At 42.4% G+C, this 288,358-nt stretch overlaps 4 protein-coding genes across 10 annotated transcripts; 3 read left to right on the forward strand and 1 right to left on the reverse strand.

Moving 5' to 3' along the window:
* Positions 1 to 18,271: 18,271 nt before the first annotated feature.
* Positions 18,272 to 49,367, forward strand: fam91a1 (family with sequence similarity 91 member A1). Its single transcript, NM_001113952.1, is given in 24 exon segments — positions 18,272 to 18,448; positions 23,003 to 23,087; positions 28,152 to 28,303; positions 29,973 to 30,030; positions 30,611 to 30,678; positions 31,320 to 31,433; positions 31,561 to 31,651; positions 32,221 to 32,283; positions 33,384 to 33,490; positions 34,369 to 34,407; positions 35,107 to 35,219; positions 36,156 to 36,274; positions 37,488 to 37,600; positions 38,236 to 38,322; positions 38,814 to 38,937; positions 39,043 to 39,191; positions 40,056 to 40,190; positions 40,405 to 40,518; positions 41,289 to 41,361; positions 42,500 to 42,652; positions 44,213 to 44,326; positions 45,687 to 45,810; positions 46,901 to 46,970; positions 47,659 to 49,367. Coding segments are annotated over 24 exon segments (2,529 nt in total). The 5' UTR covers positions 18,272 to 18,376; the 3' UTR covers positions 47,851 to 49,367.
* A 16,971-nt stretch (positions 49,368 to 66,338) lies between these two features.
* fer1l6 (fer-1-like family member 6) lies at positions 66,339 to 127,453 on the forward strand. Its single transcript, XM_031904479.1, has 41 exons — positions 66,339 to 66,422; positions 73,921 to 74,003; positions 74,679 to 74,808; positions 75,831 to 75,885; positions 76,870 to 77,001; positions 77,437 to 77,499; positions 78,396 to 78,474; positions 79,142 to 79,298; positions 82,096 to 82,282; positions 82,921 to 83,113; positions 84,053 to 84,402; positions 86,371 to 86,479; positions 86,747 to 86,930; positions 87,275 to 87,395; positions 88,213 to 88,313; positions 89,166 to 89,256; positions 90,020 to 90,136; positions 92,320 to 92,472; positions 94,101 to 94,284; positions 96,083 to 96,207; positions 96,526 to 96,660; positions 97,591 to 97,740; positions 98,274 to 98,384; positions 99,271 to 99,432; positions 99,870 to 100,059; positions 101,190 to 101,428; positions 102,927 to 103,052; positions 106,746 to 106,785; positions 108,059 to 108,189; positions 108,704 to 108,835; positions 110,912 to 111,037; positions 113,765 to 113,892; positions 114,430 to 114,600; positions 115,683 to 115,837; positions 116,554 to 116,696; positions 117,552 to 117,640; positions 118,326 to 118,424; positions 119,866 to 120,107; positions 121,432 to 121,595; positions 124,699 to 124,799; positions 126,508 to 127,453. Exons 1-41 carry the CDS (start codon positions 66,391 to 66,393, stop codon positions 126,686 to 126,688), a joined length of 5,661 nt encoding a protein of 1,886 aa, XP_031760339.1. The 5' UTR covers positions 66,339 to 66,390; the 3' UTR covers positions 126,689 to 127,453.
* Positions 127,454 to 162,620: 35,167 nt separating this feature from the next.
* On the reverse strand, positions 162,621 to 201,925 carry tmem65 (transmembrane protein 65). Its single transcript, NM_001126893.1, is given in 7 exon segments — positions 162,621 to 164,653; positions 165,904 to 166,009; positions 167,291 to 167,333; positions 168,658 to 168,712; positions 172,954 to 173,021; positions 176,350 to 176,394; positions 201,483 to 201,925. Coding segments are annotated over 7 exon segments (681 nt in total). The 5' UTR covers positions 201,748 to 201,925; the 3' UTR covers positions 162,621 to 164,554.
* Positions 201,926 to 202,469: 544 nt separating this feature from the next.
* On the forward strand, positions 202,470 to 272,959 carry cat2 (calcium transporter 2). Of its 7 annotated transcripts, XM_031903532.1 has the most exons (25): positions 202,470 to 202,633; positions 202,790 to 202,836; positions 205,831 to 205,917; positions 226,535 to 226,637; positions 233,951 to 234,105; positions 234,447 to 234,601; positions 234,909 to 234,995; positions 235,207 to 235,357; positions 235,594 to 235,752; positions 236,428 to 236,537; positions 240,383 to 240,473; positions 244,092 to 244,120; positions 244,796 to 244,887; positions 244,990 to 245,104; positions 246,526 to 246,696; positions 247,096 to 247,166; positions 252,311 to 252,481; positions 255,461 to 255,579; positions 257,247 to 257,445; positions 258,719 to 258,920; positions 264,469 to 264,605; positions 266,997 to 267,139; positions 269,945 to 270,008; positions 270,702 to 270,796; positions 272,790 to 272,959. In XM_031903532.1, the coding sequence occupies exons 5-25, from the start codon at positions 233,970 to 233,972 to the stop codon at positions 272,792 to 272,794; spliced, it is 2,502 nt and encodes an 833-aa protein (XP_031759392.1). In that variant the 5' UTR covers positions 202,470 to 202,633; positions 202,790 to 202,836; positions 205,831 to 205,917; positions 226,535 to 226,637; positions 233,951 to 233,969; the 3' UTR covers positions 272,795 to 272,959. The 7 variants fall into 7 exon arrangements, with proteins under 7 accessions (XP_031759392.1, XP_031759396.1, XP_031759394.1 ...); XM_031903536.1 differs by lacking the exon at positions 233,951 to 234,105 and having other exon boundaries at positions 202,470 to 202,836; XM_031903531.1 differs by lacking the exons at positions 202,470 to 202,633; positions 202,790 to 202,836; positions 205,831 to 205,917 and adding an exon at positions 223,656 to 223,770.
* Positions 272,960 to 288,358: the final 15,399 nt, after the last annotated feature.

Raw genomic sequence — 288,358 nt, forward strand, 5'->3', positions numbered from 1 at the left:
AGGGCATGCTGGTAGTAAAGCTTCTTCTGCCTCGGGTTATGTGGTTTGCATATTTATTGGTAAGTTTTTATAACTTGTCAGTAAGTTATATAATTACATAGTTAATCTGGGTTAAAAAAAAAGAAAGTCCATCAAGTTCAACCCTTCAAAATAACTCCCAGCACCTATATGTAGGTCCTTTAGTGGTACAAAAACATTGGCTCTAATAATAGACATAGAGAGTGTCATTTACCATTTACCTAATATCTGTCTATATATATGCACAAGATCAATGAATACTCTGTAATCATATCCTTATAAACGGTGCTTATTGATGTCATCATTTATAATCGGAGCTTAGTGATGTCATTTCTGTCACATGACTCTGTGAAACTTGTGTATTATAATACATAATGTACCGTCTGTTGTAAAACATGAGGATATTAAAAGCAATCTTAAAGTTCCATGAACTGGTCAAGGAACTCCTTAGTAATGTATTCTATCCTTATATTTTACAACAGGGGGTACATTATTGACTGTATACACTCACATATATACAAATATAAGCATACTAAACTAACTGTAGATGTTAAAATCAGAAAAGTCTTGGATATTATGCATCTTCAAGAAGTCATCCAAGCCCCTCTTAAAGGCATTGATAGAATCTGCCCTCACAACATCCCCCAGCAGGGCATTCCCCAGCCTCACTGCCCTCACAGTGAAGAACCATTTTTGCTTTTACAAATAAAAGTTATATTCCTCAAGTCTAATGGGGTGGCTTATGGTCTATAAACCCCTCTAATGTACTTGTACAGAGTAATCACGTCCCCTCACAAGCGCCTTTTCTCCAGAGAAAACAACCCCAACCCTGACTTAAGTCTTTCCTCTATAAAGGTTGGGGTTGTTTCATTGTTCCATTCCTTTTAACAGGTTAGTTGCACATCTCTGAACTCATTCTAGCCCATCAATATCCTGAGCCCAAAGCTGAGCCAAAGCTGCACAGCATATTAAAACCTGTAGCCAGTATGTATGTATGTATGTATGTATATCTTTATTTATAAAGTGCTACTTATGTACGCAGCGCTGTACAGTAGAATACATTAATACAAACAGGGGGTTATTAAGATAATAATAGATAAATACAAAGTATTACAATAAACACGAATAAATAAAAGATATAGTTGCAATAAGATAAGAGTCAAAGATACAAGAGGATGGAGGTCCCTGCCCCGTAGAGCTTACAATCTATAGAGCTTACAGTCAGAGCATTACAACATTCACAGGTCTAGGACAACTTTTAACCAATCAGAGCATTAGATAGCTCATGAGTCAAATGTTACCATGGTCAAGGGCCAATCTCAATACCAACAGCAACAAATAATCTGTAAGGAGTGTCACATGAAACATTTCACGCATCCAACCTGACATATCTTCCTATAAATACCTGACCTTTCAGCTGACATCTCCTGGTACTGGCTGATTCACATTATTTATTGGGTGGAATCTCCATAATGATAGCAGAAAATACCTACAGCTTTCTATTCTGTTTATTAATGACTGTGCTTTATGAGTGCAGGAGTTAAAGGCAGATAAAGGCAATCTTATCATCTTATTTTGAGTTCATTTCCTATATTATAAAAGGGTTAGTCATTGTATTACGTGGGGTCGGGGCATTGCACCTTGTTATCTAACACTGATATTCAAGGGACTTTCTATATGTTGTTTGTAGAACTATCATAATATGCGTCACATTTAGGGCAATGGCACAGAGGTTATTTTGATAATTATGGATTTATCCCACACACTGACATGATTATAGTCCAAAATGGAAGTACAGATATAGGATCTATTATCCAGAATGCTTGGGACCTGGGGTTTTCCAGATAAGGGGTATTTATGTAATTTGGATCACCAGACCTTAAAGGTGGCCATACACGAGCAGATCCGCTCGCTTGGCGATGTCGCCAAGCGAGTGGATCTTCCCCCGATATCCCCACCTACGGGTGGGCGATATCGGGGACCATTTAGGTAAAAAAAATAATAATCCGATCGTTTGGCCCTGGGGCCAGACGATCGGATTATGTGGGTGGCAATGGGGCAGTCGGATCGGGGACCGCATCAACGAGCCGATGCGGTCCCCGATCCGACCAGATTTTCTAACCTGGCCGATCGAGATCTGGCCAATTTCAGGCCAGATATCGGTCGGCCAGGCCGATCTGCTCTCCCCATACATGGGCCGATTAGCTGCCGAATCGGTCCAAGGGACCGATATCGGCAGCTATAGTCGGCCCGTGTATGGCCACCTTAAGTCTGCTAAAAATAATTTAAACATGAAATATACCCAACAGGATTGTTTTGTCTCCAATATGGACTCTAAGTAGGCTTTATCAGAAAGGTCTATGTAAATACATAAAGAAAAATCTTCAGCACACCACTTACATACATGTTCTCAGAGGGTGCTTAACTTCCACGGCCGCTCCCAAGCCTTTTCTCCATGTAGCTTTGCAAAGGGAAAAAAGCACACCAGTTGTGTCGCCAATGCCTTTAAATCATTTATTTGCAGAAATGAGCAAAACAGCACAAGCTTTCGGGGTGACCCCTTCTTCAGTATTCACCTGAAGAATGGGTCACCCCCGAAAGCTTGTGCTGTTTTGCTCATTTCTGCAAATAAATGATTTAAAGGCATTGCCGACACAACTGGTGTGCTTCTTTCCCTTTGCAAACCTATGTAAATACAGCCATAAGCACTCACAGAAACGCTATCAAAAGAAACACCGGATTTCTTGTCTCCTTTTGTGTACACATGTACTTTGGTTTCTGACTTCCTCTCTCAGAAAAATCCTTCATTCCTGGGGCTGCACAGCCCTCTCCTGCTCCCCCCTCCCATAAGAATTTCTAAGAATTCACTTCCCCTCCCATCAAAATGTGTGATCTATGCTACCAATGGCTAGAGCTGCAGCAGGAAGTGACAGAGACCAAGCTAAAATGGCAGCTGCTATCTTGAAAAAATGGAGGGAGCTTCTAGGGCTATTTACTCAGGTATGGTAATGGTTTCTGCAGAATAAATATATTGTTCTAGGTGGCACTAATGTGGCAAATCTATTGGCAGTAAAATGCCAAAATGACTTTCCTTCTCATTTAAGCTGGATGAAGTACAAGGTTCTGTTTTATTTCTATATAAAAAAAAATTGTTTTTCAAAATTATAATTATTTGCTTAAAATGGAGTCTATAGGAGATGGCCTTTCCGTAATTCAGAGCTTCAAGGATAATGGGTTTCTGGATAATGGATCCTATACCTGTATTTTATTTCAGGAGGTAATTACTCTTGAGTGCTATATAATGCTTACTGGTCCCAGTAAATAAATTGGGGAATACCAAGAAGCAACTTCAGTTTCATTTGAGAAATGTGCAGAACTAAGCAAATAAAGCTCCTTGTCCAATTGCTCTTAAAAGAGGACAATACACTTTATAAGACTGGTCTATTTAGATCCCCACTGGGCGCCCCCCTTCCCGAGGCCATCAGTCTCCCTTCCCCAGCATGCTGCAGGTACGTTTAATTTACATGTGCTCGGGGGAGGGGTGTGGGGACCAAGGCGGGGGCCCCTTGGGGAGTGCGGGGCCCCCTGTGGCCACAGCCCTGGTGCACCGCCCAGTCCGACCCTGCCATAGATCTTAACAAGATTAGACATCTTGGAAAATACTGGCGTATCAGTCATTCAGCCAAAGAATATCTAGGACAGTAAATACGGTTTCACCCCCATTTCTCACCATTTTCTCACCTCAGGTATGTCTAGAATAGGGGACCCCAACCCTTTTTTCCTGTGAGCCACATTCAAATGTAAAAAGAGTAGGGGAACAACACCAGCTTGAAAAAAGTCCAGGGGTGCCCATTTGGTTGCCTATATTTTGGCTGGCATCCTACAAGAGGCTCTGTTTGGCTGTACACCTGGTTCTTATGCAACCAAAAACTGCCCCAAAGCCAGGAATTCAAAAATAAGCACCTGCTTTTGGGAACAAAAACCCCCATTGAAAGGATGGGTGAGCAACATGTTGCCCGCGAGCCACTGGTTGGGGATCACTGGTATAGAAAAACAAGTGGCTTTCTCACCATATCCCACCCTAATTGGCTTTCAGGAACAACCCCATTTGCCACTTCTTCAAGCTCACCAATAGGAAGGATAAACACCCCCACATGGAGTTGAGGCATGGGTGTTTAGAGTTAGAGACACAGCTTTAGCCAAGTACAGATAAAAATAAGATGGCTAGACTAACCTGTCACCAATCAGAGCATTTAAAAGGCTAGATCAGCCTATAGCAAATGCCACCATTGCAAGGTTGAAGGAACAGTAACACCAAAAAATGAAAGTTTTTTTAAAGTAATTCAAATATAATGTACTGTTGCCCTGCACTGGTAAAACTTACCCTACTATAGTTTATATAAATAAGCTGCTGTTTAGCCATGGGGGCAGCCATTTAAGCTGGAAAAAGGAGAAAAGGCACAGGTTACATAGCAGATAATGAATAACCTCTGTAAAATACAATGGTGTTTTATCTGTTATCTGCTAAGTAACTTGTGCCTTTTCACCTTAATCACAATATTTTGTTCAGATGCACATCTAATTCTGATGGAAACCAGATGGATAAACATCTACTCAACATCAACAAGGAATTAGAGATTAAAGGAACAGTAACACCAAAAAATGAAAGTGTATAAAAGTAACTAAAATATAATGTGCTGCTGCCCTGCACTGGTAAAAGTTGTGTGTTTACTTCAGAAAGTCTACTATAATTTATATAAATAAGCTGCTGTGTAGCCATGGAGGCAGCCATTCAAAGGAGAAAAGGCACAGGCACATAACAGATAATAGATAAAACACTATTGTATTCTACAGAACTTATCTGTTATCTGCTATGTAACCTGTGCCTTTTCTCCTTTTTTCCAGCTTGAATGGCTGCCCCCGGGGCTACACAGCAGGTTATTATATAAATTATAGTAGTGTTACTGTAGCAAACACACCAGTTTTACCAGTGCAGGGCAACAGTGCATTATATTTTTATTACTTTAAAGCTCTTTCATTTTTTGGTGTTACTGTTCCTTTAAGGGGACTAATTCACCAATCAGCAATTCATTTTGAACAACCATTTATTACTGTATTCTGGATGGCTTTTCATTATCTTATTCCGTATGTCTTTTCTGGCTATTTCCATTCTACAACTAAAAATGCTATCTGGCTGTGTGGGGTCACTGACCCCAGCAGCCAAAAAAAAAAAAGTTGCTGGGGTAAGTTAAAACAGTTTAGAGTTTCAGTTGAAACTCCAAGCCTGAAAGAAAGACAAAGTTGTCATGTATAGATAATACTATAAATTCATTCTAAATTGAGCCCTTTATTAAATGAATTTTATCATATAGTACAGGTATAGGACCCATTATCCAGAATGCTCGGGACCAAGGGTATTCCGGATAAGGGGTCTTTCCGTTATTTGGATCTCAATACCTTAAGTCTACTAAAAAATCAATAAAACATTAATTAAACCCAATAGGATTGTTTTGCATCCAATAAAGATTAATTATATCTTAGTTGGAATCAATTACAAGGTTCTGTTTTATTTCTACATAGAAAAAGGAAATCAGTTTTAAAATTCTGAATTATTTGATTAAAATGGAGTCTATGGGAGACGGCCATTCCGTAATTCGGAGCTTTCTGGATAACGGGTTTCCGGATAAGGGGTCCGATACCTGTACTTCATAAAGTTTGTGCTAAAATTGAATGTTGGGCAGTTTTATTACTAAACATAATCTATATGTTTATATATTCTATATGTATTCTATAGAATTACATGTTTAATAGCTGCCATGTAATAAAGTATTGGCTAATTTTAGCAATTTTCATTTCATAAGAAAGAAAAATCTTGATAAGATATTAACAAAGTTTGAAAATAAGAATTATTTGGTAATGGTACCCCAGCAACTTAATTGAGAATCTGCATTTATACATCTATATTGATGAGTTCATTTAATCACATACAAATTACAATCATTTCATGCTAAAAGAAATAGCCCATACGCTACTTTTTTGCTCAAATATAAATAGGGAATGGTACATACACATATAATATGTACTTACATGAAAATTGCCCATTTTTCTTTTCGGGAGTGTTCCAGAGGGAGTTAGCTCTTTTGTTTGAAGGGAATATTACCCCGTCCCATTTTATGAGATGACCCGGATTAATGAATAACTTTTTGTCACTATCCCCTTAGCGGCCAGAGAGGCAGGCACCATATATCACTGGGATTGTCATTGCTATGCTAAGTGAGCTCATTTTAGAAGCCATAGGAGTTTATTTTTCAAGCTGTGTCAAATGATTTCTGTTGGAAAAAGTATAAGATTACAAGATGAATGTATGTTGAAGGCTGCAATTAAATTGTATTGCATTCGGGGCAGCCCATCTAGCTGAATTTTCTAGAACTGAACATTTATGGGGGTGGGGGGGGGGTAACCTACCCAAATGTTGGACAAAGATGAGGGCTTCAAGCCAAAAAGTCTAAAAACATCTGGCCAAAGGTGGGCAGATACAAGTTACCAATTCAGAGCCTCCAGGCTGAATCAGCAGCTTATTGGTGTGTTTTTGGGCCCTTGGGAATGCCTGCCTTGATTGGTTACAAATCAGACACATATATATGGATAGGGTTTGAAAAACCCACCAGACAAGGACCACATTGGCACTTTAATGTGGTTCTCACCCAACAGGTCTATGTTGATCATCTATTTGGATGGCCAAAGCAGGCAAAGATGTGCTCATTTGGTGACTTCCCCATATAAACTGATGTCAAAGTGTATGGTCTTCTTTGAAAAAATGGTTTTAGAATTAAGGTTTTCCCAAAAAATGCATTTCCACTAGGATTTTAGGAATTTGGGGTGTTGTAGGTAGATTTCCTGAAGGGTGTTAGTACTTTAGATGCACAGCGACAGAGAACAAACATCTAGGTCGTATTACCTGGTTGCAGGGCCACCAACAGAAACTTAATTTTACTTTCGGGGTCCAACACAAACATAATATTTAGGGACCTAGTGACATGTGTAACCATGTAAAATATTGATTTTCAGGGCCCAGCAATCAAGGGCCCTCCTACAGTAAATACCCATCTGTTGGCTGCCCTGCCTGGTTTCCAGTAAGGTTATTGACTTAGTACATTCATTGCAGAGTTTGCAGGAAAATAGTCCACCATTCATCTGCATGCGTCCCAATGGCACATTCTGCATCTGAATACTGAAGATAACCTGTACTGCAGGGTGGTAAGAAGAAGACACACCTGCTTCCCATGTTATTTGCAGCAAATAATGCTGATAAAGTGATAAAAGTGGTGCTAAACTTGTCTTTCCTGGCTGTAGCCTTATGTTGACTAGTCATTGTTGCCTGGTCTTGTCTAATATGTCAATCGATATTGTACTTTGTATAGTCTTTACTGGACAACAACAAGTTCTTACTTGTACTGCCTGCTTCTAAGTCTTTGATAGACTGATGATCTTACATAAAAGAAAAATTAATATATGCAACTATTGTTATAAACTAAGTGGGACTTAGGCGAAACAATAGACCTCAAAGGGTTAAACCAAAAAAATTCCAAAACCACTGAACTACAGTATAGATAATCTCTCCCTAAGGGTGAAGACACACTACTAGTAGCAGCTACTTGTCACGGCTACTAAAATAGACAATACTTATCATTTCCTGATAACTGTCTCTACAGAGGCAATTCTCAGTATTGTCTATGGCAGGGTATTTTCTTGCGTTTAGTAGCTGTGACAGGTAGCTGCTACTAAGTAGCTCCATGTGTTTTCACCCTTAGGGAGAGATTATCTACACTGTAGTTCAGTGGTTTTGGAATTTCTGAGGTTTAACCCTCCTTTGAGGTCTATTGTTTCGCCAAAGTCCCACTTCGTTTATAATAATAGTTGCATTTATATGGAACCATTTAGGGCACTGGCACACAGGAAGATTAGTCGCCCGCGACAAATCTCCCTGTTTGTGGGTGACTAATCTCCCCAAAATGCAATCCTCTCAAGGCAACTTACGCGATTTCACTTAAATCGTGCCACCGCGTATGCCATCCCACCGGCGATTTACATTTTCGCCAGTGGGATGGCATTTTGGGGAGATTAGTCGCCCGCGAACAGGGAGATTTGTCACTCTAACTGGGCTACATACAATATCTAAAGAGCAAATAGGCATTCTCCTCAAATACCCACCCATCTTTCTCAGAATATCACAGCCATTGCCTGGTCTCTTTGTGATCAAGTATTTTTGTGAACAGCTAGGACCTGGAATAGTGTGGGACAGAAATGGTATTTCCCTGGCCCCTGGGGGACATAATACTATATTGTGTAGAAGTTAGAGGGTCACACGTTGGGCTTTCCTGACATGTAACCAAGTTCTACATTACCAGGGACCATGTTTTTAACTCTAGCTTTTGGAAGAGTAATGTGTCATACAATCAATGTTTGTGGCATTGGACTGGAATCTCTATGAGACAGATTTTTTAAATCATTAACCTGAGTGCCCGAGGCTATCCCCATCTATTGTCCAAGGAATCATTAAAAATTAACAATTTATATGTGATTCCCCCATGGAATTTGTGCAGGTTGGGCTAAGCACATGATCATTCTCACATAAATGGAGAAGTGGCAGTAGCACCATTTGTCAGATTTAGGTAACTTGGAGCACAGAAACCTCCAGACTGCAATCTGCAGCAAAGTTTAGCCGTCTTACAGCATGCTGCCTCCAGGGTCTATCCAACAAGGTGACCGTTTTGGCAGCTTATCTGCCCATTTGTGGGCACCACTGACAGGCCTCCCCAACCGATATCTGTCCATGAATTTGCCCTGGTCTCGATCGGGCAGGTTTGATTTTTCCATAGGATGGGTGACCATATGGGCTCATTGATGTGGTCCCCGATTCGACGGAGCCTAAACACACCATTTTGGCCCTAGGGGCAAATGATCGAATTAGTTCAATATCGCCCAACTGTAGTTGGGTATATCGGGAGAAGATCCGTTCACTTGTTAACCCCGCCATACAAGAGGATCTGGCCACCTTTACACATTTTCTTCTTCACTGTTATAGGCTTTGGATACACATTCAGCCTTCTTTCTATGTGGGCATCCATGATACCTCTAGTAATGGGACCCAAACCAACCTTCAGGATCTGACTTCCCACAAGGTTAGGGTTACTCTAATCTCCCCCAATCAGGTAGACTCCTAGGCCTCTGACCACTAGGGATACTTTCTAATAGACTTCTGGGAGAATCTAGGGTAATTAAAGTTGTTGAAGTAAAAATCTGGAGAATGCAAAATACAATTGCTTTTGCACACCTACAAAAAGTATTTTGCAGCCAGTGGAAAAAAAGGACTGTACATTTTATATGCAAAAAATAAAGACATTTTCTCACACACTTTGGGTATATTTATCATGCCGTGCAAAAAGTGGAGTAAAACATTTCCACATTTCCAGCGATGTTGCTCATAGCAGCCAATCAGATGCTTTGCTTTGGTTTTCCAACTGTCGAAATCTAATTGCTGATTGGTTGGCTTGGCAACATCACTAGTAATGCTTCAGTCCACTTTTTACACAGCATGATAAATATACCCCGTGTCTTCAAGATAAGCAGGTACATATTGCCATATGGGGATTTTCCGTAAGTAATATAAACAAACAATCTAAAACATGAAGGACTTAATAACCTCAGAGGCAATAATATACAATGAGATACCAATAAAAATAAAAAGCATCAATCTTTATTGTCCATTTCTGCCAGCACAATTAAAAGCCCTAACCCATAAAACCATAGATCGACTACCATTTAAAGGAGGGGCCCCCATTTACGCATAAGTATGATTATAGCTAAATAGAATGATCAGAATCCCATGTACAACTGTATTACATTTTTATAGCATTCAATTCTAACTTTCAAATATCAATTCTACGTATTTATATAAAACACCAAGATTAGTATATGGTGATATCAATCTATATGGTACTTCGGTAAAGTTTAGACAAACCAACCGCTCCTTGAAAGCACGTACTTTGTTACAGTCACCCCTACGAAATGTCTGTTATGGTCATTGATCTTCCCACGTTATCTAGGGAAAAGCCTCTGTTCTGTGTTGTGAGTAAGCAATTGCTCATTCTGTCTCCAAGCAGCAGAACTTGCCCTGATATTAATATGAGTGAAAAGAAGATTCTTGTCTCTTTCCCTTTCCTTGACAACACAAAAAGAAAGCAGGAAGTTCAAATTTACCTCTTGATAACCCCAGAAACTTATATTGCAATTATTATTACATAATCACAACTTGTAGATGCTTTATTTCATTTGACACAGAGCCGACACTCAACCCTGCAACCCTCGATTAAATAAGTCCAACTTTGCAATATATACACAAAAAATATAGAACTCTTCAATCCTATGCTCTGGAGCAAGGAGCCCCCCTTTCACCATAGGAAGGGGTTCTTTCTGCCAATTTATGGAAATTCCTACCAAGAGAGATGATGGTGAGGGACTCCAACATGGACAACAAGAAAGATCAAAGTTGTTCAGATCAATAAGCAAAGCCAGTGGCCACTGATCCTAAGGGGCTGATTTACTAATCCACGAACGGTCCAAATGCGTTTTTTTTGTAATGATCGGTATTTTGCGATTTTTTCGGAAATTGACGCAACTTTTTCGTAGCCATTATGAATGTTTCGCAAAATGTTGCAACTTTTTCGTAGCGCTACGACTTGCGCGAAAAGTCGTGACTTTTCCGCAGCTTTCGTGCCAAGTACGAAAGTTTCGGATTCATTCAAGCTTCAGTATGGTGACTTTCCTTGGGCCGGGTTGGAGCTGCAGAGTGCCATTGAGCCCTATGGGAGACTTTCCTTGGGCCGGGTTGGAGCTGCAGAGTGCCATTGAGCCCTATGGGAGACTTTCCTTGGGCCGGGTTGGAGCTGCAGAGTGCCATTGAGCCCTATGGGAGGCTTTCCTTGGGCCGGGTTGGAGCTGCAGAGTGCCATTGAGCCCTATGGGAGGCTTTCCTTGGGCCGGGTTGGAGCTGCAGAGTGCCATTGAGCCCTATGGGAGGCTTTCCTTGGGCCGGGTTGGAGCTGCAGAGTGCCATTGAGCCCTATGGGAGGCTTTCCTTGGGCCGGGTTGGAGCTGCAGAGTGCCATTGAGCCCTATGGGAGACTTTCCTTGGGCCGGGTTGGAGCTGCAGAGTGCCATTGAGCCCTATGGGAGACTTTCCTTGGGCCGGGTTGGAGCTGCAGAGTGCCATTGAGCCCTATGGGAGACTTTCCTTGGGCCGGGTTGGAGCTGCAGAGTGCCATTGAGCCCTATGGGAGACTTTCCTTGGGCCGGGTTGGAGCTGCAGAGTGCCATTGAGCCCTATGGGAGGCTTTCCTTGGGCCAGGTTGGAGCTGCAGAGTGCCATTGAGTCCTATGGGAGGCTTCCAAAATCATGCTAAGTCTGAAAGTTTCGCCCGCCACTTACGAGCGCTCAATTTGAAAAAGTCACGACAAGATACGAGCAAATCGTAACGGCTACGAAAAAGTCGCGACTTTTCACGCAAGTCGTAATTGTTACGAAAAGTCGTAACGGCGACGAAAAAATCGCAAAAATACGAAAAAGTCGCAAAATGTTCGTTTTCCAATCGGAATTTTTCCAATTCGGATTCGTGGGTTAGTAAATCAGCCCCCAAGTATTCCTATTTTTGTATTGCGGTTATGCCTATTGCCATCTCTATGTAATTGTATCGAGTATGTGTGTTACGGTGCCCATACACGTGAAGATCCGCTCACGTGACCAGGTGGGTGATATCGGGCAAAATGTAGGCTAATTCGATTGAATTATAATGGCGGCAATGGGGCAATCGGTTCAGGGACCGCATCAATGAGCTGATTTGGTCCCCGATCGATATCTGGACAATTTCAGGCCTTATATCGGTTGGGCATGCCCCTCGTTCCTGCCCCTACACAGGCCGATAAGCTGCCAAATCGGTCCAAGGGACCGGTCAGGCCGGCAGCTAAAATCGGCCTGTGTATGGCCACCTTTACCTGCAGTGTTAACTCATGACAGCTAGCTGATTTCCCAGGGAGATTACAGCAAAACAAGTATTGAAGCTTTACCAAGAAGAGCATCCCCCAGAAGCTGTCAGACATCTTCAGTTCAAGTGCCCTTGGAGGTTCCGACATTGGGTAGAGTTCCCCTTTGCTCATAAAAAGGTATAGGAAAACCCTTATGTATTTCGACATGCTTTCAAGAATGTCTAGGGTTTCAAATGTTTTCACACCAAATCTTGTCCTAACTGACCCTCAAGTTGGGTTTTTAGGTGCATCTAGTTCAAATAGGCACCCAAGTCTCACCTTAACTGGGCTTTAGGTTGAACCCAAACTGCGATTGCATCAGGTCAATTAGAAACCACTGATTTCGATTGTTAACTGTGGGGCAGAAACGTAATATTTTCTACCTAATCTTTGTAATTCTGTAAATGTATTTTTATTTATTGCATTGTTTGTCCCCTGTTTGTACTGTTACACAGCAGTGCTATATAATGACATATATATTACATATATAAATGCAGTTTGTTGGGTGAGCTTGCATCTTATCATTATCTAATCTATCTGATGGCGTATAACTCAACCCACAGTACAGGATAACGATAAGAGATAATAAAAATATATACATTCCATGAATTTATATGGCTTTTAATGTGTTGACTCAATTTCTCCACTGACTTGAACCCCTGTAAATGTCACAGTCACTTGGCTGAGTCCTGTATTATGATTTTTAAGCCTATGGCACACAAGGTGTATTCTACGCTGGAACTGAATGACAACTGGGCCATCTTGCTCTACTATATCTACTCCTGTAAAGTTAAAATTTTATTCATATTTATTCCTTCTTAGATTCAAAGGATTTTAATTTATGGGTATGTTAATGCTGTAAGTCAATATCAAAAAGTCATTTTATATGTTCTGGAACATCCAGGATTTGGTGCTACTATTTAAATCCACCTGCCCATGGGAATAGCTTTAGACCCAATATCAGTTTATTCAGACACTGAAAGGTATGCTGCTTTCATGAGAACTCATTTCCCTATCAGATAGAAAGGTGGGTCTATTACTGTTATCTCACTGAGCAAACAGACAGTACCAGCTTGCAGCCTGTACTTTGTGACTGTCACTGGGGAAACCAGAATCAATCTACCTCTTGTTTAAGAAAGATAATGGTTAAACCATAAATATTCTTTGCCAATATGTTGCGCACTACCCTTGTGAGCAAACATAAGGACAACCAGGGCCCCCTGTCATGTTTAGTCAGAAAGTTTATTCCGGATATTGGGTTGAAGTGGATATTAACCTGACAATGCCTGCCTATGGCATCTTTCAGACCTTAAAGGGCCAGAGGCTAATTAGGGGCTGATTGGCAATGCAGATGTCATAACGATAGTCAGAGTCGGACTGAGACCCCAGGGGCCCACTAGAAAAACTTAGACCATGGGCCCACTCTCCAAATTATTTTTCCTCCTTTCCTCACCCAACCTCTTTCTTCTCCTAGTCCATTTTATTTACATGCTAACATCTATTCTTCCATCTATTTCTATTCTCTATTTTGATTCAGAAATACGGAATGACCATGAAGCAGGCCAATTGGTCAGGAGCAGAAGGGCCCACTGACACCTGGGCCCACCGGGGGTTTTTCTGGTATCCTGGCAGGCCAGTCCGACACTGAAGATAGCGACGATAAGCAGGATCTCCGTGGAGTCATTTTAAACTGTTAGAAGTTCCACGATTAAGAGAACTCTTGAATAGTAACTCTTTTTACAAGTCTTTAATGGAAAACTATCCAGTCCATCTTGTGTTTCAGCTGTGACCCTCAGTCATTTTACAATGAAGTCTGTAACTAAAAGCTGCTAGGGAGGTTTATGGGCCAGGACAGATAGTCAGGAACTAAATTGCTATGAGAGTTTGGTCTCACCTAGACTGTGATTGCCTTCTGGGGGAAATTCCGCTTGCGATGTTTTCTGGAAGGCTGCCCTAAGCTGTTAATTGCCATGCTATGTTAGCTATTTCTAGGTGATGTTAATTGTTTCTAGGTGATGAACCCTATGATGCTGTTGAGATCCAGAATTCCCAGGTCTTTGCATAGACATACTGTACATCAACTGATATTCCATGACTTCTTCATTGGGAAATTTCTACTGGCTTGTTAACAGGTAGTGAAGCCCTATGAAGCTGTGACTTTTGCATTGAACCTATAGTCCTTTTAAGCCCATAGGTCTGTCAGACCTTTGCTCATGGGATGTATTTCTGTCCTACTATTGTCCAGTTTTAGGTGGAAGATCTCTCTGCCACTATGGAGTCTACCAGGATAAAGAAGATCCACAAACCATAGAAGTCACCACTGACAATTAGCCTTATCTTGGCATAGTGCTCCATCAGATGTTACCACAAGGATGTTTTTCATAGAGATGAGCAAACCTCCCATAGTTTGCTTCAGAAAAAACTTCAAAGTTTGTTAAAAAATTGGACCAAGGAAAAAGAGGGTAAGTAAAAAAATAGATACTTTCAGCACATGCACCAAGAATATCCAATCTGTGCAGTTGTAGGGCAACTCCCTGCAACTCTCAAATCTGATCGACAGCAATAAGCTTATGAGGGAAGCTGGGAGTCATATTTCAGCAATAGTTGGAGATTCACAGGCTGGACATCTCTTTTTCTAATTTTAATTTGGCCCCCTGCATCATTAAATGCCCCAGTATTTTTTTTATTTAAGATGAAAAAAGCTGACATACCTACAATGTTTAGTGCTCAGTTATTATGGCCATAATATGTACTATTGGCTGTAACTTCTGTTACAACAATAAATAGAAACATAGCTCAACATTGACCTCTACAGGCTCTCAGGCTCAGCACTGCAAATCCCTATTGTCTTAACTACAACTGTAAATAAAGATTATTTCCTAAAATATTTATATGAGCATAAATGTACCTTAAATAGGGTCCCTGTTTTCCTTTGATCCCACTACCATTAGGGACCTGGAAGAAACTACTCACAGAATGACTCTACTCCATTGGATGTCATGGGTTTGGGGCACAGATAGGTAATATTGCACTCTTGCTTGCCAGCCCCTGAGAACATTCCTGGGAAACCCTTTTCTCTACATTAACTCATTTACCAGTGTCAAAAAGTACAATAACTAGCTTCCTCACTCACCACTAGTGTAATGTTTTGCCTGTCTAATATCCTATGTGACCAACCTAGACACCATATAAAGAAGAAGAGTGATCTATATTCTGGATAATTGGATTCCCTTTAGTCTTGCCCAGAGCTTGGGATAGTCTAAGGCCCAGGTGAAATCTAAGCCAGGGTAGGGGGTCTGGTGATGTGATAAGCTGCATATAAGGCTAGATGAAATTAAATGTTGCTAAATGTTGCTCTGGGGCAATTGGGTGAGATAGCTATGTAACTTATAGCTCTACAAGGATGTTAAAGTTCAGTATCATGTGGCAAAACCATCAGTACGGGGACCACGAATGCAAAGGATTATGGGAACATGTACTTAAGGAACATTCTAGGAAATACCCCAGATAGTAGGCCCCTGTCTTAGTAGTGAGTATTGTTACACAGCCTCTTCTTTTATTGATAGTGCCGGGCACTGTATCAGTATGAGCTGCTCTTCTACCCGGTGCTTAATTAATCTGTGAATAAAAACTGGCACCCAGTGAATCTGTGTTAGAGAAGTTAATTCTGAACCCCATGGTGATATACTGTATGTTGCCTTTAGCCAGTCAAGGAGATTTAGGAACACCTTGGTGGACAGAATGCTGCAATGGGAAGAAAGAAAATGTGCCTGTTATACAGTATGTGGCGTGTACTCTCCACCTCAATCTAACGCATAGACATCTGAATATCTGGCTCTGAGCTCCCACAGGAAATTATAAAGAGAAAAATCATGATTAAACAGCATATTTTTATTGAAAAATGTATTTGCATTTCTGGATTCATGAAGAGCAGAGCAAGAACTGAGAAACTATAGTTTGAAGGACTACCCTTCCCTCTGGGTATCCAACCAGAGACCTGAATTAACAGTGAAGCCACATGAAGCCAGTTTGCCTTTAGCACTTCCTGTCACTTCTGGTCCCAAAAAAACGAGTTGATAAAACTAATTACCAACTGAGAAGCCCCAGATAATGAGTTGTTCAAAGGCTGCTGCTGCTGCTTAGAGAAAGAAGGGATTTATTCAAAGGTAGAGCTCTACAAACAAATTACCATGTTTGTAAAGGTAAGGTCAGTGAAAATAGCCCAACAAATTAGTGCTGTATAATAGCAAAACATGGGAAAATATGTTTTTTTAATTAAAACAATAGGCAGCATTTCAACACAAGTTCTATTTTTGTGTTAATTTCAGATTCAAACCACGATTGCTAAGAGCATATATTGTTTATGGGCATATTTGTAATCTTTTGATGATCATTTTCAGGCCTAAGAAAGGCAGAAAACTTGTACGTTTCTGAACTCACTTGCGTTTCGTGCAGTCAGTTGCTTTTGTTTTTCCCTGATCCTTGTGCAAAATCCGCGTGCATTCTGTTTTACTGGAAGCGCTGCTGGGTTTTTCAAGACAAGATGGGGAAAAACCAGAAAACAATCAATTGCAACACAAACAAGTGCCCAAAATAATCATCAATATGCCCCTAAATATCCTCTACTGAATTAGGCAGTCTTTATTAAAGATTAGTAATTTTTGGTCATTATAATTATCCTTTATATAATGCTTTACAGATATTGTACAGCTGGAGTGAATGGATGTTTAACATAATGGCCAGAACACTACTTGTTTCTTTGCATCTCTCTAACCTGTTAGTCAGAGATTTCAAGGGAGGCCACATGGGACATAACTGTCCAGTTGATTTGTTTTTGATCCTGACCTGCGTGCTAAGGGCACACTAACTGAACAGTGGCTATTACATGCCTTTATAGATTACATTTTTGGCTAATTAACTGCTCATACTAAATAGCCCTGAACTAAGTCTCACTCCTAGAGAGTGCTTTGACAGAGTCTAACCTGTAAATGACTTCACCTCACTCACGGGGTCCCTGACCTAGAATATCTAGATGGATTGGCTTCCTCACTAGGGCACAGGCTTGTGGGCCTATTTGGGTCCCAGGTTCAATGTGCAACACCTTCTGTTAATGATAGGAATGCCACAGAGGAAGTGCCCTGTGCCCTGTATAACACTATATTACAGTGGGCAGGAAGCGGTCATCCTATTTAAGGGCCAATAAATGCACATATGTACATAGCCGAAGTTGAAAGATAACATTCTATTTCACTGTGGGGCTACAATTAATTTTAAGCTAATTCTCACTTCTTAATGTTGTTCTAATCAATCTCCTATTTATATTTCAATCTTTTATTGAAACCACTGCCTGGTTGCTAGGGTAAGTTAGGCCCTAAAAGCCAGCTAACTGTTGGACACCACAATATATACTGTATTTTGGGGGTTGTATAATACAAGTACGGTTACCTATAGCAACCAGATGCCAACATGCTTTTATTTGGTTGTGCCCAGTTATTTTCTGAGGTAATTTTGGGAGTTCCCGCACTTTTCAGCGGCAGGGGTTACACGTAAATGGAGCGCAAACTTCAAGCAGCTTGTGAATGGGCTTTTATAGTCGGTGGGGGTTACAGGGTGACACCTGTATCATTTGTATAACGTTTGTAAGGCGGGCGAACTTCGCACCATTCAAATAACCCCTATTAGAACAGAGAGGAAACTGGGGACCCAGGAAAAATTCCTTCCCGCCCCACCCTTCTCTAACGTTCCGCAAGGTTGTTCAGCCTGTAGCCTCTCATGATGGAGACGTACTGGCGGAAGTACCGCTGGGAGAGACTTGCACCTGCAACAACTCGGTGTGGAACCAAAGAGAAGGACAGGTACGTCACTGACACCTTACAGGAAGTTACGTGTGTAGCCGCCAGGACACGCCTCCTGTTAACTAGGAAGTAACTTCCCCACTAGCCGAAGTTGGGGAGAGAGGAGCTGGTACAGGGGGAGGCACCGTGGGGCAGAGAGGCGGGGGGGCAGTGTTTGGGCTGGGTGAAGGCGTATGTAGGGTGCTGGGTGCTAGTACCGCACAGACAGGGGCAGGGAGACCGGGGGGCGGGTAGTGGCTGGCAGGTAAGGGGAAGGCAGTGAGGGATAGGGGCGGTGGGGCACATGGGGGGTGCGCTGTATGTACAGGGGTCACTGTGCCAGGCGTAAGGGTGGCATTTACGTATCTTGCCCGTATGATGTGCCCACACTGAGGGCTGGCACTCCTGCATTCCTGCTGAGCATCTGGCACCCGGGTGGCACCATGAACATTGATGTGGAGTTTCACATTCGGCAAAATTACCCGTGGGCCAAGTTGCCTGCCAACGTGAGACAGGTGAGTGCCCGTGTGTGGGGCAATAGTGCCAAGCATTGTGCCCCCCCCCCCCCCCCCCGCTTCCCTATTAGTTTCGCATTTGCATTGATTTCCCCTCGCTTGCTCTCTTATCCTCACTTTCTCTAAGTATTTACTTCTACTGCCATCGCTTGCATGACCTGTTGCACCCTCTCTCCATGGCCTGCTGTTATGTGCCCCCCCCCACCCTGCGTCCCCTACTGGCACCCTGCGTCCCCTACTGCCAGCGCCACCCTGCATCCCCTACTGCCGCCCTGCGTCCCCTACTGCCAGCGCCACCCTGCATCCCCTACTGCCGCCCTGCGTCCCCTACTGCCAGCGCCACCCTGCATCCCCTACTGCCACCCTGCGTCCCCTACTGCCACCCTGGGTCCCCTACTGCCACCCTGGGTCCCCTACTGCCACCCTGCGTCCCCTACTGCCACCCTGGGTCCCCTACTGCCACCCTGGGTCCCCTACTGCCACCCTGGGTCCCCTACTGCCACCCTGGGTCCCCTACTGCCACCCTGGGTCCCCTACTGCCACCCTGGGTCCCCTACTGCCACCCTGGGTCCCCTACTGCCACCCTGGGTCCCTACTGCCACCCTGGGTCCCCTACTGCCACCCTGGGTCCCCTACTGCCACCCTGGGTCCCCTACTGCCACCCTGGGTCCCCTACTGCCACCCTGGGTCCCCTACTGCCACCCTGGGTCCCCTACTGCCACCCTGGGTCCCCTACTGCCACCCTGGGTCCCCTACTGCCACCCTGGGTCCCCTACTGCCAGCGCCACCCTGCGTCCCCTACTGCCACCCTGCGTCCCCTACTGCCAGCGCCACCCTGCGTCCCCTACTGCCACCCTGCGTCCCCTACTGCCACCCTGCGTCCCCTACTGCCAGCGCCACCCTGCGTCCCCTACTGCCACCCTGCGTCCCCTACTGCCAGCGCCACCCTGCGTCCCCTACTGCCAGGGTCACCCTGCGTCCCCTACTGCCACCCTGCGTCCCCTACTGCCACCCTGGGTCCCCTACTGCCACCCTGGGTCCCCTACTGCCACCCTGGGTCCCCTACTGCCACCCTGGGTCCCCTACTGCCACCCTGGGTCCCCTACTGCCACCCTGGGTCCCCTACTGCCAGCGCCACCCTGCGTCCCCTACTGCCACCCTGCGTCCCCTACTGCCAGCGCCACCCTGCGTCCCCTACTGCCACCCTGCCGTCCCCTACTGCCACCCTGCGTCCCCTACTGCCAGCGCCACCCTGCGTCCCCTACTGCCACCCTGCGTCCCCTACTGCCAGCGCCACCCTGCGTCCCCTACTGCCAGCGCCACCCTGCGTCCCCTACTGCCACCCTGCGTCCCCTACTGCCACCCTGCGTCCCCTACTGCCACCCTGCGTCCCCTACTGCCACCCTGCGTCCCCTACTGCCACCCTGCGTCCCCTACTGCCACCCTGCGTCCCCTACTGCCACCCTGCGTCCCCTACTGCCACCCTGCGTCCCCTACTGCCACCCTGCGTCCCCTACTGCCACCCTGCGTCCCCTACTGCCACCCTGCGTCCCCTACTGCCACCCTGCGTCCCGTACTGCCAGCGCCACCCTGCGTCCCGTACTGCCAGCGCCACCCTGCGTCCCCTACTGCCAGCGCCACCCTGCGTCCCGTACTGGCAGCGCCACCCTGCGTCCCGTACTGGCAGCGCCACCCTGCGTCCCGTACTGGCAGCGCCACCCTGCGTCCCCTACTGGCAGCGCCACCCTGCGTCGCCTACTGCCACCCTGCGTCCCCTACTGCCAGCGCCACCCTGCGTCCCCTACTGCCACCCTGCGTCCCCTACTGCCAGCGCCACCCTGCGTCCCCTACTGCCAGCGCCACCCTGCGTCCCCTACTGCCAGCGCCACCCTGCGTCCCCTACTGCCACCCTGCGTCCCCTACTGCCACCCTGCGTCCCCTACTGCCACCCTGCGTCCCCTACTGCCACCCTGCGTCCCCTACTGCCACCCTGCGTCCCCTACTGCCACCCTGCGTCCCCTACTGCCACCCTGCGTCCCCTACTGCCACCCTGCGTCCCCTACTGCCACCCTGCGTCCCCTACTGCCACCCTGCGTCCCCTACTGCCACCCTGCGTCCCCTACTGCCACCCTGCGTCCCCTACTGCCACCCTGCGTCCCCTACTGCCACCCTGCGTCCCCTACTGCCACCCTGCGTCCCGTACTGCCACCCTGCGTCCCGTACTGCCAGCGCCACCCTGCGTCCCCTACTGCCAGCGCCACCCTGCGTCCCCTACTGCCAGCGCCACCCTGCGTCCCGTACTGGCAGCGCCACCCTGCGTCCCGTACTGGCAGCGCCACCCTGCGTCCCCTACTGGCAGCGCCACCCTGCGTCCCCTACTGGCAGCGCCACCCTGCGTCCCCTACTGGCAGCGCCACCCTGCGTCCCCTACTGGCAGCGCCACCCTGCGTCCCCTACTGGCAGCGCCACCCTGCGTCCCCTACTGGCAGCGCCACCCTGCGTCCCCTACTGGCAGCGCCACCCTGCGTCCCCTACTGGCAGCGCCACCCTGCGTCCCCTACTGGCAGCGCCACCCTGCGTCCCCTACTGGCAGCGCCACCCTGCGTCCCCTACTGCCACCCTGCGTCCCCTACTGCCACCCTGCGTCCCCTACTGCCAGCGCCACCCTGCGTCCCCTACTGCCAGCGCCACCCTGCGTCCCCTACTGCCAGCGCCACCCTGCGTCCCTTACTGCCAGCATTAGGGCCAGACATTGCCCTAATGCAGAGCCTGTATATGTGCAGTAAGTTTTAAGACATAAGAATTAGTGTCTCCTGATAACATGCTGGGAAGGGCTGCATGGCATCTCCAAGAGAAATAAGCTATCAGGTGCCAGGGTGCTTACAGACGGCCATGGGCATTAAACTGAGTGATTAACTGCACTGTGATACTTGGTGGTACAGCCAGCCTTCCAGTTCTGCCACACTGGCCTACTCAGCCCATTAAATTAAAGTTGCCCTTATTTGTGCAGTAGAGTTACCTACCTGAGATAAAGTCACACCAGGTGACACAGATGTCCTTGTCCCCCTGCTGCTTAAAAAGCTACTAAAGGAGAACTAAAACAAATATGACTACAAGTGCTGTATTTTATATAGTGTACTTAATGCACTAGGTATAGGGTCTGTATAACATAATGGTCTATGCCTTCAAAGTTGTCACAGGAGCTCCCCATCTTGGATCTTAGTAGGAGTGTCAGTGGCACTGCACATGCTCAGTGTGCTCTGGACAGCTATTGAATTGCTAAGCTTAGGGGTTGTTGCAAACTATCAAGAAGAAAATTATGGTTGACTGTCATAGAAGCTGATGCTGCAGGGCTGATTTGCACTGGTTTCTGATTTGCCATGTAATGTGAATCTAAACAAATTATCAAGCAACACGTTACTAATCAGCCTTGTATTGGGAGTTTTATATGCAGTATATTGTGAGTGGGGCCTTTCTCAAGTAAATAAAAGCAGCACGGAGAATATGTTGGAAGTATGTTAAAAGAAGATGGGGGGTACTGGGTGCATGTTTGGACTCGCAAATCTTCCCTGCTAAGGGCTGTGGTTTACTTGGGCTGGTACAGAAACCTAAAACATATGCAGCATTTCTACTATTATTTATTTATTTGTTTATTTGTCAGTCCAGTTCACATAGGGGCTACCAAATGACCAATTATAGCCCTTATTTGGCACCCTCAACTGTTTGAATGTAGCTCACTGGTAAAGAATATTTGGGACCCCCATATTAGAGGAAAAAAGATGTATCTCAATTAACAATAGGCAATCAGCAATCAGTGTACAAATATTTTAATAGTCAGGGTCTTTTTTTGGCTTATTCAGTAGCCCCCCATCTTCTTTTCTGTGGATTCCCATCACATGCTCTGTGCTGCTGGCACTTACCTGAGCTTAGGGACCCACTCACAATATACTGTATATATAGAATATAAATGTCACAATATACTGTATATATAGAATATAACAGTCACACTATACTGTATATATAGAATATAACAGTCACACTATACTGTATATATAGAATATAACAGTCACACTATACTGTATATATAGAATATAAATGTCACAATATACTGTATATATAGAATATAAATGTAACAATATACTGTATATATAGAATATAAATGTCACAATATAAGGCTGACTAATAAATAATGCATTCTTATTATGACAACTCCAGAAACCAATGCAATAAACATCAGAATTAAATTATCAGCCCTATAGCGTCAGGCATTATTTTAATGCAGTTGTATTCTCTTAGCTGGATATAGCAGTATGTCATCACAGTATTATTTTATAATTAAAAAAGTAATTAAAAAGTTCCAAATATTTTCTAGCTATATATATATATATATATAATTTTACTGTTAATATGTTGTGATTGTTTTTTGGCTTCTTTAGCTAGCTCTTTGTCCGGTTTCTGTACCTTGCAGAAATGAGCCCCAGTAAAATAACATGGGATTGGCTGCTTAATAATTTTCTAATTAAAATATATTGTTTTCTTTTTCTTCTCTTTCAGAGCCTGGGAAACTCCCCCAAGGAATATGAAAAGCATGTCATACTGTACAGTATCCGAAATCAGCTGAGGTACAGGGTTAATTTGGGTAAGATATGCCATTAGCCGTACAGCCCCCTGTCTCTTGCTATTTGCCTCTCAAAGGTTAACGCTGGGGTAAAACTACTAAAGGTAATTTGCCTGAGTCAGCAGAAGGAAACCATAGGCCAAACACAAGCAACCTCTATATGAAAGAAATATTTGTTGCAGTGAGTTGGAATTTTCATACATTAACAGTGGAACACTTACCCTTTGCATTCTCTTCACATCCTGATCACTAGACCAGAAAACTGAACATCTTTCCTTATTTTAGTGGCATATATGTATGCAAGTATGCATTGCGACCTGTACATGGGGCCTACAGCCATAGCTATAGGGCTGCAAATATGCTAGCTAGGGTATACTGGTCAACCAGAGTTAGGGCTCCAGATATTAACCCTGTGTCTTTATCAGAGAACAAGACACTTTTGCCAGTATCTATATATTTTTTTTTATGAAATGCCACATCAGCTTTTTAAAGGGATACTGACATGAAAAAATAACTTTTCAAATTATGAATCTACATAAAAAGTTACCTATAGGTCATGTTGATCTTTTTTTCATGTATGTAATTGTTGCTTGAAGTTTCTAAACCTGACTGTTTTGCCAACCTGACTGTCCCTTCTCAGCCTGTCAGTTATAGCTTCTAATGCTAACGGCCTACTGCAGCACAAATATGGCCGCCCCCCTCATAGCAGAACATGGGGGATCAGATAAGGAATGGAAAAGCATCAAGAAATACTTTTTTGGCAAAATTATAAAGCTCATGCAAAGACAATGTTATGATAGATGTAAAAAAGGTTTAATTTCTGGTGTCAGTATCTCTTTAAGACATTGTGACCTAAATGACTCTGTATTTAGACAGGTGCTTTGAGAAACATTATAATTAAAACATTATAATTAAGAATGAGTTATTAAAGGGGAACTACAGTTTTCAAACCAAATTTTGTTAAAGAGCCCCACACAACACAGAAACCCCTAATATACCTATCCCTGTAATCTGTTCCTTCAAACAGTAGGAATAAATACCATTTTTATATGCTAAAATCCAGCTGCAAAACAGTTCTTCTCTTTCTGCATCATTTGAAATCCTGGCAGGGGAGGAGGGACTAAAACACTGATGTTACAAATTGTAACAACTTCTCCACAGCTTACAGACAGCATGCAGGAACTACATAACCCACAATGCATTGCACTGGGATGTTCCTTTCCTTATTGACATCACGTGTGCAGCAGGGAATTGTGGGATTGGGAGGATACAGGCTGAGGGCAGGCGACTATTGTTAATTTTATTTGTGTCACAAAGTACTCAGCCAGATCAGCAGGGGAACAGAGGGCGGGGCTTGGGGAACTGTTCCAAACCATAGAATTACATTAAACATCATGAAATGGCTGCATGTCTTTTAATTGATGTATATTGCAAAGTTGCTGGAAATTATGTTTACTTTTTTAAAAAGTTCAAGTTGTGTTTGGGTGGGGTTCCCCATTAGCTGCTCTGGAGTGCAACATGCGGCCACTCCCACACATACACACATACACAGCCAACACTCTGCAGTAATTTGACACAGGTGGGGAGGGAAATGTCACTTACAGATCATGAATAAACGAAACCTGCTCAAGGGCAAACAGTATTGACTTTAAGACAATGGCTGGGTGACATTTGTTATTATATAATACAGACAAATATAGCGGCAGCCGTATTGTATTGGGTTTCCTGGTTCCGTTTCACTGAGCTGAATCACCCTGCGTATTGTAAGCAGATACTTGGGAAAAAATCAGTTAAAGGAACAGTAACACTAAAAAATGAAAGAGCTCTAAAGTAATAAATATATAATGCACTGTTGCCCTGCACTGGTAAAACTGGTGTGTTTGCTACAGTAACGCTACTATAATTTATATAATAAGCTGCTGTGTAGCCACGGGGGCAGCCATTCAAGCTGGAAAAAAGGAGAAAAGGCACAGGTTACATAACAGATAACAGATAAGTTCTGTAGAATACAATAGTGTTTTCTCTGTTATCTGCTATGTGCCTGTGCCTTTTCTCCTTTGAATGGCTGCCCCCATGGCTACACAGCAGCTTATTTATATAAATTATAGTAGACTTTCTGAAGTAAACACACAACTTTTACCAGTGCAGGGCAGCAGCACATTATATTTTAGTTACTTTTATACACTTTCATTTTTTGGTGTTACTGTTCCTTTAACGTCAGTATTTTTCATTAAACTTCCAGCGCAAACTTTGCTATTGATGATTTTGCCCCAGTCTGTGTTCTCATAGCTCATAAAGAAGATTTACATTTTGGGGTGGGTGAAAATGCTGGAATGAGTAAAGCAACTGCTTAGGGCCCATGCTTGCACCCTGCCTTCCCTAACTTGCCACTCACCTGCCCCAGAACCACCTCGGAATACTGTTGCAGGTGTGTTATTGTTCATTTAAGTGATAGAATCTGTTGGGCGTGTATTTGGCTCTAGCAGCTACTGTTTTTGTTTCATGTCTGTTCAAGGGGAAGTACAGGGTTAAATGCATATTGAATACTCAAGTCATTGTTTCTGGCCAAGCACTGATCTCACTGTGATGTAGCTGAGCTGCGTCAATGTAAAATTGTTATCAGTGGCCTGAACCCAAATGCTAATGTTTAGAATAAAGCCACCGGCAAACGAGGAGTGTTAGAAATGAGTTGCTTTATGTCAACATTTCTTACTTGTGAGCCACAGTCAAATGTAAAAAGATTTGGGGAGAAACACAAGCACCATAAAAGTTCATGGAGGTGCTAAATTGGTTATTAGGCAGCCTCTATGCACACTATCAGCTTACAGGGGGCTTTATTTGGTAGGAAATCTTATTTTTATTCAACCAGAAATTAGATTTGGATCGGGCAGGTTTAAAAATCAATTGGTGCATTGATAAGGGCCTTGTCCCGACTGCTTCTATCATATGTAAAGATACAGTCAAAGATACAGTGTAAAAAGGCTTGGAGAGCAACGCAAGCACCATAAAAGTTCATGGAGGAGCCAAATAAGGGCTGTGATTGGCTATTAGGCAGCCTCTATGCACCCTATCAGCTTACAGGGGGCTTTTTTTGGCAGTAAATCTTGTTTTTATTCAACCAAAACTTGCCCCCAAGTCAGGAATTCAAAAATAACTACCTAGTTTGGGGACACTGAAAGCAACATGTTGCTCACGAGTCACTGGTTGGGGATCACTGCTTAAGGGCTCTGGTACACGGGGAGATTAGTCGCCCACGGCAAAACTCCCTGCTCGCGGGCGACTAATCTCCCCGAGTTGCCTTCCCCCTGCCATCCCACCGGCGAACATGTAAGTCGCCGGCGGGATGGCAGAGGCTTTTTCGGCGATTTCCCGAAATCACCCCGCCGCGTCTGCCATCCCGCCGGCGACTTACATATTTGCCGGTGGGATGGCAGGGGGAAGGCAACTCGGGGACATTAGTCGCCCGCGAGCAGGGAGTTTTGCCGCGGGCGACTAATCTCCCCGTGTACCAGAGCCCTTAGAGTAATGGGGTCGCTGGCGTTCCTACTCAGATGCGTTCCAACTTGCGTTCCATTTGCTTGCAACCAGAAATGACATCACGCCTGGCGCGTTTCGTTCCTCAGAGGCGTGTAGTCTCTTTGCTTTCCAGATAATCTGCTTCTTACTAGCGACAAGTAATCAGCCTGCACCCTTTCCGATCCCCCACCCAACTCGTAGATCAGAGTGTCCCAGGAGGGGACAGGCGGCACCTATAAATAGACGCTGCCAGGAGCAGAAGTGGAGCACAGTTAGGGCAGGGAGCGTGGCAGGAAGAGCTCTACCCAGACCTGCCCACATCCCGAGTGTGTTGTGCAAGTGTTTGCCTGAACCCACCCAACCCTTGGGTTCTGGGACGGTCGGCACATCACTACTTCTCACCACCCACCGTAGAAAGCAGAGAGACTTCAAGTTTAATGTGTTTTATCCCACATTTATTTGGTTCAATTTCAGTTGTGTGCAATTTATAACATCCACAACTGGGTACTATAAGTTTGAGGAGTCTCGACCAAATCAGGTTAAGCTTTCATACTGGGCTGATATTTTGGCCAGTTGCAGATTTCATGATCTTAAAAATGTTTTCCTGTATTATTGTTGTTAATAGTATTGCTATTATTGTTTTTTTATGATTGGTTTTAGGATTACAGGTATGGGACACATTATCCAGAAAGCTCTGAATTTCAGGAAGGCCAGCTCCCATGAACTCCATTTTGATCAAATAATTCAAATTTTTTAAAATGATTTCCTTTTTCTCTGTAATAATAAAACAGTACCTGTACTTGATCCCAACTAAGATATAATTACCCCTTATTGGGGCAGAACAGCCCTATTGGGTTTATTTAATGGTTCAATGATTCCCTTTTCTCTGTAATAATAAAACAGTACCTGTACTTGATCCCAACTAAGATATAATTACCCCTTATTGGGGCAGAACAGCCCTATTGGGTTTATTTAATGGTTAAATGATTCCCTTTTCTCTGTAATAATAAAACAGTACCTGTACTTGATCCCAACTAAGATATAATTACCCCTTATTGGGGGCAGAACAGCCCTATTGGGTTTATTTAATGGTTAAATGATTCCCTTTTCTCTGTAATAATAAAACAGTACCTGTACTTGATCCCAACTAAGATATATTTACCCCTTATTGGGGGCAGAACAGTCCTATTGGGTTTATTTAATGGTTAAATGATTCCCTTTTCTCTGTAATAATAAAACAGTACCTGTACTTGATCCCAACTAAGATATATTTACCCCTTATTGGGGCAGAACTGCCCTATTGGGTTTATTTAATGGTTAAATGATTCCCTTTTCTCTGTAATAATAAAACACTACCTGTACTTGATCCCAACTAAGATATAATTACCCCTTATTGGGGGCAGAACAGCCCTATTGGGTTTATTTAAGGGTTAAATGTAGATGTGATCCAAATTATGAAAAGATCCCGAGAATTCTGGATAACTGGCCCCATACCTGTATTATAATTCCTTTACTTATTTATGCAGTTGGGGTTTTATGTAAAATGACTTGAAATCTGTTTATTTTCAGTGAAGCACGTGAAGAAGGATGAGCGCAAGTACTATGAGGAGCTACTGAAATACAGCAGGGATCATCTCATGCTCTACCCATATCACCTTTCTGACATCATGGTAAAGGGCCTCCGAATAACACCCTTTTCCTACTACATAGGAATAATGGAAGTAAGTAAAAGTAAGGTGAATTCTAAAACGGAAACATAGTCCGCATGCTAATATGCATCCGTTACAAAATGTCAGGGAAGTGACCCTATTTTTCATTTAAATATTACTGTTTAATTGCAGTTAAAGGGTACAAGGCTAGAACCCAACTGGCAAGACCAATATTGAGGCTTTTGTCTTAGGTGGAACCGTAGCAATTAAACCGACTAATTATATGACATCATAGGCTTTAATATAATCCGGTCATTAGAACATTTGCTTCATCCAATCAGAACTAATACAGTGATACATTCCACTGGTGTTTTTTTTCCCCCTGGATTGTAACTATAGAGATGCTGATTGCTAAATATTCACTGATACAGTTGTTATAAACTCCTACAAACACATCAGTTTGAAAAATCTTATAGCCTGCTTCTTGGAATAAATAAATTTCTCTTTAGGAGAGAAAACATGGCTTCTTTTAAATCCTTCAGGTTGAAGACACATGGAGCTACTAGTAGCAGCTACTTGTCATGGCTACAAAAATAGACAATGCTGATCATTTACTGATAACTGTCTCTATGTGTGTTTTAGCAGAGGCAATTCTCAGTATTGTCTATGGCAGGGGATTTTCTGGCGTTTAGTGTCCGTGACTAGTAGCTGCTACTAAGTAGCTGTGTGTGTCTTCACCCTTATAAAGGGCATGTCATTGAATCAAAGGTTACAACTGAAACATAAACTCTGTTTTCGATCAGTGTATTCAGTGGGGGCACTCTGATATCCTGATAGCTCCAGCACTGCATTGTGCTTAAAAAAAGGACTCTTTTCAGGTACAGCCCACATAGTTATGGCCTAATGTAAACTCTCAAGCCTATTGTTTTGTGCTACACAGATGGGTTCTACTGAACAACACAGTCTTCTAGAGTGATCCGGAGAGGTGCTTTTCATCTATTGTTTAGCAAAAATATGTTTTATGTTTCATAGTTAAACATTATGAGTTAGAGTGCAGATCAAGTACTCATGCTTTCCTTTTTCTACCTCATTAAGCAAAACTAGATTAAAAGTGATGCAGACACAAAAAAACTACTCTTCAAAATATGAATGTACATTAAAAGTGTTATGTTGTTTTGCCAACCTGACTGCCACTTCTCAGTTATACAGCCTACCTCTGCACAAACAGTCTACCTCTGCACAAATATGGCAGCCCCCTCATAGAGGAACATGGGGAATCAGATGTTTCTGTGACCTGTGCTCTGATAAACTGCGCTGCAAGTTGGAGTGATATCCACCCCCCCCCCCTCCCAGCAGCCAATCAGCAGAACAATGGGAAGGGAGCAAGATACCAGCTCCCAGTAGGTATCAGAATAGCACTCAATAGTAAGAAATCCAAGTCCGGCTTGGGACTCCTCCAGTTACATGGGAGTAGGAGAAACAATAGGTTAGCTGAAAGCAGTTCTAATGTGTAGCGCTGGCTCCTTCTGAAAGCTCAGACTCAGGCACAATGCACTGAGATGGTGCCTACACACCAATATTACAGCTAAAAAAAAACATTTGTTGGTTCAAGAATAACATTTTTAATGATAGAGTGAATTATTTGCTATGGGACTCAATTCGGAGATTTCTTTATAATAGGTTTCCAGATAATAGATCCTATACCTGTATGTTAAGTGATGTACTTTTTCTCTTTTTACAGGATATAATGAACAGCGAAAAAAGCTACGATTCTCTGCCGAATTTTACAGCTGCTGATTGTAAGTAAAAAGAGAGCCTTTTCCTTCTGTAGTGCCTACTGCTGAGATAAAAAGAGTGACTTTTAAGTCTGTGAAACTTGTTACCCTTCTGTTAGGTTAGAGTGAAAATAAATACTCTTTCCCTCCTTAAATGCCTTTGCTGTTCAGCTTTGTTGTTTTCAGTATAAAACATGATGAGCTTAGAGATTACAGGCTGAAATGGCTGCCTGCCAGTTACTCAACCAACCCAATAAGGGCTCTGGCACACGGGGAGATTAGTCGCCCGCGACAAATCTCCTGTGTCTCGGGCGACTAATCTCGTCGAAATGCTATCCCACCAGTGAAAATGTAAATCGCTGGTGGGATGGCATACGCGGCGGCGCGATTTACATTTTCGCTGGTGGGATGGCAATCTGGGGAGATTAGTCGCCCGAGACACAGGAGATTTGTCGCGGGCGACTAATCTCCCCGTGTGCCAGAGCCGTAAGGGAGGCCAAAATGTTTTGTGTGCTTTTAATTGGTTGATCCTGTCATCAGTGCATTGTGTATTTCAGCGGTAGGATCTTATATACATCTTGATTGTGTTATTGGTTTGTTGCAGGCCTGAGACTTCTTGGCATAGGAAGGAATCAGTATATTGACTTGATGAACCAATGCCGATCATCTAAGGTATACAAAATATTAAGACATTTTTAACAATACAATTGATCATAGTAAAAACAGATTAGGGGTGATGACCCACAGGGATATTCGTTGCTTTCCACCAGAAATAAAGTAAATCACTGGTGTAAAGGACTTTATTGCTGGCATTTTGGGAAGAATAGCCCAGAATAGCTGAGATTTAACCATGACACCTAATCTCCCCGTGGGCCATCGCCCTAAACAAAAGAAATCATTTCATTAAGTTCCCAGTAAGCTTACAATGGAAAAGGAGGCAAACAAATGAACCCAAATGATTCTTTAACTACCCCTCCAGTTTTTTCATGCTCAGGTTCATTTGAATACAATCTTTTCCTGACCCCAATAATTAAATGTTTGTGCTAATAACATACCCATTTTAAAGGTCAGCTACAAAGTATTTCAGTACCCAATGTTAGTTTTTCAGATAAGATTATGCCCCCCAGATCTCTTCCTGGCTGTTATGTTTCTTGCCTGGGCTCCTACCCCAGCTTGGTTTTGAGACTGGTGTATGTGAACTGATGGGATGTACTTGCTGTGCTTTTACTCTTAAGTTAAAACCTTTGTGCCAAACAAATGGAATCACCCATCTTGAAAATGCCCTATAAAAATGTTAATATATTCTATTGCAGAAATTCTTCAGAAGAAAAACTGCCCGGGACCTCCTCCCAGTGAAGCCAGTGGAGATATCCATAGAACCTTGGTGGGTGGTACAGGCCGGTTACATTACTGAAGATGACATCAAGGTACCCGAGCTGAGTGGGACTGAGATCAATATATCAGATAAATTAGAGACTTTGCAAAAAACAACCCTCTACTTATTGCACTTTACATTCCAGTACCCCAAAACTTTGTTAAACTTTCTACTTTCAGATTTGTAGCACAACGGAGAAGAGAGCCATTGATAAGATAATCGATTCAGGACCTCAGCTTGCAGGATCTCTGGATTACAATACAGTTCATAGTAAGTCTTTGCACATAGGTAATAGCCAGGCAGAGAATAATGGGCCATATCTGTCAGCCTAATTGTTTAATGGCTTACTGCGTTGCTCAGCTATTGGCCCAGTGCTCGGAATTTGGGACATGCAGCATTTTGATCACTTAACTTTGTAGCTTAAAGGGGTTGTTCACCATAAAATAAGCTTATTAAATGACGCAGACATTAAGTTTGTTCAGTAGCTCTCCAGTTTGGAATTTCAGCAGCCTTCTGGTTTGCTTGGGTCCAATTTACCCTAGGAAGTAGTTTGAATGAGAGACTAGAAGATGAGCAGGACAGGGGCTGACTAGAAATATAAGTAATAACAAATATCAATAATAATAATAGTCTCATAGTTGTAGTATCACAAAGCAATAGATTTTTGGCTGCTGGCATCCATTGACCTCCATTTGAAAACTGGTAATAGGCAGAAGAGGAAGAGAAATTATTCAAAAACTATTTAAAATATGGAGACCAACTGAAAAGAATAGGACAGTCTATCCCATACTAAAAGTTCACTGATATCATAACCTTAGCTCATTTTTATTTTCTTGTAGGCCTTTACAATAAAGGATTTATTTATCTTGATGTACCAATCTCAGATGACAGCTGCATAGCCGGTGAGTGACTCTAATCCTGAGCAAAGAGTTCAAAGAAACTGCCGTTTGGCTCCAAATCCCAGATCACAATATAGTTATCTAGTGACCAACTGGGCAATGTTTAAGCAGGGAAATAACACTTACAGTAGGCCACAAATGTACAACTATTACAGCCATGCATTAAGGTACAGGAATAAGAGTACTTTGACTTTGCCTAGGGCAACTCCCATTGACTTCTATAGAAACTCAAGTTTTCGGGCCTCTTGTACCCAGACATTCGAGTTTTCGAACCATAACTTGAGTTTTTTAAAGGAACAGTAACACTAAAAAATGAAAGAGCTTTAAATTAATAAAAATATAATGCACTGTTGCCCTGCACTGGTAAAACTGGTGTGTTTGCTACAGTAACACTACTATAATTTATATAATAAGTTGCTGTGTAGCCACGGGGGCAGCCATTCAAGCTGGAAAAAAGGAGAAAAGGCACAGGTTACATAGCAGATAACAGATAAGTTCTGTAGAATACAATAGTGTTTTATCTGTTATCTGCTATGTGCCTGTGCCTTTTCTCCTTTGAATGGCTGCCCCCATGGCTACACAGCAGCTTATTTATATAAATTATAGTAGACTTTCTGAAGTAAACACACAACTTTTACCAGTGCAGGGCAGCAGCACTTTATATTTTAGTTACTTTTATACACTTTCATTTTTTGGTGTTACTGTTCCTTTAAGTGGAAGTGGAACAAAAAAATCAAACTTGACTGTTGGTAAATCACCCCCTAAGTGTAAAAATGACTTGCTTCCTAAGCTTATCATATAAAGTTCCTTGTGCTAGTTTAGCAAATATATCTGTTTGAGTAAAGAGATTACTCCGGTTGTTGCTCTATACTTGCTTATCTTCAGCTGTCCTTACTAGGGATGCACTGAATCCAGGATTCAGTTCAGTATTCAGCCTTTTTTTTTTTTTTTTTTTTAGCAGGGTTCAGATTTGACCAAATCCAAATGCCTAGCCAATCAGAATCCTTAAAATCATGTGACTTCTCGTCACGTGGACACAGAAGTTGAAAAGTTGTAACCTTTCCATAGATTTTGGCTAATGCAACTAAACTCGACTTTTTCAGTGCCCCCCCTTGAAGGTTTCGTGATGAACCGGCTGCAAGGAGATTACTTTGAAACCCTCCTCTACAAGATTTTCGTTTCAATCGATGAACATACGAATGTAGCAGAAGTAAGTCGCAATTGATAGAAAGTACATTTTCTTTGTCATTTTTTTTTTTTTTTTAATCTCTAAAATTACTCTGTACAGCCCCCAGAATAACATACTTTCAACCTGCATCTAGATTTTTGTTTCTCTATTACATCCAGTTCAAGTACAGGTTTTTTTTTATACTAACTTTCTTGTCTAGCATGAAGCTCCGCCCCTGAGCACTCCTTCTTTCTCCAGCTATGATGACCTCATATGCCTCTGTTCCAATTAAAATCAATCAGATGTCCACAGATGCCTACTATGTACACCTGATTAATTTAATTGGAGCAGATGCAATAAACTCTCTAAGATCCTTATAGCTGGAGAGAGAAGGAGTGCTCCGAGAGCAAATTAGGTGGAGATTTACGCTAGACAAGGAAGTCGGTAAAAGAGCTGCAGTTCAGCTGCTTATAGTAGAGAGACAATAAATCTTCATGCAGGGAGAAAGGTATGTTATTCTGGGAACTTACAGAATACTTTTATGGGATTTTAAAATAAAAGGCTTATTTATCCTTTTTCCTTAAAAAGGTAACCAAGACCATAAGGGATCCTGCAGTTTAATGTGATTAGTATTAATTAATTATCTGTTTCAAGGTAGTTGATAGATAAAATGACATGGCCAACCTAAAGGCATACTGACACCTTGTGTCCAACACAAGATCTGTTATGTTGCAGCTCTGCTGCTATGGAGGTTGTTCTGCTGGCTGCATAAACATGGGAAAGTAGCTAGCAGCTCAAATTCCACCTCTGCTGAAGGATGCAGTGAGCCCACGTCTGAGAGGACTGCATTTGTTGGCCCTATTTGGTGCTTCTCCTGTTTCCTGTTTGCCATTTTAATGTTTTTGTTTGTTTCTTTGCAGCTTGCAAATGTTTTGGAGATTGATCTGTCGTTAGTGAAGGTATGCATGCTGCTGGTTTTGTTACTTCCATTTCCCTTTTGCTGTAGGGAGAATTGACTTATCCATGGTGATTTCATTGAAAGCTGTCTCCATACACGGGAGTAAATACTTACAATGGATATTCTCTTTAGCTGTCCTGCTGTACCCATGTGTGTGTTCTCATTAAGAGGGCGGCACATCTCAAACTTCTACATCTCTTGTGGTTTCATTCACTGTTAAAGCCAATCCACACTCACCAGCACACCCTGGCCTTTCCACTCTGTTCCACCTGGTGCACAGAACTTTTAGAGACGTCGGTACTCTCCACCACGATCCAAAATTGCACAAAATACCGGCACAACAGGATTTGTTTTAGCGGGATAAACCCTGCTGATTTTAATAGTAGCAAACCATGTAGAACAGTTCATTCACTGTTAAAGGCCATTAAACCTTAATTACAAGTCAGTTTAAACTGGCCAAGCATAAACCTTTTCCATGTGGGCAGCCTGCAAGCTAGGCACATATGTGCTGAATATATATACTGATGTGATTGCGTGCCTATTAGGCCACAGTCATCAGCCTGGAATTCAGGTTTGTCATTAGAAGCCTATAGGCTGTGCAGATTCGTGTGTAATGTTGCCTAATATTTCAGTTAGAAGTCTCATGGTGGAAACTTACTCTGCCCCTGCATTGACTGTTCCTTCTGACTTTTATTTTTAGAATGCCGTCTCTATGTACTGCCGCCTGGGATTTGCCCTTAAGAAAGGACAGGTCATAAACCCAGATCAACTTCATCCATCCTGGAGGAACGTACCGTCTGTAAATAGACTCAAGTAATAATCACTTTATTTTATTACATACATAAGGCGGTGTTGCCAGCACCTAATGCAATCACAGTTTTTTTCTCTTTGCCCTCTTTGAAGTGATCAGTATTTTGGTACCCCTTATCATTGCTTATTACCCATCCCTATACCTATGTATACCACCATTAGTGCAATAAATAGAACCATTTGTATAATACAAGTAACTCCATATTTAGTCAAGTGGAGGTATGAGCTCTGCATTAGCAAACATCCAATTACCTAAGTTGCCCCATTTTGTTAGTCTTTGTAATAAGGAGCAGCTCATTATACCCAGGACTTAACTGCAGACTTCTCATTTTGTTTTGATAACTTCTCCTCTGCTCGCAGGAAAAGTGAAATGCAAGGAAAAACGGCCAATGTTGGCTTACAGAAGGATAAATATAAATGTGCCTCAGCTTCTATTCCAAATACCACCTCATACAGTAACATTTAAAATACTGGTATGGGATCTGTTATCCAGAAATTTGTTATCCAGACTGAATTACGGGAAGATCATCTCCCATAGACTCAATTTTAAGCAGATAATTCAAAATTTTAAAACACATTTCCTTTTTCTCTGTAATAATAAAACAGGACATTGTACTATAATATAATTAATCTTTACTGGAGGCAGAACAGTCTTGTTGGGTTTATCAAATGTCTAAATGATTATTTACTTTAAGTATGGAGATCCAAATTACAGAAAGACCCCTCATCAAGAAAACCCTCAGGTCCCTAGCATTCTGGATAACCGGTCCCATACCTGAATGTCATTGTAGGGGCTTTTTGGTCCAAGTAATGGCTATGTATTAACTAACTGTCTTACTGGTTTCTTAAAACCTTCTGCACAGTGGGAGATAACTGTGTAGAAATTAGTTTGGCACACAAGCTTACATTCTAAAGGGGTAATGCTTTATTATTGCGTAGAAGTACACTGGACCCGCAGAAAATGCTCCTTTCCTGGGAAAGTGCAGAAAACAAGAGTCCCATACAGGACCTGGCATCTTCTGCGACAGACACTGATACCAACAGCCAAGAAGACCAAGGTAGTATCCAAGAGCAGTGACAATTTATAACATTTATCAGTGTCACTTGCATACCATGCAGGAAATTACAATTAGGATATAGCTAACAAAAAAAAAAAAACCAAAACATGTATTAGAACTCATATGACAGAACAGAGAAGGATGTAGTGGCATTGGAAGGGAATGCCAGGCATCCAAGCCTTGTTAATTAGGAGAAATGCAATCCCCATTACCGGTTAATTAGCAGGAAGGCTAATGTAGTTCATATATTTAAAAAGGGGTTACGATCTCAGCCTGGCAATTATAGGCCAGTAAGTTTGACATCTGTGGTGGGAAAGTTATTTGAAGGCTTGTTAAGGAATCACATTCAAAGTTATGTTCTGGAGAATGGCATGAGCAGTAATCAGCATGGCTTTATGAAGGACAGGTCATGTCAGACCAATTTAATTGCTTTTTATGACGAGGTAAGTAAGAAGCTGGACAGTGGGGGTTGATGTGATCTGTTTGGATGTTTGATACGGTGCCCCACATTCGTCTGCTTTCTAAACTAAGGTCTGTTGCTCTTAGTGAAGTTGTTAACACATGGATAGGAAACTGGGCTCTTCCACTTTACAGAGCGCTGGTAAGGCCCCACGTGGAATATGCCATGCAGTTTAAGTCTGCAGTGCTCAAACGGGATATTATTGAATTATAGAGGCCCCAGAGAAAGGCAAATGGAAATTCTGTTTATGCTGGAGAAAGAGGTGCTTATAACTATGTATAAATATATAAGGGGATCATTTAATAATCTCTCTATTGCTTTATTTACCAGTAGGGCCTTCCAGCTGACACAAGGGCACCCATTCCCATTAGAAGAAAGCAGGTTCTGTCTAAATATTTGGAAAGAGTTGTTTTTACAGTGAGGATTTCCCTTTCAGTGTTGCATATCTTTATGATGAAGCAGCTAAGTGATAATTTTTACCTATTATGATGTCTGTGGATGTTTAGAACAGATAGTTGGCCCATTACATGGAAGACATTGTGCAGCTCTGCCCCATATGGTTCTTATTTCTCTGTGTAAAGGCCACTATCCTCATTTCCTGCAGTTAAGAAAGGTCTTAGTCATTTCCCCCACTGAGATATCCCCAAGCAGGGTCTGCCCAGCGTTCTGTGGTTCTGTCTTGTATTTAGGAAGACTGAAAATGTAACCCTTTGGCAGATATCTAACCTAACTGTACATCTTTCATTTCCATAGCAGACACATCCAGTGTTAGCAGCCTGACGTTATCCAGTGGGCACACCAAGCGCATTGCTTTCCTGTTTGATTCTACCCTCACTGCCTTTTTGATGATGGGAAACCTTTCCCCGGTATGTCTTGTATATTATTTGTTTTCTCTGCCAGCTTTTTAGCCCGACCGAAGACCTTCTCTTTATTTAACGCATTTGTTTTACCTGTACTCCCTAACTCCTGTTCAATTACAGATCCCAGAAATTAGAATTCTGATCATTTTCCTGCTTCCGTTTCTTGGTGCTCACATAGCACTAATAGTAAACTGTTTTATTTGACTATATAGTTAATATAATTTGAAGATATTATCTCAGAGGCACAGTGTGAGTGCAGGCCAATTCCTAAAAGATTGTGTTTCATAGTACACAAATCTGCCCCTAATTGTAGAAAAGCAAATAAGCCTTTGAAATGCAATGGTTGTGCTTACATCTCTCTGCATGCTTGATGTGATGTTGCTTCCATAAAGGCTTACTGGGCTTGCCCTCTGTCCCTGCATTGGGACTTGGCCAATAGGATGCCAGACAAAGGCACAAAGAGTCATGAAGCTATAAAGGACCTATATGAAAGCTTAGATCTTTGCCCTTTTATGGTTGCTGTATGTACAGAAATGTGCAGCAGCCACATATTCTAGGTTCTTAATCCTTAATTCTTTAAGTTTTTATACTCTGCACATACAGTTACAATAACGTTTCCTCTACCATTTTACCTTTTACAGAACCTGAAGAGCCATGCAGTTACCATGTTTGAAGTTGGCAAACTGTCAGATGAGTCTCTGGACAGCTTCCTTGTTGAGCTGGAAAAGGTAACACATAACCCAGCCAGTGTTGGACTGGGGTGTACAGGGCCCACCGGGGCTGCCACCCCATGGGCCTCCCACGACGACCGTTGTCTCCCGGGCCGATATATCTCATACTTACCTAGGTGCGATTGGGGGAGGGAGGTACAGGGTGGAGCGCAGTTCTGGGTAGGCAGGGATCTGTTCTGGGTTGGTGGGGCCCACTGGCTTTTTCCCTATGTCGTACCGGCCCAGTCCTACCCTGGACCCAGAAACACTCCTGTCTCCATAAATCAGAGTTGCCTGTATCATTTACTTCTCAAAAATAGTTTCTTTGCTATAGATGTAGAGGTGTCCCTTAGTGGGCTCTTTACATTTAACCCACAGCCACTAAACATACTCAATTAAAAAAAGCTTGTCTGCTAATACAGGGTTAACCCAAAGGGTTGCATTATCAGTTATTTGCACACTAGACTGGTGCTTCAGGGACATTTCTCTGCTGTCTCTTCACTTCCTAGGTTCAGAGCACAGGGGAAGGGGAAGCCCAGAGGTACTTTGATCATGCACTTACTCTGAGAAACACTATCCTCTTCCTACGACATAACAAGGATCTTGTGGCACAACCTGAGCAAGTGAACACAGGTACAGAGTTCTCTTCTTATGTGTAGACTATACAGATGCCTACTGTGTATCATATCACTTGTCTCTATAATGTACAGTTCTTATATAAGGATTATTGGTGCTTAGGTTTACCTCTGGATCTCCTGCGATGTGAAAGTCTTTTGGGGTTGGATCCTGCCACATGCAGCAGAGTCCTAAACAAGAACTATGCACTCCTGGTTTCCATGGCACCTCTAACAAATGAGATCCGGCCAATCAGCAGCTGCACCCCACAGGTATGGTGCACCCCTACAAACACTCACACACTCTCTCTCACAGTGTTATCCAATCTGTATTTGTTAAACTGAACTTAGACCCATTTATCTGCGGCAAAGTACAATAAACCTGTTTCTGGTTGATGTTTACAGCTGCCTGGGTGTGAATAGTTTCTCTGTCCCAAAATAATAGGGCCACATGATATTAAGTTATCCCAAATCTACTAATAATATTGCCAGTTGACCTCTAGGTGGCACTGCAGCCCACTGTATATTTTATTGTTGGAGAAACTATTGGGATTTGATGGAGTGTAATAATAAAAATGATTATAATAATAAAAAGGCTACAGGGCCCCGTGGAGAATGTGAAGTATGAATATAAACCTATGTGACAGGCTGGCTTTTTGAAGTTTTGGGCACCTTAAAAAACAGAATAGAATACATTTATATCTAATATTACTGGGAGCAATTCATATCTGCACATAAGTGATGGATTAAAATAGGAATGGGTTTATAATGGTCATTTATCAATTCATATTAAACATATCATATTAAATCAGAAGCAAGCAAAGCTCACTAATAACTATTTATTCCTAAACTATATGTCCCTAAATATCCCTCTGCCACTGAATCAAAAGCCATAATGTCCTGCTGTTCTGTTCCACTGCTGCTGACTTTATATAGGAAAGCAACAAATACGGGGCTGCCGGGGGCATCAACACACGTTTTTTGCTTATTTATTGTTTATTTTCGAAATGCCTCTGGGAGATTTATGTAGTAGGGCGGGTCAGTCAAAGTAATATATGAGCAAATGTTATGGCAACATGTATAAGATAAATGTATTGTTCTGAAAACACTTTTTTTTTTTTTTTTGTGTGTGTGTAGCATATTGGACCTGCCATTCCCGAAATTAGCTCCATATGGTTTAAACTCTATATTTATCATGTATGTGGCCAAGGACCACCGTCACTTTTGCTGTCGAAAGGAACAAGGCTCAGGAAGCTGCCAGATCCCTTTCAGGTAAGGAGAATGCGACTAGTCCTTAAATTCACATGAGTTTTTGTCACATAAACACGGAAGTTGGAATTTTTTTGGGCTGATTATTGTCCTGCTTATATATTTTTGTTTTTTTATTTTTTTTGTCAGTAGTTAGTTCTCAGGGCCGAATGGAAGTTGAGCTCAGTTCCCAGTGATACAGTAATCACTCATATACATGTGCTGTTATCTCTTGCAGATGTATGACAGGTTGCTGATAACCTCGTGGGGGCATGATCCAGGTGTAGTGCCTACGTCTAACGTATTGGTCATGCTGAATGATGCTTTGACTCACTCTGCAGTTCTCATTCAGGTATGTTGTATCCCATGGATATTATTGGCTCCTGTCTGATGTATACACATCAGTTCAACTGGTCCTGCTTATATCAGTGATCCCCAACCAAGGGCTCGTGAGCAACATGTTGCTTATCACCCCCTTTGATGTTGCTCCCTGTGGCCCTAAAGGAGGGGCCTATTTTTACATTTGTGGCTTGGAGACAAATTTTGGAAGCACAAAGATACAGTTTTACTCCAAGCAGAGCCTCCTGCAGGCCAGCAGTCCCCATGGGGCTACCAAATAGCCAATCACAGCCCTTATTTGGCATCCCCAAAGAACTTTTTTTCATGCTTGTGTGGCTCACAAGTATAAAAGGTTGGGGATCCCTGGGCTATATTTTTCCTTTGCATTCCTTATACCGGCACAGCACTAATAGGCTTGAGATGGCCAATCTGCAGGAAAAATGATAAGCCTGCCGGCCAGACAGCCATATACTACCTATCCACACAGTATTTTTTAGACTGATGGATGAATAGTAGAGAGGCGGGCAATCATAATAATAATAAAAATCGAGCTGTTGAAAGTCTTGGCTGAATGACTAGTTGCCATCTCTAGTTGCCAGCTCGTTTCTATGCCACAGAAGTGAGGGTGCAGATTCAGTAACAATAAATGAAAGATCTCCAGCATGCTGATAATATTATACACATGGCTATTCCTGCTCACTGTGCCCTGTTATCTGGCTTTTCATGCTGCTTTGGATGAGGGGAATACAGAGTTAGTAATCTCTGTGTTTTTCTTTTGCACAGGGGCACGGGCTTCATGGCATGGGAGAAACCGCACATGTACCCTTCCCATTTGATGAAGAAGAACTGCAAGGAGGTAAGTGAAGGGCTGCTATAAAATGCTCTCTTTTTATCCAGGTTTATTTATAACTAACTATGAAGCACACTAAATGCACATGGATATTTTAGCTGCTACAGCCTTGCTCTCCAACCCCATGGCTGTTATTCCCAACCAAGTGCGGTGCTTATTTTTGAATTTCTGGCTTGGGGCAAGTTTTGGTTGAATAAAAACATGAGTACTGCCAGTCAAAGCTCTTATTTGGCATCCCCCCAAAAAGTTTTTATTTTTGTGTTGCTCTGATAAACTTCAGTCACACTTTACTGCTGCGCTGCAAGTTGGAGTGATATCCCCCCCCCCCCCTCACCCCCAGCAGCTGATCAGCAGAACAATGGGAAGGGAGCAAGATAGCAGCTCCCAGTAGGTATCAGAATAGCACTCAATAGTAAGAAATCCAAGTCTGGCTTGGGACTCCTCCAGTTACATGGGAGTAGGAGAAACAATAGGTTAGCTGAAAGCAGTTCTAATGTGTAGTGCTGGCTCCTTCTGAAAGCTCAGACTCAGGCACACTTTACTGCTGTGCTGCAAGTTGGAGTGATATCCCCCCCTCACCCCAGCAGCCGATCAGCAGAACAAGGGGAAGGGAGCAAGATAGCAGCTCCCAGTAGGTATCAGAATAGCACTCAATAGTAAGAAATCCAAGTCCAGCTTGGGACTCCCCCAGTTACATGGGAGTAGGAGAAACAATAGGTTAGCTGAAAGCAGTTCTAATGTGTAGCGCTGGCTGAAAGCTCAGACTCAGGCACAATGCACTGAGATGGCGCCTACACACCAATATTACAGCTACAAATACATTTGTTGGTTTAAGAATAAAAGGTTAAATGGCAGAGGGAATTATTTGCTATGTAAACAGTGTCATTTAGAAATAAAAAGTACCCCATGACAGAATCCCTTTAAGGTTGTAAATACGTGGCATGGGATACTGGAGGTGACCCTTATTATGGAAGATTGTTGCCCATTTTTTTTACATACTTTTTAGTTCCTTTTGAATTAAGTAACCTTATTGGCTCAGCCGTACCCATTTCATCAGTCTTCAACATCATGTTTGATAATTAATTCACTGAAATGGCCCTGTGTGTGATGGGTAAAACGTTTTCATTTTTTCCGTTATCAACAGAATTCTCCAGTGTTAACATGGGAGTACACAAAGCCTTTAAAATACTAAGGGACAAGCTGGATTTGGAGCATTTCTGCGGCTACATTACAATGCTGAACCCTTCCAGGCTCCATGTGAGCCAGAGGAGACTGAGCGACGCTTCCGATGGGAAAGGTAGGTCACAGCTTCCGACTGAATAGTCTCACGAGGATATACTAATAGCACTACTAGTAAGGGGATCCGCCATCCCAATATAGACCTCTCACAGGACGACCAATCCAGGAGATGCAGTTACAACCAGTAGTCACTCTTACAGGATATGTAAACCTTTAAAATAAGTTGATGTAAAATTAAGGGTTAAAATTCTATTAATAGGAATACATTTCTAACAACAACACCGCTTGGGGGTCACTTTCCAAACATGACATGTTCAACGAAGATGTTCTTCTGGTTAGGAAAAACAGTAGATAACTTTCTCACGTCTATCCTAACCAGATGAACCCTTACCTTCTTTCTTAATTTCTCCTGACAATGTCCTCGACTGCGTCATGTTTGGAAAGTGGCAACAGGTGGCGCTGTTGTAACAAAATACATTCATATTAATAGTAATTTATCCCTTAATATCTTGGACAAAAATAAATAATGAATGTAAATTGCAAATGTGCTTTAAGTAGCAATCTCATCAATTTTACATCAACTTATTTTAAAGGAGAAAGAAAGGTAAAAACTCAGTAAGCTTTATCAGAAAGGTCTATGTAAATACAGTCATAAGCACTCACAGAAACACTGCACTGACTTCTGTCAAAGGATTTGTTGTGTCTGTTTTCCTCTGTCACAGACACGCAGCTCTCTGCTCTATCCCCTCTCCTGCTCCCCCCTCCCTCAAGAATGCTAAGAACTCACTCCCCCCCTTAGAATTGTGGATCTGAGCCAATCAGCAGAAAGCTGACTCATAGGGGCAAATTTACTAATCCACAAATCCGAATCCGAATGGGAAAAATTTGGATTGGAAAACGAACATTTTGCCACTTTTTCGTATTTTTTGCGACTTTTTCGTAGCCGTTACGACTTACGCGAATTGTCGCGACTTTTCCATAGCCATTACAAATTTCGTGAATTGTCGCGACTTTTTCATTGCCATTACAAATTTCGTGAATTGTCGCAACTTTTTCATAGGCAATACGACTTTCTTGAATTGTCGCGACTTTCGTATTGAGTGCTCGAAAAAGTCGCAAAATACCGATCATTACGAAAAAAACGCATTCGGACGCTTTTCGGACTAGTAAATGTGGATTAGTAAATGTGCCCCATAGTCTTACTAACTGAGCATGTACACTTGGTCTGGGTGTCTGTGCAGGAGCGAGGCATTATGGGAACTTTCTGACACAGCTCAGCATTTTTTTCTTGCTGTTTGGCTTCTGATCATCTGAACGGGAGAAATATGGGGAGACTTAAGGACAGGAAAGTATTCCTGCAGCTTGACTCTCTATCTCTATTATCTTTTAACTCTTTATTAGCCTTTCCTTCTCCTTTAAAGATTTATTTATCATTTAAAGCTAAAGATGCTTCAGCCTTCAGAGAAACTGCAGTGGTTTTGACATGTGATTCAGATATAGGAAATACTGAGCGCTCTGTTGCTTTTTAACTCTTTCTACATATTTTGCCCAAAATCTCATAACCATAACTCTCCCAGCTCAGGTATCTTTACTTATTGGTACTTATTGAATTCCCTAGTTGACCCAGATGACCCATCTCTAGCCTTCCGGCCAGATGTCAACAGTAGCACGGAGTCCTTTGAGCTAGTGAGCGAGGAGACTGCAACAGATTCAGGACTGAAAGCACACGAAGGTAGGCAGATTAAGGAGAAGTAAAAGCTAAATAATTACAACCGTAAAAAATTAAGACCAATTGCAAATTGTCTCAGAATGTCACTGTCTGCTTAATAATGGGATTTCAGTCGCAGACTGGGAGCGGGAGCAAGAAAGGCACGCTTTTTCTTTTAAAGGGGTTGTTCACCTTTGAGTTAACTTTTGGTCTTTATTTTTTAGTATTTGTGTTGTTTATTATTTCAACAACTCTCCAGTTTGGAATTTCAGCAGTTATCTGGTTGCTAGGGTTAAAATTTGCTTAGAAACCATGAATGATAGACTGATATCTTTGTAGAAGGAGGACCTGGATAGAAAAATAAGTAATAAAATGTAGCCATAAAACTGTAGCTTCACAGAGTAACAGGTTTTTGGCTGCTGGAGTCAGTGACCCCCATTTAGAAGTTGGAAAGAGTTAGAAGAAGAAGGCACATAATTCAAAAACTATATTAAAAAAATAAATAATGAAGACCTGTCAATGCTATAACATTAAAAGTGGTTCACCTTCTGGCTAACTTTTAATATCCTTTTTCCTGACAACTTTGAAAATGGTCTTTATTGTTTATATATTATAGTTTTTGAATGACTTGTTCTTTTCTCCTGACTCTTTCCAGCTTTCTGCTGGGAGTCACTGACCCCAGCAGCCAAATAACTATTGCTCCGTGAGGCTACAATTTTATTGTTACTGTTACTTTTTATTACCCATTTTTATATTTAGCCCCTCCTCTATTTATATTTCTGTGTCTCTTTCAAACCACTGGCTGGTTGCTAGTTTAAATTGGACCCTAGCAACCAGATAAATGTTGAAATTCCAACCTAGAGAGTTGCTGAACATAAAAGTAAATCATTCAAAAACGGCAAATAATAAAAAAAATGAAGACCAATTGCAAATCATTGTAGAATAGCACTCTCTACTTTATACTAAAAGTTAATTTAATGGTGAACCATTGCGTTAATACATACTTTTGCATGCATCATGTGGTACAAGTGACGGTACAAAGCATAGGGAGGCCTGCTAGAGGCCATTAGTACCCTTTGTGTATTTTCTATAGATCCTCTGAGCCCATTTGTTTGATTTGGGGAAGCGTGAATTGAATCATTCTTAAGCTAAATTTGGTTACTGCCCAATGTTCATCCATCATAAAGGGACTGCTGATTTACCTTCCCATTTATTGCAGTAGATTTATTACATCTTACTGACAATGTACGTGCACTGTGATCACGGGTACATTTTATTATAACTACAGTCATCTATCAGCTGCAGGCAGAAGTTATTAAGACTCCATTTATTAAAACGGGGGAGGAATAATACCAGGTCTGCATTTGTTTTTTTTCTTTTTAAGTATCAACGGTTGAAAAAGATTGGGTGCCCCTGGAACTCTGCTATGGAATCCCCTTGTTTGCTTCTGAACTGAATCAGATGGTTTGCAGGAAGATTGCTGCACACGGGCTCTGTGGCAAGGAGAGGTAATTACCCAAAGATACACTGGTTTCATATTGCATCTGTGGCAGCACAATTCAGCAGGAACAGCCCCCTAAGTTTGCTCATAGCCTGTACAGAGAGATACCATAAAACTATGGCAGCATAGGGATTCTGCTGTACTAAGCACAATTCAGCAGGAACAGCCCCCTAAGTTTGCTCATAGCCTGTACAGATAGATACCATAAAACTATGGCAGCATAGGGATTCCCCTGTACTAAGCACAATTCAGCAGGAACAGCCCCCTACAGTTACTCATAAACATTAAAGAGAGGGTCATAGAGCTATGGCAGCATAGGGATTCCCCTGTTCTAAGCACAATTCAGCAGGAGCAGCCCCCTAAGTTTGCTCATAGCCTGTACAGAGAGATACCATAAAACTATGGCAGCATAGGGATTCCCCTGTACTAAGCACAATTCAGCAGGAACAGCCCCCTACAGTTACTCATAAACATTAAAGAGAGGGTCATAGAGCTATGGCAGCATAGGGATTCCCCTGTTCTAAGCACAATTCAGCAGGAGCAGCCCCCTAAGTTTGCTCATAGCCTGTACAGAGAGATACCATAAAACTATGGCAGCATAGGGATTCCCCTGTACTAAGCACAATTCAGCAGGAACAGCCCCCTACAGTTACTCATAAACATTAAAGAGAGGGTCATAGAGCTATGGCAGCATAGGGATTCCCCTGTTCTAAGCACAATTCAGCAGGAGCAGCCCCCTAAGTTTGCTCATAGCCTGTACAGAGAGATACCATAAAACTATGGCAGCATAGGGATTCCCCTGTACTAAGCACAATTCAGCAGGAACAGCCCCCTAAGTTTGCTCATAGCCTGTACAGAGAGATACCATAAAACTATGGCAGCATAGGGATTCCCCTGTACTAAGCACAATTCAGCAGGAACTTTAGTGTGTTGTGTGCTTTAAATTGTCATTCAGTCTGTGCTGCAGAAGCTGAAGCTGTTTCTGCATTGTATGGTGTGAAGGAGAGTGTTAGCATAGAGTCTGTATGTTCATGGTGTACACCCATTTATTGTACAGTACTGTGTAAAGCCTATTGATTTTTTTTTTTTTTCCCCAGCCTTCAAAACCTTCTCCATTCCAGTCGGAAACTTTCCCTACAAGTTCTCAATTTCGTTCAGTCATTCCAGGTGAGATATGGCCCCTACTGAGCCTCTTTCTTTCCCCTTCACTAGTAGGAAGATTACAAGAGAAGACATATATCAGTCATGCTTTCACCCTGCATGCAGGTTTTGTTTCTCTAGAAAAGCAGCAGTTCTTTTAGTAACTTCCTTGTCTAGAGTGAAGCTCCACCCATTTTGCTTTCTGAGCTCTCCTTCTCTCTCCGACTATGATGACCTCAAAGAGGGTGCCTACTGCTCACACTTGATTGATTTTAATTGGAACAGAGGCAGTGAACATACCCATTAGGCACTTCTTTATGGTCTTCATAGTCAGAGAGAGATTGAGGGCTCAGAAAGCAAAAGGGGCGGGGCTTTATACTAGACAAGGAAGTCGGTAAAAGAGCTCCCGTTCAGCCGCTTGTAATAGAGCAGCATGCAGGGAGAAAAGCATGTCATTCTTTGTGTACAGATTAATTTTGTGGCATTTTAAAATAGAAGGCTTACTTCTCCTTTAACTGAGTGCTTGGCTAGAGTAACAGCTACATAAATCCACTATGTGCATGATTGCTAGTCACACACGCTATTGGCACAGGCTTACAGAGCCAGTACCAGTAAAGCTGCTGCCAAGTCACGCTTTACCCATCATTCCTACCTGCTCCCAGAGGCATTAGTTCCAGTTGCTTTAGTAGTGACTTCACCCGTGTCCTTCTCACAGGAAGGCAACTCTTCATTTGACCAGCTGCTGGAGTCGGGCAGCAGCAGTCTGTCTTCTCAGCCTTCCCCGGCGGACCTTGGAGTTCCACTTCCATCCAAGAACTTGATATTCCACGACGGCATACTATCGGAGTGGAACGGACGCGGCCCTCTACCTTTGCACAATGTACATATACCCAGTGGGCAAACCTAGCTGTGAATATAGTGCTTCGTCCAACTCGCTCTACGTTGATGTTAGTATTTATTGCTGCATTGTAGGTTACGTTCTGACCTCCTGGGCTCAGGAACCTGCCCAAGTGGCTAACGGCGTGATTGTAGAACTTTGTGGCCTGCACTTAGGTGTCCCCGTAGTTTAAACACACGCTGTGGATTTCATTTACATTCCTAGGTCTCCTTTTTGTAGTTTTCTTGAGCTGGATCATATATCATTGTACGATATACCTAACGGATCAAGCTGCTCTGTTAAGTGCCGCGGTGAGAACCACTGGTAGGGGCAAATGTTTTTTTAACGTTCCGTCATAGTCAATTCCAAAGAGCAGGCCAGTTATCCTAATTGATTGAGTAGAACCTCACGAGATGGTTAAGGCTACTGGTTAGGCATTGAATATATCTATTTACAAAATGGTGTTGGAGAAGTCAGCATTGAGTATTTGTCGGAGGAATCACCATGGAGTATTTGTTGGAGGAATCACTATGGAGTATTTAATAGACCCCTAAGGGCATTGTGCTAGTTATATTAATATAGTCAATAAAGCAGAATACTCAGAACCATAGTTACTATGCATATTACATCACAATAGAACCACATTTTCTAACGAATGCCAATTAATTCTGTTATTCTTTAATTAGCTTGCAGCTCAGTGCCTTTGCTCTTAATTACTTTGTAATTCCTTAACATTTTAGGCACTCAGTCCCATAATGAATTCATATTCCTTTTCTGAGCCAGGGGAAAAAAAATTGATTTTGATTGGTTGCAGCAACCTGCGGTTCAGTTTTCATTTAGCTTTTAAGATTTTTCTAACACCATTTGATTTGATACATATCATACAGCACTGTAGCCGTTGCTATCAGCAGCTCTATGTATTCCCTACGTATTCATGATATAAGGGCTTAGGCGCATGGGAGCATTCCTTATGGGCAGCCATATTTGTGCCACTTATGACTGTGAGTCCACGCAGTTATTGCACAGGAGCACATTGGTTGTTTTTGTTCAACATCAATGTTTTTTGGCAAAAATCCTGCCTTTGGGTGATAAGAATAGGGGGACAGTGATCGGGGCCCTGCAGAGCTGTAGGTAGAAAGAAAGGAACAGAATGGAGATGATAACACTATATCAGTCTAGCTCAACCTGTAGCCCTTGTTGCTGAATTACAACTCCCACTACACATGAAAGTGCTACGACCACAGGTCAGACGTGGCCAGGTCAACTCAAACCTGCCCTTAGCTTTTGCTGCGTTGATAAATGGAAGTGTTACGGTCGGAACGGCTACTTTCTAATTCAGTGTTGCTGAGAAATCAGCATTCTCATAATGACAATGTACTGCAGAATAATTGTAAATGCGTGGAATCATCTTCCGACGGGCATGTGAGATGTTGTATGTGACCGCCATGGCATGGAAACGCGACGGTGCATCACTTTGATGTTTCATTTTTGTTATTAGACATGGAAAGGATGGCATTATATGTGTCTATAAAGGTGTCTGTTTCTCTCCTGCGTCTCTTTATTGCTGCTATTCTCTACAAGTGTGGAGTTGATTTGTGAATTAATCTGGGTCAGCAAATAGATTTTTTTACCCCCCCTTTCAAGCTGAGGCCTACAGGGGCGGCCCCAGTGCTCTGTATCGCACCATTGTATTGTTTGGGCCACTGGCCTTTCTCTACATAGCACTAGCTGGATAAGGATCAGCAAATATGTTCCTGGGAACTGCCGATAAACCAAGGTTTCATTTTTGTTTTCTGATGTGAGGGACAAATGGGACAAAGAACACACTCCAACACATTACAGCCAGACTTGCAGAGACATTAGTACCTACAATACATTAGGGATACTGTCATGATTTTAATGGTATACATTTTACTGTTTATACTGTTTACATAGCAAATAATTCACTGCCATTTTCAAGTTTATTCTTGCCAACAAATGTATTTGTAGCTGTAATATTGGTGTGTAGGCGCCATCTCAGTGCATTGTGCCTGAGTCTGAGCTTTCAGCCAGCGCTACACATTAGAACTGCTTTCAGCTAACCTATTGTTTCTCCTACTCCCATGTAACTGGAGGAGTCCCAAGCCGGACTTGGATTTCTTACTATCGAGTGCTATTCTGATACCTACTGGGAGCTGCTATCTTGCTCCCTTCCCATTGTTCTGCTGATCGGCTGCTGGGGGTGAGAGAGGCAGGGATATGACTCCAACTTGCAGCGCAGCAGTAAAGTGTGACTGACGTTTATCAGAGCACAGGTCACATGGTTGTGGCACCCTGTTTCATATTCATTTAATTTAGAAATTAAATATAAAAAATCTGTTTGTGTTTATGAAAAACAGATTACAATGCAGGATTCTGCTGGAGAAGCTCTATTAACTGATGGGTTTTGAAAAAAACATGTTTTCCCATGACAGTATTCCTTTAAGATTTAAAATCCAGACTTTAAATTCTGACACCCCCAACACCATGTATCATAACCCCTCAGACAAGAAAAGAAAGAGAAAGGGAGATATGAGAAATGTATTGCAATTTTTCTCTGGAGCTGGGGTTGGTTTTTGCCACTGTGCTGCCCTGGGTCGACTTTCTCAAATTTGCCCCCTCCCCTGCTTACCTTTCCATTGCTGGAGGGGGTCTAGGAGGGGCCACATAGAGAGTGCAAGAAGAGCTAAATTTCCAGCTCTGGTTACTTTTTGGGGTGCTGCTGCCTGAGGCAGGGGGGCCCCAGTCTGGAGCAGGGACCTATAGCAACCAATCGGAATACTCTCTTTATATATCCTGCTGCAGTTGACCAGAGCCAGCTGTTAATTGGTGGGTTTCAACTCCATTGTAAAATTACACAACTTTTATGAATTCTCCCAGTGGAGAAGGTGATGGTGATGAAGAAAAGAGACAGGCGCCATCACAAAGCCAGTTTTCCTTTAGAGCCCTGTATGGTTGTAAAAAAGGGAAAGTAGAGAAGGAGGAGAACATCGGGAAAAGGGGGAAATTAGTATTTAGTTTAATGTAGAGAGTAATATTCTAAGACAATTTCCTATCTGTGTTCATTTATTATTTGTGGTGTTTTAATTGTTTTACATTTTATTCAGTAATTCTCCAGTTTGGAATTAAAGCAGTTATCAGGTTGCTAGGGTTCAAATTACTGCAGCAACCAGGGAGTGGTTTGAATGATATATGAATAGGAGAGGACCGGAAGAGAAAAATAAGTAATAAAAAGTAACAATAGCAGAGCAAAAGTGTTGTGACCCCCATTTGAAAGTTGGAAAGAGTCAAAAGAGGAAAACAAATAATCAAAAAACTATGAAAAATAAATAATAAAGACCAATTATCTCTTTATTTGTATAGCTTTACTGTATACAGTGGGACTATCATAGCAATAAATAAGAATACGCACAGTAACAGTGGCACAGGAGAGACTGGGTACAGCTATGGTACAACAGCAGCATCCCTGCCTTCCTGTCTGTTTAAAGGGGAAATTGATCTATTAACAGGGATAGTTTTATGCTGGGACGGGAAAGGCATTTGCCCAGGGCCCCACAAACTGCTATTGGATAATTTCTAGTAACCCATTAAATTCATGGAGTAACCCATAAGCCCCTTTCCAATTCTCTGAAGCTGAATCTTTAGTCAACACAAGTGACAGCACTTAGCATTGCAAATCCCCCTCTCCGGCAAAGTTACCTCTGAGAATGACTGGATATGTTTGAAGAGCCACACCCTGTGCAGGTATAGACTGTGCCACGGGCTCACAGGAGCCCACACTGCTACGGCACCACTACTAATGGGAGCATGTCTTAGTCCTCTACTCACCCACGGCAAGTAATGGATTTACTCAGGAAAGCCAAGGACTCGGAAGAGAAGCCAACAAAAGAAAAGTAACGTATAAGTGTTTCGGTGTAGCAGCTAGAAGTAGCATGGTATTTATCAGTAGCATCTAACTACCAGCTCACCTGCATTATTGTCCCGTTACTAAAGCCCTTATCAGCTATTACTTTTATATTGTGTTTTACATAGAAGGAATAATCAGACTGGGTATAGTGTAAAGGGATTCCTGGACTGTATCCGTGTGGTTATAGGATAAGGGGTTCCCGGGCTGTATCAGTGTGGTTATAGGATAAGGGAAGGGGTTCCCGGGATGTATCAGTGTGGTTATAGGATAAGGGAAGGGGTTCCCGGGATGTATCAGTGTGGTTATAGGATAAAGGAAGGGGTTCCTGAATTGTATCAGTGTTGTTTATAGGATTAGGGGTTCCCGGGCTGTATCAGTGTGATTATAAGATAAGGGGTTCCCGGGCTATATCAGTGTGGTTATGGGATGAGGGGTTCCTGGGCTGTATCAGTGTGGTTATAGGTTGAGGGGTTCCCGGGCTGTATCAGTGTGGTTATGGGATGAGGGGTTCCCCGGCTGTATCAGTGTGGTTATGGGTTGAGGGGTTCCCGGGCTGTATCAGTGCGGTTATAGGATAAGGGGTTCCAGACTGTATCAGTGCGGTTATAGGATAAGGGGTTCCCGGGCTGTATCTGTGTGGTTAGAGGATAAGGGGTTCCCGGGCTGTATCTGTGTGGTTATAGGATAAGGGGTTCCAGACTGTATCAGTCCGGTTATTGGATAAGGGGTTCCCGGGCTGTATCAGTGCGGTTATTGGATAAGGGGTTCCCGGGCTGTATCAGTGTGGTTATGGGATGAGGGGTTCCCCGGCTGTATCAGTGTGGTTATGGGTTGAGGGGTTCCCGGGCTGTATCAGTGCGGTTATAGGATAAGGGGTTCCAGACTGTATCAGTGCGGTTATAGGATAAGGGGTTCCCGGGGTGTATCTGTGTGGTTAGAGGATAAGGGGTTCCCGGGCTGTATCTGTGTGGTTATAGGATAAGGGGTTCCCGGGCTGTATCAGTGTGGTTATAGGATAAGGGGTTCCCGGGCTGTATCTGTGCGGTTGTAGGATAAGGGGTTCCAGACTGTATCAGTGCGGTTATAGGATAAGGGGTTCCCGGGCTGTATCTGTGCGGTTATAGGATAAGGGGTTCCCGGGCTGTATCTGTGCGGTTATAGGATAAGGGGTTCCAGACTGTATCTGTGCGGTTATAGGATAAGGGGTTCCAGACTGTATCAGTGCGGTTATAGGATAAGGGGTTCCCGGGCTGTATCTGTGTGGTTATAGGATAAGGGGTTCCCGGGCTGTATCTGTGTGGTTATAGGATAAGGGGTTCCAGACTGTATAAGTGCGGTTATAGGATAAGGGGTTCCCGGGCTGTATCAGTGCGGTTATAGGATAAGGGGTTCCCGGGCTGCATCTGTGTGGTTATAGGATAAGGGATTCCCTGGCTGCATCTGTGTGGTTATAGGATAAGGGATTCCCTGGCTGCATCTGTGCGGTTATGGGATAAGGAGTTCCCGGGCTGTATCTGTCCGGTTATGGGATAAGGGGTTCCCGGGCTGTATCTGTGCGGTTATGGGATAAGGGGTTCCCGGGCTGTATCTGTGCGGTTATGGGATAAGGGGTTCCCGGGCTGTATCTGGGCGGTTATGGGATAAGGGGTTCCCGGGCTGCATCTGGGCGGTTATGGGATAAGGGGTTCCCGGGCTGCATCTGGGCGGTTATGGGATAAGGGGTTCCCGGGCTGTATCTGTGTGGTTATAGGATAAGGGGTTCCCGGGCTGTATCTGTGTGGTTATAGGATAAGGGGTTCCAGACTGTATAAGTGCGGTTATAGGATAAGGGGTTCCCGGGCTGTATCAGTGCGGTTATAGGATAAGGGGTTCCCGGGCTGCATCTGTGTGGTTATAGGATAAGGGATTCCCTGGCTGCATCTGTGTGGTTATAGGATAAGGGATTCCCTGGCTGCATCTGTGCGGTTATGGGATAAGGAGTTCCCGGGCTGTATCTGTCCGGTTATGGGATAAGGGGTTCCCGGGCTGTATCTGTGCGGTTATGGGATAAGGGGTTCCCGGGCTGTATCTGTGCGGTTATGGGATAAGGGGTTCCCGGGCTGTATCTGGGCGGTTATGGGATAAGGGGTTCCCGGGCTGCATCTGGGCGGTTATGGGATAAGGGGTTCCCGGGCTGCATCTGGGCGGTTATGGGATAAGGGGTTCCCGGGCTGCATCTGTGCGGTTATGGGATAAGGGGTTCCAGACTGTATCAGTGCAGTTATAGGATAAGGGGTTCCAGACTGTATCCAGAGCTGACAAGTCCCCCAGATTAATCTTGAGTTTCTGAAAATCCCGCCCTCCCCCTGGTCGCATGATGGCCTTTAAGATCTCCCGAATGCTGGATGAGCAGGGGCAGTGAGGATTCCATGGGGCGCATTGTGCGCTTACACCATGATGTCACACAACACACGTGCCCACAAGATATCGGCGACACACTGTGCGTGCCACAACCATTCCCCGGGGCACAGACTCCTGGGCTTAATAGCTTAGCTCTGTGTATCAGTGTTGGGTCTGTGAGTGATATTATTCCAACATGACCCACGCATCCACCTACACTTGCTCACCCTCACTCACCAATAAAAACTGCGTGACGATATCATTGTTGGAAATGATAATGGCCACAGCTTTATTTAGAAATTACAAACAGTGCAATAAATTGGATACAAAATTATAACAGTTTAAATATATAAACAATACATCAATGTAACAATTGCAACATTAGTAAACCGAAAATTACTGACCCCGAGCCCCTTGCCAGTCTGCCCTTCCTGAACCACCCTGAGCCATGCTATCCTCTAGCCGCCAAATCCCTAGCTCAGAGGATAACCGCCGCCACTCCGGGACCTATCTGGTCCCCTTTCCCAATTAGCCATGTTCCGTACCCACCCAGCGCTTTTAGCGCACCTTTCTTACTCCATCCACCAATGGTCACCCACCTTAGGGGTTAAACCATCCACTCCAGAACAAGCTTTCCTCCCCGGCAGACTGACAAGGACCCGCCCAAGCTGTGACGAATACCATGACGCCACACTTCCTCGTGTTTTTCCCGCTATTCTCCTTATTCTTACCTGGCTAACTGAACCCGTGTACCCCTGCCCTCCGAGGCCACATGTGTGACGTCTAGAAACAATGCCGTACCCAATAGGACCAACCCCCAGCTAAGGGAGGGTGGGTGGGGATCTTTTCTCTGCTGCTATCTGCCAAAATGGTGGATAGCCAGCCCTCACTGCCTCTCCTATATAGCCGCTCCTCCCGCCAATTTTTCCCCCTCCCCTCTTAATGTAACTGACCTATCCCCACGCTAGTGATGCTGAGCTGGGTCATGCAGCCCCTCCTCCGACCCTGCTGCTCCGGGGCTCACAAGACTACTGGATCCAGAATTCCGTGGGGGGTTCTGTAATAGTTATAGGGAACATGTGACTTAATTATAATTACTTGTCCTTCAGAGGTGTTTGTGGATAATTGTGTTTCTTTCTCACAGGCAAATGAACAAATCAAGCTGTAATTCAACCAGTGAAGGGGCAGCGCCCAATATAACTGTCGGCTAAATGCTAGTTTCAGGGCTGTACACATGTCAGTATGTTATAGCAGCGTTTTTCAACCACTGTTTGTGCCGCGAGATGTTGCCTGGTGTGCCGTAGGCAGGGCACCAATGTACTAGGGGGGCACTGCTGCTGGGCACCAATGTACTAGGGGGGCACTGCTGCTGGGCACCAATGTACTAGGGGGGCACTGCTCTTGGCACCAATGTACTAGGGGGGCACTGCTGCTGGGCACCAATGTACTAGGGGGGCACTGCTCTTGGCACCAATGTACTAGGGGGGCACTGCTGCTGGGCACCAATATACTAGGGGGGCACTGCTCTTGGCACCAATGTACTAGGGGGGCACTGCTGCTGGGCACCAATATACTAGGGGGGCACTGCTCTTGGCACCAATGTACTAGGGGGGCACTGCTGCTGGGCACCAATGTACTAGGGGGGCACTGCTCTTGGCACCAATGTACTAGGGGGGCACTGCTGCTGGGCACCAATGTACTAGGGGGGCACTGCTCTTGGCACCAATGTACTAGGGGGGCACTGCTGCTGGGCACCAATGTACTAGGGGGGCACTGCTGCTGGGCACCAATGTACTAGGGGGGCACTGCTGCTGGGCACAGAGTTAAATTTTTTAACATTTTCTAATGGTGGTGTGCCTCGTGATTTTTTTCATGAAACAGGTGTGCCTTTGCCCAAAAAAGGTTGAAAAACACTGTGTTATAGAATGGCCTTTATTTTTTTAATCTTGGATTAGGTTACTGTGGGGGGTTACTTACCCCAGCAACCAATAAAACTGTCTCTCTGCCCTTCTGCCTGCTGTACTTTCCCAGTTGTCCATGGGAATCCTGAGAGGCACCATAACTCTGTACTTATTAACCCATGATAAATGCAACGCTGTAACCTTCCCATAATCGTAGAATATTGATTGCAGGACAAATGAGTCTTTGCCATAAAAGACCTGCTTTTAGCTGTGTTGCCATAAAGCAAGCCATATGGCAAGACATATTTCCAGCAGTGCCGTAAAACAATGACTATAAAGGTTGTAGGTTCTAATTGAGCTGCATTGCCATTTATTTATGGAATCCCAAGGTATTGCAGTCACTGACCCACAGAATGGAAGCGTGCCCTCATTTATTAAAGGAAAACTATCCCCCCAGAATGAATACGTAACCAACAGATAGTTTATATTATATTACGTGATCTATTAAAGAATCTCCCCAAACTGGAATATATATATCAGTAAATATTGCCCTTTTACATCCTTTCCCTTGAGCCGCCATTTAGTGATGGGCTGTGTGCCCCCTCAGAGATCAGCTGACAGGAAGTGATGTAGCTCTAACTGTAACAGGAAGTAGTGTGGGAGCAAAAGGCAGAACTCTGCCCATTCATTGGCTGATGGGGCCTAGCATGTATGTGTGCCTTGGCTTGTTTGTGTGCACCATGAACCACATGATCCTAGTTCTTAAAATGGCAACTTTCTCTTTAGGATTAACCATTTGCACATACTCAGGGTCGGACTGGGGGTGCAGGGTCCTGTCCTGGAGGCCCTGCATCCCCCAAGGTACAGGTCCCCTGCAGGGGCCCCAGCCGCGCACCCCTAACCCCCGCCCGGCATCCTCCCCTGAATGCACATATGTGAACGCATCACGGGAGGACATTGGCGGCCGGGGGAAGCGCCAACATTGTCGGGTCTGGGCTGCTGGGGCCGACCCAGTGCGACCCTGCACGTACTGCTAAAAAAAAGTTTATTTTTATGAAAATGGTTTATTTAGATGAAGTAGGGTTTTACATATGAGCTGTTTAATGTGACATATTTTCCATTGTTAGGGAGGGGGGTATAGTTTTCCTTTAACCCACTGGATATTAGTGTAGACAGAACTCTGATTAGCCGAGGAGCTAACTCTACCCAAGCCCTGTCCGCTCATGTCCACCTTTGGCAGGGAAGCTGCTGGGTACCTACCCCACTACCTCTATATGCCACCACCTTTATATTGGCAGTTTCCTTACTTCACTGGATAGAATTAAATAGGCACAAAATAACACTTACCCTGTATCTGAAAATGCCATTTACATTCATGGGGGGGGGAAGTGGCCTTTGCTTAATTTGGTAATGAAATAGGAATAGGGATGTAGCGAACTTACGCCAAAAAGCGAGAATATTCGCGAACTTTGCGAACCCCATAGACTTCAATGGGAAGGCGAACTTTAAAACCTAGAAAAGCCATTTCTGGCCAGAAAACTGATTTTAAAGTTGTTTAAAGGGTGCCATGACCTGGACAGTGGCATGCAGGAGGGGGATCAAGGGCAAAAATTTCTCTGAAAAATACGTTGTTGACACAGCGTTGCGTAAAACCGCAAAGGCAGCTGGCAGACCTAGCGGAAATACACGGCGTTTTTTGCTATTTCGCACTATTAGCACCATGGAAACAGGATTTGCTTACACCAGTACTAGGCTGAAAAACGCCATGTGTGGCTTGTGCGGCGTTTTTAGGCAGAGAAAAAACGCAGCGGAAAAAAAACCGCAGCGAACCCAAATTGCGAACATACGCGAAAAGTTCGCAAACTTCCGAACTTGCGAACACCCGATGTTTGCGCCAATTAGTTCGCCGCCGAACAGTTCGCTACATCTCTAAATAGGAATAAATAGAGCAGCAGTCTCAGAAATCTGAACCTCTAAGGCCTAGGCCACACTTGCTACCATAGTGCCCATAGGAAGAGCCAAAGTGGCCAATATCCCTCCCCTGCCTATCATTGCTTAAGGTGAAAGGGAACTGCTCTGCCTACGGTAAAACTGCCTGCTAAGGGGCCACATATTGGATGACTGTATCCCTTTAACTGTCAGTTCCCCAAGGCATTATGTAGAACAGTCACTTTCTGAGAAGGAAGTATTTTACTATTATTGCTGGGGGTTAAATTGCTTTCAGCGTAATATTAGCACCATGGGATTGAATTTCTAAGCCTTAAGCAAATAATTTCAGGTAGAAGTAACTTAACAAGAGTTTACTGTATTGGCCGCCTATTGTGCCCACGTTACCCAGCTGTTGGCTGGACTATGCCCCTACAGCCCTCTGTTTACTCTTCTTACAGATTTAAACACACAGGGTTCCCTGCTCTGTCCTGAAGGAATTCCTGAGAAACAACAATATATTGACTGAATCCAGGCGTGGGAGCTGGCAATCACTTCTAATTCCGTAATGCCTAACCACTTGCGGCTTCCTTATGGTATTTACCCACGCTTCCACAGAATGTGTGAGAGTAAAAGCATAATATTTATTGATATGTATATATAGTGAATAATGTACCACCTATTGTAAAATATAAGGATATTATACAGGGGCGACTGGGTGTCCTAGGCAACCCAACCGGTCACCCCGCCCCCTGGACCCCGCCCTGACATTGGTGGGGTGCCGCACTAGACAAGCGGCTGGGGCAATAGAGCATGTACTAGGGGTGGGCAAGAGAGGTACCTGCCTGGCGCCTGAGTATCACTCATATATTATAAGGGATAATGTACCCCCTACTGTAAATGATAAGGATATTAGCAGTCACTGGGGGGCTCTGTGCCCATATAAAGGCACAAGGCTGCAGGCTGAGTTATACAGGGAACTCTGAGTATCACTCATGTATTATAAGGGATAATGTACCCCCTACTGTAAATGATAAGGATATTAGCAGTCACTGAGGGGTTCTGTGCCCATATAAAGGCACAAGGCTGCAGGCTGAGTTATACAGGGAACTCTGAGTATCACTCATGTATTATAAGGGATAATGTACCCCCTACTGTAAATGATAAGGATATTAGCAGTCACTGAGGGGTTCTGTGCCCATATAAAGGCACAAGGCTGCAGGCTGAGTTATACAGGGAACTCTGAGTATCACTCATGTATTATAAGGGATAATGTACCCCCTACTGTAAATGATAAGGATATTAGAAGTCACTGAGGGGTTCTGTGCCCATATAAAGGGACAAGGACAAAGGCTGAGTGCTTTTTTACAGGTCATGGAACCTTTTACAACAGGGGGTACATTATTTATCATAATACACAAGCTTCAGTAAGTCATGTGACAGAAATTACATCACTAAATGCTGATTATAACGGATGACATCACTTAGCACCGTTTATATATCACTTAGCACTGTTTATATATAGATATAATATATATATATAATTCACAGGATGTTCATGGCTCTTGTGTATATACATACAGTGGCTTGCAAAAGTATTTGGCCCCCTTGAACTTTTCCACATTTTGTCACATTACAGCCACAAACATGAATCAATTTTATTGGAATTCCACGTGAAAGACCAATACAAAGTGGTGTACACGTGAGAAGTGGAAGGAAAATCATACATGATTCCAAACATTTTTTACAAATAAATAACTGCAAAGTGGGGTGTGCGTAATTATTCAGCCCCCTGAGTCAATACTTTGTAGAACCCCCTTTTGCTGCAATTCCAGCTGCCAGGCTTTTAGGGTATGTCTCTACCAGCTTTGCCCATCTACAGACTGAAATCCTTGCCCATTCTTCTTTGCAAAACAGCTCCAGCTCAGTCAGATTAGATGGACAGTGTTTGGGAACAGCAGTTTTCAGATCTTGCCACAGATTCTCCATTGGATTTAGATCTGGGCTGTGACTGGGCCAGTCTAACACATGGATATGTTTTGGTTTAAACCATTCCATTGTTGCCCTGGCTTTATGTTTAGGGTCGTTGTCCTGCTGGAAGGTGAACCTCCGCCCCAGTCTCAAGTCTTTTGCAGACTCCAAGAGGTTTTCTTCCAAGATTGCCCTGTATTTGGCTCCATCCATCTTCCCATCAACTCTGACCAGCTTCCCTGTCCCTGCTGAAGAGAAGCACCCCCAGAGCATGATGCTGCCCCCCCATATTTGACAGTGGGGATGGTGTGTTCAGAGTGATGTGCAGTGTTAGTTTTCCGCCACACATAGCGTTTTGCATTTGGCCAAAAAGTTCCATTTTGGTCTCATCTGACCAGAGCACCTTCTTCCACATGTTTGCTGTGTCCCCCACATGGCTTGTGGCAAACTGCAAACGGGACTTCTTATGGTTTTCTGTTAACAATGGCTTTCTTCTTGCCACTCTTCCATAAAGGCCAACTTTGTGCAGTGCACGACTAATAGTTGTCCTATGGACAGATTCCCCCACCTGAGCTGTAGATCTCTGCAGCTCCCCCAGAGTCACCATGGGCCTCTTGGCTGCATTTCTGATCAGCGCTCTCCTTGTTCGGCCTGTGAGTTTAGGGGGACGGCCGTGCCTTGGTAGGGTTACAGTTGTGCCATACTCCTTCCATTTCTGAATGATCGGTGGAACAGTGCTCCGTGGGATGTTCAAGGCTTTGGAAATCTTTTTGTAGCCTAAGCCTGCTTTAAATTTCTCAATAACTTTATCCCTGACCTGTCTGGTGTGTTCTTTGGACTTCATGGTGTTGTTGCTCCCAATATTCTCTTAGACACCCTCTGAGGCCGTCACAGAGCAGCTGTATTTGTACTGACATTAGATTACACACAGGTGCACTCTATTTAGTCATTAGCACTCATCAGGCAATGTCTATGGGCAACTGACTGCACTCAGACCAAAGGGGGCTGAATAATTACGCACACCCCACTTTGCAGTTATTTATTTGTAAAAAATGTTTGGAATCATGTATGATTTTCCTTCCACTTCTCACGTGTACACCACTATTGTATTGGTCTTTCACGTGGAATTCCAATAAAATTGATTCATGTTTGTGGCTGTAATGTGACAAAATGTGGAAAAGTTCAAGGGGGCCGAATACTTTTGCAAGCCACTGTATATACCGATTATAACTGATTACATCACAAAGCACTGATTATAATGGATTACATCTCTAAGCACTATTTACAAGATATACAGCATATAGATGTATATATTGCACATCTTTCAATTAACATATGTACATTACATACATCAATGCACATACAATGTTCTTATTGGCCAGCATGGTGGTGCAGTGGGTACCATTGTGGCGATGCAGCACTGGGGTTGCAGGGCCAGCACAGCCAGGTTCCCAAGCTCTATTGGCCAATTCTGTTTTATAGATATAATAAGGGCCAATCAAGTCTGCTGTGACTTGGGAGCCACCACCACTAATCGCAGCCCTGTTTATTATTGTCCTCTTCAGGGCCATGTTTATAGAAGGGGAAGCAGCTGACGAAGACATTAAAGGTGTTGTTCATCTTTGAGTTAACTTTTAGTATAGTGTAGAGAGTAATATTCTGAGTCAATTTGCAATTGGTCTTCATTTTTTATTTGTAGTTTTTTTGTTATTTCACTTTTTGTGCAGCAACTCTGCAGTTTGGAGTTTCAGCAGCTATCTGGTTGCTAGGGTCTACATTACCTTAGCGACCAGGTAGCAGTTTGAATGAGACGATGGTAAATGAATAGCAGAGGACCTGAATATAAAAACAAGTTATAAAAAGTAACAATAACAATACAGTTGTATGCTCACCGAGCAATAGCTTTTTGGCTGCTGGGGTCAGTGACCCCCATTTGAAAGTTGCAAAGAGTTAGAAGGCAAATAGATTAAAAGCTATAAGAAATAAATAATGAAGACCAGTGGAAAAGTTGCTTAGAATAGGCGATTCTTTAACATACTAAAACTTGTAGCAGCATTCTCTAATTCTTCATTTGTCTGTTCCAGTGGCATTGGTCACACAGGCTGCTGCTAATGGCAAGGGGTAGAATGCCTGTGGATCAATTCAATGGTGATGGCACCAAATGGGAAATCATTGGGCAGTTATCTCACAAACACACACCGGATGCACAAATTTGCTAAATATTACGCATTGTTTTCAGCCACAAACAGAAACTGTATTTGATGATGGTGTCTCACTAACCATTGGCTGCTTTTATCCGCACTCTTATCAAATACTCAGAGTTTCCTGCTGTTTTCTCTGGAAATATTTACTTAACCTGTAACAAACTGCGGTGGAACCCTTCTGCATGTCTTATTCTGCATCACCAGCAGGTGGCGATACACTATCAGCACAAGCTGAATGCTTTGAGGTTTGTGTCAATGGGGAATAAATGTAAAGCCGGCCCTACAGTGACTGCTTATTTGCCCTTAGCAGATTATTGGACAATGGATAGGGCCTCCAGAGCCAATAAAAACCTATGTTACAAAATTCCATCGGTTGAGGATTACATTGACACGTTGACTTTACTTTATCATTTATATGATGTTACTTAATGGTCCCAGTATGGAAAACTGGGCATCGGGAAACTTCAAAACATTTTTTACAGGGGATGCGGTGCACACTAGTGACACCATTGTGCTTGGGTGTATTTGAAATGCCAGGCAGGGCCGGAATTAGGGGCAGGCAGAGGAAGCCCCTGCCTAGGGCACAACGATGAGGGGGCCGGTAACTCTCCTGCCTACCCCTAGTCTGCCCTTGTCATTGCAAAGACCCCCCGACGATGGAATTGCACATGTGCACACACTAGGGATGCACCAAATCTATGATTCGGTTTGGAATTTTTCCAGGATTCGTTATTTTTCGGCAGGGTTCCGATTTGGCCAAATCGAAGCCAAATCATAATTAGCATGTACGAATTAGGATTTGGATTCGGTTTGGTATTCGGGGGTGCATTTCAGCAAATCCATTGGACGGATTTGGGGGTTTGGCCGAACCCAAAAAACTGGGTTTGGTGCATCCCTGGTTCGCACACAACCGGGGGGGGGGAGGTACAGAGTTGAGGTGATCTACAGGGTTACCTAGGGTGCCCGGTTGGCTGGCCCCACCCCTGATGCCAGGGCCTATTTTGAATCCCAGTGTGGGCCTGCACAGAACAGATTAATGCTGGGTAATGTGGGCACACTAGCAAGATTATTGGAAGAAGTCGTACCCTGATTTCCATGGCTGACTCATTATTAAGGGCAGAGAGCAGGTTGTTCCACCCACGCAGGGCAGCTCATATTGTCCGTCAGTAGGATGATACATATATAGATTACATACATAGATATATTATCTTCATTTGTAGATATAAATCCTGCAGCCTGGTGTAATTCCTGTCTGTCCAACAAGCGCCACCCATTCATTATTCAACGGGGACCTTATCAGCCGGCGTCACTAATTCAGCTCATGCCCGCACGTACTGCCAATGCCAGCTCACAGCGAGGGCGTAGATCAGATATAAAATAAATATTATTTCCTTTTTTAATCAAACACATGAACAGGATGAATACAGGGCCAGCTCCAGGAATCGAACTGCCATGTGTTCCGGGGTTATGATACCCATGATACCCTGGCACTGCCTGTATCTGGGGAAATTATACATACACTAAATAGGCTTTGCATGTAACTTCTCATGTGTCCTGGGGTGTTATACATGGTATTGGAACTAAATTTATCCTGCAAGTTATTCTGGGGGGTACTATGCATAAAATTGCTGCTACATTTACCCTGCTGTGGGTTTTGGGTATTACACATTTAAAGGGGACCTGTCATCCTAGGAAATAATTACAAATCCTTTTCTATCACATTGACAAAAATAAACTTCACTTACACTATATAAATTATTTACACTTTGTTTCCTTCCATCTTGGAAGTTACGACAGCAAGCAGCTATTTTGTGGTCACTGTTATTAAGGCGAACATAATGTGCATTCAACATCTAGGTGACTTCTAGGAAGTGCTGAATGAACAGCGAAAGTAATGGTAATTAAAAATCTGAGATGTCAATAATATAGTGCCTGCTCTGCCTCTATGCCTCAGTCATTTGATTGATTGACAGCTCAAATTTTAACATACATTTAATACAAGTGTGGATGATTTAATAAAAAAAGAGTTTGGGTTTCATGTTTAATTTGCAAAGGACTTCACTGGTGTCTTTTGCGACATTGTGTCAGAAGTCAGAGACAGTAGTGCAAGGTATCAAAAACTGCCAGACAAATGCTGCTTCCAATACCAATTACATTTACACTTAATGTCAAAACCACTAAGACTTTGCAATTAATGAAAGCTGGAAAAAAAATTATGGTCCACAATAATTCTCGCCAGCGCCAGTTACCCTTGGCTTCCAGTAAAATATCACATGTTTAAAAAACAGGGAGAAACTCTTTCAAATAGAAATGAAATCGTGCAGAGAGAACTAATATTCACTGTATCAAATAAACCCTATTGTGGATTCTGCGGTGTCCTTAGTTAGAGCTCCCCACCCTGCGCTTATCAGGTGAAAGGCAAAACACCCATTTAGCAAATATAAACACTCTTATTCTAAGTCCTTTTTCTCCCTGAGCCCTTTGCTTTTCCCTACTTATATTCTCCCTGCTATGAAAATGTATTCCATTGCCTTCAGGCATCGAACTACAGAGATGCAGTTCTATGAATAATATAAATATAGATATATATTTACATTTTATTTGCCACTTTTATCGGAGTCTAAATGAGTAAAGTTTGGGATAAATACTTTGAGTGAAGCTCAGCATAATGCGCTGCTGGTTAATTCTTCGATACTATGGAAAGTGCAGTCTCATTGGTCAGATGGGTAGGTATGGGATTTCGGGGTAAAAGATGTCAGATTAAAGCTCAGCACCTATAAAAAACACTTGGTGCATGTTTGGTCCTTGGTCCCAATATGCTGCTGAGTAGTTCTCCGATACTATGAAATGGTCAGATGGTCTGTGATTTGGGGTTAATGGATAGCAGATTGAAGCTCAGCACCATTAAAAACCTTTATTTTGTTGCATTTGGCTGGTGGTACCCGATCTGTTTGGTCAGACAGAGTGGTGATCTGTTGTAGGTGATGGGACAAGTGGGCTTTGACCTTCTTATGAAAGAGAGGACAGTCCCCAAAAAAGGTTTCATGTCCAAATTAATGATATGTGGTTACATGAAATAATATTGTAGGCTGGCCCAAGATACCCATGGCTGTTGCACCCCAGGGCCTGAAAACATAGTTGTTGACCTACTCCTGGAAGAGAGGGTGGTCCCCCCTGAGAGTGTCCATAACCTTACTCCAAAACATAAACCTCTGCAACATTAGCAGAACAAGCAATGCAGGCAGCCCTATTCAACCTCATTTAAAGACTGATGAAACGGTGTATTTCAGTGGACTAATTATCAGTGAAAATTGCAATGATTTATATGGCCAGTTGCCCCCTGCCTCCACTCTCCCCAGTCACTTACAATTTGCCATAAAGCCTCCCCCAATGACATCAAATACATTTTTATCCAGTTAGTACTTCATCAGGACCTTTCTGGGAAATGGTGGTCAAAAGGATGTGTCTAGTTGTACTTCTGAAATCTCTGTAGTTGCCCCCACCCCAGGCCGAGCTACTAAGCTCTAAAGCTGACCACACATGTGGCAATTCTCGATCACACGATTCTCGATTCATCGGTCACACGAAAGATCATTCCAACCCTCCACTGACGTTCTGGGCTGAATTGTCAGATATGGAGGTAGAAACAATAGGATTTCTGCCTCCTTCTGCCAATTCAGCCCTGAACATAGATTTTGCTTGGGCGCCTTCAATTTTCTAACCCGCCCGATTGGCGAGTTGACCGATATCAGCAGTCTCCTGCGATATCGGTCGCCTCGCCGACTTGCCATACACGCACCGAATATCGTACGAAACAGGGTTTCCTACGATATTATTGGTGCGTGTATGGCCACCTTAAAGGGCCTCCAATTTCAACTTCCAAATCCATCGCCTGTGATATAATTTTGTGTCCCTTTATCTCCCTGTCCCTGTGCCTGTTGCACACTAAAAGACTTTGGGGCAAGGGTTGAACCTGGAACATTCTATAGACAGTACAAAAGAAATCAAATGATTCTCTGTATATTAAGATATACAATTACTGTATTAGATTGGTTCATTGTTACAGGTATAGGCTTAAGTACATAACCTACAGTCAAGAAAGGGATTATTTACACTGCTGGGATTTCAGGTCCAACATCTCTGCGTGTGTTTGCATAGCTGATAAGTCCCATCTCACAGGGCACCAAAGCCTTCATTAAACACACTGGGCTTTGAGAACTTGCAGCAATCAGATGTGCCTTTATAGCTAGCATTCCTTTGGACCATGGATCCTATGGAGAGCCCCCACAGCCAAAAGTGAGTAGCCTTTGCCTTATCTTTAAGGCCCAAAGTAGCACCTTGTCCAGGTATTAATGGAATGTTGTGCTGCTGTGATTGGCTTTAACTGCAGGTATATGGGGTGCATATAGGGGTCTGCATATGTGAAAGGCAATACTGGTCTAAATGTAAAATCAGGGGTTCTTCAAATCAGTTCATTGATGGTTCAGTAGCTTTTGTTCATATTTTCTATGGTTCCATTTCTCTCTTAAGTTTAGGCTCAATAATGTGTTTGTAGTGGGGTGGTCTAAGGCAAAATAACCTGTTACTTAAAATCTAGCCTGTGGCTCTCTAGCTGTTTTTGGACAACCCTAAAATAGGGTATTATTGATGCTGTGTTGCCTTACTATACAATATCCAACACTTACATCCCCACCATCTTGTTTTACTATACACACTATCATTCCCCCGGCACAATCTTGCCTCACTATAAATATTATCCCCCAGTTACAGCAACTTACCCTAATTATTTAGGGTCATTGGCAGAGAGAAAGGAGGTGGTTGTCTGGCTGGCACTTGATAGCACTCTATAGCCCAAGAGGAAGGGGGGATAACATTTGATTTTTCCTTCCCTTAAGTTGTTTTAGCTACTATTGAGTAGGTCACATAGCATCCGTCAGGTCTGTGTGGCACTCTGTCTTGGTACTGCAGTCCCAGAGTATTGCTGGAGGAGTTACAATAAATGAGTGAGGGCTATTTTTGTTGTATTTTTGTAGTTATTTGCTATTTTTAAAAAAGAAGCTTCCCTCTAGTCTGTGATGGCCTGTAGGTAGATCGGGATAGCTCATTCCTCTTCTGGGCTCGGTGCACCATCAGTACCAGAGGCTTAAGTACTGAAAAGGCCATGGATAGAGTGATACATATTGCAGCCCATCTTGGGCAAAGTTACAGTAATTTGCAAAACTATCTATATTCTTCTGGCCAGGTTTTACCACTGTGGGTCCCTATAACTATAGGCTCTAAGAAGATAAAAATTAGTATGGAAGGCAGGATTATTATAGAATGCTCTAATATATTGAAAAGGTAACAGAATGTTCTTTCTACATATTTTCTCAGCTCAGCATGCTCCCTACCGCAGATGCTTTAACCCGCAGGCACTGGGCATTGGTATTTCAGACCATGTTATGCATGGCAAAAGCTGCAGTGGGGGGTAATTTGTTTGTAGTATATACAAGAAAAAAAACATTGTCCCCCAAAACACCACTAAGTATTGGCAAGTTGGAACTGAAATGGTGAAGAACCCCACATCTCTTTTATTCCCCTCTCATTCCCCTGGTTTCCTCCTCCCTGTAAAATGCTAGAGGTAATACAGTTTCAAGCAACTGAATCATTTAATTCTGGCCCAAATCCGGCCCAAGGAAAGTCTCCCATAGGGCTCAATGGCACTCTGCAGCTCCAACCCGGCCCAAGGAAAGTCTCCCATAGGGCTCAATGGCACTCTGCAGCTCCAACCCGGCCCAAGGAAAGTCTCCCATAGGGCTCAATGGCACTCTGCAGCTCCAACCCGGCCCAAGGAAAGCCTCCCATAGGGCTCAATGGCACTCTGCAGCTCCAACCCGGCCCAAGGAAAGTCTCCCATAGGGCTCAATGGCACTCTGCAGCTCCAACCCGGCCCAAGGAAAGTCTCCCATAGGGCTCAATGGCACTCTGCAGCTCCAACCCGGCCCAAGGAAAGTCTCCCATAGGACTCAATGGCACTCTGCAGCTCCAACCCGGCCCAAGGAAAGTCTCCCATAGGGCTCAATGGCACTCTGCAGCTCCAACCCGGCCCAAGGAAAGCCTCCCATAGGGCTCAATGGCACCCTGCAGCTCCAACCCGGCCCAAGGAAAGTCTCCCATAGGGCTCAATGGCACTCTGCAGCTCCAACCCGGCCCAAGGAAAGTCTCCCATAGGGCTCAATGGCACTCTGCAGCTCCAACCCGGCCCAAGGAAAGTCTCCCATAGGGCTCAATGGCACTCTGCAGCTCCAACCTGGCCCAAGGAAAGTCACGATAACGAAGCTTGAATGAATCCAAAACTTTCGTACTCGGCGCAACAAATAAGTTTTTGTCACACTAATTGTCACGCAAACCCATGCAAATTAACGAAAAAGTCGCAAAAACATCAGGATTCAATCATACTTTAATGAATGTGCCCCATAGTTTGCCTTTGTACTAGGATCCACTTTTTTTTTTGAGGGGGGGGTGTTGACTAAATGCTACCAAACCCTTCCCAAAAGATTTGGCCAAGTACCAAACTCTAACCTGAACCCAAATACCAAATAATTGTATAATCAGCTACCAAGGTCACCTAAGGGTTTTTACTTTGGTTTGGATGAAGTGCACCCCTCTAGTTTCACCACAGTGTATGAAAAGGCTTGAAAAGAATAAAGTAGCAAAGTCCGAGAGATAAGATACAATAAAAGGGGGTTTCAGCAAGACCCTGGATCCAAGTGATTGTAGAATGAGCTTTAAGGGGTTCTTTGCGCCCCATTTACTTGCATCCAGGATCCCTGTAAATGACCCCTAATGGGTTTCCAGCCTTCTCCCCCAGGAGCCACTAAAATATAGATTATTGCAGCAGTGTAACAAGTAATGTGCTGATGGGGAGCCCCAATGGGCTGTTGAATTGATGGTTATGGTGAGGCTTCTTGTGCTGTTACTACTCCACAGACACAATACAATAGCATAGAAGTCATTGTGTGGCTGCTGGGGAAATTCAGCTCTTACAGAATTGTAGTTGGAAATCTATTCTCAGAGCTGCTTTAAACAGTGGCTTGAGCTGATGGCAGGATGGTCTGAGGGATATGGACAGGACATAATCATAAATATCCCTGCTATAATGGCATATAATAAGCATAGGGCAAACTCATAAAATATCTATAGCTATAAGCAGGCGGGTAGCCGGGACCTGCCAACTCTCCTAAACTTCCTTCTGGTTTTATAGAACTTTCTCAAAATAGAGGTTTAAAATATCTCCGAAATCAATACAATGTTAAATTAATGTAACTTCAAACCAAAATACTCAATCTGATTTGGGGCAATAAAACACACAGAAAACAAACTGCAGTAAAGGGTTATTATACTAGCTTTTGACAAGTGCTTCTTCAGTTGGATTATAGAGAAAAGGCACATAAACACTTCCAGATTCCACCATGTTACTCCAATGAGTAACATTTTGGGACTTAATTTTTGTGATGATTTTTATGGGGCACTTTTTATTTCTAAATGACACTGTCACACAGCAAATAATTCCCTCTGCCATTTAACATTTTATTCTTGAACCAACAAATGTATTTGTAGCTGTAATATTGGTGTGTAGGCGCCATCTCAGTGCATTGTGCCTGAGTCTGAGCTTTCAGCCAGCGCTACACATTAGAACTGCTTTCAGCTAACCTATTGTTTCTCCTACTCCCATGTAACTGGAGGAGTCCCAAGCCAGACTTGGATTTCTTACTATTGAGTGCTATTCTGATACCTACTGGGAGCTGCTATCTTGCTCCCTTCCCATTGTTCTGCTGATCGGCTGCTGGGGGTGAGGAGGGGGGGATATCACTCCAACTTGCAGCCCAGCAGTAAAGTGTGCCTGAGTCTGAGCTTTCAGAAGGAGCCAGCGCTACACATTAGAACTGCTTTCAGCTAACCTATTGTTTCTCCTACTCCCATGTAACTGGAGGAGTCCCAAGCCAGACTTGGATTTCTTACTATTGAGTGCTATTCTGATACCTACTGGGAGCTGCTATCTTGCTCCCTTCCCATTGTTCTGCTGATCGGCTGGGGGTGAGGGGGGATATCACTCCAACTTGCAGCCCAGCAGTAAAGTGTGACTGAAGTTTATCAGAGCACAGATCACATGGCTAATTTCTAAATTAAACCTAAAAATCTGTTTGGGAAAAACAGATTACAATGCAGGATTCTGCTGATGTGACTTTTTTTTAAAAAAAAAAAAACATGTTTTCCCATGACTGTCATTGCCATTTTAAAGGAGAATGCAAGTCAAAATGTAAAAAGCATACTGCCCAATAGTCCTCCTATTGTTTAGTAAAAACGCCACACTTTTGGCTCACCTAATCACATATTTACTCAGTCACACTTACTGCACATTTTCTAGAACAGGCAGCCATCTCTAAACAGGTATTCTCCCTTCCTTTCCCTCCTCGCTTCATACTGCACATGCGTTTCACCTTTCTGGTTGCCAGGGTCTCTGGCCCAAATTCGAAGCAATGCATAGGCCTCTGGCAATTCCCTGTATTGCTGGTGGAAAGGCTAGCAGAGATTTATTGTGGGAGACTAATCTCCCCATGGGACATTGCCCTAACACATGTGACCACATCCTTGTATACACACACATACACCCAGTGTCACACACTTGTACACACAAACACTCACCTTATCTAACCCAGACCAGACTAACTCACATTCACATACATAGGGCTCACAAATATAGGTGGTCAATAGCCAGGTCCACAGTCAGATTTGATCAGTCTACTATAAGCTGGAAAATGAAAGCAAATATCTGATTGGTTGCTATGGGCAACTACATTGGTAAATCTTATTACCTCTAAATGTAAGTGTAGGAACATGATAAACTGCCCTCACTCTATAAAAAGCAGTTTCACTGAATTGAAATATAATAGAAAATGAAAGGTGGAAGGAACCTACCTGCAGGCTGGGAATTCTTGTTTGCCCCACTGTGATGTATTTCCTGTATGGGGGAGTTAAGGGTAACCCCATATAACAAACAGGATTAGATGATACCGTAAATGGTGGTGGGCAGAAACATGGGAAGCCTAGGAATTCAATCTGTGATGCGTTTGGCCACGCCCATGCCACACCCTGACCACACCCTGCAGCACCCCAACCACACCCCTTGCTCAGCCCCAGCCAGGGATATAAATGTGTAGTGAAGTTAAGAGACAGATAATAGGGAATAACAGAATAAATACTTTGGGATCTTTTAGGGAAGATTCTACTTTTACATATGCGTTAGGCTTACTGTAAGTGGGAAACATTTAAACTACATGTCCCATAATCCTCTTGTGTCCACTGACTCTTTAACCTTCTAGCTTTGTATGGTATGCATTATACATAGGGGGTTAAGCACAAGAGCTGAGGGCTCAGTACCATTAATTACATGTTTTATTGTGTCCTTTGATGATTCTCCGAGCCCATAACTCTTTGGGCCAAGCTGACTGCTCAAGGCCCCAGGGAGAGGTTCATTGTAACTTTCCTCCTTCATCATCGCCTGACACAGGATTAGAAATGGCCTGAAACTGCAGGAAACGTCCCTTTCCATTAATACTGGATACAAATGAAAGACAGCCCTGACTGCTTTGTAAAATCTCTAAAATAATGTCAGTCAGCAAAAAAAGCCTAACGCAGCAAAAATGGGTGCAGATAGAGAGAAATGATACTATTAGGCTAATGCCCCACGGGGAGATTATTAGCCCACGATAAATCTCTGCTACTGTGGCCGACTAATCTCTCGAAAATGCCTTTCCTCCAGCAACAAAGTGCAAATTAAGATGTGCATATGCTTTTCCACTGGCCATTCACTTTGTTGCTGGTAGATAGGCATTTCGGGGAGATTAGCCACCCTCGGTAGCAGAGATTTATTACAGGCAACAAATCCATCCGTGGGGCATTAGCCTAATGGCTGTCACTTCTCCCATTGTGAAATCTATATTCTGCATGGATAAAACTTACATTTAAGCATGCACTAAATGGATATAATGAAAGGACTCATTTAGAATTTGAATCAAAAGGACTTATTTATGAGTACAAGTGTCGGAGTGCTAAGGGGCACAACATGACATGCCTTGGGGCCCATACGGGGGGGAAATTTACCATAAGGAGAATACTTCAGGGCTGTATGTCTAAATATACAAATAAATATATAGGCACCAAAGGGTCCGTGCCTAGGGAGGTAGGACAAGGGCCTAGTGTTTTGGGTGCCTCTATAGAAAAGAAAATGCAGAGCACCTTGGGGCTAAATACAGGGGCAGAACTGAGGGAAAGGTGGGGTATCCATCTTCCATGATCAGGCCATGTATAAAGACTCTCCTGCTCCTGTGACACTTATGGGCCGGGGGCTCCCTATCACTACTGCTTCTCGTGGTGCTCCCCAACTTTACAAGTTAGTGGTGCCCATATACTGCCCATCTCCTCAGGGTACAACAGACACGGCAAACTGGAAAAAATGTCTATTTTTCTCTTTGCACCTTGCCCTGTTTATTGTAAATGCGGTCCATAGTATGTATATACTGTATATATATGTATGGCCATAGGAGGGATCGGCACACCAGTTTACATCAACAACTTTTCTTTGTTCTATTTGTGTTCAAATAGGGTTGATTCACTAAAGTGCGTTAATTTTAATCGCACGCTTTTTTGCGTTAAAATTGACGCGAACATTAACGCGCGATTCACTACAGTATTACTGCGTGCGTTAAGTCGCACATCGCATGTGTTAATTTGCGCGCCAAAATAACACTAACGCATGATTCACAAACAGACGCGCTAAATATCGCATTAGTCTGTGCGAATATTAACCCCTACTTGGGGCAGGCGGTAATTATAGAAAAGTACAGTTCATGAGCTTTTGGCAACACAATGGACTTTGCAGTGGGATTTATTCAAGTCTGTGTTGGCCCCAGAGTGATGCAGCCGCCAGTTTGCCGGGAAATGGGCATTTTCAGTACAGTAATTTTCCAGTACAGTATTGGCGCGTATGGCTAACATGGCGTGCGTTTATTCGCACAACTATTTATATGCGGCTACTATTTATATGCGGCGACTATTTATATGCGGCTACTATTTATATGCGGCGACTATTTATACGTGGGGCTTTGATTAGCGCACGTTCTGTCAATGGCTAACATGGCGACTATTTATACGTGGTGCGTTGATTAGTGCATGTACCGTCAAATACCGCACGAAAATAGTCTTCATGACTAAACAAAGCATGCAGTATCGCGCGTAAATTAACACAAGTATGATTTTAGTGAATCGTGCGTTAAGTCGCGAAAATTTAGACGCGATAAAAACTTTACTGCATGCTATAAATAGCGCTCGTTTTAACGCACTTTAGTGAATCAGCCCTAATGTTTCAGTTCCACTTGGGACCTTGATACGGTATATATATATACATACATATATATATATAGTTTATGTATTTATATGTAATGCAAACTATAAATTGTGGGCATGGAAGTGTTGGTTGAAGGGTAGATGACTACTGTAACACTGTATTAATGGTGTATGTAGTCAGAACTGCCAGTGCAGGGAATAGCAAATCACAGACATAAACTTCTTTCAATAGCAAATTACAAGCAACTTGAAAATGTGTAATGATTGCAATATTGGAAAGCTGCTGAGACATTTTCTTTCATTATACAAACATGTATTCACATACCCTGTAACGGAACAGAACGCTTACTGCTGGTTGTAATAACTCAGTTACTCAGGGCAAATCTCAACTGTAACCCTTTCTCCCTAGGAAGGGGCTTTTTTCCGGGCTGCACCTGAAGAAAAAGAAGAAAGGTGACAAGGGGCTGATCATAGCAAACAAGGGCGCCCAGGGTAAGGCCTATTTAGCAAACACTGCAGCAGGTGTGAGATTACAGGATTCCCTCCCTGTGAGCCAATCAGAAGCTGCGTTTCACATGCCGTATGAAGCACAATGATAATAACCCTGAGTGTTGTTCTTATCTCACCAACCTAAATATAGAAAGTCCATGCTGCGCCTGCTTTATATTTATAGGGTCACTGTAGGCACTGAAGGGCTCATTCACAAACGCAGTGCAAAGTGCAAATCGTCATGCTTTGTACCCAGAATTGCAGGGTAATTGTGTGTGCCCCCTAAAAACTTTTCCACTTGTGCATGATTTGCCCATACAGTGGCATTAATTTCACGCGCAAGTTCCAGAATTGAGGTTATTTCTGACCGCTAGAGCAGTTGTGGTTGCGCACATTTCCCCGCAGTCACTGACGTGAAAAAATCACCTCCATGATACTGTAATCATGGGAAAAATGATGCATTGTGGGTAAATAAAAACACAACAATTGCACTCTCAGTTTTGCGCCCCTACTAGTGCTTAGCCCTTGCGACTCTAAATGAGCCCCACACAGTCAGCTTGATTTTGCGGAACATTATGTATTTAACTGCAGGGAAAAGCAAGTGTTAATTGGCACCGACAGGGTCAAGACCAGGGGCAGAATCAAATCAGACTCCCATTTTTTTATGGTCTGTTTCAGGAAAACATGATGATGCAGAAAGTCTCCATGGTGATGTCACAGGAAACGAAGGAGGAGCCAGTGATGATGGAACCCTCATTGATTTGTCTGCCTCAAGCTCCTCCCTTTCTTTATGTATGCAGAGTAAAAGGTATCAGAGCCTTTCCTCTCTACCGTCTGTCTACCACAGACATTTATATATTTTACACTTTTTGTCTATGGTGACTTCTATTTTAATTACTGATGCACTGTCACTTTAAATGATTCCCCACAGTACTATGTGTTTAATGGTACCAAGGCCAGATTGACTTTATGGCCAATGGCTGCAGTAGATCTGAGCTACCCCAGGTGACAAAAATGCTTTCCCATTGCCTATTATGTGGATTGCCACAAGTAACACTTAATTGTGGGAAATTGCCTTCTTTCACATTCTATGATCTTTGTACGCTTAAAAGAGCATTGACACAAAGCATAAAACAAATGATTGTAATATTGGTCACAGTGCTTTCCTCTTCTCACAAAATGAATTTTCTGCCGATTGTGTCCAGTTGGCTGAAATGATAACAGGTGGTGCTGTTGTTTCAAATTCATTATATGAGCAGAGTTAAACTGCTATTATCTTCATCACCATGTATGTATGTATGTATGTATGTATATCTTTATTTATAAAGTGCTACTTATGTACGCAGTGCTGTACAGTAGAATACATTAATACAAACAGGGGGTTATTAAGATAATAATAGATAAATACACAGTATAACAATAAAGGAGACCATGATTAGTGGAGCAGGGAATGGAATGCTGTACAGGGCTGTTGCTGCTCCATGTATTGGCACAAACACAATAAACCTGGCTACAATATCATTGTTATTCTATATATATTTATATAGCGCCAGGACACCGGACATTGCAATAAAATAGGGTTCCTTCAGTAAATAAGCAAATATGGGGTTTGAATCCTAGGGCTTTTTCCTTCTTTTTTGTTTTTGTAGCACTATTAGGCCCTCCTGCGCCCAGTTACACAAGCAAAGGGCCCGCTCAGCTGGTCACACAAGGGAGGGGCCCAGATTTCTGATTGGCCCTGGAAAATTGTATTAGAATTCCTTTCCTTTAGAACTTCATTAATCTTAAAATGGAAACAAAAAAAACCTTTCTTTGTTTTGGATCCATTAGAGCCAAGCTCGTGCCCAAGATTCACGAAGGAGAGACCAAAATCCAAACGTACCAGGTAAGTACATAACAATGATCCAGGTTTGGGTCCCATTTGTTAAATACAGTTTGGGACTACTGAGGTAGGTGCTGGGGAACCCACCATGGGCCTTGACCCTTGGCGACTAGGGTTGCCATCTTTTCCAGGTGTAAACAATGGTAGCCATGATGTCATGGGGACTGAGCCGCATTGTCGAGACTGGTTCTAAGAGAATTTAGTGAGTATAGAGGGAGGAAAAGGGGTAGGTTGGGGCGGATTGGAGGCAGACTGGGGCAATTTAACTAGCTATTACAAATTACCGGTAATATATTTTTGTAATACCTGCCCCGGCCTTGGCTGCTATTTTACTGGCCAGGTGGCAATCCTATAATGGCAACATTATACCGAAGCTCTGACACAGGTCTGTCCAAGGGTGAGAATCCCAACGGCTGGATAGACCTGAGCTCCATGGCAGAACATGCTAGCGTCACTTACCTAAATGGAGAACCATGGAGACAAATTCCTAGATGAATCCATTGGTGAAAACACACTAATTTGACTATTTCAAATTCATTTTCTATTGATTTGATTTATGATGCCCTGGTGTATATATAGGTTATTTGGGGAAATGTAGGACAGCCATTACATATATTGGGGCAGAACATGTACTGTATATGGGCTAAAAGTCATAATGGTCCCTAAGTGTATCATTTACCCCCTGCTTTGCTCTGGAGACGCCCCAGTGTTTCCTGAATAGTGTGTGTGGTATGTATTGCCAATAGTGGATCTAGATAGGAAGCCCATATAGAAAGGCCCCACAGAGCAGCAGTTGTACCTGGTAAAAAAAAACCCGGAACAAGAGGGCAAAGTGATATATGTGACTAATACATGGCTACAATTTGGTTTCAGTGTTTTCTATGGGGCAAGCTGCACTGCCACTACCTCTTGTCCATGTGGTGTGTTGGCAATGGGCACAAACTGGTACATTCCTAACAAATAGCTGTGTATTCCTTTCCCCTGCAGATTGCCATAACAATCACTGAGGCCCGGCAACTGATTGGGGAAAACATTGATCCTGTTGTGATCATTGAGATCGGCGATGACAAAAAGCAAACAACGGTCAAAGAAGGAACCAACGCACCTTTCTACAATGAGGTGAATCTGAACCCCTGGGGCTGGGATGGACTTTCATTCTACTGATACCAAGGGCTGCAGTAGAAGATAAGGGGCCCCTGACAATGCAGGGAGGCTGGGGCCCCATTATATTCATTATAAATCAGAGATATTGAACACCCAGTTCTGAGGACACAGTAAGCAATGTTACAAGTGAAGATTTTCCATATGTTCTAGAGCAGTGACAGCACCTAGCACACAGAAGTAAAGTACATTAAATAGCAGGACTGGCTCCAGAATGAGCGTCTCATTACCAAACCAGAGGCTGCAGATTTGTTTACATTATTGGGCCGGGCCTAAATGAAATGGTGTTTTGTGCGCACTGCAAATGACAAATATTACTGCTATTGTATAGTGTGGTTTGGGTGGGAGGAGCAGTATTTCATTTCTGTTAATATTACCTTGTCTTTCTTGCAGTACTTTGTGTTTGACTTTATTGGACCACAGGAGCAGCTCTTTGATAAAATCATCAGACTGTCTGTAAGTATAGAGCACACACTGGTCGCTCAGCGGCAATCGGCCTCTTCCCATTGGGCAAATGACATTAAAACTGTATCAAAAAGACAATCAGTTGGAGAGAAGCCACAATCTCAGCAACATTGTAGCTCCTATGAAAGCAAAACATCATACACAGCAATTATGCTGGTAGGGCAGGGTGCAAAGTGCAAATAAGGGTGCAATCCACCATGTTAGCTATCTTGCTCTCTTCCCATTGTTCTGCTGATCGGCTGCTGGGGGTGGGGGGGGGGGGTAACTCTCCAACTTGCAGCGCAGCAGTAAAGTGTGACTGAAGTTTATCAGAGCACAGGTCACATGGCTGTGGCACCCTGGGAAATGAAGAATATGGCTAGCCCCATGGGAAAAACAGATTACAATGCAGGATTCTGCTGGAGAAGCTCTATTAACTGATGGGTTTTGGAAAAAACATGTTTCCCCATGACAGTATTTCTTTAATTACAAAATGTTAATGGCTTTAACCTTATATGAAAATGTAATTGCTGCTGTTAGCAGTATCTGTCTGGCTGTTTATATCCTTTGCACTGCTGGTTCTGACTCCTGAAACAATGTAGCAGAATCCAGCAGATTCACAGACCTCGAGGAGAACTGACTTCTGCTACATTGATTCAAGAGTCATAACCAGAGAACAGAAACAAATGCAGTTTTTAGTTGCAATGATATTAAAAACAACCTTCAAAATGATCTGTACATGCAGCCCTGGCCTGGCAATCTGTTGATTTTGGCAAATGCCAGAGGGTCTGCTGTAAGATGATACTTTTAATTGAAAAACTTTGCAGGAATGCGTCTCTAAATAAAAGAAAGAGAGGTAACAGTATGTGTAGCATTTGTACATACTTTCACTGCTTTGTGGCCAACAGGTGATGCACAACAAGCTTCTAGGAAGCATTTTAATTGGATCTTTCAGAGTGGATTTGGGAACAGTTTATAATGAGCCAGGTAAGTCATTCCGATCGCTAGGGGTCTGAGCACCTAATTATTTTCCATTCTGCCAATCAAACACAAAAAACCCAGGCTGGTTGCTAGAGTCAGTCATCCTAACAACCAGACAACAACAACTAACAACCTAACAACCAGATGGCCTCATAGATAATACTTCAGTGGCCTCTAGCTGTGTCATAATGCCACCGGCACCGACTGTAAAACAATTATAGGCAGATCTATTTCTCCTCTATTTACCCACATAAGTCACATGGATAGAATCGGGCCTAATATTGCACCCTTAGGCACCCAAGAAAGGTATATTTCTGGGCCTCCCCTGCAGGGATATGGGTGCAGTCTGTTTGGGGAAGGAGCAAAGGAATCATTGGACCTTACCTCCCTGATCTCCCCAGCAGCTATGGGGTCTGCTCCTTAGTAGACAGTTTTCTTGAGCATAACCCCTATTATATAGTGTATATATAATATTACTGTATATAGTATACATTAATATATTTCATAAATCCCCCATCCCCAGCAATAGGCTGAATTGCCTTTGTCCCAGTATCCACCCCGTGGCTCTGCAGCAATATATATATATATATAGGAATAAAAAGCCTGTATTTTCTCCTCTTGTAATACCCGGGAAGGGACTCAAGTCAGTGATATTGTGTTTCTCATTATACAGGCCACCAGTTCTGTGACAAGTGGGCTTTGCTGACAGACCCCAGTGATATCCGGACCGGAGTAAAAGGGTACCTAAAGTGTGACATCAGCGTGGCGGGAAAGGGCGACACCGTGCAGTCCTCTCAGAAAATCAGTGATGCGGAAGAACAGATAGAAAAGTAATTTTACCTGCCATGTCTATTTATTCCGGGGAAATGGGGTCAAGGGAACAGTGTTGTTTATCCTGAAACACCAATGCCCTACGGCGCTGCTGCAAATTCACGGAAACTTGTTTTTAAAGAAATAACTTTTCTCTCCAATCTCAAAAATCATGTTGTGTGTTGGGAGGGGGAGATGTTTGCCCTTTTGGCAACGCACAGGTGGATACAAATGCGCCAAAACATAGGAAAATGCATATAAATAGCTTCTTTTTCCTTAGGAAGAAAGTACATAACCTTCTTTATTACTATATGTGTATTCATTCATATGTTCATATATACATATTCATCATATGATTAGGAGCTGCCTAACTGAGTGCACAGAACACTCCTATAGATATTGGCATTAAATCATACGGGCAGGAGCTGCTATATTGTTTTCCTTACACAGTACAATAGCTTGGTGTAGCTTACTGAGTCCACAGAACACTCCCTCTCCTTATAAATGTATGTATACCTATGTGTGGGAGCTTTTGTCCCTTGTGCCCTTTGTCAGCCAGTATTTGGTCAGGCGCCAGTTAGCTCACAATATGGTTCTGCATATATGAAAACATGGCTGCGACAGTCGCCCAAATAAGCGTTAGTGTGTGCAGCCCCACAGTTTGAAAAACACTGCCTAAAGCCGGTCATATATGATAATATGTGCTTGTTTGGCCCAATTGATCAGATCTTTTCCCAATATGCCCAGCCAAGGGGGGAATATCGGGCTGATCCGATCGTTTACAAAGACGGAGATATAGGCTGTCAGTACTGCATTAACGAGGCCAATGCAGTCCTCGATCTGAAAGGAAAATCAAACCTGCCCAATCAACATCTGATATGATATATGATACGATATCAGTCGTATAGGCCTGTTAGAGGGCCCCATGCATGGGCAGGTAGGCTGCCAAATCAGTCTGTTGGAGCTGACAAAGACAAAGGAACAGTAAGACCAAAAAATGAAAGTGTATAAAAGTAACTAAAATATAATGTGCTGCTGCCCTGCACTGGTAAAAGTTGTGTGTTTACTTCAGAAAGTCTACTATAATTTATATAAATAAGCTGCTATGTAGCCATGGAGGCAGCCATTCAAAGGAGAAAAGGCACAGGCACATAGCAGATAACAGATAAAACACTATTGTATTCTACAGAGCTTATCTGTTATCTGCTATGTAACCTGTGCCTTTTCTCCTTTTTTCCAGCTTGAATGGCTGCCCCCATGGCTACACAGCAGCTTATTATATAAATTATAGTAGCGTTACTGTAGCAAACACACCAGTTTTACCAGTGCAGGGCAACAGTGCATTATATTTGTATTACTTTAAAGCTCTTTCATTTTTTGGTGTTACTGTTCCTCTGTCTGTGTATGGCCTACTTTAGACAATATAGTAAGGGTGCAAAACATGGGTGCAATCTGCTATGTTTTTGCACTTTTCACCATGCCCTGTGTCCTGCAAGCAAATGAATTGCCGCAATTCTCTGCGCTCCAAAATTGAACACAGAGGCCTCTGGCTGCCTCCCCATAGGTAATCGGTAAGGATATTGCTGCCCTGCTGAGTGCTTTCCATGTTGCAAGTCAAGCACTAGGGGGCATGCTTTTGTGGTTGCCTTGTGGCAGTTGTAAATGACCCCTTATTACTTCATGTATTTGCATTTATACATTTGGACGGAAACTGTTATATTGCAGTGCTTCTTCTGTGGATATGGCACCATCTACTTACTGTATAAGGGTGAAGACACACAGAGCTACTAGTTGCAGCTACTAAAATAGACAATGCTGATCATTTACTGATTATTGTCTCTACGTGTGTTATAGCAAAGACTGTTCTCAGTATTGTCTATGGCAGGGGATTTTCTGGCATTTAGTAGCCGTGAAAAAGTAGCTACTAGTAGCTCAGTGTGTCTTTACCCTAAACAATACAGGGATCATTGTGATCACTTTGACTGCAAAAAATGCTGTCCAAAAACACTACATAGAAACAGGGTATATTACCTATTTACATTCAGAATTATCTACAAATCGCAATAAAGGGCACCCCCCACACCTAGTGACATCCATAGTCACACACAACTCAAACCATCTGTGGTCTGAAGGCATTGACTATTATGTTGGTGTTTCTTTCCATTGGGTCGGATGTGCCATATAATTTATCTCACAACAGTTCTGGAAGATGTAATGCCGTTGCGAGAGGAAAGAAGATGCAATGTATTAGCACTCAAGGCAAAAACCTATTTCATTTTAAATCTAAAGGTCTGAGGCTGTTTCTTATATTAAAATTGAATGGAGGTTCAGTTCCTTTATTATTTCCCTCCTCTGTGCCAGTGGCTGTGTATCAAAGATACATATTTCTTGGTTAAGGGCAAGAACTGGACAGATAAATCTATTGTCAGAACATAGATCACAGCGTCACAAAACAAACTGCCGATGATCTGACAAACATCAAACTTAATAAGGGACAAAAAGGATAGTTTTGGACTGTTCTTTTACAAAAAATTGTGCAGCTCAGTAAGATTTCCCATTGTTTTTAATATTTATGATGCTCATGGCTGGTTTGTAGGGATTAACCCTGGTTCCCTATCATTAGAGGGCCCATCACACCCAACCTGTGGACCTCCTGCTAGTGTAGAACTGCATTTGAGTCCAAGCTCCATCACCTTTTTGTGTCTGTCCCATAGACATAGTGTCAGACTGAAGGTGAACATGATTTTTGTATAAATAAGTCCATTAAGGTTGTGTCCATCAGGGTTTGTTGTAAAGTTTTCTCTTTTTTTAATTCAGGAACTTGTTGATTCCTAAAGGGTTTCCATCAGAAAGACCATGGGCCAGGTTCTACGTTCGCATCTACAGAGCAGAAGGCCTCCCCAAGATGAACTCCAGCATCATGGCCAATGTCACCAAAGCTTTTATTGGAGATAGCAAAGACCTTGTGGATCCTTATGTGGTGGTCATGTTTGCAGGTCAAATGGTAAAAAAATCTGATATAAGGTAGCATCTAACCACTAATTACAAGTCAATAAGATGCTCTTAAAGTAAGCTACTCTTGGGTACTCCTCCTAGTCCTTGTTCTAGGACTTAGTTACATAGTTACATAGGGTTGAAAAAAGACCATCAAGTCCATAAATTTCAACCCTCCCAAGTAAACCCAGCACACACAACCTATACTTACCTATCTATACACTCACATACATAAACTATATATACAACCACTAGTACTTACTGTAGATATTAGTATCACAATAGCCTTGGATACTATGCTTGTTCAACTTATACAACTTCTCTTGGACTCCCACTGTAACTTTTTCCCAATCTCGTCTTCACTGAAGCCTTCCCTGCCTCAGGCTTCTATCATATTAGCTTGTGTATGGGTAGAGTAAGCTGTACATAGGTGCTACTCTAAACACCAGCTTGTTCTCATTCAAGGGTTCTCTCCTCCCAGAGGTTCTATCCTTACAGAGGTGTACCTCTTACCCCAAGTATATCTTTTATAGTAAATCCTTCACTGCGTCTGTAGCCTGTGCACGGCCAAGTTTAACCGATAATATCCAAGATTTTTTTATTTAATGAGTTTAAGTAAATGAATTCTGTCTGTCTGTATTAATTCAGGGCCGAACCACTGCCCAGAAGAACTGTGCAGACCCGCTGTGGCACGAGCAGATTGTATTCAAGGAAATGTTTCCTCCTCTGTGTCGAAGGGTGAAAATCCAGGTCTGGGATGAGGGGAGCATGAACGATGTGGCTCTGGCTACTCATTTTATAGACCTCAAAAAGATTTCTGATGAGCAAGATGGCGACAAAGGTAATTTCTTTGGAATCGGGCTGTCCACAATCATTGTTTTTATAGGAAGGCTAAGAATTAAGCCATTATCATTATTATAGATTATTATAATTAATCTATACACATTAAAGACTGTAGCCACCTGTGCTTCTTCTCTCATTTATCTATGCTATTGATGCTGTATGCTTTGACTGTTTACTACACAAGTAATAATTATGAGTTCCACATAGTTTACACTGTTCCAGCAATTGCATATCATCTTCTTCTTTATCTGTTCTTCCTGGCTAAAGTAAAGGTCCCCAGACACGGGCTGATTCTAGCTGCCAATATCCGTCCCTTAGACCGATTCGGCAGCTTATCGGCCCGTGTATGGACACTACCGATGGGCCTGCCCGACCGATATCTGGCCTGAAATCGGGCAGATATCGATCGGGCAGGTTAAAAAATCTAGTCGGATCAGGGACCGCATCGGCTCGTTGATGCGGTCCCCGACCGACTTTACCTATACCCGTCGTTATGGATTCTCCCGATATCGGCCACCTGTAGGTGGGGGATATCAGGAGAAGATCCCTTTCGCTTGGCGACATTGCCAAGTGAGCGGATCTGAAGGTGTATGGGGACCTTTAGTCATTCTTTGTTTTAAGAAAAGCAGTGGATACCAAGTAAACCCAAAAACGCTATACAGTAGATAATGACGAAGTCAAGTTCATCACATAGGAGTCGTCACAGGTACATTAACCTACCGACTTTGCCTATACCCGTCATTATAAGCCTTATCCGTTATTAGCCTGGATTCTCCCGATAGTTGGGGGATATCGGGAGAAGATCCGCTTGCTTGTTGACATCGCCAAGCGAGTGGATCTGGAGGTGTATGGCCACCTTAAGTTCAGGGTAGGTTAAACAGAGAAATGCATTACCACAAAGATTCATAATGTCCAACTGACTCATCATCCTTTAAAGGGTTTCTCCCTACGTTTGGGCCTGCTTGGATCAACCTTTATGGTTCCCCCCGTAACACCACTTTGATGGAAGACCACCAAGAACTTAATGAAGGTCACGGGGAAGGGGTCTCATTCAGAGGACGCATCTTAATAGAAATTGCTGTTGAGATTCTTTCCGGAGGGGCACATGAATCAAAATTTTCTAAGGCTATCAAGGATATGAAGCTTCCTCTTAAAGACTCCAAGTCTTCCAAAGGGTCAGGGAAAGAGAAAGGAGAGAAGGGATCAGAAGATGCTAAACCAACTTCAGCAGTCGATAAAACAAACTCTATCCAAGTGGAAGTTGAACCCTTTGATGTGCCGCCAGAGGTTAGTTTTAGTGTGGGTTACACTACTGCTTGTGTGTCTGATGTTGTTATGTCTATGTTATTACTATTGGATAATAGAAAGATTATACCTTGAGGTTCCTATAGAAGCAAAACTGAAAATATTTAAAAAACCTACAGATACCTTTGTTCAACATGAGATAAAAATATAGAGTTTGTGTTGGACATCAATTTAGACCAAATTTTAGCCTGTTTTAAGTCATTTATTTTACCAAACCATGCAGAAAAATTATATTGAAATACTTGAATTTTAAACTATGTTCCCCCGCTGGCCACACCCCCAGCAATGGCACTCACTGCTCCCCCTAACCCCCCCCCCCCCCCGATAGCGTATAAGTGAAACGCAACCCATTAGGGTCAGGGCCCACCGGGTTTTGTCCCGGTGGCCCAGTCTAACCCTGCATACAATTATGGGAGTAGAAAACAATTGATTGCATTTAAAACAATTAAAACCCTTGTATAATTAACTGCTCCTTAACAAATAGGGCTTGTTTTTTTCAGAACACTTTATAATAAAAATTGTGATTTTTAAAATGAAAAGAATAGTAAGAACACATTTTCTGTGTATTTTGCTCCGTTAAAGGTACAATGCAGGACAATCGGGTACAGGTATGGAATGCGTTATCCAGAAAGTTCCGAAATATGGAAAGCCCATCTCCCATAGACTCCAATCAAATAATTTAGATTTTTAAAACTGATTTCCTTTTTCTCTGTAATAATAAAACAGTACCTGTACTTGATCCCAACTAAGATATAATTACCCCTTATTGGGGGCAGAACAGCCCTATTGGGTTTATTTCATGGTTAAATGATTCCCTTTTCTCTGTAATAATAAAACAGTACCTGTACTTGATCCCAACTAAGATATAATTACCCTTTATTGGGGCAGAACAGCCCTATTGGGTTTATTTAATGGTTAAATGATTCCCTTTTCTCTGTAATAATAAAACAGTACCTGTACTTGATCCCAACTAAGATATAATTACCCCTTATTGGGGGCAGAACAGCCCTATTGGGTTTATTTCATGGTTAAATGATTCCCTTTTCTCTGTAATAATAAAACAGTACCTGTACTTGATCCCAACTAAGATATAATTACCCCTTATTGGGGGCAGAACAGCCCTATTGGGTTTATTTAATGGTTAAATGATTCCCTTTTCTCTGTAATAATAAAACAGTACCTGTACTTGATCCCAACTAAGATATAATTACCCTTTATTGGGGCAGAACAGCCCTATTGGGTTTATTTAATGGTTAAATGATTCCCTTTTCTCTGTAATAATAAAACAGTACCTGTACTTGATCCCAACTAAGATATAATTACCCCTTATTTAGGGCAGAACAGCCCTAGTGGGTTTATTTAATGGTTAAATGATTCCCTTTTCTCTGTAATAATAAAACAGTACCTGTACTTGATCCCAACTAAGATATAATTACCCCTTATTTAGGGCAGAACAGCCCTAGTGGGTTTATTTAATGGTTAAATTATTCCCTTTTCTCTGTAATAATAAAACAGTACCTGTACTTGATCCCAACTAAGATATAATTACCCCTTATTGGGGGCAGAACAGCCCTATTGGGTTTATTTAATGGTTAAATGATTCCCTTTTCTCTGTAATAATAAAACAGTACCTGTACTTGATCCCAACTAAGATATAATTACCCCTTATTGGGGCAGAACAGCCCTATTGGGTTTATTTAATGGTTAAATGATTCCCTTTTCTCTGTAATAATAAAACAGTACCTGTACTTGATCCTTATTGGAAGCAAAAAATCCTATTGGGTTTAATTAATGTTTTATTGATTTTTTTAGTAGCTTTAAAGTATGAAGATCCAAATTACAGAAAGACCCCTTATCCAGAATACCCTTGGTCCCGAGCATTCTAGATAACAGGTCCTATAGCTTTACAATATGAATTCCATAAATAAATCACAAGAATTGTTTTCTCAGTTTCAGGAAGAAAAGTCTGAAGATTTTCTCCTGTTTGGATCAATTTTTGAAGCAACATTGATTGACAGGAAGATTGGCGATAAGGGTATAAGCTTTGAGTGTTCTGTAGGTAAGAGCTATTCTGGAGGTGTAATGATATAGATGGAGTAGGTCTGAACGATGACCATACCTACCTAGGTTTTGTCAGAAGGTTTGACTAATTTTGGTTACACTTTGTGGGACCTTGGCCATTTCCTTGTATGCACAATATCTATCTGTTTGTGCCCTGCACCAACCAGTTGTACACCCCAAAAGCTGGCCCTTCTATGGTGACTTTAATGGTGCAACTTATGGCATGTTAGTTTTCTATAGTTACATACAAGAATAATATCCACAGGTAATTATGGAAATGTTCTGGATGGGGTGTCACATTCTGGAACAAAAAAAAAATCCCCGGAACACGAGGACGGAGAAGGGGCCCCATTGCTTCAGCCAGAGGAAGGAGAAGCAGCACCAGAAGTCTCTTTATCATTTATATCAGTTACAACACCAGAGAAACCATTGATCACAGATGGAAACAGGTGACTAAACCCAGTGGGGTTATCTCAAAAAAGCATATATACTGTATATATTTATTTATTTATATATATATTTGTTCATATGCAGTTGTCATAACATTTTGACTCTCATGTGAAACGATTGCACAGATATGGAATAGTAAATCAGTAAAAGTGCACATAGTCTCACGGATAAAACCAATAAAGTGTCAGGGTTAGTTTTAGGGTAGGATAAAAATGGATTTGTAATGGGCTACCAAAATAACAAACAAACTCTGAAGTCACAAAATAGAAAATTCCAAAATAACTTGTTTGAATAAAATGACATTTTGTGTGTATATAAATATATATATATATTTTCTTGAAAGGAACTATCATTACTTGCCATTTTATGAGAGAAAGCCTTGTATCTACGTGAAGAGCACCTGGGGAGACCAAACCTTCCGGCTGTATTCTTCCAACATGCTGCAGAAAATGGCCGACCACTTGGTGAGTAGGAGTAGACTGTCTCTTTAAGACAACGGTGTTTTGTTATTATTTGGTACAAGCCCATGATAACAATGAATAAAACCGAATTCCCATTTTAGAGGTATTGTGTATGATAAATGGTGGTATTTAGAAATATCCAAATTATATAACTAGTATACTGCCCTGTTTTATTTGGTTGAAAAAACAGCAAACTGTGGAAAATTGGCCACGTGGTGAAATTTTCCTGAAATTTCCCCAAATGAATTGGAATCAATGGGTGTTTAGCACAACAGGAACCCTTACGGCAGGGGTCCCCAACCTTTCTTACTCGTGAGCCACAGTCAAATGCAAAAAGACTTGGGGAGCAACACAAGCACCATAAAAGTTCATGGAGGAGCCAAATAAGGGCTGGGATTGGCTATTAGGGGCCTCTATGCACCCTATCAGCTTACAGGGGGCTTTATTTGGTAGGAAATCTCGTTTTTATTCAACCAAAACTTGCCCCCAAGTCAGGAATTCAAAAATAACTCCCTGGTTTGGGGGCACTGAGAGCAACATCCAAGGGGTTGGGGAGCAACATGTTGCCCCTGAGCCACTGGTTGGGGATCACTGCCTTACAGGTTTCACCTCAAAATTTTAACCTGCGTGGAAAATACAGATTGCTAAACATATGACTTGCAATGCATTTAATGCAAAATGTAATTAGCTAGTACCCGGCCAACATCCATTTGCTGAAGGGCATAAGGATAACCAGGCATGCCTATCTTTCAATTTAACTCCATTCATAAACTCTTAATTATAGAGTTTCAGACTAATGATGCATATTCCCATATTCCAGGAGGATGGCTTGGAGCAAGTGAAAGAGCTGGTCAAGATCTCTGATCTAGCACCCGAGGAGAAAATGCGTGACGTTCTAACAGAATTCATTAACCAGAGCAGGTTTGAATATATATATATTTATTACATGATTATCTTACTTATCCAAAAGCTTAGGAGATGCAAAGTGGTTCTCTCACATCCATGGAAAAGGTGAGGGGGCTAAAATGCCAAGTAATCCTCTTACCACTGCTCTCCCACCCAAAAGCATTAAAGAGAGTCCTAAGGATTTACAAGTTGAATGATATTCATGCTGCACTAAACATTAAGGCTGAGATGAAGGGACCTTTAAATACAATTTACATTTAGTATTTTGTAGATGGACCCAGTGTTAATTAACTCACACATATGTATCAGTGCAACACTGAGTGACATTGTCAGTTGACTTAAACCTCTTTACCACTCAGAGCTAGAAGGACATACATTGTTGTTTGATGCACTACAAAAAAGTTTAACTGCCCAAGGAAGCCGAGCCAACCGGGTCACTGCCCAACCTACCCCTTAGCAGTCTGCCTTTTGAGACCCACACAAGGGAGATCACAAGTATGGGCTGTGTCCCGCTACACTTAAAGAGTTATATTCCATATTAAAAACTGGTAAGTTTGAATGATAAAGTTACCTGTGACAACTCTGTGCATCCCCTGGAAAAACATGATTGATGGACTACCTTGGCCATAGCACCTCTGGTATAAATAGTACTGAAGGTCCCACTAGCAGATATACCAGACCATGGCATGACTGGGCATCACCTTAAATGTACCAATAACTAATGCTCTGGGAAATGTTGGGAACCGTGACCTTCTGTGTTTCATGAATCAACATTACTGTGACTACTGTAAATCAGCGTAAAGACACCAGCTTTTGTAGTATGGGAAGTGACCTCTACGTACATTCATATGCTGTTTATATTTGCAGGGCATTCATCTCCACAGCGGAAAAGAGAAGCAAAATGACAAATACCACAGCTCTGGATAAGAAAAGAGTAACCCTGTGTAGGCAGGAGCTGGTAAGTCTGATGTGAAAATGTTTTTTTTCTGGTTCCAAGTGATCCTCGATATTAAAGCAGCACACTTAGCAATATAAAAATAGATCCAGGGCAAGGACGTTACGCAGGAGGATTGATGCTCCAGAGAAACATCAAAGTGACTTCAGCTCCAGCCTTTATTTTGGCACAACAAGCATCCAAGTTTGGATTCCTGTGCTTTATACTTTATCTGAAAGCTTGGCCCTAATATACATTACTGATCTCTGGGGCCCCATAAGGTAGAATCCTCCATTGGGATGAGTGTCTGTGAAATACCTACAAAACAGTCCAGATTCTCGGAATGTGCAAGGGTTTGAGAGCACCTTTTCTAGGTACTTGAGTAAGGAGTGGACTTTGATACCGGCTAATCTGCTATACCTGCTGATCTGGCTCCTGGAGTGATTTCACTTCTACTTGATAGTGACTTGAATTTTGTGTTATGAGGTCCTCCATGAAAATCCTGGGTCAGGTAGTGGGTCCAAAGAGGGCCTGATGGAGATTGGTGGGTTGGGTTGTAGCCAGGTCTAGGTTGCCTGACCAAAAACCCTCTGGTCTGTGCCACGAGATATTGCCCTGCTTACATGCCTCTTAAAGACTGCTCTTATCATTTGGCAAGCTTGTTGGCACGTGTAACTCTGTATAATGAGCAAGTATAGTCAGGAGGGAATATGAAAATGTATTTTTATATGACATAAGAGGAACGTTTCCTTTTATGTACTCGCTAACCCATTTGTACTGTTCCCAGGAGGCGATGTCAGCGAACGCAAAGGCAATTGTACAGCAGAAAAAGAAGATGTCATTAAGCGACATGACGCGAGAAATGCAGAGCTTAATAGATAACATTAAGTTTCTGGTGGATGAGGTAGGTTTCAATGCACAATGGTTTATTTCTTCAAATATTTTATTGTAGCAGGGGTATAATGCCCAGGCCTGAGGGACAGGATTTACACATCCCTTACCCTGCGTTTAAATTTGTAATTACTCCAAATGGGATTGTGGCTGCAGCCAACAAAATAAAAGACTTTATATGAAAGACTCATTTCCATTTACCGTACAGCTGTCTGTAGAGTTCTTTAACTCCTTATGCCAGAGGATAGGTAATACAGCTGGGGTGGCGCACACAGAAAGCTCACTCTTAAATTACAAAAAGAGGTAATTATGTGACAAGCGAATACCATGAAACTGTTATGGGTCTTATATCCTGCCAAGTACAAAGCGAGACTGCACTGATGTTTTAATGCCATGGCAGCGCATGGGTACCAGAAAGGAAGCAGGAAGAACAAGATGGGTATCAGAAAGGAAGTCATGGCAGCGCATGGGTACCAGAAAGGAAGTAGGAAAAACTGCATGGGCATCAGAATGGCAGTAGAGCCACATAGGGAAAACAAATAGAGAGAGTGAGATTGATAATGAAAGAAAGTGACAGCCACATGGGTACCAGAATGGAAATAGAGACAGCCACATGGGTACCAGAATGGAAGTAGAGACAGCCACATGGGTACCAGAATGGAAGTAGAGACAGCCACATGGGTACCAGAATGGAAATAGAGACAGCCACATGGGTACCAGAATGGAAGTAGAGACAGCCACATGGGTACCAGAATGGAAGTAGAGACAGCCACATGGGAACCAGAATGGAAATAGAGACAGCCACATGGGTACCAGAATGGAAGTAGAGACAGCCACATGGGAACCAGAATGGAAATAGAGACAGCCACATGGGTACCAGAATGGAAGTAGAGACAGCCACATGGGTACCAGAATGGAAATAGAGACAGCCACATGGGTACCAGAATGGAAGTAGAGACAGCCCCATGGGAACCAGAATGGAAGTAGAGACAGCCACATGGGAACCAGAATGGTAGTAGAGACAGCCACATGGGAACCAGAATGGTAGTAGAGACAGCCCCATGGGAACCAGAATGGTAGTAGAGACAGCCACATGGGAACCAGAATGGAAGTAGAGACAGCCACATGGGAACCAGAATGGTAGTAGAGACAGCCCCATGGGAACCAGAATGGTAGTAGAGACAGCCCCATGGGAACCAGAATGGAAGTAGAGACAGCCACATGGGAACCAGAATGGAAGTAGAGACAGCCACATGGGTACCAGAATGGAAGTAGAGACAGCCACATGGGTACCAGAATGGAAGTAGAGACAGCCACATGGGTACCAGAATGGAAGTAGAGACAGCCACATGGGTACCAGAATGGAAGTAGAGACAGCCACATGGGTACCAGAATGGAAGTAGAGACAGCCACATGGGTACCAGAATGGAAGTAGAGACAGCCACATGGGTACCAGAATGGAAGTAGAGACAGCCACATGGGTACCAGAATGGAAGTAGAGACAGCCACATGGGTACCAGAATGGAAGTAGAGACAGCCACATGGGAACCAGAATGGAAGTAGAGACAGCCACATGGGTACCAGAATGGAAGTAGAGACAGCCACATGGGTACCAGAATGGAAGTAGAGACAGCCACATGGGTACCAGAATGGAAGTAGAGACAGCCACATGGGTACCAGAATGGAAGTAGAGACAGCCACATGGGTACCAGAATGGAAGTAGAGACAGCCACATGGGTACCAGAATGGAAGTAGAGACAGCCACATGGGTACCAGAATGGAAGTAGAGACAGCCACATGGGTACCAGAATGGAAGTAGAGACAGCCACATGGGTACCAGAATGGAAGTAGAGACAGCCACATGGGTACCAGAATGGAAGTAGAGACAGCCACATGGGTACCAGAATGGAAGTAGAGACAGCCACATGGGTACCAGAATGGAAGTAGAGACAGCCACATGGGAACCAGAATGGTAGTAGAGACAGCCCCATGGGAACCAGAATGGAAGTAGAGACAGCCACATGGGTACCAGAATGGAAGTAGAGACAGCCACATGGGTACCAGAATGGAAGTAGAGACAGCCACATGGGTACCAGAATGGAAGTAGAGACAGCCACATGGGTACACAGAGCACATAGGCAGTAACACTTTAGAACATGTGACATTACAGACAACCTTTCCCACTTTCTTGCTCAGCCCCAGCATACAGTACCTGATGTATTTATCTGGCTGCTGAGCAACAACAAACGAGTTGCTTATGCCCGTATCCCAGCAAGAGATATTCTCTACTCCACCGTGGCTGAAGAGAGAGGCCATCACTGCGGGAAGATTAAAACCCTTTTCTTCAAAGTAAGTACAACACATGGGGGTATCCATTGTGCCCCTCCTGTCTCTACACGGATCTTGTACTTTGCTTTTAACTTCTCCTGCCATCTATAGAACCATTTGTAGTAATATACACCATTATCTGTCCATTTCTTCATTACTCTTTGTGCCAGGAACAGTCTGGTCCACAGGTCTGGCCAACAGAACATAGAAATGGAGATTTGTTTTCTGGGTTTGAAATAGGGTTAAAACCAATGAAACAGTAAAAAATACAAACTGTAGAGGCTAAAGGGGGATGCTAGAAGTTTTAGATTAAAGATATCAGTGGTATCTTCTGTCTACACCATTGATATTTAACACTGCAGCCCTCCTTTATGTTCTTTTGTCTCGAGGGCCCCAGTTTTCCTGCATTAGGGGCCACTTTTGGCTCTTTCTATAACAAACCGCCAGGAATCCTGCTTCAGCTTTAAATCATGTGCGCAAATGTGCAAAGGGGTTACCCTTGTGTTTGGTGCCACAATTGAAATGCCTATTGGATTCCATTTCAGGCTAGAACCATTCACATGTCTGTGACTCCATGACAAAGGGCTGGCAGTTGTTGGCATCTGTGACCAAGCAGTTAGATTCATCTCTAAGTCACACAGTTTATCTCTCAGTTATCACTGAAACTGAAAGGGGAATTAAAACCTGTAAAGACAAAGAGGCCCCCCTAACACTTCTTGTAGTTTACTTTAATATTGTTTAACATAGAATTTAAAAAATGTAAATTTGAGGCTTTAAAAGCTTTTTTTTTCTCTAGCAGCTCATGCAGCAATCCTTGGGGCTAATTGCCTATGCTGAAGGCCTGTCCAATCAAAAACCACCTACCTACTTATAAAGCTCATCCTCCCACTGTCAATTCACTGCACTGGGTCCTTGTGGGGGCAAAATCAGTGCACTGTCTCGGCTGCTGTTATAGTTAAATTGTGCTGTCAGAAATAGGGGTGCAAGGAATCCACTATTTTGGGATATTTTAGTTAGGGAAAGGAAGCGTTAAAGTTAACAGCGTGCTCTGTGTAAAGGTCCCCATACACAGGCCGATTGTAGCTGCCGATTTCGGCCCCTTAGACCAATTAGGCAGCTTATCGGCCCATGTATGGGCACAAACGACGGGCCTTCCCGACCGTCATCTGGCCTAAAATCGGCCAGATATTGATCGGGCAGGTAAACAAATGTAGTCGGATCGGGGACCGCACCAGCTCGTTGATGCGGTCCCCAAACTGGCTGCGCCTATTACCGGCCCCAGGTACAAACGACTGAATCAGCCTACATTCACCCGATATCACCCAGACGCCCACCTGTAGGTGGGGATATCGGGAGAAGATCCGCTTGCTTGGTGACCTCGCCTAGTGAGCAGATTTAACCATGTATGGGTATTCGTGTGATGAAAAGTCACATGGTTTTTAGGATTTGGATTCGGCTCGGATTTGGCCGAAGCTAAATCTTGCTGAAATGAAGAAATGTCTGAATTCTGGATTTGGTATATCCCTAATCAAAAATGTACATTACAAATAGTGCTTTTTGGCAGCTGCCGAAAGACAATCTATGTTTTTTGGGTGCTGCTTTGCCCCTCCATAGCCCTCTACAGCCATCTGATCCTGTGATTATTGCAGCTCCCTGGAAAGCGCCCCCCTGGCTGGAACGTACAGGCTAAAGTAGATGTGTACTTGTGGCTGGGCTCCAGCAAATATTCCCATTTCATATTTGAGAACCTACCCGGTGGATATGAAGTAGAGACACACTCAGCTTCTTCGGGGCATCATGGCTCTCCCCCTCCCGGAAACCTGGTCTACAAATGTAAGTGCATTGTCTTTCCTTGGATACAGCGAGCCATCTACCAGGGGCCATGAAATGGGCAGGTCTTTGGGCACTTCTCTGCCATCTGGTAACCTTTATTAGAAAATAAAGGAGGGCAGTCTATAGGCACTTACCATTAGGCTTTGCAGTGGGTCAGTAAGGGCTATGTGGGGGTCTCTCACTGTGCCCGAAGAACCAGATTTTAGCCCCAGTTCAAGGGCAACAGCAAAGGGCACAGATACGAATATATTGTCTCCCAGAAGAAGTCATGTTCTGCAATAAGGTCAAAAGGAAATAATCACATAAAAAGCCGAGTGAAAGGTGAGATAACGTGAGTACCAAGCGGTGCAGCCGTAGTTACTGTGCCTTCTGCTCCACTATTACTAAAAAGTTCACAGGCTCCAAAGGGACTAATTACTGTGACATGAAATGCAGGTTACAGGTGGTTACTCAAAAAATGGGAATTAGGGGGGAAACTGCTGCAAGATTGTGCTGGGTATGTGGGTAAAGATTAACACTGTGTTACACATAAAGTAGCAGCTTTATAAAGGGTATACACAGTTTATAGAGTTCTGTAGCTGTGCCAGTACTTTCCCCCTGTGCCTAGCTATTTATCAGGGATTGCAAGGAACCAGGGGAGTCCAACTTTCTTCTTTATTTGGTCCGTTTCCTTATTAAATGTGTATAATGTATATACTGCACTGTTTGTTATACTATTTCACAGCATTGGATTTTAGAAGAGGTGCAAATTAGAGTGAAAACCTTCATAGGCATCCAAGGGGTTTGTGAGCAATATGTTGCTTGTGGATCACTGATACTGTATAAGCCTTGCTGTCAGTGCTTGGTTATATAGCTTTCTGACCTGGTACCTTATTACCTGTTGCTTGTACTTTTGGGTCTGACTTCAACCCATCTTGTTAAAGGGTTACACTTGCTTCCGAACCAACACAGAAACCCCTAATATCCCTATCCCTGTAATCTGTTCCTGGAAAAAGTATAAATAAATACCATTATTATATGCTGAAATCCAGCTGCAAAACAGTTCTTCTCTGGCAGGGGAGGAGGGACTAAAACACTGATGTTACAAATTGTAACAACTTCCCCACAGCTTACAGACAGCATGCAGGAACTACATAACCCACAATGCATTGCACTGGGATGTTCCTTTCCTTATTGACATCACGTGTGCAGCAGGGAATTGTGGGATTGGGGGGAGGCAGTCTGAAGACAGGCGACTACTTTTACATTTATTTGAGTCACAAAGTAGTCAGCCAATCAGCAGGGGGACAGGGGGCGGGGCTTAGGGAACTGTTCCAAACCATATTATTGCATTAAAAATCATGAAAAGACTGCATACTTTTTAATTGATTTATATTGCAAAGTTGCCTGCAATTACATTTACTTGTCAAAAAGCTAAGATTGTTTTTGGGTGAAGTTCCCCTTAGGTTAAAGGAGTGACGGGATGTGGGCAGGACTGGGAGCATGACTGGGACTGGCTCATTTGGACTTGGGGTAGGCAGAAGAGAGGAACTTGTTTAGCACCCCCCATTATTGCGCCCCAGGCACGTTCTTCTGCCTACCTCTAGTTAGGGCTGGTTTCCTACTAACATAGGTTCTGCAGCAAAAGGGTGGCCTGAGTTTCTTGTCTATTAACTGCCTGCTTGAGGTATGAATCCATCTCATGGTGCCAGGGTACAGCTAACAATGTATATTTGAAGGGTTAGGTTCTGTAGAACCAGTAGGGGGTTAGGATTGCTCTTACCCCCCAATAAGCAGAAACCCCACTATGTCCTTACAGCCCAACACATGTTCCAGCTACGAGCCCACATGTACCAGGCAAGAGGACTGATTGCTGCTGACACTTCTGGGCTTTCGGATCCATTTGCGAAGGTGACGTTTCTCTCCCACTGCCAAACAACAAAGGTAAAAACAAATGCAAAGTTTTTGTTTAACCAGAAGAGCCTATAAATAAAAACTATGGTGGGCAGGTCATATGACCACGCTTAGGTTCTCATTAAATTTCATCTAACCTGCTCGCTGCCCTCACACTCTGGGGCAATTGGCAGCCTGAGCCTCCGCAGTAATTTGGTTTCTGCTGCAGGCTTGGAACAGTCCATCCCAGTTCTCTGTTAAATGAAGCTTTGTGCATCCTGAGCCACGTTGGGTTGGAATGGGAAGTATACTTACTACACTGCTAATATCTGAACAAGTCTTGCAATTCTATCTCCTCTTCTCCTGTAGATTATTTCACAGACACTTTCTCCCACATGGAACCAGATGCTGCTGTTTAACAACCTTGTCATCTATGGGGAACTGAAAGACATAGCTGAAGACCCTCCGAATATAGTCATTGAGGTGTATGATGATGATGCGCTTGTAAGTGCAACTAAACCACAGCAAAAAATAGGCTTCACGTGCTACACTGTATGTTTGGGGGTTCCGTGCCTCCCAAGGTTGTCCATCTGGAAGGCCTAGATCATTACTGAGGTAGAGCTGGCACAATAGTTCAGTTTAAAGTGATCATTAAGAGAGTCCTTGTACCTGTATGCTGCAAATGGAAAGCAGATATCAGCCTGGAGAGGAGACCTTAACTGAAAGGGAAAATGTGGAGCATGGAGGAGAAGGAAGAAAGAATCTAGCAGCAGGAAAAAGTCAAGTCAGAGATGAATAGTAGCCTGAGGAACATTCATTCATTTTAGCCTGGAACTGAACATGGACCACCAGAGATATAAAGCTGGGGAAGTGGTACTATAGACCAGGGCTAGATGGACTGCTAAGATCTCTACAAGGATAAAGTATGCTGTTTAGTGTATGAGTGTTCTACAGCTAAGCAGTGGGGTGTTTCACAGAGAAACTGTATTGGGTCTGGTACATCTCCCCCAGCACCACAAGGCACAGAGAAGTTGAGGCATTTCTCCCTCAGTGTTCCCAAGAGTGAGCAACAACTCACAGGCATTGCCTATTGTGTATGAGTATTACTGTATATGAATTTGTTGATGCTGATTATTATCATATTCAGCTATAGGACCAATAAAGATGAATTATATCTTTTATGGGAGATTGACATTCTGTAATTTGGAGCTTTCTGGATAACAGGTTTACGGATCCCATACCTGTATGTTTATATATTCTAGATATTGTCTCTCCAGGTTGATTAATTAGTTGCATGGGCTGAGTCTGGGTGTATGTTTTTAAGAAACTTACATCATGGTGCTCCCCGCTATGAAAGACAAGCATTGTGCATTATAGCATCTATACCTGTATCTCAAAATAATTTCTGGCTTTTCTCTTTCTGGTTTCCTGAAGAGTAAATCAGAGTACATTGGTTCTACTGTGGCCTCCCCAACTGTGATCTTGGCCAACCAGACCTACTCTCCAGCCAAACTTACTTATCATCCTTTGTTCTGTGGAAATCTCTCTGGAGGGGAACTGCTTGCTGCCTTTGAGTTGCTACAGGTAAGTGCCATGCTGGAAATGTATGTACAGATATCCCAAACGTCCCATATTTCTACATACAGCAGGAGCAAGAGCCATAGTTAGAGCATATTGTAGGTAATTTCATAATTATAGAGTGATAAACAATGCACCCTAGAAAGCTCCCTGAAGGTAGTTTACTTGTAGCCATGGCCTTTAGCCGCCCAGTCACTATCTGTTCTTTTGTGACATAACTACAGTTTATTTAGAGAATACAAATTGCAATGAATAGACTGGACTCGGACTTTGAGGATGTAGAACCCTTTGACCTGCTGTACAACAGTTTGGTTCTACATAAATGTACTAGATCTTGTGTTCTGCGGTAATATTTATACCTTCTTTCTACCCTGTCTAAAAATGTCACTTCCGCTAAAAGCCTTGTATATGTCCCTGTAGCTGTTAAGAACTAGAACTGTTGGCTGACAAAAAATTCTGGGAGTTGTAGTGCACTACACTAAGTGGGGTCAATAAAACAGCAGTATAAAGTACAAGAGCCAATGGATTTCTCCCCTCAGGTTCCTGAGTCAGGTGTGCAGAGCCTCCCACCAATCGAGACTCCTGATGCTGCTCAGATCTATCCAGTCCCATCAAATATCCGCCCTGTGCTGAGTAAATACAGAGTGGAGGTGAGTAATACAGCAGAATATACACGACTGTGGTATATAATCATTGTGCCACACTCCCATATGCACACCACCCACTTTTGGGTTATGTTTGCTTAGTAAGGAAATATCAGTGCTACTGACATCATTTAATGTTTTCTCTACAGAGTGGGGGCAAATGTAAGAGGCTGTGTCACTGGCCTTCATGACCCAGAAACCCTAACATGGTGTATTTATCAGACAAAAGAACCTAGAGGACAAGCAAATGATTTTCTAGCTTGTCCCACAATAGAACATGTGTAGCCAAGCCACAAGCTAGTATACTGTAGTCCTGGATATTATTGGTCCTCCGGGTTGCAGAGATCCAGTAGGTCTGAGTGTTGGTCTCTTGGCCATCCTTCCATAGTGGAATATGGTTCATTTTGCTTAGAGTTCCAGTTATTGGTTAGACCAATTGTGCCAGGCGGTTCCTTGGTCACTGACTCACCAAAACTACCCACACCTCTCTACTATGCTCCCCTCATAAAAACGATACTATTTTGTTCTGATATTCTTTAAAATGCTCTATGGGTGAAGCCATAGACAGGAAATACTCTCAGCAGCACTGCTTTGCCCACATTAAATGCAGTTATAAGTACAAAATAAATGATAACATACAAGGCCATGACAGGCTGAGCAGTTGGGCTGTTCCTGCTATAGGCCGTGCCTCCAACCAGGCCCAGACTGGCAATGCTGGCAAATGCCAGAGGGGCTGCAGTAAGATGCCACAGACACTCACTATTTATTGGGCTTGGGGGGGCTGTTTGGGCCTCTGTGTACTTGTAATACCAGGGTCTGTATTGAATCCCAGTCCAGGCCTGTCTGCCAAAGGACGCATTTTGCTGCAATGAGTTTTTTTGCCTTCCCCCAGGTTCTCTTCTGGGGTGTGCGGGAGCTGAAGAAAGTGCAGCTTCTCTCGGTGGATCGGCCTCAGGTGCTGATAGAATGTGCTGGGAAGGGAGTGAAGTCTTGCGTTATACAGAGTTACAAAAGCAACCCCAACTTCAATGTGATTGGAGATTGGTTCGAAGTGGTGAGGGTTACTTTTTGAATATTTAATACGTCTCAAAGATAAATATATATCTTAAAATTAGATTTTTTTATTATGTGACCTTTTCATTGAATTTAGAAGAACAATACTTAATAACAATTGTATTTTACCCAAAATTGGTGAAAAACCATTGTCAAAGTTTGCCTGCTTGTGTTAAATTTCAGCTACTGTTACAATTACCTACCCCCCCTGCAGCACCCACACATTAATTATTATGTCATGAGAAGCAGGTGAGGCAGGTGGAACATCACTGATTGTGCCGTTTCATTGGGCATTACTATAGCTACAAACCTTTGGCATCCCCATAGGGCACAAGGCAGACCCTCTACCCCCTTTTAAATTCTTCCTCCTACAAAGAGATTGGCTTGACCATTGGTGCAATGAGAAGGATTCATTTGATATGTTTGTGTTTTTGCCAGGAACTGCCCGAAAATGAAGTCTTGCATCCCCCTCTGAGCATCTGCGTTGTTGACTGGAGAGCATTTGGACGCAGCACTCTTGTCGGGACGCACACGATCAATTGCCTGAAGCAGTTCTTGTACAAACCCCACCGGGAGCAGACAAGTGCAATAGTCGGGCTGGTAGCGCAGAGTCCGCCTGCTGAAAGCGGTTTGTAAGAGTGTGAATATTGTCGCCCCTTGGTATTTTTTGGCTTGGTTGGTAGGGTTGCCATTGACTACTAGGGCTGACACTGGTATTGCAAATTAACTGGCAATGTACTTGCTGGTAAATCTGTAATGCCCTATAAATCCCTCTCTCCTCTGACGCGCACCCTTTATAACCACGGCCACCCTCTTCTCCGCCTATAACCCCACCCATTTCCTGGGCTCATCCATCTTTCTTCCGCCCAGCCTGCCCACTTCCCTGCTCCTAACGTCATGGCCCCCACCAAATGACATCACAAATCACCCCCCAACCTGAAGGTTGGTATTATTGACAGAAAAAGGTGGCAACCCTACCGGTTATATCTGACACCAATATTATTGATAGGGAAAAAGCTAAAAAGGTGGATATCCTAATGGGCAGATTTATCAAAAGGTGGTAATAAAATTCCTATCAGGAATTTTCCCCTATTTATCAGAGTTCCTTAGCATTTTTCCCTAAGGGGCAGTTTTATCAGAGGATGGTAAAAAACATAAGGGGGTGGGTAAAAAAAAAAAACATTTTTCAATCCTTTCAATGTTTGAATGACTTTTCCATATGATAAGATGTTACATTTAGACCTCACTCTTTGGTAAATACTTGGGTACATGTTTGTGTATAAAGCTCTAAACTCACATTTTAATAAATGAGAAATGAGTGCATTCCTAGTTAAACAGAAAAACATTATTGAGTAAAACAAAAGCCTCATCTTGGCCATTCACCAAATTCACCAATCACAATTGTCTCTAACACAGAGTAAAGGAAAGGGAGTCTGTTTCATGGATAACTGAAGCCGCCGCTGCCGCAGCAGCAGCAATGTAACTGAAGATTAACTGCGCCAGCTGCACACATCCCACTGCACCCCCCTTTTTTAATTTAATTAGGGATATGTAATCAGATTTATGTCTGACAGGCCTTATACTATCTTAATATAATAAAATTGCTTGTACCTTTTTATATCAGATACTAAAACAATATTCCTGCTTAAAGGAGACCCACATGTGTATAGTTATGTGTTATTACAGATGTATTTACCTGTTTTGCAACACAAATAAATCCTTAATTAAACTTCCCACTTTATCATGTTTTCACTTTAGCCGGACCCCAGTATGATTCTCCTGATCCGGGGGAACAAGATCATATCTATGTTGACATTGATCCATCTCTAAGGAAGGACATGCCACAAAGCCGCCCTCATTCTCCTGCGCCATCGCCTACGGCAACTTTAGCGCCATCTCCTACTCCGGCTACTGGCCCAGCATCTGATCCTGCTGCCTCTAAAGGCAAAGCCACAAAAGCAGAGAAATCCCCTCTAAAGCAGGATACCACCCAACAGGTGAGCCTTGTTAATTGTCAGCTTTGCTGCTGGAAACGTTACAGCACATTGGGGTGTTTATAAATGTGCACAATTAGGTGCTAATGTAAGTACAAAGGCCTATGCAAAAACATAATAGTACAGGGCTATTAGCACTACTGCCATTCTCCATCCTGTATGTCCCTGATAAATTCATTTTTTGTGGTGTAGGGGACTGGTAAAATGGTTGCCCCTTTTCCCTGGCAGTCCCCTAGTAATTCAGATGCCTAAGGCGATCTTTAATCTCAAAGTAAGTCCCTTTTCCTGGGTCAAAGTATGACCAGTGTAGTTCTGTAGTTATAATATATGCTATAATATAAAGTATGCTATAATGCATAGGGCAGAGCAGCCATGTGCTCTGGGTCCATTTTGTATAGAAGTCCATCTAAGCAGGCAGGTGGGATAAAGTGGAACCAAGACCCAGATTTATGTCTAGATAGATCAGAATTTACTCTGTTATACATCACATTAGGTGGGACAGATAGGCCTAGCTAGCGAGCAGCTCTTGACTCCAACGAGGAGTGTTTCAGCAGGAATAAGATCCCGGGTGTACTGTTTCTCAGAAGTAGGGACAGACTTAAGGATAGAGAGATAATTCCTTGGCTTCCACTTGGAAGAGGATTCCTGAAAGTTGGGAGTAACCCATTGTTACCTAACAATGTTGACCATGTATTGTGAGTATATGGATTATCTGTGCCTGAGAGAATCCTGCATTGTTACTTGATAATATTCCTATATGGATCAAGTTCAATAAACAGTTCCTGGTTGAGTTTAAGAGCCACCGGTGCCCTTCTTTGTGAGACTTATAGTTGCACAACACATAGCCTCCACCATATGTGAGGGCTTATGTCTGGGAGAAATAGACTCATTCCGGGAAAAGTTTTGGTGCAGTATCAATTTAAGATTACAGTGGTATATAGGTTTCATAGGTGTCCTGTACTATCCTAATATAGTATAACAACTGGCACCAAAGGTCCCAGAGCTCAGCATTTGTAGCACAACTGAAATAACACATATAGACTAAACCTGGGCCAGCACAGCATAAGGTATAACACTAGTCAATATATTGTATAATACAGACCAGCACATAGTAAATCACAGGGCAGTATTTGGCCTTCATGGTCTTCACAGAGTACAACACTAAATGTGTTGTAATAGTGACCAGCGTATAGAATAACACAGGTCAGCATTATTTATATAGTACAAGTCAGGATCCTGGTATAACACAGGCCAGCATTGTGGTAAAAATCTGGCACAGAGATAGTATTTTGGTATAACATAGTAACATTCAGGACCCAATATGGTATGATTCAGGCCTCAGTATGGTAAAACTTTAGCAACAATGTGGTATAATTCAGGTAAAATTATGATATGACCCAGACCACAAAATGGTATGACCCAGGCCACAGTTATGGTATATCAGAGACCAGAATAAAAATCCATATTTTTTCCATGGAATATATACTCTCTTGCACTGCAGGCTTTGGTCAGAGGGTCATTGAGACGATCAACCAAAAAGAAGAAAAGAACAATAGCAGACGAATCAGCAGAAAATGTCATCGATTGGTGGTCAAAATACTACGCATCTGTGGAGAAGCTGCAGAAGGTAATTTCACTGGAACCAACTGATATCATAGGTACAGTTTGATAAATGAATCTCTGACACCAGGTGAAGCCTCTTTGTTCCCTACTCCATAGCCTCTGTCTCCTGTTCTCTACTCCATAGCCTCTGTCTCCTGTTCCCTACTCCATAGCCTCTGTCTCCTGTTCCCTACTCCATAGCCTCTGTCTCCTGTTCCCTACTCCATAGCCTCTGTCTCCTGTTCCCTACTCCATAGCCTCTGTCTCCTGTTCCCTACTCCATAGCCTCTGTCTCCTGTTCTCTACTCCATAGCCTCTGTCTCCTGTTCCCTACTCCATAGCCTCTGTCTCCTGTTCTCTACTCCATAGCCTCTGTCTCCTGTTCTCTACTCCATAGCCTCTGTCTCCTGTTCCCTACTCCATAGCCTCTGTCTCCTGTTCTCTACTCCATAGCCTCTGTCTCCTGTTCTCTGCTCTGCGTTTTGCTGCCTCTGTCTCGACCAAGCAGTTCTGTTCTAGGGATTCCCTTGTACTAAGCACAATTCAGCAGAAACAGCCCCCTAAGTTTGCTCATAGCCTGTACAGAGAGATACCATAAAACTATGGCAGCATAGGGATTCCCCTGTACTAAGCACAATTCAGCAGGAACAGCCCCCTAAGTTTGATCATAGCCTGTACAGGGAGATACCATAAAACTATGGCAGCATAGGGATTCCCGTGTACTAAGCACAATTCAGCAGGAACAGCCCCCTAAGTTTGCTCATAGCCTGTACAGGGAGATACCATAAAACTATGGCAGCATAGGGATTCCCCTGTACTAAGCACAATTCAGCAGGAACAGCCCCCTAAGTTTGCTCATAGCCTGTACAGGGAGATACCATAAAACTATGGCAGCATAGGGATTCCCCTGTACTAAGCACAATTCAGCAGGAACAGCCCCCTAAGTTTGCTCATAGCCTGTACAGAGAGATACCATAAAACTATGGCAGCATAGGGATTCCCCTGTACTAAGCACAATTCAGCAGGAACAGCCCCCTAAGTTTGCTCATAGCCTGTACAGAGAGATACCATAAAACTATGGCACATAGGGATTCCCCTGTACTAAGCACAATTCAGCAGGAACAGCCCCCTAAGTTAGAGATTATCCCTTTAGACCATTACTAAAGTAACTTCATTCCTATTTAACCCCAAACACTATTATATACAGAGTTTAATTAATGATTTGAGTTGTTTTGCATTGCTCTACTTATAGCCAATACAAATTTATGTCAATTTTCCATAGTGTGCTAATGTATAATTACATGTTACCAAATGGGACAAATATGTATAACACGCTGGGGATCATATCTCATCTGTTATATATGATGGGACCTGTGTGATGTTAGAATATTACAGTGTGATGAATGCTCTAAATATCAAACATTTTTATAGCTTTAATATTCAAACAAGTCACAGTGAAAGTGATTTAAACGCAGTTAATGTCTGTGCCGGGAATATATACATTCATTAAACAATGTACAGAACTGAATCATAATAAGATTGTTGCTGCTTTCCTTAGCAAGGCGCCATGACACACTGATTTCTGTTAATTTGGGGTTAATTCTAGAAATAAGTATGTTTCTACTGATAGGGATACAGTTACTCAAATAAAAATGCGGTTTGGAACAAATGTCACTGGTTTGGACTGGGGATGTGATAGTAGAGAAGACATTTGGGGTGTGTTTATTAACATTGGAGACAAACATCACCCATAGGAACCAATCAGATCCTTGTTTTGGTTTTCTTACTTGTAGGTAACCATTCAAGTCTAATTGCTGATTGGTTGCTATGGGCAACATCACTGGTGGTGTTTGTTTCCAATGTTAATAAACACGCCCCTAGATGTGCCGCCATAAGGGAAGGCGTAAGCAGGGTTGGACTTGGGAGTGCAAGGCGCACAGGGGGTCCCGCCCCAGGGGTCTTGCAGGTGCTCCTGCCAACCATGTCCCCTAACCTCCCCCCCCCCACAGGGCCCCCCTAACCCCCCGCCAGGTCCCCCACCTGACGTCCTCCCCTGAGCGCGCGTAAGTTTAACGTGTTAGGGGAGAAACAGTCGGGCATGGGGAGCACCAGCAAAGGTTGGATTTAAAGGGGACCTGTCACACACACATAAAAAGCTGTATAATAATATTGCTTCATGAAACCCAAATTCTTTTTTTTATTAAATCATCCATATCTGTTATAAATATATTTAAAAATCCGAGCTGTCAATCATATATTGCCTGCCCCGCCTCTATGCCTCCGGCATAGAGGCGGGGCAGGCAATATATGACTGACAGCTCAGATTTTTAATTACAGTTACTTTTACTTTCCATTCAGCACTTTCTAGATATCGTTAGCCTCTTTCCTAGGGGCCAGGAACTGTTACTGGTTTCTAATGAGCAAGTTAGTAACTGTGATAAAATCCACACTGCTAGCAATCCTTTAGCACTTGCCATCTATTGTATTCAGATTTGCTCCAATGTGTAGGCTCTTGCTCTTTATCGAGCTTAGGCACCATTGGACCGAGGACCATATCAACCAGCCGATGTGGTGCCTGATTGAGATCTGGCCAATTTTAGGCTGGATTTAGTTGGGTAGGCCCATTGGTGGTGCCTATACACAGGCATATAAGCTGCCGAACTGGTCTAAGAGACTCAAAGTGGCAGTTGAAATCTGCCCTTTAGTCTGAGCTCCACACTTGGCACTAAGCACTCATGAAACTCAGTCCTAAACCCATTGTTCTGTAGCATTAAAGGGGTGGTTCAACTTTCAACTTCCTAGCAACTTTGCATTTGGTCTTAATTATGTGTTTTTTTTTATAGTTTTTGAATTATTTGCCTTCCTCTCTATATTTTTCCAGCTTTCAAATGGGGGTCACTGACTCTCACTGTCACTCTGTGAGCTTACAGTTATATTATTATTGTTACTTTTTATTCCTTATATTTCCATTTAGTCCCTCTCCTATTCATATTTCAGGCTCTTATTCACACGGCTGCCTGGTTGCTAAGATAAACAAGACCATAGCAACCAGAGAGCTGCTGAAATACCAAACTGGAGAGCTGCTGAACAAAAAACGAAATAGCCGAAAAAACACAGATAATACAAAATAAAGACCAATTTCAAATTGTTTCAGAATATCATTATCTACATCATACTAAAATGTTATTTAAAGGTGAACAACCTCTTTAATGCTTCTTCTGCTCCTGTAAATTGGGAGACGGGCACGAGGCACATTGTACTGCAATAGGAGCTCAGTGCCACTGACCAGGCCTTGGGGTTATATAATAAAAAGCACTATGATTGCCCAGGAGCAGTAACCCATAGCAACCAATCAGCAGGCAGCATTTACTGGTTACCTGTTTAAAAGCAAACATCTTATTGGTTGCTATGGGTTACTGCTCCTGGGCAACGTAGTGCCTTCTATTACATATGGGGGATAGTCTAATAAATAAATAAAAAAACTACTGGTCTAATAAATACAGTATAAGAAATAATATAATTATATTCAGTGCAGGAAAAGAGGTTTCTATCTAACAGCAAAAATATTGGCAAATGAAAAATTCTCAGATTTTCAGTTACTGGCTTTTAAATAGCAGCAATGTTACGCTCAGCCACCCCATGTTTCCAGCGCTTTTCATTTGAATTCTGGTCTATTAAATGTCAGCCATAAATACTCATCTATTTTTGTCTCCTGAAGGCCAAGGCTGCCGCCGCCGCCGCGGAGACGACGGATTCGTGTAAGTGTCTCAGTGGCCTGGTAACCTGGCGCTTTATTCCTCCACTAAAGAATGAAATGAAATGAAGTTAGTGAGCAGAGGAAACTCCTGCGATGCTGCTTTGCTGGAACTGACCAGAGATCCGGTGACTCTTCCCTGCTCACTAACTTCATTTTCTGCCAGCTGTGACAATGCATGCACCCAAAAGGCATATGTCAATAATCTCTTTTTAATGGAGTTTAATGGAGTTGTACTCTACATACAGTACAATATAGTTGCACTGTATATAGAGTGAGGTCTCTGTGGAAAGGTACAATCGGGGGGGGGGGGGGGGGGGTGCGCCAAAATGTAAGGTACCCCTGGCTGATGGTTTTCTCCTAACAGGAGTACCGGCCGGAGGTTTCAGGTATGCAATTACAATCACTTGGGGGTACTTACCTTTCCTTCTTCCTTAAGCTGAAATGTTTTACTGAACATTGGTAAAAAAAAATAGAATGAATGTAAAATGAATATTTTCTATTATTTACAATCTGATCACTTCCCCTCCGTGTGAATTTCCCCTAGAATCCCACGACTACTTGGTGTAGAACTGATGATATAGCAGCTCCCATATAGACAGAGCATCTTCATGTCATGTCCCATACATTATTATTATATATAAAGGCAAGATATCGGCTATAAACCATTACTGACAATACAGGGAATAATACACATTAAAATATACTTTTCGTGGGTTTAGAGGTTCTTGAAACCATGAAAAAAAAACGTATTTTCTCTAAAATCACGAATGCCAAGTGATTTATGAAAACAGCCTTTTAAAAAAAAGCACAAATGAGACAAAATGTGGAAAAATGTAAAATAAGGGACACTGGGAAAAATCCCGGTGGGCCCCAGCTCTAGTGGGCCCTGGTGGCCCAGACCCATCTCTTGCAGCGCTCCCCCTGCCCAACCGCTCCTCCCCTGACACGCTCAGGTGGGGGGGCCCTGTGAGGGGGGTTAGGGGGGCCCCTGCGGGGGGGGGGTGTTAGGGGACACCTGCAGGGCCCCTGGGGCAGGAGCCCCGATGGGCCCTTCACCCCTGAGTCCGACCCTGCCTACATCACTTCAGCAGCTTTAATATGGTATATTATTACTTTCAGATTTGTCACAGTTTTTATGCATAATAAATGGTGAAAAAAATCGTGTTTTTTTTCCTACAAAAACATGGTATTTTTGAGTAAAAAATTATAAATTGTGAAAAAAGTAAAATACGAATCTTATTAAATGCCCACCTTAATGTTGTTTATACTGCTAGCTGGCAGGACCCCGGGGCAAGTCAGTTTAACAATTGAAGAACCAGAAAAAAAGAAGAAAGATGGGAAAAAAGGAATGGAATTGGTCAAAAAGAAACCCAAAGAAGAAGGTCCCAAGCTTGCTACCCTGCAGGTACAGTAATGGCGCTTTAATGTGCCGAGTTCTCTGTTTAGTGCAATGATATCTGTATTGGGTGCCAAGAAAATGTAAATATAAAGGGGCATTCAAATATATATATATAATGCTTGGTAAATACAGGTATCGGACCCCTTATCCGGAAACCTGTTATCCAGAAAGCTCCGAATTACGGAATGCCCGTCTCCCATAGACTCCATTTTAATCAAATAATTCAGAATTTTAAAACTGATTTCCTTTTTCTATGTAGAAATAAAACAGAACCTTGTAATTGATTCCAACTAAGATATAAATAATCCTTATTGGATGCAAAACAACCCTATTGAGTTTAATTAACGTTTTATAGATTTTTTAGTAGACATAAGGTATTGAGATCCAAATTACGGAAAGACCCCTTATCCGGAATACCCTTGGTCCCAAGCATTCTGGATAATGGGTCCTATACCTGTATATAGATATATCTACTTGTTTTAAAGGGCAACTCCAGCCTGTTACCAATATAACATTTCAGATCTATAGCAATGAACTGGAAAATGAGTTTAAGAATTTTGAAGACTGGGTCAGAACCTTTGAACTTCTGCGAGGGAAATCTACAGATGACGAGCACAGTGTCCACGATGATAGGATCATTGGCAAATTCAAGGTAACCATGAAAGATCATTGTTTTTGATATAAACATAAAGATGTAATGTTATTACTGTTGCTAAGGATTCTGCACCCCCAGGAATAAATAGGAAAATGAGAATGCACTACGTAGCAAGGGGTGCCCAGACATGGGGGCTACTGCAGCTCCCCTACCCCACTGAGAAGCCTAAGGTCTTCCTCTCTTTCTGCAGAATTCTGCAGGAAACTCTGGGGTGCTCCATGTATTGCAAGGGTCACTGAGATGCTGTAGTGTATGGACTTTTTTTGCAGCAACCACAACTATTTTTGACACAACCAAAATGTTGCTAAACAATTAGGCGATGGTGTAAAGCAGAATTTCTCTACGAATCCGTGCCTGCCGAAAAGATTTGCTCATCACTATCTGTCAGCAGAGCTGGGGGTTGAGGAGTCTCCTGGTGCATTGTGGCAGAAATAGCACTGATCTTGCCAAACATAGAGGAAGTGACATCACACATTGCAGAAGTGACATCACACGAAGAGGAAGTGATGTCACAAATAGTTGAAGTGACATCCTGCAAACTGTGGGGGGGAAGCTAGATCCGGTGCCAAGGGTGGCACGGGACCTGGAAGGTTCAATCATTTGAAATAAAGCAATATTCCTCTATCCAGAAACCCAAGGGGTCATTTAGTTTCCCTGGGGAGCAAGGGGTAGAACACTAAGGGGTGCAAGGCAGCCCCCCTACTGCTCACTTAACAAGCAAAAAAAGAAAACAGTATTATTGATTTATCTCTGTGTATCAAATGACAACAAATGTATTGTTTCTATAAACTGCAGTGATCAGCATTTTTTCAGAGAAAATCTGATCCTTTGGGCCATTCCATTTGTGCATAGTGTGGTGAGCTGAATATCAATACTTACCATTAATTATATCCATGAGTAGTCTTGGTAGGGAAGGAACTGAAGAGATAGCTCACAAAAAAAACTTGAAATGTCCTTATTAAAGGGCACCTGTCACTCTGTAAGTGTTTAAATAGCCCCCCGCTCACCTGGCGATGTCACCAAGCGAGCAGATCTTCTCCCGATATCCCCCACCTATGGGTGGGCAACATTGGGCGAATCTAGGCTAATTCAGAAGTTTGGACCTGGGGCCAAACGATCGACTTATAACGACGGGTATAGGCAAAGTCGGCTCGGGGACCGCATCAACGAGCCGATGCGGTCCCCGATCCGACTTAATTTTTTAACCTGCCCAATCGATATCTGCCTGATTTCAGGCCAGATATTGGTCGGGCAGCCCCGTCGGTAGTGTCCATACACAGGCCGATTAGCTGCCGAATCAGTCTAAGGGACTGATATCGGCAGCTAGAATCGGCCAGTGTATGGCAGCCTTCAGTAATATACACAAGTACAATGGAAATGCGACCGACCTGCCCAAATTAGCTACAAGCACACAAAAGGTAAGGGATTGATCAGTGCACATTCCCTGGTTTCACTAGTTGTTTAGTATCAGTGCATATATTTTATGGTCATAGAACTGACAAGCTACCATACCAGGTTAGGGAAAACCCCTATAGGGTGGTCCTAGCTATTTACCTTCAGTCATATATTTCATTGGCTGGCACCTCCCTGCAGGGTGGCATTTCTTGGGATAAGTGTCTCCTGACCTGGGCATTGGTCCCAGCCCTGGCTCTTCCCATGCCATTCGATTTTTAAAGCATTGGTCCCACAGACTTAATCCTCACTCTTTTTAAGCTGAACAAGACATTCCTTTTCTCACAAATGTAATTGTTTCATCCTATAGCCAGTCAGCATGGGGCACTGTTGTTTTGAAATTAATTGTATTAGTCATGTAAAACTGCTAATATCTTGCAAAATAAAAAGTAATAATTAATGTAAGTTGCAATAGTGCTTAGAACAATGTTACATTGATTTGTTTCAAGTGTTTACATTTCTGTTAACTCAAACTAATAACAACTGAATATCCTCTGCCCTTGTCCTGGGTGTTATGGTGTCATCTGAGCTGTTTAGCCAATAAATAGGTTTTACAGATAAGGTACAATGTGATTCTGGAATATCTATCAAATAATACTTGTATTCTATGGGATTTCTCAGGGATCGTTCTCCATATACAAAAATGTAGATGACACCAACTTGAAGGATGGCGGGCAGCTAAGGATTCTGCAGGGAATTCCACCCAACCATACTGTGAAAGTCCTGATACGGGTCTATATTGTGGCAGTAAGTGTGAAGCAACCAAACTTATTATCCAATGCTTCGATTTGTATGTATGTACAGTATGTATGTATATTTTTATTTATATAGCACCACTTAATTATATAGTGCTGAACAGCAGAACAAAAAATGAATACAACAAACATGGTGTCATTTATATAAACTCTTTGTGACAAGATAGTGTTGTTATTTACAAGTGACATTTCCCTTTCCTAGGTAAATGCCTTTTAAGATACCTTTTAAGAAAATGATATTCTATAGCACAAATGCAGAAAGGAACACCCCTATTATCTTAGCAGCACTGAGTGTATGTTGAGTATTGCTGTTTAAGAAAAATTATTTTGAGAATGGCAGGGTTTAGACTGGGTCAGACTGGGAAAAAACCTGGTGGTCCCCGGCCCTCGGGGACCTTCTGATCCAGGCCCACTCCCTGCCGGTACCTGTGGGTGCTGCTACCCCCCATCCGTGAAGTAGAATAAAGCAACAGGTACAAAGCATGCTGGTGCATGGGGGGGGGGTGCAGTGCACAGGAGCTTGCAGCTGGGGTTTGGGGGCCCTGAGGGGGCAGCCCCGGTTGACCCAGACCAGTCTGACACTGGGTTTAGAGCAGAGCTGTCCCTAGAAGTCAGAACTTACTTGTCTTGGTTTGTGTAAATCCCTCTGTGGCCTCACCACTGGGACAAGAGAATTGTGGGCAGCACATTATAGGCCTTTCTTTAAGCATGGGCACAGCCTACGGTATCCAGTCAGATATATTGGTCTGTGTTCATCAGCTGGAAGCTGTGTCAGATGTGCTGCTTCAGTGACTTTATTTAATTGCATATATAAATAATTGCATGTATAGTAGCTGAGGTAGAAAACGAAAGACAAGTGGCTGTCAATGTTACCATTTGCCCTAACTAATGACTAAGGGCTGTTTATAGCTTATTTTCAGCAGTGAGCTGGTCTAGAGATATTTAACATAAAAATTGGAATCTAAGCCAGTTTGGCTCAGAAAGGCAATGTAACTCCCTCCCAAGCCAAAGGGCAATTAGACCTGTACCTGGGCAATGGGCAACGTTTTGAGCTGTTTTGCTGAGTCCATCAGAGAACATAATAATCATGCTCCATTTCTGGCCCAGAAGGTGTGGGTGCTGTAACTGAAATGTGCCTTCTGTCCATAAATATAGTACAGCTATGGGATCCTTTATCCGGAAACCCGTTATCCATAGACTCTATTATAAGCTAATAATTCTAATTTTTTAAAATGATTCCCTTTTCTCTGTAATAATAAAACAGTACCTGTACTTGATCCCAACTAAGATATAATTACCCCTTATTGGGGCAGAACAGTCCTTTTGGGTTTATTTAATGGTTAAATGATTCCCTTTTCTCTGTAATAATAAAACAGTACCTGTACTTGATCCCAACTAAGATATAATTACCCCTTATTGGGGGCAGAACAATCCTATTGGGTTTATTTAATGGTTAAATGATTCCCTTTTCTCTGTAATAATAAAACAGTACCTGTACTTGATCCCAACTAAGATATAATTACCCCTTATTGGGGGCAGAACAGTCTTATTGGGTTTATTTAATGGTTAAATGATTCCCTTTTCTCTGTAATAATAAAACAGTACCTGTACTTGATCCCAACTAAGATATAATTACCCCTTATTGGGGCAGAACAGTCCTATTGGGTTTATTTAATGGTTAAATGATTCCCTTTTCTCTGTAATAATAAAACAGTACCTGTACTTGATCCCAACTAAGATATAATTACCCCTTATTGGGGGCAGAACAGCCCTATTGGGTTTATTTCATGGTTAAATGATTCCCTTTTCTCTGTAATAATAAAACAGTACCTGTACTTGATCCCAACTAAGATAAAATTACCCCTTATTGGGGGCAGAACAATCCTATTGGGTTTATTCAATATTTAAATGATTTTTGGCAGACTTAAGTTATGGAGATACAAATTACGGAAAGATCCCTTATCCGGAAAACCCCAGGTCCCGAGCATTCTACATAACAGGTTCCATACCTGTAGTTCTAAAAGCACACAATGTATATAAGAGCAGCTGAACTATAAGCTTAGTCTACTTCGAAATATGAGCACAAGGCTAGAGGGGCTGTTTATGGCTTATTTTCAGCAATGAGGGATATGATATCCGTGCTGCCAATTGCTAATGACTATCTCCGAGGCTGCTAACGTCACTGGCTCTATGGAGCTGACTCCTATTGATCTGCATGACAGCAAGGACAGATATCAGCTGCAGCCGGAGGTACAAAGCCATGGTCCAAAAAAGATTAAAACCAATGGCAAATCTTTACTGGCGCCTAACATATACTGTGTTTCTATGTAAAAGTCGGTCTTCCTTTCAGCATTTCCTTAGCCCTAAAGGACTTTATAGCTGCTGCTGCTACGTTCTTCCAACTCACCGTCAATATGAAAACACACTATTATATAATTACATAAAATAATGAAACAGTGATTCCTAAATGTGAAACATTAACAAATAAAACAGATGATTGTCTGACAGCTTAATACGTAATACAGCTTGGCAGTGGCCTAATTAACAGACAATGGGGATGTAAGATGACAGCACTTTGCCTGGAAGAGTTGAGGTTAATACATTGACACCGCACATCCATTCCGGATAATTGGCCATTTACACGCACTGGGCTTTTCCTCTCACCTCTGAATTCTCTAGATAACTAATTACCTGGGTTTTTGTGTTTCTGTGACATTAGGGCTTTAACCTTAGCCCGGCCGATCCGGATGGGAAGTCTGACCCCTACATTGTGTTAAGACTTGGGAAGACTGAGATCAAAGATCGAGATAATTACATCCCTAAGCAGCTAAACCCGGTGTTTGGGAGGTAAGACGCGGTTTCATTTGCCTTGTTCCCCTACTCAAGTTGTATCTCACATGTATCTAGCTCAGGAATGTCCCACGCTTGCAGGGTTGGACTGGGGTGTATGAGGCCCACCAGGGCTGCTACCCCAGGGTTTACCCAAAAAATTACAGATTGTGTGCATTTTTTTAAAAAAACACAACTGGATTTAAGACCCTCCATTGTACCCCAGAGGATGACAGGACCAAGCATGGTAGTTCCTTAGTCTGAAAAGCTCTAAAATATGGATGGTTTCTTGAAACAGGAATAGTTGGAATAGTAACAAACTTGTTATGTGAATATCCCCGTCAGATCTGTCTTGTGGGACCAAAAGCCCCACTCTCTGAGCATCCAAAAGGGAGCAACTCAGGAACAGGAAATGGGTGGTGACTTGATGGCCTAGTAAGTGAAGGGATCGTAAAGCCTTGCCTGACTGTCATACTTGTAAGATCACATGTTATTGTAGAGTTTTATAACTGCAATTTATTGTCTAATGGGACAGCTTCCCTTTTGTTTATTTAGATCATTTGAAATGCAAGCAACATTCCCGAAGGACTCCATATTGTCCATTGTGATATACGACCATGATATGATTGGGACGGACGACCTCATTGGCGAAACAAAAATAGATCTGGAGAATCGATTCTTCAGCCGACACCGCGCCACCTGTGGCTTGCAGAGTCAATATGAAATGTAGGGTTTCCTTCTTAAGTGAAGGCGGTGGGGTTTCTAATGAGGATAAATGTGTCTTAGAGATTTTCTTTTGTTTCTTGTGTTCCATTGATTCTGAAGCCAAAGGGGTCATTTCCAAACTTAACTAGAAATCTCCCCAAAGTCTTTAAAGACACACAGATATGGTAAGAACATGCCAGCACTGCCTTCATTCTCTAAAGAGTTCTAAGCTCCACTTCCGCTTCATTCTGCATAAAACCATTAGATATTTTTACAGAGCCTCCTGGTCCCTAGGATCTTAGGTCCTTAATTGAAAAGAATCACCTGTATCTCAAGTCCAGTTTACTTGCTTTAGTTTTTGGACTTTTTTGGACTTCTGGACCGGTGTTGGATAATTTATATAATTATATTGAGGCATAATGCAATGTAACTTGGTGAGAAACACAGAGAGGCTCCCAATTCAACAGTTAATACAACAGTTGGTTCATATAACCCAGTGGTTGTCAGAAATCTTCAATTCACCTTTGGGGTCCAACCTTTTTCATGGGGCCCCTTCATCTGGCACTTAGGTTAAATATGTAGGAAAACAATTATGTAGTTTTAATAATGTATTAGAAGTTCCAAGAATATCTAGAACAGAAGACATGTTTTCAACAAATGCAAGTGTAAAAAACCTCTAAAACCACGAAGAAAGATCTTCCAGTTGTCATTGACTTCTACATGATCTCAAGAGGTTTTTAGAGAGAGAGTATTTTTGCTTTCGGATTTGTCGGGGTTTTGTTGCATAATGAAAATCGTATTTCGGCACAAAGAATACAAGTTGTGAAAAAGTAGTGATGCCCCAAAATATTCCCATATACCACTACCCTAACACAAAGGTGCAAATGCACAAGCAAGGTTGTACAATTAGCATTAGTATTGTTTGCTAGGGAATGACAGAGTATAAGACATCTGTGTGTGAATATCTAGAAAGAATAGATTTATAGTGGGAATCACATATTAGACCAATGAGATCAGGGCACACAGTCCGTATGTAAGGCTTTTAATGCATAATATTCAAGGTACAGAGTATTTTGTATATAACTTGTCCTTTTGTTACACAGAGAGGGATACAATGCCTGGCGAGACTCCACCAAACCAACAGAGATTCTGGCTAAACTTTGCAAAGACAACAAGCTGGACGGGCCCTACTTACGTCCTGGGCAGATACAAATTGGAGGCAAAATATTTACCGGTCAAACCATATTTAACCAAGACGGTAACTCTTTTTGAATGTATATCACTATCCAGTTAGCTTACGCTTTGCATGGGCCTAAATAGAAACATTGTTTTATGTATATATAATAGTTATTTATTGTTAATTTTGGAAATATTTAATTTCTGGAAGAGCTTTTATTGGTTGGTTTCTTAGCGATGGCGGCTGAATGTGTTGGGAATAGTTAATAAATGACTTTTGCGCATTTACTCACGGGATGTGGGGAAGTTCTGGGTCAGCGCCCCCGGCTGGGGGAGGGGGGCACAACAACCAAAGTGAGAGAGAGATCCATTAATCACCTGAAACGTGAGTGAGTTAGTGAGCAACTGAATGCACAGAGCCCCCCACTATCACTCATATAACTCATGAAATTAATAGGAAATGCTGTAAAGATCCAGTGAATGAATAGAGAATAGGAATTATCTTGTTGCCACTGTTACATTTTACTGTACATAAGGAAGAGCATAAATCAAAGGAAAATAATGAAGTTATCCCCTCAGTATGCGAGTGTCCTCCGGGTGTCCATTGTGATGAATTATTCTGCGCTTTATATGTAATATATCAACTTTTATCAACTTTTAAAAAGGAAAGTGTGTATTTTGCTGGCAATTTCCAGGCAGTGATGTGCCCATTTATCAGAGGAAGCGAAGGTTATTGGATCATTGTGTCTGGTTCCTGGCACTGCTATGGGATCTCTTATTTTGTGGTCTCTTTGACAGATGAGCAAGTGGAATCGTATGAGCATCTTGCCCTGAAAGCTCTTCATTCTTGGTCCGACATTCCTGATATTGGGTGCAATCTAGTCCCAGAACACATTGAAACCCGACCCTTGTACCACAAGGACAAACCTGGAATAGAGCAGGTGATGGGATGAGAAACTTACCCTTTAACAGTGAACTTCAACTTGGCTTTGAGAACCATTGCACATTTGGGTTTCCCTATACCCAACGCTTGATTTTAAGTACAGGGCCCCCTTCCAGTGCAAACATGAATTTCTTATGTAATCAGCTTTGTACCAAAGGGTTGAAAATGTACCAATGAAGAAAAACAAAGTAGGAGAAACAAAATGCCACCCTATGTTGCTAGATTTACACAGAGTACAGCAGAGTAGCAGTCCCTGCTACCATGCCTCTTCCCCCAGAGATGGATTCCGCATCCCAACTGCCTGGTCTGGGCATTAGGTAAATGTATGGTGAGGGTGAGTGTAGGGAAGGGAATGTGAAAGTGTAAAGAGAAGTAAAAAATAAAGATAAAAGGAAAGGTGAAGAGGAAAAAAAATAAATGAGAAGAAATAAGTAAAAAAAACTGGGACCTGAGGGTCTGGTAGGATCCGGCGGGACTGGCAATCTGTGAGTTTGGGCAAATGCCAGAGGGGCTGCTGTGAGATGCCATAGTCACTATTTATTGGGCTGGGGGGGCAGTTTGGGCCTCTGTTAGCTTGGAATGCCAGGGCCTATTTTGAATCCCAGGCCAGTCCTGGTTAGGAGTGAGGAGACAATAAAATAAAAAGATTTTGGTGAAGGAAAGAAAGACAGAATGTAAAGAATGATAAGGAGATGAAGATAATGAATGAGATGGAAAATAATGATGGAGAGCCGAGATTACACTGTACTGAATAGGCCCCTGATCTGCGCTTTGCTAGAGAGTCCCAGCAGCCCCGGGTGTTCATGTGGAATATACCATGTAATGTATAAATAACGATTGTATTCATTTTTAGGGGAGGATTCAGATGTGGGTGGACATGTTCCCTACAGATCTGCCGCTTCCAGGCCCTCCTGTTGATATTTCCCCAAGGAAGCCAAAAGGGTAATATAATTGTGTAATAAGGCTCTGCATCAAGATCACTGTTTTAACGACTCCAGGAGCAGGTTTAATATATTCAGTTTACAGATCTAATACAGATCTAATGAAAAGCTAATATCACCAAACATCCTCAGCCTTCAAGACTGATCAATATAGAAATTATTGTTATTAATGATAATATTCTTTTCATTTAATTTCATTCCCACAGCTCTATGATAATTAAGGTGAATTAATTCTATTTATAGGGGATCTATAGTGTGTGATGCATGCCCTAACTATAAATATAAAACCCTGTATTATTGGTGCCCAATCCCACTGACACTGGTAAAGATTTGTGGGGCAACTACAAGATAACTTCCCCTTTAGATCAAAACTTCCATACTGCCTGATACAGTATATTTATATTCCCTTAATAGCCCAAGTGGCTGCATATAATATATAGTCATTATATAAGGGTAAAGGTGTTCCGGTAAGTACAGACACAAGCAACATAAAGCTGAAATGAAGGGGAAAATGGTTTCCATTATAGACATTTCCAGTAAAACCTTTAGCCCTATGGTCTGGTGTAAAAACATATTAAGATCCTTTGTGTACTGAGCTACTTTTTTCTGTAATATTATCTAAATATATTATCTAAAATATATTTATACATGGGCCTCTTTATTAAGCTTTTGTGTTTTCTCTTTAGATATGAACTGAGAATCATAATCTGGAACACAGAAGATGTGATATTAGAAGATGAGAATATATTCACAGGGCAAAAATCTAGTGATATCTATGTTAAAGGGTATGTTGACATTTTGTGTTCAGCTACAAAAAGGTAATCACTTTACATTATCTATCACTTTAGTCTTTTTTTTATGGGCGTTTTCCTCCTTGGCTTTATGGACTTCCTCCTGGATCTTTGTATTGTGCTTTATGGGCTGTGGGTTATTATTATTATTAACATTTATTTATAAAGCGCCAACATATCCCGCAGCGCTGTACAATAAGTGGGTTCCATACATTGGGCATACAGAGTAACATATAAAGCAATCAATAACCGATACAAGAGGTGAAGAGGGCCCTGCCCAAAAGAGCTTACAATCTACAAGTAAAGCGCCAACATATCCCGCAGCGCTGTACAATAAGTGGGTTCCATACATTGGGCATACAGAGTAACATATAAAGCAATCAATAACCGATACAGGAGGTGAAGAGAGCCCTGCCCAAAAGAGCTTACAATCTACAAGTAAAGCGCCAACATACCCCGCAGCGCTGTACAATAAGTGGGTTACATACATTGGACATACAGAGTAACATATAAAGCAATCAGTAACCGATACAGGAGGTGAAGAGAGCCCTGCCCAAAAGAGCTTACAATCTACAAGAAGAAAGGGCTGAGACACAAGGTGTGGGAATCACCAGGATTTGTAGGGTTGTGTTGCTGAGGGGGGCCCTAATGGTGGACATCAATTATAATGATTATCGAAAAGATTTTGTTCTAGATGACTCTGTAACATAAATCTCTGACCTGGGTGTCTTAACTGTGGCTGATCTAAATTGCATGGTGGGAGTTTAGGTTAGGTAGGAAGGCCAGAGACTCTATATTAGTGGGGCTTGCACCTCCAGGGTGCATAAAGCAGTGGCAGGGGGATCAGCCTAAAACCATTAAGCGGAGCTGGATCCCATGAATACAGCAGTGCCTCAGTTCTGTAGCCCAGTAATTATGAGGGCCTGCCCCTTATCTATGCATCTATCGCTTGGTTTTGTATCCAGTAAGAGGTGCAGACCAGGGTCACACTGAGCCGGAGGGACACCGGGCAAAAACTGAGTGGGCCCTGGCAGACCCCGGCAACCGAGTCCGGCTCCCCATCCGTGCCGGGAACTGTTTGTGGGTGCTCCAGGGAGCTTTTGTCTCAGTAGAATATCATACTAGTTTTACTATAAATCCATATATTCAAGCAGCAGAAAAAAATTCAACTTGCAATCATGCAACAGAACATAGTTGTTGAAGAAAGATTTCTACTATGTTGTGTAGATACCATGAAAGGATATACTCCCTGCAGTGCCATCAAATGGGCTATGGAGAAATAAGGGCAACAGCCAAGGCCAACACAATCTAGCACTGAGCACAGCTTTATAAGTTGGAAGGGGTTCTCTGTATGAGCTACATAGTATATACGTAGTATATACTCGTTCCAGTACATAGAGCCGCGTTTCAGTGGCAGTGTTTATGTCTATTGCAGGTGGCTGAAGGGAATCGAAGACGACAGCCAGGAGACAGATGTCCATTACAACTCCTTAACCGGCGAAGGCAATTTCAACTGGCGTTTTGTATTTCCGTTCAGCTACCTCCCTGCAGAAAAACTAATGGTGGTCAGTAAGAGAGAGAATATATTTTCTTTAGAGAAGACGGAAAGGAAAATCCCCACAGTGCTGCTGCTCCAAGTCTGGGATTTTGACAGACTTTCTTCTGATGACTTCCTAGGTACGAGCCGAAGCTCTCTCCATTCAGCTCCAGTGAAACATAAACTGCTGTTCTACCCACTGAGCAATGCATTAATATTATACATTAAAGCCATGCTTGTAGAGCAGAATGTTAATTGCAGCCAGTAAGGTGTGTGTGTGTGGGGGGAGTAATTGCAACTGCAATAATCCTAATAATCCTGTGCTACAATATTACAAATACTTCCCAACTCACTGATTATTTTTTAATCGATAAGCATTTCCTTTTTTAAAAAAATTATTTTATTAATGGATTCTGCTTTCTGCCACTAGGTGGAGCATGCAGTGAAAGCAGATAATACTCTCTACTTATTGTCTTGCCAACTGGCATTGCTGCGAAAGCTCCGACCACTAAAATAAGGCCTCTCTGCATTCTTATCCTGTCCCTCTCTATATAAACAGCAGTACTTTGGAGACGATTGCCTCCATCGACTTCTTAATGTGTGAATGTGGCCTGAAGATTCAGTAGCAGGAGAATGTAGCTACTGCCTAGGCAAATCCAACCCAATCAGTTGTATACATAAACTTCTTAATACCATCATCTCTGTAAATAACCCCTGTATTTATCGAATATGAGGCAATATATTTAAGATTATGGAGGCCAGCTGCCTCCATGTCATCCCGGATCAGGAACTATAGATTAATTTCCTTTCTGATTAACAGTGAACTCCAGTATTATACTACTTATTTAACTAAGCCCCTATGGGCCTGGGAGCAAAATTTGTACCCATGTCCCACTCCCCAACACCTACTTCTGCACCTATTCCCTTACTGCAATTCACAGCACCTCTGCAGTATCCCCAGGGGCCCCACATGGGGTTCAGATCACTCTGTAAGGTACATTTTTATGTTTGCCCAATTATAGGGGTGATCTGGCTTGTTTACTATTAAATACTCAAGTTTGGTCGCTTATCAATAAACAGTTCCAATCTATAATTGCCAACTGAGTTGGCCACTGTATTAAATTAATTATTCATCAGCCATGTAGCATGTATATTATATAAGGTTTTACTCATAGTAAGGGATGATGAATAGGATTGGATAAATCCCATCTTATCAAACATGAATATATTTCTCAGCTGCAGGTTGATTGGTTGGTAGGTTGCAGGTTGGTGGTTATATTAAGTGTATGGGGCAAGGTTGCTTAAGGCCAGTGCAATTCTTAGCATATATAATAGATGTTCAGCCCTGCACCATGAGTATTTTATAGAAGCTTCTTTTAAAGGAACAATAATCTGCAGAATGAAATTTCGCTTAATAATTTGCTAATATGAAAGATGCACTCTAATTATCCCACTGAACCAAAGGTTCTATGGAGCTGAACCTAAACGCGTTCCATCGGGGAGCCAAAACTGCCAAGGGCTGTGACCTGAGCATGGCCGCCACCCCAAAGGATGAAAACAAGATCTCCATCTTCCAGCAGAAGCGAATCCGAGGCTGGTGGCCCTTTGTGAAATCCGGAGAGCTCACTGTAAGTTCTTTATCTGATTCTGGGTTTTCTTCTATTCTCCCTTATTGATAAGAGGCAGGTACCTATCATACCTGTACTGCCAAAAGCAGGCTTCCTGTCTCTATATCTAATCTAGAGCCCTAAGGTCCTACTGTGGACCTACTTATACTCTATTCTGGGAAGCTATAAGCAGATAATAAGAACCCACTGTATTCTATTTATAAATCAGGATTTTAGCATTGGAGCTTGTAGGATGGAGGTGAGACGGATGAATACTATTTTTCAGCTACAAACTAGGCCACGCAGGAAAAGTGGAGCGGTTCCGAGGAAAAGCTTTGTAGTTATTGTCTCCTGTAAGAAGGAATACAGGTCAGGGGGCAATCTATTTTCTGTTCAGCGAGAAATGTTCATTATAATAGGTTGTTGAGCTCCTCCATCATATTTAACTACAAGGTACAGCCAGAAAGCTAGCAAGCCAATATCAGCTTAGGCAGGAAAAGAGCAAGAACCTTTCTTGGGGTTCTACTCAGCACAGTCACTGCATATGGAGTTTTATATTGACCAATCGATGGGCCCTTTTACCAGTTTATGGGGTGCCATATCCAGTATCTCAGGGGAGGAAGCCAATGAACTTGTTTTCACCGCACTGTATGTTCATTAGGATGTAAGCTTGTCACAAGCACCAGCTGTTACGCTCATTGATCTGTATGGAAACCGAAAAGCTTTCACCGCGCAGACAGAAACGTCAGAAACTGTCAGAAACGAGGAAATATCATTTGATAATTAGCCAGTCTCTCATTGGCTCCGTAGCAACGAGGGCCCCAGTGTCCTGGTACAGATGTGCTTCAGAGATGCAAATGACTTACGCTATTGAATGGGCTTGTCATGTTCTTCTTGCCTTGATTTGGTTCTGTATTTATTAGTATTGAGCTTCTTCTCTTTACAATGAGTGCAATACCCGTGCATTGCAATCATTGTAAAGAAAAGAAGAGGACAAATACAGAAAACCCTCTAGGGATACACTAAATCCCCATATCAGCATTAGTATTCAAGCCAATTATGAAGCCTCCGTCACACAAGCAGTAATTCATACACAAATTAGGGCTCATACTCAGTTATATATTCAGCTACATCTTTCATGAAAGATCAGTATTTGGCTGAATCAGGGCCATTTTAATAAATGGGCAAAGAGGGTATTTACCCAGGGCCCATCAGAACAGGGGGGCCACCAGTTAGATCCTCCGGTTTGACCACCTGGTTGGGCTCCACAGCATGGTTCCATTCTTTCCATTTTGCTTTGGCAACCCCATTAGGACATTTATCAGCTCCCATGGGTGTTGAAGTGGCACACTTGTGGTTCATGTCTACTTGAGTAAGAATAGACCATTTCTTCACTGACTTATTATGCTGAAGCTCCACTGTTTAGGGATAGTTCTACCCCAAATTTCTTGGAGCAGCAGAGCCCACTAATGACATCTTTGCCTTAGGCCTGCTTGTACTTATTGTGACTCTGGGTCAAATCCAAAAAATGATAGATGGCGGTGCTTCCCTTTGAATCAGGTTCCTGCCATGAACACACAATCTCTAATGAGCATATAATGCACCTCTAGAGCTTGGTGAGGAGCATCTTCCCTCAGCCAAATGCCTCTAGCAATATCTGGAAGCCCTTAGGTTGGTGCCAATTGCATCTTTTTTTTTTCCTGGCAAGTCATAGGCTGTGTTGGCTTGCTTGGGGTGCTGCCCTTTTTAATGTACGCAGTTTCCCACTATACAAGCTCAGTAATTCATAGACTATGAATAAGTCCCCAACAGGCACGAAACGTGTTGGGCTTAATCTTTGTCCTAATAAATGAATTTTTACATTTCGACTATATTTTGACCTTTTTTTTGGGGGGGGGGGGGGAAAGCCTACATTTTTTTCTCATTGAACTTCTGTACCATGCACCCATAGACTGGGTGAACTTAGGGTTTCCTTCCATTCAATTACTTCTATACATTACTATTTGTGTGCAACTTCACAATTTTGAGCATTAATCACTGCTTAATGTTTCTGCTTTTTTGCTACTGGGTATGTTCTGTACAGGATACAATTACACTATAATTATTATTCATTTATAACATGCCAACTGTTACACTGAAATGAACATTATATAGTATTACTGTGCATCACTATGGGGAAATATAAACCGTGCCACAAACAACCAGTGGGACTCACTGCCCATATTGACGATCCACCAGGGTGGCCAAATCATGCCAAGAGCTGCGTGTATGATCTGCTTGTATTATCTGCTTGTATGTTCTGCTTGTATGATCTGCTTGTATGTTCTGCTTGTATGATCTGCTTGTACGTTCTGCTTGTATGATCTGCTTGTATGTTCTGCTTGTATGATCTGCTTGTATGATCTGCTTGTACGTTCTGCTTGTATGATCTGCTTGTATGTTCTGCTTGTATGATCTGCTTGTATTATCTGCTTGTACGTTCTGCTTGTATGTTCTGCTTGTATGATCTGCTTGTATTATCTGCTTGTACGTTCTGCTTGTATGATCTGCTTGTATGTTCCGCTTGTATTATCTGCTTGTATGATCTGCTTGTATGATCTGCTTGTATGATCTGCTTGTACGTTCTGCTTGTATGATCTGCTTGTATGATCTGCTTGTATGTTCTGCTTGTATGATCTGCTTGTACGTTCTGCTTGTACGTTCTGCTTGTATGTTCTGCTTGTATGATCTGCTTGTATTATCTGCTTGTACGTTCTGCTTGTATGATCTGCTTGTATGTTCTGCTTGTATTATCTGCTTGTACGTTCTGCTTGTATGATCTGCTTGTATGATCTGCTTGTATAATCTGCTTGTATGATCTGCTTGTATGATCTGCTTGTACGTTCTGCTTATATGATCTGCTTGTATGATCTGCTTGTATGATCTGCTTGTATGTTCTGCTTGCCGAAGCTCAGTCTGTTGCACAGATGGCTGTTAGTTGGAATGGTTAAAAGCAGTTTGCTCATTAATACAGGGGGCAAAGAAAAGGGTTTTGGATGATCTTCTGGTACCAAAACAGACACCCCCAGCACAGTTCCTGGAGTTCTAAGTCCCTGTTAACCTTTCCCATTTTATATAAATACAGGGCAAAGTGGAGGCAGAGTTTCATTTGGTGACAACTGAAGAAGCAGAAAAGAATCCCGTTGGCCGTGCACGGAAAGAGCCTGAACCACTGGAAAAACCAAAGTAAGTCTCTGGGGCTCATTTAGACGTTCAAGCACATGTGGTAAGTGCAAAACCTCACACTAAATGCCATTCCCAAAGGTACTATACACACACCTGTATACATACTCCTGGCACCAATGCACTGGTTCTGCCCATCTGTACAGGGACCCAAACCCTTACGCATCTCTTGCTTCTGGGGTTCACTTCATGTAGAAACAATGGGCCTACTTCACATAGGGCGGTTGTGCCTACACACCCAACTGACTGGCACCTAGCGAATTACATGCTAAGGTCATTATAGACACATAATATAGACACAGCGTGCATTTGGGGAGTTACGATCCTAAAGGAACTCACTCCTAATGGTGTTCTATCAAGAAAATATTGGGTGCCATGTAACAGGCCAAGGAGAATGCTGGGTAGCAAACTGTATCCCTAACAGGCCTTGTCCCTTGCTTCAATTTCCCAAAAGTGCAAGCCCCAAAGTCACCCCCTGGTTTTGCCACGGCATCTGGTGGTTTTAATTGGCCAACACCATGGCTCTCATTTAAAAAGACTTCTGTTATGACAAAGTTGCACCCAAAAGGTGCCATTCTGGGGAGGTCATGGCAGCCCTGACAGATTAGGACTAGAATAGACTAACAGCAGAACAACAATTACATTCCAGACAAGGGTATTTGCCACATATTACAAGCGACCTGCACTTTATTGTGGGAGAAAGTTTATCCCCCGAGGTAGCACGCATTCTATAGGCAGATCTAGGATGGAATGTGTAGTCATTTAGTAAAGTTATGTAGAAGCAAAAGTATTTTGTGTCTGCAAAATATACTCAGTAACATTGGGGTTCACCGAGACACTAAAGGCCCAGTTTCTGGGCAGTAAAACCCTCACAAGGGGCACCAAAATCATTCCAATAACCATGGATTTTCTGTGCAAAACCAGGCACCGATCTGTGTCAGATCCCATCATCCCTTCTTATTTTTATTAAGGGAATTAGGCAGCAAATGACTTGCCTCTCGCTGAATTTAGTGTCCCCAAGGCCAGTACAATTGCTTCTGGTATCACTTAGAGTGGCCGCGCTGATTGATCCAGTTCAGCAAATCACCATAAACACAAAGCCAGCGAGTCTCAGGGGAGGTTATGAGATTGGAGTCATTACAGCGGTGTCAGCTCCGCCATTCCTCGCACTCCTTCCCCTGGTTACATATAAACACAGCAGGAATCTATTTCCTTAATGGCCTCGGCTTCAGAAGAAAATGGACTTTATCATTCTAAGCTCTGTTGTTATTTGATGGGGCAGGCGAGGGCCATTATATGACTCTGCTTGTTTAACTGCCCGGGAATTGCACACCTTTCTGCTGCTCTTTATTACTATTATTATTATTTCCTTTGTACTTCATTGCAGCAGCCACTTCTGGTCACTCAGGTAACCACTTGTCCTTTGAGAGGTGCTTTCAGGTTGCTATGGTCACTGTCCCCAACAACCTAGAGATGTGCCATTTAGTAAGGACAGCCGTGGGTAACTGACAGCATAGGATAAAATGGTATAAAAATACAGTACTCAAATAACAGGACTGTTTCTGTTTTAGTTCTATCCATTTGTGCATAATGTACGCCGCAATGACTCCATTATTTCCCCACCACTCTCGTCCTGGCGTAATCCATTGGGATGAACAGAAAGAGTTCAGGCAGCAAAGTAATCTTACATACATTTCCTTTTGTTTTCTAGCCGGCCGAATACCTCCTTTAACTGGTTTGTGAATCCGTTTAAGTGCCTGTATCACCTGATCTGGAGGAATTACAAGAAGTACATCATTATCGGGCTGGTTTTGCTCATCATTACTCTCTTCCTGGTTCTTTTCTTCTACACCCTACCGGGCGCCATCAGCAACAGGATCCTGTCCGGCTAAAGCTTCAGGTTGTTCGTCCGGCTAAAGCTTCAGGTTGTTCGTCCGGCTAAAGCTTCAGGTTGTTCGTCCGGCTAAAGCTTCAGGTTGTTCGTCCGGCTAAAGCTTCAGGTTGTTCGTCCGGCTAAAGCTTCAGGTTGTTCGTCTGGCTAAAGCTTCAGGCCATTCATAGGGAATCCCTCCACTGCCTCTAGGATGAATTTTGAAGGAACAGAACAGCAGGGAATTCCCAATATTCCCTATATGCACTTAGCAGCTCTGTCTCCCATTCACATACTCTGTTGTATTCATAAGTATATTATCCTCAATCAGCGAGGAAATCAGAGAAACTGCTCTTTAGCTCCCCACTGCCAGTGATTGGATGCTGCTTCCATTTTATTGATTGGCCAATCATTACAGATAATGGCTCTTCTAAATCGTTCCCCTATTACTTTGTTACAGAGAGCCGCTTACCAATGAGGCTCCAATGTATTCACGGACAGCAAGCGCGCACCTCCAGCTACTGGAACCTGCACCTCATGTCATAGAGTGTAAAGGATTTGTAATGTACTTTATAAGGCAGATTTATTTGATGGTTGATTTGCCAAATGAGTGGATTTTTGCCCCTACTGGCTGCCCAAGTGAAATACAGGTATGGCGACCCTTATCCAGAAACCGTCCAACTACAGGAAGGCCATTTCCCATAGAGTCCAATTTAAACAAATAATTCTAATTATGTAAAATGTATTTCCGTTTTCTCTGTAATAATAAAACAGTACCTGTACTTGATCCCAACTAAGATATAATTACCCCTTATTGGGGGCAGAACAGCCCTATTGGGTTTATTTCATGGTTAAATGATTCCCTTTTCTCTGTAATAATAAAACAGTACCTGTACTTGATCCCAACTAAGATATAATTACCCCTTATTGGGGGCAGAACAGCCCTATTGGGTTTATTTAATGGTTAAATGATTCCCTTTTCTCTGTAATAATAAAACAGTACCTGTAATTGATCCCAACTAAGATATAATTACCCCTTATTGGGGGCAGAACAGCCCTATTGGGTTTATTTAATGGTTAAATGATTCCCTTTTCTCTGTAATAATAAAACAGTACCTGTAATTGATCCCAACTAAGATATAATTACCCCTTATTGGGGGCAGAACAGCCCTATTGGGTTTATTTAATGGTTAAATCATTCCCTTTTCTCTGTAATAATAAAACAGTGCCTTGTACTGATTCCAACTAAGCTGCATGAATTCATATTGGCGATAAAACAATCCTATATGGTTTATTTAATATTTGTAATGTTGTAATGATTTTTTGTAGAATTAAGGTATTATGGAAAGATCCCTTATCCAGAAAATCCCAGGTCCCAAGCATTCTGGATAACAGATCTCATACCCGTATTCTTATTAGATATTATTATTCAAACCTTATGCCAAAGCTGAAATGATACGGGAGGTCGTACAGATTCATCAGCCATAGGCCACAAAATGGGGTAATAATCAGTGGGATTTTCCACTGATCCCTGGATGATTACAGATCAGGAATGTATCAGGGAGGACACTTGGTTGTTGACTCAACTACAGCCATTATATTTGCCCACCTGTATAGATAATAATGCTGTATGGCAGAAGAGTGATAGGAGAAACAGGGGTGTTTTAAAATTTGCAAGGACATTTTTATATTCCTTTATCAACAGTATATTGCACCCATACTGTATATTCCAATTTCACAGTGAATTTCAAAGGCTTTTCCATTGGCTTTTGATATTAAAGAAGCAGAAGCGTGAGTAGGAAACAGAAGTAAGAATTAAAGTAGGTACCATTTCTCTAACTAAATGCTAGAAAATTCTAAATCCTCAGCGCAGTTCCATCCAGCAATATGCTCCTACATACGGCAACAGAAGTCTAATTAAACGTTAGGATATGCCAAGTCCTTTTTTCAAGAAATCACTTATAATCAAGCCTGGCAGTAATTCCTCAGTGATGATAGCGCTCGCTCCTTGGGGATTGGCACACTCCAACTAACACATTCGGCTGCAAGCGGCTGGTTTTGAATTGTTGCCATTGGATATTTATATTATCTATTATGGCAGAAAGGCTCTTTGGTGCACGTGGTTATACACTGAGCCACAGAAGTGCTCGGCATAGTAAATCCCTAGTATATTGGTTTCAGTAATCAGCACAGCATGTGATACAGGGGAACCTTCCAGAAATGTAAATACCGGAGGCCTGATTGTTCTTTAATTCATGCAAATACCCCTAGAATTATTAGTACCCATCAGGGCCACCATCAGGGGGGACAGTCACTACAGTTTCCTGACTAGCTTGGCTCCCCTTTAATCTATTACGTGCCCTGTCATCAGTAATCCAATCCGATTGGTCGCACCCCATGTGTACGTGTGACATCACTACACACGGGGCGCAACCTCCTTTCCCGTGGAGACACAAGTGAAGAGGTGTCGTTCGGAAAGCATTTCGTGGAGGAGCCCAAAGTCGCCAGAGCCACCACCGAAGAAGCCAAAGAAGACTGTCTTCAGGGGGTAGTGTGTATGGGGGCAATTTGGGGGGCACTGTGTATAGGGGTAGTGTGTAGGGGCACTGTCTTTGGGGGGCACTGTGTATGGGGGCAATTGGAGGCACTGTCTTTGGGGGGCAGTGTGTATGGGGCACTGTCTTTGGGGGGCACTGTGTATAGGGGCAGTGTGTATGGGGCACTGTCTTTAGGGGGCACTGTGTATGGGGGCAATTGGAGGCACTGTCTTTGGGGGGCACTGTGTATAGGGGCAGTGTGTATGGGGAACTGTCTTTAGGGGGCACTGTGTATGGGGGCAATTGGAGGCACTGTCTTCAGGGGGCACTGTGTATGGGGGGCCCTGGGCAGCATAGCATTAGGGGGCACTATGGTAGGGGGGCTCTTATACTTTTTATGTCTTTGTCCTTTGTACTGATTGGAGGGGCCATTGAGGGAGGGACCCTGTGGGAGGGGCGCTCAGAAAATTTTGTTGTGAGGGGCCCGGGCCTAGGGGGGCCTAAATTTAGGGGCAGCATGCCTCCCAGCAGCAGGTAAATATTGGTCACATACGGGGCACTGGGGATAGGACGGGCAGAAAACTTCAGAGCGTCCTGTCCCCAATGCTCCGTATTTAAGCTACAAGGGCACGCGTTCCGGGGGAAGAAGGGCGGAGAATGGGGGTGGCCTATGGGCGCCATCATCACAAATCCAGCGCTGCATGCCATCGATGAATCCCAGCAGCCCTGAAGATATTGACTACTTAACTATTAATAACTAGGATTTTTGAACCTTGCAGCTTTTCAGTTCCTACTCACTGTACCTATAAAGTTATTAGATAGTTTGCTGTAGGGCCAAAACCAGGGCTAGGAGGGCCCTGCCTAAAGCAAAACCATTTAGGGAAGGGGGAGGCACAATTGAATAAACCACGTTAGTGGTATGCACATTAAACTAGCTCCTCCCCTTTTATCTCACTGTGCCAGTTGGACTTTAGAGAGGGGGCACTAGCTCCGGTGTTAAATGGATACTGCCATGATTTTTATGGGGCACTTTTTATTTCTAAATGACACTGTTACATAGCAAATAATTCCCTCTGCCATTTAACATTTTATTCTTGAACCAACAAATATATTTGTAGCTGTAATATTGGTGTGTAGGCGCCATCTCAGTGCATTGTGCCTGAGTCTGAGCTTTCAGCCAGCGCTACACATTAGAACTGCTTTCAGCTAACCTATTGTTTCTCCTACTCCCATGTAACTGGAGGAGTCCCAAGCCGGACTTGGATTTCTTACTATTGAGTGCTATTCTGATACCTACTGGGAGCTGCTATCTTGCTCCCTTCCCATTGTTCTGCTGATCGGCTGCTGGGAGGGGGGGGGGAGATCACTCCAACTGCAGCGCAGCAGTAAAGTGTGACTGAAGTTTATCAGAGCACAGGTCACATGGCTGTGGCACCCTGGGAAATGAAGAATATGGCTAGCCCCATGGGAAAACAGATTACAATGCAGGATTCTGCTGGAGAAGCTCTATTAACTGATGGGTTTTGAAAAAAACACGTTTAAAATATAACATTTTTATCAAATGTATATTCTTCTCCCCCGTCACTAGGAAACCCCCCCCCGGGGAGTAGGGTTGATATATACAGCACCCCAACAACACTGTTTTTATTTTTGGAGCAATTATACAAATTACACAAACAGGAAATCACTATATATGTTAAAAAAACAAGTTAAAATTATATATATTCCCAATATGTTAAATGATGGGCACTATTTAAAGACACCAACATGTCAATCGTTCAGACCTCCCCTAGCAATTTACATGCAATGCTATGTATCATAATGTTGCTTAGCAACAGGAATACACTAAAAATTCTATTTTTAAAGAACATTGCTTGCCCTTATTTCAGGGATTTTCTGCCATCTATTTATGAGCTAGAACTGTATCTCCCCGGCACAGACTGGAAGTCACAGTGTATCTGGCAGTTTCTCAGCTTGGTCTGTACATTATTTAGTCCTGACTTAAAGAGACACTAACATGGCAAAATGAAGAAACATGAGATAATACTAAACCCTCAGTTGTTTTCTATTTCATACAAGTTAATGGATATAGAAACCTTACGTTCCCCATGGTTTACAAGAGAATGTTGCTGATGTATTAACTGCAGGATTCTCCCATCCCTGTTCCGTGTCTCCCCACCCAGCCATTGTTACCCCTGAGGCAGGGAGACTTAAGGTGCCCATACACGGGCCAATTGTAGCTGCCAATATGAGTCCCTTAGACCGATTCGGCAGCTTATCGGCCCGTGTAGGGGCAGGAACGAGGGGCCTACCCGACCGACATCTGGCCTGAAATTGGGCAGATATCGATCGGGCAGGACCAAACGATTGAATTAGCCTATATGTTCCTCAGTATCGCTCACTCGTAGGTGGGGATATAGGATGTATGGGCATCTTAGACTCTGCTTCCATGCATAGGAGTAGGGAGTCCAACTCAAGCATTTGGCAAATGCCCTTTAGCTACAGCATATAGTACATAGGAAGCTTATAGTACAGGGGTGGGCAAACTTTTTGGCTCACGGGCCACATTTACTTACCCCCGGGCCGGACCGGGCCAGGGCGGGCAGGGCCAGGCCAGCGTTACGCCCCCTTCGTCTCTTTAATTCCGGCCCGCCAATGACACCAAGTCTCGCGTGATGAGACTTGGCGTCGGCGGCCCGGATTAAAAAGGCCAAAGGGCCGGATGTGGCCCGCGGGCCGTAGTTTGCCCACCCCTGTTATAGTACATAGGAGATGCAGCAATTCTTTCGCTTTGCGTTGGTGAATTAGACGGGGGGGGCAGTAGCTCAAGCAGTGGGCCGGACTAGACCACTCAGCTTACATCTCATGGGATAGGGAGCGTTAAGCTCAAGTAGTTGGTTGGAGTAGAATATTATGATGGCAGTTTACAGGGGAAGGAACACAAGTATTTACCTAAAGATCCATCATTTTTGGATTCTATTCTGTTACAGTTATATCCTCCACAGGGATGCGCCAAATCTGGCATTGGGTTCATGATTGGTCAAAACCAAACATTTTTTGCAGGACTCCAATTTGATTCCAACCACCAATGTACATATACATATATATATATATAATGTGCATATACATACAGTATACAGTAGCCCAGTGAAGGTTTTATTGCATCACCATATACAAGTGTTAAGGGTTAACTAGTCCCTATGGCTTTAAACCCTGCAGCTTCCTGGTTTGGTGCTGTTACTGGGCAAACACCCCTGTATCAGTTTTGAGTTCATATGTGTGTTTATTGGGTAACAGGGAGACCCCTCCCTTGGGACACAGATATAGTGCTTAGCAGGGGGTGGGTCATGCTCTATGGCTGCCTTTGCTCACAGGGGAAGAGGCACTGTGCTGGAGGCAAAGGAAGTAGGCCCCAGTAAGCCATGTGCCCCAGTCAGTCAGTGTGTCAGTCACTCTGGTGAAGTCGGGGACAGGGACCCCGTGAATGAGGAGCAGTTAGATAGCAGGTTTTGTGGAGCACTTTGTAGGAAAGTGAGATAGTGAGGGAAGAGCAGTTTGGCTCAGAGGAAAGTAGCTGTGGGAGTACCTTCCAGACAGGCCCTGTTGCCTCAGCGTAGGGCCACGGTTTAGCCATAGGAGGCAGGTAGTGTGTGACCCCTGATCCAGAGTTGCCGTGGGGCCTGAGGAGTGGGGTATCCAGCTGGCTGTTCCAGAGAGCGGGTGTACACCAACTGATGTGTGTGAGTATATTGTATAACCCTGCATATTGATTGTCCCTGACAATAAACCAATTCTACTGTTCAACTGCAAGAACCTTCTGGCGCCCATTTGTTATTCTGCACTGCACACAGCTACAGTGGGTTGTAGTTGCACTACACCATAGCTCCGTTTGGTTACTTCCACATAGCGAAGGCCCATCCTGAAGGACTGAGTCGCGTGTACCCCATGCTCTAGACCTATCTAGTCGTGCTGTTGGCTTGGTTACAGCCAAGAAAGGGTTACACAAGTGTTACTCTCTGACAAATATATTTCCAGTTCCGTTCTTTTATAAAGAATTTCATTCAATTTTTTTGGTCAATTCAATTGATTATTTTTTTCATGATGTTTAATGTAATAATCTGGTTTGGAACAGTTCCCTAAGCCCCGCCCCCTGTTGCCCTGCTGATTGGCTGACTACTTTGTGACTCAAATAAATGTAACAGTAGTCGCCTCAGTAGTCCTCAGCCTGCCTTCAACCTGCCTCCTCCAAATCCCACAATTCCCTGCTGCACACGTGATGTCAATAAGGAAAGGAACATCCCAGTGCAATGCATTGTGGGTTATGTAGTTCCTGCATGCTGTCTGTAAGCTGTGGAGAAGTTGTTACAATGTGTAACATCAATGTTTTAGTCCCTCCTCCCCTGCCAGGATTTCAAATGATGCAGAAAGAGTAGAACTGTTTTGCAGCTGGATTTCAGCATATAAAATGGAATTTATTCCTACTGTTTGAAGGAACAGATTACAGTTACTATATTAGGGGTTTCTGTGTTTTGTAGGGCTCTTTAACACATTTTTGGTTTGGAAGCCAGAATTTTTCTTTAATTAACTATCTTTCCTATCCCACTAATTAAACCTTTTCTCCTTTAGTTGTCTCTAGTGAGACAGCCACAGACTCAGTAACGAGGATCCTTGTTGTGCCGTGTGTAACCGCTGCCAATATAGACAGTTATAATACTATATATATATATATATATATATATATATATATACATACCAGGCTTCTCTGGTTACTTTCCATACTGCACATTATTAAGAAAAGAACACACAGCCTATGGAGTGCTGCCCCGTAGGAGGAATAATCCCACTGTTCCTGATAGACATCATCTGTCAGAAGGTTACTACTTCCTATTAAGCCTTAGTTTACTAATGACAATGTCTCAGAATAAAAGCTGGGAAATCAATGGCCTCCTTGACATTTCTCAGTGTATCCAGCGTTACCCACGGAACTCATTCCTTCCTCGCCAGAATGTGGCATTTAGCTTGGTCCAAAGTGACACAGAGCTGCTCTAAATATCAATGGAAATATTCTGTTCTGAGCAGAGAAAAATAACTTATACTCTTGAAAAAAAGACATTCTAAGTAATATTATAGTTTGTTTTTTTCCTTTAATGTTTACAAAATGGCGTAAGGCTGTGTAATAAAGTTTATAATGGGGTCTCTGTGCTGCCCCACCATTGACTTCAATGAATTTTGGCACTGGCAATGCAACACCTTATTCCAGTTTATTTATTGCAGTGGTCCCCAAGTTGTTGGACCGGCCTCCCTGGGGTGGCTCAGAACAGTGGCTGGCAGGGCTCCACCTCAAGTCATGGCGAGAATTAGGGAGAAATCCTCTTGACACTTTATAATACTCATGGAGAGAGTCAATGAAGATGAGGTTTCATAGTAAATACATATTTGCTACACTAAATATACTATAAAGCAGGGTTGAATGGTTACCACTTTATGGTGGATCTTTCATGTATATATTTATCTACATCTTTCATTCCATGACAAGGACCCACAAGAAGAAACGGAGCTTGTTCTGTTCAGTGACTGAAGCACCAAACACAGGGATCAAGTATCAAGTAACACTAACTAGTAACTAGTAACATCAAGCCCTGACTCTTAGGGATTAGTAACAGGGAAATCCTTAGTATTAGAATAAAGGGATTAGTCCTTTACACACGAGGCGGTTGAAGACCAAGAGGGTTGTAATTAGGGATAAGACAAGGAGGAGACCTCAAAGACAACAAACAGGGCAGAATGGAGTTAGCGATGGATCCATGGGTCTTTTCAATTGCATATGGAGCAGTGGGGAGAGGTCCCCATTTCTCCGTATACGAGAAAAATGTTAATATTTTGGTGCGGCGGCATGCCGCCCCCCAATTTGTGCCGCCCTAGGCCCGGGCCTTTGTGGCCTTTCCACAAATCCGGGCCTGACTGGATCAGGCGTAGAACTAGGTACCACAGATAGGGGAGAAGGCAAGGCTGGAGAACAAAGGCAAAGTCAGAGTCAGGAGTAATGAGAGCTAGGCAGTGGCTTAACTATGTATACAGCAGACCCCATCGACTTGCGGGGGGCTAGGCAACCGGGGGGCCTGGACCACAGGGTCTGCTGTACCGTAGTCCCCACTCCCCGGCCCCTATCCTACATTTAAAAATAGCGGCACATACAGGGCCAGGAATTGTGGTGCAAGAGGGCTGGGGGGGGGGCAACGGGGCTGGTCACACCGGGCCCCCTCAGAAGATTTTTCTACAATGGGCCCTGGAGCGACCAATTTACACCACTGGAGCTAGGGTCAGGCCTTAGTGTTTCAAGCTCATACTCAAGGCCAGAAAGTAATAAGGAATAAGGGTTTCAATAGGATTTCAACGATTAGGGATGCACCAAAACCTGAATTCGGTTCAGGATTCAGCCTTTTTCACTGCCGGATGAACCAAATCCGAATTATTAAAATCATGTGACATTTTGTCACTGAAACTGACTCTGAGTGCTTCTCTTTAACACTTACTTGCCCTAATTTGCAGATTCAGCTGAATCATGAAGGATTTGGCATTCAGACAAATTCCATGTAAACTCTGTGTCATTTTCACTGTATAGAACAATGGTGCGACCAAGAACTCCTTCTCCTTTCCCTTGCTCTGGGCATGAAAAATAACAAATCATTTATTGTGACAGTAGATCTTCAAGGCGCCCAACTCTCCATAAGAAAAGAATAACAAACTTGTCATATTCAGCCATTGTTATACGTCTGAATAGCCCTGAAGTGACGGCCGACGTCGGCTAGAAGTTATAGCAGCCTGGGCTGAGTCCTGCGTAACCCTAAGCCCTGCCTGATATGTACAGTAGGTGTCTCTTTTGTTATTTGTTATATTTTGTTATAATGTCAAAAAAGGCAAAAACAAATAAACAATGTTTACTCAAAAAGAATAGCAAGTGGCCATATTTTGTTGTATCATATTATAACAGAAAGGTAGGTTGGGGCTATTAATATATCTCCCCCCATACAACAAGAGTAGCAGCCATAGGTGTAGAGACATAGAGAAAGCAGCTGAGGGGGGGAACTAGTGGGGGTCCGGACTGGTACATAATTTCATCTGTGTTTGAGGTTTGCGGGATGGGGGATATTAGAAAAGATCTTCTCTGGAGATCATCAACATCTTCTCAACCCACTAGTGGCAGGAAATGCTGTCTGTGCTTTCTATCACTCAGCTTTGTACAAACCCACTCACTTTCCTATCACTTAGCTTTGTACAAACCCACTCACTTTCCTATCACTCAGCTTTGTACAAACCCACTCACTTTCCTATCACTCAGCTTTGTACAAACCCACTCACTTTCCTATCACTCAGCTTTGTACAAACCCACTCACTTTCCTATCACTCAGCTTTGTACAAACCCACTCACTTTCCTATCACTCAGCTTTGTACAAACCCACTCACTTTCCTATCACTCAGCTTTGTACAAACCCACTCACTTTCCTATCACTCAGCTTTGTACAAACCCACTCACTTTCCTATCACTCAGCTTTGTACAAACCCACTCACTTTCCTATCACTCAGCTCTGTACAAGCCCACTCACTTTCCTATCACTCAGCTTTGTACAAGCCCACTCACTTTCCTATCACTCAGCTTTGTACAAGCCCACTCACTTTCCTATCACTCAGCTTTGTACAAACCCACTCACTTTCCTATCACTCAGCTTTGTACAAGCCCACTCACTTTCCTATTACTCAGCTTTGTACAAACCCACTCACTTTCCTATCACTCAGCTTTGTACAAACCCACTCACTTTCCAGAAAATAGGGTCTGTTCCTCTATAGTTATAGAATAAGCCCATAGAAATACTCCCCTCCCCAGGGGGACGCAGGCAGTGGGTAGGGAGATCCGGGAAGGAATTAATGTGTGTCGGCCCCTCTGCAGGGGGGAGGCAGGGGGTAGTTTATATAAAAAAAAAAGCTGCTGTGTAACCATGGGGGCAGCCATTTAAGATGGAAAGGAGAAAAGGCACAGGTTACATGGCAGATAACAGATAATCTGTGCAGATTCCCATAAAATTCTACTGAGCTTATCTGTTATCTGCTATGTAACCTGTGCCTTTTCTCCTTTTTCAATCTTAAATGGCTGCCCCCGGGGCTACACAGCAGCTTCTATATATAAACTATAGAAGGGTTTCTGTAGCAAACACACAACTTTTACCAGTGCAGGGTAACAGTACATTATATTTTAATTACCTTAATACTCTTTTTAATGTTACTGTCCCTTTAATTTGCATAGTTTTCATACCATTCACTGGCATGATTCAGCCAATCATATCAAACATATATATATATATAGAAGTGACACGCTCTGCGGCAGGGCAACAGTACATACTATATTCATTACGTTCATGCACTTTCATTTTTTGGTGTTACTGTTGCTTTAAGCACGTTTGCATTAGCGCTTCATGTCAAGTATGGGAACATCAGTGATGCGCTCCTTTACTAGTAATTATCTTGAAAGCGAGTTATTTTACAAAATTAAAGCTAATTGAGCAAATCTTTCTAGGAACAAGGGCTGTTTATATTTGGACACTTGTCCGACGGTGGCCATCCCCTTTAATATATACCTTGTCTTCCATATCAAGTACAGGCAATGCAAGGCAGAAGTTTGCGTGGGAAAGTTTTATCTGGCACATTAAATGGAACTGCTGCAATATGTACAACGTATTTATTACGCCGCTGGCTGAGTTTATGGCGCCGTATTTCACTTAAAGCAGCGGCGTTCCTTTTTATAAGACTTGTGGGTGAAATGAAATCTCTTTCAGCTTAGATGGAACTGTACAGAGATTCGCTGTGTAAATTAAGGAATTATACCTTCAAAGTGATTCTAGTCGGGCCCCTGGGGATATACGCTAACTTTATATTTCTTCCCTAATCCTGATCCCGACGTTTCTGTGTAGGAGTCTCAGTGCTACAGGGTCTCCTTCCTTCTAATCTGCTCCTCTGTCACTTACTGTTACTCTTATTTATATATGTGTTTTCCTCAGGCCCTCTCAGGGTTGGACTGGGTGGGCCCGGCTCTAGTGGGCCCCCGGCGGCCCAGACCCGACCCTTGCCGGTGCTCCCCCTCCCGACCGCTCCTCCCCTGACGCGTCAAATTTATGCGCTCGGAGGAGGACGTCAGGTGGGGGGCCCTGCAAGGGGGGGGTTAGGGGATGCGCCTGGCTGGGAGCATCTGCAGGGCCCCTTGGACAGGAGCCCCGGTGGGCCCTTCACCCCCCAGTACGACCCTGGGCCCTCTTGTATTCATTTTCCATTCTAACTTTAAAAAATGCTCCATTGTCGCTAAGGGAATTGAGCCCTAGCGCCTCGGAGATTGTGACATCCCCTTTGTGATTATAATCAAAGAAAAAACATCAATTTTGGGTGCTCACTGTGTAGTAAATGGATTGAGATTTCATTAATAAAGACAACACATTTAAATGGCACACCTACTTTAAAAACACCTTTATTACCATGACTTTAAAATCATAATAGGGAGATCACTAAAAAGAAAAAAAAATGTACAAACATTTTTATAATGCTCCCTGTAATTACTTTAGCGTGTATCCTATTGTATCCATATTACTGTGTATGAGTCTCAATTAGCAATTAAGTAAAACTATTCTTTTTAATTGCAGTGCGAAATCTCAGCAAACGGCAGATGGCAGCTATATTACTGGTAAATATTTCCCCAAAAATCATACATATTACTGTTTTTAGGGTAAAGTACCCAATACTCAGCGCTTCTTGGTGGTGATCCTTTAGGAAATCTTCAGAGTTGTAGAACGATACAATCTTGTGCTGCTTCCTCTTGAAGTCAACCCCCCTTTTGCACGGGCCTCAGGTATGTGCACGAAAATATTGATGGAAGCGCATGAAATAAAAAAACAAAAACTAAAATCTAGTGCAAAACGCACAGTATGTAACTGTCTCTGCGCTGCAATGGTATCTTCCAGCCTTTGCCCAGGCTGAGATATGTAATTGTCTCTAGGCTGCAATAGTATCTTCCAGCCTTTGCCCAGGCTGAGATATATAACTGTCTCTAGGCTGCAATGGTATCTTCCAGCCTTTGCCCAGGCTGAGATATGTAACTGTCTCTAGGCTGCAATGGTATCTTCCAGCCTTTGCCCAGGCTGAGATATGTAACTGTCTCTAGGCTGCAATGGTATCTTCCAGCCTTTGCCCAGGCTGAGATATGTAACTGTCTCTAGGCTGCAATGGTATCTTCCAGCCTTTGCCCAGGCTGAGATAGGTAACTGTCTCTGCGCTGCAATGGTATCTTCCAGCCTTTGCCCATTTGCCCGAAAATTGCAACTCCTCTCCATTTGTGCAGCCCCCCATTACCCCCCTGCCCTTTCAGCCTCATCAATACTACGAGGTACCAGGGTTGGAAAGAGGAGGCTGCAGTTATACTCGATTAACATCTGTTAAAATGTGTATCACTAGCAACTTATCCTTCTAACAATCATGTTGCATAACAAACATTTTAAAACTTCAGAAATTATCGTTGTTACTCCCAATTTATACCATATCGTGTTTTAAGCCCAGAAAAAAATCTAAGTAAATGTGCCCCTTAATGTATTTTGCTAAGAATAAATTCTCAGTATGGTATCAGTATGAATTTAATGGATGTTTATTACATGAAGGAGGCAGGGCAGTACAAGTATGGGATCGCTTTTCCAGAAACCCGGAAAGTTTAGAATTATGGAAAGGCCATCTCCCATAGACTCCATTATCAGCAAATAATTCTAATTTTTAAAAATTTCTCTGTAATAATAAAACAGTACCTGTACTTGATCCCAACTAAGATATAATTACCCCTTATTGGGGGTAGAACAGCCCTATTGGGTTTATTTAATGGTTAAATGATTCCCTTTTCTCTGTAATAATAAAACAGTACCTGTACTTGATCCCAACTAAGATATAATTACCCCTTATTGGGGGCAGAACAGCCCTATTGGGTTTATTTAATGGTTAAATGATTCCCTTTTCTCTGTAATAATAAAACAGTACCTGTACTTGATCCCAACTAAGATATAATTACCCCTTATTGGGGCAGAACAGCCCTATTGGGTTTATTTAATGGTTAAATGATTCCCTTTTCTCTGTAATAATAAAACAGTACCTGTACTTGATCCCAACTAAGATATAATTACCCCTTATTGGGGGCAGAACAGCCCTATTGGGTTTATTTAATGGTTAAATGATTCCCTTTTCTCTGTAATAATAAAACAGTACCTGTACTTGATCCCAACTAAGATATAATTATCTGCTTTTTTTCCTGCAGGAGTCAGGAAGGAACAAGCAGGTAAGGACACTGGATCGCAACAGGGCTCAATGATCAAGCAACCAGGGGTTGCTTGTAACAGGCTTATAAAGCCCGTTAATTGTCTGATTGCAACCACCTGGGCTAATTAAGGGAGGAGAAGGTGAACATAAACACAGAAGCAAAGAAGAGGGGTTAACAAAAAGTTTAGGGCTGGATGCCCAAGGTCTCCAGTGGCTCAGTGAGGTAATGCAGAACCTGCCTAAAATAGAGTTCAGAGTTCCAGTACAGGCAGGTCCTGACATATTTAATGGTTAAATGAATCCCATAAAGATATGGCGGGTAACACACCGTGGGATACAAGATATGGCGGGTAACACACCGTGGGATACAAGATATGGCGGGTAACACACCGTGGGATACAAGATATGGCGGGTAACACACCGTGGGATACAAGATATGGCGGGTAACACACCGTGGGATAAAAGATATGGCGGGTAACACAACGTGGGATACAAGATATGGCGGGTAACACACAGTGGGATACAAGATATGGCGGGTAACACACAGTGGGATACAAGATATGGCGGGTAACACACAGTGGGATACAAGATATGGCGGGTAACACACCGTGGGATACAAGATATGGCGGGTAACACACCGTGGGATACAAGATATGGCGGGTAACACACCGTGGGATACAAGATATGGCGGGTAACACACCGTGGGATACAAGATATGGCGGGTAAGACACCGTGGGATACAAGATAGATATGGCGGGTAACACACCGTGGGATACAAGATATGGCGGGTAACACACCGTGGGATACAAGATATGGCGGGTAACACACCGTGGGATACAAGATATGGCGGGTAACACACCGTGGGATACAAGATATGGCGGGTAACACACCGTGGGATACAAGATATGGCGGGTAACACACCGTGGGATACAAGATATGGCGGGTAACACACCGTGGGATACAAGATATGGCGGGTAACACACCGTGGGATACAAGATATGGCGGGTAACACCAGGGTTGGACTTGGCCTGGGACATACTCAGTGGGGTACAGAGGAGCGTGTGTGTGTAAGATACTGGGGGAGAGGAACCTGTGAGGAGCTGGTGAAGAACTAACTGTCGGACCCCTCTGCCCCATGAAATTTCTTATAGATCTACCCTTAAGCAGGGGGCGGGATTTCCCATCGTAACACTGATAAAGAGCCCTTTAGTGATTTTAATTGCGAGCTTATAAATGTCACCCAGAGATATCATTTACCCAGATATGTGCCCTTTTATCTGACTGTGCCACACAGTATTACTGACTGAATTACTCAGCCGGTTATAACACAATCCTCATATTAACTGTATAATTGATAGGGAAGGTCACCTTTAAATTAAGTTTTTTATGATAAAGATGGGCCTATGGGAATTACATTTACAACAGATCTTCATTATTTAATTTTTTTTTTTTTATATTATTAGATTTATCATTTTCATTAACTGAATGAGAATGCTTTCTGATTGGTGGGTGTTTCTGACCCTGGCAGAACCCCTGTACTGTTAGGGCCCAGTTAAATAAATATACTTATTTATAATAACTTGTGTTTTTGCTCAGGCCCTCTTGTATTAATGTTCCATTCTGCCTTATGTAATGCAGCCTTAGCAACCAGATACCAGTAAATATTTAAAAACCACCAAAACCAAAAAATTTCTTTTTTTGCAGAATCACGCTGTCTTTTGGTTTTAAGCTGGACTATCTCTTTATTGCTTTAATAATCTACTGCTATATAAACAGTTTATCATAAATGAACTGCTATAAAGTTTTTTTTAGCATTGAATAATTAAATGAAATCATTATCCAAAACAAGACGTTCAGTAAATGCTTTACTGATTGTGATTAAAAAGCAGCTTTAGTTTCCCTGTCTGTGACCCAGGAATACATTAGCCGTGATGTCACTGCAGCAGCTGCTGGTGATGTCACAATGGCTGGTAATGTCACTGCAGCAGCTGCTGGTGATGTCACAATGGCTGGGAAATCAGTTTCTGTTGAGCAACAGAAATCCTGTTCAGTTGTGAGTTGAGAGCGAGCGAAGCAACATGTTGCCGAGCATCATCTCAATTTTTACTTTATTTTTTTTATTTTCCCATGCGAAAGCATTTCCCTTGAATATTCCAAAAGCAGGTAAGGGGGCTTTAGTAATTTCTATTGATGTCACCATAAATGTTACCCAGATATTATTTTGTATATGCACTAGGAAGCCCTGTGTGTTGATTATTCCTCTATAAAATGTAATATGGTATGGATCCATTATCTGGAAATCCAGTATCCAGAAAGTTCTGAATTACGGAAAGGCTATCTCCCATAGACTCCATTATAAGCAAATGATTTCAATTTTTAAAAATGATTTCCTTCTTCCCTGTAATAATAAAACAGTACTCAACTAAAATATAATTAATCCTTATTGGAGGAAAAACAATCCTATTGGGTTTATTTAATGTTTTAATGATTCTTTACTTAAGGTATGGAAATCCAAATTACTGATAGATCCCTTATCTGGAAAACCGCAGGTCCCAAGCATTCTGGATAACAGGTCCTATACCTGTATATGCAAAGTTTTCAGTTTTGCGGAAGGCATTAGCCATATATTACAGGTGTGGGATCTCCTATCTGTACGCCCAATATCCAGAATGCTCCGAATTGCAGAAAGGCCATCTCCCATATAGTCCATTCTAAGCAAATAATGCAAATGCTTTTTGTAAAAAATGTTTTCCTGTTTCTCTGAAATAATAAAACAGTTCGTTGTACTCAATTAGAACTAAACAGCATAAATCCAAATTGGTGGCAAAACACCTGATACTGATAATATCAGAAATTTGTTTTTGTGTATTTGATTTGTGACAGCTCTGGATTTTCCCATTGTTAGTGTATGGGGATGTATTAAAGAAAGATTTTTAACAAAAAACCTTTTCCCTCTTTTATTCAGAACCTGAAACTGCAAATCTATTTCAGTTCTTTGCATCAGTTGCTAAGACCATAAATGCAGGTAAGTCAGTTATTTCTATATGAGGTGTTTAGTTCTGTGCCCAGAGAAGGCTGTAGCCCAGGCTGGGGGGCAGCGTTATGTTGCCCCATATTATTTCAGGGGGGAATTTAGCATCCAACCAGGCTAAGTGCTCTGCCATTTACACCATCTATGTCCCAAGCTTGTCCTTCTGGGCAAATAGACTTATTGGGGTTTTATTTACTAATATTCTCTCTCTCTCTTTCTGCAGTTCAGCAAATCCATTGGTCACTAACCATCATCACTATATGTGTCCTCCTGGTTCTGGCAACTTCATATTCCTTATGGTATTGTGACTGGTGAGTTCTTAACAGCAATATAAACATGTCCCGTCCCATATTTAACTGAAACAAAAGAGTTGCCTCCATATATCTCTGCATATAAATATATCCCATCAGCACATGTGAATATATTGTGTAATATACATTTACAGCCTTTTAGGCTGAATGGATCTCAAAATTAAAGACATAAGCTGCATATATATAATATTATCATCCTATGTATCATTGTTGCAGCCTGTCAGTGCATCTCAAATCAGGACCAGACAACTTGCTGTAATGCAATAAATATGATTGCCCAATGTACTTCTGTACTGGGTTTATACAGTAACCGAGACAAAGTTTTCCCTTCACCAATATCACCCACCAACCAATGTACAATGAGCTTTTATTGGTTTCATTCTGTTCAATGATACAAACAGATATCTCAGTGGCTTATCCATATACCTTCTGTGGTACATACAGTAGGAATTCTCAGCCAGCACAGGGTTTTATTTGTCTTATCTTATTGTTATTATCTCCCCTTTAACAGGTACCAGAGAAGAGAAAAAGAAAAAATAGGTAAGTTAAAAGTGGGGTTTCTGTATGAAGGAAAGTGTATTTTCCCTCCCAGTGTAACATGTACATATATTGGGGCAGGATGGGAATGGCAGGGAGTCGGCTTAGGGAAGGCAGAGGCACTGCCCTGATTTGCCCCATAGCCTATATAGAGAGACAGAATAACATGATATAATTGTATGGATTCATCTGTAGGGGGCACAGAGCATCTTTGGCCTTATAATAACTTTAAATACCTTTTTATTCCATATCATATAATGAATATGTAATGGGAGTTATATTAACGGTAAATCATATCTGAGTTTGTATGTCACTATATATATATAGTTACACAAAGGGGTCATTTACCCTGGGCATTGCAATGATACAGGGCAATTGTATTCACTTGACCCCCATGACAAGAGCAGGTATAATGTACCCAAAAATGTGCATTCAGGTAACTAAACACAAATAATTAGATCAGTATAAAAAAATGTACAAACATTCTTTATAATGTAATTACTTTAGCGTGTATCCTATTGTATCCATATTACTGTGTATGAGTCTCGATTAGCAATTAAGTAAAACTATTCTTTTTAATTGCAGTGCGAAATCTCAGCAAACGGCAGATGGCAGCTATATTACTGGTAAATATTTCCCCAAAAATCATACATATTACTGTGTCTGACTTTAAATCATAGTTTAATATAAATGCTTTAATTGAATGTATATGTGATAATGACCTACCTGCCCCCATATCCCCATACTAGTCTGTTATGTACAATTACTCACAGGATACAGTTCCCTTTTCCCCAGAAATAGGGGAAATATTACCCATAATTACTACTTTAAAAAGAGGGTTAAGGGGGTGTCAGCTGCGAGGGTGTCAATGATTTAAAGTGCTTTGTATATAATAAAGTTGTAATGTATAATGAATATATTATTTATAGATGATAACTCCTTCAGTTGTGTAACTGCTACTGTCCTGTGTTCTTATTCAGTTACATATTTATATTTAACTAAAGACTCACATTTTATTGATTTATTTCCGTTAAACATAGGATAAGATAAATAGCCCAGCATTGGTTATTATTGAATTATGAGCAACAGTTTATTGAACCAGTGAAACCTTATGTTTAAGAATCCTTTGATTTAACTAAAATTGTGGCTATTTATTTAAACACAGAGAACCCTAAGGCTGAAGTAAACACTGACCACTGAGGAGCCACAAGAGGAGACGCCTGAGCCACAGAGGATTGAGCTAAAGGAGGAGCTTCAAGAGACGCCAGAAATGAAAACTGAGCACGAAAAGGCAATCACTGAGAGAGGAACGTTGTGCGGCTGAAAAGGCAAATGAAAAGAGTTGGCCAGCACAATGAGCGTAATGCAAGCGGGGCTTAGCCCCTGCGTATTTATTCAAAGTATAGCAGCAATGTTTCGGGGGCACTTGTTGACACAATCTCAAAGAAAAAGGCAAAGAAACAAAATGAAAAGCAAAACAAAAAGAGAAAGAAGAGAGCAAAGCAGAGAGGAAAAGAATGGAAATGATCCTTCCTGATACAATGCTGAGGAAGTGAAGGAATATGGCGCCTTAGTATTTCCTATGCCGCTACTTGTGCCTGTGATCCAAAAGCCACTGCTGCCCCAGATCGTTTCCTATTCAGTTGAATGGGAAGCGGGGGTATCAGTCACCTATGCAGGGGACTGGGGCGGGTGCTAACTGGGGCATCTGGGGTGGGCAGTGGCTCTATGATTGCCCCCATGAGTAATTCTGTGTGTGCTATTGGACTGAGAAGTGATGAGTGAATCCGTCACATTACGTTGTGCTGAAAAATTTGTGAAATGGCGAAAATTCTTGAAATGCATTAAAGTCAATGGCCACTTTTTCACCATTGGAGTCTATGGGCATTTCCTGGACGAAAACTGGTAAAAACGTTTACTCATCACTAGAAAGAAGTGATGGAAGGGGACAAAGAACCCAAACGTCCCCTTATAGGAACTTTCCCCAAACTCCTACAGAAAATTCAGTTATTTGTGGAAAGAAAAGAAAGAACTCTGCCTTCATTGTTTTATGCAATGGGGGGGCATTTCATGTCAAGAAAAATTATTATAATAATAAAAAAAAAAACCAGTACATTATGAGTTTGATATATTGGATATTATATTTAGATGCTTTTAGACAGTGGGGCCTGGGGCACAATTAACATTCTGAGATAATGAGCAATTGGTCTTCATTTAAATTTTTGTTCATCAGCTCTTCAATTTGGATTTACAGCAGCTCTCTGGTTGCTAGGGTCCAAATGACCTTAGCAACCAGGTAGTGGTTTGAATGAGAGCCCGGTATATGAATAGGGTGGACCTGACTAGCAAAATAAGTTATAAAAAGGAACAACAGCAATAAAACTGTAGTCTCACAGAACAACCGCAAGTTAGAAGTTTAGAGTTAGAAGAAGGCAGATAATTCAAAAACAGTAAAAAATAAATAATGAAGGACCAGTTGAAAGGTTGCTTAGAACTGACCATTCTACAACATACTGAAACATACTAAAGTTGAACCACCCCTTTAATGGGAAGCCATGATATTTATTTCAACAGAGGAGGGGGCTGCTCTCTTTTGGGGAAGAGGAGGAGAATTCTAGCAGCACTGTGGGTGGCAGTTAGGGAGGCCAGTTAGTCAGCTTGGGACTGGGCCACCGGGGTATTTGGAAAAAACTCAGACCCAAACCCCCCTGGGTGCTCCAGCGATCCTTTGGTCTCCCTCCCCCGACGCGCCGCAGGTAAGTTTCATTTAGGCGCACTTGGTCATTGGGGGGGGCAGGGGCCCCTGAAGCAGAAGCCCCGGTAGGCCCTGCACCCCCAGTCGCAACCTGCACCCCCAGTCCCACCCTGCAGCTAGTAGGAAGATGCAGTAGTTCAGGTTGCAAAGGATAAGGGCAGTCTTGTAATACAATATATCATATTAGGGGTATCCGGTCTGGGTCGATATACAGAAGATAAGCTTATTGTTTACTGGAACACACTATTCCCTATATACACTGTTACTGAACTGCCGGTGAGTGACTGGTGATTGCAGAACCCCTTAGTGACTTCTAATATCCTTATAATTGACAGTATATTGCATTACAGTACATTATCCCTTATAAAAAGTGATACTCAGAGTTTAACCCACCACTGCATCTTTCTGTCTATGTCCAACTACAATCTTACAACCCACAACATAAAGTAACATATGAAATGAAGCCAATTCCCAGACTTCAGTATTTCAGACACTAATTCCAGTCTCCCTTATTAGGTTCCACCTTCCCAAGCCAAACTGTTGTACCAACACAAGAATGAAAAACAAAATCACAGGAACATTCCTAGAAATGAATAATGAGCCTTTAATAGCAGGTTATGTGCAGCCCCCTTCTCTCAAGCTACAGAAAGCGCAATCCATACTGTACCACCCTGCTATGGCTGCATATAGGAAACGGTTACCGTGGTAACATAATTCCGAATAGTTAGAGAAGATGCCCAGCCTTGATATATTTATTTACTCCCCTTTCCTTAATGGAATGGAACATTATTACAAACTGAACACATTCTTTGTGATGTTCTTTATCCGTCGCAGATGAGAGGGAATCATTAGAAGGATTGCTACATGCCTGCAACAGATCTAATGGGCAGACTAACCTGCAGTTCACTGATATAGTATATTATTTACTGAAACTGCCGTATGTTAACAAACACAAATACAGAAAGGGCAGTAAAGTATGGCATGGCTTAATATAGGATGTCTTTTTAACACTATTTTTTCCATGTAAGGTAAGAAAAACTAAAGATATAATGCAGAAAAGGCATAACTTCCCCTTTAATAGTCGGGCATGCTGAGCTAGAATTGCTGTGGCCCCAAATAAGATGAGATATTTATGTTATGTCTTATTACGTCTTACCCCGGGTGTCAGGTTCAAACCACCAATTTACAATTTCATCAATGCCAATAAGTTAATCAATCAATAAAGTTCATTTATAAAGACTTAAACATAATTAATAAATAAAACTGGAGCCTGCTGAGGATAAAGATGGCCCAGTCTGCCAGTCTCTGTAAATATGATTACTGGAGAATTTCTAGATTTTACTTTGCCTTTAAAGATCCATTTGGCTGCAATTCAGCAAAATTCAGCTTGATTTGTGCACAAATGGAAAAACCGATGCAAGGCCTGTGGTACCGAGTTTACTCGCCTTAATAATATCGCTGCCCATTAAAGGCTAAGCGTATCAATGGAACAGCATGGGTTAATAAACTATTTAGGTTAGATGTTTGTTTTATACAAAGTTATTCCTGCCCTGCTGTTAGATCTTTCCTTCAGGACCTGATATTAAAGGGGACATATTGTGTGAAAAACAATATTGTGCCAATTGTAGTCATCAAAATATAGAAGGAATGTAGTGTTTTGGGCTGATCTATTGAAAATTTGTCCAAAAAGCCTGCTAGTCCCGCCCATCTGTTCCACTTCCTGCTGCCTCCTTTCCCAGGCTGTTCAGGGGGGCCGGCCACTCAGCAGACTGACCTGATAGGAAACTGAAGCCTGTCTTTGCTTGTGTGAGTGCAGGGCTGTGATTGGCTTTTCCCTTCCTACTGGGCTTCTGCAGGGACCGTTAGGACACGCCCACCCCTCATTTGAAACCCAGACAGGGACCTGAGAGAGTCTATAGGGAGCTCCAATAAAGGGGCCATTTTTACAGATAGGATTAATTTTTAAAGCAAAGTAAAACCAGCACCGTATATTATTAATAATTACCTATATTATTACCTATAATATCCTATATGTCTCCTTTAATGCATGCACTTTCAAATCCCAGTGGGTACCACTCCCCATTACAATATCCATAATTTACAACTTCTTGCACCGTCAGACACACTACTCCTAATAGATTTCTATTGTTTGTGCTGCTAAAATATCCTGCACCAATCCATACAGTGCCTGATAAAACAGATCAGAAATTAAATATAAGTACAGTGAGATAACTATAGAGGAAGCAGACTCTAGGGGGGGCCCGGAACATGGGGACTGCTTCCTCTATAGGCACTAAAAGATTGAGAGCCAGGTGATAGCAGACACATGGGTGCACTTGTTTGCATATCTGCCTCCAAGGGGGGGGAATAGAAGGGCAGTTAGGCAGGGTCGGACTGGGGGGTGCAGGGCTCCTGCCCCAGGGGTCCTGCAGGTGCCCCCACCGGCCGCGTCTCCTTACCCCCCACAGGGTCCCCCACCCGAGCAGGGCAGGGGGAGCATCAGCAAGGTTTAGGTCTGGGCCGCCGGGGCCCACTGGGATTTTTCCTGGTGTCCCAATGGCCCAGTCTGACCCTGCAGTTAGGCTTCAGTGTGTGCTGGGCCCCTCCAAAGATTATTTGCCCAGTTACACCATTGAATAAGTATATTGATATAACTAAACCTTCACAATCAATCTGTTTATATATGCCGGAGTCAAAGACCTTTGGCAATCAGCATTTTTATTAGCCGGCTGGAAATAGGGAGGCTAATAATAGAAAAAAACACAGAGATAATTAATGAAGACCAACTGAAAATGTAATGCTCATAGGCCCATCGATACTATAATAACATTTAATTTTAAAATTCCCCTTTAATCATACTGTTTTATGTGAGGATTGCATTATAACTAGAGGGGTTACGCCAGTAATACAGTGTGGCACATCCGGATAGAATGGCACAGCCGGATAGAATGGCACAGCCGGATAGAATGGCACATATCTGGGTACAGAACATCTCTGTGTGACATTTATGATGTTAGTAATTAAATCACTATGATGGGAAACTCAGTTCCCTTGCTCAGGGGCAGTTATATCACAAATCTCTCGGGCTGGAGGGTCTCACCAATTAGAGATGTGCCCTGGGCCCAATGGCGCCTTTGCTTTCCAGTAACACCAGAGTTTGATCTGCTCACAGCGAGAGATCAGCAATTCCCTTCCAGTAAAGAGTAATGGAACATCTGGCTTATTGTCATATAACATCCGGCACTTCATATCGGCAATTAATCCTCAGGCAAAAAGCCTAAGTGGCGTCCAAGAAAGATCCCTTTCCCTGAATTTGGTTTAAACATCAAAAAATCACAGCAAACTGCCCATCTCATTCACTCTGTATATGAGTATTTATTTAAGTCTAAAAAAGTAATACAGTAGAACCCCTATTTTACAATTTTTAGGGGTCCAAAAAACTGTGTAAAATCACAACTGCATAGTGCATTGTATATGGGGGTGGCAATTAAAAAACAGTGGGAAATCTTAAAACTGGGGGTTGCGAAATTGAGGTTTCACTGTATATTAAATGGGAATTAAATTCTCCAGAACAGCTATCAAGTTGCTAGGGCCCAATTCACCATAGCAAAATTAACAAATTAATAGAATGGGGGGGGGGGGAGAATAATTGGATGAGCAACACTTACAGAGAAAGGGGGAGAAGACAAAGGCAAATAATTGAAAAATCACAGAAAAAACAGAATATCAATAGCCAATCATTGCGTGACTATGAGTTTCTACATCATGCATGTTAATTTTACACTAACATATCCTTACAGTCCCAAAAAGCAATATCAGCAAATGTAAAGACTTCTCCGGCCTCGGATTCCACCTTTCTATCAATATCTGTCTTATCCATGCGTTTGTCCCACAGGCCAGAGATTGGTTACAATTCCCATTAGTGCAATTACCAAATCCAAAATGGTTCAGTCATCAACCAATCACCAGTTACTTGATATAATTTGTTTTATTATTCCCCCTTTTTCTTTTTGTGCAAAATAATAACCAGGCTGTTGTTTTATGCTATTTTGTATACTATATATAGGTGTAAGGTACTGTATAGGTGTAAGGTACTGTATAGGTGTAAGGTGCTGTATAGGTGTAAGGTGCTGTATAGGTGTGAGGTACTGTGTAGGTGTAAGGTACTGTGTAGGTGTAAGGTACTGTGTAGGTGTAAGGTGCTGCATAGGTGTAAGGTACTGTGTAGGTGTAAGGTACTGTATAGGTGTAAGGTGCTGTATAGGTGTAAGGTACTGTATAGGTGTAAGGTACTGTATAGGTGTAAGGTACTGTATAGGTGTAAGGTACTGTATAGGTGTAAGGTGCTGTATAGGTGTAAGGTGCTGTATAGGTGTAAGGTACTGTATAGGTGTAAGGTACTGTATAGGTGTAAGGTACTGTATAGGTGTAAGGTACTGTATAAGTGTAAGGTACTGTATAGGTGTAAGGTGCTGTATAGGTGTAAGGTGCTGTATAGGTGTAAGGTGCTGTATAGGTGTAAGGTGCTGTATAGGTGTAAGGTACTGTATAGGTGTAAGGTACTGTATAGGTGTAAGGTACTGTGTAGGTGTAAGGTACTGTATAGGTGTAAGGTACTGTATAGGTGTAAGGTACTGTATAGGTGTAAGGTACTGTATAGGTGTGAGGTACTGTATAGGTGTAAGGTACTGTGTAGGTGTAAGGTACTGTATAGGTGTAAGGTACTGTATAGGTGTAAGGTACTGTGTAGGTGTAAGGTACTGTATAGGTGTAAGGTACTGTATAGGTGTAAGGTACTGTGTAGGTGTAAGGTACTGTATAGGTGTAAGGTACTGTATAGGTGTAAGGTACTGTGTAGGTGTAAGGTACTGTATAGGTGTAAGGTACTGTATAGGTGTAAGGTACTGTGTAGGTGTAAGGTACTGTATAGGTGTAAGGGGCTAAAGGTAATTACCCTTTATTCAGGCAGTTCCATAAGGTTTTGGCCAGCTGAGTGGGACTGATTTACTAATCCTGTGTTAAAATATTCTCCTGGCAGTTCAGTTATTGGCCATTAGATGTATAACAGGGAAGCCAACATGTGTTCTGTCTGTTTCTTGGGATTCTTCCTTGTTGGAAGGTGGGTGCAGGTTAGGGCCTGGGGGAAGGTAGGCCCCTTAGCTGAAGCTAGTGTAAGGATAATTCTGTAACAGTAACTCCAGCAGTGAGAGATAGGATCGGGGTACCTAGTGAGCAGCCTGAGGCTCCACTGAGGAGAATAAGAAGGATTAGAGTCCTGTTTGTACCACCCACAGGCTTCCAATGTACAGCCTTTGGTACTACTGTAACTCACCTGGGTCCCACTGGAAGGTCCTGATATTTATCTGGGCCCCCCCCACCTAGAGTATAACACACCCATTAAGCTTCAAAAATAAGGACCCTGCACATTGGCAGTGTATGTTTTCTGTGTTTGGCAACAGCCTGCCCTGTATGGGCTATCAGTGTAGAATTTGAAAACTCGATAACACAATTAAATGTATTTATTCCTTTGCTACCTCTCCCCTAAATTTAAAGAAGACATATAGGATAGAATGAAAAAATCTCTCATCCTGTAGGCAATTATGAATAATATACGGTGCTGGTTTCACTTTGATCTAAAAATTATCTGTTAAACTGGCCCCTTTATTGGAGCTCCCTATAGATCCCCTCAGGTCTCTATTGGTGTGTCAAATGAGGGGTGGGCGTGTCCTAAGGGCCCTGCCAGAAGCACAGTAGGAGGGGAGTAGCCAATCACAGCCCTGCAGTCACAGAGGCAAAGACAGGCTTCAGTTCCCTATCAGGTCAGCCTAGCTGCTGTTTTTATGATAAGCCTCTCAATTTTATATTCATTTGTTTAGAGGTTTATCTTTTCCTTTAATCAAGATAATATCAAATTAGGTTAATAATGTTCATGCCAATAAGACACAAACACTGAGTGGAGACAGAGACGGGTCTCGTGAGTCCTTGTTACAGGAATGGGAATCATTAACGTATCCTGCCATTTCCATGACAAATAGTCCTTAGCGCCGGCTCTATGGGCCGCACTGATAAGCACAGAAATGCATAGAAAGAGGGCATCTCTCCACTGCTGGATTTATCATTTATCCCACGTTTCCTTGGCAACAGGAAGATAAGTTGTTTGCAGTGTAACTTAGCCAAGCAATATGGAAGGAATTGTGTGAATAACAAGGTAATTATTATTTTGCTGTTTATTTTAGACCCACAGGCTGTCGGGCATCAGGTTACCCTGTGGTTTAGTCTACATTGTGTGTCTATGAATACACAGAATAAAATTCAGTAGTGGGAATATTGTGCATATTTCTGTGGAATTACAAATATGGTTAGAAAGTATTTGGAAACATAATTATAGTTATTATCCTGTATTTATATAGCACTGACATATTCCATTGAGCTTTACAGGAACTGAACATCATTCACACCAGTTCCTGCCCCAGCGGAGCTTAAAATTATAACTGATTTTATTAAAAGCCAATTAACCTGCCTGGAGTGTGGGAGAAAACCGGAGTATTTGGAGGAAACCCACACAGACACGGGGAGAACATACAGAATCCTTGCAGATAGTGCCCTGGGGGTATAATATGATGTAGATATCCTGAGACGCAGTCTTTACATACAAAACCAGCACATTATATGCAGCGAGACGCAGTCTTTATATACAAAACCAGAACATTATATGCAGCGAGGTGCAGTCTTTATATACAAAACCAGCACATTATATGCAGCGAGACGCAGTCTTTATATACAAAACCAGCACATTATATGCAGCGAGACGCAGTCTTTATATACAAAACCAGAACATTATATGCAGCGAGGTGCAGTCTTTATATACAAAACCAGAACATTATATACAGTGAGACGCAGTCTTTATATACAAAACCAGAACATTATATGCAGCGAGGTGCAGTCTTTATATACAAAACCAGCACATTATATGCAGCGAGACGCAGTCTTTATATACAAAACCAGCACATTATATGCAGCGAGACGCAGTCTTTATATACAAAACCAGCACATTATATGCAGCGAGGCGCAGTCTTTATATACAAAACCAGCACATTATATGCAGCGAGACACAGTCTTTATATACAAAACCAGCACATTATATGCAGCGAGGCGCAGTCTTTATATACAAAACCAGCACATTATATGCAGCGAGGAGCAGTCTTTATATACAAAACCAGAACATTATATACAGTGAGACGCAGTCTTTATATACAAAACCAGCACATTATATGCAGCGAGGAGCAGTCTTTATATACAAAACCAGCACATTATATGCAGCGAGGAGCAGTCTTTATATACAAAACCAGAACATTATATACAGTGAGACGCAGTCTTTATATACAAAACCAGCACATTATATGCAGCGAGACGCAGTCTTTATATACAAAACCAGCACATTATATGCAGCAACGCGCAGTCTTTATATACAAAACCAGCACATTATATGCAGCGAGACACAGTCTTTATATACAAAACCAGCACATTATATGCAGCGAGGAGCAGTCTTTACATACAAAACCAGCACATTATATGCAGCGAGACGCAGTCTTTATATACAAAACCAGAACATTATATGCAGCGAGACGCAGTCTTTATATACAAAACCAGCACATTATATGACGTGAGAAGCAGTCTTTATATACAAAACCAGCACATTATATGCAGCAACGCGCAGTCTTTATATACAAAACCAGCACATTATATGCAGCGAGACACAGTCTTTATATACAAAACCAGCACATTATATGCAGCAACACAGTCTTTATATACAAAACCAGCACATTATATGCAGTGAGACGCAGTCTTTATATACAAAACCAGCACATTATATGACGTGAGAAGCAGTCTTTATATACAAAACCAGCACATTATATGACGTGAGAAGCAGTCTTTATATACAAAACCAGCACATTATATGACGTGAGAAGCAGTCTTTATATACAAAACCAGCACATTATATGACGTGAGAAGCAGTCTTTATATACAAAACCAGCACATTATATGACGTGAGAAGCAGTCTTTATATACAAAACCAGCACATTATATGACGTGAGAAGCAGTCTTTATATACAAAACCAGCACATTATATGACGTGAGAAGCAGTGGGTACTGATGGCAGATATTCAGGCCCTGGCACTATAACACTGGCACTGATACACAGCATTGGCTCCATTGTAACTAGAAATGAAAAAAACAATGACAAAAGTAAAAGAAATATAGAAAGTGCAAATAACAAATATATAAAAGCACAATGAGCTTTGTCAGGGGGAAAAGTTAACTTACCCTCCATCTGTTAGGGTAGGGGATAGGGATATTATAGATGTCAGGTGACAAAAAACAATTTAATTTCAGCTAGTGGGTCAGTCTTTAGAACATATAAAGTATAGTACTTGTGTACAGTACCTGTGTACAGTACCTGTGTACAGTACCTGTGTATAGTACCTGTGTATAGTACCTGTGGGATTAAAACTGCAGCAAAAGTTCAAAGTTGGTTCTTGGGTAAAGTTTACAGCCTGCAGATTCTTCTTTTTTTTTTTCCAGTTTGCAAAATCTCCCGATCCCTGTCTGCATCTGTGCCTTGATTGGTCAATTTTACTGCCTGTCAAGAAAGCTGTGCTCTGATTGGAGAATCCAATCAGATTTCTGCAGAACCCGGAGAAGATTTGCAGGGTAGTGCAGCAACTGAGCCAGGTTTTAAGGTGCCAAAGCAGGTTGGGAGGCTTACCCTCCCCAAGCCTTATTGAAAATCCGCCTATGAGTCTGCACTCATGTCTGTTAGTTGTGCTTATTGAATTTATACTTTATTGCATTTGTTAGACACAACATGCTTGCGTGTTCTTTTGGAAAACCTCACTTAGATGCGTTAAAAAATATAAATGCAAGAAAAAATGCATTAAAATAAAGTAATATCCCTTATGCAGGTTTCATTCTCTTCAGGGGCAGGAAAAAACAATAATAGTTCTGTTTAGAGCCAGGGTGGCTCCTTGTTTGTTGATCATATTGGCCTTCATTTCTGTAGCCACCAATGTTCTCAGTACAGACAGGGAGCCGGCCGGGAGTCTCCTGTAATAGCCAACAACAGATGGACTCGCTGCCATTCATCACCGATACCGGCCCACACCCACAGCCAGTATGTGTCACTGACATATAACCCTGTATAATAAACCATGACAGTTTTGGGAAATAAATAGGGTGATATTGATTTTTCTCATTTAATGCGCTCGACTGTAAGATTATTGGCTTTATTGCTGTAAATCACATTGTTCCCAAGTGCATCTGTTCTGCAGCACACAGCAGTGTAAGGCCCAGCCCTTGTTAACATAGTAGGTGAGGTTGTACAAATACACAAGTTCAGCCTATGCAGTGAAACCTAAGTGCTAGCTGTTCCAAAGGGTAGTGAAAACCCCTCTGCTGCCTTTCCAATTTGCCTCAAGGGGGGTAGGATATTCCTTCCTGACTCCCAAGTAAAGTAAACGCACATGTAAAGGTTTATTAGGGTAATATACACTGCATTTTGATATTTTTTACACCCTTTTGTTGAACAAAGACTTATAAAAATATAATACAGTAATTTTTACTGTCTGATTTTCTTTTTCATTATAGTTTTCTTTTGACTTTTGAACCCCCCCGTGCCTATGGCTCTCTTCTTTAAAATCTCCTCTATTCTTTCTATTTGCTTTCTATTCCTGTTTGCAACATACATTACTTGTTCTTGTTACTTAGAGAGAGGATTTGTTGATTTCTGAGATCTTGAAAAAATGTTTAAATCACAACTAAACCTTATCAACTTTTTTCCCCTGGTTATGTTTAATGCGTCAGGGGTGGAACGGTCGGGCAGGGGGAGCGCCGGCAAGGGTCAGGGTATTTCCCGGTGGCCCAGTTCGACCCTGCCCCCAGTTCCGTTTCCTGATTTTTAAATAAACAAAAAACTATAGGCACCCAAGGGCCCCCCCAAAATCTGTCGTCCTAGGCACAGGCCCTGGGGTGCCTTATTATAAATACACCCCAGCTGAATCCCCTGGCCATGGACTTTGCAGTCAGCAGAGATTATAGTGTTTTTCCAACTGAAATATACCCGTGTTTACAGCAGTAGGGTAGCGCTTTACGGACAGTGGGGCTCATTCACAAACACATAGCGCCAGTGCACAAGTATTCAGACCCCCAGATAGTTCTCTTATTTAACTAAATACCAAATCCAACGCTAATATTTTATTCTCTGATATTTTTTTTTAATTCAAAACACAAACGGAAAATTAGTTTTATGATGATAAATTGTTTTAGGTTAGGAAAAATAAATTAGCCAACAGAAAAGTGCAATTTGCATATATATTGAATCCCTGCATTGTATAATGAAATGTAACTGCCCTATCAAGGACATATTAGCTGGCAGTTGGGCTTCACCACTGAGCCATTACAATACCTGCCCCAGTTCCTGGATAAAAATCCCCCGGGCAAGGGATCATTATTCAGGTTGGAAATCTGAAGGGCAACTCTGGAAATGAAAATGAAAGGGCGTCCTAAGGAGGCGACAGACATAGTAATACAAATACATTCATCCCACAATATAGGGTCCCAGGGGTAACTGTTAGTTCAACCGACTGGAAGTGGAAGCTGCATTTAAAGGGGTTGAATTTCTAGTAGGACGTAGATAATAATATTCCGTGGCTATTCGCAGTTGGTTTTCATTTTTTATTATTTGTGGTTTTTCGGTTATTAAGCTTCTTGTTCAGAAGCTCTTCAGTTTCAGCAGCCATCTTGTCTGGTTTACTTTAGCAGCCAGGCAGTAGTTTGAATGAGAGACTGGAATATGAATAGGAGAGGGGCTGAAAAGAAAAACAAGTAATAAAAAGTAACAATAAAAAATAAATAATGAAGACCAATTGCAGAGTTGCTAGGAATTCTACATTCTATAACAAACTAAAAGTTAACAAAGGGATACGGTCATGATTTTTATGGGGTACTTTTTATTTCTAAATGACATTGTTACATAGCAAATAATTCCCTCTGCCATTTAACATTTTATTCTTGAACCAACAAATGTATTTGTAGCTGTAATATTGGTGTGTAGGCGCCATCTCAGTGCCTTGTGCCTGAGTCTGAGCTTTCAGCCAGCGCTACACATTAGAACTGCTTTCAGCTAACCTATTGTTTCTCCTACTCCCATGTAACTGGGGGAGTCCCAAACCGGACTTGGATTTCTTACTATTGAGTGCTATTCTGATACCTACTGGGAGCTGCTATCTTGCTCCCTTCCCATTGTTCTGCTGATCGGCTGCTGGGGGTGAGGGGGGGGATATCACTCCAACTTGCAGAGCAGCAGTAAAGTGTGACTGAAGTTTATCAGAGCACTGGTCCCATGGCTGTGGCACCCTGGGAAATGAAGAATATGGCTATAAAAAAATCTGAGTTTGTAATCACTGCTTGGTCGCACAACTTGGTGGTTCCAACCCTTGACAAAGAATCCTGGGCAACCTGATGGCATCTGCCGAATAGTTTGCTCTTTATATTGGTCTCTAAAATGATTCAATATCAGTGTAACAAACACAATGGCAGCAGGTAACACTGACTATATCGCCAATCAATTCTTATTAAGATTAATGTGCCATACAAAGTTCCTGTAACCGTCCAGAAGGTTCCATGGCGGCTGTGGTTCAGACCGGCTGCCTGGATGTTTGCAATGATTTGCTCTAATAGTAGTAAGTGAAGCTTATGAGAAGCCGCTCTCCTGAGTATGGGAGCCAGGCAGCGGAAGAACTTGCTGCCAGAGCCGCTCCATGAGGAATTGAGTAACAGATGGTGAAACATCTTCATTAAACGGATGCTTAGGCCGGGATTCTTCTGCTGAGCTTTCCGCTTTGTGCAGTTGTTGCAGAAGATTTTCACTGATAATCAGCTCCATGCTTTACATTTGTATAAAGTATTTGTACTGTTTGGTGTTGCTGGTCTTTTAACCTGGTCCTTGTCATTGGCAGCTGTGCTGCAGAGTGTGGCGTAGGGGGCGGGAGCGGATTTACAGCACATGAGAAAGGTGATTACAATTAACACCATACTGCGGAATATGTTGGCGCTTTATAAATAAATGTTAATAATAATAATAATACTTGGCACAACAGTGCGCTGTATATAATGCACTATGAATACAGGTACTGCAGCCAGTGCAAACCTATAACCCTTCAACTTATGTATACTGCCTTTTATTTTTATATTTACAAAATCCATATTTGTTTTAGTACCATCAGCTGAATTAAGATAAAGATAATGAGCTCTAGATAAACAACACCCTCCATGCTTTGTTGTGTCTGGCTTACTGATAGAACGACACTATTAAGGCAAAGACACACGGAGCTATTTAGTAGCAGCTACTTGTCACGGCTACTAAACATCAGAAAATCCCCTGCCATAGACAATACTGAGAATTGCCTCTGCAATAGTGACAATTATCAGTTAATGATCAGCATTGTCTATTTTTGTAGCTGTGACAAGTAGCTGCTACTAAGTAGCTACAGTGGCTCCATGTATCTTCACCCTTATATAGGAGAGCTATCAGCGTACTGATATGATTAACTATATTCTCCTGCTCCCATAGCAGGACAGCAGTTTTATTTCCCTCCTTGCCCTATCCAGTTTAAGAAATAACAAAAGAAATAGTTCTTAATTAATAAAAAAAAATATCCAATAAGTATGTTTGGTGCAAGTAATATTCATTAAACTCATGCTGCACAAGAGTAATAATAATAGTATCATAGCCACGAACAGCAATGGACCGCAATGTATTCTTCACAGCTTACCTATCTGTAAATGAGGGCCCTGTAGCCCAACTTCAACTTAAATGGTTGGCCACATAGCAACTGTAAGGTTTGATATAATATCATATAATCATATATTCATGTAATTATATATTCATATATGCATGTATTTGATACTTTGATACACTTTGATGCTTAGCATATCATACTCCATTTTAGAGATGTATCTCCATTTTGTAACAGCAACCAGCAAGGTTTGAACATCCCATAATAAGCTGTTTTTCCCAAATAGTACCCTTGCACAACTTGCACCTGACAAAATATAAACCTTGAGAAACAATTTAATCTTATCTGTGCACTAACGCCTTTCTACTCCTTGTATCCTCCTTTAAATTCCTGTCCCGCATTAGCCATCCTTGAAGGCAGTGCTGTCCAACTTCTGTGGTACCGAGGGCCGGAATTTTTCCGGCCTCCGTGGTGGAGGGCCGATAATGGAAGCTCGTTTTGACCACTCCCCTTTTTAAAACCACACCCACTTGAAACCACACCCATGTTTTCGCATGACCATAGCCATATTAATGGGGTAGTACAGCAAAAACCTGCCATACTCTGCCTTCCCTACCCTGCCTGTGTGTGCCATACTCTGCCTTCCCTACCCTGCCTGTGTGTGCCATACTCTGCCTGCCCTACCCTGCCTGTGTGTCTGAGGTGTGAACAGGTGAACAATGGGGGGTGATTACAGCCTGAGCCTGAGGTGTGAACACTGCAGGGGGTGAACAATGCAGGAATTAAAAGGTGTGAATAACACAGGGGATTACATTTTTAAACAATACAGCCTGATTACAGCCTGAATCTGAGGTGTTAACCATGCAGGGGGGGCAGTACTGATACCATTTAAAGCTTACACAAAGGTAAGCCATCAAAGCAGCGAGACAGGTGGGGGGCCACACAGAGGGGGGCCCGCGGGCCACCAGTTGGACAGCACTGCTTGAAGGCCATCCTTGCAGATAATGAGGTTCTACTCCATCTTTATTTTATAATGATTCCTTTGTCTCTGTACGTACACGAGTGGTATAAATACTATGATCACGTAAGAATAAACTGGACAAGTTTGAACTTCCCTTGGAGCTGTGTCCTTCTTGTCTCCGTTTACGCCTTTGTCCTGGTAGGAGGGCTCCCACGGATTACTAAATCTAAGATCGGCGGTCAGGGACCTTACAGCAACCGCTTTATCTTGCCAGCTTTCCCTGTGTTTCAGGTAGGGTGCATTGGGTATACTGATGATGCACAGTAAATATAGCTGGTATATGTAGCAAAGAGTTCCATGGACCATTGACCTGTCTACAGTCAGAAGAAAATCTATTGGGATTATTCAATGTTTAAATTATTTTTTAGCAGACTTAAGGTAAGGAGATCAAAATTATGGAAAGATCCCTTATCCGGAAAACCCCAGGTCCCAAAAATTCTGGATAACAGGTGCCATACCCGTACTATATTGTTTATTCAGGGCAGGGCAGTATTCACATGAGTATCAGGAGGTGTACTTGTAAGTACTTGTTATAACTGATCGTTGTCATTATGTACTCTAAAGTTCCCAATAGGAAAGAAGCACACAAACACTCCGGCCGGCACAATGGTGCGCTACTTCCTTATTCAGAAGTGAATTGGTTGGCTTGGGAGCAGCCTGGGAATTGAATGCCCCCTACAGGAATAAGTAAATGGTGTGCTGAATAAAACATTATTGTTTGTGCTCTAAGTCCCTGAACTACAGCATGATGTGTATAAGCAGAGAGGGAATTGAGAGGCCTTAATAATATGGTTTAACTTGCAGCAGTGATCACAGTTTCAATGGACAGGGATAAAACTTAGCTGAAAAAAGAAAATACAAGTCAGATACAGAATAGAAATCAGATACCTCTACTAAATGTGCCGTTTAGCATAAAAACAGCCGAAAACTGCACTTTAAGCCAACAGTTTGTTTAGTTTATATATTAAAGGGAATTTTTATTTCTAAATGACACTGTTACACAGCAAATAATTCCCTCTGCCATTTAACATTTTATTCTTGAACCAACAAATGTATTTGTAGCTGTAATATTGGTGTGTAGGCGCCATCTCAGTGCATTGTGCCTGAGTCTGAGCTTTCAGCCAGCGCTACACATTAGAACTGCTTTCAGATAACCTATTGTTTCTCCTACTCCCATGTAACTGGAGGAGTCCCAAGCCGGACTTGGATTTCTTACTATTGAGTGCTATTCTGATACCTACTGGGAGCTGCTATCTTGCTCCCTTCCCATTGTTCTGCTGATCGGCTGCTGGGAGGGGGGGGGCGGGGGAAATCACTCCAACTTGCAGCGCAGCAGTAAAGTGTGACTGTGATCAGAGCACAGGTCACATGGCTGTGGCACCCTGGGAAATGAAGAATATGGCTAGCCCCATGGGAAAAACAGATTACAATGCAGGATTCTGCTAGAGAAACTGATGGGTTTTGAGAAAAAATATGTTTTCCCGTAACAGTATTTCTTAAAGTGAGGCCCCCTTAATGTTTATCTGTTACTGTCAGCTCTGAATATTATGAACGCTGACACTTTTAGTAGAATGCAATGTAAGAGACGGACACACAAACAGCTCATTAGCCACAAGCACCGGAGCACCGAGTCCCACAGCTTCAAACTTTAATTTCGGATCTGTCTTTATCATATAAAAAGATAATAAGAACAAATGTAATACTAACACTACATCATTGAATTAAATACATTATTATCAGGGGGGACGGGGGCAGTGTTCCTGGGAGAATAAACATATTTCTTTTTAAAGGGGAAGCAATTAGTTTTTTTACATTTAAAATGCTAATCAATGTATATTTTTTTAAGTTAGAAAGAAGAAAATACAATACAAGAGTTCTCAGATGAGGCATGCAGCTCCAGCTGAGCACAGTCAGAGATTAAAACCATGCAATAATAAAGTTATAAGACTCCTTTCAAACCTCGGGGGGGGGGGGGGGAAGATCCTTAATGTCAGTAAATGGGTTCCTAAGGGACAGGATCATCATCGTTATTCATTTATAAAGCTCCAGCCAGTTATGCATTTGCCCAGGATAAATAAATTGTAGGAGAAGAGGTGGAGAGCTGGTAGGTATCCCTAGAAATCTACTGAGGCAACAGTGTCTCCCCTAGAACTAGCCAATAAGCTGTGGCCACAGCTTTGCCCTCATTACAGCTTATACCAGGCCCCCCCCCCAATAGTCTGAGAGACCGTGAACTGGCCCCCTGGCTTATACTGTACAATGGGCTAGTAGTTGCCTCCATTTTTTTCTAATGGAGGAATGCTCTCATGGAAAGCAATGGAAGCTAAAGGCACCAACACTCTGGTCTTTGGGCTCGGCCGTATGCCCCTGAAAATGTCTTTTCTTCTTGTGCCATTCAGTGCTCTATGCAATAACAAATGTGAGTGTTTTGGGATTATGTCTGACTTAGTGACATCCCACCATTGACTGATACCCTAAATGCGGCAGTGTTTTCTATCCGAGTTACCTAGATGTGGCACAGTGCTCCCTATCTGAGGCGCCTAGATGTGGCACAGTGCTCCCTATCAGAGGCACCTAAATGCGGCACAGTGCTCCCTATCCGAGGCACCTAGATGTGGCACAGTGCTCCCTATCCAAGTCACCTAGATGTGGCACAGTGCTCCCTATCCGAGGCACCTAAATGCGGCACAGTGCTCCCTATCCGAGGCACCTAGATGTGGCACAGTGCTCCCTATCCGAGGCACCTAAATGCGGCACAGTGCTCCCTATCCGAGGCACCTAAATGCGGCACAGTGCTCCCTATCCGAGTCACACAAGAAAATGCGAGCAGACTAACTAGTAACCAGCTTCAAATGGATCATTTGTCAGAGCAGCAAATGCCAAATGGCCAGTGTAAGCCACCCAACAAGTGCCTGTGTATGTAGGATCCTCTATAGCATTATTAATTATGGCCTTGTCTGGCAGTGAGCAGTACCGGCTCACACTCTGGAGGGGGGTAACATTAGTGTCTTTTATTCTCCACTTCCAAGTCCTGCAATAGCAGAAGGAGCTTCAGAAGGGGCAATCATTTCTGGGTGTTGCACAAACCTTCAGGGCATACAGACTGGTGCTTATGGGTCTCTGAATGCCACTAAATAATATCTCACACAGGAGCCACTTGCAGGTACAGATTCATTTTATTGAAAAGAGCCTGTACCTGGTTAGTGTTTGCAATATATTATATATATGAATGATAGAACAACTGCTGAACTACAACTCTTAGCGCCTCCTTCAGCAGCAAAGTACTAAGAGTTGGAGTTCAGGAGAAGCTGGAGGTCCCTATGGATAGGAACTGCCGCTCAGACCCCTCGGTGACAAAGCGCTTGCTCTTTTCCTGGAAGCCACGGGCGAGGTTTGCCGCGTCTCTGCATATAAAGATTCAGTCAATGAATGTCGGGGGAACAGTCTGATGATCTGATGGAGTGCACACAACCTTCCCAATGCCATTTGTTCCCACGTAGGACTTCCAGCCTTACTGTCTGTGCACTGCAAATTATACAGGGTAATAGTGTCGCTGAGACAGTCACTGTTATTTCTTCTTCTCCGCATTCTCCTCTTCATCCCATGAAAAGAACAGCAGGGGAAACATTCCTAATATGCAACCAATGGACACTCCTATTGCTTTGCCCTGGAAAAAATTATACACAATATTCAGTTTGTTTAACACAAATATTTGGTATTTCTCTGTAATGGTCTGCTGGCTGCATTTAATGCACATTTCCATTGCTTGGCTGTAGCAGCCTTTTAAGAACGTCCAGGATAAGCACAGGAAATACTGCTTAAATATGCTGCTGTACAGAGAGATACCATAAAGCTATGGCAGCATAGGGATTCCCCTGTACTAAGCACAATTCAGCAGGAACAGCCCCCTAAGTTTGCTCATAGCCTGTACAGAGAGATACCATAAAGCTATGGCAGCATAGGGATTCCCCTGTACTAAGCACAATTCAGCAGGAACAGCCCCCTAAGTTTGCTCATAGCCTGTACAGAGAGATACCATAAAACTATGGCACATAGGGATTCCCCTGTACTAAGCACAATTCAGCAGGAACAGCCCCTAAGTCTGCTCATAGCCTGTACAGAGAGATACCATAAAACTATGGCAGCATAGGGATTCCCCTGTACTAAGCACAGTTCAGCAGGAACAGCCCCAAAGTTTGCTCATAGCCTGTACAGAGAGATACCATAAAACTATGGCAGCATAGGGAATCCCCTGTACTAAGCACAATTCAGCAGGAACAGCCCCCTAAGTTTGCTCATAGCCTGTACAGAGAGATCCCATAAAACTATGGCACATAGGGATTCCCCTGTACTAAGCACAATTCAGCAGGAACAGCCCCTAAGTCTGCTCATAGCCTGTACAGAGAGATACCATAAAACTATGGCAGCATAGGGATTCCCCTGTACTAAGCACAGTTCAGCAGGAACAGCCCCAAAGTTTGCTCATAGCCTGTACAGAGAGATACCATAAAACTATGGCGGCATAGGGAATCCCCTGTACTAAGCACAATTCAGCAGGAACAGCCCCCTAAGTTTGCTCATAGCCTGTACAGAGAGATACCATAAAACTCTGTCTAGCAAATGTGTTCCCCTGTTCTAAACACAGTTTACCAATATACATGTTTAATGTAGCTTTATTTTCAGGACTAACACATGTGTATACTGTAAGCTGTACAGATATACACATGGCACTTAATTTTGTTTTATTTATATTTTCCACTGTTTGTTCCCAGTGTCTGTACTATACATATATACTGTAAGACATGTACAGTTCTGCTCATAAAAGTAGAGCAAAAACCCACTTCCTGATGTCAAACATGAAATATACAGACCCAAAGAATTCAAAGCCAGACGTATAAAATTAACTATTGCACATACCAAGTGGGCACTAAGGCGTGTTTGCCACATATCTGCTTGTTTCGGTGTCAGGTCAGGGATCGCCAGGCCTAGCCTAGAAGACAAGGCTTCCACATAACCTGCAAGGCTTAAAGAACACACAAATATATTAGATATTGTATTGGTGAAATCTGATTTGATATATTGTTTTGTCTCCCCTTCCCTCTCCCTTCTCCTTTTCCCTATCCCTCCTCCCCTTCCCTCTCCCTTCCCTCTCCGTTCTCCTCTTCCCTCTCCCTCCTCCCCTTCCCTCTCCCTCCTCCCCTTCCCTCTCCCTCCTCCCCTTCCCTCTCCCTCCTCCCCTTCCCTCTCCGTCCTCCCCTTCCCTCTCCGTCCTCCTCTTCCCTCTCCGTCCTCCTCTTCCCTCTCCGTCCTCCTCTTCCCTCTCCCTCCTCCCCTTCCCTCTCCCTCCTCCCCTTCCCTCTCCCTCCTCCCCTTCCCTCTCCCTCCTCCCCTTCCCTCTCCCTCCTCCCCTTCCCTCTCCGTCCTCCCCTTCCCTCTCCGTCCTCCCCTTCCCTCTCCGTCCTCCTCTTCCCTCTCCGTCCTCCTCTTCCCTCTCCGTCCTCCTCTTCCCTCTCCGTCCTCCTCTTCCCTCTCCCTCCTCCCCTTCCCTCTCCGTCCTCCCCTTCCCTCTCCGTCCTCCCCTTCCCTCTCCCTCCTCCCCTTCCCTCTCCCTCCTCCTCTTCCTTCTCCGTCCTCCTCTTCCCTCTCCGTCCTCCCCTTCCCTCTCCGTCCTCCCCTTCCCTCTCCGTCCTCCCCTTCCCTCTCCGTCCTCCCCTTCCCTCTCCGTCCTCCCCTTCCCTCTTCCTTCTCCTTTTCCCTGTCTCTCCTCTCCATCCCTCTCCCTCCTCCCCTTCCCTCCTACCCTTCCCTCTCCCTTCTCCTTTTCCCTGTCCCTACTCTCCATCCCTCTCCCTCCTCCCCTTCCCTCTCCCTTTCCTTCTCCCTCCGCCCCCTCCCCTCCCTGCTGTAATCTGAGCCCAGGGCTACTAGCCAATCAGAGACACAAGGGTGCAGGAGAAGGAAGTGACATCACACCAAGCTAATATGGCAGCTGCTTTCTTACACAAACACAGACAGCTTCTAAGGCTGTTATGATGAAGCATTCTACAGAATAAAACATTCTAGCTTGCACTATGGCGGATAATCTATTGGGAAGAAACTGCATCAGTAGCAGCTTTCCTTCTCTTTTAGGCAATTAAACCAAGACAGTATACACCTCTGTGCAGAATTGAATATGAAGATGAATATTTCACAAAAGAAAGATGAATATTCCACAAAATGATATCTATGAAACCTGTATGCACAGTGTAAATATTTATACACATGAACCAATATGGTTTCTGTATCTGAAATCAGTACAACTTACCCAAGTCCCGCTAAGTCTGACACTAGGTTTCCTAAGGCCGCGGCTGCAAAGAGATACAAAGACGGTGTTGTGTTAATTATATATGTGTATTAATTACATATAAATATGTATAATAGCATCACAGGCCTTTACTCCATACACAGACCTGCTCATCATCATTGCACATTGTATGAGCACAAAAGGGCCAGGACAGAAATATACAGGGATACCCATGATCCCCCTCCAGCAAACAAGCAAAGGCTGAAAGGATCCAATAAGGTTCCAATAAGCAGGCCCGGATTTGTGGAAAGGCCACAAAGGCCCGGGCCTAGGGCATGCTGCCCCGCAGTAACAGAATTTTTAAATTTGGCTCCCATACGGAGCAGTCAGGACCTCTCCCCACTGCTCCGTATGGGAGTTTAAATGTGCGATTGCGCATGCGCGTTGATCTCGCATGCACACTCGGGGGAGAGGGCGCCGCGCGTTCGCGCGTTCGCGCATGCGCACTTGGGGGGGGGGGCGGGGCGGGGGCGGCCTCGGGGCGCCGAGAACTTAAATCCGGCCCTGCCAATAAGGCATAGTATCCGCTCCCCTCTTCTTATGTTACTTTGGGTCGCTCCACCCTTTTGGGCTTTTTGTTGCTGAGACCTCCCCCAAATTTCAGAGACTTCCCATATGTTCATCTCTAAATGCAGATCTTTCCTGGAGACTCACTGCAGTACTCATTGATTATCATGGAAAGTGCTCTGTGGGGATTCCCAACGCACTGTGACTTGAGTAAAGCAGCTAGCCTAAGGGTGAAGACACATGGAGCTACTTAGTAGCAGCTACTTGACTCGGCTACTATCTGACATAGGTCAGGAATGAACTTGCCAAGTACCTGGGTTTGTAGTATTTTTCACTGACTGACATTCTGCAGTTGGTCATTTTTTTGAATGCAGTATGGGTTGGAGAGGATCTATATAATGGGATCACACAATAACTATAGCAATGTAGCCTTGTGGTCAGTCTGAATTCCGGGTGCCCATACTAATAAGAAGTACAGTAGAACCAGATTTTACATTTCCCAGAATGCAGCTTCCCTCAACTGGGCCGTGACAAAACAGCTTCAATTCAGGGAAAACGCGAAATTCGGGGACGTAAAACTACGAGGCTGCTGTACAATTTTAATTATAGTGATACTTTTTATTCCTTATTGTTTTATTTAGTCCCTCTTCTCTTCATTTTCCAGTCTCTCATTTACACCACTGCCTGGTCGCTAAGGTAAACAAGACCCTAGCAACTAGATAGCTGCTAGAAATTCCAAACTGAAGAGCTGCTGAACTAAAAGCTAAATAACTGAAAAAAAACACAAAAATACAAAGAAAAGATAGATAAAAGGCACTCACCTGCCATGGTGGATATTCCTAATATGACCCCAATAGACAGTTCTATCTGTGTCCCCTGCAATCAGAGCCAAGAGAAACAGTAAGCGGAAGCAACTCCCAGCGAGCTTGGCAAACAGAGATACACGCAGTCAGGATCAGTTCCACGTGGCGCGTTACATGGGTACAGAGCAGCCGACTGGGTTGGAAATGAGATATGAGGTCCCCGTGGGTATAACGGCTCCAGTGCAGGAATAAAAAACTATGTTTGATCATAAGTGTTCCCCATAATTATAACTGAGCCCCAGAGAGAGATTCCTATAATTACAGGCTCAGATAGAGGGCAAATCAGTTTGCTCAGTATCTTGTACTAAATTATAAGCAGCCTTTGCTCAGTATCTTGTACTAAAAAGCAGCCGCCTTATGGGAAAGGTAAACGTTTATGCCGATTAAAAGAGTAATGGGTCCATTTCCATGAAGGCAGTAGCCTCAATTATTCAGTTATCCTGCCAGACTGTAACACATAGCAACCAAAGCTATCTAAAGGTCCCCATACACGGGACGATCCGATGTCGCCAAGCGAGCGGATCTTCTCCCGATATCCCCACCTACGGGTGGACGATATTGGGAGAATCCAGGCTAATTCAAATTATAATGGCAGGTATAAGTAAAGTCGGTCCGGGGACCACATCAACGAGCCCATTCGGTCCCGGATCCAACTAGATTTTTTAACCTGCCCGATCGAGATCTGGGCGATTTCAGGCCAGGTATCGGTCGGGCAGGCCAGTCGGTAGTGCCCATACACAGGCCGATTAGCTGCCGAATCAGTCTATGAGACCAATATCAGCAGCTAGAATTGGACCTTAAGGCTCTCGTTATTCCAAAGCTAGCCATGGGCTAGTCCTGTACAGTATCTGACCGACTGACTCACTAAAACTGACATAACATATGAGGGAACATCAGATCTGGATTGGGATTCAACATAGGCCTGACGGAGCTATGGACGGATATCCATGGTACCTAGACTTCAGCCTGGATCAGCAATAGTTAAAGCTAGCTGTTGATTTGTTCCTTAGGTTTTGCTTAGGACCAGTATCCCTAAGTGCTTTAAAGGAGAAGGAAAGGTAAAAACTCTAAGCTTTATCAGAAAGGTCTATGTAAATACAGCCATAAGCACTCACAGTAATGCTGTACTGAGTCCTCTATCCAAAAAAACATAGGATTTCTTGTCTCTTTTTTTTTGTAAACATGATGTTCCAGTGTCTGACTTCCTCTCTCAGAAACAGCCTTAATTCCTGGGGCCAGAGTCTGCTTTAAAGGTTTAAGATCTCATTGTAGGGAAACCTAACTAACTTCTGTAAGTCCCTAAGGTCCCGGTGGACAGGCAGCTAGGGGAAGTCATTTCTGTTGTAAATAAGAAAGCAGTAAAGATGCTTTCCCCAACCAGGCCCGGACTGGCAAACTGTGCATTCTGGCAAATGCCAGGGGGGCTACTCTAAAGGTGGCCATCTACGGGCCGATTTTAGCTGCAGATATCAGTCCTTTAGACCAATTCAGCAGCTTATCTGCCCATGTATTGGCCAGATCTTGGTTAGCCTGGTTTAATTTTAAAGACGGCACCTATACCCCCTGTTTTAATCTGATCTGGCCAAACAACTGAATTAGGCTGTGTGTACTTGAAATGCCAGGACCTATTCTGACTCCCAGTCCAGACCTGTCCCCAACTCTTCTCAGTCCTGAGATTCCAGCGAGGATTGTGACCAATAATGTAAGCCTGGAAATATTATGTCTCTGTGTTTGCGGTGGATAAAGGGTTAAAGCAGACTGTTTACATGGCTTGCAGCACATAATTACTTACTGAAGCAATTAAACCACTACCTGCCTGAGAAAAGAAGCCAGAACCATTTTGTGGTATGTGCAGCTAAAAACCAGCAATATCAGATTCCTTCAAATCAATGAAAATCTAATTTAGGAGACTGTATCTGTGGATGTGACAGAAAGACACGTGTATGTGACTGCAGGCCTAGCGCTTGTCTCATCTCTGTCAAATTTTTCATCTGCCGAGCTCGGCCAAACGTGTCCTTCTGCCCTACTGTTGGGCCTATTATAGGCCTCTGTGACAGAGCAAAAATGTCCTTACATGTATCAACTATCCATCGCATTGCCTGGCATCACTGCGGGCACTCAGCCACAAGGCAATGCCAAGGAGCTCAAACATGTAACAACCTAAAAATATCATATATACAAGAGCAAAGCTGTGGCGCATTAACTCAATTGCACTTAACTTAAAAACCATGGATAGTTTGTTACAAATGTATATTGGAAAGTTGCTTAGAATTACATTTTCTTACATTTTGGAGTTTCCAGGGACATTAATAATAAGGTAAACTTCCAATTTAAGGGTAAAAAGAGGTTTACACACTTTTATTTTAAAACATTGAACAACAGCAAATCCAACAGGAACGTATTTTGACCCTGCTGCACAGCCGCCTCAATTGTTATTCAGAAAAAAACATTTTATAAATAAAAGACTGGGTAGAACAACTGATGGTTCTGGTGTCGATCAAGTAAGAGTAAGCGCAGGGGCGAATCCTAAGACTTTATAGTGTAACTAAAGTCAGCTGCCATATTTCAGATTCTGTATTCTACACTGATGTCTGAAAAGACACAAAGGGGGAACAAATGAAAAAGAGAAATGAAAGGAGCAGAAGAGAAATCAGCCAAAGGGAGAGCACAAGAGAGAGGGAGAACATGATTAGATAATAGATAAGAAATGGGAAAATGGAAAAGGAAATAACGGAGCAGAAGAGAAAATGTAATAGAAGAACAGAACACAATCAGCCTCTGATGGAAGGTTAAGAAAGGCAAAAAAAATCAATGTAGCTGTGCAGGACAGAACAAAATAAGACAATAGAAAAATGAACAGAGAACATGGGAATGACCAAGATAAAAATACTGAAGGTAAATGGAAAAAGCAAAATGTACCCATTAAGTACGAACCAGAAGTAAAATGCTGGTTTCCAGAACACTGAAACACATATTACAGTAACCGTATGGGTCAAGGGCATCGGAATGGAGTTCAGTACTGATTTCTGTGCTTTTCAGTAAGACTTGCCCTTAGTATAATCCCCAGACTGCAGTCAGATAGAGAAGCCTGGCTGGAAGAGGCAAGTCAAGGGCATAAACACCAGCCAAGGAATAGAGTAGGCCCAAGGCAGTCGGGCATGACATTTCCTCCCTTCTGCTCCTACGTCCTCAGAGTCTCATTTAACCTTCCAGAGAAAGTCAATTGAGGCACTAAAAATAGTCGGCCAGTGAGACAGAGCGGTGTGAGCCCATACACTTTGCTCTCCGGCACGCGTTCCACTCCTGGCGGCTTGTAAACACTCGCTGTCGTGTAGCGGCAACTGTAAGCAGCCATGTATCTGCCAGCCAGTAACCCTAATAATCACCGTATTTAGCCGGCACCCAGGTAACAAACGAAAAATCAATAAAAGAAAACCTGACATCACAAGAAGATGAATCGGTCCTCTCAGCCTGGGCGGCACCCATTACGGGGCCACTGAACCATTGTTAATTATTTTCCCTGGAACACTGAATGTATAAATCATTTTACTCTTGTTTTGTTTTCCCTGGTGTACATACAGGGGGGCTGCAGTTTCTGTCTAGCCCTCTCTACCATTGTCCCTATTAGAGCATCCCTTAGCAGGAAGCAAGCAGTGGAAGTGGCCTTATGGCAGTCAGACATTGCCAGATTAGGTTTTAGGTTTAGCATTAGCAGGAACAACCCACAACGTTCCCTCAGAGTAAGGTTACCACCCCCTTTTAAAGGGGTCTGCCCCTATGGAAGATTGACCCCAGCAAGCATCCTTACCTCAGAGCTGTCACTGGCTGTCCCTTTAGGAACAGAGCTGCCCCCCCAGCCAATCGTTGCTATTCCAGCAAGAAATGATCTTGTGTCACCTGACCACTTTTCCTCCTCTCACCGTCCTACAAACTTCCCGCTCAAGCTTTTGTGTTTCTGAAGTATTATATTGGGATAAAAATATGTGGCTGTGGTGTTGAGCCGGTGTACAGCAATGGGGGAGTGGCCAAAAAGTAGGCGTGGCCCCTTCCTGTCCCCGGATTTCACTTTAGTAACCTTACCTCAGAGGCTGTACTGAGGTTCTGCCTGAATGTATCACATGGTACAAATGATCATTTCTAAAGGCAAAGCTACACGAGAACATGAATGCAGTGGGTACATTAGCAAAAGCATCCCAGCCACTCCCCTTACTAATTAATACACAATGATAGAAAAGAGTAGAATCCAGAACTTACGGCAGCAATCATGATGGCATTATCCAAGAAGCCGAATCCTATGAATGGAAGTGCATTGTGGAAGAAAACTAAAGGGGAACAAAAAACAAAGAAAGATGTTTAATTGCAGAGAGAGAGCAAAATAAAACTATACAAAATCTGAGACTTCAATATGCCCTTCTGCCCCTGGGTCACTTTCATTTTATTTGGGAATGGACCTTGAAAGTACTTTGCTGACATGAGAAAATAAGATCCACGCTGGAGGTCTCCTCTCAGTCAGTGATTGTGGATTGTGCCAACGGAGGCTCAGTGCCAGGGGACAACTTTTGCTATATCCATTTTTTTCCGTTTTCAAAAAAAATTGTAGATTTTACACTGCTGATATAATGAACTTGAAACAACAGCGCCACCTGCCTTTCATTTTGGCCTACTGGCTACAGATGGCAGAAAATTTATTTTGTAAGCAAAGGGAAGACTTATGTTGTTGCTTTGTTTGGAACTGACCAAATAAACATCAGATAACTATTTTCTGCTTCCTAACTACATTTTGGAGTAACATCACAAAATGTTAATTTCCTCATGAATGCACCTCAGAAATGTACCTCTGCTGACAGTATCCGGTTGGCTCAAAATGTACAGCAGGTGGATCTGTTGTTTGATGTTGTTTATTATCTTAGCAGTGTAAAAACTGCTAATATATTGAAAACTAGAATAAACTAAAGGGTTTGGGGTTTACATTTACATTAAAATGAATATTGGCAAGGCTATTTATTTTGGGCAATGCCGTAATGCAGCTGACAGTACCCTGTTGGCAGTAACATAGCCCAATCCATTTTTTTGGTAAAGTGGTATGCCAGTGCAGGGTCTAAGGGCTGTGACAGAGGGGGAGATTAGTCGCGCAAAATGCCATCCCACTGGCTAGAATGTAAATCGCCGGTGGGATGGCATATACGGCGCCACGATTTGGCGAAGTCGCAGAAGTTTCCTCTCAAGGCAACTTCCGCGACTTCGGAAAATCGCGACGCCGCGTGTGCCATCCCACCGGTGATTTACATTCTCACCAGTGGGATGGCATTTTGGGGAGATTAGTCGCCCGTGACAATGGAGAATTTTTTTACGGCGACTACTCTCCCCGTCTGTCACAGCCCAAAAGCTTTGGAAAGGATCTTTACCCAATGTGCCCACCTAACGGGGTCAGTAAGAAGGGCCTGAATTAGCAGCTTAAACCTGCCCATGTACGGTCACCTTAAGGTTAGAGCCTATAATCACTGGCGGGGGTGTCCTTGAAATCCCATTCTAAACTATGTTTGCATTGTTCATGTAATTTGGTCCATACAGCAAAAGGCACCAATATCCCCCTGTATGGGCCAATAGCCAAACTATGTGGCTTTCAGCCAATTATCTGCCATTTTTACAGTTACTAACAGTTCTCTAAGAGTCTCTATTAGACCAGCCCGAGTGATATTCAGCAAGCACTCCCAGTCCAAACTGGACACAATGTCATACAGAAAGCGGCACATTTCTCATTTATATGGATTCCGCTGCTGAATAATTCTACCCGAATAGACCTAAACGCATTTCACATAATTTCAGAATGGGAACATTTAAAGCTTAAGAAAAGTCTCACTGAACTCTGTATCTAAAGATACCAATTATAATACCAATGAAACTCTGTACTGGCAGTAAGTTCTCCGGCAGCACCCCAATTCCCACAGTGCCTTGCTCCCTAATTGCTTCATTTAACATTATTCATACTGATCTTCTGAGCACTTCTGCATTTACATACGTTTTTTTTTTTCTTTTAGTTTTCTTGACAGTAGCAGTTTTACATGGCAAAGATTATTTATTTGTAACAGGAGCAGCCACTGCTTTTCCATCCAGTTGGGCTGCAATACAAAAGGATAAGAAAAGGCACCTTGGCTGGTGAAAAGCTCCCTGACCAATAGTAATACTGTAGCAGCTCCATATCGCCCTCAGCTTTTTCTTTTGGATGTTCTTTTACTGTTCTGGGCTGGGTGTGCATTGGCAGTTCAATAAAAACCTAAACTAAATGAAAAAAAGTGCCAGCTTTGTACTCTACTGCCCCGGGGCAAACTAGGTAAAATAGACAGACCGCACAAAATAAAAAATATTTCTAATATAGTTAGTTAGGCAAAAATGACCCACCCCTCAAGTCACTGATTGGTTACTGATTGCTAACAGCTTAGAGAGCTGTAAAGCAGGAAGTAGTGTTCTGGTTATTATGTTAGACATCTGCCCACTCCAGCCTTTATAGATTTCAGGTGAGGTAGGAGGCTGGAGCCAGCGTAGGGCTGATTCTCGACTTGCAGAACAGGCTAAGTTCTTGGCAGCATAAAACTGCTAATTTAATGAAATATAGCAGAAGAAAAAAAATTAAATGTACCTTGCAGAAGTTCTCAGAAAAACCTGAAGTTGTTTGAACTGAACAGAAAATGAACACTAAAGGGGTAGTTCACCTATAAGTTAACTTTTAGTATGTTATAAAAATGTTTTATTATTAGCAACTTTGCAGTTGGTCTTCATTATTTATTTTTTATAGTTATTTTGCCTCTCTCTTGTGGCTCTTTCCAGCTTTTCAGTGGGGGTCACTGACCCCGGCAGCCAAAAACCTAACTTTTTAGTTAATAATCAGCATTGTCTATTTTTGTAGCCGTGACAAGCAGTTACTACTAGTAGCTCCGTGTGTCTTTACCCTTATTGTTACTCTTTTTTTACTTATCTTCTTATTCAGGCCCTTCACTATTCATTTTCCAGTATCTAATTCAAACCACTACCTGGTTGCTAGGGTAAATGAGACCCAGATAGCCACTGAAATACCATATTGGAAAACTGTTAAACAAAAAGCTAAATAACTGAAAAAAAATATAAAATATTAATAATTGCAAACTGTCTCAGAATATCAATGTTTACATCATACTAAAAGTGAACAGCCCCTTAATTTATCCCAAACGAAATGCCATTTAAAGCAAGCCTGCCTAACCACTGCTTTAAGACCTCCCTAAGGGAACCAGACCCCCATTTTGGAGATCTATGGGTTACACCTAGAGGAACAAATGTCAAGGACATCACATAAATAGATTTCCAAGTACATATCTGTCCCAGGCATGTCCAGCATGTTGCCTTTAGTTCCTGGCAAACTAGCAAAACCCAAAGAGCTGAATGCACTTCCATAATAGTTACAGGGCTACAAGCTGGACATTCAACTTCATATAAATAAGAAAGCACCCCCCCCCCCCCACAGTCACATCACCACTATGGGAAGGCCCGAGTCACACACAACCCTACCAATCTGCAGGCTCCCATAACAGCAGTATAAAATGTGCAAGTCATGCTGCTGTCACTTCTTGATAATCTCCAACCTAAATGTACAGAAAATGCAATTAATTGGCTTCTCACCGTGCTTTAGCTGCCCTGAAGATGGAGGGTCGACTTCCAGCTTTTCTGTAACATAAGAAAAAAAAGTAGTGATCAGTCTCCCCAGGACACACACATATATATATATATATATATACTGTATTTATAAAAACAAGGATTGGTTCTGTACAACCTGCTAACAGCCTGCTATAATATGTAGGTGGTTTATGTGGACCCTTTTGTCTCCCAATCCAAGCTCTGGGTTTAACGGCACCCTAACAAGACCTTGATACAAGTGGATTTTGAATATTTAGCAGAGCCGCATATCATGCAAGCACAGGGTAACAGACGGGGAGACATTTTTGTTCACAGATGTCCTGGTTTTGCCTGTTGTGCTCAAACGGTGACATTTGGAGCAGCCTCAGTATTCGGGGAAACATGCCGTATACATTATTTTCCTGAATTAAAGAATGATTGATTCAAATAGTCCTCGGTGTGCGGCAAACCAGAACTGAATAATAGAGGCTCATACTGCCGGGCAGGAGATTGTATGTAAGATTGTAAGTTAATAGAACCTTGAATCACATTTGGCATTTCTGGCACATAGAGATAACTGCTGGTATTTATTATGGTGCTAGAATAACAGCCACTATAGGGATAATATGCTGTACCACAGAGCTGAGACTGAACTCTCCAAATCCTCAGTCCCCCACCAGGGGGCAAACTAAGTACCCATTAGGCTAAAGTCCCACAGAATGATTAAAGGTGGCCATACACCTTAAGATTTGCTCGCTTGGCGATGTTGCCAAGCGAGCGGATCTTCTCCCTACGGGTGGGCGATATTGGGGAAATTTATTATAATGATGGGCATAGGCAAAGTCGGTCCGGGAACCGCATCGGCTCATTGATCCGACTAGATTTTCTAACCTGCCCGATCGAGATCTGGCCGATTTCAGGCCAGATATCGGTCGGGCAGGCCCGTCGGTAGTGCCCATACACGGGCCGATAAGCTGCTGAATCGGTCTAAGGGACCGATATCGGCAGCTAGAATACTCCTGTGTATGGGGACCTTTAGGCCCCTGAAATAGATCTCTGCTACCGAGGGCGATCTCTGCAAAATGCCTTTCCACCGGCAACAATACGAATCGCTGGTGGCCTTTTGCGTCACTTTGGTTACCCGAAGTTACCTGGAGGAGAAACTTTATGTGACTTTTGAAAGCTGAAGCGATGCGTAGGCCTCTCCACAAGTGATTTCTTGTTGCCAGTGGCATTTAGGAAAGATTAGTCTGCCTGGGACATCAGCCTTAATATGCTACAATTATTTTAATAAAGACAAGGTTTGTGGACAGGGAGTCTTTAGGGAAATGGCAAATTCAGAGCATTTTATCTCCCCAGCAATTTCAAGCTCAGCCATCATTACTCCCACATTCATTTCTATCTGAACAGACAATTATTACCTGAAATGTGCATTTTGCAGGCAATTCCAATAGAAATTATTATTTAGTAGATGATCCTGAATGTTCTGAGCCCCTAAGCTGGTTTGTGTGCCATTGCACTAAGTGCAAATTCGGCACTTATACATTCAGTGTATGTCTAGTATGTACAGTATGGCAGTCAGGGCTCCAGCAGTGGGACCCGGGATACATGAATATAATGTAAATTATATTTTTATAAACAGTACTTGATGATGTCATTAGTTATAATCGATGCTTAGTGATGTCCCGTAATAAAATATGAAGATATGAGAAGTCACCTCGAAGACCTGTTTAAAAGTGTTCAGCCTTCAGCCTCATACTCTTATAGGGTCAAGGGATTCCTCTTTGATTTATAATATCCTTATATTTGACAATTGGGGGTACATTATTCATTATATCCAGAAGGGCTAAATTATGACGTTTTTGCTGCTGATAGCACCGGTTGTTAAGATTTCTGGGAAAAGTGTTGTGATGGAGATCCAGAAGGAGTTAATATGATCCTGCAGCCTTGCTGTACAGACAAACCCAGCCGACTGGTACTTTTTTGAGTTCCTCTGGGCAACGGCAAGTGAAACACACGGGGAGAACGCTCTCCAGCCATAAGCACCTGGAACATACGATTGGGATTCTCAGAAGGGATTGCCTAATGTACTGAGAGGAGAAGCTTGAATAGGCTCCAAGCAGATAATGGATGCACTGTGGCACTGTGCTGTACAAGAACATTTTAACATTTGCATGGCTGGTAATAACTGTAACCACAGTCTACTAGACTTCTTCTTTGAGTCACCTTTAGGCTGATGGCCCATGGGGTGAGTTAAGTTGCCCGCAATAGATCTCTACTACCACGGGTGACTAACCGTTCAGAAATGCCTTTCCTCTGGCACTGGCGGAAAGGCCCACGAATTCCGAAGTCGAACAGTTTTCTCCTACTGGCAACTTTGTACGATTTCGGAGCTGAAGCGATGCGTAGACCTTTGCACCGGTGACTCTTATTATTGCCAGTGTCAGCTTATGCATTGGTGTATGGGGCCCTCCGACAGACCTACCCAACTGATATCCAGCTGAGTCAACCAGATGTTAATCAGGCAGGTCTGGTTTTCCCTTCGGATCATGAACCTCATGAGCTTGTTGATGTGGCCCTCACCTCCATGGTCACCAATATTGTGATCCAATCCTTTGTCCCTATCACCCACCTTAGTGGGAATATCGGGGAAAGATGTTATTTTGGTGACCTCCCCAAACAAGTGGATCTTATAACGTATGGCCAGCTTAATATGCAAGACGAGGGCAACGATATGGGTAATTGCAAGTACTGTCATCTTGTTATGGTTAAAAGCATGTGGGTCAGACAAGTGGACAATAGGGAGAAAGCGAAATCAGTAGAAGACCAACATAAGGAAAAGGGAAAAACATTATATATTTAGAGCTGTCACATTACATTTTCTGATTTGCTAAAGTTTAAATGCCTGTCGGTTCCAGACTGAGCCTTTTCATCTAACCATAAATCAATAAAGGTTTAGCAAAAGGATAAAAAAAACTTACAGGTGGCAGGTTGGATTTCAGCCTCTCTCATCTGGGCTCAATAGCACCCCTGCTTACACAATGGGGGTTGATCAGGGACAGACTCAATCCAAGCACCCTGAGAGGCTGAATCCTTTATCACTAATATGGGCATAAGCGGAACAGTTGGGGGGGGGGGCAAGGGGTTTATACTGACTGTAATCTTTTATTAGCATCCATATAATGCCATGAATCACTGTGGCTTCTTCTCAATAGCTACAAAGCACTGCCAGCAGCCCATAACCCAGGGTACAAAAGCACACCTGTCCTGGTTTCAGTGGATCATGGAAATAGGACTCGGTGTGATGATTACAATTGCTTTATCTCCTAGATTTGTCTAGATGAGCCTTCAAATACAGAAATGAAAAATGATGGGGATTAAGGGGAACACCACCCACACACAACTTAAGCTTCTTAAAAAGAAAACATAATTTTTGCAATATACATCAATTAAAAAATATGCAGCCTTTTCATGATGTTTAATATAATAATATGGTTTGGAACAGTTGCCTAACCCCCGCCCCCTGTTCCCCTGCTGATCTGGCTGACTACTTTGTGACTCAAATAAATGTAACAGTAGTCGCCTGTCCTCAGCCTGCCTTCAGCCTGCCTCCTCCCAATCCCACAATTCCCTGCTGCACACGTGATGTCAATAAGGAAAGGAACATCCCAGTGCAAAGCATTGTGGGTTATGTAGTTCCTGCAATTGGCCATCTCGATCAGGCGGGTTTGATTTTTCCATTTCCCCATGCCGACGGCACCAATGCCCGCTGTTTTAATCCGATTGTTTGGCCCTAGGGCCACTATTGCCCAATATCCGATATTACCCACCCGTAGGTGGGCATACTGGGAGAAGATCAGCTTGCTTGGCAAATGAGCGAATCTCACAGTGTATGGCCAGCTTAGTGCACCAGGGGGCCCTATAAATATCATCAATTATGTACTTTTGTTTTATAGTTACAAAACTGATAAGTGTCTATCTTGCAAAGGTTCCCAATTAAGGGTGGCACTAGAACCGCGGCCTTTCCTGGCGCTATAATGGCATAAATACTCCCCAAACTCTGGGGGTGCCCTCTTCCCTAATGCCCTGAGGCAACACACCTATACCCCTGGATCTGCCCGTTTGTACCCAACACTACTCCAAAGTCACATTGTTATTTTGGTGCTAAACCATTAGCAGAGTGCAGAAGGGAATATCCTAGTGACAGAGAGAGGGGTTTATATATGCCTCTGTATGAACAATAGGGGCCAACGCTTCTTCCCGGCAGAACAGACGCCGTGCAGAAGGCAGAGCCGGGCCAACGTTCAGCTTTCCCTGCACCAGCAGAATCCAGAAATAGAAATCTTTCATCTTATTAGGAATGGCGGCTGCTCGGATCACGTAGCGGCTTGAACTCAGTTTCAGCCTGGGATGGGAGACGTGTGCAGTCACCTCAGGAACAGAGAAGAACAATGAAGCAGAGCCCCTGCTTTCTGCTGTGAGTTTATTGCCCATCAATCTTCCCCTTCCCAGTAGCAATTTATTTGAAGAACCGACTTTTGTTCGGCACTAAAATCATTCTTGTTTTCCCGTTAAAGGAGCAATATATGCACAACTCTGCCCAACATGAGGGTTTGCCTTGAAAATTCATTGTGTTTGCAAATAAAAATAGCTTGAATTTTTGTTATTTGATACACAACAGCAACATTGAACTGTACTTGATCCCACCTATTTGGTTAATAGGAGCAATACTAGAATTACCGTTCCCAAGTTAACACACTGTATAATGAACTCCTTCTAATCTGTAAATCTGAGACACAGGCAGCAGCTGGCCAGGGATGGTTTATACAGTGCTGCGAGGGGGTAGGGGAGTGTAAGTATATAAAAAATGCAAGGACCTATTAGCATTTTATAACAAAAACACCCTGTATAATGAACTCCTCCTAATCTGTAAACCTAAGGCACAGGCATCTGTAACCTTGACCAAAGCTTGGACCATAAAGTGGGACTTGAACTTAATCATCTGAAAACTACTGCACTGCACAGTTCTGATCACAGCAATGAAGATAGATTGATTTGGTAACACTGCCCTAACCCAGTGATCCCCAACCAGGGGCAACACGTTACTCCCCAACCCCTTGGGTGTTGCTCTCAGTGCCCCCAAACCAGGGAGTTATTTTTGAATTCCTGACTTGGGGGCAAGTTTTGGTTGAATAAAAACAAGATTTCCTACCAAATAAAGCCCCTGTAAGCTGATAGTGTGCATAGAGGCTGCCTAATAGCCAATCACAGCCCTTATTTGGCTCCTCCATGAACTTTTATGGTGCTTGTGTTGCTCCCCAAGTCTTTTTACATTTGACTGTGGCTCACGAGTAAGAAAGGTTGGGGAGCCCTGGTCTTACCCATCCAGATAACACACAGGTCTATAAATCAGTGGCAGGCTGGCCTTAAGGTGGCCATACACGGGCCGATTGTAGCTGCTGATATCGGCCCCTTAGACCAATTCGGCAGCTTACAGGCCCGTGTAGGGGCAGCAATGACGGGCCTGCCCCACAGATCGGGGACCGTATCGGCTCGTTGATGTGGCCCCTGAACCCCATAGGTGGGGATATCGGGAGAAGAACCGCTCAATTGGCGACCTCCTCAAGCGAGTGGATCTTAACGTGTATGGCCACCTTAACTGTTGGCCAAGTTATAGATGAGCTACACAACTATTTCCCCACACCATGCCCCATAGTGCCACTCAAATAGCGCTATACATAAAGCCGTATATTCCTGCCATACAGTACCATAAACAGCTCATAGCACAAGTTCTGCACGAAAATGTTTTATAAACCTCAATAAATATGCCCCTAAAGCTTAAATGTAAATACATAATAAGCCAGTACATAATCTGTGCCATCATGCAGTGGAGCTTTTCAAGTCACACTGGAAAGCCAGTTGCCAAACAAGGAGCCGACGGACACTAGCCACACTGATAGCCAAAGTGCCACACACACACACACACAGGTGTAGCTATACCATCGTGCCAACTGGTTCCTGAAGGTAACTCATGAGTCCGGCTTTTCTCGTACAGGTGGGTTTTAGGATATCGGGAGGCTGGAAACAATTTAAAACATACATTTTGGAATTATTTTTTCAGCACATTATATGTGGTTTGCTTTGAGCGCAGTGTGTGCGTATTTGTACTAAAAGCAAGATGTTTATCACCAAATATTAATAGAGAAAAAAGGCAATAAAATGAAGCAGCGGTTATCCTACTGATGCTCTCAAATGCCAACTGCGGGAGCCAATTAATTTCATTTAATTATGTCTGGTGCTGTGCTGATCCATCATACCGACGGGAACCTGTAAGGGCCAGACCCGCAGGGCTTAAATAATACTGAGATTCTCATATATAACCTTATAAACAGTGTTTGGCGGGAACACCAACGGACAATAACGTGAACGTGTGGGACACCCCCCCAAAAATGAAAATGTGATGACATCAGACAATACATGTACACAATCAACCCCAAACTCACGAAATACAACAAATAATATAATAAAGAGATCAAAATAAACGAAACAGAAAGTGCTAATGTGGATTGCCAACAAGAAAGAAAACAATGTAACTTAATATAAGTAAGGAACATATTAATAAAAAGAGCGAGATAAACCTGTGTGCCTACATGGTAGGATAAGGGTAAGTGATTTGGTAGCGCTAATCATAACCGGGTAATGGTCCCTTGTTAGGCGTTATTATTAAAATAAAGACAAGTAAATGTCCCGAACATTAGAGCTTGCTATGCCATAGCCACATATGCCACATATGCCATAGCAAGCTCTAATGTTCGGGAGATTTACTTGTCTTTATTTTAATAATAACTCCAACTATAATAATATCACTCCAACTTGCAGCGCAGCAGTAAAGTGTGACTGAAGTTTATCAGATCACATGGCTGTGGCACCCTGTTGCAGTAGTAGAACCCCATACATTTTCCAGTGGTCCAGAAAAAAATGGTGCTAAATCCAGGTATATGTAAAATCAGGGCTATGCATTATATATTTGTGTGACAAAAGAAAAAAGAGAAATGAAAGGTAAATCAAGGTATATTAAACTGAGGTTTCACTGTAGAATGAATGACAAATGAAGATGTGAATTGTTTGAGTTTCTAATTAGCCCCATTACCACCCCCCCTCGCAGTTGTCCCTTCCCCCAATCCATTTAATACTTCTCTCCGGCTGTTATGTACATTCGTTATGGAGATGGGTGAGAACAATCGCTTGTACAATGTACTTGTCACAAATCTTCAGCGCACAATGTGTCGGGCTTTATGGTTTTAAATCAAATTAGCATTGGTGTGAAATCCAGACTCCATGAAGGAGCGAGGGAACTGCTGAACCGTGACCTGCTCTCCATGAACGGAAATATTCCTGTATTACAGCAGCCAGTGTGGGCTTTGGTACCGTCCAGCCATACTTTACAGAGAAAGAGAATCAGGAAACCTTTTTACATTAATTGGCGATATGAAGCTTTCGGACCATTACTTTCTTTTTCCCAATCCCCCATTAATCAGTGAAATGGCTAGCTGGATCCCATTTCTACCCCACATTAAGGTACTATTTTTATTACTGGGGTGCATCCCTAATTATTACTGACTGTAACAGTTGTATCTATTCCAAAGAGCTAACAATCTAGGGCTGCTGTGGCATAAGTTATTCTTCATTTTTCAATTTTGGTGGTTTCTGAAATATTTATATTTTGTGCTCTGTAATAATCCGGCTTGGTGTTCCACCTGCTACTGTGTTGTCAGATGATATGGTTTTTGGCTGCCAAGATCATTGACCCTGGCAAACAAACTGCATTTTTATTTGCAGGGTAGAAAGAAGCAAAACAGGAAAACTATTATAACACCATAAAAAATAAAGAACAAAGACCAAATGCAAACTCGCACAGAATGGGTTTATCTATAACATACTAAAAGCCGGTATCAAGGCGAATGTCCCTTTTAAAAGGAAAAACATACAGTATTTCTAAGGTGGGCTACTGAGAAATGAAAAGTAAATAATTCAATCCCTCAAATTAATCGGAAGAAGTACTCTGTCCCAATGAAACAATAGAATTTTGGTGCCACATCAGACCCGCAGCAATAGGCAAACTGTAGCACAGCAAACTATACATGGGGGCATCTAGGTTGGCAGAGCGGCTCCGGGTAGTGCCAGTGTGGCCTCCCATAGAGGGGACTACGTCAGCCCTCAGCTCTGGTGGTGGATAAATGCCCTTTAATACAAGATACCTTTTCCCCTCCCTTTTACTTTTGCAAATGAACAGTCTTCTAGGTTTAAGTACAATCCATCGAAAATTGAAATCGAGCTGTCAGGAACATTCCAATTAGAAACAAATTGGGCAAAGAACTGAACAGAAATGTATGCAGAGCCTTTCTGAGGGTTGATGATTTATATTCTGGGAAGCCTATCATTTTAATGTTTTCTTAGAAAAAACAGACTCATTGGAGCTGTCTACTTTACACTTCCAGGCATGGGCTATATATACACCCAGGCACAACTGAGACATGCAACAGTGAGCTCTCTCTCTAGAGAAATTAAAGGGCCAGTAACAATAAAAACAAAATTAAATTATTTTATCCCACCTTCCTATTTATTTCTATGCTGTATATGGGGAAATGTGCTGTACTGAATGCCTGGTCTGTATAGGGTTTCTGTCTTGATTTTTATGGGGAACTTTTTATTTCTAAATTATACTGTTTACACAGCAAATAATTCCCTCTGCCATTTAACATTTTATTCTTGAACCAACAAATGTATTTTATCTGTAATATTGGTGTGTAGGCGCCATCTCAGTGCATTGTGCCTGAGTCTGAGCTTTCAGCCAGCGCTACACATTAGAACTGCTTTCAGCTAACCTATTGTTTCTCCTACTCCCATGTAACTGGAGGAGTCCCAAGCCAGACTTGGATTTCTTACTATTGAGTGCTATTCTGATACCTACTGGGAGCTGCTATCTTGCTCCCTTCCCATTGTTCTGCTGATCGGCTGCTGAGTGTGAGGGGGGGGGATATCACTCCAACTTGCAGCGCAGCAGTAAAGTGTGCCTGAGTCTGAGCTTTCAGAAGGAGCCAGCATTACACATTAGAACTGCTTTCAGCTAACCTATTGTTTCTCCTACTCCCATGTAACTGGAGGAGTCCCAAGCCGGACTTGGATTTCTTACTATTGAGTGCTATTCTGATACCTACTGGGAGCTGCTCGACTGTTGAGTGTGTGGGGGGGGATATCATTCCAACTTGCTGCGCAGCAGTAAAGTGTGAGTGAAGTTTATCAGAGCACAGGTCACATGGCTGTGGCACCCTGGGAAATGAAGAATATGGCTAGCCCCATGTGAAAAACAGATTACAATGCAGGATTCTGCTGGGGAAGCTCTTTTAACGGATGGGTTTGGAAACAAACACGTTTTCCTATAACAGTATACATACATTTCTCAGTTTTGCTGTACCCATCAGTTGCCTAAACCAGTGATAGACAAGATGTCAGGGGCCTCATATGTAGTTCCTGACTCCTCAAAAGTAGACCTGCAAACGCCCCTAACACAAGATGCTTTCCTTACTACTGGATATCAGAGGCTGAGAGATGGGCACAGATGGGAGGCTGATGACAAATGACTTACTATGTGACTTATGTGTCATCAGTCCCCGAGAGTAAAGTGAAACGAGTGTGCGACATTGCAAGGCACCGTAAGATCAAAAGCCGCCGGACACCTGAGTGTCCAACATTTTATTCCAAAATGCAGGGTTTTATGAAGTTGGTGATGAATAGTTCTTGCTTACAGAGATCATCAGAAGCTCAGCGGTGAGCGTTAAAGGGCACCTATAATCCTATGATTGCTTCCCCCACCAGAGGTGCAGGCTAATAGAGCCCAAACACCGGTTGGGGGAAACAATAGTCTTTCTTTAAAAAAAAAAAATAGCCCATGAAGTGCTAGGCTGCCCACACAGGGAGCTCCCTCCCTATGCAGACAGCCCAGCACCGGTGGGAACAGTTAAAATAAAACTATTGTTTCCCCCACCCGGAAAGTGGGCTCTATCAGCCAGCACCTCTGGTGGGGGAAGCAATAGATTCTATGAAGGCCTTAAAGGGGGCAATGGTTGTGGAGGAACTTGCTGAAAAGGTTTAGCTGTTTTTTAACAGTCGGGGGCTACTTTTCCCCTTATATTTTACAGCTGTCAGTAAGGAACCAGCACACACAAGCAGTGGGAAGTGTAAGCTTTTGGCTGCATTTTCATTTTATTCCCATCCCTTCATGTGGCAGGTATGGCTGCCGGCCAGTCTTTCTCAACCAGTCGACCTACTTTATATACCGGCACCATCTGAAAGTGAACAAAATAGTGCTCAGTGAGCACCAAGCAACAGATCTATGAATGGAAGGGATGGTTACCCTGTTTTTCTGAATGAGATATTTCTTTATCAATGCTACAGATGTATGGGTATATAAAGTGCAGGATAGGGCAACGATGATGAGAATTTGCTGAATTCTTACTTACAGCGACCCCTGGGTATTAAGTAGACGGGTACAGTAAGGCAATTTGCCATTTTTTTCTCTGCAGCTATTCAAAATCAATTGTTATACCAGTCAAATGAAGTCTAGCTAGTGGTTGGGATATCAGCAATGAACCTGCCATTCCTGCCAGTCGCCCAATTAGCAAATCTGGATGGATGGCTCCTTTCACTTGTGCCTTCACTTATAAACATGTGGTGAATAGGTACAGGCAACTCCACTGAAACGTTCAGTCCTTCATTTCTCCATTGCTCGGTTGTACACCAGATCCAAGATGGCAGTCACATCCTTTATATTAAGCAGCCACCCAGTCAAAGAATGTTGGGGCACCAAGCACCAGAGCCTGGAGAGGACTCCCTTGAGGTCTTCTTAAAGGGATTCTGTCATGATTTTTATGGGGCACTTTTTATTTCTCTCTATTATAGTGTTTACATAGCAAATAATTCACTCTGCCATTTAACATTTTATTCTTGAACCAACAAATGTATTTGTAGCTGTAATATTGGTGTGTAGGCGCCATCTCAGTGCATTGTGCCTGAGTCTGAGCTTTCAGCCAGCGCTACACATTAGAACTGCTTTCAGCTAACCTATTGTTTCTCCTACTCCCATGTAACTGGAGGAGTCCCAAGCCAGACTTGGATTTCTTACTTTTGAGTGCTATTCTGATACCTACTTGGAGCTGCTATCTTGCTCCCTTCCCATTGTTCTGCTGATCAGCTGCTGGGGGGAGGGGGATATCACTTCAACTTGCAGCGCAGCAGTAAAGTGTGCCTGAGTCTGAGCTTTCAGAAGGAGCCAGCGCTACACATTAGAACTGCTTTCAGCTAACCTATTGTTTCTCCTACTCCCATGTAACTGGAGGAGTCCCAAGCCGGACTTGGATTTCTTACTATTGAGTGCTATTCTGATACCTACTGGGAGCTGCTATCTTGCTCCCTTCCCATTGTTCTGCTGATCAGCTGCTGGGGGTGAGAATATCACTCCAACTTGCAGCGCAGCAGTAAAGTGAGTTTATCAGAGCACAGGTCACATGGCTGTGGCACCCTGGGAAATGACAAATATGGCTAGCCCCATGGGAAAACAGATTACAATGCAGGATTCTGCTGGAGAAGCTCTATTAACTGATGGGTTTCATATTTTCCCATGACAGTATTCTTTCAAGGGGAACCTGAAAGCCAAGTGAGTACTGAGAATATAAACTTCTCAGATGCCTTACAACTAATTTTGTTTTCTGGTGATATCAAAGCACAATATATTTTGTCTCTGACAGACGCCTTTTTTGTAACTAATGATGGTTTCTATAATATACATAGTTACATTTCCAATGAAAAAGCAGATAAATGTAGGAGTGCAATGTTTCCCTAGCGCTGGTGTGTATTTCAGTTGCATCAGGTACCTGGGAAGTGGATGTTACTGCCCTCTGGCAAAGGCAGGATTACTATAATGCTAGATATAAATAACTCCGCTCCGGCACAGATCTTGTGTACAACACATCAAGCCTCGCACTTTCAGCTCAGGAACACTTGATGCTTCTGGAATCACGAGGATCAAGTGATTCTAAATAAAGACAATTGGAAGTATTCTTTTTCCCACATACCCATGGACTGTGCATTTGATATAACGAAATCCATCAGTGCTCTGTAGGTATCGGTCTAAAACATGATACTCATTGGGAAATACCCAACAGCACCATGATGCCTCAGCAAATCAAAAGGCTTTAGGCTTTGAGCTGGCCCCATACCTGAAGAGCCTCTCGTTTAACAGGGTTCCCAGGGCCCAATTAGCCATAATTCAAGCAACTCGGGAGCTCAGAGGTGACGAGACTAATGTACAAGGGAACATGTGAATTTGCTGACACAAAGGTGATGATAGGTTGGTATTTACAAGGGAACGTTAGACTTGATGGATCCCAATCTCAGCAACTTCATACCAAGAGGTCTCAATATAGATTCAAGTCTAACTTATGTTATGGGACTTTGAAGTCGAGGAACACAAGTTGGCAGCTATTAAAGTCTTAACTTAATCTGCCACAAGATACCTGGACTGACTGCCCTTCTCTTCTCTTAATACATACACAGCAGCCATTTATATTACTATAACTTCCGGTAACTTATAACCTTATAATACACAACAAATCCTGTGAATTATATCCTTTTAAATGGGGCTTGGTGATATAATCAGTTATGTTATTTTTGTCACATGACTCACTGAAATGTGTGTTATAAGAAATAATATACCCCTTTTGTTAAATATGACAATATTAATGGAGATATAAAGGCAAAAAAAACAATATTGCATGTACTGCTTGTAAACCTAAAAAGAATCACATTTGCAACGTACTTCAATTATAAATTTGTACCGTTTCTTTAACATAACTCGTGCTTTTGTATGGTCATGGCACTTCTCAGTGTCTTATAATATTATTACATTTTACAACATTTTACATAATTCATTATATAAACACCTCATTTATGCCCAGTTTGTTTGGGGTATTTTAACTATATTTCCCAGAATTCTCAAGCAGCTAGTAATGTATTGGGCTATTTGGAATTACCAGGAGCTCCAGGCCCATATAAAAGCACAAGGCCTAGCTTAAGCATTCCTCTTTAAGCCAATCCCATAGGATAGCTGCCAGACCCCTAGGATAGCTGCCAGACCCCTAGGATAGCTGCCAGACCCCTAGGATTGCTGCCAGACCCCTAGGATTGCTGCCAGACCCCTAGGATTGCTGCCAGACCCCCTCTGCAAAACAAGTGAAATGTTCCACAGTATAACGTATTTTTCCTCTCACAGAAACACTGCAGTCAGGCACCTCCGATGCCAAAATTCCATTGTGCAGGCGTAACCCGCTTTGCTCTGTATCTGCCCAAGCTGCAAATTCCTAAAATTCGCATTAGCAGGGAATGAAACACATCGGCTAAAAGCTCAGTTCTTTATGTAATTGTTTTATTCAGGCACATTTAAATAACTAATGATCCCTATTAATCATCGCTCCTTTATCGGAAGATAAAAAGTAATAAATCTTTCCTTATTCTTTTTAATACAACACAAAAATAGAATGGATATAGAATGCTCCCCCCAACAAGTAAAGGTGGCCATAGAGGGGCAGATTTCAGCTGCTGATTCCAGCCCTTCAGACCAATTCAGCACCTTATCGGCCCTTGTATGAGCACCCACTGACAGGCCTACCCAACAGACATCTGGCTTAAAATTGTCCTGGATTGGGCAGGTTTGATTTTTCCATTTGCGCGAGCCCACATCGGCTTGTTGATACAGCCTTTGGTCCAACAGTGCCAATGCCCGCCATTTGATTCGACCGTTTGGCCTTAGGTGGGCATACTGGGGAAGATCCACTCATTTGTTGACCTCGCCAAACAAGCGGATCGCAACGTGTATGGCCACCTTTACAATAAATACAATACAAAAAACAAAGCACATGAAATTCCAAATAAACTGAGCAATACATAATATCACCCATGAACTGGTAACGAAGAATGAAATGTAATACACATGGCACACAATGCTTAATGGGAGGTGCAGACTGGGTGGAAGGTGGCCAAGAAGGTTTTGTGATCGACACATTTCCACCACAGCACTGGAGACCTCACATGGATGGCATAAAGGAGATTTACACACAAGTAATATATACAGGTATGGGACCCATTATGGTTTAATGGTTAAATGATTCCCTTTTCTCTGTAATAATAAAACAATACCTGTACTTGATCCCAACTAAGATATAATTACCCCTTATTGGGGCAGAACAACCCTATTGGGTTTATTTAATGGTTAAATGATTCCCTTTTCTCTGTAATAATGAAACAGTAACTGTACTTGATCCCAACTAAGATATAATTACCCCTTATTGGGGGCAGAACAGCCCTATTGGGTTTATTTAATGGTTAAATGATTACGGTATGGAGATCCAAATTACAGAAAGACCCCTTATCTGGAATACCCTTGGCCCCGAGCATTCTGGATAATGGGTCCTATACATGTACTACAGACCTACATTTACTTGCAGTGTTTCCTCTAATTTCTTTATGGCCATGTGTGCACTTTAAAAAAATATGATGTGCGCAGTACAAAATGTTTATTGTGTGCGCTGGTCTCAGAGCTTAGAGGCAACAGTACTTGCCACCCCGGAGCAAAAGACTCGACCAGACCAAGCAGGTTTGATCAACAGACTTGAAGTTACTAAATACAGAATTAGCATTAAAATATCCCAATCGGAAAAGAATAGGGCCTTTTGAACCCCATTACTATTAGGAGGAAAGAAGTAAAAATGTCACTTCTACCTGTGCTTCAGAAACCGCTTCTCCCTTAGTTTACCATGATGGGGGCACTAAGTGACATAAGCCTTGGGTTAACTTATTTTGTGACAGCACAGTACAGGTATGGGACCCATTATCCAGAACACTCAAGACCTGGAGTTTTCCAGATAAATGTTAACTTCAGAAAAACCACAGTTTTTACAAATAAGCTGCTGCATAACCATGGAGGCAGCCATTCAAGCTGAAATTGGGCTAGGGGGCACATGGCTACGTAGATGATAAATAATCACCCCCAGTCGGTCAGTGTTGGAGGTCCGACACTGAAGTTTAGTTCAGAAATTACAAAAATTAAATTAAAAAAAATCCAGAATGACCAAACTTTACAAACAAATCTGGGCCAAGGTATAAGAGCGTACCGAAGTCTAGAACAATGGCTGAGACTGTCATTTCAGTACTGTACAATGAGAACTGAGGGGAAAAATATCATTAAATTTACAAGAGTGCTAATAAAGTTCATTATGTCATCTGGATTCCATTCCCACACACAGAATGTAGTACAGGTATGGGATCCCTTATCCGGAAACCCGATATCCAGAAAGCTCCGAATTACGGAAAGCCTGTCTCCCATAGACTCCATTATAAGCAAATAATTCAGATTTTAAAAATTGATTTCCTTTTTCTCTGTAAAAATAAAATAGTGCTTTGTATTTGATCCAAACTAAGATATAATTAATCCTTACTGGATGCAAAATAATCTTATTGAGTTTAATTAATGTTTTATTGATTTTTTTAATAGACTTAAGGTATGAAGATCCAAATTACGGAAAGACCCCTTATCCGGAATACCCTTGGTCCCGGGCATTCTGGATAATGGGTCCTATACCTGTACCGTTAAATTGTTATTTAAGGCTGCCAACATGCCCTTTGCCCTATGTTCAGAGCATGATTTATATAAAGTACATGTATTTTTGCATTTATTGTGCATTTACTGTTATAATCAATATTAATATTTAACACACCCAATACATTCTACGGTTCTAATTTACTTTTAGCAAGAAAATATAAAATAGGTTTCAGAGCAGCCAGTACATATCTGTTATGGGAGCCCGGTGTCAAAGCATTACGGGTGCCCCAGGGGAAGGGCCTCGGTCCAAGTCACCATCTGCAGCCTGATGCCAGGGTAAGGGAATCCAGAGTGCAGTGCCAGAGTCCTGAGCTCAGAGCAATAATTATCTTGTGTATGAGATGGGCACCAGCGTACGAGTCAGCCTGACTGTATGGGCACCGGTGTACGAGTCAGCCTGACTGTATGGGCACCGGTGTACGAGTCAGCCTGACTGTATGGGCACCGGTGTACGAGTCAGCCTGACTGTATGGGCACCGGTGTACGAGACAGTCTGTCTGTATGGGCACCGGTGTACTAGTCAGTCTGTCTGTATGGGCATCGGTGTACTAATCAGTCTGTCTCTATGGGCACCGGTGTACGAATCAGTCTGTATGAGCATACAAGTCTGTCTGTATGGGATTTAGTATAGGAGTCAGTCTCTCTGTACGTACCAAGGTGTACAATCAGTCTGTCCGCAAAGGCATCTGTGTATTAGTCCGTATGGGCAATGATTTACCACTCTGTGTATCTATGAGTATAGGTGTACTAGTCAGTCTGTCCATAGGTGCATCAGTGTACAGTTTTGTCTGTCTGTATGGGCTTCAGTGTATGAGTTAGTCTGCCAATGATGGCAGACGGTACAAACCGTAAGGGAACCTGAGTATAAGTCTGTTAATTCAGCCTAGTGAATGTCACAAATGAGCCAAACAATATGGCAACTCCACATTATAAATAGGTGTGAGTGCAGCTGCAAAGATATTGTACATTTTCTAAAAATGCATAAATCCAGCTCTGAGCTCTTATCTTTCAATACTGAAGAAAAAATAATATATTTATCCATTTATTTATTGTTCTACAAGGATTTATAAATTAGTATAATTTCTGAATTGTTCTCAGAAATATAGGGTTGTGCTCATTGGTCACGTGGCACGTTCTGCCGGGGCAGCCACACATATTTGTGTATAATAGGATAGAGGGGGAGCTGCCAAACCAGCACAGAGTAATGAGTCTATAGCTAAATGATTTAATATTTTCGCCTATTTTTACTAGGCACTACATCATTTGGACTACAAGTCTCACACATGGCGCTGTCCTTCAAATACAGAACATCTCTTCTTTTTTTAAAATCGGCAATTTATCTGTTTTTCCTTCAGATGAATCGTAATTTTTAACCTATTTCTGTAAATTTCCTACATGCACATCTGTCTCAAGATAAACTGACAGTTGCATCCATGGAGACGACTTAAACAATCCTGGTAATTATTGATCCCCTTTGTCAAACCAGGTTTTCATTAGATGCCGGTGTTTGCCCACGGTGACTATTAATAACCATAGCGTTGGTGCTTGTGAGAAGATAATAGAATCAAATCACTTGTCTGAGGGGAGCGGTGATGCTACAGACAGAATTGTCACCCTATTTTCATTTAACCAACTGCTAGAACTGTCATGGCTGTCACACTGGCCTCTCTCCATTGTCCAATCAGAACCCAAGATGGCTGATATGAGCCTGCCAGACGCTTCAATGAATTCACAGATGACAATCTATTGGCAGAACAAGCAATAGCTTTGCCTTCTGTTACAGACAATTAATGTTTCCCTCCCTAACCCAAGGGACCATCCTTTCCTTATTCAGGGTCTCGGCCGACAAGAATAATTCCAATACTGCACCATGCTCGCAAAGCTCACCTCTTGTGTTTAGTAATGTTTAACTGCCCCCAGGAATAAACACTAAAAATAACATTTTAACTAATGAAGTAAAATGTAATTCAGTGCAAGTTACCAATATAGATTCAGTTGTTAATAGTAAATGTAATTGAAAGCAGTATCTTTTCTGTCCCTTCCTCCACTGCTAGTTCTGACCATTGTCCCATGTCTGCCAAGAAATAGAATTCCTCCATGTTCCATGAAAATCTAACCATAAGAGGGCACTATTTCATGGCCAGGTTAGCTCATTAGAGCAATCATGGCTGCCTCCATTGATTTAAATAAACACAAATATGCAGACAGCGGGAGAAAATAATCTACGGTAGTATGTTTTATTCAACATGCTTTGAAAAATGAAGCTAATACAAACCTAACATGACAAGGAACACATTCACCATGCCCCTACTTTTCTCCATTGCCTGCTTCTAAACGCAGCCCAAATACAATATACAACTCCTTATCTATATATGAGACCAGTCTCCTTACATTAAATATGCAAACACTGGTGTATCTTGGCCATTTCCCCTCCGCTTTGCTCATTCTATGGCCATGGTTTGACCTGTTCCAAATGGTGTAAATGAGTTACCAGCAGAGAAGAGCCATATTTTGCTTTAATATTTCAGCAGCAGCAGCTATTAGATTCCTTTAGCTTCTGCTCACACACTGTGTTCCCAAGGGCTATAACTGGCAATAATGGCCCCCTACTGCACTCACTGTACTGAGTCAAAGACATACCCACTGCGAAGAAATAATACTGAAAAGAACTTTATTTTATTAAACAAAAAAAGCCACACACACACACACAAGATCTGCTTGTCTGTCCAGGTGTGGAGAGAATGAACACTTCTCAGTGGGTCCTGTGCAGACCCCCTTAAAGGGCATTAAGTTAAAGTTTATCGCAGAATAACTTTGCAATTGGTTTTCATGATTTATTTTTTATAGTTTTTGAATTATTTGCCTTTCTCTTCTGCCTCTTTCCAGCTTTCAAATGGGGGTCACTGACCCAAAAACTATTGCTCTGTGGGGCTACAATTTTATTATTATTGTTACTTTTTATGACTTATCTTTCTATGCAGGCCCCCAACTATTCATACCCCCATCTCTCATTTAAACCACTGCCTGGTTACTAGGCTAAATAATACCCTAGCAACCAGATAGCTGATAAAATACCAAATGGAAAGCTAAACAAAAGCGAAATAACCGAAAAACCATTAAAAAGACCAGTTGCAAATTGTCTCATTGTCTACATCAGTGCTGTCCAACTGGCAGCCCGCGGGCCGCATGCGGCCCTCGACCCCCCTCTGTGTGGCCCCCCACCTGTCTGGCTGCTTTGATGGTTTAACTTTGTGTAAGCTTTAAATGGTATCAGTACTGAGATTAACTGGTCCCCTGATTGGTTATCACCTCAGATTCAGGCTGTAATCCCCCTGTATTGTTTAAACATGTAATCCCCTGTGTTGTTCACACCTTTTTAATCCCTGCATTGTTCACCCCCTGCAGTGTTCACATCTCAGGCTCAGGCTGTAATCACCCACATTGTTCACCTCTTCACACCTCAGACATTGTATGTACTACCTGGCCTATTCTGCCTGTGTATAGACAGCATAGGGTAGGCAGAGTATGGCACATAGGCAGCATAGGGCAGGGAGGGTATGGCACCCACAGGCAGCAAAGGACAGGCAGAGTGCTGCCTGTGTGTGCCATACTCTGCCTACCCTATGCTGCCTGTGGGAGGTGAACCTGGAAGGGGTTTGTTCTGGGAGTTTAGCCATTAAATGGTCCCTAAGGTGTGTAATTATATGCTGGGGGTTGCTGTGCTATCCACACACATGACATAATATAATTCTTTAACATATGAATGATGGTTGATATCCCTGCAGCAACCATTGTGATAAAATGGGTGTGGTTTGAAGTGGGTGTGGTTTAAATGGGGGAGTGGCCAAAACTAGCTTCCATTAGCGGCCCTCCACCATGTATGCGAGAGAAATTCAGGCCCTCGGCACCGCAGAAGTTGGACAGCACTGGTCTACATATTAAAAGGTAACTTAAAGGTGAACTACCCCTTTAAGAGACCCGGATTCCAGGAACCCTGATGAGCTATTGGCTGGGAAGTATGTCACCAACAACTAAGATGCTGAATATTGGTCAGGTTGGCAAATTTCTCCGTGTATGGCAAGCAAAAAAAAAAATAGTCCCTCTAGCCAAAAACTATTTTTTGCATAATAAAAGAACTTTCCATTACACATTAAACAATGAGTTGTCTTTTAGTTATATGTAACTGTAAATAAAAGCAGAAAAAGCTCTTTACATTCTCTGCACTTCGGGTTCTGACTCCTGAAACAATGTTAAAGCTGGTTATAAGACTTGGAGAAGAACTGACCCCTGCTACATTGGTTTAAGAGTCAGAACCAGAGAAGAGAAAGATATTGCACAAATACTGCATTCGCTTGCAGCTACAGTTACAAATAGCTTTACAACCACAGACAATCTGTAAAAATGTATTGGGAAGTAGGATTAAGATTACATTTTCTTTCATTATTCAGTGGGTAAAATTCCCTAATCCGCTGCTTCCCATAATGAACTATGAGTTGCATAGAAAAGGGCATGAACGTAAATGCAAACAAAATGTTGCTTCTTTATGCGTTACTGGCAAGACCTCGCTTATTGCACACTTATAGACTCCCCAAAGTGCTGTAGATATAAAGTGAAAGAAAACACCAAGACCATAATAACATCCTGCTTGGCCAGTAACTGTTGGCTTTTACGGACTCGTGATTCATATTTCATATCTTTAGGGATCTGGAATGTACAAATTCCTTCCGCCTTACACATGGATGCAAAGAGTTCTCTGTTTTATTTATTAACTGGTTTCAGCCAAAGCCTACTATTGATCTGCAGGGCTACCGAGAATAACAGCAGTCAGAACCGGTCACTATTAAGAGCAACATCGCAAGACTTTCCTTCTCTCACTAACTCAATTTTCTGCCGACTGTGTAGTCAGGTCAAATAAACAGCAGATGGCACTGTGATTTCAAATTCACTCTATTAAGCCTTTTGCTTAGCTCCTGACATATCAAAATAAACTGAGAACTTATTATGGGATTTCAAAATCCTGCAAAACTGGAATAAAAGGCTTGTGCTGTCCAATTTTAATGGACGGTGAAACCTTACTGTACTGTAGTTAATTAGTCTGAACAAATCATGATGCAAGTTGGCACTGGCATTGGGCAAAAGCAGAAATGTCTGTATGTGACTGCTATTTTTACTGCTCTCTATAGAGGCATTTCATGTATATACCCCTGCCAGAGGCACGCAGTATGGCAGCCCCAGCTTCTTTCCAATGTAAATGAGTAGAAAGAACTTTTAGTGCAAACAGTGGAATAAACCAAGTTCAGAATTCAGTTCATTTTAGCACTTTTTGCAGAATTTATCGGAATCCCAAAAGTTCAGCTGATGCGAATATAAAGTCAAGTGACGACTAAATATGATATTTTTTGTTTGCAGATCGTGCAGTTATTTTTATATGTTTCAAATCTGAATATGAAAAAATGGGTTCAGAAGTAGATCAGTATATTATTTGGCCATTTTAAAAAAAATTATGGATTTTGAAGATTCCTATAGGAAACTATGCCCTCGTATATATTGGGGAAATGCAAAGATTTTTTTAGGTACGACAGTGCAGGCATGTGGGGAATTGAATATCTGTGCAGGAGTTTGTATAATCTACAGTAGATATGTAGAATAAACAAACAAAAGGCAATATAGGCAATTATGAATAATACATGGTGCTGGTTTAACTTGGGGCTAAAAATGATCATTAGCTGTAATAATGGTCTTTTTTACTGGAGCTCCCTATAGATCCTCTCAGGTCCCTGTGGGCATGTCCTAACGGTCCCTGCCAGAAGCACAGTAGGAGAGGAATAGCCAATAACAGCCCTGCAGTCACACAAGCAAAAGACTTGTTTCAGTTCCCTATCAGGGATTGGTTCCTATTCTAAGAAGGCAGCTGGAAGTGAAACAGATGGGCGGGGTGAGTAGGGTTCTGGGGGAATTTTTCAATAAATAAGATAACCATACTTTTTATTTTAATATTTATTTTTTCAATTATTTGCCTTCCCCTTCTACATCCTGCCAGCTTTCTGTGACCTTATAATATTACTACTTTTTATTTTTTATCTTTCTATTCTGGTCCTCTCCTATTAATATTCCCATCTCTCATTCAAACCAATCTCTGGTTGCTAAGGTAAACAAGATCCTAGCAACCAGACAGCTGCTGAAATTCCAAACTGGAGAACTGCTGAAGAAAAAGATAAATAACTGAAAAGCCTCAAAAGAAAATGCCAACTGCAAATTGTTTCAGAATATCAATGTCACCCCTTGTCACTAATAAACAGGTTGAGCAGTTTTTACTGACCAGTCTGACCAGAGCAGGCAGGACATCACAAGTAAATCAATGTGTCTGTTTATAATCTCTGCACTTTTGGTTGCGACTCCTGAGACACAGTAGCAGAAGCCACCTGATTAACAGATCTGAATGAGAATAGATTGTTGGGGTATCAGGTAAGCAATTCAATTCACGGGGGGGGGGGGGGCATTTATAAATTGCCACACCCCAGTTTTCCCAGGACACTTGATACTTCCAGTCAGCAAGAATGCTTCAATACAGGTTCTGAGGATCGTGGGAATGTGAAAGGTCCCAGGTACGGTGCCCCTGCCCTTACAGGTCTTGGGTGTACAACATGCTGACTAACCAGTCTCGGAAATTAATTGCACGTGGGTGTGTATCTGTGAGCCACGGACGGAACAGAGGCCGTATATACACACAGATACCGGTTCATTTCTGTTTAAAGGAACAGTTCAGTGTAAAAATGAATATGGGCAAAACAGACAGACTGCGCAAAATCAAAAATATTTGTAATATAGTTAATTAGACATCTGCCCACTTCTGCCTTTATAGATTACATTTTTGCCTAACATAATAGCCAGAACTCTACTTTCTCCTTTACAGCTCTCTAACCTTTTAATTGTCAGTTATGGTGGCCATACAAGCTAAGATCCGCTCGCTTGACGATTGAACTATAACTATGGGTATAGGCGTCCGTCGGATCAGGGACCACATCAACGAGCCGATGGAGTCCCCGATCCAACTAATTTTCAAACCTGCCCTATCGAGATCTGCCCGATTTCAGGCCAGATGTCAGGCAGGCGGGCCGTCGTTAGTGCCCATACACAGGCCAATAAGCTACTGAATCAGTCTAAAGTACCGATATCAGCAGCTACAATCGGCCCGTGTATGGCCACCTTTAGTTTGTGAGCATGCAGGTCAGATTCAAATGCAAACTAACTGAACAGTTATGTTCTATGTGGCCCCCCTAAAGTCACTGACTAACTAAGAGCTTAGAGAGCTGAAAGCAGGAAGTAGTGTTCTGGCTATTATGTTAGACATCTGCCCACTCCAGCCTTTATATATTACATTTTTGCCTAACTAACTATATTGAAAACATTTTTTTATTTTGTGCAGTCTGTCTGTTATACCCAGTTTCATTTTACACTGTACTGTTCCTTTAAATGCCCCCCATATGCTCACCCACTGTAGTCAAAAATATTGGCCAAATGAAATCCTGGCACGCGTCTGAAAAACTGTGTACCTAAGCAATATGGCAGCAAGATTTGTCATCCTCTGCGCTGTCTTCTTCCGGAGACTCAACTACATGTGCAGGAAACAAACAGCGCAACACATATTCTATTCCCTTATCCTATAGCACAAACACATATTCTCTTCCTTTATCCTACAGCACCAAGACATATTCTCTTTCCTTATCCTATAAACACATATTTTCCACCCCTTCATCCCGTTATTAGTGTAAGGCCACTTTCCCTAATATATCAGCCCCCTAAGCCTGCCAGGGGATCCTGGTAGTTGTAGTTCAAGCAGAGCTGAAGGTTTGGCATAAAGACTTCAGTTATAAAAGTGCTGCTCAGACATGAACACTTCCTAGTTACAGCAGAAAACTCCCAGAAACAGTAAATGGCTAAAAATAAATCCAGCTAGGAAAGAATTAGCTGGCATTGTTGATTCATGGCGAGAGGCTTCGGAACAGAGAAGCAAACGCTGCCGACCTATGAATCACTGCTCACACTGCAGACTGACTCTATTATATTCCCAGGCACATGATGGCATCTCCCTGCTGCCACGGAATTAAATACATAATCAGATATAAAAATAACAGCAAAGGGTCCTCATCCGGAACATGGCAACGGTTACCTGCTGAGGGGTTACCTATGTCTCCGGATACAGCGGAATAATTGGCCAATAGGAAGTTAATGAGAGGAAGGGACACAAATGACAGTGATGCTGCAATTATTATAGGGCCACTAGAACCTGCTATAAAATACAAGGCCTATGGTGGTTTTGGCAGCTGGCAGTTAAAGGGGATATAAACCCTAAAAATAACATGTTGCATGATGAAATAAAATGTAATTCTAAGCAACTTCATTAAAAAAAAAAGTTATTTGTTAACGTAACTGCAATTCAAACAACATGACATTGAGTGTCCCTTTCTGCACTGCTGGTTCCTCTCTTGAAAAAATGTAGCAGAGCTCAACGCTGCATTCTTTATAACAGGTCTGGAAATCAGAAGGATGTTGCTACACTGTTTCATAAGTAAAAAACCATCAGAGAATTAAAAAAAAGCCAGACAGAAATTGCAATTAATACCAGTTTTGGGTTTGCATTCCCTTTAACAATGTTATATGAACATTGCTGGCCCTGGCCAATTTATATTGGGAGTACCGGGCAGTTACAATGGTTACAATGGTGTCCCAATGGACTGCAAGTTTGGACCATAATGGTTCTGCTATGCCTTATTTTAAAGAGACTAAGCGCAACGGAATCTCCTGTTGTGCCATTACCAGATCTACTCAGCTGCACACTGAAGGCACAAATGCCCCATCTATAAGGGCAACAAGCTACCAAATGCTTTTATGATATACCAGATGTCCTCCTTGCAGTCTAGCACCCCAGGGCTGCAGTTCAGCAACAACCCAATTCTACACAGTCCTATTTATAATGATCTTATATAAACATCAATGACAAAAAAACTTAATTTACGCGTATGCCATCCCACCAGCGATTTACATACTTGCCGGTGGGATGGTATTTCACGAATATTAGTTGCCCCCGACAAGGGAGATTTGTCGCGGGTGACTAGTCTCCCCTTGTGCCAGAGCCCTAAGGGTGAAGACACACAGAACTACTAGAAGCAGCTACTTGTCACGGCTACTAAAAAACACAATGCTGATCATTTACTGATAATTGTCTGTACGTGTGTATTAGCAGAGGCAATTCTCAGTATTGTCTATGGAAGGGGATTTTCTAGCATTTAGTGGCTGTGAAAAAGTACCTGCTACTAGTAGCCCAGTGTGTCTTCACCCTAAATAAAGCTACATTTATTACCCCGGGCAAAAAGCGGTACAGTATTCCCAAATGAAATTAAACAGAGGGCTGAAATATTCCACTCACCTTGTGCAATTGCTATAGACTCGAATTTGTGCAGCTCCCGCAGGAGGCAGCTCCTCTCGGTGGCATGGAGGCTGTAGATGAAGTCCTTGGCCCCTTGGGCTGTGTTGAGGGATTCAATAGGCTCCTTCCTTGGGTGGGTGCCCAGTAACCTGCAGCCCAGCATGGAGCCGCTCCTGGTGCCCTGTTGCTTGCCTATCCCTATTCTGCCCCATGTCTGTAGGTAGGCAGCAGGGCGCAGAGCAGTCCGACTTACCAAGGGTAACATTGTACTGTGAGTTTAAGCTTTAGTGATAAATCCGCAGGGGGGGGGGTTTAAAGTGACAGGGGGGCACCTATAGTGATTTGGGGATGTCAGATCCTATACAGAATAGTGCATAGATAATCCTTAGTGTCCAACTACCAATACACCTGCTCAGTCATATCCTTATTGTGCTCTATAGGGGGTTATACTCACAGCGGACTGCAGTTATCATTGCGCTTCTTTTTCTAACAGGACAGGGCTTTATTATGGGCGATAATAATGATTTCTAATTGGTTATGCGAGAAAAATCACACGCAGGAGCCGTGGCGCCATCAGGGCGGGACTGAGGGCAAGACGTCCCGGGTTTTGGGGGTGCTGAAGGGGGGCCCCGGTTGTGCCGCACTTACTTGGATTAGCGGCCCCCCAGCTGTCAGTGAGCTGCAGAGTTCAGTTGCCCGGGGGTTTGCATACTCTCTCCCCTATACAGCACCAGTCCCGCTTGCCGTGACACAGCCGAGCAGTCCCGATTTCCCAAACCCAGTCCCGGATAGGCGCTTGCACCTCACACAGAACTGTTAGCTGCAGCCTCCCAGTCTCCCGTCTGACAGAAATTCCTATCGCCCCAAGTCTCATCTCGCGAGATTTGCCGGCTCGTCACTCCCACACGGCGGCTGTGGGCTCAGTCACGGCTCTAGCCACTCCCACACGGCGCCTCTGGGCTCAGTCACGGCTCTAGCCACTCCCACAAGGCGGCTTTGGGCTCAGTCACAGCTCTAGCCACTCCCACACGGCGGCTGTGGGCTCAGTCACTGCTGTAGTCGCCCCCTGGCGGGAATGAAAAGTCGGTGTAACGCAGTTGCAGTAGCTCACTTTGATATCTGTTTTACCTCAGCTCGCACTTTGTACTTCTGTATGAGAACAAAAAAAAAAGGAAAAAATAAAAAAAAAAGGCGTAACTTTCACGTTGGTTTTTGGCCATGCCCTCTGCTATCTCAGCTCCCAATTTCCTTAGTAGTCTAATCAGTCTAGTCTAGTTGTAATTTGAAATTTTTATTGATTTTTCTAGATACTACAAGTAAAAAAGAAAAGAGGAGAAGTGAAGGAGAGCAGGAGGTATGTGGGGGGGGGATTTTCCATAGTAGTCATTTATATTTGCTGTCTGAAGTAATTGTGCCAGGGAACTGAAAATACAAACAATTCCTGTTCCCAGCAGTACCTGCCATCGTCAGAAAGAGGAAAGGAGATTTATGTGCAACTAGAAATTGCCATTTTTGTAGTTTTTTTTGTACTTTGGATGAAATTGAGCAAAGACAATCTATTAAGGCTGTGACACACGGGGAGATTAGTCGCCGCACAACAAATCTCCCTTGTCACGGGCGACTAATTTCCCTGATGTGCCATCCCACCGGCGAAAATATAAATCGCCGGTGGGATGGCATATGTGGCGGCGCTATCACCGAAGTTGCCTCGCCATGTATGCCATCCCACCGGTGATTTACATTTTCGCCGTTGGGATGGCACATCAGGGAAATTAGTCGCCCGTGACAAGGGAGATTTGTTGTGCGCCGACTAATCTCCCCGTCTGTCACAGCCCTAAGATCCCTGACAGACGAGATTAGTCCCCGGAGACAGATTTCTAGACTGGGTAACTAATCTCATCCAAATGCCATCCCACTGGCGATAACGTAAATTGCAGGTGGAAAAACGTGCATTGCTATTCACTTCAATGTAAATTGCCGGTGGGATGGCATACACGGCGCCGCGATTTGCCGAAGTCGCAGAAGTTTCCTCTCAAGGCAGCTTCCGCGACTTTGGCACAGCCCTTAGGGTGAAGACACACTGAGCTACTAGTAGTGGCTACTTTTTCATGGCTACTAAACTCCAGAAAATCCCCTGCCATAGACAATACTGAGAATTGCCTCTGCTAAAACACACGTAGTGACAGTTATCAGTAAATGATCAGCATTGTTTATTTTAGTAGCCATGACAAGTAGCTGCTACTAGTAGCTCTGTGTGTCTTCCCCTAAGATCCATGACAGACGAGATTAGTCCCCGGAGACAGATTTCTAGACTGGGTGACTAATCTCATCCAAATGCCATCCCACTGGCTATAAGGTAAATTGCAGGTGGAAAAACGTGCATTGCTATTCGCTTCAGGTTTCCTAAGCTGCCTAACCCAAAGCGCAATAGCGCTCTCTGCATTAGAAGAGCCAAAATTCTGATTTAGAAAATCTTGGTTCTCTAAGTTACCAGGAGTGGCCTTTTGCCTCCTCTGGTAACTTGTTCAGCACTGCGGTCTGAGGCCAGTGTATCAACTCACCTCATGGCAGCAGCACCCTGGGACTAGTCTCCTATTTTTTCAAGAGTTACCCTATTTTGAAGGTGCTCCCCCGTTCTCTCTTGTCCCCCAGCTGCATTCTCCCGATTTTGCTGAAGTCCCGCAAAGTTTGATGCATTGGTGCATGCGCTGGAAATGTTTTTGAGCTTTAGCTGTGATTTGGCATACCTCCCAACATTTGAAAAATGAAAACAGGGACAAAAAGATTTGGCGCTCGCAGTGTGGTAAATGTTTTGACCACACCCACTTTTGTGACCACGCCACAGTTACCACACCCCATTTTTTTTTTCAAAAAATACTCCTTTTATATAGTTGAAATGGTGGGATCAGACGCAAAATGTGCTATACCTTCATACTGTACTACCTAAGGAAAACAATATAGCAACTCCTACATATAAAATACAAATATAGAGAGAAGGCAGTCAGTTGTTCGTGAGTTATAACTATGTACCAGTTTTGCCCCACCATACACAGTACCACCAATGGCCCAATAGACAGTAACCCCCATACACAGTGCCCCCATAGACAGTACCCCCCATACACAGTGCCCCCCATAGACAGTACCCCCCATAGAAAGTGCCCCCAACTGACCCCATAGACACTGCCCCCAATTGACCCATAGACAGTAGTAATCTATTACAGAAATGCGGGACATTCATTGAACCATCCGGGACAGCGGGATGCGCTATAAAAACCGGGACAGTCCCGCGGAAAGCGGAACAGTTGGGGGTATGATTTTGTGCATGCACGTGACGTCACTTCCGGGTAGGGGGAAAAATTTTGGCAGTTCACCCTTCATGCATAGCTGTCAAGTTGACAGCTCTGCTTCTCGTGTGTCAGGGCCCTTAAGGTGGCCATACGTGAGCAGATTTCAGCTTCCTATGTCTCGTAAGATGAGGGCCACCTGGAGAGGAGGGGCAGCCTGGTTTGCAGTGGAAACTTGAGAGGCCACTGTTGTGTCTGTCATGAAAAGATTTGTGTCTTTTGTTCCAGTTATATAAAATACTGCTTGTATTTGCATGTTTACTGGGCATGGCATTCAGGGTGTGGCTACACAGTGGGCATGATTTAAAAGGCTTCTCTCCACCTGTGTTTTGCCACTGTGCGAAAATGCAATTCTCTTTTCTCCACCTGCAGAGAGATGCCGAGGCACAGCTCTGTGTGTCCCTACACTAAGCCTTATGGCACCCTAAGCATTTTCTCTGCCAGTGTAAAAATACTGCTTGTACTTGCATTTATTTGGCCAAAATCTGCCCCATGTATGTAGTGATAGACAGATCTCAGTCATTTCTGTCACTACACACATGGATGGATGTGGAACAGGTTGGTGGTTTTTTTCCAGCATATCAAACACACAGTAAGCCATAAGCCTAAGGCTAGTGCCACATCGGCAGATCTGGGCAGATCTGCCCCTACACTTTAAAACACTGAAAGTTGTGGCTGTACCTGGAAGCATTGCTACGGCCCAGGTGCAAGGCACACACAGCGTATTTTAGCCTGAAACTGCATGCTTAATCAATTTTCAGCTGAAATACACTGTGTGTGAATGCACTCGGGCAGAAGCAGTGCTTCCGGGTACAGGCCCAACTTTCAGATTTTTAAAGCATAGGGGCAAATTCTCAGCCTGACTTTATCCGGTTAGCGGTTAACCCTCTCTCCTCATACATTAATGTTAATCCCAGTAGCTGTCAATAGAATTAATGGGGTTGCAAATGAATGTGCAAAAGCACTGAACCATAACTTACATCTGGATTTTTTTTCTCTTCCAGCTGCTGAATATCTGTATCAGCTTAAAGAAGGAGTTGATCGGCGACCCTTTTCTCCAGAGGGATAACCCAAATCCCCAGCATGGGCAGGTACATGCTTCATTTATTAAATAAAATATTAAAACAGATATATTGGGGAAAGTATTACTTTTGCAAAGTCCTACCACTTTGAAAATAGCTGAGCATCCCCTTTAAGGAATAGCGTAGCTAGAGCAATAGCAAGAAAGTATTCTAGCATTCCTGGCATTTTCTACAGTGGCAGCAGGACTGGGAGTGTTCTTTACACTAAGGAAGGGTTTGTTCATTTCTCAGTGCAAACAAATAAGAAATGTCAATTGACACAGATTGTGTGCTAAATTGCCAGATCCTGAGCATCCCTCGCAACACAGAAAGGGTTCTTCTGTTATTAGGGGAATAACAGAAGTTCCCTGCCCTTTTGGAAAGTCTTAAAATATGCAATATTTCTAGTTTCATGAAATATCTCATTCAGAGGTAGGTCGATAAGAACTGGAGAAATCCAGAAAGTGAATTGGTATTTTGGAAATGTAAGAAGGTTTGAGAATTTTTTATCTTTTGATCATGAGAGGCCCAGAATGAAAATATATTCAGAATATTATATTTGTTGAAAGACAAGAAGCTGTTTATGTAGCACCTGTATATACAATGCTTCACCAGATATATTTAGCACTGAAGTTGACAATCTTGCCTCAGACCAGGCCCGGACTGGCAATCTGTGGGTTCTGGCAAATGCCAGAGCGGCTGCTGTAAGGTGCCATAGACACTCACTATTTATTGGGCTGGGGCGGGGCAGTTTGGGCCTCTGTGTACTTGAAATGCCTGGACTTATTTTAAATCCCAGTACAGACCTTTCTCAGGTTGTACCACCCATTGGGTTACCAAGGGTGGCAAAAAGCCTCTCCTGGTAACTTTACAAAAACAAATTCTAGCTTTTTTTGAGGAGGGGTTTGGCTCTTTAAGTGCAGGGAACACTATTGCACTATATGCAGCTCTTTGCCTCTCTTCTATGCTGAAAAATTAAGCACAGCATTGAAAAGGCTGCCTCAGCACGACACCCCGCTGGTTCCCCTGCTACGTTCGACCCTACTACCAGACCATTTGGGCATGTGTGGCCAGTCATAGCCGTACATGCCCAAATGCCCAGTAAATAGGGCTAGTCAGACTGATAATCCTTGAGGCCAGCGGAGGAGTGTAGGATCTACAACCCAGATGACCCTCATCCTCCATGCAGACAGTGTGCTAAAGCCTGTAAAGGAGAGCAAAGAACTTGACCAAATGCATAGAGACTAATCTTCCCTGTTTTGCCCTAAAGAATGAGCCAATAACATCATTAATTACAGACCACTTATGAACACTAAAAACTTTATTAACATTGTTTATTAGCAATAAATATACAGTTTAAATGTTACGAACCTTTGACTGTTTATTTAGTTGTTACTGTAACCACATGGTTTAAATCAATGAATTATCTGTTCTGTGGGCTGTATTTGCCTTAGGGGTGTGTGTGTTGAACAATGAGAAGCAGAGAATGAGGGAAATCACCAAACTTTAGTAAGGGAAGTAGGAGTAAGTAAGGGGAAAAAAATTGAGGCAAAATTTAATTAAAAAATGAAAAAACGAAGATTTGTAATCAAATGGCCAGTCATCTAAGTCTGGCCCATGCCCAAAGCCGGATTTACAATTTTGGCTCCAAGATGCTGCCCCCATTTTAAAGGCAGGAAAATACATGTTATTATGATAGTGCCCCTTTTTATATGTATTAAAGAATATGTAAATCATGTAATAAATACACACTTTAAGCATGTTTCTTGTTAAAGGGACTTGAGAATGTTGCAATTCCCTACTCTTTCAGCAACTGGCCTCCTCTTCTGCTGATGGGAGGTTGAAATCACTTCATAGCGCAGGAGCCAGATGATGCACCCTGTACTTATAGATAATAACTGGGTGTAGCCATCCAAGCTGTGCCAATGTAATACAGCACTGGCACACAATACCAACAGCCTTTTTTTAAAAAAAATAGTGTATGTGTGCAGTCCAAGGAAACTGTCAGAGCTGTCTTTATTAGGATGCGAATAAAGGCAGGCTCCATATACATAATAGGGCCCCAGAGAGCAGCAGCTATATATAGGAGGAGTAGAGGATAGCAGGCAAAACTAAGTGGTAACAATAGAGCAAGATGTAGAGGACAGTAAGATTGTAAAAGTAGGGCTAGAAGGTCATGACAGTAGTACCTTGGCAACAGTTGGGCAACATGGTGGTGACAGTGGTGTAAGATGGCGACAGTAGGGCTTGATGGCTATATCTGGGCTAGAAAGTGGTAACAGTAGCATAAGATGGCAACAGCTGGGCAAGATAGTGGTGAGAGTAGAATAAAATGGCGACAGTAGGCAAAGATGGTGGTGATAGTAGTCTTAGATCATCACAGTTGAGGAAGGTAGGGTGACAGTAGTGTAAGATGGTGATAGTAAGGCATGATGGTGGAAACAGTAGGGCTTGATGATCACAGTTGGGCAAGATGGTGATGACAGTGTATAAGATGGCAACAGTAGTGCTTGATAGAGATGATAGTGTAAGATGGTGGCAATGTTGGCAACAGCTGACCAAGATGGTGGTGACAATTGGGCTAGATTGAGGTTACAGTAGTGTAAGATGATGCAAGGAGTATAAAATGTTGACAGCTGGACAAGATGATAGTTATAGTTGTTTAAGATGGAAGCAGCTGGACATGATGGTGGTGACAGTAGAGGTTGATGGCAACAATAGTATAAAATGACGACAGTTGGGCAAGATGGTCGTGACAGTAGAGCCAAATGGTGACATTAGGGCTTGATGGTGTTGACAGTATAATAAGATAGAGACAGTTGAGCAAGATGGTGGTGACAGTATAACATGGTGACACATGGCAAGATGGTGGTGATAGTAGTATAAGATGGTGGCAGTATGGTTAGAATGTGGTGACAGTATGTCCATGTAAGGACTTGACTGAGGTGACAGCAGTAGTAGTGTGAGTAGGACAAGGTGGTGAGGAGTAGGGTAAGATGGAAACAGTTGAGCAAGATGGTGGTGATAGTATATTAAATTGGTGACATTTGGGCACGATGGTAACAGCAGGGCAAAAACACTTTGTTTCCTAACCTGGGGCCTGCCACTGTTGTCAAAGTACAACTACCAGTACACCCTGACAACCAAAGGCTGGAGTTATTGTTTAGTTACAGCATTAAGGTCCGAAGCTGGACAGTCCTAGTTTTTCAAGGGCTCTGACATGACTACTACAGGCAGTAAGATGCAACCATGAATCACAAAATTAGGCAATAAGCAGCACCCTATTAACCCAAATGAGTCGATAATGTGCATGTTTGTGCCCACCATCTATAATGCCACCTTGTGACTGATCCATATGAGCCATATAGTTGTCATGGATACTTGTTTGTGGGTATGCAGGTTCTTTAACCACTGGATCCCTCTTAAATCCACTTGAAGATTAACTTTTCTTTTGCTGTGTTGGATACACTTGAAGATTTGAATTGCTTATTTATAATTCTGTTATTATATAGCAATGTCATGTCATGCAGCACTGATTGTTATTCACTACCCCATGAAAGAAACCCACAACAACACAGGGTAAACAAATAGAAAATAAAGCAAATAGTGCCTTTGAATTGAAGCCTCAACCCCCACGCATCTGTGCTAACCACTGTGCCATGCTGCTGCCCATTTATTTGCTATAGTTTTATTTTTCTCCTAAGGTAAAAAACAACTATCAAAAAATGTAGAAGATAGAAACTGTATTTATTTAGCAAAGATCTTAAAAACCCAGACAGAAATTGAATGGAAACGCTTGTACAGGTATGGGATCCCTTATCCGGAAACCCGTTATCCAGAAAGTTCAGAATTACGGAATGGCCATCTCTCATAGACATTATCTCCATTATAAGCAAATAATTCTAATTTTTAAAAATTTTCTTTTTCTCTGTAATAATAAAATAGTACCTTGTACTTGATCCCAACTAAGATATAATTACCCCTTATTGGTGTCAGAACAGTCCTATTGGGTTTATTTAATGGTTAAATGATTCCCTTTTCTCTGTAATAATAAAACAGTACCTGTACTTGATCCCAACTAAGATATAATTACCCCTTATTGGGGGCAGAACAGCCCTATTGGGTTTATTTAATGGTTAAATGATTCCCTTTTCTCTGTAATAATAAAACAGTACTTGTACTTGATTCTAACTAAGATATAATTAATCCTTATTGGAGGCAAAACAACCCTATCGGGTGTATTCAATATTTAAATGATTTTTAGCAGACTTAAGTTATGAAGATCCAAATTTTGCAAAGATCCCTTATCCGAAAAACCCCAGGTCCCATACCTGTACCCAGATTCAATGGTTTTAAATGAATTCCTAGTGCCATCTTGTGGTGCAAATGGAGGTTACCCAGAGACGGCCAGCAATATTCTGCTTTACTGCTAATACAATAAACTGCCATACATTAATTATTACCCTTTTAGTTTAACATAGCTGGTCATTTTTAAAGCTAAAAAGCACTGTACTCCTTCTTTGATATTAAAGGAAGAGGAACACATGAATGAGTTCCACTTATGCTGATAGTAAAATCTCCTTTCCTCTAGTCTCAGTAGATGTCCTTTTATAACTTGCATTGCAAAAACTGCTTTATGTTGCTCATATTCTCTTCGAGTTGAGTCTTTTGGGTGCAAGTTGGGCATAATGGCAACAATGAGTGGGATAAAATGGTGGTATAAAACTGCAGATATAATGGACAAGAGTAGGTTCCCTTGAAAGAGGATCAGGGGGCACCTGGCTCTGCTGCTCACACTTTAAGGCAATGGGAGGCCCTGGTCAAAGATTGACCCCAAAATGTTTTGTTGATATCCTTAGTCTTTGTAAGCTGCAAGGGAAGAATACATTTGTGTTCAACATGAGAGTTTGTGTAAGAAATGTGTTCTATTCTTATTGTAACACAAATGTATTGTCTTTATATTTATTGTACAAGACTGGAGCCATGGCCCTGCTAGTTAATACCTGCTCCCTGTATAGTGAACTTCCCCTTAGGCTAATGCCACACGAGGCGTAGGGCTGAAATTTTCGGCAAGCGGATAAACGCTGCACCCGAATGAATGGGATACGCTCGGGTGCAGGCACATGTAGCCGATATACGCAAGAAAACGCGAGACTTTGCATTCTCACGCGTTTTCGTGCGTATATCGGCTACACGTGCCTGCACCCGAGCGTATCCCATTCATTCGGGTGCAGGCACAAGTAGCAGGCGTAGGGCTGATTTTTTGGCAAGCGTTTTTCCGCTTGCCGAAAAAATCAGCCCTACGCCGCGTGTGGCATCAGCCTTATCTCCCTGAGACACACATGGGGTCATTTATAAACACTGGGCACATTTGCACCTGGCCAGTAACCCATGGCAACCAATCAGATAATTGCTTTTATCTACAGCTGGCTGGAAAAATCTAACCAGTGATTGGTTGCTATGGCTTACTGCCCAGGTGTAAATTTGCTCGTTGTTTATAAAGAAGCCCCAATGATATTGATGGGCGCTCAGTCATAAACCAAACATAATTGAACTTTAAAAACACCTTGCAATATTTATTGAATACTTTAAATTAAATACTTTAAATGACCGATGGGGTTACACAGTATAAAATCAACAATAGATCAATTTATTAGCTGGAAGACCATTAACTTTAACTTTCTGTTATAACAAATGTTCCTTGGGGATTTTTTTAAAGGTTGGCAATTGTGATTATGGTTTATCTGCTTGCAGCACAGTTGGCCCAGGGCAGCACCTCATGTCTACTTCACCAAGTACATTATATACATTTCTTTATCTCCTCCCTATATATATATATATTTAAGTTCTCCTGCTTGAGGGTCGTCCTTTTCAAATATCCTGGGGCAGCTGTGGGGGCACAGCAAGGAGATTTTGCCCTGGACCCCCTGGGACCTCAATCTTTTGTTAGTACATATATAGAGCTGTTTAGTATCAAAAGCCATTTTAGATATTGGAGCAGACCATATCACAGTTTACGCTTCATAAGGGGCCACCTTTAAATCCTCCACAGAGAGCATTTAGTGGCATATGCACCGGGCAGCCTATAACCCACAGGGCCCACCAGGGCTGAACCCCCATTTAGATGTGTGTTTTCAAGCAGCAGACCAGTCAGTGGCATAACTAGCTGTTACTAGGCCCCACAGCTAATTCAGTTTAGGACTCTAAATATTAGTAGGTTGACATTTTCTACTACAATATATTAAAATTGCTTATTACTTAGGGACTCACTGGGTTTACTAAAGCACTAAGCCCCCCTGCAACTGCAGGGTCTGCCTCCTCTGTAGTTATGCCCCGGGGACTAGTAAATGGTTCCTGCTGATTGTATTTCATAATAAGGTTTATGACACCTACACTATTACAGTAGGATATTGATTCCATTGGGCAACAATAAAGACATGAATGTAATGCTAAAGTGTGTGCTTATTGCAGTGGCTGTGAATGAAGTCACAGGGTTGTTCTCTTCATCCGCTTGTATCAGAGGTTAATTCTGAGGGATAAAAGTGCCCAGGAGACATTACGGGCCTTACAGAAGGTAGTTACTCCAGATAAAGGGATTGTAGGCAAGTGTTTGCTTTATTACTGATTTAATATCAGCAGCCAGTAAACAGTTATGGTTTGATCTCAGTCACTTCCCGTTAGATCCTGTCCTGATATTCTATAGATTAGTAAATGGTACTAATTCCTACTCCTGCATCCTCCTGCATCATTTATTAATCAGATTACTCCCTATCTGATTGTGTGTGTTGGGTGATTATAGTTGTTTAAATGCTGAGCTCTCCATTTATCTATATTAATCTGTGTATAAGCACATTGTTTACTCGCCCACATTCCCAGGCTTCCGCATGAATCTAAATAGGGTTAAAAGAAAAAAAAATTCCGCTTCTAATTAGCAGTCTTGTTCTACTTTGTAATGTCCATAGATTTACATTCTCTGTATGTTTAGCCTTTATATGGTCACGGAGCTCCTAAATGACCTCTTATATCCTTATAATTTGCAGTAGTGGTTACAGTGCTGGCATTGGGGCAGGATGCCATCCCACCACTTTTTTTCTACCAGCTAGCATCCCCTGTGGCAGGATTTCTGTATACCGGAGCTTTCATTTTTATGCTCTGGAGCTTTTTGTATTCAGCTCTTTCCAATTGACCCTGGGGGTCATTTATCCAAACTAGGAAAATTTGCCTGTGAGCAATAACCCATAGCAACCAATAAGTGATAGGCTTTTTTCAGCCAGATGCAGGTAAAATAATGAATGCAACAATTTGATTGGTGCCATGGGTTACTACCCAGTGTTGATAAATGGCCCCCTACTGCTCGTTCTCATCTTACTTTTTAGTGCATTTTCCTCCACACACTCTGTCCCTCCCCTCCCTCCCCTCCTTCCACCTTCAACAGCGGGAACCCTTCTCTGCTGGCAGGTTGCACCCACATTCCTAATAGTAAATGCTACCGTCAGGGAAAGCTGTTTTTATATAAAAGCACCTGCCCTTTTTATGTTTTATTTTTTAAACTGGCTAAGTCACCAGTTGATATGTTGTGGGCTGAATGGCTTATGGCTGGTGTAATATATACAGCAGCCCTGTGACACTAAATATAAGCCTCCCTCCCTGAATAGGCTTTTGTGTGGCCATGCCGTATTCCTTTGGATATTTACAGACACTACATTATAAGTTAGTTATTAGCTTTATTTGCCCATGAATAGGAAGCTACCAGTGGGGGAGGTTGTTGGAAGTTGGGGTAATGGGAGCCCAGAAAGATGCAAGGAGAGGGGTTGCAGGTTACCAGTGATTGCACAACAGGTGTAACCCCTGATTTTTCAGGAGTTACTGGTCACAGGGCTATAGCATAAATATTTTGCTGAAAATCTCACTAGCCAGAACTGAATGGGAGCTGCGGAAGGTGGTTTGTGTTGCTTTTTCATCAAAATGTGTCAGGTTGTGAAGAGGGAATCTTTTCCAAAGAGAGGTCTGCTATACAAGCTATTATAAAGCCCCCAACCTTCATCAAAATAGTTCATGCTCCTTTGATTGCAAAGGGATTGTGGTCTAATGTAGATAAGAACATAGAAAACATCCCTTATTAATTCTGATCGGTGCCTTTTCCCTTTAATCTAGACTTCCATAGATCTCCCTACTCTGGCTCCTGTCCTTGTTCTGTTCCAATCCTGTTCCTGTTTCCTGCTCTAGTCTGGTTCCTACTTCTAGTCCTGTCCTTGTTCTGTCCCTTGCTCCAGTCCTGCTCTCTATGTCCACTTTGGCACCTTGTCCTGACCTGGTTCTACGCCCGCATTGTCCTGTTCTGTCCCTTGCTCCAGTCCTGCTCTCTTTGTCCACACCATCCTGTTCTGTCCCTGAGTCTTCACCCACTTCATTCTCACTCCTGTCTGGTCCCAGTTTATATGCCCTATCTGTCCTGCTCCATCCAGTCTCCAGTTTATCCTTCCTGCTCCATCCAGTCTCCTGTTCCGCAGTTCCTGTCATTTTCAGCCCCTGCCTTAAGGACTCACACCGTCCCAACTTCCTTCTCTGCTCTCCCTACCTTTCCCTGTCATCCAGCAACTCATTGAAGACAAATGGAAGTTATTTGGCAGGTACAGTTTTAATCTCATTCATCTGAATGCTAAATGTCTTTGTTTGAAGGCCTGAGCAAGATGAACTAAACTGGTAAAGGGGATGGAAGATTTAAACTATGAGGTGAGACTGTCGAGGTTGGGGTTGTTTTCTCTGGAAAAGAGGCGCTTGAGAGGGGACATGATTACTCTGTACAAGTACATTAGAGGGGATTATAGGCAGTTGGGGGATGTTCTTTTTTCCCATAAAAACAATCAACGCACCAGAGGTCACCCCTTTAGATTAGAGGAAAGGAGCTTCCATTTGAAGCAGCGTAGGTGGTTTTTCACGGTGAGGGCAGTGAGGTTGGGGAATGCCCTTCCTAGTGATGTGATAATGGCAGATTCTGTTAATGCCTTTAAGAGGGGCCTGGATGAGTTCTTGATCAATCAGAATATCAAAGGCTATTGTGATACTAATATCTACAGTTAGTACTAGTGGTTGTATTTATAGTTTATGTATGTGAGTGTATAGATTGGTAGGTGTGGGTTAGGTGTGCTGGGTTTACTTGGATGGGTTGAACTTGATGGACACTGGTCTTTTTTCAACCCTATGTAACTATGTAACTATGTAACTATGTAACCTGTTAGTAAGTTTGCAGGTCACAGTGGTACTTACATTCAGTATCCATTCCCTGAGCCATCACCTATTAATCCACTTTTGTTGCCCTTCAGTTTTATCCCAGCTCAGTGCATAGTACTTGTCCATCTGAGCAGTCAGATATATTGATGACATTTCTAATTACCCAAATCATATTGAGACAGTATTTAAATTGCATTCCTCTTTGGTCAGCCATATTTCCATATCATACCCGAACATTTTATCAGTTATAACTGTGTAAAAGTCGCATTTTATACTAAGAACCATAATTAATATCCAATTTGTTTCCCTCAAACACAATGATACCATGCAGTATCACATAGTTTTGGGAACCCTATATTTATTAAATCCATTAATACTATATAAAAACCCCATTGGCTGTAATTGAATGGAGAACATTCATACATTTTCTGCAAAAACATTACCGCATCACAAAGTATAGCATACAATCTGAACTTGGGTTCTCCATTAGTAGGTTGAAGCCAAGCTAAGAGCCACCATACTATTGAGGTGCACTATCATGAATACCATTAATACAGTGAAGTTTTCTGCTGCCAGGCGTAGCAAAACCCACTACAACATGCTGCCCCACTGCCCAGAATCTAGTCTACCCTTTTCCCTCTGTGAAGGTGTGGGCAATTTGGGTGCTGGGTATGTAGAAGGGACTATATTGGGTTCTCCCAAGATAACATGCTAAATTTTGTCTCAAACATGAAGTTTGGATAAGAGCAGGAACACCCCTCAGGGTCAGACTGGGCCTATAGGACACTGGGAGAAAATAAGTCTTCTTTATGGTTCTTCGTGGTATTATATATCCTGCTTCTTAATTATAGGACTGTTAGAGAGTGAGTCCCATCACAATCAGGACATTTCTCCATCAGATTCCCTTCTCCATACAAATTCTCTTCTGAATCATATGCATGGAATATCTGCCACAAAAGATCCTCGCTGTATTCCTGTCTGAGTGATTTAGTGCTTGGAGGCTTCCTCTGCCATTAACTGGTATAACATATCCCCTACCATGAGCAATGATTATCAAATAGTAATGCCATGGATTATATATATATACCTGTATATATTGGATAAGTGTAACTTCTGCCTTGTCTTTTAATTACCCACTGTAAGGAGTATATATATTCCTCCCATAGTGCCTCCTTAATAAGGGAGAGGCTGGGCAATTAGAGAGTTGACTGGTCAAGCACAGCCAGTGGCAACATTATCACCATTATTGGTTTGTACCAATAAATACAGAAGGAACTGACAGTTTTCCATTCAACCCTATGACCAACTATAGCTGCCATTTGTTGTACAGCCAGTGGATTATAAATGTATCTATAACATTGCTTTCCTCTTGTTATTATCAATAAGTCAGGGCTGCGTAACCTACAGCTGTTGTTGAGCTACAAATCCCAGTGCTGAAGGGTGTCAGGGAGTGCTGGGAGTTGTATTTCAGGAATACCCCACACTGCATTTATTAGGACTGTCCATGCCTTTTCCTTTCCCTTTGTCCAACCTGAGCACTGATACCCAATTATGCCCATTCTGCTCAATGTCCCAAGACTCTGTTAGTTCCCTGATATTTCAAATAAATGTTCGCTTTTCTCCTCGTTTGACTTCCTGATCTGCCATAGCTTATTAATGTCCCTATTAGTCTTCTCATTAGTTCTGCTTTATTCTGCCCCTTCTCGTTTCATCACATTAAACTTCCCTTTGAGTTATCTTTTTGTAAGTTATAGAATGGCTAATTCTAAGCACCTTTATAGTTTATTTTGTATAGTTCTTGAGTTATTTGCTTTCATCTTCTGACACTTTCCAGCTTTCAAGAGGGGGTCACTGACCCCGACAGCCAAAAACAATTGCTTTGTGAGGCTACAATTATATTGTTATTGTTAATTTGTATTACTTATCTTTCTATTCAGGCCCTCTCTTGTTTAAATTCCAGTCCTTCATTCAAACCACTGCCTGGTTGCTTAGGTAATTTAGAGCCTAGCAACTAGATATGTGCTGAATTTACAAACTGGAAAGCTGCTAAACAAAAAGCTAAATACTTCAAATACAATAAATAACAATAATGAATACCAGCTGCGAATTGTTTCAGAATATCACAGGCTACATCACACTAAAAGTTAATTTTAAGGCGAACAACCCCTTAAATTCCCCATGTAAGAAAAGCCTGATAAAAAGCTCATTGCAGAGCCACAAGCCCACAGGAGAACGATTGTGCAGCCTAGTAGGTTGATCCACAACCCAAGTTCTCAATTATCAACCATTTAAAAATAGAGGGAGAAGAAAGGCCACTGGGCCCATTAAACTCTTCTCATTCAATAAGACATGTCCCTCAGGTCTCAATCTAATTAGGTTCTGATGAGCCATTATGCCTTTGCCTTTACTCACTGGGCCGAGTTAGACATTCGCTCGCTTCCAAGTAAAGATATGTTTCCTTTGTGTCTGTTTTGAATTTACTTTCTCTGGATGTATTATGCGTATTTGTGCCCCCGTGACTCACTCACTGGCTCTGTTCCACACATTGCCTTAACCTGCTTCATTAGTGAATTGGGGATTTGCTATAGACTGCTACAGGCAGCTTAATCCTCTGCAAAATGCACTTGATACCCTCAGGCACATATTACCCCGGTAACCCTAGATAAATATATTTAATTAAGTAAAGGAATTCAAACATACCGTCACACTGAACTGTCACAATAATTTACCCAATAATAATTTACCCAATCTGACAAAAAGCACCTGGGTATCTCGAAAGGGCGCTGATCCCCAATATCTGATCTGTAGATGTGAATCATGTGATACTTGCCAAATCTTTCTTTTTCAAATTTTGGAATTTCAGCAGCTATCTGGTTGCTAGGGTCCAAATTACCTTAGCAACCAGGGAGTGGTTTGAATGAAAGGCTGGTACATGGATAGGAGAAGACCTGAATAAAAAAAAAAAAGTAATAAAAAGAAACAATAACAATAAAACTGTAGCCTCACAGAGCAATAGATTTTTGGCTGCCCCATTTGAAAGTTGGAATGAGTCGGAAAAATAAGCAAATAATTCAAAAACGTTAAAAATAAATAAATAATGAAGACCAATAGAAGAGTTGCTTAGAATTAGCCTTTCTATAATAAAGGTGAACCACCACCCTAAAGCGATGCAGCACTACTATACCAGTTTATGTGGACACTCGGTGCTGGGTCACCCAATCTCAGCGTTTGAACAGTTCTGTTCATTATAAGACCCCCCCTTTCTCAAATCTACAGTTTATTAAAACTTAAAATTGAAGTTACACAGCTTAGCTTTACAGAACACTGGTTCAAAGATTTAAACATAAGCCTGGAAGAAAAACAGGCGAGTGTTATGATTAATAATCGGGGGCTGTTCCTGCTGAATTGTGCTTAGTACAGGGGAATCCCTATGCTGCCATAGTTTTATGGTATCTCTCTGTACAGGCTATGAGCAAACTTAGGGGGCTGTTCCTGCTGAATTGTGCTTAGTACAGGGGAATCCCTATGCTGCTATAGTTTTATGGTATCTCTCTGTACAGGCTATGAGCAAACTTAGGGGGCCGTTCCTGCTGAATTGTGCTTAGTACAGGGGAATCCCTATGCTGCCATAGTTTTATGGTATCTCTCTGTACAGGCTATGAGCAAACTTAGGGGGCCGTTCCTGCTGAATTGTGCTTAGTACAGGGGAATCCCTATGTGCCATAGTTTTATGGTATCTCTCTGTACAGGCTATGAGCAAACTTAGGGGGCTGTTCCTGCTCAATTGTGCTTAGTACAGGGGAATCCCTATGCTGCCATAGTTTTATGGTATCTCTCTGTACAGGCTATGAGCAAACTTAGGGGGCTGTTCCTGCTGAATTGTGCTTAGTACAGGGGAATCCCTATGCTGCCACAGATTTTTTCTTTGTTCAGGCTATGAACAAACACAGAGATGGTGTCCCCAAAATATCAATGTGTTTTATACATTATGAAAGGCAATTTTTTTCCTGAGTGCTGTGCCTCTGAGAGCCAGCAGATGGCAGCATTCTTCTTATTACACTGTACATTGGGTGTCCCTGCTTGGCTTGTACAGAGGGTTTAATGGGGACTGGAGACGCAGTGCAGGGTTTGCAGATTCTGTATGAATCTCTAGTTGCATTACTGTTGCAGAAAGGCGCAGTAAATGTCTCTAAACCCATTTGCTGAATGTATTGCAGGTATCAGAAAGGTCTGTATTTAGCAATTAAATAATTGAATTTAAAAAAGCCTTAGCCAATAAGGTCAACAGTAATAGAAGCCTAAAGTAAGAGAAGCCTAAAGGCTTGATTGTTCATTTCTCATGGTATAAGGGGCTCAGCTATGGTGTGGGGTGTACCCTGTACTTACCTATGGCTGATGACATTGCTGGGCTTTAGTGGCAGTCTGGGGCATTGCAGCTGCACAGCGCAATCCCTGGGAAAGTGCCCAAGCCACTTCCTTACCAGCACACCAGTCATTTATATGTTAATGGTATGATCAAACCCATGATTTAAAGAAATGATGCAGGTCATAAAAAATACTGCACACTGAAAAGTCCAAGATAATGGAGACTTTTAAAAAATTGCTATTCCAAGCACGTTTGCCATTCATATTGTTGTTGATTTTTTAAATACCACAATATTAAGAAACAAATTGCACTGCTATGATAATGAATTTTGTACCCACAGCGCCACCTGCTGGTCAGTTTTCCATCCGTGATCCAGTTAGCAGAATGTGCCAGAAGAAAGAAAGAGAACAGTTACCATGTTGCTCTGCTCAGGAAATAAATAAGAGGACTTATGAGGATTCTGGTCTCATTTCTGAGCAGAGAATCATCTCCAGTCTGCAGATGGATCGCAGTCAGTACTCTGACCGGCAGGTGGAGCAGTTTACTAGTAATCTTCACACAAAAAATGGAAATTGTGAATATTCTTAGAAGAGCAAGACTTTGTATTGCAATCCCCAGTCCCCCAATATTTAATCTCTGGCTACCTGACATTTTTCATTTATACACCAGTGCCTGCTCCCCCCTCTGCTGACAGGTTGGACTCAACATAAAGGTTTGGCCTGGGTCTGGGGATGCTGGGTTGTGGTCAGGCACAGGTTAACTTTTTGTTTACCTGCACATCTCTTAGGGAGTAAGTAAAAGCAGGGTACTGTAGGCCCTGTGGGGGGTCCTGCAATGCAGCTTCCAGGCCCAACCAAGTGGGAGTGTCATTGCCCTAGGATCAAGCTTTGAACCCCCACTACCTCTTAGTTCCTCTTATTCCTCATAGAAAAAAAATCTTACCCAAGACCGAGACCCATGGTGTTTCTACATGAACGTACCCATTAGATGCCTATAATGGCCGCCTTACTAACCCATACTCAGGTCGGGCTCACGTATCATGTTGTGATGCTGAGGAAGATAATTGTACATGTGGAAACCACTTTTGGCTTTATTGTCTGTAACAGAGGAACTTGTGCCCTCACCTACAGATAAGCACTAATAGAAAGAATATTTCTCTCTCTCTCTCAGGGCCACCATCAGAAACTTTGTGGCAACCCCAATGAACACAAGCGAGCAGTACCAACATTTTGCCCACCCCCCTTGTGTGTGCAACAGCTGATGTTACTCTGTAAAAAGCCATTCATATAAAGTGTTCCATTCATTACTGTGCTAATAAGTCATTCAGTTTATAGGGGGGTCAGTGGAGTTTGCCCTAAGTTTTACCCTTTCCCACCTACCTGCCCCTGCTCTGTGCTGTCATTGCTATGGAAGTTAGGTACGTTTTTGCACAAGTTACACAAAATGTGTAAGTTTAGGGGCCCAGTGATCTTGCCGTGGGGCCAAATAACTAGTCAGTAGTAGTTCGCAGTGGAGTTCATACATAAGTTATATACGTTTCTTTGAAAGTAACGTAAGTTTTTGCATAAGTTACGTAAATTGCATAAGTTTTGGTGTAACTTTATATGTAACTATATGTAGTAATGCGTAATTTTTGCGACACGATTGGGCAGGGCATGGGCATATACTTACGTTCTGGGCATTGGCTTTTTGCCACCTTGATAAAGGCCAGTCGTAGTCAAAATGTTGCTGTGCCCATGTCATGCTATAAGTAAAGGTGGTTTTGTGGCAGATCGAGGGGGGGCTGCATCATTGTACATTGTTATACATCCAGCCTGGCTCTAGGAAGAGCGGATAATGGAAAGCAGCCCCTCCCCATGTGTAAGTGACTCTCATTGAGGCTCTAGTGAATGCAGTTAGGCTGGAGTTTGGCCGCCCCACATGATATGTTGTCCACTGAAAAATGCCTCTGCCCTGCAGGGAAACGAAAACTATATAATTAAGACTTTGCAAACAATAGGAGGGAGAAAACAGTGCCAGGCATTAAGGCTACTATGGATACAGGCCCCAGGGACCCAGATCAAATCACACATGTTGCCAGTTCTTTCTGTCAGAGCAGGGAGTAACATGTGCCATGGGTAAGTGCTTAGCACGACTCTGAGCCCCTGGCACGCAGGGAGGGACAGCTTCATAGTCAGCGAGGAGAACCCACGGTGAGTTGCCAATGAACTATTGTTATATGCGTTGCCATAAGGAAATAGACTTCCCTGGTGGAATAGGGAACATGGAACTAGAGTGTGTTATTGTAACTATGGGACATACAAGGTGTAATGTGGGACAATGCAACAAAACTCTCACAGTGGGATACATTAGTTAGTTGCTCGGCAGCTTCTGCCCCTTTACTGGGAGACCAAATTCTGTTTTTTTTAATTGTGCTCCTGTACCAGCAATGTGGCCCTACTGCACCCTGGTCAGAGCGCAGAACAGGTAAGTGACAGCAAGTGGCATCTGTGCTTTTATACCTATAATGTAACAATTTCCCCCACAATTCCTGCATAATAGTAGTGTCCGACATATCTTGCTTAAGATGCACTAAAATGGAGGCATCCCAGCTGTGCATATTCCAAAATTCTAATGAATAACAGCGCAAGTGCCTGATTTATTTGGTGCCAGTCAGTGGCAGCTGTGGAAGCAATCTGCTGAGGGTACCCTGAGATAAATGCTAGATCCAGGCTTTTAGGGTTCCCTTGCACCTATGTCAGCTTAACATTTGGGTCAGGCTTGGCCCATATTGGAAATCATTACAGGTTGCTAAGGAGCAAATGTGAACAATCGGCACTCAGTTTTGCCTCCTTTGTTGTGCTACATTTGCACCTGATCTAGTAACCCACAGCAACCAATCAGATGTTTGCTTTCAAGCAGGTGACCAGTACATGCTACCTGCTAATTGGTTGTCGTGGGCTAGTAGACCTGGTGTAAGCCCTTTTATTACCCTCCCAAACACACAGAAAGGGATGTAGTTATTTGTGGAGCAGCTGAGTGAGTGCAAGTCTTTGTTGCTAAAGAGCTGCAGAGGGTGGCAAGTCTGGCTACACACTTTCAAATTTGGTAGCCGATTCCTTCAGGGAGTCACCTTGTTACTGCATCTGGGCCTGCACCATCATGGGGCCCGCCGTACCAGGTCCAGTGAACTTAGTTATTTTATTGGCAGTACAGGTATGGGACCTGTTATCCAGAACGCTTGGGACCTGGGGTTTTCCAGATAAGGGGTCTTTCCGTAATTCGGATCTTCTACATTATTTAAACAGTAATTAAACCCAATAGGATTGTTCTGCCCCAATAAGGATTAATTATATCTTAGTTGGGATCAAGTACAGGTACTGTTTTATTATTACAGAGAAAAGGGAATCATTTAACCATTAAATAAACCCAATAGGGCTGTTCTGCCCCCAATAAGGATTAATTATATCTTAGTTGGGATCAAGTACAGGTACTGTTTTATTATTACAGAGAAAACGGAATCATTTAACCATTAAATAAACCCAATAGGATTGTTCTGCCCCCAATAAGGGGTAATTATATTTTAGTTGGGATCAAGTACAGGTACTGTTTTATTATTACAGAGAAAAGGGAATCATTTAAACATGAAATAAACCCAATAGGAATATTCTGCCCCCAATAAGGGGTAATTATATCTTAGTTGGGATCAAGTACAGGTACTATTTTATTATTACAGAGAAAAAAGATACAATTGTTAAAAATGTGAATTATTTTATTAAAATGGGAGTCTATGGGAGATGGGCTTTCCCTAATTCAGAACTTTCTGGATAATGGGTTTCCGGATAAGGAGTCTGATACCTGTACTACATTGTTTGTGACCCTGAGTGCATGGCTACAAGCTTTGCCATTATGGACAATTTATTGTTGTTATGACCAGCACAACCTAGGTCACTATAACATGGTATGTAGGTAGGTACTCGACTCAGGGAAGGTAGCGACCACTACATACAAATTACATGCTACCTTGTACCAATGTCTCTGGGGTTTTGGGGTCCCTGGGAGCAGATAATCAACCCACTTTTCCATGTACTTTAGCTGGGAATTATTTTGTACGGGTGGGAGCAGTTGGCCTCTATCCCTACACACGTTTTGCACCAGAGTTATCTTTTTAATGGGCAGTTCCATCGCCTAGGCAACAGCAGCAAGGGCCAGTCATGCACTGGGCCTAACTGTCCTTTTAAACAGCTGTGACCTCTGCGTATAAACCGTCTGAGAAGGTTTGAACAGGGAAGGAAACTTCAGAAATAGTACAGAGTTTTAGATATTTTAATTTTGATAAGATGAGGTTAATAGGGGCAGTGGGGGGGAGGGATAACTACTGAGATATTACTACTAACCCCCCATGAGGCTGTGTATGACTGGGGGCACCCTTGTAGTAAGTGGATCCGGCAGGGGATGACCATGCATTTAAAAAAAGCCAATGACTATTGTTTCCGCCGACCAGAGTGTAGGCTCTATTAGCCAGCATCACTTGTGGGGGAACAATAATGGGGTGACAGGTGCCCTTTTAACAGATCGGATTCATGAGATGACAATACCCAGAGATTACCGGAAATGTGTTTACATGTAGCTCTCACATCAGGTACAGTTAATGTCCCTCTGAGAGACCTGCGTCTGGCAAACACCTGCACCCAGTTGGTACTTACAGTCTGTGCCACTGTAGTGTTAATGAGAAAATTACCTTTTCTGTCCCATTGTCACACAGGCTTTGGAAGTTTCATAGTTTCACCAGATGGTACCAACTGGGCTGATAGAATCATGGTGTAACTACTATAGGCCTGCTATCCCACAGCCACAGTCCCTTCCCAGAGGCTATTATCCCCCCACTGCTACTATAGGCACCATCTCTCCCTACTATACCTGCTATCCCACAGCCCCAGTCCCTTCCCAGAGGCTATTATCCCCCCACTGCTACTATAGGCACCATCTCTCCCTACTATACCTGCTATCCCACAGCCCCAGTCCCTTCCCAGAGGCTATTATCCCCCCACTGCTACTATAGGCACCATCTCTCCCTACTATACCTGCTATCCCACAGCCCCAGTCCCTTCCCAGAGGCTATTATCCCCCCACTGCTACTATAGGCACCATCTCTCCCTACTATACCTGCTATCCCACAGCCCCAGTCCCTTCCCAGAGGCTATTATCCCCCCACTGCTACTATAGGCACCATCTCTCCCTACTATACCTGCTATCCCACAGCCCCAGTCCCTTCCCAGAGGCTATTATCCCCCCACTGCTACTATAGGCACCATCTCTCCCTACTATACCTGCTATCCCACAGCCCCAGTCCCTTCCCAGAGGCTATTATCCCCCCACTGCTACTATAGGCACCATCTCTCCCTACTATACCTGCTATCCCACAGCCACAGTCACTCCACAGAGGCTATTATCCCACTGGTACTATAGGCACCATCTCTCCTTACTTTACTTACTATCCATTTTGTTCTTTGCCCATTTTTTGATTATTCTACATATGAGTTAGAAGTATAATGATATCAATATTTTACTTGCCTTTCACATCCCTTGTTCTGTGAGATCATTCCCTTTCTCTGTAGTTATGTACAAACAAGGCTGGAATGGGGAAGCCTGGTCATTAGTAGAAATAAGTCTTGTCAGCTGTCCTGGGCCTCCATTTGCTCAATTACTCAGCTGCCCTTGGCTATTGAACGGCAGAGGGCTAGCCTTATTGCCCACTGGGGCCTATTTAATATTCCCCAGGGAATCACTTCGCTGTGCTCTCAAATATTCATGTATTAATGTTATTGATTGGGCACATCTTAAAAAACTGGATTGTGATGGAGATTCCGAGATTCCTTCCTCATACAAACAGCACATATTCAATAAATAAACATCAAAGCTGCATTCAGTGTTAATATAAATCAGTCTCATCCATTGGTTTTTTGGACTTCTGAAGACTACATTAGGAAATTAGTAAGAACAGCAAATTGTTTTCTGTGAGGCTGTTCCTGCTGAATTGTGCTTAGTACAGAGAAACACCCGAAATGTGTGTGTTTTATACACCTTGGAAGGCATATTGCTTACTGAGTGCAGTGCATATGAGAGCCAGCAGATAGCAGCATTCCTCTTATTACACTGTACATTGGGTGTCCCTGCTTGGCTTGTACAGAGGGTTTAATGGGGACTAGAGACGCAGTGCAGGGTTTGCAGATTCTCTATGAATCTCTAGTTGCATTACTGTTGTTGAAAGGCGCAGTAAATCCCATTTGCTGAATGTATGGCAGGCGTCAGGAAGTTCCTTACAAACTGTCTGTATTTAGCAATAAATGTTGATTTTCTCTATAGCATTAATAAAGCCTTGGCCAATATGTTCAACAGTAACAGAAGCCTAAATGCTTGATGGCTGATTTCTTATGGTATAAAGGGCTCAGCTATGGTGTGGGGTGTACCCTGTACTTACCTATGGCTGATAGTGACATTGCTGGGCTTTAGTGGCAGTCTGGGGCATTGTAGCTGCAAAGTGTGAAAGTGCCCAAGCCGCTTCCTTACCAGCATACCAGTCATTTATATTTTTAAGAAATGGTGCAGTCCATAAAAAATACTGCACACTGAAAAGTCCAAGATAAAGGAAACTTTAAAGCAAATTCATGTAAAATTGCTATTCTAAGCACTTTTGCCTTTCGTATTATTGAGAAATAAACCAAGTGGACCCCGCTGACCTAGTCCCAATCACGCCTAAGAGGAGTATACTTTATGCTTGCTCAGGGGATGAGGCTATGCGGGGTGGGGGCTCCTGGGATGGTGTAGAGGGCCATGGCAGGGGTCCATGCCCCCTGGATTTGTGGGTATTGCGGTGAAAATCATGAAAATGCTGAAACCTGACTGGGAATGTATCCTTCTCTCAAGAGCATCAAAATGGCTCAGTTGTTAAAGATGATTTGATTAAAATACATTGAATTATTAAAAGCTACAGTGCAATCCCATGAGCCTCTATATGGCATTTCATCCATGTATGGCTGAATATTAAGTAAAATATTTTCTGTCTTACAGTGAGATTCCATAGCCATGGATGAGAAGGTTTCCTGGCTGCAGAATCAGTATGACAAGTACTTAGCCGCCCTAACCAGATCACAATTTGACAAGGCTACGTCAGGTAAGTGAACCTGTCAGAAACACAGTGACCTGGGGCTCTTGGCCTCTTCCAAATCTCATTGAAAGCAAAGAAATGCTAATATAATGCCTTTGAAACAACAGCACCACCTGCTGTTCAATTTGGCCAAGTGGGAACAGTTGGTAGAAAATTAAGTTCATGGGAAAAGTAAAGTCATGTGATGTTGCTCCGCTTAGAACTAACATCAGAGGAAACATCAGATGCCTCTTCTTTGCTCATTAACCTAATTTTCTTCCAACTGTGGCCAAAATGAACAGCAGGTGTTGTTTAAAATTCATTATATTAGTTGTGTAAAAACTACTAGTACAGGTATTGGACCCCTTACCCGGAAACCCATTATCCAGAAAGTTCCGTATTACAGAAAGGCCATTTCCCATAGACTCCATTATAAGCAAATAATTCTAATTTTTCAACATGATTTCCTTTTTCTCTGTAATAATAAAACAGTACCTGTACTTGATCCCAACTAATATATAATTACCCCTTATTGGGGGCAGAACAGCCCTGTTGGGTTTATTTCATGGTTAAATGATTCCCTTTACCTGTACTTGATCCCAACTAAGATATAATTACCCCTTAATGGGGGCAGAACAATCCTATTGGGTTTATTTCATGGTTAAATGATTCCCTTTACCTGTACTTGATCCCAACTAAGATATAATTACCCCTTAATGGGGGCAGAACAATCCTATTGGGTTTATTTCATGGTTAAATGATTCCCTTTACCTGTACTTGATCCCAACTAAGATATAATTACCCCTTATTGGGGGCAGAACAGCCCTATTGGGTTTATTTCATGTTTAAATGATTCCCTTTACCTGTACTTGATCCCAACTAAGATATAATTACCCCTTATTGGGGGCAGAATAGCCCTATTGGGTTTATTTAATGGTTAAATGATTCCCTTTTCTCTGTAATAATAAAACAGTACCTGTACTTGATCCCAACTAAGATATAATTACCCCTTATTGGGGGCAGAACAATCCCATTGGATTTAATTACTGTTTAAATCATATTTTTATTAGACTTTAGGTAGGAGATCCAAATTACAGAAAGACCCCTTATCCGGAAAACCCCAGGTCTCAAGCATTCTGGATAACAGGTCCCATACCTCTATCTTGAAAAGTGCCCAGAAGAGCTCTCTGAGCATTTTAACATTCCTTTGTTTTGAGGGTTTGCATTTTCTTTAAAGCAGGGGTGTCCAGCTGGAGGCTCATGGGCCAGATGTGGTTCTCTAAGGTATTTTAATGGCTACTAGACTGCTGAAGAGCTCCACTGATCTCCACTGACACATAAATAAGTGGCCTACTATATGCACAAAGTAGGACAGAGCTGACTTAAAGGAAAACTATACCCCCAGAATGAATACCTAACCAACAGATTGTTTATATCATATAAAGTGGCCTACTAAAAAAATCTCGCCAAATTGGAATATATATATAAGTAAATATTGCCCTTTTACATCTTTTACCTTGGGCCACCATTTTGTGATGGGCTGTGTGCTCCCTCAGAGATCAGCTGAAAGGAAATAATGCAGCTCTAACTGTAACAGGAAGTAGTGTGGGAGCAAAAGGCAGAACTCTGTCCATTCATTGGCTAATGTGACGTGATGTGTGCCCTTGTTTGTGTGCACCATCAATCGCATGATCCCAGGGGACGGCTCTTTGACCTTACAGGGGACCTGTCACCCTAAAAAATAATTCCAAATGTATTTCTATTATGTTTATTGAGAAAAAACCTTTACTTGCATCATATAAATAATAAAAATATTGTTTCCTTCAGTCTTGGAATAACACAATCCCAGCAAGCAGGCAGCTGCCATTTTGTTGACACTGTTAGAAAGGAAAGCTTTGTATCATGCCAAAATGTTGTTTATGTGATAGAATGGGGGACCTGAAGCCCATGTACTGGCTACATAATTAGATGGTGAGGAGGGAGGGGGAGGGTCTGCCCCCCGGCAATATATACATAGTAAGATAGTAAGTTAGGTTGAAAAAAGACGTACGTCCATCACGTTCAACCATAATGCCTATATATAACCTGCCTAACTACTAGTTGATCCAGAGGAAGGCAAAAAACCCCATCTGAAGCCTCTCTAATTTGCCGCAGAGGGGAAAAAATTCCTTCCTGACTCCAAGATGGCAATCAGACCAGTCCCTGGGGCAACTTGTACTAAGAGCTATCTCCCATAACCCTGTATTCCCTCACTTGCTAAGAAGCCATCCAGCCCCTTCTTAAAGCTATATAATGTATCAGCCAGTACGACTGGCCTTTATAATGGGTATAGATGTGTTAATAAAAAAAAAAAGGAATTTGGGTTTCATTTTTAACTTAAAAAGGACTTTTGTTATACAGCTTTTGATGCCTGGGTGACAGGTCCCCTTTAAAACAGCAATTTTCTATTTACATAGTTACATAGTTATAGTTACATAGTTACATAGGGTTGAAAAAAGACCATTGTCCATCAAGTTCAACCCATCCGAGTAAACCCAGCACACAACCTATAATTACCAATCTATACACTCACATACATAAACTATATATATACAACCAGTAATACTAACTGTAGATATTAGTATCACAATGGATATTATGCTTGTTCAAAAACTCATCCAGGCCCCTCTTAAAGGCATTAACAGAGTCTGCCATTACCACATCACTAGGAAGGGCATTCCCCAACCTCACTGCCCTCACCGTGAGGAACCCCCTACGCTGCTTCAAATGGAAGCTCCTTTCCTCTAATCTATAGGGGGGGGCCTCTGGTGCGTTGATTGTTTTTATGGGAAAAAAGAACATCCCCCATCTGCCTATAATCCCCTCTAATGTACTTGTACAGAGTAATCATGTCCCCTCTCAAGCACCTCTTTTCCAGAGAAAACAACCCCAACCCTGACAGTCTAACCTCATAGCTTAAATCTTCCATCCCCTTTACCAGTTTAGTTGCACGTCTCTGCACTCTCTCCAGCTCATTAATATCCTTCTTAAGGACTGGAGCCCAAAACTGCACTGCATACTCAAGGTGAGGCCTTACCAGGGACCTCTAAAGAGGCAAAAATATGTTTTCATCCCTTGAGTCAATGCCCTTTTTTATACAAGACAGCACTTTATTTGCTTTAGTAGCCACAGAATGACACTGCCTGGAATTAGACAACTTGTGATCTACAAAAACCCCTAGATCCTTCTCCATTAAGGATACCCCCAACACACTACCATTCAGTAGATAATTCGCTTTTATATTATTTCTACCAAAGTGCATAACTTTACACTTATCAACATTGAACCTCATTTTCCAGTTTGCTGCCCAGTTATCTAATTTTGTCAAATCGCTCTGCAAAGCGGCAGCATCCTGCATGGAACTTATAGTTTTGCACAATTTAGTGTCATCAGCAAAAATAGAAACATTACTCTCTATGCCCACCTCCAAGTCATTAATAAATAAGTTAAAAAGCAAAGGACCAAGGACTGACCCAATATTCCTCAATTTGATCATTAACCTTCTGTGAGGTACTGTATCAAACACTTTAGCAAAATCTAAGTAGATGACATCAACTGCCATTCCAGCATCAAGGTTCCTGCTCACCTCCTCATAAAAGGCAACTAAATTAGTCTGGCAAGATCTGTTACGCATAAAACCATGCTGGCACAAACTAATAGTATTGTGAACTGCAATGTATTCAACTATCCTATCCCTTATTACCCCTTCCAGAAGCTTTCCTACTACTGATGTCAGACTAACAGGCCTATAGTTTTCAGGCTGAGAACGAGATCCCTTTTTAAATAACGGCACCACATTAGCAATCCGCCAGTCTCTCGGCACTATGCCAAACCTCAACGAATCCTGAAAAATTATGTGAAGAGACTTGGCAATCACAGCGCTCAGCTCATTTAATACCCTGGGATGAATCCCATCCGGTCCTGGACCTTTGTTTACCTTTACATGTTCAAGTCTCTTTTGAATTTCCTCCTGAGTGACCCACACGTCAGTAGCTAAATTACTAGAACTGGGTATATTAAAAGGAAAGCCTTCATTATCTGGCTCCTCAGATGTATAGACAGATGAAAAATAAGAGTTCAAAATTTCTGCTTTTTCCCCGTTCTCATGAACCAACGTACCCCCCCGTGATAATAAGGTTCCCACCCCTTCTTGCTTCATTTTTTTACTATTCACATAATTAAAAAATAATTTTGGATTCTTTTAACTCCTTGCTGCAATATCCCTTTCTATCTCTATTTTAGCTTGCCTGATAGCTTTTTTGCATGCTTTATTTGCTTCCTTGTACCTGATGAAATTTTCCGCTGTCCCAGCTAACTTGAATGCTTTAAAAGCACATTTTTTCTTACCAACCTCGACCCTAACTCTATTATTCAGCCATAAAGGTTTTGCTTTGCGATGCCTCTCCTTGCTTACAAGGGGGATATACTGTTGTGTATACCTGCAAAGCAATGTTTTAAAGATGTTCCATTTTCCTTCTGTGTCTAACCCCATGAAAAGCCTTTCCCAGTTGACACATTGCAGAGATGCCCTTATACTGGCAAAGTCTGCACGTCTAAAATTGAGCGTTTTAGTAAGTCCCTTATAGAGCTGTCTCTGCAGCATTATCTCAAAGGAGACCATGTTGTGATCACTGTTCCCCAAATGCTCACCCACACAAATGTTAGAGATGAGTTCAGTATTATTAGATATTACCAGGTCCAAAATAGAATCATTCCAAGTAGGTTCTTGAACCGCCTGAAATAAAAAGTTGTCATTTAGCATGTTTACAAACCTACTAGCTTTTTCTGACTTAGCCACCCCATTACTCCAGTCAATGTCTGGATAATTAAAGTCCCCCATAATTGACTTGACCCAATTTTGAAGCCTCCTCCATTTGCAAAAGTAACTGGGCCTCATCCCCCTCATCTATACGGGGTGGTTTATAGCATACACCAATGATCATTTTCTTTGTGACCTTCAGCCCTACTGAAATTTCTACCCAAAGAGATTCAACGTTTTCATTGGTAATGTCTTTATTACATGGCTTTAAATCTGACTTTACATAAAGGCAAACCCCTCCACCCTTTTTAATCTCTCTGTCCCTCCTAAAAAGCGTATACCCATTTAAATTCACAGCCCAGTCGCATTTTTCATCCCACCAGGTCTCAGTGATACCAATTAAATCATAATTTTCAATACATGCAATAGCCTGCAGCTCCCCTATTTTTCCCGACAAGCTACGCGCATTAGCCAGCATGCAGCGGAGATTACTACTTCTTCCTCTGATGCTTACATTAGCTAAGGGAGAATTAGAGCTAAGGTGAAAATTAGTCTGTTTCCCTTGTAACAATGGAAGCTCCTTATCTGATAAACTATATGCCCCCCTCACTCCTCCCCCACAACCCTTTACTGGTCCCACTGCCCCATCTACACTAGCTTTCCCATAAGAATCTAGCTTACCAACCCCCCCCTTGTCTAGTTTAAACACTCCTCCAGCCTCTTAACCATTCTCTCCCCTAGCACAGTAGACCCCCTTCCATTGAGGTGCAATCCGTCAGGGCTGTATAGATTGTACCCCAAAGAAAAGTCAGCCCAGTGCTCTAGGAACTCAAACCCTTCCTTCGTACACCAAGACTTTAGCCACGCATTTAGCTCCCTAAGCTCCCGCTGTCTCCCTAAACTAGCACGCGGCACCGGCAAAATTTCCGAAAAAATGACATTGGAGGACCTTTGCTTAATTTTAGAGCCTAGATCCCTGAACTCACTCTTTAAGGTCCCCCACCTACCGTTCATTTTGTCGTTAGTACCGATATGTACCAAGACAGCCGGCTCATGCCCAGCCCCTCCCAATAATGTGTCGACCCGATCAACCTCATGCCGAACCCTGGCACCAGGAAGACAGCAAACTGTCCGGTTGAAGCGATCCGCTCGACAGATTATCCTTCCACTATCCTAATGATTGAATCCCCTATAACCACCATCTGTTTAGGCCTAGCTCTGCTCTCCTCCCCACCACTACTAGAGAAACTGGTCTCCCGGCTGTTAGAGAGATCAGCCTCATCTAGAACCGCCAGTCCAGAGTTCACACTCCAATCTTCTTCACACAATCTGGCAAATCTGTTGGGATGCGCAAACCCTGGAGCAGCCTCCCTTTTCCTTTTCCCCACACTAGATTTTCTAACTGTCACCCAGCTTACTGCCCTATCATCCTTTCCTTGCTCCCCTCCCCCCATACTAACTGACCCCGCTAGCTCTTGTTCAGTAAGCAAGAGACTTCTTTCAAGATTGTCAATAGAACGCAGTGTTGCAACTTGTTCCTCTAGTGCTCTAACGCGAGCCTCTAAAGTGGCAACTCGCTCACATCCACAACAGAGGTATGCACTTTGGAACTGTTGTTCCACAACTGCATACATGCGGCAGGCTGTGCACTGTGTCATACCTTCAATGTTGCTACCACTCATTCTCCCAGTTACAGAAACAGTTAAACAAAAGTTGGTGAAAAAGGCTTTAAAATAAATACAAAACTTTGTACCTTGTTTTAACTCCTTTAGTTTGTAACTCCTGTGATTATAACTCCACTTACAGAGCCCCCACTAACTCCTGTGATTATAACTCCACTTACAGAGCACCCACTAACTCCTGTGATTATAACTCCACTTACAGAGCCCCCACTAACTCCTGTGATTATAATTCCACTTACAGAGCCCCCACTAACTCCTGTGATTATAATTCCACTTACAGAGCCCCCACTAACTCCTGTGATTATAACTCCACTTACAGAGCACCCACTTAAAGAGCAATCATTTATAGAGCACCTACCACCAGAGCAAGCTCCACTGGAGTGCCAGTGGTTCTATTTATACAGTCTGTTAAGGTCAACTAATCAAACCCCACCCACCTCAAACTGAGGGTAATTACAAGGGAATGTAACTCTGGCAAACCTGCTGTAAGCCTTATAGTTAACCAAACTTTGTAAATTGGCACCAAAAAGAGCAAATACTTTTGAAAAAATTTAAATCCAACAGTTAGAAAACACAATGATTCAGAATAAAGTTAATAAAAAATACTTATCCCTTTTTTTTGTTGAATTGAAAAAGCAGTTGATTCAGTCAGCCACCAGCCTGTTAGTATGCACATTTAGGATTACCTAATGGCACATACTACTAAAAAAGTATATTTATGTGAAAATGGTTTATTTAGATGAAGCAGGGTTTTACGCAGTATATTTTTTATAGAGACCTACGTTGTTTGGGGGTATAGTTTTCCTTTAAAGGCAAACTAAAGTACTTCACAAGAATTAACCGATTTTGTCTCTTCTTAGGGTTTGCTGTATCATTGACATGTTAGCACAAGTTGGTAGCAAGAGGCTAAAGCAGTTGTATTCCATTAAGCTCCTTGCAGAGAAAACCAGAGAGTTATTAAATATGTTTCTGAGGCGCCAACATTACAGTAAAGCAAAGCTTCCTAGCTGGACAGGTAGGCCCCACACCCCTATCCCCCTACCCCCTACCAGCCCTAACCCCAACCCTATGTATGGTGGGGAGAGAGATATTGGAACGTAAGTATAACTGCTGGTTCCCAGGGAACCCCTAAGCCCAGATGGGATGAGTAACCTTGGTTGGATTCTTCATCCCTTTCCCTGTGTCTGTGACCTAGAGGGCAGTCAATGAATGGAGGCCGAGGGCATGCAATGCAGCCTCCAGGCCCAACCAAATGGGGGTGTCATTGTCCTAGGATCAAGCTTTGAACCCCCACTACCTCCTAGTTCTTGTTATCATCATATATTTATATACAGCCTTTCCTTCTAATCATTGAAGGTCGCAGTTCTACTGAAATCTACATCGGCCTGAGTATTAAGCAGGAGGAGGATGAGCAGGAAAATGTCCAACTTCCAGAGGAGGTGGCATCTCCACGGTCTCCGTCATCCATCCTAAAATATTTCATTCATCTAGCAAAGAATGTCGATGAACAGGTAAAAAGGGCACCATTATGGCTTTACGACAGGTCAAAGGGGCAGTCTGCGCTGTTGTGGATTCCCTCTGGCACTGCCCAGGGCCCTCTCATGCCCAACAGGCCTTAAAATCAAGGGGAAATGTGGGTGGGTTTAAATGGGGTTTTCAAGACTCTAGAACAACATGGCCAAATGGGTGGTGTAGCCAGAATAATTCGTCTTTAGTGATCTTTTCTGCAGTGGTTGGAATGAATATAAATAACATTACTGAAATAAAAATGTATGTCCTATGGTTTTTGATAGAACATGTGCCTTTGTTGCATTACAGATTGACCTACGTTTAATTGAACGGATGATCAACGAAGGAGCAGATATCAATGAACCTGACAGATATGGGCAAATAGTATTACATCAGGTAAGTTATGTTACCTGACAATTATCAGGGGATAAATGTGTTTTTTTCCATGGCAACCAATCAGCAATGAGCATTTTATTTGAAAGCAAATATCTGATTGGTTGCTAGAGGTTTCTAGATTTGGAGTAAACACTGTGCCTGGTACATTATCCAAACTTTGGCCAAATCATCCAGACGCTGAACATAATTTGCCCTCCTTTTCCATATCCAGGTTGCTAAAAGCTGGCAGGTTGACGCTGCCCGGTTTTTAATAGAGAGACAGGCCAATGTGAACAAGGCCGATGATTTTGGTGTTACGCCATTGCATGTGGCTGCTGCTGTGGATTACGCAGATATGGTGACTTTCCTAATAGAACAGGGAGGTGAGTGTATAATAGTATATAATATATTATTGTGAGTGACAGAAGCTAGAAGACTGCAAAGGTATCAGAAAGCTTAGCTGAGGCAGAGCAAACAAAACCACTACATATTAAATATATGAAATGTTAACATTTAATGCATTGGTGCCAAGTGTGTAGGACCCCTTGTCCCCTGAATCAGCATTGGGCGGTACTTTGATGTTTCACCTTCTAATCACATTGTCTTTTGTATTCTGCAGCCAATATCAACGCACTCACAAAGGGGAAGCAAACGCCATTACATTACGCAGCAAAACACGACGCAGTCAATACAGTGAAGGTCCTTATTAGGTACAATGCAGAGGCTTATACTCGGGACCACAAGCAAAGGACCCCCCTGCAACTGGCCGCTGAACTAGGTAACCAAGAGCAGTGTGTATATCTTGTATCTACCAGGGCTAGTGCACCTTTACACTACCCCTTTTTGGGGCTTCTGTTGGGCCCCACTCAGTGCCCTACTGGCCCTGCTGAGAGCCTTCCTGCCCCTCTTCTGACTAGCCAACCGCTGCCAATTAGGCACCTTCGTGTTGGGCCCCACCACCTGCCCATTGCTAGCTACTTCATCTGTCACCCTGCTGACTCCTACTCAGGTCCCCACCTTAACAGAGCCATGCCAACCGTTTGCAGAGGGAACAAGGAAGGTGAGAAAAATTAAACATGGGAGTCCCGCTGTAGGTTACATGGCCATCTTTTTGCTCTGTTTTTAGGGTGAGAGCAGGGTGTTATTTCATGGAAAAACAATATCATTTTCTGTTAGTGCTTTTCAAATGCAAAGTAGTAGGAGACCACAGACTGAACATTTACTTTGATATGGAGGTTTGCCTTTTTAAGAGGATCGAAAGCCCAAAAAAATGAATTTATGTAAACATACGTCCTTAAAAAGATATTTATGTATATAAAATATATATAAATATATATATATATATAAATATATTTATGACATATAATAATTAGTGTTGTATATGATTGTGCCCTGTATATTGCTGAATTATTAAAATTTGTTTGTTTTCATTTCTGTGTTTCTAACCAATCAGATCGCAGTGAGGCTGCTCGGCTGCTGATAAACCTTAAAAGTGATGCGGGTGTTCAGGACAATACAGGGCAGTCTTGTATGACCCTTTTGGTGATGAATATGCCACCCGTGGTAAGTGTCACACACACACTGATGGCAGTAATAGTAATAACTCCCGTAACTCCCAGCATGTGGGTGGTGCTGTGACAGACAGGAAGCAGTCATAAGCTGCATACACATGGCCAGATCTCCTTATCTGCCCATTCAGCCAATGATCTGTGATATACACATCCCAACCATTATCCAAAAGATTTACTGTCATGTCCATTCAGAATCAGCATGGAAAGAAGCTTGAAGCTGAAAACTTTTTCACTTCATGTATCCCTGGCATTAGTATATGTATGGGACCTTTTATCCAGAAAGCTCAGGACCTGGGGTGTTCCAGGTAAGGTGTCTTGACGTAATTTGGTAATTACCTTAAGTAAGGGGTCCCCAACCTTTCTTACTTGTGAGCCACAGTCAAATGTAAAAAGACTTGGAGAGCAACACAAGCACCATAAAAGTGCATGGAGGAGCCAAATAAGGGCTGTGATTGGCTTTTAGGCAGCCTCTATGCACACTATCAGCTTGCAGGGGCTTTATTTGGTAGGAAATCTTGTTTTTATTCAACCAGAACTTGCCCCCAAGTCAGGAATTCAAAAATAACTCCCTGGTTTGGGGGCACTGAGAGCAACATCCAAGGGGTTGGGGAGCAACATGTTGGCCCCGAGTCACTGGTTGGGGATCACTGCCTTAAGCCTACTAAAAAAATAATTTACAAATTAAATAAACCCAATAGGGCTGTTCTGCCCCCAATAAGGGGTAATTATATCTTAGTTGGGATCAAGTACAGGTACTGTTTTATTATTACAGAGAAAAGGGAATCATTTAACCATTAAATAAACCCAATAGGGCTGTTCTGCCCCAATAAGGGGTAATTATACCTTAGTTGGGATCAAGTACAGGTACTGTTTTATTATTACAGAGAAAAGGGAATCATTTTACCATTAAATAAACCCAATAGGGCAGTTCTGCCCCCAATAAGGGGTAATTATACCTTAGTTGGGATCAAGTACAGGTACTGTTTTATTATTACAGAGAAAAGGGAATCATTTAACCATTAAATAAACCCAATAGGGCTGTTCTGCCCCCAATAAGGGGTAATTATATGTTAGTTGGGATCAAGTACAGGTACTGTTTTATTATTATAGAGAAAAAGTGAATCATTTTAAAAATGTGAATTATTTGATTAAAATGGAGTCTATGGGAGATGGCCTCCCCTAGATTCAGCATTTTCTGGATAATGGATCCCATATCTGTACAGTACTGGTATATATGCCCTTTGCTTTTTGATACACTAAATAAGAACCATAAGAGAATAAATAAAGCAAAATCTAAATGTGCCATGCGAAAGGGGGCAGGTCAGGACTGGAGTCCAAAAGAGGTGCTGACATTTCAAGTACACAGAGGTCCAAACAGCTTCCCCGAAGGCCCACTAAATAGTAGAATCTTACAGCAGCCCCTCTGGCATTTGCCAGAATCTACAGATTGCCAGTCCGGGGTCAAAACTGGGGTTAAGTCTGTATATGATGATCTGAACAGCCTGGGCACCAGGCATTGGATTAAATGCACAAAAGAGTCCTCCATTGGTTTGGGTACCCACAGAATATGTTGGTATTGGGTGGGTAACAGGTAGGTAATTCAGGATCTGGGTAGGGGTGCAACAAGTACAAGGGTTTTTTTTATCTCTGATTCATTTCTCTGTATATAAATAATATCAGCAGCCAGTAAACAGTTATGGTTTGACCTCAGTCACTTCCCGTTAGATCCTGTCCTGATATTCTATAGATTAGTAAATGGTACTAATTCCTTCTCCAATTCTCTTAAGTACTCCTGCATCCTCCTGCATCATTTATTAATCAGATTAATCCCTATCTAATTGTGTGTGTTGGGTGATTATAGTTGTTTAAATGATGAACTTTCCATTTATCTATATTAATCTGTGTATAAGCACATTGTTTACTCGCCCACATTCCCAGGTTCCTGCATGAATCTAAATAGGGTTAAAAGAAAGGATTTCCTCTTCTAATTAGCATCCTTGTTCTACTTTGTAATGTCCATAGATTTACATTCCGTGTATGTTTAGCTTTTATATGGTCACGGAACTCCTAAGTGACCTCTAATATCCTTATCATTTACAGTAGGGGGTACATTATCCCTTATAATACATGAGTGATACTCAGAGTTCCCTGTATAACTCAGCCTGCAGCCTTGTGCCTTTATATGGGCACAGAACCCCTCAGTGACTGCTAATATCCTTATCATTTACAGTAGGGGGTACATTATCCCTTATAATACATGAGTGATACTCAGAGTTCCCTGTATAACTCAGCCTGCAGCCTTGTACCTTTATATGGGCACAGAACCCCTCAGTGACTGCTAATATCCTTATCATTTACAGTAGGGGGTACATTATCCCTTATAATACATGAGTGATACTCAGAGTTCCCTGGATAACTCAGCCTGCAGCCTTGTGCCTTTATATGGTCACAGAACCCCTCAGTGACTGCTAATATCCTTATCATTTACAGTAGGGGGTACATTATCCCTTATAATACATGAGTGATACTCAGAGTTCCCTGTATAACTCAGCCTGCAGCCTTGTGCCTTTATATGGTCACAGAACCCCTCAGTGACTGCTAATATCCTTATCATTTACAGTAGGGGGTACATTATCCCTTATAATACACGAGTGATACTCAGAGTTCCCTGTATAACTCAGCCTGCAGCCTTGTGCCTTTATATGGGCACAGAACCCCTCAGTGACTGCTAATATCCTTATCATTTACAGTAGGGGGTACATTATCCCTTATAATACATGAGTGATACTCAGAGTTCCCTGTATAACTCAGCCTGCAGCCTTGTGCCTTTATATGGGCACAGAACCCCTCAGTGACTGCTAATATCCTTATCATTTACAGTAGGGGGTACATTATCCCTTATAATACATGAGTGATACTCAGAGTTCCCTGTATAACTCAGCCTGCAGCCTTGTGCCTTTATATGGGCACAGAACCCCTCAGTGACTGCTAATATCCTTATCATTTACAGTAGGGGGTACATTAACCCTTATAATACATGAGTGATACTCAGAGTTCCCTGTATAACTCAGCTTGCAGCCTTGTGCCTTTATATGGGCACAGAACCCCTCAGTGACTGCTAATATCCTTATCATTTACAGTAGGGGGTACATTATCCCTTATAATACATGAGTGATACTCAGAGTTCCCTGTATAACTCAGCCTGCAGCCTTGTGCCTTTATATGGTCACAGAACCCCTCAGTGATTTCTAATATCCTTATAATTTACAGTAGGGGGTACATTAACCCTTATAATACATGAGTGATACTCAGAGTTCCCTGTATAACCTTGTGCCTTTATATGTTTACAATGACTTGTAACATCCTATTGGAGTTTATAGTGAGGGTAGGACAACCATTGGGGTATAAGGGGTACAAATTTAGAAGGGTTTATTCAGTGTCAGACTAGGGTGTGTGGGTCCCACTGGGGCTGCCAACCCTAGGGCCCCCCACAGACTGACTGTAGGTATATACAGTATATTACATATATATTACAGAAGAGCCATGAATATGGTGTAGTAATGTAATTTCTATCACATGACTCAGTGTTATGATAAATAATGCAACAGCTGTTATAAAATATGAGGATATTAGAAGTCACCATGATCTGTATAAATGTACTTGCCCATCACCCTCTATATGGTCATGGAACTCCTCAGTATCCTTCTATATTATAAGAGGGGGTATGTAATTCACTATATGCTGAACATGTAGTATTGTTACATATCTGCTGTTTGGCATTATAATGTTGTTTTTCTCATTATTTTACAATGTTGTGTGCATTTGCTTTGCCTTTAGGCCCTTCTTGCCCTGGATCAGTTCTACATTAAAGATCGAGCCAACAGAAGGCAGCATTTCTACCTGAATTTGGTGCAACCGCGAACCGCAGGTGATGATTCAGATTGGGTGGAACATGGGGGAAAGGAGAGCATTTTCTATAAACAGAATAACAGATTGTGTTGGGTGTAAGACTCATGGAGATGGCATGGTACCAGGGAGGAAGGAAAGGGCAAGGCAAATGGTAGCTGGCAGATAACTTCACTTTTACTTCCATTCTTTTTAAATTTTCTTTATTGAATCATCCAACAGACCATTTGACAGAGAAATCAAACTGCAAAAATTCAAAGAAAATAATATATACTTTTTTAACCAATATAAATAGTTTTTTGGTGTTAATTACGTCATCAGAAAAATCATAAGGCGAGTTTCTGTTTTTTACTCGAAGAAATTCCAAATAACGAGTAATATAATAATCAGACATAACCAAATGTAATGGAAAGTGTCTTTATTTTGTTCTTTGCATTTCGGACAGAAAGATAGTTTAACAGAATCAGAAATGTCAGAAATCTTCTTAAATATTGTGCTATACCCAAGATGGGTGAGTCTGAATTGTTGGTCTCTCAGAATTAATAAATTTTCTGGAGTAATTTTTGTTTCTAGAAAAGATGACCATTTTTCTCATGTATACCCCAGTATGGGTGGGGGGGCGAAACGCGTTGGGCTTGTGCATAAAAGTTTTTTGTAATATTCCCTTGGAGTGCCCTGCTTTTCTCCTAAATTTCATAAGTATTTAGGGATCTTACAGGGCACCCCTGCAGTGAGCACCCACCATATTGATTGTTTAACTGCATCGCTACATGTTAGAATTTAATGATCTATCTAGGGGAGAGAAATCTTTGCTAGAGAGGAATAATTGGGAGATTGTAGGAATTTTATTCCTGAAAGATGGTGCCCATCCAGTTCATGATTACTAGCTTTCTGGCATAGTATAAAACGGTGATCCCCAACCAGTGGCTCAGGAGCAACATGTTGCTCATCAACCATTTTTGAATTTCTGGTTAGGAGGCCCTACAGGAGGCCTCCTGTAGTCTGTCAGTCCACATTGGGCTACCAAATAACCAATCACAGCCATTTTTGGGCACCCCTATGAACTTTTTTCATGCTTGTGTTGCTCCCCAACAGTTCTTATATTTAAATGTTGCTCATGAGTAAAAAAAGGTTGGGGACCCCTGGTATAAAACTACCCTAGCCAGTGATCTGGTTTTATTTAGCTGAATGAGGTCTTCAATCAGGTCCAGCAGACACACTCCAAGAGAGCATTTGTTAGAAAGGTCTGGGTTATCTGCCATATATTTTGTTACCTTGGTCCAGGATTGTTTGTTTGTTGGGGCACTGGGCACTAGGATTCCTACCCATTTGTAGAAGTTTCAATGGAGTAATATATAGTTAGGATCAACTATATGTCTGATTTGAAAAATACCTTTTTTCCTTCATTTACATGAGACCTGATCTCTCTCCTTCTTGGGAAAGCTCCCCAGATAAAATGGGGAAGAGAAAGGTGAAATATTGTAGTTTACTTTAGTTTGCTTAGCAACAACTTTTCAGGTAATAATCGTGTCCTCATATAAAGTGTCCTCGTATAAAGTGATATTAATCTGACCATTTTTCAAAAGTTTATTACAATTATTATTTTTGGGTTTACATCCCCTTTCTCTTTAAGGTGAACATAAATTGTATTTGAACTGTTTATTAGGAATGAAGTTTGAATGTAGAGTTAAGAGGATTCTCTATGGTTGGTTTATGGCACTTGGAAGGCTGCAGGCAGATGACGGATGGCTTGTTGCCTCTATTCTGTACAAACATTTGTATGAGAGCTGGGAGTACTGACTGGAACTCCCAGTCACTGCCCGGGCAGCGCAGACAAATGGTTTGTTACACAGATCACTATGTGTCTGTTTACATTACTGAACTGTAGCAGTTGCCTCTGTTTCCAGCTTGGCCTCCTTGGAATGTATTTTTTATCATTAGGGAGTTACCTGGAAACTGCACATAACATTCTCATAATTAATTTTGTATATCAAAGCACCTGCCCTTTTTATGTTTTTTAGGTTAAGTCACCAGTTCATATGTTGTGGGCTAAAGGCAAGTTTGGCTTATGGCTGGTGTAGATGGAAATATATACAGGAGCCCTGTGATACTAAATATATGCCTTACCTTCTTGAATTGGCCTTTGTGTGGCCATGCCATATACCTTTGGATATTTACAGACACTACATAATAAGTTAGATATTAGGTTAATTTGCCCAAGAATGGGAAGATACCAGTGGTGTAACAGTAGGGGGCAGAGGCCCAGCAACTACGGGGGAGGTTGTTGGAGGTTTGGGTAATGGGGGCCCACAAGAGGTATAACCCATGATTTTGCAGGCGTTACAGGTCACAGAGCTATGGCATACATGATGTTTCTCAGTGTGACGCATTTTGGGTAACTGAAAAATCTCAAAAACCACGTCCAAAGAACATTTTTTGCTAAAAAACTCCCAGAACTGAATGGGAGCTGCAGGAAGTGGTTTGTGTTGCTTTTCATCTATGCAAAATGTGCCAGGTTGTGTAGCGCCACCTATGCCATCAGCTTAAAGAGGGAATATTTTCCAAGGTAATGAGGGGTCTGCTATACATGCTACCAGGGGTCAGATTTTTCAAGCCCCCAACCTTCATCAAAATAGTTCATGCTCCTTTGAATGCAAAGGGATATGCTCTAAAGTAAATAAGAACATAATAAATATACTGTAACACTTGTTTGGCTTAATAGGGGTATTATTCCCAGGCTAGTTAGACATTAGAGCACGTGTTACAGCAACCCCCTTTCCCAGGATGGGCCTCCGCTATATGGGAGCTATGTCAGGGGCTAGATGGTGTTGCTGAACTACAACCCACACTGGTGTTGTGCAATATAATAAGTGATAGGACGCCAGGAGCTCTTGCAGTTAACTGGATAATACTTTATTGGACAAAGGCACATATGGAATAGTGCAGCAGGGTATATACTCACAGTCACAGCAGTATAGAACTTGGTCACAATGGAAACAGCAGATGTGACACTTAAGGAAACAGTATAGCCCACTTGAAGGATATACAGAGTATTAGCTGTATGCTCAGGAAAGGATGCCCTTTACTGGAACGGATCCCTTCCAGCCAACTATGGTTCAGGGTAAGGAACTGCCCTTAACTTATCCTTAACTGTGGTCCCTACAGCAAGGCATACAAAGCCTGGGTTAGACTAAACCCTTACAGTCTCCTTTGATGGGGCCAGTGCTGCCCTTACTAAATAAGCTGACTATGCTCACCACTCCTAGAGGGTGCTATTACATATAACTGACTGTGCTGGCTTGATCTCATTCACTGGGCCCTGTCCCCGACTTACAAATTGGCAGGTTCTCCTTACTGGGGCCAAATGCCTCAGGCTCAGTGACGTGCAGCCTTTAGACAACAGCAGCCAAAGAGGAAGACACTTCCTTGTGCAAAACACTATATAGTCTGCAAGGGGACTGGTCAACCTGGCTAAACCTATAGGGGGTAGCCTAATAACTGTAATCTGAGTGTAGAGGGCTCTGCCCTATAACAGCACAGATAAGATAAAGATAGGGGATAACACCATAGGGAGCTTAACCCTATGGGTCCCTACAATACCTTATTAATTCTGATCAGTGCCTTTTCTCTTTCTATCTAGACTTCCAGGGATCACAAGCCAAATCTCCAGTAAGTGCCAGTGAAAGATGAATATGAATCTCTATTCCAGGGTTCCCTTTAATCCCTTGAGGGCTATAAACTTGTATCTGCTGAGCTCATGTAGGCAGAGCAATGGGTAGGGAGGTTGTGAGCAAGTCTAAAGATGAAACAACAGGGCTCATTTATCAACACTGGGCAATTTTGCCCATGGGCAGTAACCCAAAGCAACCAATCGGTAATTGGCTTTTTTCAGCCGGCTGCAGGTAGACCAATGAATCCAACAATTTGATTGGTTGCTATGGGTTACTGGCCATGGGTAAATGTGTCCATTTGTTGATAAATGATTGATGTTTCAACACTAGTGTCATAATGCCTGTTTAGGGGACTAGAAAATGATGTGCCTTTCTCACTCACAGCCCCCTAGTTATTTGGAAGCATATAGGGGGGTCCTCAATATAGATGGGAAGTAAGTCTCTTTTCCTGGGTCATAGCAAAACCCTTACAGCTCTACAGTCTGGCCCCAAGGTAGCAGTGTGTTACAGTATGAAAGGCTTAGCAGCCACGTGGGCAGGGTTTATTTTGTTAGATCTTTTAATGCAAGTCTTATCTCTATAGTAAGTAACAGAAAGCGTGGGCCCTAACACTGCCTTGCCAACGATGGATGTGAAATCTTTTCCGTGACTAACTCTGTTTTTCCTGTTTTAGCTGGAAATGATTGTTCAGAACCGTCAGCTAGACATCATCATGCACCCTGTTATCCAGAAACTCATTGAAGTCAAATGGAAGTTATTTGGCAGGTACAATTTGATATCTCAATATCTCATTCATCTGAATGTTAAAAACTCGTTTACCAAACACACCCAGATATAATGGGGTTCTGCGTATCATTCCTTTTGCAGAAAGTATGTTGCCTTAATGCTGACATTAAACCTCATTTTGATCCTGTCTTGGACGGCCCTGGGAATCGCATCCTCGCTGCCAAGAACAGAGGAAGTCCCATACAAGTTTCCAGAAGTAGGTGCAACTTGTGGTAAATGCACTTCTGCCACAGAGTTTCTCTGAGAGGGGAGTCACTTTTACAGAGCTGAACAACTTGGAAAGTCCTGAATATATATCTTCTTTAATAATTGTTTTCTATTGCTCAAGGGGAACTTGCGGTTTGTAATGCAATGCCCTATTCAGATGCTAAATATAAGTGGCTAAGATGTGTCTTTGTATGAATACCTGAGCAAGCTGAACCTGTTATTAAGTTTGCAGGCCACAGTAGTACATACATTTAGAATCTGTTCCCTGAGCCATCACATATTATTCTAATTGCCCTTTGGTGTTATCCCAGCTCAGTGCATAGTACTTGTAGATATATTGATGACATTTTTTAATAAACCTAAACATATTTGGAGATTGCATTTAAACTGCATTCCTTTTTGGTCAGTCATATTTCCATGCCATAGTTTTGCTTTCTTCCAATGCACAGTGCCATGGAAAATACCCAGATTCTTCATCAGCTATAACAATGACTGTGTAGCAGTCACATAGTATGATAAGGATGATATTTAGTATCCATTTTCTTTCCCTCAGACAAACACAAGTTTGCCATGTAGTATAACATATCAGTTTTTGGAACCCTATATTTAACCCTAAATCCGTTAATACTATACAACAGGCTGTAACTGAATGGAGAACATTCATACATCTTCAGCGAAGTCTTTACCGGAGCACAAAGACTGGGAAACCATCTGAGCTTGGGTTCCTTATTAGTAGGTTGAGGCCCAGATAGGAACCACCATACTGTGCAGGGTGGACTATCATGATTATCATTAATTCAGTGTAGTCTTCTGCTGCCAGGCGTGGCAAAACCCACTAACACATGCTGCCCCATTACCCCTCTTGGGCAGTTTTGGGTCTGGGTATTGACTATATGGGATTCTCCCAAGAAACATGCTAAATTTTCTGTTTTAAACATGAAGTTTGGGAATATCCCTCAGGGTTACACTGGGCCGGTGGGACACTGGGAAAAAATCTGGTGAGCCATAGCCCAGAACTGCTACCTAGCTGAGATCTGTGTGCCCACCCTTCCTGCTGGCTGGGGTCTCTGCCCACCCATCATTTATGAGCAGCAGAAGACATTAGATTTGCAATAGGGCATTGAGGGGAACTTCGTACATGGGGGGGATTCACCACAGGGGTAATGGTGCTGGGCCCTTAAAGTGGGAGCCCCAGTGGACCCCAGACACCCCAATATAAAACTAACACAGAGTGGATACAGAAAGGAGCATAATTAATCCTGACGTACAGAATTAATATTGACCCCATCCAAAAAAAAGTACAAAACCCTGTTTTATAGGGAAGATATATACCTTCATGAATAAATGCTTAAAGAGTCTTCTTTATTGCATAATACAGCTTTCTGTGTCCCTCCGGCTTCTTCATTATAGGACTGTTGGAGAATTGTCCTGATTATTATAGCGCTGGGACTCACTCTCTATCAGATCTTAGAAGAATTTAAGGAGATTTATCAAGCCAAGAAAAGAATGAAACGTTGGAAAGAATGGCGGAAGAAAGAGCTTGAAAAAGACCTGAAATATTGCCATCCGATGTGGCCAGAGGTATATTTTTTGTTTTGTGCTTATGGAGAGTTGGCCCACCAGACCCTTGTGTTACAGCTGCTTCTATTCGTATGTGTAAATGCAAATATGTAGAGGGAATATTCAATATAAAGTGATATGTTTAGTGCCTAGGATTACAAAACTGTGGGGCTGCCCCACTAATGGATGTGGGAACAATTGAAAGGTCAGACAGATTGAGATTTATGGGTAAATGTTAACTTGCTGGAAATTCCTGGAAGGCCACCATGAGGCGGGGAACATTTCTGAAACAATACAAAAAATATACATTTCTGAAATATAAGAAAATATATTACAGCCTTCCTTTCTGTTTCTATATCTGCCCAGCCATGTTTTTATTAGCAAAACTTGATACATTAAGAAGGAATATATTTCTTTCAGGAAAAGGAATACCTGCAGAAAGGAATAGAAGACCTACATAAAGTGAATTCCGGTTACTTCAGAGATTTCTGGTACGTCAGCCTTGCTGTGTGAATTCTAAATACAGAAGCCTTGATACAATGGCGGTGCAGCTGCAGCACCTCCCCGGGGGGAGCCCACAGACATGGGCTTTATAGCATTGATGTGCCGAGCATACACATTCCCTTCTGAATCATATGCATGGAATATCTGCCGCAAAAGATCCTCGCTGTATTCCTGTCTGAGTGATTTAGTGCTTGGAGGCTTCCTCTGCCATTAACTCTGCCCAGCCTTGCCTTTATTGTATTTCACAATGGAAGCAAATGGCTAAACAGACAATACTAAGATATTTCTATGGCACAACATATCCCCTACCATGAGCAATGAGTATATTTCAAGTCACATAGTAATGCCATGGCTTATATATATATATATATATATATATATATATATATATATATATATATATATAAAGTCCAAATGGATCAGGCACTCACGTATCAGCAGGGTTTAGGATGCCTGGGTGCAGAATTTAAAGTAAAGATACTGCAGAAAAGATACCCCGCACTCACAGGACTTATGAAAATAAAGAAATAATTTATTGGTCAAACAACTAACGTTTCGGCTGGCGCAGCAGCCTTTCTCAAAGTGACTCAGTGTCAAACAAATCCCCCAATTAAACCCAAAAAAATGGCGCCAAAAAACCAGTATGACATCATCAAGTGGGAGTGTACAAAATAACTGTGTAAGGTAAATGAGAGAACAAGAAAGAGTCCATAAGTCCTGTGAGTGCGGGGTATCTTTTCTGCAGTATATATATATATATATATATATATATTGGACAAGTGTAGCTTCTGCCTTGTCTTTTAATTACCCACTGTAAGGAGTATATATATTCCTCTCATAGTGCCTCCTTAATAAGGGAGAGGCTGGGCAGTTAGAGAGTTGACTGGTCAAGCACAGCCAGTGGCACCATTTATCACTATTATTGGTTTGTACCAATAAATGCAGAAGAAACTCCTATTCAACTCCTACATTGCCCTTCCTTTTCAAATGCTATGACCAACTACAGCTGCCATTTGTTGCACAGCCAGTGGATTATAAATAAATGTATAACATTGTTTTCCTCTAGTGATTATCAATAATTCAGGGCTGTGCAACCTACAGCTGTTGTTGAGCTACAAATCACAGCATTTAGCTCAGTACTGAAGGATGTCAGGGAGTGCTGGGAGTTGTATTTCAAGAATACCATGAAGGTCTCAGGCTGCCCAACGCTGCATTTATTAAGACTGTCCATGCCTTTTCCTTTCCTTCTGTCCAACCTCAACTTTAATAACTGATTATGCCCTTTCTGCTCAATGTCCCCAAACTCTGTTAGTTCCCTGATTTTTCAAATAAATGTTCCCCTTCCTCTTGTCTCCTCGTTTGACTTCCTGAGCTGGCACGGATCCTGCTGCCATAGCTTATCAATGTCCCTATTAGTCTTCTCATTAGTTTTGCTTTATTCTGTCCCTTCTCGTTTCATCACATTAAACTTTCATGGCTGTGCTTGCTTGCTGCAGTGATTCACAATATTCTGAAATAATATTTGCCATTAATTGTATTACTTGTTAGGCACATATGTGTTATTATTTGCTAGTATCTGTGGTTTTATTTGGGGGATTATTGAGTGTCACAATTTTGTGCAGCCAAGCAGGGCTATCCTGCTACCCTTCACTTGGGCACAGTGTGGGTACGATATTGCCACGCTCCTAATGTATCGGCCCATATACTCTATTGGCTTAAAAACTGCTATTTCATTTTTATAAGTATTAGAATAGATTGCTTGTAAAATATATAATTACTTTGTGCCAAAGTGACTGGTGACTTCATAGGTTATTTAGCCAATTTTTACCTTGTGGATGTTTTGAGTCATATGTGGGCATCAACGACGGTAGGAAATCCAGCAGAACCACAAGGCATGGATATGTCCCCAGGCGCTCACTTTCCATGTCTACTTCATTAGGGTCATTTCAGTTTTGGATACTGGCATTTAAACCAGCCAAAACTGATTAGTCAGGATGAAAATATGATGCTAAACAATGACCTGATTTGACATATTTGCTGATAGATTCATCCAAAAATGCACAGGTGGTACTTCTGCAAGGACATTCTAATCCAGCTGCATCATATAATTTGGCCAGCTCCAAGTGGGACTAATATATATGTGGTCAATGGTACTGTAAGTCCATTTATTGGCTGGGTTGTAAGGCCAATATAATAGTAGAATAATAATATAGATAATGCTTCCTCTAGTAATGGGGTTGTTCACCATTAAGTTTACAGTTACTATGTTATAGAATAGCTAACTCTGGCCCTCTCCTATTCAATTTCCAGTTTCTCATTTATATCAAGGACTGGTTGATAGGGTAATTTGAACCTTAGTAACCAGATGGCTGCTGAAATTCCACACTGGAAAGCTGCTATGTAAAAAGCTAAATAATTAAAAAAATCACACATTATAAAAAAAAGCCCAATTGCAAATTGCATCAGAATATGACTCTCTACATCATACAAAAAATTAATTTGAAGGTGAACAAATCAAGCATGGCATTAAGAGAGAAAAGGGCTCATTGTGCAAAGTGCAAATCAACATGTTTTTTACCCACAATTCAGCTTTTTTTTTTTTTACCAAAATGCTGAAAATCAGGGTTAATTGCAGAGATTCCTTACTTCCATTTGCCCCCGTACTTGCAGGTTGCTAGTGGCCATGTATTGGAACAAGTACCTAACTTAGAGTTTTATATTTAGTAACCATTTTAGCACTTTGTAATTCAGCCCTAGATTTGGCTATAAATCCAACCATTCCCACACTTCAAAACCACAAGTTATTTTCTCCCGTGTAAGCCTGATACAAAGCTCTGTTCTGCTCTTCAAGCTGTAAATAAAGATGGCAGAGCATGTCGCCGCTGCTCATTGCAGAGCCACAAGCCCACAGGAGAACTATTGTGCAGCCTAGTAGGTTAATCCACAACCCAAGTTCTCAATTATAAACCATTTAAGAATAGAGGGAGAAGAAAGGCCACTGGGCCCATTAAACTCTTCTCATTCAATAAGACATGTCCCTCAGGTCTCAATCTAATTAGGTTCTGATGAGCCATTATGCCTTTGCCTTTACTCACTGGGCCGAGTTAGACATTCGCTCGCTTCCAAGTAAAGATATGTTTCCTTTGTGTCTGTTTTGAATTTACTTTCTCTGGATGTATTATCCGTATTTGTGCCCCCGTGACTCACTCACTGGCTCTGTTCCACACATTGCCTTAACCTGCTTCATTAGTGAATTGGGGATTTGCTATAGACTGGTACAGGCAGCTTAATCCTCTGCAAAATGCACTTGATACCCTCAGGCACATATTACCCTGGTAACCCTAGATAAATATATATTTAATTCAGTAAAGGAATTCAAACATACATGGGATGGATATAAATCAAGTTTAGGACTTAAGGCAAACTGTAATTCCCCCAAACTGTTTCAAGGGACCACATAATCTTTAGTATGTTTTTCCTATAGTTTTTGAGCAGTATAATTGGTTTAATGAATTGAATTAGTACTAGAGAGCTTGTTAGGGGACTGTTGGGGAACTCCTGTTGTTATTAGTGTTATGTGTTAATAAAGTTGTTGAGGGTTGATGCAGAGGAAAAGGAAGAGGAAGTGAGGTGAGAGGCGGAGTGTGGGAGGGACAGGAAGCAGAGGAGTGAGGGGCAGTTAAGGGGAAGAGAAATGCAGATGCTGTGATTTTTGCCATTGTGTCAATATAAAAGAAAATCCTGGTTAAGACAATGAGCTTTCCATATCACTTTCGGACTTCTTATAAGCAAACATAAACATAATTTCAAGCAACTTTGCAATATACATCAATTAAAATATATGCAGCCTTTTTATGATTTTGAATAATTAAATTAATAATCTGGTTTGGAACAGTTCCCTAAGCCCCGCCCCCTGTTCCCCTGCTGATCTGGCTGACTACTTTGTGACTCAAATAAATGTAACAGTAGTCGCCTGTCCTCAGCCAGCCTTCAGCCTGCCTCCTCCCAATCCCACAATTCCCTGCTGCACACGTGATGTCAATAAGGAAAGGAACATCCCAGTGCAATGCATTGTGGGTTATGTAGTTCCTGCATGCTGTCTGTAAGCTGTGGAGAAGTTGTTACAATGTGTAACATCAGTGTTTTGGTCCCTCCTCCCCTGCCAGGATTTCAAATGATATAGAAAGAGAAGAACTGTTTTGCAGCTGGATTTCAGCATATAAAATGGTATTTATTCCTACATTTTGAAGGAACAGATTACAGGGATAGGGATATTAGGGGTTTCTGTGTTGTGTGGGGCTCTTTAATAAATTGAGTACCCTTTAAGCACAGGCATACTGAAGTATATGGAATATTTTACCTTTAACTGAGATCTGCCCAAGGCTCTATCCTTTGTCTCATTCTGCAGTGTCATTAAGTCATGATCCTGCTGCTTCGAGCGTGTTACATGATCTTGAGTTGGGTTGGTTGAACAATAATGAGGTACCAGAGAGAAGCCTATAGAAATGACGGCCATTTTCTCTCTTTTCATTCTGACTGGCCCCCAGGCAAGTGATGTCATGATGGATCAAGTCTTTAGTAGAAGAAGAAACCTAGAATATTTGCTGGAACTTGAGAAAAGTGAAGGTTTTGCTTCCCTTTGTTACATTCTTTTAGTTGAGGGTAGCAAACAGAAGATTTAGGGGTTTTATTGAACCCATGGCTTCCAGTCAGATGCTTGTTAATGTTACCTGCATTTTGGTTGCTATGGGTAACTAGACCCCTAGCAAACATTGTACCTTTTATTATCGAATCTGCACTAAAGCAGGTTAAAGCAGTTAAATATGGAAATATGGAACCTTGACTATCAAAACATGTTGCCTTCTAAGCTCTATTTCTCATAGGAGAGGTATTAATAAACAAATGGAGTACATGGTTTGGAGATCTTATGGCGATATCTCGAGAGGGCGCCTATCCCCCAACACCCGGTCTATAGATGTGAATCATGTGATACATCAAATGATTGTTTTAGTCATAGAAGATTGTTTCTTTATTCTTTATCAAGAAAATATTGGTTTTTGTTATTTCAAAGTAGAAATACAACGCAATGGTCTCTATTCTATAATGTAACCTGCATCTTATTTGCCCCTAGGAATATATTTGACTGGATAGTGTATTTTCTGCTCCTGGCAGTGTCCGTGACCCATATCGCTGACGTCACCATTCAGAACAATACCGCCATACACACGAACCATGTGCGGATATTCGCCGTGACCATCATTTTCCTCTGGCTCCGCCTAATGAAACACGCAAGAGCTATCCGGTAGGGTTAAACAAAGGCACTGTCCCTTATAAATATCAAACTGGGTCTTGGCCAGGAGTCCCCAACCTTATTATCAGTGAGCCACTATCATATGTAAATAGAGTTGGGGACCAACACAAGCATTAAAAAAAAAAATCCTGGGGTGCCAAATAAGGGCTGTGATTGGCTATTTGGTAGCCCCTATGTGGAGTGGCAGCCTATTGGAGGCTCTGTTTGGCAGTACTCATGGCTTTATGCAACTAAAACTTGCCCCAAGCCAGGTATTAAACAATAAGCTTAGGAATGCTATAGAGCACTGAACCTTTGAGCTAAGCATTTACATTGGAAATGATCCCATAAATCAATATTGCATTCTCTAATTATGTATGAGGAATTATCGATTGAGCAAATTGATTGTTCTATATTTATTTAATGTAATGGGCCATATAGCAGTGTATATCACTTGTAATTGGGTGAAATAAACAGACTGTCCCACATTTATTCATACTTAATATCCCATTGATTCCTATGGAATTCTTTTCTAAAGACGAGCAATATTTCTGTGAGATTAGTACAACAATGTATGATGTTCTGATGGATCACATTATACAAAGCTCATTTCTGTCCATAAAATGGGGATTTTTCAAGCGAGTGATAGAGCTGTATGTAGGTTATATGCATAATACAGTGAGAGCTTTCACTCCCAGAGGGGTCGACTGAGCTAGAAAAGCGTTTCTACTCTGCTGTGGGGCGGCACCAACAACTGCTGAACAACTTCATGCACTTTATAGATCTATATGGCTGCTCTTACTGTTAGTTAGGAAACACTACTGTAGATATTGCTGACTTGTTTGTATTTGTGGCCTGGCCCCTCTAGACCAAGTCGTCAGGTTGTTGGCCCAGGTTTGAGACCTTCCCAATGGCCTGCCCAACCAATATCTGGCTAAAAGACCATCCAGATATCTACCAGGCAGGTTAGAATGTTCCATTGGTCAAAGATCACAGGGTTAAACCCTCATTATGGTTCAATCATTGACCAGTGAACAAATGCTGGTGACCAAATTGGGTGAAGACCTCTTAAAACGAGTGGATCTTATAGTGTGTGCCCAGCTTTAGCCATTAGGGTTTGCAGGTATAAAACCAGAAAACCAATCTACAGGGGCTCACTGAAAAAAGTGGGTTATGGCTTTGGCACGGCAAATCTTTCCCTTCACCCACATGATAGGGCATCAGTAGGAAAATTATTAAAGGGGATCTAAACCCAGGTAAGAAATGAATTGAATTGAAGTGCTCCCCTGAACAATTACCAATTATTGCAATTTACAATAATGTTCCATTGTTAGTGGTTTCTGAGATTTTTAGAGTTTTAGACTAATGCCAGTCTTTCAGCTCAGGACCTCAGCCACAGCATGATATCCTCTTTTAGTTACCCTTGGCTCAGTTTGTACTAATTAAAGGACAAGCTGACTCCTTATTCTATTCTACATCACAGAGCAGATAAAGAGCTGTTGCAATATATAAAATATATATATATATATACAGAATTTGATAAAGTTATGCAGTTATGGGACCTATTATCCAGAATGCTTGGGACCTGGGGTTTTCGGTAAGGGATCTTTCTGTAATTTGGATCTCCATACATTAAGTCTGCTAAAAAGTCATTTAAATAATGGATAAATAAATAGGATTGTTTTGCCTCCAATAAGGGGTAACTATATCTTAGTTGGGATCAAGTACAGGTACTGTTTTATTATTACAGAGAAAAGGGAATCATTTAACCATTAAATAAACCCAATAGGGCTGTTCTGCCCCCAATAAGGGGTAATTATATCTTAGTTGGGATCAAGTACAGGTACTGTTTTATTATTACAGAGAAAAGGGAATCATTTAACCATTAAATAAACCCAATAGGGCTGTTCTGCCCCCAATAAGGGGTAATTATATCTTAGTTGGGATCAAGTACAGGTACTGTTTTATTATTACAGAGAAAAGGGAATCATTTAACCATTAAATAAACCCAATAGGGCTGTTCTGCCCCCAATAAGGGGTAATTATATCTTAGTTGGGATCAAGTACAGGTACTGTTTTATTATTACAGAGAAAAGGGAATCATTTAACCATTAAATAAACCCAATAGGGCTGTTCTGCCCCCAATAAGGGGTAATTATATCTTAGTTGGGATCAAGTACAGGTACTGTTTTATTATTACAGAGAAAAGGGAATCATTTAACCATTAAATAAACCCAATAGGGCTGTTCTGCCCCAATAAGGGGTAATTATATCTTAGTTGGGATCAAGTACAGGTACTGTTTTATTATTACAGAGAAAAGGGAATCATTTAACCATTAAATAAACCCAATAGGGCTGTTCTGCCCCAATAAGGGGTAATTATATCTTAGTTGGGATCAAGTACAGGTACTGTTTTATTATTACAGAGAAAAAGGAAATAATTTTCAAAAATTAGAATTATTTGCTTATAATGGAGTCAATGGGAAACAGCCATTCTGTAATTCTGAACTTTCTGGATAACAAGTTTCCGGATAACGGATCCCATACCTGTATATAAATATATATGTATATATATATTTGCTGTGCTTTGGTGCCTTACTTATTCCTAGCTAAGGGGGAGACAAATGTCCTAGGGGTCTGTAATGCTTACATGGGTGTATGTTAATTTGTCCTTCGGTTTCATGCTGCCAGTATAACATTTACTCTGAATAAATATTTCTCTACCAATTATCCAATATTTATGACAAGGGTACAGATCGGTTTCCCTGGCAACGGTCAGTACAGTTTAAGGTTGACCTTTAATTTGACTGTAAAACAAAGCGACATGCACAGTACGACGGCGAGTTCCTCTGCGCAGTCAATTGGGCTTCATTGCTGCAATATTCTGCCCATAAATAAAATCCATCCATGGGTTATGGGGGAGTCGGTGTAGGGGAAAGGGTGCTCTCCATGAGGGATAATTGTCTAATGATTTTTATTTCCTCCTTAAAGGCTCCTGGGTCCTTTCATTGTCATGCTGGAAAAAATTATGGTAGACGTGGTCAAATTCCTGTTTTTATATGGAGAATTTTATATTCCTTATGCCTGTGCGTTCTGGATCATATTCGGAGGTACGGATTTCCTTTATCATGTGTGATTACTATAAGAATCCTGACTTGTGATCTGTTTATACTGCCCTCGAGGTAGAAGGGGCCCAAAGCTTAACTTGGTCACCTGACCCAATTCCATGTAAAGGGGTTGTTCCATTTAAATGTTATTCTAAAACAATATGCCGTTGTTTTTTATTTTGTATTTTGTGGTTTTTCAGTTATTTAGTTTTTAGTTCAGCAGTTCTCCACTTTGGATTTGTTAGGGTCTTAGCAACCCTAGCAACCAGGCAGTGGTGTGAATGAAAGACTGGAATACGAAGGAGTGACTAATTAGACAGATAAGGATTAAAAAGTAACAATCATAAAATAATTATAAGCTCAAAGAGCAATTGTTTTTTTGGCTGCAGGGGGCAGTGACCCCCGTTTGGAAGCTGAAATGATGTAGAAGAGCAAGTCAAATAATTTGAAAACGATAAAAAATAACGAAGACCAATTGCAAAGTTGCACGTTCAATAACATACTAAAAGTTAACTTAAAAGTAAACCACCCTTTATAAGAATAAAATTCTTTATGTTGAAAATATTTATGATTAAAGGCAGTGTCGGACTGGCCCACCAGGATACCAGGAAAACTCCCAGTGGGCCCAGGTGTCAGTGAGCCCTCTTGCTTCTAACTATTTAGCCTATTTCATGGTCATTAACTATTTCTGTATGGGAACAAGGAAGCTTGATAAATGGATGAATAGAGTATATTATGTAGAGAAAAGAGACTAAGATAATAAACATTTTGAGGGAAGAGAGGAGGAATTAAAGTTATGAGAGTTGGCCCATGGTACAGGGCCCCTGCCATTTCTGGCGGGCCCCTGCCATCTCAGTCCAACACTGATTAATGGAGAAGGAAAGGTAAAAACTAAGTAAGCTTTATGAGAAAGGTCTATGTAAATACAGCCATAAGCACTCACAGAGTCACGCGAGTCCTCTATCAAAAGAAACACAGGATTTATTGTCTCCCTTTTTGGGAACATGTTCTTCAGTATCAGACTTCCTCTGTTTTAGGGCTCCTTCAGGTTTGGGGCACAAGTCTGCTCAGTTCTCTCCCTCTCCCTTCCCTCTCCTGCTCCTCCCTCTCATAAGAATGCATAAGAACTCACTCCCCCCTCCCTACCAATGGCTAGAGCTGCAGCTGGAAGCTACCATGACCAAGCTAAAATGGCAGCTGCTATCAGAGGGAGCTTCTAGGGCTGTTTACTCAAGTATAGTAAAGCTTTCTGCTGAATAAATATAGCGTTCTAGGTGGCACAAATGTGGCGAATCTATTAGCAGTAAAATGTCAAAATGACTTTCCTTCTCTTTTAAACTTCAACAACTTTTTCTCTGTGAGTAGTGATGCATTAGGCTGCTCTCTATGGCTTCCTACATATAGCAGCCATTTGCAATGTAAAATACAGGACGCTTCCGTGTTGAATCCAGTGAGCAGCATACAGCCAAACAACTTTATGCTTCTTCACTTGGGCGCAGCCAATCGTTACCAAGGATGGAGATAGAGCTGAGGGGCCCCTGGTTTAGCAGTAATGGGTACAAAAGGGCTCTCTTTAAAAGGAGAAACAATTATTCATTAATCTGATTGTTGTAGGCTGATCTAATCTAAGCAACTTTTTAACTGTTTTTTATCCTTTTTAACTGATATAGGGAAAGTAGCCAACATGGCGAGTGTTGACCAGATGCTGTTTGTCATATTTCGGATCACACTAGTCGATGACTACGGCTTTAGCGACATGTATAATACTGATGCAGTCATGGCTTATATACTCTGTGGGACCTTCCTGGGCATTTCCTCCATCCTGTGCATTAACTTGCTGATAGCGCTGCTCGCCGACACGTTTCAGAGGTACCTGTGCTTTTAATAGTATGAATATTTGGATAATTAGGGATAATAGGGAGAAGCCAAAATTGTCTGAAACATTGTCTAGGGGAGGCAGAGTCAGCTGAAATAACATAGGTCATATAATAGAATAATACTGTCTTTAGTAGCAGGGATAGGGTCCTTGCCTCAATTGTGGGCAAATAACACCCTTCGTCCATCTTGGGGTGATAACAGTAGATGCTTAAGCTCCCGTCAGCCATGTAGAACATAACTAGTCCCATTAGATCCGCAATTCAGACATTTATATGTTTTCAGAAACTGCATGAAAACTCATGTCTATGACCAGTATAGATGTGATGTTGTGACAATGAACCTCCATAGTAGTGTAGGGGTTCAGGTTTGGCCGTGGACCCCAAGACAATAATGCAATGCACTTGAAGTAATCCTTTTGTGAACCCCTCTCTAGGAAGCAGTGTGGATATCCAGAACTGTATCCAACCTTTCATTTGGGTTCCTTCCCATTCTTCTTAGTTGGGGGGAGCTATCCCATAAAATACGTAACAAATGCTGATGACTCTTGGCCCATCCTGCCCAATATTCAGAAGATCAACAGAATATTAACACAATTTGGCCATAGGTGTGCCAGGTCAAGCTTACCACCTCTCAGACTGATAAGCTAAACTGACAGTTTGAGGGAGGCAACACATGCATATATGAACAAACAGTTTGTCAAGCAATCAATGGCCACCTTACTCTGTCATGTTAATCTATGATCCTAAATCTGTGACCCCTCACTTCCTACTTGATGGTGGGTTAAGTCAGCCATTACCCTTCATACACATGCAGTCCTGTCTTTAGTGGGTTTCAAATAGGGGAATGTGTCCACACCCATAATAGGGGCACCTCAGAGCAGCAGCTGTAAGTAGGCAGAGTCGCGGATAGTGGGTATAGAACAGCAAGATGTTGACATCAGGGCAAGATGGTGAGACCAACCCTTACATAAAGCACTATCCACTGACCTCCATTTCTTGTTGAGGGCCCTAGTTCAACAAACCTTCTTTACATATGTAATAAGGCACCCTCCAGCCACCCCCACAGCTAAAAATGGTCATTCCCTTAGTATGTGCCCAGCAATGAGGGTTCATCACATTCTACTGCTGTAAAAAACTTTTAAAAAGATTTTTAAAGCAGAATAATCAGTTATTGCCCTAGGCCCATTATGGTGGCTCAGTAACCAGGTGGCCAACATGTCCCTTTACGTAGAAAATAATGGTTGTTTCATTTCTTGCCCACCTAGGGTGTACGATAATGCCACTGCCAACGCGGCAATGCAGCAGGCAAGCACGTTGCTGCAAATAGAGGATGGTCTTGGCAAGAAGCAGAGATCCAAGTACAATAAACATTTCCAGGACGACTGTAGCCCTCTCACGCTTTTCTATGATGATGATCTCACTGTCAACCAAGAGGACGAACTGAAAAAAGTCACCATACAGATCAAGGTACAGTACTGAGTATATATACTGAGGAACATGATCAATGTTTGAACATGGTTTGGCAACCCATAGCAACCAATTAGATCTTTGCTTTAATGACAAATGCTACCCAGTTGCTATGAGTTACCATGTTGACTGGACACCCTGATAAGTGGACATTCCCCTACACGTTATGCATCCCTGGGTTCTCAATCAGCAACACACTTCTACCAGCACCACTGAAGGTAAACACTAACCCAGCATCCTCATTGTCCCACCTTGTGGCCCCATTCTAGCAGTTTTATTGGAGTTGGAGAAAAAGACACTATAACCACTTAATAAGTTAGCCTGGAGCTAGACATTTATTACAGAAGATAAGTGTAGAAGTAAGGACATGCAGCAAGTAATACTAAGGGCAAGGATAGAGATCTCAGTACAGATGATGGTAGAATAAGCCCAGCCTGACCAAGGTTAATGACAAGCTCAGTGATCTGCTTTATCTAAATGTCATCATAGGAACATTTATTTTCTTTTCTCTGGCAGCCAAGCAAAGGGCTGGCAATAGGAATATTCCCAGAGGGCCTTACCCTCTCCAGTTTGGAACCTTATCTCTGCTGTCACTTACAATATGCCCAGCGAGCGTGCCAACTGTTTGCCTGTGTGGATACAGAAATAAGCACTGGAATTGCACATAAGTGTTAAAAACTAAAAGTAGTTTAATACAAGGATCATATGACATTATATAGAGAAGGGACATTTCTAACTTTACATTTTGGCCCTTCAGTGTGAGTGTGAGAGTGAGTTAACAGCTTTGAGTGTGTCCTCCTATGTAGTCCTGCAGAAGCTGCTTCATGGAAGCTATTTACAGGTATATGGGGGGTGCAGGTGGGTTCTCTCTTTTGCAGCCTAAGATACAAGGGCTTATTTATTATAGCCTTTTACACAAGTGATGGAACACAAAGGGGCACTAAATGACACCCCTTATTGTTTATTTGAAGATAGCATATGACCTGGGTTCCATGCTGTTGACTGAGCCCCAATGTCTGCCATAGGCCATGTTCTATTAATGATAAACATGAAGGTCTTTATGGAGCAGGGTACAAAGTGCAAAAAATATAATATTCTGCACCTGTTTTTTGCCATTTGCACCCTGCCCAACCAATCATAAATGAGGCTCAGAGATTATAAGGGGGCAGCAAGAAGCATTCAGGGTAACTGTGAACCTGAGAAAAGGTAGAGATCCCATTGGGCAGGTGTAAAGGGTGCAGGTAGGGCATATAAGGTACGAAAGGGAGGCACATTTGCTCCAGTTGCAAGGATATTAACATTGGGCAAAAAGGCAGTATGGACTATTTTTCAGCTTGCTCATCCCAGCATGGTGTGAGCAGAGTGGACCTGTTCTAGTACAGGAATGGGGGAAGGAAAACTGAGAAGGCTGGGGGTGGGGGATTAAATAATCAGGAAAGTAGATAGGCTAAATTGTTGCCAGGAACCTACTTGCTGTTTGTTGCTAGGGTCTGACCTGTAGTACATTATTGGGTGAGGAGTACCCAACACTCAGGATAGCTGTTGCCATCAATGACTAGTTTAGATGAGAGATGAAAAGAAGATATTTAATCACGTAGCTCAGCCTATCTGTGCCCTGGGAATGTGACAGCAGCCAGGATATTACGTGTATGTATAAAGCACATCACACACACATATTCCCACTCTGACGGCTGAAGAACCAGGGAAGCTTCAGTTCCCACTATTTTATGGCTTAATCTCACTGACTCTCACGCTGATTAAGCCTCTGTTCCGCCGTGCTGTTGACTAAGTGTTGCAGGAAGGTAGGCGTGCGAGGGACGTGCGAGGGACGTGTCTTGTCAGTGCACATTAATGAATGTAAATCCACACATACCCTTTATGGCTGATTTATACTAACCAGTGTGCCGCTCATTTAAAGGGATGGTGTCCTCAAAATAATATTTAAAAAATTCAAAAATGCTATAGATAATGTTCTATGATTTATGTTTATGTAATGCTCTTAAATTCTAAAGCAGTTGTTCACCCCCTTTTGCTACTTTCCTGGGAGTTATCTTTATACTGGTCGGGGTTGCTTTAATACATTGCAATGGCCTAGGGCCTACCAGGATGGGGCTGTAAATACCCATTTCCTATAAATACAGGTATGGAATCTACTATCCACAATACTCAAGATCATCATACTACATCATAGTCTACTAAAAATCATTCAAACATTAATAAGGAGTAATTATATCTTAGTTGGGATCAAGTACAGGTACTGTTTTATTATTACAGAGAAAAGGGAATCATTTAACCATTAAATAAACCCAATAGGGCTGTTCTGCCCCCAATAAGGGGTAATTATATCTTAGTTGGGATCAAGTACAGGTACTGTTTTATTATTACAGAGAAAAGGGAATCATTTAACCATTAAATAAACCCAATAGGGCTGTTCTGCCCCCAATAAGGTGTAATTATATCTTAGTTGGGATCAAGTACAGGTACTGTTTTATTATTACAGAGAAAAGGGAATCATTTAACCATTAAATAAACCCAATAGGGCTGTTCTGCCCCCAATAAGGGGTAATTATATCTTAGTTGGGATCAAGTACAGGTACTGTTTTATTATTACACAGAAAAGGGAATCATTTAACCATTAAATAAACCCAATAGGGCTGTTCTGCCCCAATAAGGGGTAATTATATCTTAGTTGGGATCAAGTACAGGTACTGTTTTATTATTACAGAGAAAAGGGAATCATTTAACCATGAAATAAACCCAATAGGGCTGTTCTGCCCCCAATAAGGGGTAATTATATCTGAGTTGGGATCAAGTACAATATACTGTTTTATTGTTTTATTAGCAACTCCACTGGAGATTTTGTAGGACGGTGTCGGATCAACAGAACGTTGCCTGCAACTCGGATGTAGTCACACGGGTTAAAATGTAATGGGACTGATACAAAAATCTTATGTGTGAACTACAGTACATGAAAGGATTGCAGTTCGACACAACACGCCTGTCGGCAGGGAACGCTGTGTGCTGCATCTTCATCTGACGAGATAAAATCTGATAGTGCCTGACAGGCTTTTTTTTTCTCATTGAAATACATTGACTGTCAGATGGAGATGCAGGAACAAAACCCACCATTTGACTTTATCTGATCCAACTGTTCATTACAGCCTCAGAGAGCTTGATCAGATTTTATAGGATCCTACAAAATCTTGTGCTGTTGCATGGTGTTGCATGACAAGACTAGATATAATCTGACCCACAAAATCTCCTGTAGAGTTTAGCCCTTATACCGAGGCATCAAACTGCAGGGTGCTTTACCACAGGAGTGCAAAAAATACAAACACCTTTGTGCCTCCCCTTATCAGCCTCTCTTAGTTCGAGCACTGATGGCTGCAGGTGGGGCAATGTAAATGAGGCCTAATGCCACTGTAACCTCTATTTCTGCTCCATATCTGCCTTCTCAGACTAATACCAGTAGAACATGGGTCACACTGGACTTTCTCACCCAGATTGGCCTTCGCTAAGTGGATGGGGAAAGTGATAGTGTTGTACAACTACACCTCTCTTGCTGCTATACAGAAAAATAGGGTATCAGAGGTTCTTGCAAACAACAAAAAGTTTATTGAACATCCACAGGGTTACTTTGACACGACCTCTCAGATGCCAGTGGTACAGGCAACACCACATACAGAGTGTAATACAGACTGACACTCCCCTGAGTACAGACTTGACAGGAATCTCACTTCACCTCCGTGACACCCTGTAGCAGCCTGATCCCCCCAGGGAATTCTCTATCCTGATCGCCTATCCACTGCACTACAGGCAATATGGCCTGGGAGAGATACCTCCAAAACTGCCTCCTATGTAGGAGCTCTGAACTGCTCTTTCTAGCTCAACCCTAACTGCCTTACCCCTAGAGTGTATTATTATGCGAGCTACACCTGCCACTATCATTCATGGGGCCCTGTTCCCCAACAATAACAGGGCCCAGGCCCGGGCTCACAGAAACACCCACCCTGTTCCTCAGGCGGAAGCAAAGAGGAAGGTGCCACCCCTTTCCCAGCACTATACCAAAGTGAGGCGGGAAGTGGTCACCATAACTGCTAGCCAATAGCATACATATGTTAATGAACTTCTGCCCAGCAACTATGGGCACGGAACCTGTAGGGATTTAAAGCCATTATTAACCTTATGGGTCCCTACACTACTGTACGGCTTTGTTGGAACAAATGTTCTGGGCCACCCTGGTGTACTCAGCTGCATAGCAACTTGTGCCAGGTAAAGGGAGCATTTCCCATACATATTTTCTAAAAAATCAAAAATGCCATCTCTAATAAATAAAGTTGCATTTTTAGATTAAGTCCTTTTTTAACAAAATCCTGCTAAAGTGAGATGAACATGTAGAAAAGGACGTTGCCACATTAGTATTGCTTCAGTATAATAGAGATGTGGGGATACTAATGTGCTATTGATCTCTATACTTTTAATTGCTTCATTTAGAATTCAGAGCCACAAGTCACATTCGTCTTCTTTATCGATTGTGTATCACAGTTTCACTGGTGCCAAAACCAACAGTAACACAAAATAGCGCTCAATAAGAAAACTTTACTGCGACTATCTACATATCCTGTTTCACTTGTCCACCTTGTTCCCTGCGCTCAGTAATGGTGGAGCCATTACTATTAAAAAAAAAATGTACCTGTATTGGGTGCTTAATAATAATAATAATATTTTCACAAACTACTGTAAGTTATAAGGATAGCAGGCAGGCAGCCTAAAGCTGCCCATACACGGGCAGATCCACTCGCTTGTCGCCAAGCGAGCGGATCTTCACCCAATATCCCCACCTACGGGTGGGCAATATCGGGTAATATGCAGGTGAATTCGATCGTTTGGCCCTGGGGCCAAACGATCGAATTCTAATGGCGGCAATGGGGCAGTCGGTTTGGGGACCGCATCAACAAGCCAATGTGGTCCCCGATCCGACTGAATTTTCTAACCTGGCCGATCGATATCTGCCCAATTTCAGTCCAGATATCGGTTGGCCAGGCCCCTCGTTTCTGCCCCAACACAGGCCGAAAAGCTGCCGAATCGGTCCAAGGGACCGATATCGGCAGCTACAATCGCCCCGTTTATGGGGACCTTAACACTGTAGGGGACTATTGAAAAAAAAAAAAAAGACTATTGTTTCCCCAGCCGGAGTATGGGCTCTATTAGCCTGCACCTCTATGGGGGGAAGCAATTTTAGGGTGATTGGTGCCCTTTAAGTATTACTCATGGACTCTAAGGAATAATGTAGCCCCTACTGTACATTGTAAGGATATTAGAAGTAACCCAGCTTGCAGCCTTCTGCACAGAACTTGCCATTAATATCCATTAATAACGGATGACATCATAGGCAGTGTTTATAAGCAGATATTATACAGGTTATACATGACTTGTGTATGGTGCAGTTTCACTGTTGCTCAGAAACTGTTGAGATGCTGAGTGTTGTAGTTAAGGAATATGTCTCAGTTATGTACCCAGTCACAGCGAAACTCTACTTTTCTTACAGGAAGAGATAGATGAACTAATCGAAATGGTGAGAAAGAATAAAGTTAGGCAACAGCTGGCCGACATGCCAGACAGGAAAGCTCACGTTGGAGAGCCAAAGCCAAGTCCAAAGAAGACCAACCACAAAACTGTTGCAAGGTATGGAAGGGGGTAGTGTTGAGCAAGAGTTAGATGCTGAACTAGTTCTATTTATTGGACAATATTACTTTAGGTGCTTACTGGCCAGAAACCATATTGTTGAGCCATAACATAGCAAAAAAAGCATCAAGGTACCTACTTCCCTCCAGATAATGGGGCTCTACTAATAACCAGCATTATAGCAAGTGGCCAACCTTAATAATTTCCTATAAAGATGTAAAACAGACAAAGTTTGGGAATAGCTACTGAAGCACATTTACATTCCATTTACATAAGGCCACAGTGGGATCTATTAAGCGTGTAAGTCTGTAGGTAGGAGGACAGTACCTAGAGGATTCATTAAGAGAAAGTGGGTTACATCTAATTAGACATGAACTGAAAGAGGAACAGATTAAAGAATGGAAATATTTAATCCCGCTCTGCTGCCACATGTAATGTCATATTTCATATTGTACCTTGTCTAAATACGTACATAGTACATGAGAAACACAGGGGCCTAACTAGCAGCCTATGAGCCCTGGTGCAAATTTTGCAATTTGTTTAATGAGGCACTTTCCTCCCTCATTCATTGGCTGCCTGACTCATGGGCCCATTAGTCACCAGCTGTACACCTTTGGTACGTGGCATCCTAAACAAGTCCATCAAAAGAGATCTGCACTATTTAGAGGTCAAGGGATTCCTATTACTGTATATCTGTGAACCTTAAGGGTGAAGACACATGGAGCTACTAGTAGCAGATACTTGTCATGGCTACAAAAATAGACAATGCTGATCATTTACTGATAATTGTCTCTACGTGTGTTTTAGCAAAGGCAATTCTCAGTATTGTCTATGGCAGGGGATTTTCTGGCGGTTAGTAGCCGTGACAAGTAGCTGCTACTAAGTAGCTCCTTTGCCCTAAAGCAGATGCCTGTGTAATCTTATCAGGTCCAATTTGACAATGTAACATTTTATGAGCATTTCCCAACCTGGTTACACCACTAGGATACAAATTCCCAACATCTGCCAACACCTGAAGGCTGTTTAGGGTTTCTGGGAACTGTAGTTAAACAATCTGGGCCACAGCATGACATATATATCACCTTTAAAATCATCACCTGCTATACTGCAGTACCTGATGGTGACAGTCACCCAACACATCCAACATGTGCCAAATTTTATGGGCAGAATAATATATATTGTCAAGGAGGAAGACATTCAGGGAATAATGTAACAATCTGATCATCTGGATACTGTATGGTAATGATCCCCAACCAGTGAGTCAACATGTTGCTCACCAACCCCTTGGATGTTGCTCTCGGTGCCCCCAAACCAGGTAGTTATTTTTGAATTCCTGACTTGGGGGCAAGTTTTGGTTGAATAAAAACAAGATTTCCTACCAAATAAAGCCCCTGTAAGCTGATAGGGCGCATAGAGGCCCCTAATAGCCAATCACAGCCCTTATTTGGCACCTCCATGAACTTTTATGGTGCTTGTGTTGCTCCCCGAATCTTTTTACATTTGACTGTGGCTCACGAGGTTGGGGGCCCCTGCTGTAATTCATATGGACCGTCACTGTAAGTCATCATCAGGTCTACAAAGGAACATGACTGTTTGAGAACACTCTTAGCATACCAATTAATGCCCAGTGTTTGCAGATGAATGGCTATCATTTTAGAGCAGGGGTAGGGAACCTATGGCTCGGGAGCCAGATGTGGCTCTTTTGATGGCTGCATCTGGCTCACTGCCAAATCTTTAATAAAAAAAATAACGGGAGGCGTGGCCTGCACTCGGCGAATAGAAGACGTGTTCTAAGCCTTAGAACACGTCTTCTATCCGCCGAGCGCATTCCACACCCTACCTTGCCCCTGCTCTTGGCGGATAGATGTGTTCTAAGCCTTAAAATGCGTCTTCTATCTGCCGAGCCCAGGCCATGCCCTCCTCCGCATCCTTGGGACCCACCCTACCTTGCCCCGCAGCATCCGCGGCCAAACATATTGTATGGCTCTCACGGAATTACATTTTAAAATATGTGGTGTTTATGGCTCTCTCAGCCAAAAAGGTTCCCGACCCCTGTTTTAGAGTTTATTCAGTGACAAACAGAGATACAAATTAGTTATATATTCTGTGTCAGACTGACCTTTCAGGGTACCAGAGGATTTCCCAGTGAGCCTGGTGGGCCCTAGTGGGAGAGTTCCTATCGGCCCATCCTCAATGGGCATATAGCTTTAGTACTATATCTAATTGCAGTGAGAGTGTGACCAGGAAATCATACTTTCTGGCAGGCCCTAGGAGACGCAGTTTGACACTTAACACAGAACTTATGTTACTCCATTAGGCTTTGGAAAAATTAATCACTGCTTTTTACTAAACAAGCCTTTTGATTCTTTCCGTGTGTCGGTTACTTTGCAGGACAGAGGCTCAGCAGCTGAAGATACTCACAATGTTACCGATGCTAATTGCGAGTCAGGAGGAACAGCGAGAGACCCTGATACAGATCACTAACAAGCTACTGGCTCTTGAGAAATTCATCTTGGAGTCTGACAAATCCCCAGGTATCAAGGTTACGCCAGTTTGAGCAGTACAGCTGTATGCAAGTGTGTGGTTTCGAGATGTTGATACACAGTAACTGGCTCCATGTTCCACGCTTGTGTGTGACAATAGCAGCCTTATAAAGCTGGCCAAATGTTAGCTGCCAACTTCATACCGATATGTTAGTTTCTCAGCCAATGTAGTGGGACAAACTGTTGGCCTGACCCACCATATCTGGATAAGGATCTGCCTGGATAAGGATTTGCCAGATATCTAATGGAGTGGAAATAAATACTCCTAGAAGAGACCGGATACCTGGTCCTCTGTCAATAGGCCTACAATTTAATGTACAATCATTGGCTCGGCTGATTTGGCCCATTTCATGGGTTAACAAATTGGACAAAGAGGTGCTTGTTGATGATGTAGTACAGTGATCCCCAACCAGTGGCTCGAGGGCAACAAGTTGCTCACCAACCTTTGATGTTGCTCCCAGTGGCCTCGAAGTATGTGCCCATTTTTATGTTTCTGGTTGGAGGCAAGTTTTGGAAACACAGAGACACAGTTTTACTCCAGGCCGAGCCTCCTACAGGCCAGTAGTCCCCATGGGGCTACTAAATAGCCAATCACAGCACTTATTTGGCATCACCAAAGAACTTTTTTTATGCTTGTGTGGCTCACCAACGCTTTTTTACATCTGAGTGTGGCTCACAAGTAAAAAGGTTAGAGACCACTGACCTAGTATATAAACTGACCACTCAAGGAAAAAGATGTTGGACTGATTCCATTGTCTATTTCTAAATGCATTTAAGCTGCTGTTTAAGGTCCTAGATTAGTCTGGTGGAAAGAATGCTGTTTAAGGTCCTAGATTAGTCTGGTGGAAAGAATGAAGCCAAAAAGCCACAGCCCAGGGGTTAAAACAATCATATCAGAGCAAGGACACACTTCTCTAATGTTTTTAATTAAAACGAATGTGGCTAAGTCATTAGTGGGTAGTAAAATGGCTAATGGTGGATGAAGAGTTTCTTCATCAGGACATAATAGGATTCCACCAAGCCCCGGATGAAAAACAAATTTCACTGATATTATAAGGATGCTTCTTTATAGACAGGACTCGGATATTAATCCTGCCAGCCCCTAAGTCACTGAACATGGTACTATCCAATATAGTTTATTCTATGGTGGAGCAAGGCACATTATGCTGGGTGAGGGGGCTTTATTACTCTATTTGATTCATTTAAAAATAGTATGACTTATGATGATTGTGGCGCTTATAAATATGCTGTTTTTGGGAAAATGAAGTTGAAAAATGATAGTTAAGACCAAAATGAGAAGGAGATGAAAGTCTCTGAGACAGGAACTCTGATCAAATGTCGCCTGCCTAAGCCTAGGGGGCATTAAAGGCTTGCGAGACGGGAAGCAATCCATTCTGACACAATAGCATGAAATCAAAGATGATTTAAAAGAGATCAAACACCACTGAGATCTAAGCGAACGGGAGAATAAAATTGAACATTACCAACTTCAGTGTTGTATTAATGAGCGGATAAAGGTCAGATTTGAGCAACAGACCTCAGTGCACTTGAGAAACAGTGAGGGTGCAGTTAACAGAGCCTACAAATGAATGAATCCCTGCAGTTGTTTATATGTATATATAGAAATTATACCTGCTTGGATTTCTAATTCATTAATTTGGATGGATCGTGTAACACTCTACCAAGTGCACGTCATATGTACAGGGTCGGGGGGTGGTGCTCCAGGGGCCCCCGCACCCCCCAAGGGACCCCACCACAGCCCCTTCATCCCTGGCAGGGGCCCCCGCCACCTGCCTGAACCCCTCCCCCGAGCAAGCATAATAATAAATAAAAGTTACCTTCAGCACTTCAGGGGAGGCAGAATGGCAGCCAGTGGGAGCGCCCAGTACGGATTGGGTCTGGGCCGTTGGGGCCCACCGGGTTTTTTCCTGGTGCCCCGCCGGCCCAGTGCAACCCTGCATATATACCCTTTCTGTGCCGCAGGCTGAGCCATTAGCCATTAGGAGGGGTGTTTAGAAATGTGGAGTCTTCTAACTGGCACCTAAATTGTAAATTAGTAATGTTAGTGGAAGTCTGTTTACAGTGAAAATGAAAATATTGGTGAAATGTAATAACCACATGTAAGCTCTTGCGAGCAGGGCCCTCCCCCTAGTGTCTCCGATCCTCATCCAATGTAACTGCAAACCATTTTTGTGAATTGTTTATATGTACATGTTACCTGTTATGTCTTTTGTACCCCTCTATTCTGTAAAGCGCTGAGTAAATTGATGGCGCTATATAAATAATAATAATAATAACCACGTCCTCAAGACATATTAGGGTTCTGTTACTTACCCTTTCCAGACCTTTGACCTCCTGGGGTCACAGGGTTTGCTTCTCCAATTGTTATTCCCCAGTGTGTACATTAGGACATTAATAAGCATGACTGCTACTCAGTAATAATGTCACTCATGTAAATGGAAATCATTCTTTCATCTGCCCTCTTACACTGGGAGATCAGGATATCATACATCCTCTAGGCCCCTGCCTGTCGGCAACCTGATTGGCCAAGTAACTGGCTAGCAAGTCATTTGGTGGCTGTAGCAGTGACCTCTAAACTGCAAAACCTGGGGGAAAGGTAGGGATTTTGTGGTTTATTTCCCCTTTAAGTTCAGGTGCTTGTGGCACACCTTGCATATGGTGCCAAAGGTGGAAGTGAAAGCAATAGTTCCTGAATGCATGCATGGGGCAAAGACTCATTAATGTTCTTATGTGTAATTAAGCCAAGCAGTTAACTCTTTTGCTCTTGTGAATCAGTTTCAGTGCCTGAGGCGGACTTGGAGAAAATATCAGTACAATCCCTTGAGCACATCCAAGAAATGTGAGTACTTTATCTATTTCTACAATTTCTCCAGGCCCCTCAGGGACACTGTCAGAAAACTATAACATTTGGGGGCCCCTCTACTTAGTAAAGCATTAACTATATTTGTTTCCATGTCCCAGCAATGCCACCTATAGCACTGTACCCCATGATGGCTGCCTGGAGCAAAGTGCCAATATCAGCTGGCATGGGCAGGGGGGGGCCAAGCCGACCAGGCTCCCTAGGCAACCCGGTCGGCCACCTTGCCCCTGCACCTACAATTTTTAACATCAATGTTTTAGTCCCTCCTCCCCTGCCAGGATTTCAAATGATGCAGAAAGTGAGGAAATGTTTGGCAGCTGGATTTCAGCATATACAAATATTATTTATTCATACTTTTTGAAAGGACAGATTATATTTGGGGTCTCAGTGTTGTCTGGGGCTCTTTAACAAATTTTGGTTCAGAAGCCCGAGTTCCCCTGTTACCAAACTTTCCTGTATTTTTCAAATCAAAAGTACAGATTCAAATAACAACAGGTCTAGTAACCAATCACAGCTGACCAGTAACTGCTGGTTGTTATAGGTTAATAGACCAGTAGCAAACTGCTCACTTTTTATTAAATTATCTCCTTTATCTTCTATTTACAAATTATTGGGGAACCAGCCTGGTCCCTGTTTGGGCTCAGTACAAACATTCCTCCATTCATTTTCTAGGCTTCCCTCTACAATGAGCAAACATGGACCTTTGTCTGCAGATCTCCGGTCTCATGTGACAGTGGATATTATTGGCCGGACCAGGCAATTCAATGGTAAATTGATTTATCTACCTTACTAACAAGAGAAGCCTAAACCATATGCACATTGTATCAGAGATGCCAAGTGCTTATTATAATCATGGTCATGCCAGTGTGTGGCAGTAATGCCAAGATTTGGCCATAAAGGTATGGGATCCATTATCTGGAAACCCATTTTCCAGACAGTTGAGAATTACGGGAAGGGCATCTTCTATGGGCTCCATTTTAATCAAATAATTCACGTTTAAAAAATGGTTTATAAATGATTTTTTAGTAGGGCGTGGAAATTACAGAAAGACCCATTATATGGAAAAGTCCACATTCCTAACATTCTGGATTACAGGTCCCATACCTGTATTATTGCACTCTGTATATTCTTCTCATCTCCTTTACTTTAAAATCCCACCTGGCCTATGGGTACTGGCTTATACCTATGGTACTTGTGTTAAATGACATTAAAGGGGCGATGCACAATAAACATTAAAGGGGTGATGCACAATAAACATTAAAGGGGCGATGCACAATAAACATTAAAGGGGCGATGCACAATAAACATTAAAGGGGCGATGCACAATAAACATTAAAGGGGCGATGCACAATAAAATTACAGGTGCAGAAAGTGCCACTGTTGACCCTTATGCCACATTGCTGGGGTACTGGGCCCTCTGTGCTTTAGTGGTGGAACGTATATCGGATATTCAGGCAGCAGAATGATCCACAATCTCAGCTGACCCTGGATGTTACAGTTCGTGCAACAATACCATTGGTGGCCAGCGGCCTTATGGCCCCAGGTTCTCCATTAAAAAGAAAACATTTTTCAATATACATTTTATTAAAAAAATCAGTACCATTTTTAAAAAAAACCACAATCCCTTGCCTGTGATTTCTCCCTTCACACCACTAGCTCTGGCTATTGGTTGCTCGCACCCTGTACAGCACCCTCCTACTACTCATTTCTTTCATCTGTTGTCAGTACAGGGTATCACTGGCAGCACACTGAGGTTTGTAAGAGAAAAAAAATGTAATGCACAGTTTAGCTGGGGGGGGGGGCTGAAGCTTTAGGTACAAGGAGCCAATAGGGCATCCAATATAGCAGCTAGGCAATAATAATGATTCATGAATTGTCTGATGATATTCAAAAAGGGATCCCGTGCATGAAAACTATAGGCCTGTTAGTCTGACATCAATCAAGGTGTTTTTGAGAGGGTAATAAGGGATAAGATTCTGGAATGGCTGCCCTCTTGGTTGATGAAGTAAGTGATTGGATGGGTGAAGTCTGAACTTCACCTCCAGCCCATTCAATCCCCATTCAGCTTTACTGGTACTTAAATGTCAGTCACAAACCAGGGTATGGAAAGCTGAGTGGGAGAAAGAACCTGCAGGCACCGGAGATCCCACCTACCTTCCCAAGCCTGCAGCTCACAGCAAGGAGGGCAGTTATCCAAATCAGTGCCCCCCTCTTTAGACACAAAACCCACCGGGTCTGCAATAGCTGCACCCCTGATGGCGACCCTGTATGCACAGTCTGGAAATAAGGCCAGTAAAACACCTGCCAAGGCTGTGCCCGGTATTATATATTTACAGACAATGTAGTTGTCAGTAAATTTGTAATGACAATAAGTTCAGCCCTGGGCCCATCCCCTATCCAGAATGCGCCTTTTCCCATTCGCGGAATGTCAGTGACGTCATGACCCCACCCGCTTTCAGCATCACCCTGTCCCTTTGACGTCATGGACCTTTTTTAGTTACTTTTTAAAACGTGGCAACCCTATCTGGAAATAATGCAGCCCCCTGATGCAACTCAAAATAATAAATTATGGAGAGAAAACACTGCATTATGGTGATTTGCATCAAAAATGTCACTTTGTGTGCTTCAGTTCTGTTTATAAATGACCCCTATTGCAGAAATTCCCACTAATAATTACAGTATTTATGAATGCAAAATGAATACAATAAATAGAGGCTTCATCTGTGTTCAGAAATGAACTCTTTTATTTCTTTCTTTCAGCATGATGCAACCTGTGCCACGTGCCTGCCAAGTAATAAATACGGATATAAATGTGCAGGGTATACGCCTAATGGGGAGGAGCCGTCTCACAGTGAAATCGGGATTGGAACGTCCCACCTTGGCCTCAGGGTTCTAAATAGCTACTATAAAATAAACATTTTTTTCTATAACTTTTGTGTTTCTGTCTTTGCTAATTTGTGCTCCTATTATATATGTCATTAGTGGTTTTTTTTAAAATTTTATTACCGGGTTCTACTGTATATCTCATCACTAGGTTCTAGGAAGATAGGCATTTTCTCACCATTCTCACATGTTTTGTATTTGTACTTGGGAGGAAACCTGAGTCCCAATACGAAGAAGTCGAAAAAGTCGCGATTTATAGTTCGGACCTTTTGATAAATGGCTTTCTTTGAAATTAGTTTTTTTTATGGCTTCAAAAAAAAATAGAGAAAAATTTGAGTTTAAATAAATCCCCCCTTAGAGTGTTTCTCTGAGCACTTTTGCAATTTTAAAAAACGTTTTGTGTTTTTTTTGTGGTCTCTGAGATATTAGCAGTTTTAGACTGTCAGCGACCCTATGCACATTCAGTTAAGCCAAGGGTAGCTGGCATTCTTGAGCTATAGAATAGCAGCTCAATAGTGGTAATAGCAGTCTAAAACTGCAAACCACTAAAAAGAGAAAATCAATATACAATTTTTTTATTTATTTATTTGGAATCCTTATACCCCGCGTGCAATTTGCCTTGAGGACTAAGGATTTGCATGGGAGTTAAGGTCCCCATACACGGGCGGATTCTAGCTGCCAGTATCGGTTCCTTAGTTTGATTTGGCAGCTTATCGGCCCGTGTATGGCACTAATGACGGGATCAAGTACAGGTACTGTTTTATTATTACAGAGAAAAGGGAATGATTTAACCATTAAATAAACCCAATAGGGCTGTTCTGCCCCCAATAAGGGGTAATTATATCTTAGTTGGGATCAAGTACAGGTACTGTTTTATTATTACAGAGAAAAGGGAGTCATTTAACCATGAAATAAACCCAATAGGGCTGTTCTGCCCCAATAAGGGGTAATTATATCTTAGTTGGGATCAAGTACAGGTACTGTTTTATTATTACAGAGAAAAGGGAATCATTTAACCATTAAATAAACCCAATAGGGCTGTTCTGCCCCAATAAGGGGTAATTATATCTTAGTTGGGATCAAGTACAGGTACTGTTTTATTATTACAGAGAAAAGGGAATCATTTAACCATTAAATAAACCCAATAGGGCTGTTCTGCCCCAATAAGGGGTAATTATATCTTAGTTGGGATCAAGTACAGGTACTGTTTTATTATTACAGAGAAAAGGGAGTCATTTAATCATGAAATAAACCCAATAGGGCTGTTCTGCCCCAATAAGGGGTAATTATATCTTAGTTGGGATCAAGTACAGGTACTGTTTTATTATTACAGAGAAAAGGGAATCATTTAACCATTAAATTAACCCAATAGGACTGTTCTGCCCCCAATAAGGGGTAATTATATCTTAGTTGGGATCAAGTACAGGTACTGTTTTATTATTACAGAGAAAAGGGAATCATTTAACCATTAAATAAACCCAATAGGGCTGTTCTGCCCCAATAAGGGGTAATTATATCTTAGTTGGGATCAAGTACAGGTACTGTTTTATTATTACAGAGAAAAGGGAATGATTTAACCATTAAATAAACCCAATAGGGCTGTTCTGCCCCCAATAAGGGGTAATTATATCTTAGTTGGGATCAAGTACAGGTACTATTTTATTATTGCAGAGAAAAAGCAAATTAATTAAAATGATTTGCTTATAATGGAGTTTAGGGGAGATGGCCTTGCTGTAATTCTGAACTTTCTGGATAATGGGTTTCCAGTTAACAGATCCTATACCTGTACAGTACAAAAGCATGAAAACACTTAACACTTAACTTGTAATATAACACAGACACTGATATTCTGGGCCAATTTGTAATTCATGGTTTTAATTTTTTGTGGTTTTTAGCTTTTTGTTCAGATGCTCTCCAGTTTGGAATTTCAGCACCTATCTGGTTGCTATGGTCTTGTTTACTTTAGCAACCAGGCAGTGGTTTGAACGACACTGGAATATGAACAGGAGAGGGGCTGAATAGAAACATAAGGAATAAAAAGTAACAATAAAATTTTAAGCTCACAGAGCAATAGTTTTTTGGCTGCCGGGGTCACTGACCCCCATTTAAAAGTTGGAAAGATGTAGAAGGCAAATAATACAAAAAGTGTAAAAAATAAATAATGAAGACCAACTGCAAAGTTGCTAGGAATGGGGCATTCTACAACATAGTAAAAGTAAAAAGTAAACAAACCCCTTTAAATAAACACGTGTGAATGTTACAAATAATCAGACGACGGAAATGTATAAATGTATATTGTCTCACATAAAGCCCATCGATCTGTAGCATTTGTGTTCCTTTATCTGAGAATCAGTGTTTGTAGAGAACAGTTAGCGCTTCTCAGATGCAATCTGCCAGGAAGGGTAAAGGCATATTGATCGCAGACACAAGCCCCGAGGCTTTCTGAACAATGTATTCTTTATATGTATCCGGGCCGGGGCGCTCACAATGCCTCGCTTATGTTTGTGCTGCTGCGGGGACATTGCGCTGTGTTCTGTACTGTTCTCTCACTCTGTGCCGTACCTGTGGAAATGTTTATTTGTTCTACACGAGGCAGAAAAGGGAGAACTTTGAAAACGACATAAGAAAATATTTGCCTGCAACTTTATATACAGTATGTACAAATGTTTCATTTAATGGAAAACTGTACCCCTCAGAAATATAAGTCTCTATACAAATTGCATAAACAGCTCATATGTGAAATCCTGCTTCATATAAATAAACCATTTTCATAAATATATATTTAAATGATTCCCTTTTCTCTGTAATAATAAAACAGTACCTGTACTTGATCCCAACTAAGATATAATTACCCCTTATTGGGGCAGAACAGCCCTATTGGGTTTATTTCATGGTTAAATGATTCCCTTTTCTCTGTAATAATAAAACAGTACCTGTACTTGATCCCAACTAAGATATAATTACCCCTTATTGGGGGCAGAACAGCCCTATTGGGTTTATTTAATGGTTAAATGATTCCCTTTTCTCTGTAATAATAAAACAGTACCTGTACTTGATCCCAACTAAGATATAATTACCCCTTATTGGGGGCAGAACAGCCCTATTGGGTGTATTTAATGGTTAAATGATTCCCTTTTCTCTGTAATAATAAAACAGTACCTGTACTTGATCCCAACTAAGATATAATTACCCCTTATTGGGGCAGAACAGCCCTATTGGGTTTATTTCATGGTTAAATGATTCCCTTTTCTCTGTAATAATAAAACAGTACCTGTACTTGATCCCAACTAAGATATAATTACCCCTTATTGGGGCAGAACAGCCCTATTGGGTTTATTTAATGGTTAAATGATTCCCTTTTCTCTGTAATAATAAAACAGTACCTGTACTTGATCCCAACTAAGATATAATTACCCCTTATTGGGGGCAGAACAGTCCTATTGGGTTTATTTAATGGTTAAATGATTCCCTTTTCTCTGTAATAATAAAACAGTACCTGTACTTGATCCCAACTAAGATATAATTACCCCTTATTGGGGGCAGAACAGCCCTATTGGGTTTATTTAATGGTTAAATGATTCCCTTTTCTCTGTAATAATAAAACAGTACTTGTACTTGATCCCAACTAAGATATAATTACCACTTATTGGGGGCAGAACAGCCCTATTGGGTTTATTTAATGGTTAAATGATTCCCTTTTCTCTGTAATAATAAAACAGTACCTGTACTTGATCCCAACTAAGATATAATTACCCCTTATTGGTTAAACTTGGGCCCCAGTAATAGTTCAGCCCGGTCACAATAAAGCTTTAGGCCTAGGCTGGACTATTATATTGGGCCAAGTTTACCCATAACAAAGTCACTATTCTACGGGCAGATCCCCATTCTTCTGTGCTTATGGGCGTCATCCAATATCATTTCCTATAAATCCAGGACAATCTCTCCAACATTTCCGTTGCTCACACACCCTTTGCTGACAGAAAGATGCACTGCTGCTCACTGAACTGCACAAAATACTGCTTTAATCCATGGGCATTGTTCTGCACCACGGCACCATTACTATTACATATTACACAAGTTTGGGAATAAAACTCCCCTAACAGGCTTGAGAAAAGGCCATGTCAGGCCTGAAACGATGCTATACCGAGGTTAAAGCCGTGTGTATCTAATAAAGGCTTTTTAAGGGTGAAGACACACAGAGCTACTAGTAGCAACTATTTGTCACGTCTACTAAAATAGACAATGCTGATCATTTCCTGATAACTGTCTCTACGTGTGTTTTAGCAGAGGCAATTCTTAGTATTGTCTATGGCAGGGGATTTTCTGGCGTTTAGTAGCCGTGACAAGTAGCTGCTACTAAGTAGCTCTGTCTGTCTTCACCCTAATGGAGACATCAAGGTGCTGTATGCTGCTTTTTCATACAATTAAACTCCCCTAACAGCCACGGAATAGGTAAGTAACTGGTTAGTGGGTGTTTACTGGTTAGTGGGACTTAACTACCAAAGCAACCAGGGTGCAAGTAAAATAAATAAATGGAAAATGAACTGGAGAGGGCTTAACAAAAGAGTATGAAACAAAAAATAAAAACTGAAATCTGATCTGATTTTCCAGGGTGGGTTACCCCAATCAGCAAGATACAGTAGCATTTGTTGGAACAGGTAGGGGCAGATTTACTAATCCACGAATCCGAATCCCGAAAGGGAAAAATATTGTATTGGAGACTTAAATTTTGCAACTTTTTTGTCGCCGTAGCGATTTTTCGTATTTGTCGCGACTTTTTAGTCGCCGTCCCGACTTTGTCGTATTTTGCGGAACTTTTTCGACGCCATCGCGATTTTTTCGTATTGAGCGATAGTAAACGGCGGAAAAACCAATCCGATTTTTTCGCGACAGCGACGAAAAAGTCAAGGAAAATATACGAAAAAGTCGCGACGCCGACTTTAAAATTGCGGGACATGCGAAAATTCGCGACAGCGACGAAAAAGTCGCAAAAAATAACGATCATTACGAAAAAACGCATTTGGAGCTTTCGGTCTGTTCGCGGATTAGTAAATCTGCCCCGTAGACTAAAATAATTAAAAACAGAAAATAAAAATAAAGAAGGAAATGGAGACCAAATGAAAACATGGATTTAAAGTTGAACTTAAAAGGGGGACCCACCCAAACACAGCTTAAGCTTTTGAAAAAGTAAAGATAATTTCAAGCAGCGTTGCACTATAAATGAATAAAAAACATTTGGACAGCCTTTTCATGATTTGTAAAGGGGAATTCGACCCAAACAGAACTTGAGCTTTTTGAAAAGAAAATATAATTTCAAGCTACTTTGGAATATGTATGAATTAAAAAATATGCACGTTTTTACGATTTTTGTTTTTCCATTCAATGTTTATTACTATTTTCAAACATATATAAGGAATAGAAATGAATAGAAGGGGAGGCAAAATAAGAAGCATATTTTATCGTAACAGCAAAATGGTAAAAGCCTTCAATTGTTCATAGAAGGATATATTGTTTCTCACTCAGTAATTATAGTGTGCATAATATTAGTCTGACAATGCTTTCATTTATAATAATGTCTGCTGAAACACAGGATTTCTTGTCTCCTTTTTTGTAAACATGTTCTTCAGTATCAGACTTCCTCTCTCAGAAAAATCCTTCATTCCCGGGGGCGGAGTCTGCGCAGCTCTCTCCTCTCTCCCTTCTCCTGCTCCCACCTCCCTTAAGAATTCACTCCCCCTCCCATCAGAATGTGTGACCAGAGCTACCAACGGCTAGAGCTGCAGCAGGAAGCTACGGGAGACCAAGCTAAAATGGCAGCTGCTGTCTTAAACAAACAGAGGGAGTTTCTATGACTGTTTACTCAGGTATAGTAAAGCTTTCCGCAGAATAAATATATTGTTCTAGTTCTAATGTGGCGAATCTATTGGCAGAAAAATGCCAAAATGACTTTCCTTCTCCTTTAAATGTTTCTTCTATTTGTGAGATTCTATGTTTTGTTTCTAATGCATTAATATTTTTCTGTTTTTCTTTTTTTTAAAAAAGCATCTAAAGAAATAAAAAAAACACAGATAACTCATTTATGGGCTTCCCCTCTATTGGGAACTGAAGTTTCATTTTCTTTGTTGTCAGTAAAGAATTGCTTCAGTTTATCTGTCATTTTTTAAATATTTTTCTTTGTTTCTTGTATTGTATATAAGGCTCTCATTTCAGTCGAAGGATTGTTTTCAATTGATTGGCGCTGATTGAAAGGAATTTTCTATAGTTACCCTTTAAACCAGTTCTAAACATTTGCGTTGAAGAAATATATAATCAATTCTGGCGTAATGTTTGTGTTCATGAGTAACGCGTGTAATCTTTTTCCGGAGGATAAAAGCATCTCCAGGTATCAATTAATAGATGAGAGTGTCAGACTTTGTTAATCTGTCTAATTAGAGAGAATGGGAAAGATGTGTCTATCAAGGGGTTTAATGGAACATTGAAATCGTCTCCTAGCAGTAATGTACCTTCTTGAAAAGATATTAATTTGCAAGATGTTTCATTCATGCAGGGCCCAGACCCAATCCTTGTTGCAGCCTTTGTCGTCCCCTGACGCGTTTCACTTATGTGCGCTCAGGGCAGGAGCACAAGAAAAAGGGGGAAAAAAGCACACAAAAGAAGTTGCTGGTGTAAAAAAATGTTTATTGCAGAGTGCACATACAGACCGCTCAGGGGAGGAGGTCGGGTGGGGACGCCTGCAGGGGGTTAGGGGGGCGAAGTGGGGGTGACCTGGCGGGAAGGGGCACCTTCAGGGTCGGACTGGGCCCCCGGGAAAAGTCCCTGTGGGCCCCGGCTCTAGTGGGCCCCGGCGGCCCAGACCCGACACTTACCTGCACTCCCCCTGCCCCGACGTGTTAAATTAAGTGCGTTCGGGGGTGGACGTCGGGTGAGGGGCCCTGCGAAGGGGGTCAGGGGGGAGAGGAGGGAATTAGGGGACACGTCTGGCGGGGGTACCTGCAGGGCCCCTGGGGCAGAAGCCCTGGTGGGCCCTTCACCCCCCAGTCCGACCCTGGGCACCTTGCAGTCAGACCCTGCTTTCAAGACTTTAGGCACAGATAATACCATAACCAATAAACAGTTAATAATAACATATACAGTATTCGGGAATACTTATCCTTTTGTTTTGGCTGTTCAGTGAAATCTGTCCATTTTAATTGCTGAATCTGGTTTTCTGCTTAGAATGCTGTTGAATATTTGTAGGTTCCCCAGGTGGAATCATCTCTGGGATTCCTCCGACTCTAATATTCACTCTCCTGCTTCTGTCTTTCCATTTGTCTTTCTAAAGGTGCCCATACACGGGCCGATTGTAGCTGCTGATATCAGTCCCTTAGACCAATTAGGCAGCTTATTGGCCCGTGTATGGGCACTACCGACGGACCTGCCTGACCGACATCTGGCCTGAAATTGGCCAGATCTCGATCGGGCAGGTTAAAAAGTTTAGTCGGATCGGGGACCGTATCGGCTCGTTGATGCGGTCCCCGAACCGACTGCGCCCATTGCTCCTGTAATAATTCAATTGTTTGGCCCCAGGGCCAAACAATCAAATTAGCCTACATTTTACGGATATCGTCCACCCGTAGGTGGGGATATCGGGAGAAGATCCGCTCGCTTGGCGACCTCTTAACGTGTATGGGCCCCTTAAGTCTTCAATTTGAGATGCTTGTTTGCGCACAATTGTATGTAAATAAGTATTATGTTTAACAAGTTTCTCATGTTCTTGTTCGAATGTGTCTGTTGTGGTTGCTACACTGATTAGATCTCTTAGTTCGTCTCTTATAGCAACAGTAAACTCCTGCAGCATAGACTTGATTTCAGAATGAGATGGGAGACTCTTTAAATAAGTTTTAATGTCTCCTTTGCCTTCACTTTCTGACTCTTTCTTACATTTTTAGGGACACAGTTCCCTAAGCCCCGCCCCCTGTTCCCCTGCTGATCTCGCTGACTACTTTGAGTCTCAAAAAAAAGTAACAATAGTCAACTGTCGATAGTTGTTACAATTTGTAACATCAGTGCTTTAGTCCCTCCTCCCCTGCCAGGATTTCAAATGATGCAGAAAGAGAAGAACTGTTTTGCAGCTGGAATTCACCATATAAAATGGTATTTATTCCTACTGTTTGAAGGAACAGATTACAGGGATAGGGATATTAGGGGTTTCTGTGCTGTGTGGGGCTCTTTAAAAAACTTGACTAAAGTAACACAAGCAAAATGCTGATGTTTTTGTCTTTTGACAAATCAATAATACAAATGTATAAAATGAATTCTAATGCTTTTTGGGCCAGATACAAGAAAAAACACCCAATTTGATGTTGTGAAATAAATATCTTATTTAATTGGCCATCTAATAATCTATGGGACAGATAACAATGAAAGATGGAGTTATTGGTTCCCGTTTGTGCTACATCTTAATAGTAGAATGCTGAGTAGAACTATTCATGCAGAGGAAAATAAAAGACTAAGCATTCATTTAATTAAATCCAATGTATTTTCCCAGAACCTTAATTAAATCGTATTTCAGTCGATAATTCTTTAAAGAGAAAAATACTTTTCTAATAAGGTGTTCAGCCCCTGAAGGCTTCATACTGCCAATGGGCCATGGTTGGGCCAGGACATATTTATGTTATGTACTTTAGCAAATGGGATCATCATCAGACAGACGTAGGGGACTGACTGCCCAAACTATGGGACCACAAAAGGGGGCTAAAAGCAGTGAACAGGTGATTAGAGCCTAAGGGCTAAGACACACAGGGTGATTAGTCGCAGCAATTTCTATATTAATCTATGGCAGAAAATCAATGCAATTAGTTTTTTTTTTTAAAAAGTTGCACTGACTAATCACCCCGTGTGTCTTCGCCCTAAAGGTGAATATTTGGGTGATTTGCCCTGGTGGATACTTCTGGAACTAAAACAAGGTGATTACTTTAACAATGTTTTCATCTGTCTGTAATCTTGTTATGATTAGAGTTGCTGGATTCTTATGGGGGGGCACCTGACATCCAAAAAGTCTGATAATCTCTTCTCCCTTATTGGTTATTTTTTTACATGGCTCTTACCATGGACACTTTCTATCTTATATCTAAAGGGGGCCATACAAAGGCCGATTATAGCTGCCGATATGGGTCCTTTAGACCAATTCGGCAGCATATTAGCCCGTGTAGGGGTACTAACGACGAGCCTGCCTGCCCGATATCTGGCCTGAAATTGGGCAGATCTCAATTGGACAGGTTAAAAAAATCTAGTCGGATCAGGGACCGCATCAGCTCATTGATGTGGTCCCAGAACCAATGGACGCCTATACCTGTCGTTCTAATTCTATTAGCCCGATATCGCCAAGCGAGCGGATCTTAGCGTGTATGGCCACCTTTACACGAAAGCATTTTTGGTTGCTCTTATCTACAGCATATGATCAGCAACCCTAATAATTATATGAAATTCTCTCTTTAGGGCTCTGGCACATGGGGAGATTAATGTCGCCCACGACAAATCTCCCTGTTTGCGGGCGACTAATCTCCCCGAAATGCCATCCCACCGGCGAAAATGGCGCCACGTATGCCATCCCACCGGCGAGTTACATTTTCACCGGTGTGATGGCATTTCAGGAAGATTAGTCGCCCGCAAACAGGGAGATTTGTCGTGGGCGACTAATCTCCACGTGTGCCAGAGCCCTTAGTGCCTGAAATCACCCTCTCGCTTAGACTGTGAGATCTCTGGGGCAGAGGAAACCTTTCTATTGTCTCTTTTGATTTCTGGTACGTATAATGTGAACTGGTTAATCCTAGCACAAAGCTAATTCCCATAATCGTTTCTAAATTCTGTTGGAGGGAATTTCCCCTAATCTGATTTTGCCAGTGGTTAATATTCTTCCAGCTATATCCTTTGTCATATATAGTATAAAGTATGTTGTACCTCTACAAATGTATTTGTAGCTGTAATATTGGTGTGTAGGCGCCATCTCAGTGCATTGTGCCTGAGTCTGAGCTTTCAGCCAGCGCTACACAATAGAACTGCTTTCAGCTAACCTATTGTTTCTCCTACTCCCATGTAACTGGAGGAGTCCCAAGCCGGACTTGGATTTCTTACTATTGAGTGCTATTCTGATACCTACTGGGAGCTGCTATCTTGCTCCCTTCCCATTGTTCTGCTGATCGGCTGCTGGGGGTGAGGGGGGATATCACTCCAACTTGCAGCGCAGCAGTAAAGTGTGCCTGAGTCTGAGCTTTCAGAAGGAGCCAGCGCTACACATTAGAACGGCTTTCAGCTAACCTATTGTTTCTCCTACTCCCACTGACTGACTGGGAAATGAAGATCTCAGTCAGTCAGTTCAATCTATTATTAAATTAGTTTGAACTTTTTGCTGTATAAAATACTGAAAAATGCCATTATTTCCCACCACAAAGCCTGCCCTGGAAAATCAATATTCTTATATGAAAAAAAGCATGAAAAAGCTTTTGCTGCAGAGTTGTGCCCCGGCCTCCGTAACTTACTCCAAGCAGCTGTCATGTTGGATCAGATTAAACCAAGATTAAACTAAGAGCAGTGCGCATCGCTGACTGTTAATGTATACGTGACCTGATTTTCCTTCTGAGAAAAATGCCAAGTGGGTGAACAGTAACCCAGAAGTCTCCTACTGAAAGGGAGAAACACAGCAGCCAGCAAGAATGTGGGGAGGGGGAGCCCTAAATTCTCAATTCATGCATCAAAGGCTTGCTATTCTGAGCAGCGCGGGGGCATAATAACGTTATATAGCGCTGGAGGCTGCATGTTAAATGCTACAACGCATTTAGCAAGCTGGAATATATTTTTTATTAGCTGCAGCTTGTCAGAATGCTAAAAAAGCAATTACACTAGGAGTAGTGTCTCAATCCAAAACCAAATGTTGCTGTCATTAAAGGGGGGGGGGGGGGGAGATGTCCTTATATCCCTATTATATGTCATTGTTATAAACAATCTTTTGCAATGTGCCACTACCTGATACCATTATCTATTGTTCCTAACTGCCTTTTTGGGTTTCCTTTGCCCCTACTTGGGGGGCATCTTCTGTGTATTGCCACTGGTTTTTATGTTGTCCTAATACTGTATATTGATGTCCCATTGCCACCATCATTTCTGTAGACTATATATATGAGTGTAAAGGCTTTGCCAACCTATAATTCTTCAGTTTCCCTAGGAGGATTATGGCCAGCTAGATATGGGTCTAGATTTGGGAGGGGGAGCAGGTTCCTTGGCAGTTCAGTGTTTGGTCAGGGGGTGTCAGAATTTCCATAGTTTACTTGGATTCCATAGTTTGCTTGGGTTCTTTTAGTCTGCCCATTTTGTGGAGGGAGTGGTGCTGGAAGGCCTGGAATGGAGGTGGGTTCCAGTAGGTGAAGTGTCAGGAAAGATTTGTAATAACTCACTCTATTAGTGAGAGGCAGGATTAGAGTAGTTAGCAGAGCAGTCAAAGGCTCCAATATGGAGGCCAGTAAGGGTTAGTGCCCCGTCGTGTTTATATAGGGAATCAAGCAGCCAGGCTCAGGAATAGATAGAGTCCTAAAGTAATTCACCACTGTGAGCTTTGCCTAGCACCGGGGATTGTTTCACTATAGCAGTGAGTGCTACCTCTGGGTGTAGTAAACACTACAGCTGTGATTGTGTGAGTAGTAGCAGGATTAAGTAAGTACTTGTAGCAGTTACTGGTTTGATATTGTACCATCAAAGTAAGAACCCACCATTTATAAATTGTGTATCATCTGCCAAATAAAGTTTAATTTAAAGAAGCACTGGTGCCCAAGTTATCTGCTCTATGGTGGAATACAGTGTGCTTAACCCTTCCTTCAATAGAAGTGCAAAGGCCCACCTGAGAGAGAATGGTCCCCGGTAATACATTCCCAACCTGGAGTTGCAAGGAGTTGAGCCCAACCCGACCAGGTCTAAAGGTCCCCATACACGGGCCGATCCGCTCGCTTGGTGACGTCACCAAGCAATCGGATCTTCTCCCAATATCCCCACCTACGGGTGGGCGATATCGGGAGAATCCAGGCTAATTAGATCATTTGGCCCTGGGCCAAATGATCAAATTATAATGACGGGCATAGGCAACGTCGGTAGATTTTCTAATCTTCCCGATCAAGATCTGGCCGATTTCAGTCTAAGGGAACGATATCGGGAGCTAGAATCGGCCCGTGTATGGGGACCTTTAGGTATACCAGCTAAGGTAATAGTGATCTTAGGTACGCACTATGTCAAAAAATCTGTTACCTATATTTATCCATTGCCCCTTTGGGCTACTGTTTGTAGATTGGGGCCAAAAAGGCACAACATATAAAGCCTTATAGAGGGCGGAAGCTGCAAGTCAGTAATTCCTGCATGTATTTAACATATGTGTAGATATATGTAGAGGGACAACAGCTGTGAAGCATCTTGTTTTAAACAACAAAGATGCAAAATGCGTGGGCACTTTCCTCAGTAGACGGCAGCGAAATATTCAAGGAGTGACACTGCTTTGTCACTGCATCAAAAAAAAAAAAATAAACATTTTAGATCACGTCTCGTCTGCTCTGAAAACAATGTCTCCCACATTCAGAGCAGAAGAGCTTGCGTGCCTCGTGACAGTTGCCATTCAGGCGCGGTTGAATAAGGTCAGGCAATTAACTTCAATTAAAATAGGTACATCAGCCGGGGCAACGTTTACATAAATGGCAAAGCCAGACAGTTGACCCAACGCAGCCTATTTTTGTTGTGTGAGATTCCATACACACAGCCAGCCTTCTGCCAAATATTTACTGTCCAAAATAGAGCCGGCCATTCGTCTTCTTAGTTTGTGTCGACTTAAGGCTCTAATTGTGATGTAATTAATAGCAGTGAAGTCTAAATATGCTTCTCTCACTATATACACACATAGAAATGTTCTACAGTTATAAATAGTTTTTGTTTATAGGCCGCCGTTCCAGTGTTTCATACCAAGCTAACACTTTCCAACAATGACTCTCGTTAGTTTGGCCAGCGGAATAAGTGCGTCGGCGGAACACGCCAAACTAGAAGGGCCACCTTGACTTTGGGGTCATGATATTTTTAAATGCTGGGGAAAAAGATTGTTTGTGTTACTTTCCGTATGTTTTGATAACTGTGATGATTGTACAGTCCATTGGGCAGTCTAGAAAAGCAAAACCTCAAAACTACTTCTCTAGCCTTCAGCGATCATTGGGGTCTCCGAGGCTCCCAGTTGGCCAGGCTTTATATGACTGCAGATGAATGGCACGTTTATAGTGAAGGGTAGGTTTTAGTGTCTTGCTGTTAGCCTTCTCTAACAGACGGGGAGATTAGTCGCCGTATGACAAATCTCCCTTATAGCGGGCGACTAATCTCCCCGAAATGCCATCCCACCGGCTAGAATGTAAATCGCCGGTGGGATGGCATACGCAGCACGCCGATTTTTCCAAAATTGCCGAAGTTGCCTTGAGAGGAAACCTGATTTCTCCATCCTGGAGAAGATTTCATGGGGAAAAGTCAGAAAATTTCTTGGTGATGTTTTGATGCTTTCTTCTTGGTCAAACTACCAGGTTTATTTGCCCCAGGTGAGCAAGTTTAGGATCCAACGTGAGAGGGAATGTTCTGTGATTCAGCATGGTCTCTAATAGAGCGCCAATTGGGATATTAGTTGGGCAGTCCCAAGATAAATGCAGAAAGCCAGCCCTCTCCAGGGCACATTTCAGGCACTGGTCACTGGGACTCCTTCCTACCCTAGTTAGGGTATATCTGATAAATTCAAACTGCATTAGGGATAGAGATTAGATTTGACTTTGCCCCAATAATCTTCTTTCCTTTTTAATCTTTAATTTTCCAGGAATAGTTCCTGTAGCCAGGCAACACTTTTATCTTAAGGAGAGCAAGAACTCTCACGCCCTTTGTTTGAAAAGTACTTGAGTGTTGGTCAGTATATTTTGCTTTCTATGGAACATGCCGCAGGCCAGGGTTTACTAGCAGTTTTAGACATATGGATGCCATAAGTGCAGATGAGATCCAAACAAAATACTTTGAATTGAATTCCTCTTCTTGTCTAATTTATGTACCATGGAAATCAGTTATTTAGTTGATCGGACAGGTTAGAAAATTTCAATCGGATAAGGATAAAATCTGCGCCTGTATTGTGTATCTGCCAATACCCTTGGGGGCCCTACAATGGGAGTCACTTTCATACGATTGGTGCTGCCAACTATTTCATGTTCAGAACATCCTCCCATTTGTTATTATTAGAGCTTTATCCTACAATTTCAGTCTGAATGTGAGTTTCAGATCATTGCATTAGAACTTATGACCGATATCTGAACATTGGTTGGAAGACTACTAAATCCAAACCACTGTTCCCAAGAAGAGCTTGAACTAAAAAAGACCAACAACCTCTGCAGTTACACCTTCATAGAAGGTATTAAAAAGAAAGAAATAGCAAAATATTTATGTGTTCTGATATTGTGAGCTCTACAGAGCAGGGACCATCCTTCTTCTGTGTCTCTCCCCATGTACTACTATGTATATTTATTTATTGCAGTGTTTGCCCCCCTATTTGTGTTATTAGGACCGTGACAGACGGGGAGATTAGTTGCCGCATGACAAATCGCCCTTGTCGCGGGCGACTAATCTCCCCGAAATGCCATCCCACCGGCTAGAATGTAAATCGCCAGTGGGATGGCATACGTAGCGCTGCGATTTGTTGAAATTGCCGAAGTTGCCTTGAGAGGAAACTTTGTCAATTTCGGCGCCATGTATGCCACCCCACTGGCGATTTACATTCTAGCGGGTGGGATGGCATTTCAGGGAGATTAGTCGCCCGCGACAAGGGAGATTTGTCACGTGGCCACTAATCTCCCCGTCTGCCACGGCCCTTACTGCCAGTGTCAAACTGGGCTGGTGGGACACCCAAAAAAAACCCAGTGAGCCCCTGCCTTTGTGGGCCCAGATTATACCTGCCTAGAATTGTAGGTGCACCCCTTCCCCCCCGTTAATGCGGCAACAGCTGGCACATACTCACGGGGGTGGTGGTTTTGTCATCATTGTCGGGCTCAGCGCAGAGGAGGTTACAAGGTTGGGGGTGTTCTGAGCTGGCAGCCCCGGTGAGCCCTGGACACCCCAGTCCGACACTGATTACTGTAGGGTAAAATTGTACAGAGCTGCATATACAGAAGCACTATGTAAAGATATACATACCTGTACATGTTCACTTATAATAAAGAAATAATCCAGGAAAATAAAACTGAATGTATAGTGGTCCCCTAAAATATGGCTGATATTGTGGCCAGTGAGACTTTAGGAACAGAGCAGGAGTTGGGGACGGAGCAGACCAATAAGGCCATAATAACTATGTAATGAGGGTTGAGCTCACTAACAAACATGGATGAAGTCACAAAACTATTTCTGGTCTAAAAACAGGGGACAGATCT

Source organism: Xenopus tropicalis, chromosome 6 (genome assembly GCF_000004195.4).
Source record: "Xenopus tropicalis strain Nigerian chromosome 6, UCB_Xtro_10.0, whole genome shotgun sequence".
Lineage (NCBI taxonomy): Eukaryota > Metazoa > Chordata > Amphibia > Anura > Pipidae > Xenopus > Xenopus tropicalis.

Bases quoted from the DNA above. Each gene is read 5' to 3' on its own strand.
- fer1l6 (XM_031904479.1), top strand. From the start codon at position 66,391: ATGGATCCTATGGAGAGCCCCCACAGCCAAAA. The intron at 77,002-77,436 runs GTGAATCTGAAC...TCTTTCTTGCAG, and splicing joins ACGCACCTTTCTACAATGAG to TACTTTGTGTTTGACTTTAT. The intron at 84,403-86,370 runs GTTAGTTTTAGT...TTGTTTTCTCAG, and splicing joins CCTTTGATGTGCCGCCAGAG to TTTCAGGAAGAAAAGTCTGA.
- cat2 (XM_031903532.1), top strand. From the start codon at position 233,970: ATGTTAGCACAAGTTGGTAGCAAGAGGCTAAAGCAGTTGTATTCCATT. The intron at 258,921-264,468 runs GTACAGTACTGA...CTTTTCTTACAG, and splicing joins AAGTCACCATACAGATCAAG to GAAGAGATAGATGAACTAAT. The intron at 267,140-269,944 runs GTATCAAGGTTA...CTTGTGAATCAG, and splicing joins GGAGTCTGACAAATCCCCAG to TTTCAGTGCCTGAGGCGGAC.